The 288,358-nt window shown below is 47.7% G+C and overlaps 1 protein-coding gene across 2 annotated transcripts; it reads left to right on the top strand.

The window, feature by feature from the left end:
• Positions 1–119,369: 119,369 nt before the first annotated feature.
• Positions 119,370–249,084, top strand: YDJC (YdjC chitooligosaccharide deacetylase homolog). 2 transcript variants are annotated; one of them, XM_086942723.1, is made up of 6 exons: positions 119,370–119,475; positions 176,424–176,602; positions 197,894–198,053; positions 208,787–208,886; positions 226,991–227,168; positions 246,787–249,084. In XM_086942723.1, the coding sequence occupies exons 2-6, from the start codon at positions 176,439–176,441 to the stop codon at positions 247,148–247,150; spliced, it is 966 nt and encodes a 321-aa protein (XP_086798849.1). In that variant the 5' UTR covers positions 119,370–119,475; positions 176,424–176,438; the 3' UTR covers positions 247,151–249,084. The 2 variants fall into 2 exon arrangements, with proteins under 2 accessions (XP_086798849.1, XP_086798848.1); XM_086942722.1 differs by lacking the exon at positions 119,370–119,475 and adding an exon at positions 151,735–151,991.
• Positions 249,085–288,358: the final 39,274 nt, after the last annotated feature.

Genomic DNA, 288,358 nt, shown 5'->3' with positions numbered 1-288,358 from the left:
ACGTTGCTCCAGGCAGTGTTAACATGTAGAAATGGTAAATTAATTAAGAACTACTCCCCCACACTGTGCTCCATAATTTAGTAAACCCTGATGCATAGTTTGGTCTTACTCCTGTTGCATTATTACGTTGGCCTTAATAATAGTGCAGATGTTACCCCTCGGGTCCAAAACTGATAAGATAATATACTAGGCTAATGCACTTGCTGTGAACATCTTTTTATAACCTGTGGCTTCACAAGATCAAACCTTGTTACTCAGCCTACAGAGACACTTCAAGATTTTGTGCCTTTTTCAGAAAACTATTTTACTGTTTTTTTTTTAACTCTGTATACCTTATCCCTGGCTAAGCAAGAGTAAAATGCCTGTGATCTCCTTTTAAACATGGCTATATTGGATTATTCCTAATTGACCCATTTAAATTGCTTATAAGTCCCTACTATATCGTCTAGAAAATCCATCTAGGGCCTATACATTGAAAGTCAGTTACATTTCACTTGTCGACTGCAGCACCTATTGTGCAATCCAGAGTGGGCCTGAAAAAAATCGCTTCAGGCCTACCATTGCAGCCTGACTGCTGCAGTGTAACACCTGCAATGCAACCTGTTAAAATAACCTGTTTTGACAGGCAAATATCTCCCTTTAAATGTGAAAAAGTCTCCTCTATGTAAGACATGTAGCCCACAAGGTAGAGTGCATAGTATTTTGAAAGCGGGACACATAGAAAATGTATGTCACTAGGCTCCTACAGTGACAAGGCCCCAAAAGCTTTTTTCACTGTGGCAGGCTTGTCTGTCCTATACAGATAAACAGAGACCAGAATAAAACATTAACACTGCTATCATGGGTTTGGGATCAGCAAGGAAAATAATTAAACCACTATTTTTAATAGTTCTTAAAAATCCAATTTAACTGTAAAGTTTGATTTTAATAAGTATTACAGAAAGGTACATTTTGGAAAGCTACATTTATCATGTCTGAAGCTCCTGGGGGCTAATTTGCATCCGCTCTCCAACAGCTGCCCACACCATACTCCGTTTTTATTGAGGTGTGAAATTCCTTCAAGGAACCACACATTAGACCACTTTGATCGACAGGTCCACCTGAATGGGCAGTTATGACTCCTCTGAGCTCAGCTAGACATTCAGGGTGATTCTGTTGGCACATAGTGTTAAATTCTGGCTGAAAGGCCTATCTGAGGCACATGTAAACATGTTGCTCCCTTGAAAATCAGATCATATTTCTTGTATATCCGCTGTCTGATTGCTGAAGGACCCTTCTTTGTCTTACCAGGCTTCTGCCCCATTTTTTTTGTAGAGGATCCAAGGCCTGCTTCAAACTAGATTTTAGTGTTATAGGAGGGAAAACACTAGTCATTTCAATAGCACACTCCACTACACACCATCAGCTATCAGTGCCCAAGCTTAATGTGCTGTAGACTTTGACCATCATGGAATTACCCTGAAGCAATGTTGGGCATGCTTTAAGTAAGGAAAACGGGAACCATTGAAAAAAAAGTAGATAGGCCAGCACCTGGCAACTTTTGCCTCACCCATGAGTAGCCCCACCAAGTAGCTAGAGCCAATCATAAATGTGGCACCACAAGGTTCCCTCCTCAGAACACTGTCTAGGACGGTAGAAGATCAGAAGAGGATTGGACCTGCTGTCTGTGACTTTAGAGGAGCCTTGTATGCAGGGCCGGACTGAGAACAGAAACCGGCCCTGGCAAACTGCTCAGCTGGCCCTGGCAAACTGCTCAGCAGGTGAGCAGTTTGCGACGGACGGTTTCGGCCGTTTTTGTTACGGGGGCCGACATTGCCGACCCCCGGTAACAAAGACCGGCCCCCACCCTAGCGGCCTACCGGGGAAACCCCCGGTGCCCGCTATGGCCAGTCCGGCCCTGCTTGTATGAATAGAGCTGATCCCTATTGTGTCCAGCACAAAGAAGTGCACTTCAAGGGTCTGTTGGTTGATGTGACTTGGGGTCACAACAAGGTGCAAGAGGCCTTTTTATCAAAATCCCTAACTGGCCAGTGGCTACTGGACTTAGGCTGAACTTGGCAGTTGGCTTCTGCCTTACACCCTGAGACTCTCTAGGTGCCTTCCCCTGATATCCATGTGGCCTTAGAAGTTTACTCCTGTGGTTGTTTGGGCACCAGAACAGTGAGGCAGAGAATATAGGGTGAGGTGGCTAGAGAGAAGGGTGAAGCGGAGACACAGAAGGGTAACAGGGTGCAGGCTGAGGCAGAGGGGGGTAGTGAGGAAAAAAGAGGATGTGAGAGAGGTGAGTCAAATGCAGGAGTGTCAGCAAGTGTGAGAGAGGGTGAAGAAGAGAGAGGGTGAAGAAGAGAAAGAAGGAAAAAAGGGGCTAGAAAGAGAGAAGGACGATGAAAAGAGAGAGAAGGGTGGGATGGAGAGAGAAAGGGTGACAAGGAGAGACGGTTGAGGTGTAAATGGAAGGGGGAAGTGGAGTGAGAGTAAGCTGACGCAGAGTGAGAGGATGGCAAGGTCAGGAGAGTGCGATACTAGGGTAAGGCGAAAAGAGAGGTTGAGGTGAGAGAAATATGAAGGTGATAGGAAGGATAAAAACCTAGATCTGCTATTCATGACTGAAACCAGGATGGACAACTCGTCCGACCCAGATTTAGTGATTGCAGTTCCCAAAGGCTTTGCTACCCATAGATTGGATAGACAGCGTGAAAAAGGCGGCGGGATTGCAATCATCGCACGCGACGCATTCACGGTAAGAACCAACATGATCTCGCTACCCTCCTGTGAAGCCCTACAATTCTCCATTAAGTTGACCCCATCCTATAATTTTAAAGGGATCCTCCTCTATCGACCACCGGGGTCTAGGATTGGATTCATCTCTGACTTTAGGTCCATTCTGAAAGTGTCAGCCCTTGACAGTTCCCTCACTGTCCTAGGCGACTTTAATTTTCATTTTGATAAACCTGAAGATTCAGACACTGCCGCTTTCTTAGCTGATATGACCACCTTTGCTCTCCCACTGCTGGTTAAGTCATCCACTCATGATGGGGGCCATATACTGGATGGCATCTTCACTAATTTAGCGGACTTACATGTTACCCAAAACCTTCCCCTCACCTGGTCAGATCACCATGCCATTTTGGCGTCACTGGCTATTCTCAACTCCGGTACCTCTATGTCATGCCCTAATCCTCGTCAGCAGTACCTGGCGTGGAATGACATTGATAGCTCCAGCTTGGAAACACTCTTGACCAATTCCACTCCTCTCCTATCAGCTGAGCCTAACATTGCCACTACACAATTCTACGAGTGGGTGGGCTCTGCGACCACCGACCTGGCCCAGGTTAAACAACGATCTCGCAATAGATATGCCTCGTCGGCCCCCTGGTATTCGGAGGCATTACGAACACAGAAACAACAGTGCAGGAACAAAGAGAGGGACTGGCGAAAAGACTACTCCGAAGAGGCCAAAACCAAGTATAAAGAAATGGTGGCTAAATACAAAACTCTAATTAGTGAGGCTAAGAAAAGGTATTACTGTGAAAGAATTGAATCAGTAAAAAATTCTAATAAACCACTGTATGAAACCACCAAGCAGCTAGCAGGCTACTCACCCAATTTAACTCCACCCCCCTCCCAATCGCTCTGTGACACTCTAGCCAATTTCTTTTTCAGTAAAGATAATGACATCTACCTGGCCTTCGCCAACAATGCTAATACCTTTACTAAATCATCCGCCTCCCGTACCGGCCCCATTTTTTCTCAGTTTGTAGATGTTTCCAGTTCTCAGATTAAGGACATCGTATCTTCCATCAAATCGGGCTCTGCATTAGATCCATGTCCTCTTAAAGTTTTACTCCCTGTTATTGAAGTGGTCCTCCCTGCCATCACTGCAATTTGTACCTCCATGTTTAGAACAGGCATTTATCCAGACGTCCTAAAAAAGACCCTCATTAAACCGCTGCTTAAGAAACCAAATCTCGACATGGAAGAACTAAAGAGTTACCGTCCAATTGCTAGCCTCCCAGCTTTGGCGAAAATTGACGAAAAAGCACTGAACCTTCAACTCTCAGCCTTTATAGAGGAACATCACCTACTTGATGAATCCCAGTTTGGCTTTCACCAATACCATGGGACGGAGACGGCCTTGATTAAAGCCGCGGACGATATTAGATCCATCCGTGACGCTGGAGGAACAGCAGTCTTAATACTGCTTGACTTATCGGCGGCTTTCGACACGGTCGATCACACCATCTTGATCGACCGTGTCGAAAACATGGGTGTCCAACAAAATGCCAAGAAACTCCTGGCCTACTTTCTGGCGGATAGGACCCAGGTGGTTACTATGGGATCTTTTCACTCATCCACCTTGTCGCTGCCATGTGGAGTCCCTCAAGGCTCATCCCTCAGTCCGACACTATTTAACATTTATGTGTCGGACCTTGCCAATGTCATTCGAGCTCATGGGATGAGCCTTACCTCCTATGCAGACGACACTCAGTTGGTCCTCGCCATCAGGAATGATGGCCATAAAATAGCAAATGACTTCAATCTGGGCATGCTGGCCATAGGGAATTGGATGGCCTCCAATTGTCTGAAATTAAATTCCGACAAGTCGGAAGTAGTCATATTCGGACATCTGATCCCGGAATGGTCCTCCCTTTGGTGGCCGCTGTCACTGGGTCCTCCTCCTGAACCTGTCAGTAAGGTGAGGAATTTGGGAGTTATGTTCGACGACCGCCTTACTTTCCTCCCTCATGCCAATCAGATTACCTCCTCCGCCTTTCACAAACAGAGACTTATTAAAACATTTCTTCCCTTCCTTCCTGATACAGCTGGCAAAACCTTGGTTACCTCCCTGGTATTGTCTACCCTGGACTATTGCAACGCACTGTTTCTAAACGCCCAAGAAAGAGTACTAAACAAAATGCAAATTATCCAAAATGCAGCCGCTAGGATTCTGGGAAGAATCCCCAAACACCAATCTGCGTCAGAAACCATCAGAGACTTACACTGGCTTCCCATTAGAAACAGAATAAAATTCAAAACTCTCTGTATAGTTTATAAGGCCTTGCTCAACCTGGGACCAGCCTTTCTCACTCAAAATCTCACCCCTTACTGTCCCCCCAGATCATTACGCTCTTCTAGTCTACATGATCTTGTGGTACCTCGTACCAAATCTGTTTCATGGGGAGACAGAAGATTTCTTGTGTCAGCGCCCAAACTATGGAACACCCTGCCGCACTCGATTAAAACAAGCCCCTCACTCTGGTCTTTTCGTAAACAACTCAAGACTTTACTTTTTAATCAGTAAACTCAGTCTCTCCCTCTCTGGTTAAATACTGCAGATATCCTAGCGCCGAGATGCCCTTGGGCCTTCGTTCGCGCTCTATAAATGCTGTTAATAAATAAATAAATAAATAAGTGGAGAATGAGTAGGGAAACAATTGGATAAGTTGGAAAGAGACTAGCATGAGGTGAAGAGTGTGAGTTGGGAGGAGTTAGAGACTGAGGAGCTGGACAGCAAGGTGAAATCAGGAGAGAAAGAAGGATGAGGAGAGATCAAGCTCATAGGTTTAAACCTCTGGAAAAACAGAGTTAAAGCTATTAGATCGAACCTGGCAGTAGGTATGGTATGCAGCTCACATCCATACAACACCATCCAGCATGCACAGACCCAGCTCTCAGACACCTGGGAGACTCTGCCCCACCCATGCTTGCTTCTTTATGGACAGGGTGACCAACCGTCCGTAAATTGTACGGACCGTCCGTAACTAGGACCTCAAGTCTGTTGTACGTGAGGATCCTTTTTACAGACGCCTTTTGTCAATAGTTTTGGGCATTGCAGGGAACATCACCGTTTCCTCCATGAAGCCTCAGCTCCCTGGGGCCGCCTCACACTCCTCCTTGGAGCACAAGAGCAGCCCCATTCCGCCCATTGTCATTCTGTCTGCAGCTGATTGCCACATATAGAAAATGGGCCAGCTTGGAGTGTTACTGCATGCGATGGCCTTCTCCTGCCACAGTCTAGGGCAGTGCATTCTGTTAGAGGGAAGGAATGTGCAGGAATGTGCAAAAACCTAATACTGCTATGTGAGAATCCAGTTTATTCAAAGAAGCTGGTGAAACAAGTTGAAAATAAGGGGCTAGAGTTCTTTCAGTCTCAATATTGTAGGAAAGTGCATTTTCAATATTATATTCAACGAAGCCATGGTTGCTGGATTTTTATTTTATGCAACTAACAACCATTGACAAAGCCAATAGTTCTGGCTTGTTGTAGGTGTAACGTTACTTGTATTATATATCTGGATGCAATGACAGAAGAGGCAAAATACCAGTATGCCGGCACACTATGCTAAGCACAGTTTTTTTAGCTTAGGTGTTTTAAGCCATGCCCTTAAATGCATCAAACATCCCCTTTGGAGAGCCCCCCCCCCCCTTTTTTTCATCTTGCTTAAAGCCCTGGAAACAACACCATGTCCCAGTCACCTCAAGGCATGGCACTATGCATCACGCATGACTCATGACTTCCACTTTTTCAGACGGTCTATGTTCAAGGGCATAGTGAACCCTACCCCCACCCCACCCCTTGCTTTAGGAACAACAGCAAGGGTGAAATTCTTGATGGGCCTCTTTTTGCAACTCTGCAAAGGCCCAGCTCATAATTAATATAAAAAAGGTGGGCAAGTGAGTAAGAGAAGGGATGGGTGGATGGCTGGATAGATTAGTGAAAGGGTGAATGGATGAATGAAAGGGTGAATAGATCTATAATAAGTGAAAGGATAGATGGATGAGTGAAAGGGTGGATGGTCGGTGAGTGAATGGGTGGATGGATGAGAGAAAGGGTGGATGGAAGGATACATGATGGATAGGTTTGCAAATGGATAAATATGTTTGGATATAGATGGGATTATTTGTATACTATTTATTCGACCTCCTTTGGTGTGTCTGTAAAACGTACCTTTTGACCCAAAGTATTGTCTTGAATTTTGACCTCCTATCCTGAATTTTTGTCCTGAATGTTGGCCCTTTGTCTTGAATTTTTACACTCACCCTCCTGAATTTGCACCCATGGCAGCTGTTCAACCTATTCATGGCCCTCTCGGATCCCAAATCCTGAACCGCGCTCATTAGGGGGGGTTGTCTCGCCCTGGTTTTCAATCAGGTTCATCCGCCAATAAAGCAACATGGTTCCCTGAACTTCAAAGAGAGGACACTCTTTGCAAACATACATTTGTTTAAAAGGTTTATTTTCTATTCATTGTAACGGCACCACCAGTGCTTTAAATGGGCTGGTACTCGCCGGTACTGAGTACCGGCAATTCCGGAAAAAAATATGTCAGTACCGGCACTTCTCTGTAGCCAGGGAGAGTACTGGTACCCTGAACCACAGCAGGGCAGGCACAGGTTAGGTTTCTCCTCCAGTGCAGGGCAGATGCCGCTCTGCTTCCGATGAGCTTGTACTGAACCAAGACGTGAAGTAGCCTTTGCAATGTTGCAGCGCTCATTTGAATACCCCCAAACTGCAGCGGTTTGAAACGGCTTGTGTCATGCTGTGATTAAAAGGACAGGATATCTAGACAGACCCTGCACTGTCAATCAAATGCACAGCGACCATTCCGGCGAAAGTGCCACCATGGCTTTCATTATGTGTAAATGTAAAATGTAAATGTAAATTGATACTTGTATAGCGCACTACTCACCCGCAAGGGTCTCAAGGCGCTTGTACGAATACCGCTGTGGAACCCATCCTGGCTTTCCCTGTGAGGCGTCCACTCCTGGGCACCCCCAAGGTGGAGGCCCGGGGAATTGAACCCTGGTCCCGGGCCAGACCTCTGCATCAGGGTCTGCCGCTCTAATCATTGAGCCACGCTTCTCCATGTGTAATGACAATCTGTTTGATTAACATAAACGCATTTCTCGTGTGCTTTAATATGTGCTGCAACTAGTAAAAAACTGATTATGTATGATCATATCGTGCCCTTTTTTCCGCCTACTTGCCGCACCTCTATTTTATTAAGTACATGCACTTATTGTTTTCCCTTTTAAAGCACTGGGCATCACCATTTTAAACAGACACGCTCTGCCCTTCCCTGCCTTTCAACTGTGGCTTCTCCGCTTCCTTCCCCAACCCCCCCCCCCCCCCCCCCCCCGGGCCTGCACCAATATCCTGTCTGTCGTCGCACCTTCAATTCTATAACATAAGAAGGATTCGCCCCCCTCCCGTACCCTGCCCACTCTCGCCAATTCTCACCGGTGCTGGTCCATTGACAGGAATGACTGGGCCTCCCCCGTCGTCATGGACTTCTCGCAGCCCTCCTCTCGGGCCGCGACTTCCCTGAGATTTTCAAACGCGAACTGCCAGCTTCCGAGGGGGCCGCGCGGGGCGGAAGCCCCGCTCCCACCAGTCGCAGCGGGTCACAGGGCGGGCACGAGACGCGGGTCAGAGGGCTGGCACGAGACGCAGGTCAATCGACCCCAGTGAGCTGGTAGGAGGCGCGAGCCTGGCGCCTGCCACGAGGCACAGCTCAGGACCCGTGGACCTGGCGCGAGACTCGGGTCAGAAGCAGTGTAGCTTGGCGCGAGAGGACAGTCGGAGGCCTGAGGCCCACTGCGAGGCCCGGCACTGCTTCTGCTGCTCACTGCGCGGGGCTGTGACCGGGGCTGAGCTCAGACAAGGTCACAAAGGGTAGGGGCCTCGGGGGTCACACGTACATCTAAAAACAAGAGGTATATGGGGCATCAGAGGGGCAGGGGAGTCCTGTCAGCCTTCAGGACAGGTAAAAAGTCAGAGTCTGGGATATCAGGTACAGGGAAACGCATTCATAAAAAAAAACAAGCATTTGCAATGCAATAGGTCTCACATTAGGAAAGTTTGAGCTATTGGTCTTGTAAATGACACATTTTTTATTTATGTGTTGGTGAAAATAACGAAATTAATAGCTTTGTCATTTACAATGCCAATACTTAAAATTTTGAAAATGTAACACCTACAGCATTTGTAATGCAACATGTTTTGTATTTACGTGACTTAGATGTATTAATATTACAAATAACAATGGTTTTTATTTTTTTTAATCATTAATACTTAAAATAAAAATTATTGTAATGTATAATGGCAATAGCTTAAGCTTTTGTAATTAACTTTTGTGAAGATTATGTTCAGTGTATTTTACTGTGAGGAAAATCTAAGAACAAGTGTAATATTAACATCTTTTTGTGACATTTGTAATAAAGTTTGAAACATTGAGAGAACATATTTGAACCAGTTGTTGTTGAATGGTTGCCCAGATTGATGCTGTGGTGGTGCTTAGTGATGTTGGGGATGGCAACGAGTGATGCTGTGTCGTTCAGTGAAGCTGTGATAGCGCATAGTGATGTTGTGTGCCCTGAGTGATGCTATGGTGGTGTGATAGATAGATAGAGTGAGGGAGATAGATAGATAGAGGGAGGGCGATAGATAGATAGAGTGAGGGCGATAGATAGATAAATAGAGTGAGGGCGATAGATAGATAAATAGAGTGAGGGCGATAGATAGAGTGAGTGCGATCGATAGATAGAGTGATGGCGATAGATAGAGTGAGGGCGATAGATAGAGGGAGTGCGATAGATAGATAGAGTGAGTGTGATCGATAGATAGAGTGAGGGCGATAGATAGAGTGAGGGCGATAGATAGACAGATAGAGTGAGGGCAATAGATAGACAGAGTGAGGGCGATAGATAGAGTGAGGGCGATGCATTCGAACTTGGGTTCTGAAGACATTGTAGCGCCAAGAAACCTCCTTGGTGTATGTGCGCTTTATAAATTTATTTTAACATAACATAACAAGGAGAGCACACATTTGCTGCTATCTGATTAGCTGATTGCAACTAAGCTTCAACAGGCCGAGCCCGCGTTGCCGTCAGCCAATCAACACCTTTGCTTTCCCGCATTTTCAATCATGTTCTCAAACATTTCACCATCCTTTCCCCTAGAGCCTTATACTGACACTGCACTAGCTGCAGGAAACCCAGATTAGCACAGCGGCGGAGCTCACTCGCCAGGCCGATCAAATAGGCTTGAACACTGGCTCTCCCTAAAAGAAATTGGCTTGCCATTGCGAGTGGGTGAGTATATTTTTCAAGCCCTACAACTAGTCCCTATATTATAAAATGTATAATTAACAGACCAGGCCTATCTATAGCCATGCTCACATGGCTGGTCACCATAACCAAATTTGACCTGCTGTACTGAGTACAAGCTTTGCAAGGAGCCCCAAAGTGCAGTGCAAACTGTCTTTTTAGTGGAAACACTCAACTGCAATCCTGTACTCAGGAACCAACATGTAGGTGGAGCATATGCCCTTCTCTCAGTATTACTCTGACACTGTTCCATGTAGCTTAGTAAAGCTCTGGGCATCGTATACTGCTCTCAAAACCAAAACTGAACGCTACCGTTTAAAGTTAACAATGGAAGGGGTGGCTTCTGGGACTGCAATACATTTCTCATGACTGCCCTCCTCCCATCTGTGCTGCTGCCAGAAAAAAAAAACATTATAAGTTATTTATTTATTTAAGATACAGTAACAGCATTATAATGTCACGTTAGTGCCCCTGAAAGTTCAAGCTCATGCAACCATACTGCTGCTGGCTCAGGCAGCTGGGTAAATAAACAAAATAATCATAGCTGGGTGGAGGGCAAGCACTTTTTTCTGTGGCAGCACATAACTCATGCTCAATCAAAACAAACGCATAAAAATGGAGGTGAGGGATGAATACAGGTAGAGGGAGATGGGTCAAACAAAGGTAAATGGGGGTCCTGGCATAAGAGAATGGTAGAGAGTTGTGACTAAGCCGTAGCGCAGACAAAGTCAAGGTCGGCGGCTGGTGACCAAGATAGATCTAAAATAGGACAAAAGTACCCAGAGCAATGGAAGGGGTTGTACCTAGGCCTCAATTCATACCTAGTCACCAAAGGGTGGTTTGGAACTCCAAAGGGGCATGCATAAATGCACAAAAGGCTGGGCCCCAGTAGGGACACACAGGCATATGTAAATGGAGTGAAAGTGGACACAGTTCTTACCTTGCAAAAGGCATATCAGTGCATTTGTTGCTAGGAGCCTTCAGTGGGTGTAATAGAATGCCAGGGCTGCACACAACATGTTTAGTCTTCATTCCACCGTTTGCCCTTTTCTCTCAAAACATTACACCTCCTGTGTCTTTAACTCACTTCTGTCTTCTTTTTAGGTCTAGCCTTGGGTCAGGCTCATGTAACAAGAAAGCAAAATAGAATATTTATATTATACATAAAAACCGACATAAAGGGCCTTTGGGTCAGGTCTTCTGCCCACCACAGCAGTTGGTGAGCTCAAGTCAGTCATTGGCTGTCTTGTACTGTGAGTGACGTCTTTTTGAGTGATCACATGTACATCCACCTAAAAAGTACACTTCAGGGCCAGATGTAGTGGGCCAATATTTTACTTTGTCAATGTGTTTTTCTTTCCCAGCTACATATTGTTTTTCTTTTTAGTAATCCCTGTTTGTTTATACCTTGTCTTCAAGTTACATGAATTTAAAGCCTCTAGTCTCTTATTTGAGCCAATGACAATGACATTTAACTATGATGTCCAATAAAACGAAAGAGCTTCTATACCTGTTGTTAATACATTTGTGTGCTAGGAGGAACTGGTACTGTTCTATAAAATGATATCTAACAGGTACGTTTTAAACATAATGGAGCACGGAACGGGTTAACATCCATTACCAAATAAACAAATACATCAAGTACATCAGATCTCGCAGTACAGTCTGGATTAGAAAGATCGATATAGTTGCAATGGTAGCCCGTGTGTATACAGCAGCATTACATTTCCGTTTCAGTCCGTGCTTAATATACTGTATTGTTCGGATGTAGCTCTAAGTGGTCCAATTTGTGCTCTAAGGCAGAACTGATGAAGTGTAGTGAAAAGATACATGTAATGAGTCAATTAAACTAACCCGTCCCTCCTTCCCTTCCCCAACTTCGTCTGGCCCATCCCCACATCAACTTTGTGTCAGAGTGCTCCGCTATTTGCACCCACTCTTTCCGCAAGCAGTCCAATATACATATCATACAGTGTTAAATCAGTAGGACATATGAACCATTAATGTTGTAGGCTGGAAAGGGCCTGGAAAGTATAAACTTCTACTAATCGTGCGCTGCAGGGACTGGTTGTGGCGCGAGGGTCTTGAAAGCTTCTAGCAATGTATCCCAGTCCAGAGAGATTACTTTTTTTGTGCAGTCTGCTGGCTTCCTCCCGTCAGATTACAGCACTTTCCACGCTGTCCCATCTCACCACCTCCCTGTGCCAGCTATAGAGTGCTGGGGGTGTAAATGACTTCCACCGCATCGTAATGGAGCATTTGGCCATGAGTAATGCTAGATCTACAAAGCAAAGCTGCACCTTTTGTGCCTTGGGACATCGAGACAACCCCAACAGGCAGACGGCAGGCATGTTCAGAACAGGTATCCCACTCGCAGAAATGACCATTGTAACCACTTCCGACCAGTAAGATGCGAGCACAGGACACAGCCAGAACATGTGGAGTAGGGCAGCGTCTTCTAGCTTACATCTGGGGCAATGATGTTGTGTGGCTGGGACTATGCGCTGCAGCCGGTGCGGGGTGAGATATGCCCTGTGTTGGACCATATATTGACTAAACTTAAATTTGGCGTTATGTGGGATTTTTTGGGGGTATTCTAAGATCATACACCATTCCTTGTCTGTCAGTTCTGTACCAAGATCCGTGAACCATTTATTGCGCAAATCCGTCAATGAGATACTAGTATGTGCTGTAATGCCTTTGTATGGCCATTTAGTGAGGTGGCGGCCTTCTCCCATCAAGTAGGTCATGTGCACCAGTTCATGCCGCACGGGTGCCTCCTTGTGTTGGGCCCAGTGTTTCTTCACATATTGTAGGACTGCAGCGTGTGTGACATATAGTGCGTCTGAGACCCCATGGTGTCTGATGAAATGACAATGGTCCATGAGGGTGCCCTCATTGAACAAAGCGCCCACTGTGGTGACACCGCCCTCAGTCCATGCAAGGAGTCGTCGTTTAGTGAGTAAGCCAGTGGGGGTAGGGATGCCTAAGAGTGGCGTGTTATCAGAGTATGGAGGGCAGTTGCATGTGTAATAAATGGATTTCTTCCAGTATGCAAGAGTAGTGCGCAGGAGTGTCGGGGCACCGGTCGGTATCCTAGCTGTCGGCAGAAGTAGTGTCTGTAGCCCCCGTGGTTGACACCAGCGGGAGTATAATCTATTTCATGCAGATTGGGCATTCCCCAGGGCGGAAAAAAAGGCATATGACTTATTCTCATTTATGCTAAGACCTGAGAGTTGTGCAAAGGTATTGAAAATATCTGACATTGGTGTGAGATCCGTGGTCAGGTCGTTAGCATACAGTATTATATTATCTGCATATGCAGATATTACATGTGTAGCCTGCCCAAGCATATACCTGTCTGCGCGGCCGATAGCCGCAACTTAAGAGCCACAGGTTCCAGGGCTAGCACGAACAGCAGTGGAGACAAGGGGCAGCCCTGGCGGGTGCCTTTGCCAATTGGATATTCCTGGGAGATGTGGCTCCCAGTGCGAGCCTTCACGTGGGGGCTGAATACAGCAATTTAACTCACTTCAGATAGTTTGGGGGTATTCAAAATCTCCAGAGTATCTGAAACATATAGTCCCATCTAACCTTGTTGAATGCCTGCCTCAAATCTAGAGTGATACATTCCAGCATTACAGCTTTCAGAAGGGGTTGTTGTCATGACGTGGTATAACCTCCTAATATTGAGTGAAGTGCTACGCGCCGGTACAAACCCGCATTGTTCTGGGTGAATTTACTTATTCAGATAGTGGAATAAACGACTTGAGAGGACTTTACTCAATATTTTATATTCTGTCGTGAGCAGGGACAAAGGTCTGTAACCTGATAGGTCCGTAGCCGAACGGCCTGATTTCGGAAGGGATGCCACCAATGCCTGCCTGGTGGTGGGAGGCAGTGTTCCTATGTCTATCGCAGAGTTATACTTTTTCAGAACTGATAATTAGATGTTTTAATTTCCAAAATCTATTTGAAACTGATATTTGAGTGATAAATCATGTGGCGTTAGGATGTGCATTATTAATATTATTACCTTGGTGCCAGGGTCATTTGAGATATTGCTGTTATGTACTACATACGGAAAGGCATTCCAAAGCCATTTTTTAACATTACTGCTGGCATTCCTCCCTGATGTACTTTGATAATCACTGCGGATAATTTTACATAGGGTGGCCACTAACATAACCTTGTCTGATGTGGTCACTATTACAACGCTAATGATATAAGTAGCTCAGGGTGATCTTTATTGATCATAAATAGCTCTTATTACAGAAAAGGTTGGAGACCCCCGCTCTAGGGGCAATACTGCCTGGAGGCAGCTCAGCAGATCTTAACCCTTCGATGCGTGTGACAAGGTCAACTCGTCATGGGCGTTACCTGCGCTGTGCGTGTGACGAGTTGACCTTGTCACGTTACGCGGGATTTTTGAAATCTCAGCACTCAGCGGGAAAACCGCTAGCGTGCATGCGGTTAAGATGTCCACTGTGTTGGTAGCAGTCTGTGCTGGTTCCTTATATTTTGTATCACTTAGTTCTTCACAAGTGTAGGTTTCTCTGGTGGGGCCACACACCATAATGTGGTGTGCCATGCACAGAGCTCAAAAACTAGGCACTCTGCTTCAACCCTGCTATCTGCTGTTTAGTCAACGGCTACAGCTCTGGCACAAGGTAAGCAGAGACAGTTCCAGTATTAGGCGATGAAGTTGAGGTAAAGTTGTGGTGCTCGCAGCTCGATCGATCTCATAGCTTGATCCCTTCCACGAGCCAAGACACAAAACCGACCGCTCAAACAACCTAGTTGCTCACCAGTTGTGATCTTGAGTACCTATTACTGGATGCAATCAGTAGATGTGGTTCTCCTCCAGTGCTCTTAGTTTTTTTGCGGGAACCACAGACTGCGGTCCAATCTTCTTTACTGCTGCATGACTTCTTGGTGCTTTAGTTCTGAACTTGTAAGTCACAAGTTCCACTGTACTCTCTGTTCATTGGGTTACAAGTTACTCACAGTGCTGTGTCGCTTTGGGATGTCTGGGTCTCACCCTTGCTGGGCAGTACAGGTCCTTCCGGGATGCGGAAGTGCACATCTTTGGATCATCCTGCTTCGGCTCCTTCATGGCTTTCTTCTTCTAAATAGCATCATCCTTGTGCAAAGACTTCTCCAGTGCCACCCTGAGCAGTTTATCAGCTCTTTCATTCGCATCAGGGCTGGGTAACTCGTCCTGGCATTCTTAGATAAAGTTCCATTGTTTCTGGTCCAGAGTCTAGCAAGGGCAGTTGGTGGTGGGTACACCAACCCTTGTGCGCAGAGAGTGTCTCAATTGTCACTGGAGTGGAACCCCCAGATTCCAGGTTGGGAAATCCAAGCACAATGTCTGAACGGTCTGCCCTATTTTTATACTAAATTGGCTCACAGTTGTTGTGTAGTCCAGTAGTTCTTTTCTGTGAATGGTTCTGGTTAGTTCTGCTCTTTTGCTTATTCCACTCAGACTGGTATAGCCAGGTCTTTGTCACAAGATGTGAGCTGGAAGGTGAAATGGAGCTAGGAGTCTCCTTTAAGGAGATACCTAAAACAAGGGCACAAAAGCTATGAAGACTGTCCCACTCAACTACTTGTAAAACCCTGAGGGACAGCCTGCTTTTTCAAAGAACAGTCAGCCAGGAAATGGCAGGGGAACTTCCTTCTCCTCTCCTTAATTCTCATCAGTCTGGCTTACTCTAGAAGATCCTCTGAATGTCCAGGCTGGGAACCTTGAGAGTCCCAGCTGTTGAGTGAGCTCAACATCAAGTCCTGCATCTTAAGATCTACTTGAATGCAGCAAGTACATAATGGATCTCGTTGTGACTATGGGCACCTGTGCCATTCAACCTCCGGACTCACATCTTCTACGCATGCAACCGGTGCACACACATGACATCCATGTCCCACTGTGATTGGTGAAGGAATAGGCTGTTGGGGCCTGGCCAACTGATTTGAAAACGTCTATACATAATTGTGTGGAGCCCTACAAATACTCAATGTTCAGTCAGTAGATCAAAATAGTATTTTTGTGTATTTTTATGAAATATAGTTCTTTTAACAGTTCCAATATTTTCTACAAAAACCCAAACTAAATGCAATGTTTTATAGGTAACTAGCAGCCCGTCCCGACGTTGTCCGGCTATGAAATAGAATGTGTGTAATGTGACACGCTCATTCGCGTGTGCCCCCGCTTGAGGGCCATCGGCGACCGTTTAACAACTAGAATTGTGTGAGTCTTGAATGATTGTTTCCCGCGGTAAACACCCATTATTCCGCAACTTTCTTTCCGGATACCATCACTCCGCATACTTTCATTACGAAAGTACCATGACTCCGCAATGCCATTATAACGCATGGCATTATATTTTATATGCTTTTACCACGCATACATTTACAACGAAATTCGTTGTAAATGTATGAATGGTAAAAGCATGTTTTTTTTAATGTTTGGATGAGGTAAGTATGGGTATAGGAGTATATGTTTTGGGGAACTGATGTATATGTTTTGGGGTGTAAGGGTATTTTAAGGGTTCAGATATAGTTTTGGTTTACGGGGTACAGTTTTTTTTTAGGGTTTAGGGATACGTATGGGTTTTGGGGTACAGGGGTATTTTTAGGGGTCAGGGCTAGGTTTGGGTTTTGGGGTACAGGGGTATTTTTAGGGTTCAGGACTAGGTTTGGGTCTTGGGGTACAGGGGTATTTTTAGGGTTCAGGGCTATGTTTGGGGTTTGGGGTACAGGGGTATTTTTAGGGTTTAGGGGTTGGTTTGGGTTTTGGTGTACAGGGGTATTTTAGGGTTCAGGGATAGGTTTGGGTTTTGGGGTACAGGTTTTATTAGGGTTCAGGGGTAGGTTTGGTTTTTGGGGTACAGGGGTGTTTTTAGGCTTCAGGGTTAGGTTTGAGTATTGGTTACAGGGGTATTTTTAGGGTTCAGGGGTAGGTTTGGGTTTTGGGGTACAGGGGTATTTTTAGGGTTCAGGGCTAGGTTTGGATTTTGGGGTACAGCGGTATTTTTAGGGTTCAGGCTAGGTTTGGGTTTTGGGGTACAGGGGTATCTTTAGGGTCAGGGGTAGGTTTGGGCTTTGGGGTACAGGGATATTTTAAAGGTTCAGGGCTAGGTTTGGGTTTTGGGGTACAGGGGTATTTTAGGGTGCAGGGGTAGGTTTGGGTTTTGGGGTATAGGGGTGTTAGAACTGGCTATTTCTGGTAGGCTAAGGCTGACGCCAAAGCCAGGCAGAAACCACCATTCTAGTCAGGGCAAGGGAGTCACACGCCAAGATAACCCCTGCTCACCCCCTTGGTAGCTTGGCACGAGCAGTAAGGCTAAACTCGGAGGCAATGTGTAAAGCATTTGCGCCAGCACACAACAGCAACAACATACTAGGCACACCACAAAAGGAACTCCACACAAGGTTATTATAAAATAACTTTTGTATTGTAAAAACACATCAGATAGTATCACACAAACTACATGGTGCCAACTGGCAAGGGCAATATTCACAAGGGATTATGTACACAAGACAGGGCCACGTGGTCCACTGTCAGAATCAGAAATAGCACTTCTAGAATAAAGAATAATAAAGAATAAAAATCATAGTAGCACAAATTAGCAACTATGTCACACAACCAGTAACCACTGGTAACAGGAACCAGGACCTCACTAGGACCACCTGTACTAAAAAGAACAACCACCTAAGTATCACACAGCACCTAGGGGTATAAACAAGAACACATTACCTATGATGCATGAAACACATTCAGAGGAGTAGTAAAGGGAAACACATGATGCATAAACCTACACATTCAGAGGTGTTAAGAACAAGGCACATGATGCATCACAAATACATTCAGAGGTGCAGCGCTAGGAGACACATGACGGTGCAGCGCAGGGAAAGAAAGACACATGATGCGTAAAAACATTCAGAGGTGCCCCAACACAACTCAATAGCGCAAAAACACACAGTAGGCAATTACCATCCTAAACATATCAGGTAACCACATTGCGCAAAACTTACGTTCCAGCCCCCATCTAATAAAGGGACTAAAGAGCCCTATGTCCAGAATGTCAGGGTGCGCTGCCATGCAGCGCCAGTCACAAAACCTAAACGTTGCAGGTGCCCACTACTTGCTGGGCACCTGAGGACAATCCCAAGCGCCTAAACGGTCCAGCTGCCCACTAATTGCTGGGTAGCTGGGAATCAAAAACTTCAACAGGGTCCTCACTGACCCTTAGGCGCAAACTGCGCCCACTGCTGGAGCCACACAGGCTCTGTCACCAACCACTGCGGCCAAACGTTGGAGCCACACAGGCTCGGAACAAGTCCCTCGCAGGCAGGAGGGGGCGAGCACCGGCAATGTGCCCCGGTGCCCCCTCTAACTAGAAATGGCCCATGGAGCCCTCAGGCTCTGCAAACAATGGCCCCTCGAGCCTCGCTGGGCTCGTAAATGCAACTGCCCTCAAGAGCCTCACTGGGCTCTAAATAACGATGTGCCACGTAGAGCCTCCGTGGCTCTAAACATAACTCTGGGCCCTCGTGGAAGTCCCTCGCAGGGGGGGGGGCTCGAATTAGCAAGAATGCCCCCGGAGCCTTTCACTAGGCTCAAAGACAAGTAAGGCCCCTCTGAGCCTCGCAGGCTCTTAAACAGAGAATTGCCCCTCTCGTGGGAGTCACTCGTGGACTCGGAAACGGCCTCCACATGCTCTGCACACCGGAGGGGAGGGGCGGGCACCGGCAATGTGCCCCGAAGCCCCCCCCCTCCTTCGGCACACACTCACCGGCTCTCTGGGCAGCGGGGCTCTTCTGTGCTTGCGGTGGGGGCAGGCACCGGCAATGTGCCTCGCGCCCCCTCCGCTCTTCTCCTCATGCCGCTCCTCTCGCTGCTGGGCTCCCTCCGCTCACGGGAGCCCTGTAGACCGGCCACCATCATTCTTCCTCCTGCCCTCCTCACACAGCAGCTCCTCACCAATCGGAGCGCGGCTCCCAAGTCAAGCCCTTCATGACGAGGCAGCTTCTTCCCGGGGATCCGCCAATCAGAGCGCGGCTCCCCGGGACCAGTCTCCAACGTTGGCCCAATTACCTCGCGATTCAGAGGACGAGCCTCCCGCAGCCCGCCAATGGCAGCGCGGCGCCTTCGGTTCCTCGGCGATTTCAAGCCCCGGGCAGAGGCGGTGAATTGGAAGCAAATGCCAGGTGGGCACCGACTTCTTGAAAAAGATAAACAATAAATCGAGGTGGGCACTCGATCGGCTCCGCAATCCTGGGGATAAGTCAAAAGCGCTCCCCAGCGCTAAAAGCAACTCCCAGCGCTCCCCAGCGCTGAAGGTCCAGAAAAAGCGCCCTCAAGCGCTAAAAGTCAAACAAAGCGCTCCCAAGCGCTAGAAGGGGAAAATAAAGCGCTCCCAGCGCTATAGGCAACCAAAGGTCACCAGTCCAGCAACAGCAGGGATCCAGGGCAAAGCAAAGTCCCCAGAAGTCCTCCAGGCATCCAGGGGCTGGGCAGGGCCCAGGGATTCCCCTGGGCCCAAGCAGCAGCACGCCCCTGGCAGATTCAAGTTGGAAACAAGAACATTTTGGAAGGGGACACAGCCCCTTTTTATACTGTAAAATCCTTTGTCTAAAGGGTGCAGGCAGTGTGAGAAGCAGCTAGAACTGGTTATAGGGAATTCCTTTGACTGTGAGGGGCAGAGGCGACAGGCGCCCAGCGGGAGGTGGAGCCAGCATTGTGGCTGGCAGGCACAGCCTCATTCACTCCCAGGTGCCATCTCCTCCCACTTCCCTGGCAGCAGATGCAGCCTTTCATCCACGGGCTGACTCAGACAACCTCCTGGGGCTCCCCAGCCCCTGTCACCCTCAAACCAGACAGTCAATCCACAAGCAGGCCCAGGCATTCCTGGACCAGGCTCACCAGCCAATCACACGCCAGACACAAATTACACAAATATGCCAACTTCTAAAAGTGGCACTTCTACACTAGACACAGTCATGCCGCATATATCATTACGCAGCATTCAATCTCACGAGTTCGTACATATCAAACTCGACCCTGCACTCCCCACACATCAGGAACTACCATGGGCATACATATTCCCCATTCATTCCTATGGGAGGGCAGGTCACTCACCACACATACACAGAGAGCTCAAGCACTTTACAATGTACCACAGTGAAAAAGTGTGCAGAGGCCTAAAATCACCAACACCAGGTCACAGAAACAGTCTAGGAAAAAGCAAAAAGTCTCGGGGGGAACCTGCCAAAAGGGCCGGGTCCAACAAGGGGTATTTTAGGGTTCAGGGATAGGTTTGGGTTTTGGGGTACAGGGGTATTTTTAGGGTTCAGGGCTAGGTTTGGGTTTTGGGGTACAGGGGTATTTTAGGGTTCAGAGCTAGGTTTGGGTTTTGGGGTACAGGGGTATTTTTAGGGTTCAGGGCTAGGTTTGCCGAAGAGCGTTGGTGTGGGTCATAAAAAAATAAGAACAGCGGGAAACGAATATGTGATGATATTCCGCAAACCAACATCCTGCATACCAGCACCTGATTTGCCTGAAATATATATATATATATATGTATATATAAATATATAAAAAAAAATTAAATTTAATTAAAACATTTATTCTTTTAAATTGCATTATTTATATTATATTTATTTATTATTTCATTTTATTACCTTTTACACCCTAAAAACGAATCCCACCCTGGTCCCTTTAAATATCCCTGCACCCCATAATCACGCCCACAGCGTTTGTCATGGCCCAAGCATTTCACGCCCCCAGCGTGCCCCTTCATGCGGCGCAATTGCGTAATTGGCACTTGTATGTACGACTCACATGGCATGAAGGGCGGAACGTACCACACGCCCCCAGCGTTTGTCAGGCCCCCAGCACACGCCCCCAGCAGTTTGAGTCACACCCCCAGCACACGCCCACAGCAGACCGCAGACACGCCCACAAGGGACTATTTTGCTGGCACGGTTCTTTTACCTTTTAAATGTATATGGTGGCCGTCTGCCTAGCCTATGTCCTGCTGCAACTGCCCTTTCCAACGCTGTATTGGGTGTTGTGATTGGTGCTGTGGTTACTGAGATTACCCGCCTCAAAGGTTTGGGCTCTCTCTTTATAATATTAGTATGGATTATAATCCACACACATATCTTCAATATTATCCATATGATCAATCTTGAAAGATAAGATTTCTCAATGATGTTTAGTGATATATTTTAGTTTTAAATTTCTTGTACATTTAAAAACCACCATTACCAAGATGGCCACAGCCCACTAATATATTCACAGCCAACACAAACGATTTTTAATAAAACTACTTAAAGAATGTTTTGGTTTTTTATAAAACAAATTTTATTGATAGAGTGCACATAAGGCGCAGCCCTCCGCCTTCCGGAGAAAACTGCAAACAAGTAGACAACATCAAATGATTGCCGACCAAACGAGACGCAAGAAGCTCCGATGGTCTGCGGCGGGTTAGCAGCGGGTCTGAGTGCCGTAGACCTATAGAGCCACAGAGCCAGAGCCGGAGAACGAGCCAGAACGAGAAGCGGTTCTCTGTGCACCGAGCATCGAGCTCCGAGTCCCGAGCATCAAGGAGCCAGTGATCCCGGTGCGAACTTTCATTTGATTGACTCTGCCAGCCTTGAGCACCGCTCCGTGTACCTGGTTCCAGACAGAGCTTTGCGATGTCAGCACTCTTAATTACGTGTGTGACGTGACAAACAGAGGAGCATGAGGAGAACAGGCGAGCAGGTGAGAAGACGAGCGAGCCGCTCCCACCCGCGTCGCACCTGCCGTGCACCGCAGGGAGCAGGGAGTGAGAGGCAAGAAACAGCAGAGAGAGTGACCGCATGTTGCATTACCGGGAGCAGTGTGCTGCAGTAAACCGCAGCTAGCCGCCACCTCTGTCCACAGTGGGAGAGCGGCATGAGGATTACAGTGTACAAGGCGGAGTTCAACCACCGCTGCTCCCAACACTGTGATTTAACCACCAATGTCATTGTCTCATAAGGGGCAATTTCTCAGGATTTTTTCTAGGAACTTTGGCAAATCTTTGTAACTGCCAGTGTGCTAGCGCCTGAGCCAGTGCAAGACTGAAGCGCTAGAATCCCGCCAGAGCTAGAGCCAGAGCCACAGCACCAGCACCAGCTCCGCAGCACCAGCACCAGCACCACAGCACCAACACCAGTACCGCAGCACCGGCAGCAGAGGCAGTAGAGGCAGCTCCCTGTAGCTCCCGGCAGCTCCTGGCACCGACCTCAGTGTGGACAGAACAAGGGAATCTGTGCTGTCCCGCTGACCTACTGTTAGCTATTTCTGCGCTGAGGACGCAAAGCCTGGAAGTCTGGAAGCCTCGAAGCCCGTACCAGAGCTGTGAGCGGGACGTGCAGGGGTCTCAGCATCTACAGTTGAGGCAGCTTTCGAGTGCCCTTGGGTCTCTGGACTTTCGGGTGCCCTTGGGTCTCTGGACTTTGGTATTTCCCGGAGTGTGAACCGGAGCGTGAACCGGGGCATCAGGAGATCCTGGAGCCTGGAGGTTTGGAGGCTAACCGAGCAGACAGCGTGGAGGTAAGTGGCAGTGGCAAGCGCGGCAGCCATTAGAGGCAGTTGCAAAGTAAGAGCCGAGGGTGCGGACCAAGGGGCTGCCCGACTAGGTCTCCCAGCCCGCGGTCCCCCTGTGTGCTCCGCTTGTCGCCGCCCTCTCCCCTTGAAAAAGAGGCTGCCCAGTATAGCACGGCTCACGAGGAGAGCTAGTAACTCTCCCTAAACACATACAATAAGCTCAATAAGCTAAAGGTTCCCACAGGGGAGTTACCTCAATAACCAGGAATACAAGTAAGCGGACCCTCCCACTTCACACATCACTCAGCCCCACCTCACGGTGTCTAAAGGTGCTCAAAGGATGATGCCTAAAAAAATCAAGACGAGCATGAAGGAGGAGGAGGAGGAGGTGGGGGCGGAGGCGAACCCTGAAAATACAATACTAAGAAGGACCACTAGGCGCACTAAAGGTACTTATTTCCAAAAGTCTCAGGACTCAGTCCCGGGCAATTCCCTCCCACAGGGTCTCATCACCCAATTCTTCCAGGCCCCCAGTGGCCTGATAACCACGGACATGAGTACACAAGGACCCGAGGGCAGTGACACACCGAGGTTGCCAATATCGAAGCAAGATTATCCCTGTAGTTACTCTTGCGAGCCAGCAGACTCCGGAAAAGCCCAAAGCCTGGAAGACGCCCGGAGCCAGGAAGCCCCACCTCATTCTGCTGCCAGTGCGAAAAGCCCGTTAAGGATCCTAGCAGAAGTTCACAGGAGCATCACCGAGGGTGTACAGGAGGAGACAGGTAGCGCAAAGCAAAACACGGGCACCGCACCCTCACGCCCATCGAGCCCTGGGACGCACCTGTGCACACCAGTGACACCCCGGGTAACAACGGAGACGACCACTCCGGGTACGGCGCGCTAACGCCATCGTTCCTGCAAAAACTAGAACACTCAATAGAGCGGACATTAGAAGATACCCCCATATACTCAGCCAGAATTAATCCCAGGCATTCGCAGCAGAAGGAGGCATGGAGCCCCTTGGGCTTAACACAACATCTAGACTCAGTCGATGAGGTCACGGTCAAAGAATTAAACCTGTCCATAATAAGAGAAGTGCAAGACACCATGGATAGGGCCTTATTATGGCAGTCCACGAAGATGGAGGTTCAAGTTGATCTCTTGCAGTTAATTTCCCAGCACTTAGTGCGCCAAGACGACAAACTAGCAAAGTTAGAGGTGCTACTTGAAACCCATGCGGCCAATATCAACTCAGGTGCCGCCATTATAGAAAAATGGGCAAGCCTACCCGAAGTTCTAAAAGATATGCTCGCATTAGCCAAGGGCCTTGGAGAGAGGTCCACTCAAACACAAAGCCACCAGCTTTGACGAGAGTGCATGAAGTATTGAACGATCCCTGCACCACGATCACCAGCCCACCAAAAGGTTCGCTGGTAGTGCCATGCAGCAAGCTCACCATGCCAGAACAAGGTAGCGGGGATCCTGAGATTTTGGAGCCTGACACCGAAAGCGACGACTCATCCGTCAGCATTCCTCTCTCGGAACAGGCCAAATGCGCTTCGGCTGGTGCAAATGCTCCGCTGTCACGGAGAGCAAAAAAAAGACTAAAGAAACAACTAAAGAAACTTAAAACCAAAAGCAGGATCACACCACCAGCCATAATAACTTCTGGCGCCACTATAACCGAAAGTACTTTCAAAACACCCTTTCCTATCTTCACCTCAAACCGTGCACTGAAGTCTGTCAAGTCCAGCGACGCACCATTTGTCCCTAATGAGGCCCCCAGTCACTCAATCCCTCCTCCGGAGGGCCATTGTAATGTGGAGGATCTTCCATGGCCCCCACAAGTGGTTTCCGGAGGACTTTCCAGCACCAATGGTCCAACTGGTTGGGCCCCCCAACATAAGATAGAATCAACCCGCCCTCCATATTTGGGAGCGCAGTTGGGACTGCCCTCTCTGGTAGGTCCACCAACTAAGGCACCAGGTAGTCAGCAATCAGGAGCTATATACAACAACCTCCCACACCCGAACGCTATCAATGATGAGCAGCAAGGACTGTCAAGAGAGGCAAGCTCCCCAATCACGAATTCTGACAGACAGTGCCCAGGTGACCGTCACACAATCATTGCACATCCAATTCATCAGAGGGACGTGTCCCCCGGTGAAGGGGCACAATGGCGCTCCCCAGAAAATAACAAACCACCAAAAATTTATGAGCTGCTGTTCACCCCCAGATTCACAGCCATGGACTCTTTTGACATCCTGGTCTAATATTGTACGACTCTTCGGCCACATTGAACCCCTGGCACACATCACCTCGGGAGGATCGAATGGGTGAAGTTCAAGAGCCTGGAGACAGACACTCACGGTGATTCCACCATAGTCGGACTAGCAAACCAGCAAGCCCAAAAAGCTGTCCTCCAAGAAGCATCACAACTGGCTGAATGGGGTATAGAAGTTACCGCCCCCAGGGTTCCAAAATATCCGCACGTCCTCAGACCATACTATGGTCTACAACAAGCCTTCTCTGTTCTCAAAGGCACAAATTCCACTTGTTCTGACAGGGGACTGAAATCAGGGAGGCCAAGATCCCCGCTAAAAATAAAAATCTTGCTAAAAGAAAAGCAGCGCATCGTGCAGCGTCCTCAGCAAGGACTGGCCCTCACGGAGGACACATGGAGACGGGGCTCCTAACCCCTCACACACATACGAAAACACTAGTCGTGTATGCCCACCAAGAGGCCAGGATCGCAACCTTAGCATCATCTCATGGAACATTGCAGGGTTAAATAACATCCGCAGGGTTACAGCCACCCATGACTATCTCGCACAGGGGGACATACTATGTATCCAGGAGACCTGGGCGAGGACCACCTCACCAATTGCTGGCTTCCATGAATATTTCAAAGCAGCAACCAAAAGGACGATCTTTGGTCGCCCGTCAGGGGGTCTCTCAATCTTTGTAAGCCACGCCTGCAAATTAAAAGTAAAAGAACTATCTCTGGAGTCACCGGACCTACCAGCTATCTCAATAGATGGACTGAGAGCGGACCAAACAACCCGACCACTTTTATTAATCAACTGTTATCTCAACCCTGCAAAACTTCACTCTCCACACGGCTTGGAATCATTCACCACCGCCCTGGAAGATCTATTAATAAGCCGCTTGCATCATGATGTAATCATAGTCGGTGACTTTAACCTGAGAGGCCTGGACCTGCTACCCATGACACCACCTAGCAGGAAGTCAGCCCAACTGATTGAACTTTTAGCAAATTACAACTTGCAATCCACCCACGGGATACAAAAAATGCGCTACCCCGCATGGTCTGCCTATCCGACCTTCAGGAATGTCTCCACTATAGACTATATCTTCATCAATGCAGGACTGGCTAACAAACTTCGCAACTTCACTGTGGACGACAGAGTCGAAAGCGACACGAGAACAGGCGGACTCCTACGCCGTAATTGGTATGACCACAGGCGAAGAACACCACTTAGTCCTTAAAAGAATAAAATGGTCGATCAATCTTAGCCACAGACTTAATGCATTCGTAGCCAACAGGGTGACAGTACCATGGCCACAAGATAGTGAATGTATATTACACCTTTGAGAAACACTGACCAATGACCTATTGAAGTGCCTGGGCAACACTCACCAATCAAGAAGCGGACAAAAAAATGCCATCCCAGGCCACCAAAAAACCCACAGTCTTAAGCTTGCTAAGCATGCACTCAACAAGGCAGTGAGAGCAAAAAAGAAAGGTATCTACCTGCCAGGGGGGCCCCCCATTGCTGTTTTGCGAGCCAAGTACAAAAAGAACATCTGGGATCTGAAAAGAAAACGGACCGAACAGAATTGGCTGACAGTGTTTTCCATAATTAAAGGTAAAGATAACAGCAAGCTCTGGCGCTACATCAACAGCTTGTCAGCAGGAGGCGTACACAAGGTTAACAGTGTTGGAGGAAAAGTGTGGGAACAATATGCAAAGGTGCTGTATACCTGTGAGTCAAATCGGATGTCTCACTGTATCGCCGGGTGGTCCAAGGCGGCGGCAGCTACCATCAGCCCTGAAAGTGCCCTGAACCAAGACTCAAGTCCGTCCCGACCTGGTAAATTCTCGGAGGCGGAGATTGCAAAACACATCAAAGCCATCAGAACTGATGGTGCCCCTGGCCCTAACGGGATCCCTGCACAGGTTTTTAAGAAAGATCCTGCATTCTTCGCTTCCAAACTTACTCCTCTATTCAACCACGCATTCGCAACTGCAACCCTGCCATTCTCTTGGAAAGGCTCAATTCTCTTTCCTATCCACAAAAAAGGTGAACACTCGAATCCGGCTAATTATAGACTGATAGCCCTCCTTGACATTGAAGCCAAGATCTATGCCCGCCTGCTACTTAAGGACCTGAAAACTTGGGTGGATAAGAACGACATACTCCCGCCCTCACAGACTGGCTTCAGGGCTAACTGTTCTACGCTGGACAACATCATTGCGCTCTCGTACCTCGCTAAGAAGGCCAACATGCGGAATAAGCTGCCCCTGTTCTGTTGCTTTATAGACTATTCAACGGCCTTCGACCGTGTGAACAGATGCCGGCTCTGGGCAAACTAGAGTCTTGGGGGATCCCTAGAGATCTTCTAAAGGCCATAAAAGCCCTTTACGAGGGGACCTGGGTTCAGGTGAAACTAAGCGCCACATCTGTAACTACAAGAATTGCCACTGACTCTGGATTAAAGCAGGGGTGTGTTCTGGCCCCCCTGCTTTTCAACTTGTACACTGCAGACATGGGGCACGCCCTGAAAGATGCCAACCTAGCACCGCCCAGACTGGGGAAGCTGGTTCTGGGTACGCTCCAGTACGCAGATGACACAGTAATTATGGACCACACCAGGGTAGGCCTCCAAAGAGCCTTAAACAGTCTTGCGACGTACAACAAGGAGAACAAGCTACATATTAACATGAGCAAGACTATGATAATAATCTTTGGCAAACATCCACACAAAACTAAAGCGTCATGGTCACTGGGGGAACACCGAATCACCACGGCCCCATCCTACAACTATCTGGGCACATGGGTATCAGAGAGGGCCACTGCAGTCAAACATCTGAAGGCGCTTAAACCAAAAATCGACAAAATAATTACATCTCTAAGACGTCTAAGCCACAGCCTGGTCAGTCCCTCTGCACATCCGATGCTGACAGTACTCAGGGCTAAATTGATCCCCGCCATCACGTACGGCCATATAGCCTATCCAGGGGCTTTTGAGAAAGTGGTCCAAGCGGCACAGGTGAAAGCATACAAGATGGTGCTACGGGCCCCCAAACAGGCTAGGAACAACAGGGTGAGACTGGAAATAGGCCTGAAACGTCCTGAACTGGCACTATTGGGGGAATTGCTAAAATACTATATCAGAGTTCTGAAGTCGCCCGAAAACACCTTAAAGCACTCGCTAAAAACCATCTTTGGCGAAGCGGGCTCCCCATGGCAAGCCAAGGTGGAACTAGCCATTGAACTTCTGAAGATCGAGGGGCGGAGTCTGCATTTACGCGAAATCCCATATTCCGCCTGGGCAAAAGCCGTCAAGCGCCAAGTCCAGTCTATTTCCTTTGAGCTAGACCTTTCCTCGCTCCGGCCCAACCCGCTAACGTTGGCCTTGGACAAGTCCTACACTCCCGGTAAACCTCAACCATACTTACAAGACTCACTAACAATCGAAGCAAGACAGAAAATTCTGTTTATGCGCCTCTTGGCCCTCAGGATAACGGACTTCAATCCACGTTGGGCACGCTCGGACGGAGCCACTGCCTGCCGACTTTGCAATTATCGCAGAGAATCCTGGCTACACTTGCTATGTTGCTGCACTAAGCTGGCCAGCGACCGACAGCGTCTGCTACGTCCGGCACTATGCATCTTGGGCCACAGAACTTGCAGAGAGGCTTCGGACTGGTGTTTCTCTGAAACCACAACATGTTTACTAGCTAGGATAGGCAAGTTCATCCATCAAATTAAAATGGCACTCGAAAACCAACGAAAGGATACCATCCCGAAGAGCCCAGTGACCCGCTGCCCTGAAGTTGGCAATCAATAGATAACACAGGGAGCCGCCGAAAAGACAAGGGTCCCATCGGTCAGAGGTATCCAACCGGGGCCGACCCAGGGTCCGTTGAAGCCCACAGTGCAACTGAGGATGTCGAACTTATATACGCCTTCCAGACTCCAATAAGCGAGGTCTCACGTTGACTTTAAATCTTTAATTCTTTTAATAATGTACTGTACCAGTGAACATAGTCAGTATCGAGACCACATAGCTGCACCAATGGTCCTGACCGGTGTAGATCGAGCGGGGGGGGCATTTTACTGTATTTTACTGTATTTTACTGTATTTTATTGAACCAAACTGTATTTTTTATACTGTAATGATTTTAAGTAATCGCACAGTTCATTAATAAACTATTCGGGATTGGCAATCTATATATCATTTGAAACAGAACATTTTACCCACTCCACACCCTCCCCCCCCCCACTGCCAACTCCCCCCTCCTGGGTCCCTCCCTAACCCACTGCACAATATCGTCTCATTCTTAAGGGAAGTCTCACATATAGAACAGTGTACACAATTCCTGAAATTTGGCCCCCTCACACCATTCCCACGCAATCCTCTTGTTCTACTGGTGGTTCTAACCATAGACCCCGATATTCCACCCGTCTTTTCCAAATTTTGTATTGTTTCCTAGGGCAACCCCGGGCCTCAAATATAGGGCGCTACAGCCCCATGTAAAAATCAAGTCCCCTCTTCCACACCACATCTCTCTTGGCGACGGTGAGGCCCAACAACAACAGATGCCTTTTATATATGAAAGAATGCTTTTTGATTCTATGACTGTGCATTGAGCTTGTATTTGTACTGCTCCCTACGATCATGTGTAGACTGTATGTAAATCTGTGAGTCAGTAAGGTTAGTGGGTGGCAGCCAGTGCAGGGCCGTTTGCATCCACTTAACCCAAATTTAAAGAGCCGTAAATTAAAAAAGTTTTGATACACCAGTATTAGTCTTTCCCTGGCATGGACATATAAACAGGCCTGCTATGCCACAATTAAAGCTACTGCAGCCACCACAGTCAGTTGGAGAGGATGAACTTTTGGCTACAGCGATATCTTGATCAAAGGGGCGCAAAATTATTATGAGAATTCTTCACAGATGGTTTTCGGATACCTTACACTGGCCTGAGAGTGGGATGTTGGGCAGAAAACATACAATTATGTAAAGGGTTAATGGAAGTTGTGAGGAACAAACTGAGAATGTAACAGACCTATTTGAAACACCAATATCAGACCTATTGATATCCCCGTTGGGAACAGTCCTGAAAAAGATGACTGGAGAGTTTAGACTCTTACACTCTTTGTTGTGGCAGTGAAGAGGGATTACCCATTCAGAAAGTACAGTAAAGTATTCTAACATTGCCTCAGCAGTAACAATGGTTAAGATGTGCGGCGTGGAAACAGAAATGGGAAAAATGGACATTAAATAAGCGTTCTGGCTGCTCCCGGTACATCCAAACGACTTCCATCTGCGTGGCATTCAATCTGAGAGCTAGATCTTTGTGGACAAGGCCATGCCAATGGGATATTTAATAGAATGTGTGATTTTTGAAAGTCTGGCCCGGCATTGTGGTCACAGGATGAAATACTGAACTGGACAGTTGAAATAATATTAGATGCATCGGAGACGGGGAGGCTTTGGTCTACGCTGGTGGGTCTAGTGGCGTGTGGAAAAGTGGCCAGAGGCGTTAAGACAGAAAGGGGCACAGCACAGCTTTCCTTGAGTCCTTTCAGGTCGTAGTGGCTAACAGGCTTTGGGGGCAAGAACTGGAAGGCAAGAGTGTGACCTTCTGGGCAGACAATGGGTCAGTGGTGCCTGTGACCAACAAGATGACCTCCAGATACGTGTATGCCTTGAGGTTGCTGCTGGAACGGGCTGACATGGTAGAGAAGGAATGTGTTCAGGACGCGACTCGTGCCTTCGCTGGACAACGGAGGAGCTGACGCACTATCTTGTTCACTCTGCGCAAGGTTCTGTGGTTGAATCCCAGAAGTGAGTGCGCAAGGCACTCTAGAACCACTGGACATGTGAAAGATCAGGATGCGAGGGCCTTATACCTGCTAGAAAAGTTGCTAGCTGACTCAATAGGAAGAACGTGAGAGCAGTTTGGGCTGAGTTCTTGGAGTCAGGGCAGATGCTGGTCGCAGTGCTTAATTTGTAAAAAATTAAGTGCCGGGGCTGAAAATGCTGCCAAGCAGGCTACAGCCCACTTCTACCTCCGGTGTGCCTAACTTTCAACACCCGCACTGCCTCAGTCTCTATCCTGTAACCATGCTGTGCTGTCTGTCCCATAAGACATGCGTTTTACTTCTTTACCTACACCGACAGATGAGTGCAAAAACAAAATGTACACCAAATGAAAATGCTTTTTTTGACCCTATTATTCAGTGCAGTCTGACTGGGTTTGTTGCAGGTCCGGAGGCTGCTTGAGCACAGCAGGTCATGTCACTGCTAGTGCTGCCTGTAATTATTTTGATCCAGTTATGGCGACGGCATAGGCATCCACTGCTCAGCTTGCTGTGACCCTGCCTGCTACAGCACAAGCGCTGTCCCCAGCTGCAATGCTGCAATGCCAGTGAGATGTGAGTATGACTGTTGCACCTACTGGGCTCAAGCACACTCAGCAATTAGCATGCTCGGAGGCAGCGCACCGAACCTGCAGGTGACTCCATAGCGCGCAAAAGTTGCGATGGGCCACAGCCACATAAAGCACGTTGAGGATAGTAGTAATGCAGGGCTGCAGGCCCCCACTACAATTATCCAATGGGATGTTTAGGCCCCGGCAGTGGCAGGGTGCAGCAGACTCTAGGAATAGAATGCAAGCCATTCGTTAGTGATGACTTCTTAGATTCATGACAGGCGTGAAGACATCATCACTGAAGTGATGATACACAATCATGCCTGCCTGAACAGATTTATGCCTCCCTATGAAAACATACCAGCCCGTCACCATGCAAGGTATGTGGTTCTTTTTATTTTAAACGGGGCAATTAATATTGAGACCACCACCTGCAGGACCAGAAATCGTAGCCCCGTTCCTGTGAAAGAAGTGCCGGTGCTGAGCACCTGAAAGCACCTGCACAAATTAAGCACTGTAAGGGACATGACAAATGATCTGATGAGTCAAATTGAAAAAGGCTTAGTCCTGGTGCCCATCTTGGGAAAGGTATGGCTTTTTATGGCAAATGCTTCTGAGGGTATAAACTATTGTGAGGGTAAATTGGGGGGAGAGAATTCTGGAAGGATGGGCCATGGAGAAGGGCAGATGACCGACAACTTATATGAATGAACATACTGGGAAGGATGTTAGCCTAAGCGAGATCAGCATGTGCTTTCCCTTGGGGAATTGAGGCTGCTTAGGGCCATACTTGCCGTAATGTTTTTCGGGGCTTTTAGGGAGTCGGAGGTGACTGGAGATAAAAGCTACTGGGCATGTTGTGGGAGGACGTGAATATAGACGGGGACAGATTGGGCTTAAGCCTACGAAGGAGCAAGACAGACCAGAAGGAGCAAGGCTGAGAGGTATGTTTGGGGAGATAAGATCTGTCCAGTGAGGGCGTTGACAGCATTTGTCCGGTTATGGGAAGGGGAGGCTTATTTGTTCTGCATAGGTGCGGCCACTGAAGGACATAGGTTGGGCTTCAAAGAAGAAAGTCTGCAGCACCTGGGGAAAGGGGGGTTGGGTGGAGTTAATGAGACGTAGCTAATTAGCTTTTGCTATGCAGGCCAGCCAGAACACAGCTTTAGGATGAAAGTGATTTAGGGCCAGATGTATGAATATAGCATTTTGCGATTCCCTAATTGCGAATTCACAAGGATTCGCAATTAGGGAATCGCAAAATGCAATGTATGAATGTGTATAGTACACCTTTTGCGATTCCGAGGGGGTCGCAAATGACCTACCTCAAGAATAATAATGAGGTAGGTTGCAATTTGCGAAACCCTAGGAATCGCAAAAATCACAGGGGTGGCGGCCTGCTAAGATCAGCAGCTCACCATGTCCGTGATTGCTTTTAAATAAAGCAATCTTTTTTTTGTAAAGCAGCCCGTTTTCCTTAAAGGAAAACCAGATGCTTTACAAAACGAAAAATGAAAGGTTTACTTTTAATTTTTTAAGAGCAGGCAGTAGTCCATGGGACCACTACCTGCTCTTAAAAATGGTTTTACAAACATTCACAAAAGGGAAGGGGTCCCTTGGGGACTCTTTCCCATTTGCGAATGGGTTACCACCTACTTGAAGTAGGTGGTAAAATGCGAATGTTTTGCAACTGCGGTCACAAAACATTTATACATACCGATGCGATTCGGTATTAGGAAGGGACGCCTGAAACACACCCCTTCCTAATAGTGAATCGCAAACCCATTTTACGATGCGGTAACAGGTTACCGAATCGCAAAATTAGGTTTGCTACATCGCAAAGCTTTTTTTGCTTTCGCAAACGGGCAGATTCTGTGAATCTGCCCGTTTGCAAACGCAAAAAGGCTTGATACATCTGGCCCATAGATCTTTGGCCACTCCATTGTGAAGTGGGCGGGTGAAATTGCAGGCAGGCACTGCTGTGGGTGGCGGTCAGGGCTGCCGAGCGAGGAGATTGAGGTGATGTGGTCAGGTATGGGGGAATGAGATGGGTCAGCTGATGCCCTAATTGAGGAAGTTATGGGGAAAGTGGCAGAGCAAGAAATACTGGTAATTTACTTTGAAGAAAACTAATTGGCGCAATCAACTGGACTGGACTTTCTAGTAAGAATGAAACAGGATTTGATAGAAGTAGGGGTCAGATGGTTGAAAGCAAAAGTGTTCTGGACATGGGTGCTTCCTAGGACAGTGCGGCGAGGGGTGAGAAAGGCAGCTGCGAATAACAGGGCAAGAAAAAAGATCAACAAGGAAATATCGGGATTTTGTCAAACAAATGGATTGGAATAATAAGACATGATGACATTGTATTTGAATGTGCTCGAGTAAATTTTCCCTACTGGGAAACAGGCTCGACCTGGAGAAATGAATGGAGGTTCTAGGGGATTGGCGGGAAGCCACCATTTGGAGAGACTGAAAAACACCTCATGGTAGGGCTTTACTGGAGTGATGGCTCAAAGGACGAGAATGGGGAGGGTGTTGAAGGATGGAATGTGGTATGAAGTGAGAACAGAAGGTACAACAAAAAGTAAGACTGCTCCATGGGCGAGCAGAATAACATGAAAACTAGAGAAGATGGAAGGAAAGAAGAAGAACCTAGACGCGTAGGAGGATTTAAAGCAGAACATTTTGGGGGATACAGTTATATTGTTGAGCATGAGATGGGTGAGAATTGCTATGGGAGGGAAAACTGTTTAGCGGTCGGTGAAGGTTTAGTTAATAAGTGTTAGTGTGCTGTTTTGGGCATGTTAGAGGGTGCAGCACAGCCAAAGGTCATGCCTTATGGATGCCTAACTTGCACCAATTGAAAGTGGACTTTTCACAACTGCAGTCTTTTTGCAAGTGTGTTCTCCTCCTAAGAGGGGATTTTAGGCACAAAGGGTGGCCCCAGGTATAGAGACATGAGCTGAAATCTAAAATAGGGACACTTAAAGGAAGGGGAGAGGGTTGTCACACTAGACATGTATACAAACTGTATGGCATGGTATCTCCAGCCAAAAGGGCACACACACATCTATCACAGAGGTACAAAGAGACATCCCATTACATCCTATAGGATTTATATTTTGTCCTATTGGATATCCGTCACCGTTGTGACAGAGTAACCCGTTCGCCAAGATCTAAATGAGATCCTAAGTGGGGTAAGGGTGTGACTAGACTTGAGCTCAGACCAGGTCACAAGGGGCTTGGGACCCAGGAATGGGTACACGCAAATCTAACGTTGGCCGAGATTGTTCGCATCCTTGATGAAGCGGTGCTGCTTGTGTAATTTTACGCCATGCTGTTTGCGATTCCAGTGTGCACAGGTACCCTTGCCTCTGCCTAGCGAGCTGCTTGTTGTCGGGGAGCCAATCACAAAACCAGTGGAAGGTCACAGGATGCTGCAGCAAACACATCGGTAAGATTCTACAGAACAAGAAGAAAGGAAGGACTAAGAAACAGAGGTGACCAGGAGAGTGGAGAGTACTAACAGTGTGAGATGCAAAAACATGTGTTAACTGATTTGAGAATGAGAAAGCAACAACAACACTACTTTTTGCCAGGCGAGGATTCTTAATAGAGAAGGAATCCTAAAAAGATCCCTACCCCTTCTTACCGAAAAGACCCTAAATCCATGAAGTGTGTAACTGCAAGTCTAAAGTGAGGTTAGCTGTCTAGTCTGCCAGCCCTTTTAAGTTTCCACTGGCCCATTTTCCACCGTTTCCAGCCCCTGTGTCCTGAATCTGGACACTTTTGCCTTTAGAATGAGACAATTCAGATGTATTTAAATGTAATTTAAACATTTGTTCATGCAAATTCACGGTACCATACAGACAATGGTATTTAAGCAGCAGTTATTTCAAGAAGGTCCACAGAGGATATAAAATCTTTAATTTTTTACTTCACGTTTTAAGGTCTGACATTCTGATCCTTATAGTAAATCCTAGTAAGACACTTACATTGTAAATACATAATGTAAAATATTGTTTTGCCCGGCTGTATTTTGATAGAAAGAGCTGCTTGTACAAGTCCATAACTCGGGCACAGAAAGAATAAAAGAAAAACAGAAGTCTAGTTCCAAAATGTAACTAGAAGGAGCAGAATAAAATAAGCCCACATTTTATTACTTGAAGTGTTTGTAAATATGCTCGTGTTCTGCTGAGTGCAACGTTGTACGCGTGATAAAAGCTGCTTTGCTCAAAGTGTTAAAAGTGACAATGTCGATAAAATGGCCTTCCTATGCTTCCACCCCAAACAAAACCACTACGTCTTGATAAATAAAATTTTAGTTAGGATCCAGTATGTAAACTTTGCTTTTTTAGAACCTTTTGTAATTTGCATGAAAAGCAGGTGACAAAGGGCAACTGAGGGTGAGTTGACAGGTATAAGATTTGGCACTCCTAAATCTCCCATGGAAATCAATCCGGATTTAGAAAGCGCAGCAAATCACCTGTGAGCGTCTCAAGGTGCAGGAGTTATTGACTGCTTCGCAGAGAAAGCAGTGAAAAACAAAGCAAAGGAGGAGGGGGCACTCAGAAAACAAGCATTTGCAATGCAATAGGTCTCGCATTAGGAAAGTTTGAGCTACTGGTATTGTAAATGGCACATTTTTATTTATGTGTTGGTTTTGAAAATAGCAAAATTAATAGCCTTGTCATTTACAATGCCAATAGTTTTAACTTTCAAAAATGTGACACCTATAGCATTTGTAATGTAATATGTGTTGTATTTACGTGACTTAGATGTATTGATATTACAGATAATAATGACTTTTATTTTTTTAAATAATTAATACTTAAATAAAAGCTATGGTAATTTATAATGGCAATAGCTTAAACTTTTGTAAATAACTTTTGTGAAGATTATGTTCAGTGTATTTTATTGTGATGAAAATCCAAGAACAGAAGTGAAATATTAACATCTTTTTTGACATTTGTAATAAAGCTTGAAATATTGAGAGAACATATTTGAACCAGTTGCTGTTAAATGGTTGCACAGATTGATGCTGTGGTGGCGCTGAGTGATGTTGTGGTGGCGATGAGTGATGCTGTAGCGTTCAGTGATGCTGTGGTAGCGCATAGTGATGTTGTGGTGCCCCTGAGTGATACTGTGGTGATGCGATAGATAGAGTGAGGGCGATAGATAGAGGGAGGCGATAGATAGATAGAGGGAGGTCGATAGATAGATAGAATGAGGGTGATAGAAAGATTGATAGATAGAGTGAGGGTGAGGGATATCGATAGATAGAGTGAATGCGATAGATGGACAGATAGAGTGAGTGCGATAGATTGACAGATAGAGTGAGAGCAATAGATAGACAGATAGATAGAGTGAGTGAGGGCCATAGATAGAGTGAGGGAGATAGACAGATAGATAAATAGATAGAGTGCGAAAGATAGATAGAGGACGATGGATAGATAGAGGGCGATGGATAGATAGAGTGAGGGCGATAGATAGACAGAGTGAGGGCGATAGATAGAGTGAGGGTGATAGATTGATAGAGTGAGGGCGATAGATAGAGTGAGGGCGATAGATAGTTAGAGTGAGGGCGATAGATAGTTAGAGTGAGGGCGATATATAGATAGATGGATAGATAGATAGCTAGATAGATAGATAGATAGATAGATAGATAGATAGATAGATAGATAGATAGATAGATAGATAGATAGATAGAGTGAGGGCGATAGAAAGATAGATAGATAGATAGATAGATAGATAGATAGATAGATAGATAGATAGATAGATAGATAGATAGATAGATAGATAGATAGATAGATAGATAGATAGATAGAGTGAGGGCGATAGATAGAGTGAGGACGATAGATAGATAGAGTGAGGGTGATAGATAGAGTGAGGGCGATAGATAGAGTGAGGGCGATAGATAGTTAGAGTGAGGGCCATAGATAGATAGATAGATAGATAGATAGATAGATAGATAGATAAACTTTTGCTAGTTAATAAACATCACGTGTTTAATGTTCAAACTGTAAACGTTTTGCCTGTTTGCTAAATGTATGAAATCATCCGGACTGTAAAGGGGATGTGACCAGTGTTCCCCCTAACGTGCGCGGCTGCGCTCCCGCGCATCTTTAAGACATCGAGAGCGCAGTGTCCCGTGTGAAGCGCGCACACGTTCTTGCCGCCGCCCGCTTTTAAAATGCGAGCGGCAAAAAACTGCAATTTACTGGTTGCCTGAGACCTTTGGGAAAGTATTCCTGTTAATCAGAGCGCTCATCATGCGCTGCAATTAACAGGAATATTTTCACAATGGCCCATAATCGGCACCCAGCAGCGCTGTCTCTACAAAAGAAATGAAGCAAGTCTGAAAGCACAACGTGTAAAGCACACATCGTGCTTTCAGACTTGCTTAATTTCTTTCTAAATACAGCGCTGCTGGGTGCCGATAGTGGGCCATTGTGAAAATATTCCTGTTAATTGCAGCGCATGATGGGCGCTCTGATTAACAGGAATACTTTCCCAAAGGCCCACAATCGTCGTGCTTTCAGACTGATGGTGGCGAGATGTGAAAAGCGAGCACTGCAAAGTGAACTGTACTAAACAGTCTAAGCAGGGGGGTTCTTGGAATCTGCAGTAAAGTTCACTTTGCAGTTTTTCTAGGGCAGGCTGCTACTATTTCAAAGCTCAATTGTTTTTTTTAACAGAAATGCTTAGTATAGACGTTGAGTACAGGGCAAACCAAGAACGAACGTAACATTAGAATTGCTATTTATTTTCAGGAACACTTACGTATCTAAATATTTATGCTTGGCTTAGTCTTCATTTGTGAGGGGTAAAGCCAAGAATTGTGTTATCCCGTTCCATTTTATCCATGTTCAATAAGGTGTGTGCTTGGGGAAATCTTGGCCATGTTATCCATGTTCAATAAGGTGTGTGCTTGGGAAAATCTTGGTTTCCCGTTCTAGATGTTACACCCCTGAGAGCCGGTGGGAGAGAGTTCAGATTATCAGGACCAAGCAAATAGAATGAAAGGAAATGAGATGTGTACAGGAACGGTTAGCTTTTACTAAAAGGTGAAAGTTAGTTTAATGTATGACACTGTACTCGGATACGATCTAATATAGGGCAAGATAGTTCATAGATCGCGTATTGCTTTAGACGCTATAGTGAGGGTTTTAAATAATGTTTAGTTGATAAATTGCCAGTTTGCAACCGTTACCTAGTGCTGAGATTCCAGCTAAGTAGACAGAAAATAACACAGGTGGCAAAGTGTTCTGACATGAGCTCCTTTTAATTACCTTTATTACTATTTAGTTGTCGTGTTAAGTTAACGTCACTAAAACTTGAGTTGACATTTTCAGACTCCCTCTACTGACATGCACATTTGTAATCACAAAAAGAATAATGTTTTATTTTCCATGTTTGAAAGGCCTGCTGGAGTTCTTTTCCATTAGCAGAAATAGGGTTTACTTTGGGGTGTGCTGAAATGAAATGTCATTTCTTTTGTAGCTTTGGAAGAAGATTTGTCCTATCTGTACTTTTCTTGCAACAAATCAAGGACTTTTACTGGTCCTGTGGATAATTCTTACCCAGCGAAAGTCACGCAACTCTCTGGCACTATGCCAGGGTGTGTGGGACTTTCCTGGGAGAGAAAAATGTCATTATTTAGACAACTAGACAAGGCTTCTACATCTACCTGCTAGAAAGTACTTACTGTTCTATTATATTTACATTCAATAGTTTTGTACATTTTTTCAATAAGCATATTTCCACTATATTTAGGGGGCATCACACTTCTTTAACGCCTCAACCGCTGCGGTAATTCCGCCGCAGTGCGGGCGTTCTAAAGAGTGGGCGGGGCTCCGTCGTCCAACACCCGCGAGGTAGTGCTCTAGTGGGCCAATGGCCGACGGGAGCATGGAAGGGGTTAAGCCAGCCCCCTTCTGTTTTCTAAAACCCCGCCCCGTCTGAGTAGGTAAAGGGGAAGGCCCAAAAATTCACTGAGGCTCAACCTTTTATGTGCCACAGGCTCTATTATATAGATGCAGATTTGCAAAGCGTAGTAGGATATACACATTGCAGAGTGTGGACAAGAAGCCAATGATCACAAGAGGTGAAGCATTTTTGGTGAGGATATCTTTCCTTCCAACAACAATGGTAATAGTAGGCTGCTACCTAATATGTACAGGCAGAGTTTGCAGCTTGTTATTTCATGGGCTGAACTTACAAGAAGCAGGAACATACGCGGACAGACCTATGCAGCGAGACCAAATCTCATTAGATTGGACTTTTGAGTAGTGGTGCTGTAGCTTTGGGTTAATAGGGAGGACTTTGGGGCAGTAGGAAACGGTGTCTTGACTTAATCAGGCTTTACAGTGGTCACCACATGGAATTTGACCTGTGCACTTTGCACTGTAGTAATAAGCGTGTGAATGTAGGTCTATTAGCACAACTGTTTCAGCAACGCTTTATTTGTCAGAATTTACTCGGATATTGCATAATATTTAGACTACAATGCTTTAGAACCCCAAACTCACATCAACATTTGTGACTTTGATGTAACGCCCCAAGTAGCAAGGGTGTGCCTAGACGTGGGTCCAGTGCTCACTGTGCCACTGGACCCAAGCGGTACTCCGCCTGATGAGTCCATAACTAGGGCAAAACCAGAAGCAGTAAAAGATCAGTAGGGTGGCACACTATGCGATGCACATATTTTTAGCTTCATTGCTTTTAAGCCACACCCTTAATTGCATCGGTTACGCCCCTTTGAAAGATCCACAAGTATTTTCATCCCACTCAAAGCCCTGGTCTACACGCGCGGTCAGGTGCTTGGCGCACATAGCCTTGGCTGCAGCACACAGAGACCTTACTCTGCCGCACACAGAGGAAAATAATTAGAGGGAACATTGGTTGTGACTATTTGCTTATTAACTGTTTGGCTTATTTGATAAGCGCATACAGTTATGCCAAATGCTGTGTTTGCTTACGCAAAGAACGGACGGCTTATAGCACAGTAAAAAGAGAGGGAGGAGAGCAGTACTAGTGGTCAAATTGCCAAGTAAATTACCATTTTAAACTAGCACTGGCGTTGCCAATAGGTCTCGCAGTAGGAAAGTTGGAGCTATTGGTTTTTGTAAATGACATTTTATATTTATGTTTAGTGATTTACAATGCCAATAATTTTAACTTTAGCAAATGTGACACTTATAGCATTTGTAATGCCACATGTTTTGTATTTACGTGACTTAGATGTATATATCTTAGTAATATAAATGTTTTTTTTTGTTAATTAATTAATATTGAAATAAAAGTTATTTATAATGTATAATGGCAATATTGTAAACTTTCCTAAATACCTTTTGTGAATATTATGTTCAGTGTTTTTTTTGGTGAAGAATATCTAAGATTAGAAGTGAAATCTTAAAAAAATGTTGTGGCATTTGTAATAAAGTTTGAAACATTGAGCGAAGATTTTATAAATAGTTGTTGTTGAATTTTTGCATGGATTGATGCTGTGGTGGTGCGGATAGATGTTGTTGTTGCCTGTGTGTGCGCAGTGCCGGTGTGTGTATGCAGTGCCTGTGTGTGCGCAGTGCGCTGTGTGCACTGTGAGTGAGGGCTGTGTGCACTGTGAGTGAGGCCTGTGTTCAGTGTGAGTGAGGCCTGTGTGCAGTGCGTGCGAAGCTGTGTGCACTGAGTGAGGGCTGTTTGCACTGAGAGTGTGCAGTATGCACTGAGTGCGGACTGTATGCAGTGTGATTGAAGGCTGTGTACACTGAGTGAGGCCTGTGTGCAGTGTGAGTGAGGCCTGTGTGCAGTGCGAGTGAGAGCTGTGTGCACTAAGTGAGGGCTGTGTGCACTGTGATTTAGGGCTGTGTGCACTGAGTGTGTGCAGTATGCACTGATTGCGGACTGTGTGCAGTGTGTTTGAGGGCTGTGTGCACTGAGTGAGGCCTGTGTGCAGTGTGAGTGAGCTATTGGCATTCTAAATGACAATGCCTTTTATTTATGTGTTTAAAAAAACCTGCAATAATAGAAGGTATTGTCATTTACAATACCAATAGGTCAAAGTTTCTAAAATGCGAGACCTATTGCATTGCAAATGCTTGTTTAAATTTTATTTACCATCCCGTTTCCAAACCGCAAACGCACACCCCCCTCCCCACACACCTCCACCCCCATCATGCCAGCCACAACTGGTTGTTTCTAATTCTAAGTATTACTTGCAAGGTGGAGTTGGTGTAGAAATAGTTGCCACTTGATTGGTTCATAAACTTTATGATTGATGCCGATTATCACTGCTTGCAGTGGTGATGACGTATCGTAAACAGATTTCGCTGGAAAGTAAGAATCACATTGCATGCTGGGATATTGAGTATGGAACATCCATTGGGGATGAAAACGCTTAATTTAAATACACAATGCACTTTGTTTTACTGTGGGGCACGAGGAGGACGTTGGTGCACGATTTCGAGCCAGTCACATTGGGTGGCTTGGATTTATTTCTGACATTGCGCTTCAGGAAGGATGGGTACATGTCTACATTTTAATCACTTACACAGCTGTATTAATCTTTCCTTACATTGGCCTTTTGGGAGTGTCACTACTGTTTAACTGATTCGTCTTCATGCTGAAAAAAAAAAGCCTGAGAGAAGCGGCAGCCGGATTAGTTAGGTTCGAAAGGAAATAGGTTTCCTCGGATCTCAGCTGGGGTCTGCAGCCTCAGAGCAAGGTAGATGTGCTGCTTGGCAATGCATTGTTGTTGGTCAGCAGGAGGCGCAGGCAAGTAGCCGTCGGGGTGCCCACGAGCTCTATCCACAGGGCACTGCTGTGCGGGGGTTTTGGTGTATAGTACCGTGCCTACAATGGCTGGGCAGGGGTCTGTGGTTCTGCAACAGAAATCTTAGCGTATCAACTGTTTCCCTTCTCCCACAAGCACTCTCCCAGCTGGCCACTTGAATCCATAAACAGAATACCGCCATACAGTGGAAAACACACGCACACAAAATGCTCACAGCGTCTGCCGACAAAAAACGCATTGACACATAAACTGAAGTTTTCACCAAGTTCTACAAAAAAACAAAGCGCTTGGCACACGGCGTGATGATTGGTTCATAAACTTTATGATTGATGACGATTATCACTGCTTGGGGTGGTGATGACACATCGTAAACAGATTTCGCTGGAAAGTAAGAATCACATTGCATGCTGGGATATTGAGTATGGAACATCCATTGGGGATGAAAACGCTTAATTTAAATACACAATGCACTTTGTTTTACTGTGGGGCACGAGGAGGACGTTGGTGCACGTTTTCGAGCCAGTCACATTGGGTGGCTTGGATTTATTTCTGACATTGTGCTTCAGGAAGGATGGGTACATGTCTACATTTTAATCACTTACACAGCTGTATTAATCTTTCCTTACATTGGCCTTTTGGGAGTGTCACTACTGTTTAACTGATTCGTCTTCATGCTGAAAAAAAAAAGCCTGAGAGAAGCGGCAGCCGGATTAGTTAGGTTCGAAAGGAAATAGGTTTCCTCGGATCTCAGCTGGGGTCTGCAGCCTCAGAGCAAGGTAGATGTGCTGCTTGGCAATGCATTGTCGTTGGTCAGCAGGAGGCGCAGGCAGTAGCAGTCGGGGTGCCCACGAGCTCTATCCACAGGGCACTGCTGTGCGGGGGTTTTGGTGTATAGTACCGTGCCTACAATGGCTGGGCAGGGGCCTGTGGTTCTGCAACAGAAATCTTAGCGTATCAACTGTTTCACTTCTCCCACAAGCACTCTCCCAGCTGGCCACTTTAATCCATAAACAGAATACCGCCATACAGTGGAAAACACACGCACACAAAATGCTCACAGCGTCTGCCGACAAAAAACGCATTGACACATAAACTGAAGTTTTCACCAAGTTCTACAAAAAAACAAAGCGCTTGGCACACGGCGTGATGATTGGTTCATAGACTTTATGATTGATGACGATTATCACTGCTTGGGGTGGTGATGACACATCGTAAACAGATTGTGCTGGAAAGTAAGAATCCCATTGCTTGCTGGGATATTGAGTACGGAACATCCATTGGGGATGGAAACGCTTAATTTAAATTCACGATGCACTTTGTTTTACTGTGGGGCACGAGGAGGACGTTGGTGCGCGTTTTCGAGCCAGTCACATTGAGTGGCTTGGATTTTTTTCTGACATTGCGCTTCAGGAAGGATGGGTACATGTCTACATTTTAATCACTTACACAGCTGTATTAATCTTTCCTTACATTGATTGGCCTTTTGGGAGTGTCACTACTGTTTAACTGATTAGTCTTCATGCTGAAAAAAAAAAGCCTGAGAGAAGCGTCAGCCGGATTAGTTAGGTTCGAAAGGAAATAGGTTTCCTCGGATCTCAGCTGGGGTCTGCAGCCTCAGAGCAAGGTAGATGTGCTGCTTGGCAATGCATTGTCGTTGGTCAGCAGGAGGCGCAGGCAAGTAGCCGTCGAAGTGCCCACGAGCTCTATCCACAGGGCACTGCTGTGCGGGGGTTTTGGTGTATAGTACCGTGCCTACAATGGCTGGGCAGGGGTCTGTGGTTCTGCAACAGAAATCTTAGCGTATCAACTGTTTCCCTTCTCCCACAAGCACTCTCCCAGCTGGCCACTTGAATCCATAAACAGAATACCGCCATACAGTGGAAAACACATGCACACAAAATGCTCAAAGCGTCTGCCGACATAAAACGCATTGACACATAAACTGAAGTTTTCACCAAGTTCTACAAAAAAACAAAGCGCTTGGTACACGGCGTGATGATTGGTTCATAAATTTTATGATTGATGCCGATTATCACTGCTTGGGGTGGTGATGACGTATCGTAAACAGATTTCGCTGGAAAGTAAGAATCACATTGCATGCTGGGATATTCAGTGTGGAACATCCATTGGGGATGAAAACGCTTAATTTAAATACACGATGCACTTTGTTTTACTGTGGGGCACGAGGAGGACGTTGGTGCACGTTTTCGAGCCAGTCACATTGGGTGGCTTGGATTTTTTTCTGACATTGCGCTTCAGGAAGAATGGGTACATGTCTACATTTTAATCACTTACACAGCTGTATTAATCTTTCCTTACATTGGCCTTTTGGGAGTGTCACTACTGTTTAACTGATTCGTCTTCATGCTGAAAAAAAAAAGCCTGAGAGAAGCGGCAGCTGGATTAGTTAGGTTCGAAAGGAAATAGGTTTTCTCGGATCTCAGCTGGGGTCTGCAGCCTCAGAGCAAGGTAGATGTGCTGCTTGGCAATGCATTGTCGTTGGTCAGCGGGAGCCGCAGGCAAGTAGCCGTTGGGGTGCCCACGAGCTCTATCCACAGGGCACTGCTGTGCGGGGGTTTTGGTGTATAGTACCGTGCCTACAATGGCTGGGCAGGGGTCTGTGGTTCTGCAACAGAAATCTTAGCGTATCAACTGTTTCCCTTCTCCCACAAGCACTCTCCCAGCTGGCCACTTGAATCCATAAACAGAATACCGCCATACAGTGGAAAACACACACACACAAAATGCTCACAGCGTCTGCCGACAAAAAACGCATTGACACATAAAATGAAGTTTTGACCAAGTTCTACAAAAAAACAAAGCGCTTGGCACACGGCGTGAAACTTCAGCAGGCAGACTGCAAGGAAGTGATCGAGTCCGTGAAGGTTTGGAGGGCGGGACCGGGCAGGATGGGAAATGCTACGATTGTTAAGAGTAAAATCGCACTGTAATGCGCTGAAACTAAAAAAAAAAAAAACGCTATAGTCCGGAAGCAATATGGAAGCTTTGAAAGGCGGGACTGGGTGGTATGGAGACGGCCGCTATTGTTAAAAGTGAAAGCGTTTAAAATTTTATCTGCTTATATTCACTGCTTATGTACTGACAAGAGGAAATAATAGCAGCTTTATGTGATTTCGCTCATGAGTGAGGAGGGGGTGCGAGGGATGAGTGAGGATGGGGTAGCAGGGGAGAGAACACGGCCTGGGGGAAGCTGGCTGGGGAGGGGGAGGAGAAATCCAAGTAAGGCTGTGCGCGGGGAGAGAGAGGGGAGGTGCTGGAGCTGGGGAACAGATGGCTGTGAAAGTTTATGGCCCAAAAGCGCGTGCCTTTGGCCACGTGAACTCGAAGAAAACCGCACGAAAAAACCTGTGGTTTCACGAGTATTTTGAGCACTTGAATTCTCGCCATTTCCCATTCCTTCGGAATGGAAAAGGCGAGACCTAAAAAGGGATGATTGCGCTTATGTTCTAAATTTGTGCCTATGAGGCGCATATTTGGCAATAGAGAAACACAGCGCTGGAGCAAGCCTTGTAGTTCACAGCAACAATACAGCCTTGTTAACGTATACATAGTGTTTTATAGGCGTGTGAAGTTGTTACCTTGGGCTCCAAGAAGACGGACGCCAAGCTTTGCAGCTACTTTGAAGTTATTTGTTTCTGCTTGTCAGAGTCCGTTGCGCCTCGCGGTAAAAGACGGATACAGACTGGGTGAATAACTACATGTCCCAGAATGCTCAGCGGTTAGGAGGCGGGGTATAAATTAGACACCACTTGCTGCAGCCGGTGTCGGATATTTTGGTTCGTGAATCCCTGCGTTCCTGTCGACCTTGCGGATTGGAGTACTCCAGCGTTCCTGTTGACCCTGCGGTTTGGACCAAGTCTGTTGCGAGTATTTCCAGCTTTGTTTCTTCGTTATTGTCCTCCGTTGGAGAGCCTTTTCTACGGCTATTGCGGAGGACGGTTTTTCTTGTAACGCGTTCACTGTTCACGTGTCTCCGTTGGCGAGCCTCTTTGCACCGGCTCATGCGGAGGACACGTTTGCTCAACTCCGAGACAAAAGGGGTTTATTCTGATTCCGTTTCCTCCGTTGGCGAGCCTTTTTGCTACGGCTATTGCGGAGGAAACAGTTGTTTGTTTTTGCGTTATTTACCGAAGTAAATCCTCTGTTGGAAAGCCTTCTTGCACCGGCTATTGCGGAGGATTTGCATCATTAGGTCCCAGGTTGGGACGAAGAGTTTTTCCTGCACCTGAAAGCACATTCATTCAGGTAACCTTGTTCTCCTTTCATTTGGGTGACGTAACCCTTGTTTAGTTTATGGGAGATACTGTGTACTTAAGCTGCATTATTTAGAACCCTGGCTACGTTTCTTCAGGACTCTGATGGAAAGAGATCAGGGTATGTAGTATCCTTCTTTACCAGTATAGGTCTGCCATTACATGGGTCTTATGGGCTGTTTCAATAGTGAGTTTTGTGTTTACAGGGGAAGGCAGACACAGGCTGAATTTACGTGTTCTCAGTGGAAGAGAAGTATCTCCTGAGTTAGTGTTGTCTACATTCCAGTTACAGGTATAAACAGTATATCCTGCCTGTTAGCCATAGTACTAAGAAGACATTCAATAGAGTTGATACCAATCATTATTTCTTTTGTTTTCTGTCTTCACAGCTCTCCTTCCCTGCAGTCCCATTCCTTTCCTCCCTGTTTTTTTTGCCCTCACCTGATCCTTCTCTAGCCCACGGCTATAACAGCATTCGGGGCTTGGATAGATCTGGAGGTGGCCTACTTATACCTCAAGCTGATCCTGAGGACGGAGAGGATAACACTGCTATAGCGCGAAAGCTCCAATGTGAAGAAGACCTGTGAAGTACTTGGGTGCAGCTTTAACACCAAGCAAAGCAGCAAGGGTGCAATGATGCGTTTGTATTGTAAAAGAGAAGCACAGAATGAAAATAAGGGCTGTTAATTTTTAGGCTGGGGCTACAAGAAAACGGATGTTAGGACAGACACAAACTTAGTTTAAAAAAAAAACTTTTGTGTGCAGAGGAATCACATGAAGCTGTACGCGAAAACTATTTTACATTTATAAACATTGTGCGCTTAGCAGCAAAAAAATAGACTACCCCAAAAAAGTGTATTTGGAACACTATTATTGCAGGTAGAAACATTTGAGACATTAGCAATAGGACACTAAGAATGCGGGTTGAGAAACGGGGTAGCGAAAACCGAATCAGAAACACGCTAAAAGCAAAGCAGTTGCTACAGTGGAACAAAAAGCACCAATAATGCGGGCTGATAAATGAAAAAACACTAATAATGCGGGTTGAGAAATGAGGTAGCGAAAACCGAATCAAAAACACGCCAAAAACAAAGCAGTTGCTACTTTGGAACAAAAAGCACTAGTAATGTGGGCTGATAAATGCGATAGCGAAAATTGAATGTAAAACATGGCCAAAGCAAAGCAATTGCTTTAGCGGAGCAAAAACGAAAAAAAAATGCGGACTGAGAAATGCGATAGCAGAAACGGAATGTAAAAAAAATAAGGGTTTGATTTATTTATTTATTTATTATGGCGATTTTTAGAGCGTGCAAATACCCGAGGGTGTCTCGGCGCTGTTATTACAGAACTCTCTGTCGGAGAAGGGGGGTTTAGGCTTGGAACAACCATGTTTTCAGTTTTTTTCTGAAATTGAGCAGAGTTGGTGCACATTTGATGTGGAGAGGGAGTGTGTTCCACAAGCTAGCTGTGGCAACGGTGAAGCGTTTGTCTTCCCAGTTAGCCCTTCTTGTGCGGGGGACTGTTAGCAGATGGGCCGAGGATGAACGCAGTGTTCTTTGCTGTTCGAGCGGGCGGAAGGCTTGTTTTAGGAATAGGGGGCCATGATTGTGGATCGCTTTGTAAGCTATACACAAGGCTTTGAATTTGATGCGGCTCCTCACCGGCAGCCAATGTAGCTGTTGGATGTAGGGGGAGACAGATGCAAATTTGGGAATGGGTAGCAGGGTCCTGGCTGCTGCATTCTGTACAGTCTGTAGTTTGTTGAGGACCTTTTGTTGTGCATTTAGAAGCAAGGCATTACAATAGTCCGTTTTAGAAAAGACTAATGTGCTGACTAAAGTTTTGCCTGCAGAAGATGGTAAATAAGGAATGAGTTTTTTGATCTTTTTTAAGGTGTGGAAGGAGGATGAAACCACTGAATTGGCATGCTGCTGGAAGGACAATTTGTTGTCAAAGATAACCCCCAAATTTCGTACCTTGACTACTGGTTCTGGAGGTTGTCCCATTTGTTGGGGCCACCATTGTGGAGACCAGATTGGTTGTAGTCTCCCGAATGTCATCGCTTCTGTTTTATCAGAATTTAGCTTGAGGCAGTTTGATGACATCCAGGAGCTTATTGCCTTCATACCAGATTGGAAGTTTGCAGCTACTGTTTGGCCATCATCGTATACGGACAACACCAGTTGTGTGTCGTCTGCGTACGTGGTGAGAGAAATTCCGTGGGATTTGATGACCCTCGCTAAGTCAGACACATATATATTGAACAGTGTCGGGCTTAGCGAGGATCCCTGTGGTACACCGCAAGGCAAGGAGAAAGTCTGGGAGGTGTATTGTCCCAACTTCACCGTTTGTGGGCGGTTGGACAAGAATGAGGCGAGAAGCTCCTTAGCCTTGTCCCTTATTCCTATAGCCGCGACACGGTCGATCAGTGTGGTATGATCGACCGTGTCGAAGGCTGCGGACAGATCTAAAAGTATGAGGATTGCAGCTCCTCCATTATCCATAGTGGATCGTATCTCGTCCGCAGCTTTCAGGAGTGCTGTCTCCGTGCCGTGTCCCTGACGGAACCCGAACTGGGTGTCATCCAATAAGTTGTTGTTGTGGATGTATGTTGACAATTGCTGGTTCATGATCTTTTCAAAGATTTTGGCCGGAAAAGGGAGGCATGCAATAGGCCTGTAGCTTGCTGGAAGAGAAGGGTCTAGACTGGGTTTTTTGAGTAACGGTTTAATAATGGCTTCCTTCCATACCGAAGGGTAGGTGCCGGATGTGAACATTGCGTTGCAGATAGTGGTGAGTGACGGAGCAACGGCTTCTGAGACGAGGTTGAGAACGGCAGGAGGGCATGGGTCAAGCGGTGATCCGGATTTGGTTCGGGCGATCAGGGGTTGAACAGTTTCTTTCGTGGTATTTTCGAAGGCTGCAAATTGTGTAGTATTATTGACAATGGAGTGCTCGGTATAGGATAAGGAAGGGTCAGGCGAGAAAGTGGAAAAGATGGCTCTGACCTTATCTTCGAAAAATTTGGCCAGTGCATCTGAAAGGGCCTGGGATCCCTCTGAGGAAGGTGGCAGAGGATTGGACAGGTATGTTACCACCTGGAACAGTTTTCCTGATGAGTTTTTGGCCTGATTAATTTGGTTGGTGTAGTGGGTGGTTTTCTCGGATGTAATCAGTTTTTTGTAATTAGAGAGGGCGTTTTTATAGCTAATCTTGTCCGGGTTATTATTATGTCGGCGCCACTGCCTTTCTAAGTTTCTGCAATATTGACGCTGTAATCTGAGGGATTCAGAGAACCAGGGGGCAGATGGAAGCTTTCTGTTCCTGTGAGAGGTTTTTGTGCGAGCTAGTTTGTTACAGGCTTCGTTCAGATTCTCCAGGTAGGTAGCTGAAGCAGCTACAGGGTCCTGATTGTTTAGCGGAGGGCTGTCATGTATGATCTGAGTGAGCTGGTTGAGATTAATGTTCTTCCAGTCTCTGAACTTCGTTGATCCAGAATTTGTCTGGGAGGGTGGACAAGGATTAATGGGAACTGAAAAGCATACTGCAGAATGGTCTGTCCATATTAGAGGGATGACCTTAGTGATTGTGATGTCTCTGTTGTTGGTAAAGAGGTCGTCCAGGGTGTGCCCTGCTAAATGGGTGGGTGGTATAACAATTTGCAGGAGGCCTACTGTCTCTAAGTCACCGAGTATTGTTCCTGTATCAGGGTCTTCATGACATTCAAGATGAAAATTGAAGTCACCCAAAACGGTAAAGTGTTGGGATCCAATAGACATCTCGATGATTTTGTCTAAGCTTGAGAGAAATTTTGATCTGGATCCTGGGGGGCGGTAGATTAGCAAACCTCTAAAGGTAGTTTTACTAGAGATGCATATGGCGAAAAGGAGAGCCTCGCACTCAGAGAGAGTTGTTTCTGATGTTGTTAGTTTTAGGTGTTCTTTGTGTATAATTGCTATTCCTCCGCCTTTTCTTAATGGTCTATCTAGCTTAATTACACAATAGATGTTAGGCATGGCGTCTCTGAAGTCAGGTCCAGAGGATTCGTCTCCCCATGTCTTGGTAATAAATAATATATCCAGATCATGGGAGTCAATGAACTCGGCGATTTAAAATTTGTGCTTAGGTAAGGAACGTACGTTTATTAGGGCTGCAGACACTGTAGGTGGGGAGGTAGTAGTGTCTGTAGGCGGCGTCTTCGTGCATGTGGGACATTTAAGCGGTCCGATGCGAGAGTTGTAGTTAAGGAGGGGTAAGGGATGGGCTTTCTCGGCGTATGGTTTATAACTGAGGAGTTCTGCGGAGGAGTAGGATAGCAGAGGAGAGTTGGTGATGGGCCGGGGACCAGGCGGAGCAGGGGGGGTGGCCCTAGGCCCAGCCTCGGCGCGGACGAGCGCAGACGAGCTTGCCTTATGCGCGCCTTCGGCCCGCAATCGTCGCGCCCGCTGCGCTCGTCAGCTGCGCTTCCGGTTCCTGTGCATGTAAATAGTATTGGATTGGATAATAGTAGAGGGCGTGTTCAGCTCCGATAGGCGTGTCCTGTGGCCGAGGGCGGCGTTGCTGTGGCAACCCTCTCCGCAACAGCAATGGATCTGCTGGGCGGTCGGGTGCGATCAGCGAAGCGAGCGCTTCAGAATCAATTCAGGTGACAGTAAATTACAGTTTTAAAAACACAACGTGCTAGTGAGCTAAAATCTCCCGGCTTCCGCCTCAGGAGAGGAGTCACGGAGCACTACTATTGCAATTTGACAAATGCTGTGGCGAAATCTAAAGCAAAGCTGTTGGTACAGTGGAGGAGCTGTTGCTAAACCAAACCATTGGCTCGAACGAAATTCCTAAGTCAACCAAGCTTCTCTTTAAGTCCCCATAAAAAAGAGATCCACGTTGAAAAAAAAACATGAGACCTTAGCAATATGACATTTTTGGCTAACAAATAACGTAGTATTAAGAAATATAATATAGAATTAAACAGAAAACGGCGCTGGGGCTGTAGCTGAATCCGAAACATTGCTTTAAATGAAATAGGAAAGCAAAGCGAGCTTCTGTGTAAGTCCGCTGTTTAGGTTCTACATAAGTATTGAAATATTATCGGCGAGTACACAGCTGGCTATGGAAACCCAAAGGTTACTGCTGGCACCGCTGTTTTTTTATTGAAGCTCCTTTACGTTTACTGAATATGGCATGGAAAATGCCTAGGAAAATAGTGAGATACAGAGGGAGATGTAGGGTATAGAATTAGAATAAGAGTGTGTGACAGAAAGAAAGAGATATAAAAAGAAGAGAAAGCATGAAAGAGAGAGGGTTATGGGTAAACGCATGTATGGATGAGTGGGTAGATAGATGGGTGGGAGGGTTACTGGCTAGCTGGTTAATGGGATGGAATGGTTCAGTAAGTGGATGGGTAGTAGAATGAGAAGATAAAAACAGAGCCAAAGAAAGAAGAAGGAGAGTATGAGGATGGTTGTAACATTTGTTGAATAGTAACATTTTGTTTGTAATTCCGCTGTTAACCTGCCTAACCTAATCAATCAATCAATCACGACATTTGTATAGCGCGCTACTCACCCGGAGGGGTCTCAAGGCGCTGGGGGAGAGGGGTACTTTACTGCTCGAAAAGCCAGGTCTTGAGCTGCTTCCTGAAGGAGAGATGGTCCTGGGTTAGCCGGAGGTGGATGGGGAGGGAGTTCCATGTTTTGGCTGCCAGGTAGAAGGATCTTCTTCCGGTGGTGGCTCTGCGGATGCGTGGAACGGCAGCGAGGGCGAGGCTGGTTGATCGTAGCTGGCGGGTGGGAGTGTAGAAAGTCAGGTGGTCGTTGAGGTAATTGGGGCCCAGGTCGTGGAGGGCCTTGTGTGCGTGGGTGAGGAGTCTGAACGTGATCCTCTTGCTGACGGAGAGCCAGTGTAGGTCTCTCAGGTGGCCGGAGATGTGGCTGTGTCGGGGGATGTCCAGGATGATTCGTGCGGAGGCGTTCTGGATGCGTTGGAGTCTTTTCTGAAGTTTGGCTGTGGTTCCGGCGTAGAGGGTGTTTCCGTAGTCTGGTGACGAGTGCCTGGGTGACCGTCTTCCTGGTTTCGGTGGGGATCCACCGGAAGATCTTTCGGAGCATGCGCAGGGTGTTGAAGCACGATGATGAGACGGCGTTGACTTGTCTGGTCATCGAGAGGGAGTAGTCCAGGATGAAGCCCAGGTTACGTACGTGGTCCGTTGGCTTGGGAGTGGTGCCCAGGGCAGGGGGCCACCAGGAGTCGTCCCAGGCGGAGGGCGATGACCCCAGCATGAGGACTTCCGTCTCATCTGAGTTCAGTTTCAGGCGGCTGTTCTTCATCCACTCCGCGACGTCTTTCATCCCTTCGTGTAGGCTGGTTCTGGCGGTGGCGGGGTCGTTGGTGAGGGAGAGGATCAGCTGGGTGTCGTCAGCGTAGGAAATGATGTTGAGGTTGTGTTTGCGTGCGATTGCTGCGAGGGGGCTCATGTAGACGTTAAAGAGGGTTGGGCTGAGTGATGATCCTTGTGGTACGCCGCAGATGACTTTGGTGGCCTCGGATTTGAATGGGGGGAGGCGAACTCTCTGGGTTCTTCCGGTGAGGAACGAGATGATCCACTCCAGTGCCCTGTCTTGGATTCCGATGTTGCTGAGGCTCTGCACTAGGGTGCGGTGACAGAGAGAGTTGAACGCTGCGGAGAGGTCCAGGAGGATGAGGGCCGCTGTTTCCCCGTTGTCCAGCAGGGATCTGATGTCGTCAGTGGCTGCGATGAGGGCGGTCTCGGTGCTATGGTTGGCTCGGAAACCGGACTGCGAGTGGTCGAGGGATCCATTCGTCTCGAGGAAGGCGGCAAGCTGTCTGTTGACGGTCTTCTCGATGACTTTGGCGGGAAAAGGGAGGAGCGAGATGGGGCGGTGGGGTCCGCTGTTGGTTTCTTCAGGAGGGCGCTGAGCTTGGCGTGCTTCCAGCTCTCTAGGAAGGTGGCGGTGTTGAAGGAGGTGTTGATGATGTCCCGGAGTTGGGGTGCGATGATGGAATCGGCCTTGTTGAAGACGTGGTGGGGGCATGGGTCGGTTGGTGATCCGGAGTGGATGGTGTTCATCGTGCGGGTGGTGTCTTTGGTGCTGACCGGGGTCCAGGCGCAGAGAGTGGTGGTGGGGGGCGTTGGTTCGGAGGTTGGGTGCGTGGTCTGTGTGCCGAAGCTGTTGTGTATGTCGGCGATGTTGCTGTGGAAGAACGAGGCGAGTGAGTCGCAGAGGTCTTGCGAGGGAGTGATGTCGTTGTGCCGGCACTGGGGTTGGAGAGCTCTTCGACAATGCTGAAGAGTTCCTAAGAATTATTAGGCAAGTTTGCGCTGAGAACATATTTATTACAACAATATAACAAGAAGCCAATACTTTTTTAATTGAAATATACACCAGCATCACAAGCTCTTAGACACACATCACCCACAAAAGTAATTCTAGAGTGAGTAAAGGTATATACTTTCAAGAGACGAGCATTAATAGTACCTAAACACATTGGTGAAGTAAGTTATTCGCTATTGTGGCTCAAATTTATAAATGGGTAAACAAACACTACCAGAGTGCAAAAAACAACAAAGCATCAAAGAAATCATAGCATAAAAATGTCATCAAAATAGTGCACTGTGGCACTTAATTCTGGCATTCTACGGCAACATTTCCCCATTCCGTACTTCTCCAGACTCCCTTTACAAAGCTTGATGGTCAACACGGGTTACATTTAGCACAATAAAAGAACAGGAAGAGAGGCTACAGTCTCACTGTTGTTTAATGAAAACAGACCTGTGGAGAATTTGTTTAGTTCCTTTTAAACATTAACGGTTTTGAGACCAGCTGTGGGCCGCTAAACCAGAACAAGGATTAAGCGTGTCATGCAAGTGCGGTTCCTCCATTTATTATGATCAACAGAGACACAGAAGGCCATTTTCATTCAAAGCTGAGGAAAACCACACCTTCCCTACAAATGTGGCATAGCTCTTCTGGCATTTGCGTGCTGATAGCAGACAGGATTCAGAAAAGGGGGTGGTGATGAACAGAGTGTCTGAATTAAGCAGACCACTCTTACCCAGTCCAAAGATCAGGGCTTGATCCATCACCGTTATTTATCTCACTGCACCATCCCAGTTCAGAACCTGGCTATATGCAAATCAGTCTGTCCCTGGCCCATTGCATCATGGGAACAGGGCAGACTAAACTACCAAGCCAATTCTTCACCAGAAAGGAGACAAGCTACCGGGGACCGGTTTCTGGCATTTCAGCCGTCTTCGGCCCGGCTTGCTTGAATCCTGATGGTGCAGTGAGAAAGGGACTCATGTCTGAGTATACCCTGCCACACCTATAGTGGCCAAAAACGATTCAGAAAAGGGGGTGGTGATGAACAGAGTGTCTGAATTAAGCAGACCACTCTTACCCAGTCCAAAGATCAGGGCTTGATCCATCACCGTTATTTATCTCACTGCACCATCCCAGCTCAGAACCTGGCTATATGCAAATCAGTCTGTCCCTGGCCCAGTGCATCATGGGAACAGGGCAGACTAAACTACCAAGCCAATTCTTCACCAGAAAGGAGACAAGCTACCGGGGACCGGTTTCTGGCATTTCAGCCGTCTTCGGCCTGGCTTGCTTGAATCCTGATGGTGCAGTGAGAAAGGGACTCATGTCTGAGTATACCCTGCCACACCTATAGTGGCCAAAAACAATTCAGAAAAGGGGGTGGTGATGAACAGAGTGTCTGAATTAAGCAGACCACTCTTACCCAGTCCAAAGATCAGGGCTTGATCCATCACCATTATTTATCTCACTGCACCATCCCAGCTCAGAACCTGGCTATATGCAAATCAGTCTGTCCCTGGCCCAGTGCATCATGGGAACAGGGCAGACTAAACTACCAAGCCAATTCTTCACCAGAAAGGAGACAAGCTACCGGGGACCGGTTTCTGGCATTTCAGCCGTCTTCGGCCCGGCTTGCTTGAATCCTGATGGTGCAGTGAGAAAGGGACTCATGTCTGAGTATACCCTGCCACACCTATAGTGGCCAAAAACGATTCAGAAAAGGGGGTGGTGATGAACAGAGTGTCTGAATTAAGCAGACCACTCTTACCCAGTCCAAAGATCAGGGCTTGATCCATCACCGTTATTTATCTCACTGCACCATCCCAGCTCGGAACCTGGCTATATGCAAATCAGTCTGTCCCTGGCCCAGTGCATCATGGGAACAGGGCAGACTAAACTACCAAGCCAATTCTTCACTAGAAAGGAGACAAGCTACCGGGGACCGGTTTCTGGCATTTCAGCCGTCTTCGGCCCGGCTTGCTTGAGTCCTGATGGTGCAGTGAGAAAGGGACTCATGTCTGAGTATACCCTGCCACACCTATAGTGGCCAAAAACGATTCAGAAAAGGGGGTGGTGATGAACAGAGTGTCTGAATTGAGCAGACCACTCTTACCCAGTCCAAAGATCAGGGCTTGATCCATCACCGTTATTTATCTCACTGCACCATCCCAGCTCAGAACCTGGCTATATGCAAATCAGTCTGTCCCTGGCCCAGTGCATCATGGGAACAGGGCAGACTAAACTACCAAGCCAATTCTTCACCAGAAAGGAGACAAGCTACCGGGGACCGGTTTCTGGCATTTCAGCCGTCTTCGGCCCGGCTTGCTTGAATCCTGATGGTGCAGTGAGAAAGGGACTCATGTCTGAGTATACCCTGCCACACATATAGTGGCCAGAAACGATTCAGAAAAGGGGGTGGTGATGAACAGAGTGTCTGAATTAAGCAGACCACTCTTACCCAGTCCAAAGATCAGGGCTTGATCCATCACCGTTATTTATCTCACTGCACCATCCCATCTCAGAACCTGGCTATATGCAAATCAGTCTGTCCCTGGCCCAGTGCATCATGGGAACAGGGCAGACTAAACTACCAAGCCAATTCTTCACCAGAAAGGAGACAAGCTACCGGGGACCGGTTTCTGGCATTTCAGCCGTCTTCGGCCCGGCTTGCTTGAATCCTGATGGTGCAGTGAGAAAGGGACTCATGTCTGAGTATACCCTGCCACACCTATAGTGGCCAAAAACGATTCAGAAAAGGGGGTGGTGATGAACAGAGTGTCTGAATTGAGCAGACCACTCTTACCCAGTCCAAAGATCAGGGCTTGATCCATCACCGTTATTTATCTCACTGCACCATCCCAGCTCAGAACCTGGCTATATGCAAATCAGTCTGTCCCTGGCCCAGTGCATCATGGGAACAGGGCAGACTAAACTACCAAGCCAATTCTTCACCAGAAAGGAGACAAGCTACCGGGGACCGGTTTCTGGCATTTCAGCCGTCTTCGGCCCGGCTTGCTTGAATCCTGATGGTGCAGTGAGAAAGGGACTCATGTCTGAGTATACCCTGCCACACCTATAGTGGCCAAAAACGATTCAGAAAAGGGGGTGGTGATGAACAGAGTGTCTGAATTAAGCAGACCACTCTTACCCAGTCCAAAGATCAGGGCTTGATCCATCACTGTTATTTATCTCACTGCACCATCCCAGCTCAGAACCTGGCTATATGCAAATCAGTCTGTCCCTGGCCCAGTGCATCATGGGAACAGGGCAGACTAAATTACCAAGCCAATTCTTCACCAGAAAGGAGACAAGCTACCGGGGACCGGTTTCTGGCATTTCAGCCGTCTTCGGCCCTGCTTGCTTGAATCCTGATGGTGCAGTGAGAAAGGGACTCATGTCTGAGTATACCCTGCCACACCTACAGTGGCCAAAAACGATAGCAGACAGGAAGCCACAAATGGTTGCCTCGTGGGCACATTTTGCAAGGTGAATGCAACAGTAAGTGCTGCGCTCGCAGGTAGCTAAGGAAGCTATCGCTAAAGGAATCTATTACAGCGCTGTTGTGAACTCGAATGAGGCTACACAAAAGGGGTGCTGAGAACACACATTTTTTACTGTGCTGGGCGCCAAACTTAAGCCCATCAGTCGCTACTCTCTATCACCGTTAGCCACTGCGGGGCGAGGATCCTGTGGGGGGTAGGCTCTCAGGTGCCGATATGTGTAGCAAAGGCAGCGCTGCAGTCCACACTGCGAAAAGGGAGTAGTGGTGTGAAACTCTTGACTCAGACCGAAGCAGCCACCACGGGACCGCAGCTAAACTGCGAATAACAGGAGTTTTTGCAAGGATGAACAATGTCTGAGGATTGTAACCTGTGTTCAGGTCCTGTGAATCCCCTGCTACAGAATGGTGCAGATCCTGTGAACCCTCTGCTACGGAATGGTATTGCCCACTCACAGCTGGTTTGGCAGAGCAACTTCTTTTTACAAACAAACAACTTTACTGAGGAATGTATCGCAGTCGCAAATAAACAGAAGGGGACAGAGGGGTTAAAGCGAAAAGTAGTGCCACTGATAAGGGAGATGGCCTGAAAGACAATGCCTTTAAGCTGCCACAAGGAATTCAAAACAAGCTTTCAGAGAGAGGTTTGGGTGAAGGGAGAAGGATCAGCTAAAGTAAACAAACCTGCCGCTCTCCGTCATGTCTGCAGGGGCTCTAGGGATATCGGAGCTACCTACGTCAAGACACTAACATAGCGTCAATGCGGTCACGTACGTAGGGAAAGCGGGCAACGTCGAGCTGCTGACAATAGGCGCTCAGGCACCACTGTTAAAGTTAAAGAACTGCATTTTGCAGCTGTTGGAAAAAAATAAGGATTTTTAAGACTTAATTTAGGCGAGCCGCGTAGCACAAAACAAAGGCACACGGCCACCATGTTAAATCTGCAGCACGGTGTGATGTTTTGAAAAAATATATATATTATTTAAAGCTGAAGCGTGACGGCATGGAGCTTAAAAAAATAATAAAGAAAAGCATTTGTTTGTTAACCTCAATATGGCGAGCGACGCATAAACAAAGGCTTGTGCTGGTTGGGAAAAAAACAAGTAAATAAAGGCTCGCGAGAGCGAGGCTAGCAAGTTCCACATTGACTGGGAGATACTAAAAAACAAGCTCTTGGCATTGCTTGGTGGGGGCGGGGGAGCGGATTCCTTTGAAGTCTGATGCCGGAGCTCACAAGCTGACAAATGGTGTGCTATGTGCACTCGCTCGCACACATGCACTGTAGGCAATCCGCCTAGAAAAGCCTTTGGGTGCATTTTTGAAAGCCCCTACATAATATCTCGCCAACAAGCATTGCTAAAGCAATGCCTTAGACGAGACCTAAAAAAGGGGGAAAGGAAGGAGAAACAGTAAAAAAACAAGGTAAAAGCAGGAAAAGCACTCCGAAAAATGGGGGAAGAAAGGAAGGAGAAAGCAGTAAAAAACAAGGACAAGGCAAGAGAAGGAAAAGCACTCCGAAAAATGGGGGGAACAGTTCAAAACGAGGGAAAAGCAGGAAAGCCACTCAGAAAAACAGAGGGAAGAAGGGAGAAAGGGATGAAAGGACAGAGAAAGAAGTGCAAAACAAGGAACAAGCAGGAAAAGCACTCAGAAAGGAAAGGAAGGAGAAAGAAGTAAAACGAGGCAAAAAGAAGGGAAAGTGCTCAAAAATGGGGAACGGGGAGGTAGCAAGGCGGTGCAGCAGCACGAGAGAGCTAGGCCTGGGGCCTAAATATCGTGAGTCCTCATGTTGAGGCTCCATGGCAAGGTATCTTAATCATGGGGGTTTCTCCAACAATTATGCGAGTTTCCCCAACTCAACAAGACAGACTCAAACTAACCTCCTCAAATCAAACTAAACACAGAGGACTTAGACAAGGCCTCTCTCAACACCCTCTAACTTACCAGCTGCATAAAAGGCATTGGTCGCCTGTGTTTTCTGTGATCTCTGAGAGTCTACACAGGCTCCTGCAGCCTCCACTGATGCTCGCTCTGCCTCCTGGGTGCTTACCCTATGGGATTCTCCATTCCACTCTTGAAGCGTTGTCTCATCATCTTTGTTGAGGTTGGCAAGCACTCAGGCGATGGATATGGAGAAGAACGTGTGCCATGGGCACACTGACCAACCAGATGGAGGGATCCCCTAATGCTCTGTTCTCTGTTGTTCCATATGGTAGCAGCATTTTCGCACAGCACATGGCCTAAAGAAACAGTGGAAATACTGCATTAATGAACTCTGCCTAACTTAATTGCCATTGGCGAAACACTTCCCTTGCTTCAGTCCAGCCTGACCTATTAGCAAGAACTAAACACTCAGTTTGCTCTGATGTTCCATATGGAAGCTTCCATTCTTGATATCACGGTGCCTAAGCAAATAGTAGGAGTACTGCAATAATCAACTCTACTTGACCTAATTGCCACTGACTAAGGCCCAATACATATGATGGCGGAAAGGGTACTCCGTCACAGCGACGACGATGAAGTAGCCTTCCTGCCAACATAATTGTCCTACCACCCAAATTTAAATGCAGGTGAAATAGAGTGTGACAACAGCGGAGACTATTCTGTTACTGCCATGGCCATACTTTTCTAAAGGCCCGAAAGAGTTAGGGCCATTAGAGAACATGCTATCAGGTAGATTCATCAAGCATTTTTACGAGCGTAAACGGTGCGAATCGCAAAATTCGGCCGTTAGCGCCCGCAAAAATGGCATTTGAGATTCATCAATGGTTCATAAACTCGCAATTTGACAATTCGCAAATAATTGCGAATTATCAAATTGCGATCGCATTTAAGGAATCTCAATTTGAGATTCCTTAAATGCTATTCATGAACCTTTTAAAATTTGCGAATTCGCAATTTCTGGCCGCTATTTACCGCGAAGTCTGACTTCGTGGTAAATAGCAAAAACTTAGAAAAATGCACTTTAGTGCATTTTTCTAAGTGGTATGTTACACACACACATGTCCTTTGGACATGTGTGTGCGCAACATCAGGCTACATTTCCATTTCAGGGGTGCTACAGGGTGTTTTTTGGACACCCCTGGCACCCTTGAAATCGCATTCTTATTTGCGATTAGCAAATTGCTAATCGCAAATAAGGAGGCTGTAGGAATCGTAATTTATTTTGCAATTTCTATATGAATCCCGATTTGCGAGTCCTTAATAGCGATTCCTTAATAATCGCAATTAAGGACTCGCAAATCGGAACATTGATGAATCTGGCTGTTTATGTCCACCCCACCAATTTAGATGGGTGGACATATAGCTGTTTTTTATTGCCCGTCGCCGCCAGGAAACTCTGGCATTGAGGGGCAGTAAAAACTAAATGCCCCCCTCGCCATGGAAGATATCTCCAATGGCGAGGGGGGGCATTGTTTTTCTTATTTTCAAAAACAAAATCCTGCGTTAGGATTTTGTTTTTGAAAATAAAAATATTTTGTAGCTTTGCGGACGGCTCTCTCATGTTTGACTGGGCCTTATGGCTAAGTTAGATTGCACTGACAGAAACCGCAATGAAGGCATATTGTGTCACTTCTAGAAATGTCTGTCGGCCTGACAGCCATTTCTAAATTTGGCTGCCGGGACCTCTGGCATCCCAGGATTATGCCAGGACCATAGCATCAATATCCATACCCCAAAATTACCTAACAGTATTTTCTAATGCATCCAGGGCTCCACAAAAATAAAAGGGTCCCTTGGGATAGCCCAACCCTAGGTTGAGTCCACCCTGGTAGGACCACCTTACCAGGGTGGGACGAGGTGGCCTATGATGAAGCATGTCACATTACGTGAGTGAGCCCACCTGGTCCAATTCTTAGAATTTCAGTAGGAGAAATAGTAGCATCTAGCTTTAACATAATAACAAACAGAAGATTCGATATCCCCTTTGCTAATTCCCCTAGACGCTTTAGATATAAGGACACCACACCATGTTTGTGTGTTACTGCTATTCAGCAACTCAGTAACCACTCTAGTGGTGATTTGCCCTGGGGATCTCCCTCCTGTAGGTCCTCGAAATGAGAATGCGTTCTGCAGTTTACAAGCGCTCGCTGGACCTTCATTGACAATTTTCAGTCTCCGTCCATATTGGTTAGAGTTGGTCATTCATCACTCTTCTGCGAGGTGTAACCTTTCTTTTGCCATACCCTGCCCCTCTGTCCGCTTTCCCTTTTGTAGCCACACATGGAGACCTTTCTTCACCCTGCAACCTATCCCACCCCAGAAACCCTATATCCCATTTGGTAAACCTGAAGCTGCCGTCTCCTTCCAAAGCCTTCCACTTCCCTCAGCCTGGCATGCATTGCTCCAACTTCTGGGATACAACACACAGCTCCCCCACAGACACGTTCACCAGGTTCCACCTCACTTTCAGCAAACCTTGTGGACCACCACACTTTTTAGTCCTGCCATTGTTAGACTCAGCCAGTCTCCACAGCCTCCCATCCAACCATCCCCAACCTTTTAGGCCAACTTTGCTGCCAAACCTCTCTAATAGAAGATCTGAATAAAGGCCAAGCTATTCTGCTCAAAGTGTAATTTCTGTACAGCCTTCCCTGAAGGACCTTCTGACTTGCTTCCTTTCACGGTTAACTCGGACCCTGATTCTCTGGTGAAGGTGCAAAAAGGTAAACAGCTTAAATTCAGTACCCCTGATTTGAGTCTCCTCCAACACAAAATAGAGTGTCTATTAAGTTCAAAGATCTCTCACTTGGATCATACACAGTCTAACTTCAGCTCCATGTTTACTGTTCTGGTTAAATCTCTTTGCTCGTGCCTTCGAAGGAGCATACCTGGTGCACATGTTCGAGAAGGAACTGTGAACTTCGTCCAGGTAGGGTACATCTTGATCTCACACAGGAAGACATTTGTAACCGGCTGGTTGACGCTGGTTGAACCGCTTCTACCACTGCAGCCTCTGTCAATCTGGCCCCTAAGGATAACATCTGCCCGAGCACAATATGGACTATCTAGTCGCATTGAACAAAACTTTTTTTTTTAAACCTTTTAATATTTTTGTTTTTCAATAAACAGTACACAGTACAAACCGGGGGCGCTTCGTTTTACATAACACTGGGGGTATCTGATGGAATACCTACTTTCACATTCCCATCCCCCCTCCCATCAGACATAGATTGCAGGTCAGTGTTCCACAGATAGGGTTTCAATCAATCCAAAAATGTATAAAGCACTGTTTCTCACCTGAGGGTCTAGCTAGGCGCTATGCTGCGGAGTCAAAAAGCCAGGGGCCTCATTTATGAGAAGTGACGCATCGCTGCGTGAAAGCAGCGATGCGTCACTTCTCATAAATGACGCATTGCTGGAGTGTGTCACAAAAGTGACGCAACTCCAGCAATGTGTACTTTCACATGGGGCAAGCCCCATGTGAAAGGGCCTGCGTCAGTCTTACACCTGCTGTGAGGCACGTGTAAGACATTGACGCATTTGCGTCCTAGAAGTGATGCAGTGAAATCTCATAGATTTCACTGCGTTACTTCTATGACTCTTTCTTGCGTCAATACGCCCCCCTTGCATACATTATACCTGGTGCATGTATAATGTGGCGCAAGGGTTTACAAAGTAAAGATGGCGCAACAAGGCGCATTTTTTACGCCACTGGTGCGTCACAAAAAGTGACGCACCGGCGGCGTAAAAGTGACGCACAGCCTCATAAATGAGGCCCCAGGTTTTGAGACCCTTCATGATGTGGGTCAGCGGGGATATAGGTGCTTCCCATTGGACCTTCCAGATCATACAATCGGGCACACTTTATATACTCTGTGTGCTCCCATCTCAGATTGTGTGTGTCTATAGTATTTTATGAATTCTTCCATCCGGCGGAGCAAGGAGTTTATGCAATATACTATCCCATTCAATGCAATCCACTTCTGCTTTCCCGTCTGTTCGGACCTCTTGCATTCCCTTTCTTCTGCAAAAGCCTGTCCCCTCATATCTTCAAACCACTGGAGATATGTAGGGCTCATGAGAGATAACCTTCGATTGGCCAGCCTTCTCTTCACCAATACTTGATCCAGAAGTGCAAACCCATGAGGTATCTTGCCCTCATGAGGGTAGGGGAGTGTATGTAATAGGCAATCCCTGAGGGATTGTCTATTTTCTATCAGGCACCTCACTTAAATGTTACGTAACGTATTCCCAGTATGGTGTCATATAGATGCAACCCAGAGCATGTGTAGGAAATCAGCACGCTTCACCCCATATCTGAGATATGGGCGCTGTAAAGCATAGAAATGCGCTAACTTAGAGCGGCCATTACAGGGGATTCACTGCACAAGCTGTGTGCCATTTCCCATCCTCAAGTGGTGTTGCATGGTCGCCATCCCACCCTCATCTTGCAGGCAGTTCCAGCTTTGGTCTGTCTTGCCGTGTACAGGCGGGATACCAGTCTGTGAGGGGATCCCATATCCAGCAACACTTCTAGGGTATGAATTAACTCAGAGGTATGTGGAAAGCATGTCCGAATTCTTCATCAACTTAGCAAACTGCAAGAACTGGCCAGGTCCCACCCCAAAATTGTCCTAGGCCTCAGCAAAATTGATGCGACTATCTCACCATTACAGGTCTGCCAGCTCCAGTCCCTCCATGCTGACTCAGACATAGGTGTCCATGTAAGGTTTTAACCACCATCTCGGCAGGTTTCTAGAGAAAGGGGGTTTGTGCATGACCGTCTTGATGGCTATTTCTCATGCTTGTGCCACCTGCCTCACTGTTCTGGACAGTGTTTGCTCCGGTGGTGCCTGTCATCAAGCACTGTGTTAAGTCCTCTGTCCCTGGATTCCCCTGCTAACAACCTTTTATCCCCTTAAGGCCGTTGGTACACCATGTGGCAGCATGCTAGAATGCACTGCCAGATATTACAATTCCAGATTCTATGGCAGGACCGGAGGCTTCTGATTATGCTTTCTCATTTCTTTACTGCAAAACACAGCAGCCAATGAAGGTAAAACTACAGTATTGAAAAACTACAATACCCATGAGGCTTTGAACCACGCCTCCATCATAATGTCCAATCACAGCATGAACAAGCATACAAAGTAGAGAGACACTAATCTGGCCTCCTCTTTCTTTGCTGCTCCGCAGCCCAGATAAGTGCCTATCTACTTTCTATGCACTATCCTCTGTTTGCATACATGACTTATTGAATTTTATTATACCACGATTTATATACATTTGGTTATATCTGTACTTGTTTCTTTTGTCGATTTTCGGGCTTGTGCTTTGGTTGTAGGTGCGCTGCTCGCTTCTTCGGTTGGGTCCGGAGCAGGGCTTCCCCAGCCCGCTTCGTTTCCCGCCGTGTGCCCGTCTACCAGCGCGTGTTGCTGGTTTCTCCTCCGGCCGCCGGCACCGCCGCTTCTGCACTCGCGGTCTGCAAGCCGGAGGAGACTGGTCCCCACCGCTGGGAGTGAGCGCACGTCGGGGCCTTTACAGGCACCCAGCGTGCGTCTCTAGGGCTCGCGTGCGTCTCCAGACGTGCGCAGCCCTTCCAAAGTTCCGATCCATGAAGCCATTCCCCGGGCTGACGAGGGGACACCGCAGCACGGCCAGGAGCCAATTAAGGGGCATTTTTGATCGGGGGAACAGTGTTTCACTGCCGATTACCGGGCTAATGCGCTGATTTAACCCTCGAGGTGCCAGGACCTCATTTGACCTCAATTTTTGGAAGGCCTTGCTGCTGCTACAGCTTTGGGCCTTTTTTCCCTCCATTAGTCCTAGAGTGAGACTGTAGACTCTGTGAGTTACTTTTTCCCAAACTGGTACTGTTTCTTTTTATTGGCTCCTGCGCCAGGCACTCTCCCAACCAACACCCTTGTTATCTAGGGCTAATAATTAAGCTTCCCTCTGGGGATTTTGAATTGGAATTGATTCCTGTTGGAAGATGGCAGAGTTTGACTGCTATCAGGAGGAGGTTGACGCTGCTGGAGAGCAGGGTGACGTGGTATACTATAATGATGAGACCATGGAGGACCTTATAGATAAGAAACTTGATGCGAAGCTGGATAAGGTCTTATCCTCTGCCTTGTTACCCTTGACCCAGAAATTGGAATTGCTTGTCCCATCTGGTCCCAAAGAATTCCCTGCTTCTGGTTCTGGCCAACCCTCGGTTCCTAGCCCTAGTGACCCCCCTGGTTTTTGGCCCCACGTCCATTCCTATGCTAACCTTTACAAAGCTAAGGAAGGTGCCAAAGATGTTGCCCAGCCCCCCCGCCACATTCTTCTCCAATTCATGTTGTGGATAACACCACCGATACGGACACAGACACTGATTCATCCCAGGCGTCCAAAGTTCGCAAACGGGCTAAGAAGCATAAGCATGCTTCCTCCCCAGTTACCCCGTACCCTTTCAGGTTTGACCCTTCTGACATTGTCCATCACAGGTCCTCTGATTGGGTTCTGCCCCTGATGTGGCCAGCTATTTAGAAACCCACCTGCGCAAGGCCTTTGCCAAGGAGGTTAGGGCCCGCCTCAAGTCTGAATGCCCTCGCCCCGACCTTGCCCATAAGGTAGCCATTACTCCTGACATTGACACTTCCATGACTACCTTCCTCAAGAAATACAAGAAAGACCCCAAAAAAGGAATTGAACGTGCGCTCAGAGCGTGCCAGGACAAGGTCCTCGACATTTCAGGCCCTCTGGCAAGAATATTGGAATTAGCCTTACAGGCTTAAGAGACTGGTGACACCATTCATCCTGAAGTCCTGGCTGGTTGGGTGCAGCGACCTAAATGCATGCTTGGTAACGCTAACTGCGCTCTGGCCTCTGAGAGAAGGAAATCTGTCCTGCTGCGTATTGACCCACAGTTAGTGGAGCTAACATCTTCGGAGCCAGGGCCTTTGGCTGAAGGACAGTTGTTTGGGGATAAGTTTGTTAAAGACATGGCAAAATTTGTGAGCACTTTTGCCTCGCTCGATAAGTCTCAGGCCTCACTGAAGAGGGTCTTGCATCAGGTCTCTGGAAGGGCCGGGCATGGCAGAGGACGCTCGACCGGCCGCTACTCTGACACCAGTCCTCAGAGAGGATATGCCCCGTGGCGTGGCAGAGGGTACACCCAGGAGCCCGACCAGGCGGGTTTTTACCCGTCCAGATCCCGAGGTTACAGAGGCCGCTTCAACCGGGGTGTCAACCGCGGCTACAAGAATTTTGACAATCAGTCCTCTGGTAAGTCCTGTGAGTCCTGCCACTCCTTTAGGGCGCAGGTTGCGACACTTTGTGGTAAATTGGGAGAGTCTCACTTCAGATGTTTGGGTCCTCCAGACCGTGCAGGGTTACCAGATCGAGATGCTAGAATGTCCCCCCCAGGCGTTTCCTCCTCAGCCTCTCCATTTTTCCCATCTAGAACAGAGCTTTATAGACTCAGAACTGGAAGAGTTGTTGGCCAAACAGGCTATTGCTGTAGGACCCTTCATTCCAGAAGGTTTTTGCAGCAACGTCTTTTTGGTGCAGAAGAAGGGTGGCGGTCAGCGCCTTGTTCTGAATTTAAGAGATTACAACCCCTTTGCAGTGTACCGCCACTTCAAGATGTAGGGTATTCACCTCTTGCGGGATCTCCTGTTGGAGAAGGACCGGAAGGTCCGCCTAGACTTAAAAGATGCTTACCTCACGGTCCCTATTTGCCCCTCACATCAAAAATTCTTGCAGTTTCCTTGGAAAGGGCAATGGTTCCGGTATCTCTTGCTCCCCTTAGGCCTTTCCTCAGCACCTTGGGTGTTCACCAAACTTCTCAAGCCAGTGGTCTCCCGCCTCAGGGAGATGGGGGTGCGCCTCATTGTGTATCTAGACGACATGCTGATTCTGGCACAGGATTGAAACCTCCTCCTCTCTCATCTGGAGTGGACGACGTCCCTGTTACAGAATCTGGGATTTGTTATCAATGTCAAAAAATCTGTGAGGTTACCCAGCCAACAGATGGAATTTCTGGGTTTTCTGATAGACTCTGTGTCTGCTCAGCTCCTTCTTCCAGTGAGCAAGATCAGGCCCATAAAGAGGGAAATCAGAACGACCTTAGCCAAAGAGGTGATTTACTTGCGGGTTCTGGCAAGAATTGTGGATCTCCTGGCATTCTCGATCCAGGCTATCTTCCCAGGACCATTACATTACAGGGCCCTTCAGAGGTTAAAGATCTTTTATCTACAGAGGAAGTTTCATTATGACCATCTCATTCCTCTCTCTCCAGAAGCTCGGGAAGAGCTTCAATGGTGGCTGGAGCACATGACAGCCTGGAATGGGCGAGCAATCTTCGGCACCGCCCCGGACGTGGTTGTCGAGTCAGACGCCAGTCAGTGGGTTTGGGACGCTCACTGTGGAGAATTTTCCACAGGAGGTCGATGGTCAGCAGACGAACTAAGGTTGCACATAAATTGTCTGGAGTTGTTGGCAGGGTCCTTTGCCATCAAGTCTATCTCACCGCTGAAGAGCAATTGCTGCATCCTACTTCGAATGGACAATGTCTCAGCGGTGAGATACATCAACCGCCTGGGGGGGACGAGATCCCGCATGCTAGTACACATTGTGAAGGAGTTTTGGCACTTCTGCCTAGATCGCAAGATCCCTGTAGTGGCAGAATATCTCCCAGGGAAGTTCAATCAGGTGGCGGATTGGAACTCCCGATTCCTTCGAGACTACAGCAACTGGAGACTTCACCCCTCGCTGTTTGCTCAGATCACGATTATGCGAGGCCCATGTCAGATAGATCTGTTTGCGTCTCGCCTCAACGCCCAGCTTCCCCTGTTCTTCAGCTGGAGACCAGACCCGATGGCGATGGGAACGGATGCGTTCCTGCACAATTGGGGTTTGCAGAAGAATTATGCTTTTCCTCCGTTTGCATTGATCCTGAGGGTGGCAGCCTTTGTCCGGCACCAGAGGACTTCACTGGTGTTAGTGACTCCATTTTGGTCAACTCAGTCGTGGTTTCCCACTCTGTTGGAGGTGTCTGTAAACCTTCCTTTCTTTCTTCCGACATTCTCAATGCTTCTCCAGGACCCAGTGGGGTCCTGCCATACCTTGGTCCTGCAGAACCAGTTAACCTTGATGGTGTGGACGCTCTCAGGAGACATGAGAGCATTGCTGGAATTTCACAGGCGGCTGCCAGCTTTATGCACCAAGCGTGGGCTCCTTCCACCCGGAAACGATATTCTGCTTCCTGGAAGAGATGGGTGGGTTGGTGCCTTTCAAAACAAGTGGATCCCGTGGGATCAGCTATAACTGATGTGTTGAACTTTTTGTCTGAATGCGCAGAGTCAGGCCTTGCTTACAGGTCGGTTAATAATTTTAGGTCTGCTATTTCTGCTGGTCATGATCATGTTGACGGTAAACCAGTGGAGATGCATCCCCAGGTCTGCAAAATGTTAAAAGGGGTTCGTGTGGCTAATCCCCCCCAGACCAGGTATTCCACTTTATGGGATGTTATGAGGGTTCTTACCCTTTTGGAATCCTGGCCCAAGAAGGGTGATCTTTCCTTAAAGCAGCTTTCAGCTAAGCTTACAATGCTGCTCTGTCTCATATCATGTCGTAGAGTTTCTGATGTTAGGTCCTTAGATTTGGCCGGTAGGATGTTTTCTCCACAGGGTGTCTCTTTCATAATCACAAGACGGACTAAGACCATGTCCAGGTCGGTGGAGTATCCTGGTTTTCCACATAATCACAAATAATGTGTTTTGCATTGTCTAAAGTGTTATGAAGAACGTACTGTTCAACACAGGGTTGACCCTTTGGGTCAGTTGCTAATTTCCGTACAAAAGCCTTTCAAACCAGTCGCTGCTGCTACTCTATCTAGGTGGGTTAGGTGGATTATGTCTGAAGCGGGCATTGATGTTTCTGTTTATGGTGCTCACTCCGCTAGAGGTGCTATGGCTTCTAAAGCCTATTTATTGGGGTCCCGACTGGAGGACATCCTGAAGGCAGCTGATTGGTCGTCTGATTCAATGTTTAAAGTTTTTTATTACAAACCTATTCCTCATGTTTCTGATGCTGTGATTGATGAGCTTTGAACCAGCATAATCAGAAGCCTCCGGTCCTGCCATAGAATACAAACTTTTCTAGCTATCGCAACAAGAATTTTAGATTCTATTAAGGACACGGAGGCGAGGATTATCCCACCCGTTGGGACAGTTACGCAACTGTAAAGTTGTTTGGATGTTATGTTGTTTAACAACTTTCATGCCCACCCAATGAGAAATGCAGTTGTGGGCTCCTTTTCTCAACCTTGTCTTTCTGTTATAGGAAATGATTCCAACAAAAGTTGAGTACCTTCTCCGGATGGTGTTGCTGTGCCTTCAAGATAGAAGCAGACGCCTTCGCTTGCTTTGGATTGTTCTCAGTTGAGAACTTCTTACAGGAACTGTTATCTCTCCGTTGAGAGTTTAAAGACTTTGTTTGTTCTTATTGGACTGATTCACGCAAAGAAAGAGGAGGCAAGATTAGTGTCTCTCTACTTTGTATGCTTGTTCATGCTGTGATTGGACATTATGATGGAGGTGTGGTTCAAAGCCTCATGGGTATTGTAGTTTTTCAATACTGTAGTTTTACTTTCATTGGCTGCTGTGTTTTGCAGTAAAGAAATGAGAAAGCATAATCCTCGCCTCCGTGTCCTTAATAGAATCTGAAATTCTTGTTGCGATAGCTAGAAAATTTTGTATTCAGCAGGCTGAGCCCTCCTTCTTCCAAGTCTAGTTTCAGTACATGCAGCCCTACCCTGTTACATTTGCCATTCCAGATGAGGAAGGTCAATAGACTTTTAGGAGTTTTACATGTTTGTCATCCTATTGGACATTGTGTATTTTGTAGTATGAGTCGACATCTCATGCTCTAGGCGTTAGGGCAGGGATAGGGCATCTCCTTGGATGTCCAGCCTTTATGAGGGCACCAGTGTCTAGCGTTAATCTCAAACACTCTGACTGTGTCTGTTAATATTTGTGATTCTCCATTGCCCTGGTTGTCCCCCAAAGGGTCATCAGAGGCGATTCCCAAAGTGCCATCGTGCTGCATTTTGTTATGAGGGCTACTGGCCTTCACCTCTATGCCCCACTGCTATCTCTCCATTGAGCTACTGGCTCTGCTCTGCTTTCTCCGGTCTGTGTCCCTTGACGTGCAGGCCACCTCTGGGGTTCAGGTGTTCTTGATTCCTCTGGACAAGTAAAGAAGCAAGACTGTCCATCATTCACTACCTGCAGTTTGGCCGAATATTTGATATTCAAGGAGCACCATTTCTGTTTGACGGCTAGTAAGAATCACCTCTGGGTCTGGACTCTGCTTGTGTAGTCTAGGAACATTCGGATAGGTTGGCCCTCAAAATGAGGGTGCTCATTTTTGCAGGCCTTTTGAAGAGTCCTGTCTCTGACCCGGTAATTGAGTAGCTTTAGAATCAGGGCCCGTGGTGGAGCAACAGGTGGGTGGAGTGAGACCAGCACCTGGTGGGCTGAGTGTGTTCAACTACAAAGGTGGATGAAGACAGGCTGGGACCCATGACTTTCATGAGCCATTGTTCCAGGAAGGATTCTGTTTCTCCCCCTCCTGCCTCTCCGAGAATCCAACAAAGTAAAGATTAAATCTCCAAGACCTACCCTCCGAGTCTTCGAGGCAGTCATCAAGGTGCTTTGCCTTGTCGGTCAGTGCGCGAACCGCGGACTGCACGTCTTTCACCTCACTAGACATGTGTTTGACTTCCTCGTCAATCTCCAAGGATCTTTCATTGACTTTGCGCACATCTGTGTGCAACAAGTTCATCTCAATGGATATTGAATCTATTTTATTCTCCAACATTTTAATCAATCAATAAGGGTTTGTAGCGTACGGCTGATCACCTGTGAAGTTATTCAGGTACTAGGATATAGCTACTGATGATAGTATCAGTTAAAGAGCCTGATCTTGCTTCCCTTTCTGAATTCTGGGAGGGAGGGACTGAGGGAGAGGGTGGAGGCACAAGGAAAGGTTGTTCCAGGACTTGGCGGCGATGTAGGAGAAGGAGCAACATCCACTGTAGGTCTTGCTGATGCAGGGGGTGTGGGCCAGGGTAGCAGGATCACAGGTGCCAGGACGGTCAGTGAAGTACAGGCAGGGATAGATGTATGCTGGTCCTTGGTCGTAAAGGACTCTGTAGGTGTGTAACAATATCTTGAAGTGGCATCTCTTCTGGCTAGAGAGCCAGTGGAGCTTCTTGAGGTGGGGTGGTTTTAGTCCACTTAGCGAAGTTGAGGATGAGTCAGGCGGCAGAATTCTATATCATCTGGAGTTTCTTCAGGAGTTTGGTGGTGATTCCTATGTAGAATGCACTCCCATAGCTCAGGTGGTTAGTAACTAGGGCTTGCGTGACTGTTTTCCTGGCATTGACGGGGATCCATCTTAAGATTTTCCAGAGGATGCGGAGATTGAGGAAGCAGGTGGAAGAGACTGCATAGTCTGACTTGTCATGGTGAGTTTACTGTCAAGGATGATGCCAAGGTTGCGGACATGGTCAGTCGGTGTGGGTGAGGGTCCAAGTTCAGAGGGCCACCAGGAGTTGCTCCTCTGGAAGGTGTTCCCAAAGATCAGTTTTGTCCGTGTTGAGCTTTAGGCAGCTGTTCTTCATCCGATCAGTGACGCTCTTCACGCATATGCAAAAGTTGGTTCTAGTGGTGGAGGAGACTTCTGACAGTCAGAGGATGAGCTGGGTGTCATCTGCTTAGGATATGATGTTGAGGCCGTGAGCTCTGACGATGTTGGTCAGGGGCTTCATGTAGGTGTTGAACAGGGTGGGGCTGAGAGATGAGCTTTGAGGGATGCTCTTCGGTACTGAGGTGAATGGTGGAAGGCTTATTCTCTTGGTTCTTCCTGTGAGGAAGGAGGCGATCCATTGGAGGGCGTTTCCCTGGATCCCAATGTGATTGGTCAGGGTGTGGTGGGATATGGTGTTGAACGCTTTTGAGAAGTCAAGGAGGACCAAGGCTGCAGTTTCCCCTCTGTTGAGGATGGTTCTGGTGTAATCAGTGGCGGTAATCAGGGCGGTTTTGCTGCTGTGGTTGGCGCCCGAAGCTGGCTTGGGAGGTTTCTAGCTGATTGTTGTTCTCCAGGTGTTCTGTGAATTGTCGGTTGATGGCCTTCTTGAGAACTTTGGCGGGAAAGGGGAGCAGAGAGATAGGGCAGTAGACCTTGAGTTCGCTGGGGTTGGCGGAGGGTTTCTTGAAGAGAGGTGTGACCTCTGCATGTTTCCATTCTTTGGGGAAGGTGGCCATGGTGATGGATGCATCAAAGATGTAGGTGATATAGTTACTCATTTTCTCGCTTCTGAGGTTGTAGGAGTGGTGGGGACAGGGGGCCGAGGGTGCTCCAGCATGGATGGAGTTCATGATGAACTTGATGTTCAGTGTAGTGAGCTGTTCCCATGTTGTGAATGGGTGGTTGTAGTTGGCAAGGGTGGGAGCGAGGAGACTGTAGATTTCGGAGGGTTGGGGTTCAAAGATTTTGGAGATTGTGGCTATCTTGTTGTGGAAGAAGTCCGCCAGGGTGTCGCAGAGTTCTTGAGATGGGGTGAATGTGTTCTCGGTGGCTGGCGGACTGCAGAACTCTCCAACGATTTTGAACACTTCTTTGCTGTGATTGGAACTGGCTTTGATGCGTTTGGCCAGGGTGCATCTTTTCGTGTTATCCAGGCATTGGTAGTAATTGTTGACGGCTGTCATGAGGGTGGCTCAGTCTGTGGGGTACGCAACAATTACAAAGGTTCCCTTTTCATATGATCTTGAGTAAAGAGACTAAAGTCTCTAAGGGATCTTGGTGAAAGACAATGGGTAAACACTGGATTTTTTCTGAGGTTGTATATGGATTAACAAATTTACAATTTTGCAAGGATGATGTATTTCAAATATTTACATCGGACATCAAATTGAAACAATGAGAGTGAAAAGACAAAAAATTATGAGGTTTATCTCTGAAATTTATTTTCTATTCTTACATGTATTGTGGCTTTAAAAACATCATATTTATTCATAAAAACACATTTCATTATTAAAAACAATATTCCCTTAAACTGAGAAAAAATATGTTGACGCGGCGTTTCGGTGATATAGGTCGTCACCTTCTTCAGGACAAATTTTTCATTTAAAAAGAACACTCTAGTTAGACTGCTGGCTAGTCGCTTTAGTCAATGGGCGAATTCAAGCTCTTACAGTTTGTATATCATTTCTTATTTCTTATTTCTTATTTCCAATGCCGAACCTTTTACCCCTGAGAGAGAAAGCGCAAGTAAGGTCAATGAAACCCTTTTTTTGCAAATAAAAGGTTTATTTGTTAAACCAAATAATTCGAACAAAAACATGACCGATAAATCTCAAAGATGGTATAATAAAGAATGTAGAAAAGCACGGCTGGAACTAGGTCAAGCCATTAAAAATGGGCCCAGTGCTAGTGTTCGCACTGCCAGGAGCGCGTACAAAACTATTATCCAAAAATCTAAGCGCGCCTGGGATGTAAAAAGATGGGAGGAGCTTAAGGAGGCAAGCTCTCGCAAAAATTGTAAGCAATTCTGGGACCTTTTGAAATGGGGCTGTGAAGGAAGCCCCGAAAAACCCCAAAACTGGGTAGCCCAGGATAATTGGGTAACTCATTTTAGGCCCCAATACGCCAAAGGGCCTGAACTACCTGTAGAACAGAGAGAAGGGATTATATATACCGCCTGTATGGAAGATGCATTTACTATCATGGACATCCAACGCGCATTAGATTCTATCACTCCTGGAAGGGCGCCAGGCATTGATGGTGTCCCAGCTGACATCGTCCTAAACAATAGAGAACTTTGGGGGAAGTACATACTACTACTGGCAAACATGCTAGCCAGCGAATCCCCTATACCCGAATCCCGGAACGGGCGGAAATAATCCCCGTCTTCAAAAAGGGCGATAAATCCCTCCCAGGCAATTATCGCACGATCAGTCTAATTGATACCATCCAGAAGATCTACGATAGACTGGTATTAAATAAGGTCCAAGAGTGGGAGCGGGAGATGAACATCTTGTCCCACCTCCAAGCAGGATTTAGAGCCTGCATAAGCACAGTCGATCAAGTCTTACATTTCGCAATGCTCTATTGTAAGGTCGTTCAACTTGGGGTAGGTAGCTTGTATGCTGCCTTCATTGATTTGAGGGCAGCTTTTGAGCTTGTACCTCGGTCCAACCTTTGGTTTGTCTTGAACGACATGGGCATGCCCCCCACTCTTCTTTCCATGATTATTAAATTACATGAGCATAATTATGCCTAGATAAGATGGGCCTCCCCAGGACATGTTACCAACCGGTTCCCTGTAGAGAGAGGAGTGCGCCAAGGCTGCGTGTTAGCGCCTACCCTCTTCTCCCTCTACATTAACAACGTCGCAAAGACTCTGCTGGAGGCAAATGTTGATGCTCCAATTTTAGCAGGCGCTAAAATACCAATTTTTATGTTTGCCGACGACTGTCTTATTATTTCAAAGACCCCAAGTGGTCTGCAAAAAGCACTTGGGATCTTTGAAACATACTGCACTGACCATGGCCTAGAAATTAACGTTTCTAAATCTAAATTTATGTCTTTTAACCAACACAAGTCATTCAAAGGAAAAGTCCTGATGAATAACCTACCCGTGGAGCAAGTAAAATCGTTCTCATATCTAGGTGTTACCATCCAGCATGACCTACAATTGAACGAACAGGTTGACCTGGCCACCCTTACGCATAGGCAAATCGCAGGGGCATTGTCCTGCGAACATGCAAAATCCCTGACAAAACCGATGGCACCTGCAATTAAAGTCTATATTGCAAAGGCCGTGAGTGCAGCACTTTATGGGGTTGAGATGTGGGGACATGGGAACCTAAGTAAACTAACGGCCTCTGAAAATAGGTTCCTACGAAACCTTGTTATGCTCCCACACAGCACCCCCATGGGCCCGGTTTTACAGGACTTAGGCATAAAACCAATAGAGATTATTGCAAATCTCTGTCCTGTATTGCATTGGAGACGAATATGGGTAACGCCGGAGTTGGAAATATTTGCTATGGGACTTCTGGACATTATTAAAAGTGATGTCTCTCACCGGATAAAATGGCTCTCTGGAATTAGAGCGGTTCTCAGAGAGCTGGGTCTGGTGGAGACATGGGAAGACCCAACCAATGCTGCGTTTCCATCAAAAAGGTCATCAAGGGCTTGTATTGGGAGATGATATCCTCGAAACTTTTTAGGACCATTCCCCCACTTTCACTAACAGGAGTGTTTATGGAGTTCAAGGATGAAACTCGTTTCGAGACATTCTGGGACGACATAACGAAGCCACTGGACAGAAAACTTTACTTTCAATTGAGAATTGGTAGTATACCTATCAGATCTTTCACATCCAGATGGTCTAATGGTGGAAGTAGCTCTTGTCCATTTTGCCTAGATCTTAAAGAATCGGTTAGCCACTTACTTTTTGTGTGCCCGGCCTACTCTGCCCCGCGCAGAGTTTGGCTGCGACCCATGGCTAAATTATTAGGCACTCAGAGTGGAATCGTGGCTACTAGAATTATCTGTACAAACCCAAGCCCTGTAATATATATAGCTGTGGCGAAATGTTTAGGATGGGCCTGGATCATTAGAAGCAAAAAATGTAAAGGGGTAGGTCCTTGAAAATGCACTTTATACATGAATACTTGATGTATCTTAACCTGATTATTTTTACCACTATAATGAATTTCTTGTTTTAAACTTTGTATAAATTTTAATTCTATTTTTATATAACAAATTCACATATGTAATGCATTTATGACTATGTCGAATAAAGCTTGTTTGGCTTGACTTGAATGTTTATGTCTCCTCGCTGGCACCCCTTATTGAATCATTTGGGTTCACACTAACCTCATATGCTGATGATACCCAAATAGTGGTGAACCTTCTTCCAGGTGGTGCGCAGACTACTTCTTTGTGGTTGCAAAATTGCATGAGCGCCGTGGGGGGTTGGATGGGCCCAAAATTGTTTGAAACTCAACTCCAGCAAAACTGAGGTGGTTTTGGAGGTGGTTTTGTTTGGAAACAACTCAAATCTCTAGACACCAGACTGCTGGCCAGTAGACCTGGGCCAGCTTCCCACACCGGTTGGGAAAGTGAAAAATCTGGGTTTTTTGGATTGATGAGAAATTGAGTTGCATACATTCTAAAATCTTGCAAAAAAATATTGCCATTACTCCCCAAAGCGGTAAAAAAAACAGTTGTCACTGCTCTGATTATGCCGAGACTGGATTATTGCAACAGTCTTTATCTGAAGATACATGATGGATCCTTAAACAAACTGCAGGTTTTACAGAATGCAGCTGCTAGATTACTCACTCGCACACCTAGGTCTGAATCCATCTCTGCCCAAATCAAAGCCTTGCATTGGCTGCCGGTGAGGAAACTTACTCAATTCTCGGCCTTATGCATGGTTTTCAAAGCCCTTCATGGAATAGGGCCTGAATTCCTTAAGTGACTCACCCATTGGTACACCCCGACTAGAACATTACTATCTTCTTACGCCAAATTGGTGACAGTACCTAGGGTGAAGAACGCCAACTGGGGGTGGGGGGGGCAGAAGTTTCACAGTTAACGCAGCAAGGGCCTGGAATGTGCTTCCCCTTTCTTTAAGAAGCATGACCAACCTCCTTGCGTTTAGGAAGACACTAAAAACTTGGCTTTTCACAAATTGATCCACATTGATGCGCGTCTCTCTCTGTTTGGCTTGATTCCTCTATAGGCCTTCTCCCAGCGCCAGGACACCGTTGGGTAACAGTTGCGCTTTACAAATAGTAATAACATAACAGACATGGCTGTACTTGATTCTGTCGCTGAGAGTAAAGATGGGGTCAAGCACATGTCTTATGCTGTGTGTGGAGTTGGTGACGAGTTGGGTGAGGCCGATCTTGTTCATGCTTTCCAGGAGATTAGCAGTGTTGGTGTCCCTGAGGTCATCTAGGTGGAAATTGAGATTGCTGAAGAAGATGTAGTGTTTGGAGTCAATGGCGAGTGAGGCGATGAAGTCTGTGTGTTTAATTAATTCAATGGCAGAAAGGATTTGATCTCCTATGGGCTCCGGTGTAGTTGGTGGTGCCCCCCGGACTTTTGGTCTGTCTGTCGCGTATAGGTCTTATGCACCACGGTGAACTTGCCCATTTTAGTTTGTTGAGGAGTCTGGTGGCCCTGTCGATGCACATGGCTGTAGCTTGACTCCCATGCCCCAGTAGCAAGTGTCCTGACGCTGCACAAATTGAAGAGCTGAACTCCAGGAGTGCATACCTCAGCCTGTGGCCATCAGCAAGGGTGCAGCCAGGAGCCGCACCCAGGCAGAAAGACGTGAAGCCCACGGCACAGTAGCCCCCTTGTACACTTTGTGACTCTATGCCTGTCTTCCAACCTAGTCGTAGTTGTCTGTAGTACCACCAGCTTCTCAGGTTCAGTCGTGAAATTCATAGGAAAGTCTGACCCCTGTATTTCAGTGACCTTGCAGGCCCTACTCCTTCATCTCTCTTCTTCTTCCTGATCCTCTGCCCTAGCCACTATAGGGAAATAGCCCTGGTTCTGCAATATCGGAACACATGTTACTCATTGGAGAGCAGGTATCTTCCTTTTCACAAGCAGGAAGGACCATCACGTCAGACCTTTTGGTTTTGCAAATTGTTGTGAGGGGTTATGTCTTATCCTTGCAACAATAACCACCACCCACCCCTCACTGCCCAGATGCACTCCTGCAAGACCATCTGTGCATCTTTGACAGGAAGTTCAGTCCTTGTTGTAAAAGGGCATGGTGGGGTTGGTTCCAAAGTAAAAACGGGGTCAAGGATGTTACTCTTGCTACTTCTTGTTCCCGAAAAGGGACGCTGGGCTTCATCTGATCCTAGACCTCAGGTTACTGAACTCGTTCCTTAAAAAGGAAAGGTTCAAAATGGTGTCCTCAGCTCAGGTTCTACTTGCGCTAGGAGTGAAAGATCGGATGTTGTCTGTCAACCCGCAAGATGCTTACTTCTGTCACTGGATTCTGCAGTCACTCAGGAAGTTCCTTTGCTTTCCGGTCGATCTGAACATATCCAGTTGGTGGCCTGTTGTAACTTCTCCCATGGTTTCACCCACCTCCTCTTGTCCCCCCCTATGCTTTCCCCACCTTGGTTTAGCCCGTGCCATCTAATGAGGGCAGCGATAGAATGTTGAGGTTGACTGAGATTATACTCTTGACAAGCTGGGAGCACCTAGACTGATTATACTTAAAAAAACTACTTTTGAACCCATCGGTCTGGATATATCTTTTACTACATTTTTGGCGACGTTGGAAGGAAGCTGAGCCAGGGTCAGCAAGGAGTTTCCCCCTGGAGCAGCTTTGGAAGCTTGGTCGGAGAAAAGGAAAAAAAAGTAAAGACTTACCCATCCCGTGGTGTATCACCTCTGCAGTTTGACTCGAGAGCTGAGCAGGGTGAGCTGGGCAGAGACGGTGATGCATGTTGACTTATAAGTAGGCAGCTGCTGAAAGGGGGCCAAGCGGGTGATCTGCCGCTTGCCTCAGCTGGCTGGTGAACATCAACTTGGACAATTGAGGCGTCCCTGCCTGAGGCGGATCCGGAGGAAGGAAGACGGAAGGTGAGCCGGTGTTGAGCGAGTGGGAAAGTCTCCCGGTGTGCCGTCGTGAACTTCTGCTAGCGGTGACTGGCGAAGGATGATGAGCGGATTCGCATTCACATGAGGAGAGCCCTGTGGCAGGGATGAGGAAATGAGTGAGAATTCACGTCTGTTTCCCGTGGAGTTCTCCATGCGGTGACTGACGACGAGGGGTGAGCGGAAGCGTTTTTTCTTGAAGTTTGCCTGGTAGACGCTGTGAGGAAGCTGCCTCGGTGGCTCGACGTTCGTTGACGATTGTGTGGAGAGTGAAAATGGGAAACGATTGGCGGTTGCGAGCAAAAGACTGGAGTGCAAGAGGAACGAAGGCGACCTGGAAGCCTGACTGACTGTTCCTGACTAGCCGGCTACGCGCCTCACAGGAAGTTCCCGCCTTTGAACCTTGTTATCGTTTTCAATTGGTTCTGTGAGGGAAAATCAGTAAGGAAGAAAGAGGACTTATTTCTTCTCTTTGCAAGTGGTTTTAGGAGCAAAACTTACCAAATGAAAGGGGTTTTAAGGGGAAAGTAGAAAAACACTGTTACAGTAAGTAATTTTCACCTTCCTGTGTAAAACTATTTTCTTTCCCTCAAATTTGACCCTTCACATTTATTCAGAGGCAATTGTCAAATAAGGGTTTGCATTGGGGAAGCATTAAGTGACTGTTATAGGTTTCCTTTGGGAGAGACCCTAGCTTTATGGCCACGGCAAGGGCAGGAATGAGTCAGCCCCCACCTTTCTTAAATGATCTGGGTGAGCCTGACATCCCATGAAAAAGGTGGGAAGGAATTTTCAAGTCTTACCTCATAGCAATAGGGGGAGGTAATTACAACAATGTGAGAAAACAACATATATTACTGCATAACTTGGGGATTCATGGCAGGAAGGTTTTTGAGGACATAACTGGCAGGCACGTTGACGATGAACAGGAAGAGGTAGAAGGGACTAATGTGTATGAATATATGTTAAGGAAATTGGATGAACATTTTAAAGTTAAATTGAATGTAGTACTAGAGAGGCACACATTTTACAAAAGGGCGCAGAAGAAAGATGAAAAAGTCACTAACTATGTTGCTGTCCTGAGGGGTTTATCTGCCACCTGTGAATTTGGGGCATAGATGGATTCTATGATAAGAGACCAGATTGTTAGATGTACAAATGATCCTAGGATCCAGGAGGAACTTCTCACTAGAAATCCTGACCTTGAGGAAGCACTAAGTATTGCAAAAGGTTTGGAGCACACTGCGTTGTGCATGAAGGAGATGAAAATACATGAGGGGGTTTCCAGAGAGAGAAATGAGAGCAAAGTGGTACGTGAGGGGGAGACAGTTTGTAAAGTAGGGGAAAAAGCAAAGAGCAATCAACGCAGCAACATACAAGGGTTATTATGCCACAAATGTGGTAGTCCTAATCATCTGGCAAACAACTGGAAGTGTCCTGCCAGGGATGTGTTATGTAGGAAATGCAACAGGAGAGGGCATTTTTCAAACGTTTGTAAGAATATGAATCCAAAAGTACACATGGTAGAAAATGTAGAAATTGGTGAAGGGGGTGAGAAAACCTTTATATTTCAAGTGGGGGATGATGAAGAAAATGAAAGTAATGAGTATCCAAAATGTGAAATTACCCTTGATGGGGAGAAATTTGAAGTTTATGCTGATTCGTGCTCTCCTTATACTTTGATTGACAAAAGTGTGTTTGAAGAAAAGTTTGCAAAATATGGTGTGGAACTAGAGAAAGCTGACATTAGTCCAGTAGGTTACTACAAGGAACGTATACCATTAGAGGGAATGGCGAAAATGAGGATTACATTTAAGGACAGGCACACGGTGGGAAAAGTATATGTTACCACGAGGGGTTCTAGCCTTCTTGGGCGGAAGCACCAGAAAGAATTAGGGATTAAGCTGGATCCCAACAACAGAGAGCAAGTGCTTTTAGTGGAACCACCTAGTATTGCTGAAAACTTAACCATAGAATTTAAGGAGGTGTTTAATGAAAACCTGGGGGTGTTGAAAAACTATAAGCACAGAATCACTCACAAGGAAGGAGCTGTACCCGTGGTACATAAAACACGATCCATTCCTCTGCACATGAAGGAGCCATTGAAAAGTTTAGTTGGAAAAACTGGTCAGCCAAGGGGTGATCAAGGAGATTGAAAGTTCTGCATGGTTGGCTCCGGTCGTCATCACGACCAAGGATGGAGGAAAGAACATTAGGCTATGTGTAGACTTGAGAGACCTGAATGCAAACATTCAAGTAGACAGATATCCCCTCCCGAGAATTGGAGAGATGTTGAGCACCATTCAAGGGGCAACATTCTTCAGTGTTTTGGACCTGTCCTCGGCCTATTATCAGATAGAGCTACAGTCCCTGACGGCATTCACAACCCCGTTTGGAAATTTTTAATTTCTGCGGATGCCTTTTGGTTTGGCGTCTGCGTCTGCAGCCTTCCAACGGGTTATGCAGCACATTCTTAAAGACTGCGCAAAAACAATGTGCTTCCAGGATGATATCCTGTTATATGGATCAAATGAAAAGGAACATAATGAGAACATCAGAGGAGTGTTAAGAAAATTGAGGGACGTAGGCTTCACTACCAGAGTGAGCAAGTGTAAGTTGGGTGTGAGCTCTGTGGACTACTTGGGCCACACTATTTCGGAAGAAGGCATCAAACCAAAGTGCGATCTTGTCAATGCAGTCAGAGATGCTCCCACCCCAAGAAACAGAGAAGAGGTAGTGTCATTTCCGGAACTGGCGGACTACATGGCGAAATTCATCCAAGATTTCGCCACCAGATCTTATTCTTTGAGAGAGTTGGTAAAGAAAGATAGCATCTTCAACTGGGGAGAAGACCAAGAGTTGGCGTTTAAAGATATAAAAAATGCTATCATACAGGCACCCTTTATAGGAAAATTTGATCCTGAAAGAGACATAATAATTTCTACAGATGCCAGCAACCAAGGAATAGGCGCCACCTTAGCACAGCGAGTGGAGAAGTAGATAAAAGTTGTAGCTTTTGCGTCCAGGACCCTCACCGCTCCTGAAGCTAACTATTCCACTGTGGAAAAGGAGGGCCTAGCTGTATATTGGGCAATCAAACATTTCAAGTACTATTTGTGGGGAGTGCAAATCGAGGTGCATACAGACCACAAGCCTTTGCTGCCTTTGTTCACAAAAAAAGGAAGAAATGACCCCGCGCATTGCAAAGTGGGTGTTGGTCTGCAAGGTTTTAATTTCAGAGCGGTATACATTCCGGGGCAACAAAACAGGGTGGCGGATTTCCTCTCAAGGGCTCCAATCTGCTGTGATGATGAAGAGGAAAAAGTAGATGACACTATTTTGGAAGTAGGCGAGGCGGTAGTGGCGAAGGAAAAATGGGAAAACCATATGGAACAGGACGAAACCTTGAAGAGGGTAAAGAAGAATATCGTGTCAGGATGGCCAAACAGGTGCAAGGAACTGGACACCGAAATCCAACCGTACTGGAATATTAGGGAAGACTTATCGGTGGAGGGGAACTTCATCTTGAAGTCTGGAAAACTAATTCCCCCCGATGGGATTCAAGTTCAAGTTCAAGTTCGGGAATTTATATAGCGCACTGCTCACCCATAGGGTCTCAAGGCGCTTGGGGGTGGGGGGTTATTATTTATCGAATAGCCAGGTTTTAAGTTCTTTTCTGAAGGAGATGTGGTTCTGTGTAAGGCGAAGTTGAGTGGGGAGTGAGTTCCAGGTCCTGGCCGCCAAGTAGGAGAAGGATCTACCTCCCATGGTGGATCTTTGGATACGCTGAACTGAGGCAAGGACTTGATTGGAGGATCTTAGTTGGCGGGTGGGTGTGTAAAAGGACAGTTGAGGCAATCGGGTCCTAGTTTGTAAAGGGCTTTGTGTGCGTGGGTGAGGAGGCGGAACGTTATTCTCTTGTTGACGGGAAGCCAGTGGAGGTCTTTTAGGTGGCCTGTAATGTGATCTTGGCGAGGGATGTCCAAAATGAGTCTCGCTGATGCGTTTTGAATGCGTTGGAGTTTTTTCTTTAATTTGGTTGCGATTCCGGCGTATAGTGTGTTTCCATAGTCCAGTCGACTCGTGACCAGTGCGTGGGTGACAGTCTTTCTTGTCTCGGGGGGGATCCAACTGAAGATTTTTTTGAGCATACGGAGTACGTTGAAGCAGGAGGATGAGACTGCGTTGACTTGTCTGGTCATCGAGAGTGAGGAGTCCAGGATGAAGCCGAGGTTACGAGCGTGGTCTGTGGGTATGGGTGCTGTGCCCAGAGCCGAAGGCCACCATGAGTCATCCCAGGCAGAGGGAGATGATCCTAGGATGAGCACCTCCGTTTTGTCGGAGTTAAGTTTTAGGCGGCTGTTTTTCATCCATTCGGCTACTTCTTTCATGCCTTTGTGGAGATTGGTTTTGGCGGTGTTGGGGTCTTTGGTGAGGGAAAGGATCAACTGGGTGTCGTCAGCGTAGGAGATGATGTTAAGGTTGTGTTGACGCGCGATGGGTGCGAGTGGACTCACGTAGACGTTGAAGAGGGTGGGGCTGAGTGATGATCCTTGTGGAACCCCGCAGACGACTTCGGTGGCCTCTGATTTGAATGGGGGAAGTCGGACTCTCTGAGTTCTCCCCGCGAGGAATGAGATGATCCAGTCCAAGGCTTTTCCTTGTATGCCGATGTTGTTGAGGCGTTGTATAAGGGTGCTGTGACAGACTGTGTCGAAAGCGGCGGAGAGGTCGAGTAGGAGGGCCGCTGTTTCTCCGTTGTCCAGTAGTGTTCGGATGTCATCTGTCGCTGCAATGAGGGCGGTTTCAGTGCTGTGTTTGGCTCGAAATCCGGACTGAGAGGGGTCGAGGGAGTTGTTGGATTCAAGGAAGGTGGCGAGCTGGCTATTGACGGCTTTCTCAATGACTTTGGCAGGGAATGGGAGGAGGGATATGGGGCGGTAGTTCTTAAGTTCAGTGGGGTCTGCTGTGGGTTTCTTTAGGAGGGCACAGAGTTCGGCGTGTTTCCAGCTTTCTGGGAAAGTAGCAGAGTTGAAGGAGCAGTTGATGACATCACGGAGATGGGGTGCGATGATGGAGTCTGCTTTGTTGAAGATGTGGTGGGGACATGGGTCGGTTGGCGAATCAAGTGATCTCTCTGGCCCATGAAGGTCATTTGGGAAGAAGTCTATGCAAGTCAAGGTTACGAGCAGACTACTGGTTCCCAGAAATGGATCGAGAGATGGAGGAAAAGGTACGCGATTGTTACGCATGTAGCTTAAGCGACAAATCAAAAGTAACTAAACATTGTCCCTTAATCCCGGTTGAAGCACCTTGGCAAAAACTGGGTTTTGACATTATGGGCCCCATTCACGGTAGAGGCTCCCAAGACTGGTACCTGTTGGTATTGATTGACTATTACTCAACCTGGATAACTCACAAGATTGTATGTAATATCAATACTAAGTCTTTGATACACTTCCTAAAAGAGGTGTTTTCAAGAGAGGGTATTCCTACAACATTGATAACAGACAATGGCGTGCAACTGATCTCGGAGGAGATGAAAGAGTTTCTAAGAGACTGCGCGATTACCCATGTCTGTACACCATTGTATTGTCCAAAGGCGAATGGCAAAGTGGAAAGAGCGAACCGCCTGTTGAAGGAATGCATGAATCTGGCCAGCAAGTCAGGGAAAAACGTGGAAGACGCCATCATGGAAACGCTATGGGCATATCATACCACCCCCAACTCCACTTCAGGACACTCACCGTTTGAGCTGTTGAGAAGAAGGAAGACTGGATCTAAGCTTTCCCCGAATTGGATGGGCAAAAATGTTCATGTAGAAGTTGATCAGGAGGAAATGAGAAATAATAATAATAATAATAGGGAAGCTTGTAGAGCGCCTGGTTACGCTAAAAGCGTGTCCCCGCGCTAAGACTGAGAAGAAACCTCCAAGCAGAAGAAAAGAGGGCTCTGTTATCTTGCAAACAGGTAAGTCTTTAGGTTCTTCCGGAAGCTAGATTCAGAAGGGTCTAGACGGAGATAGGTAGGCAGGGCGTTCCAACTCTTCGCAATCAGATGTCGAAACGAGCGCCCTCCCATGCGGGCCCTTTTTACCCTAGGTACCTCAAGTAGGCCTCCGTTTGAGGAGCGCAGAGTTCGAGATGGTACATACTTGGTAACTAGGTTCTGTAAAGGTTTTGGCGCTTTGTTAGCCAGAATGCGGTGACAGGTACAGAGGGCTTTGAATTCCACTCTGCTTCTCACTGGCAACCAGTGGAGGGTCTGCAAGGCAGCTTTGGAGTCCGATCTTTTTGGGATTTTTAAGACAAGGCGGGCGGCAGCATTCTGTAGTACCTGGAGGCGGTTCATTGCCTTGCCAGTGGCTCCCAGGTACAGCAGGTTGCCATAGTCTAGGCGTGAGGTCACGAGAGCATGTACTAGCGTTTTACGAGCAGAGCTAGGAAGGAAGGCCAGGACCTTCCGAAGGGTTTTTAAAACGCCAAAACAGACGCCTGCCACTCGGTCTATTTGGGGTCCAAAGGACAGGTCGGCATCGAGCCAAACGCCAAGGTTTTTGACTTCCTGGCGAGGAATGGGGGCCTCTCCTAGGCATGAAAGAAAATTGAAGACAAACAAAGCAAATACAAAGATTGGTACGACAGGAAGTGGGGTGTAAAGGAGAACCTCAAGGAAGGACAGATGCTGTATATAAGAAAGCCTGACAAATTAGGGAAAAGAGGAGACAGGTTCTACACCCCAGGGAAAATAAAGGAGGTTAAGAGCAATGTGGTAGTCAGGGAGGATGGGAAAATGTGGAGCCAAGACCAGGTAGTCCCCGTTATTATTAGAGACAACCAAATAAGTGAGGGGAATTCAGAGTCGGTGACATAAGGCAGGAAAAGGGGCAGAGAAGAGAAAGTTTCAGACAAAAAACCACCCCGTTCTGGCACAGACAGTACAACATGAGGTAATGGTCAGTGGTGCCACCTTCTTGTGGGCTCATTAGATCTCCCATCTGTTAATCCTATGTAGGGAACCAGGAAGTGGTCTTCTGCTCAAGACCCTATGTTTTGGTGTTGTTGTACTCCTTGGATTATGTTTTCTACACCCTCTCCCGCTCTCACCCGCAACCCCTCAGCTGCTTCTCTCTCTCTCTCTCTCTCTCTCTCTCTCTCTCTCTCTCTCTCTCTCTCTCTCTCTCTCTCTCTCTCCCCCTCACTCTCTCTTGTTCATCGCTCCCCTCCTTACTATCCTCTGCGTTCTCCCTTGGGAGGATGATGTGTTGTAACTTCTCCCATGGTTTCACCCACCTCCTCTTGTTCCCCCCTATGCTTTCCCCACCTTGGTTTAGCCCGTGCCATCTACTGAAGGCAGCAATAGAATGTTGAGGTTGACTGAGATTATACTCTCGACAAGCTGGGAGCACCTAGACTGATTATACTTAAATAAACTACTTTTGAACCCATCGGTCTGGATATATCTTTTACTACATGGCTCTTCCATTTAGCCTCACTACCGCACCTCGAGTCTTCACGAAGTTTATGGAAGTGGTTGCAGCCCATGTCAGAAGGGCAAGAGTTCTAGTGGACCCTTACCATGACGACCGGCTCATCAAAGCCAGAACACCAGATATGGTGTCTTGCCACTTGTGGTTGACAACTCAGCTGTTGTACTACCTTGGTTTTTCCATCAAAAAAGGTCAAAATTCACTGGCTGCCCTCTCAGCACATCCTGTTTATTGAGACAGTACTGGACACTCTATTGAATCGAGCCTTCCATACTCCTCCTCAGAGGATTCTAAGATATTCAGGCTATAATGCCAGTGTTTCAGGATGGAGTGATCACTCTAGTCATGACGGTTTTGCACCTGCTTGGTCTGCTAGCCTCCTGCAATACACCAATGCACTTGTGTCGGGATCTCCAGGGACACTGCAGTGGATCTTCAATGTTGGAGCGTGGACAGCGACCTTTCTCAAGGAAAGCAGTGATTACCGATGCCTCCACTCCAGGGTGGGGAGCTCATGTGGAGGTGCTGGCGATATCAAGACTCTATCATCCAGAACAACAGATTTTAAACATCAATTGGTTGGAATTGCAGGCAATTGGTCTGGCTCTCAAGGCCTTCCTCCCTTCCCTTTGTGGTCAGTCAGTCCAGATCTTGACAGACAATACGACCGTGATATGGTACTTCAACAAACAGGGAGGAGAGAGGTTGTATCTTTTCTGTTTAGATGCTCTGCGACTCTAGTCTAAGGATGAAGACCATTACATTTGTGTTGTAGCAAATCACCTGGCTGGAATGTTCAGTGAGCAAGCGGACAGTCATAGCCGGCATTACCTCACTGACCACAAGTGACGCCTTCATCCAGAGGTAGTCCAGGAAATCTTTCAGTTATAGGGGACTCCTCAGTTAGATATATCTGCCACTCAAGGAAACGCTCAATGCCGGAACTTCAATGTAGTCCAGTATGCAGGGAACATTGGGGGGTGCATTCTGTTTGAAGTGGAATTTTTTACTAAACTATGCTTCCCCCTCATAGCCTTAATTCCTCGTGTATTGAGGAAAATTTGTCTTAACCAGGCACAAGTAATCCTAATCGCCCCGGACGACCCACAAAGGGTGCAATATGCAGAATGCATTCACCTCTCCCTATATCCTCTGCTCCATCTCTCTCTCAGGGTAGATCTCCTCTCGCAGTCTCAGGGACAAGTTCTTTACTCCAGCTCCCAGAGCTTCCCCTTGCATGCCTGAAAATTAAACGGGGCAACTCAAGTGTGTTTTCTTTTCCCTCGGAAGAGGCAAATGTCCTTTTTTGTGCTAGTGGACACTCCATCAAAACTATTTATTCCAGCAGATTGTCCAGATGTGTTAAACGGTCTACAGACAGTCTTCCCTTTAAGCTCATCTGTCTGACATTCTACATTTTGGCCTTTTACTGGCCCTGCAGGAGTCCACAGTGGTTACTGTTAAAGGTTATTTATCAGCCTTATCATCTTTTTTATGTCTAACTGGCCACCCTTCTCTATTTAAATCTCCAATTGTTATGAGAATCATAAAAGGTGCCATGAACAAGTTACCTTCTACTCAATTTATTAGTTAAAATGTCATCTCAACTTAGTTCCTACTTTCTTAATGTTTTCACTTTTGAACCTTTACCCCTTACAGTTACTAACATTCAAGACTATTTTCTTAATCGCTATTATGTCAGCTAGACGGGTGTGTGAACTTCAGGCGCTGAGTGTAAGGACCCCCTTTACTACCCTTTTCCTTGACAAACTGGTATTACTAACCAAGGCTGCCTTCCTGCCTTAAGTGGCCACTTGCCTCCACTTAGATCAGTCGATCACCCTTTCCACATTCTACCCACCTCCACATCCTATAAAAGAGTAGGAAGGGCTTCATCAAATTGATCCAAAGAGAGCGGTCAGCTTCTACGAGGACAGAACACGTGAATTCAGGCAGGATGATGAGCATTTTTGTGTATATGTTGAAAAAGTGAAATGCAAGGCAGCGCATATAAGGACATTATCAAGGTGGATAACCCGGTGCATCAAGATCTGCTATATCGTGGCGCACTAGGAGCCTCCAAAAGGTTTGAGGGCTCATTCTACCAGAGCCATATCTTATACTTCAATGTTAGTGAAAGGAGTACCTGTGTTGGATATCTGCAAAGCGGCAACTTGGTCCAACCTGCTAAATACTATTGTCCGGATTCTGAAGTGAGGAGAGAGGGCTGCTTTGCTCGTTCAGTTCTACCGGATTTGTTGGTATAGCAGCGATGCACCGACCTCTGAGAAGAAACTGCTTTTGTGAATCTATTCAAAACGTAAGGATTCTGTAGGTGGAAGTTTCTATCAGAAGAACATGTTAATTACCTTCAGTAACATTTTTTTGGGTTCATGCTATATCTACCTGCAGATTCCTCCCTGACCCACTTGACTCCTAGCTGTGTGGTTATTTCTACATATACTTCTTATACATTCTTCTGTTAATACAGCTAAAAACCGCACCTATCTAAATAGGATGTTGATTTCATCCGTTAGCCTCGAAGGTGCACTAAAACAATGGATGGTAACTGATGTCAGCACACCGACGGTGCACCGTATGGCTCCTGTGACATTTACAGGGTGCAGCAGGCAAGTTTGTGATGGAGCTTGCATCCCCACTAGCACAGGAGATCTATTGAAAAGTTTCCAGATTCAGACTGATGCCTGTGACATTCAAAAGATAAGGAATCTGCAGGTAGATATAGTATCCACCAGAAAAAGCGTTACTGAAGGTAAGTAACTTGTTCAGCAGACTTACTCAGTAAACACTCTGCGCATCACAACTATAAGTTCAGCTTTGCGATGCATGCTACATGATTGTAGATTAGCATTGAGGTACAAACTAATGCTATTAACAATGCAATCTTGATTTACTAGCGCTTACTAAAATCTGGTTCAACACTTCCCACAATGTCATGGGCCTTTGTCTCCCTCTAAATTCCTCTATCATGAGATGAGACTGCGAGGGAGGATGGGGGGAGGTGTTGAAGTAATTCACGGGAAAGCTCTTCAATGTAAAGTGATACTCAACAACTCATATCAATTTTTTGAGCATCTATCTCTAAACCTCTACCCAACTAAAATTCCTCTTTGAGGAAATGGTGTGCATTATATGATGTGGTTTGCAATCTCACTGTGTAATACTCTTACCAACCCCTTTAGGACCCTTAGATTTTGTTTATCAAACCTTCAGCTTGACCCTGGGTAGCTGTGGTTCTGAGCAGCAAGGCTTACACAAAGGAACAAGTGTAAAGCATTTAAACAGTACCAAAACAAGCGAAATAATTACAAGACACCAAACAAATCCTACAACAATTTACAATACACTGTATTTTTTAAACACCACAACAAAAATTATTTACTGAAGAGTTCCGGAGATATTGAATTTACAAGGTAAATCAAGTTATTTCACTCAATCACGAACAAGCACTGACAAAGTCAATGAATCTGTCTTTTAAAATCGTTTTCACTAAAAAGTTTGGGCTAGTTGTAATACGATCACTTCCAGTCACTTAGGAGGCCAAATCTAGGAGGGTGTCAGTCAGGGGGACCAGCAAGGTCCTTAGAAACAGTAACCTCAGCAGGAAGAGCAGTCCTTAGTCAGTTCCAGGCACTTTTATCCTTTGCAGGGCTTCACTATGGAAGTGTTCTTGATGCAAAGGATGTAGGATGCTGAAAATGCTTTAAGGATGCTGTGGATGCGGGGCGGTCGACAAGGGTTTTGCTGCAAATACTCCTCAGGTCCACAAAGAGGGTGAGGCAGTGTTGGTCACAGGGTCGACAACCCACAAAGGCCTCTTGGTGTGGGCAGAAACCAAGCTACCTGCCACCCAGTATCGCAGTCACCAGCCAGTCCTTTGTTGATAACGTCTCCTCTATGGGTGGGGTGGGGGGGGGGGGCAGCTACACTTCGATGACACTCACAGGCTCACTGAACTCAGGTGCAACTTTGTGTGTCAGGACCTGGGCTACCATCTTGCCTCAGCAGGCTTCTCAGCTGTTGTGTTCATGTGCTGTGAACAGGATGCCAGCTCACTGACCCCAGGAGTCTTTTGGTTTTAGCTGGGCTCTGGAGACAACTTCTCCTCAAGCAGGGAATAGCAGACAAAGGCCCTCTCTATTGCCAGCCACCAAATCGGCAAGTGCACTCCACGCCGGTGCCATTGGCTCATGGTAGGCTTTTGTCATTGGCGAGCTGGACCCAGTGTAAAGGTGCAGTTGCTTTAAATAAAGACAGGACACAGTGTGAGGAGTTACACGCTTTTATCTAAATTCCAATCTCCTAGAGAGCGCCGAGCCGATGCACTCTCTCCTCGGCTTTCGCGCCTCTGAATCGGGATGCGCGCGCAGCCGCCAAAATGGCCGCCGGCACGTCACGTCGTTACGCGACGTGCGTCCACTAGAGTGCTACACCACATATCTCCCCTTTTTTCCAAACAATGAAACTTTTAACTTACAGTCCGCCGCTCATGTCAAAGTCTTGAAACCTGGCCGGTCTCACCACGGTTCTTCCCCTCCGGGTCAGCCTTACCTGGGTAGGTGTGGTCTCTCTCTCCTGAGTCTCTACACCGCCTCCTTCATTTCTAAGCGCGGCCGCGCTCTCTCCTTGTCTCTTCATGTCCATTTCCTTCGCCGTTCCCTGGCTGCTGTTGTCACCTTGCTCCTCGTTACGTTCTCTTCTCCTCTCTTCCAATTCCTCCTCCTCTTGTTCCAGCTCTACGTTGGGTTCTTCCACACCTTCTAGCTCTAATCCATCTTGGCTCCATCATAATACTTTGTTGCATCTTGCCATGCGGTCTTGGGACCATACGTTTCCATCGCTCAACAAGGCCGCTCTGTCATACACCTCCTTGACCTGCATAGGTTTACTGTACTTGCTGTCCCCCTTCCTTTGCAGCATTGCTAACTTGACTCGCACCCACTCGCCTTCTTCCAGTCCAGTGTTCTTCACATTCCTGCGGTTGTTGTAGTGTTTGGCATATATTGCCTGTGCCTTTTCCAAGTTGGCTTGGACCACTGCCGGGGACCATTTGCTCGTTATGGTTTTCTCTTTCCATACTCGATTGTCCTTTGTGAAGGGTTCAAGACCCCTCAATATTTGAAATGGGCTATATCCTGTCCCTGTGGGAGTGATTCTATACGTCCACACCATGTGCCATATCTCCTTCTCCCAGTCCATGTTGTTTGATATCGCTGCTTGCACTGACCCCATCACCACTCTATTGAAACGCCCTACCAGTCCATTTCCAGCGGGGTGGTAGATAGAAGTATGTTTGGAGAGGATGCCATTTCTCTGCATAAAGCTGTTCCACTTGTCTAAAGTAAACTGGGGTCCGTTATCACTCAAAATGGATTTGGGAATGCCTTCCCTCACAAAAGTGTCGGTCAGAAACTATAAGATCGTCTCTGTGTCCGTCACCTCCTCCACTTTCATTTCGGGCTATTTCGAATATCTGTCAATGAGGACGCACACGTACTTTTGGATGCCTTGCCCGTCTAAAATCCGGCCCAAGATGTCTATGGACAGTTCCTCCCACGGATTCTGTGGGGTGTCGAATTTTCCCAGCGCTGGGCGTAGGAGTTTTAGTGTCTTGTCAGCTCCTTGGCACTGTAAGCAATCTCTGACATGCCGCTCAGCTCGTATGTCCATGCCTAGCCACCAGTAATTTTGCTTGGTTCTCAATTTCATCTTTCCTATTCCCAAATGACCTTCATGGAGCATTGCCAATAATTTGGGAATTATGCCTGCCGGGGGAATGACCTTGTCCCCCCTGTACACATCACCCCTTGGTCGTCCATTGACAGCTCTTCCCTGACCTCATAGTACAGTTTTAAGCTTTCGTTGGTTTGTCTCTTGTCCGGCCAGCCCTTTGTGATGTATGTTTTCACCTCCTGCATGGTCTGGTCTTCGTTGTAGGCTCCCTTCCATTCCTGATTGCAGATAACACTTTCCTGGTCCTCCATCAGTGCCACTATTTCTTCTCTCCCTGCTTGGTCTTCTTCTCCCGGTTCCATGGCCGCCGCCCTGCTTAAGTAGTCCGCCACTCTGTTCCGACTGCCTGGGATGTACTCAACATCGTATCTGAATTCCAGTAGTTTGAGGGTCATCTTCGAAATCCTGGGAGTGGCACTCGCATGTCCGCTGGACGTTAATACCTTCAGCAGAGGTTTGTGGTCCGTCTTCAACTGGAACCGTGTGCCCCATAGGAATTGTCTGAACCTTGTCATTGCCCATACCACTGCCAGCATCTCCTTTTCAATGAAACTCTATTTCTTTTCCGTGTCGCTCAGTGTGCGGGATGCAAAACTGAGGATTTCCATCACTCCTTGTCCTCGGTCCTGCATCAACACCGCACCCAATCCCTGGTCGCTGGCGTCTGTTGTAAGCACAGTCTTGCCCTGGGGGTCATATCCTTGCAGGGGTATGGCTCCTACTACATCTTTCTTGATGATCTCGAATTCTCCTTGAGCTTCTTGCGTCCAGCAAAACACTGAGCTGTCTCTTGTCAACTTTCTCACGTGATGCGTTTTCGTGGCAAAGTGCTGCACAAATTTACTGTAGTATTCTGCCATTCCTAAGAATGACCTGACCTCCTCCTTGTTGGTGGGTGGCGGCGCTTCACATTTCGATTTCGTGCCCTAGGTAGGTCACTGACTCTATGCCCAACCGGCACTTAGCCCATTCTGCTGTGAGTCCCTTATCTTCCAGGACCTTCAGTACCTTGTTTAACTTTGTGTCGTGGTCTAGCTTGTCTCGCCCCATCACCAGGATGTCGTCCTGAAAGTACTGAATGCCATCCATTGTTTTAAATAGTTGGTGCATAAGTTTCTGAAACACCGCGGCCGCTGATGCCAATCTGAACGGCATGCAACGGAACTGATAACACCCAAATGGGGTAATGAAGGATGTTAATTTCCTGCTTTCCGGGTGCAATGCGATTTGGTGATATGCTGAGGTCAAATCTATGGTGGAGTACCACTTAATTCCTCTTGTCTTGGCCAACATCTCTTCAATTTTTGGTAAGGGGAACTTCTCAGGACTCAGGACATCCCCGCGCCTCACGGCCGCCAGCTGTTGTGTGTGCTACCTCGCCCCACCCCCCGCCGTAGCCTCGTTGAGCCTGCCTCGCCGGCCCGCCCCCCGCCGTATTTGTGTGCACTGTAGATAAAAATGTGTGTCCTTTTTTTGTCTCCCTGCATCTTGTTATCTGTATTTTGTTTCCCATCTGCTGTTCTTAATTTTGTTACTGCCTGTGCTGTCTCTCTGCCCCCCCTGTGCCGGCCCGCCCCGCTCCCCGCTTCCCGCCGCCGTGCTAGCGGCCACACCCCCTTTTCCTTCTGTGCCCTCCCCGCTCCCGCCTCCCAGCTGCTCCTCCCTCCCTCCCACTTGGCCATAAATGGCGACCGCACGGCGCAGGTGAGTGTGACCTGTTCTCAGGACACCCCCGCGCCGCACGGCCGCCAGCTGTTGTGTGTGCTACCTCGCCTCGCTGCTGCCGCAGCCTCGTTGAGCATGCCTCGCCGGCCCCGCCCCCCACCGTATTTGCGTGCACTGTAGATAATAATTTGTGTCCTTTTTTTGTCTCCCTGCATCTTGTTATCTGTATTTTGTTTCCCATCTGCTGTTCTTAATTTTGTTACTGCCTGTGCTGTCTTTCTGCCCCCCTGTGCTGGCCCGCCCCGCTCCCCGCCACTGTGCTAACGGCCACGCCCCCTTTTCCTTCTGTGCCCTCCCCGCTCCCGCCTCCTAGCTGCTCCTCCCTTCCTCCCACTTCGCCATAAATGGCGACCGCGCGGACGCTCAGCGGGGCGCCGATTGTGCGCCGAAGGGTGCCAAAGGTAAGCCCGTCTGCGCCCGTCCGACCCGACTGACCTACGACGCCGCCGCCCTCAACGCACTCAATACCGGCAGGAACCCCGCCTGCTGCCGAGCCGCCCCGAAACGCTTCCACGGACCCTTCACCTGCACAACCTGCAAGTTCACCTACCTCCGAACATGCACCGCACCCGCAGAGCCAAACCCCAGCAGCAATCTCAAGTGCATCCTGCTCAACACCCGCTCCGTCCACAGACACGCCGTCGAACTCTGGAACCTGCTCGACACAACATCACCAGACGTCGCGTTCCTCACTGAAACATGGATGAACGCCTCTGTAGGAGAGTAGGGTCTGCAATCCTATGATCACCCAGATTTTTTGCTTTTGTTTCACTGGTTTACGACTTTCTCTGGCTGTGGGCCTGCCAATCAGACCCACAGCCTAGCTGTTCTCTCGCTAAATTGACATGTGGACCTTAGGTGCATTACCCAATTGGAACTGGGCCACCTTGTCAGACCCTGTAACTCAGGGCATCGGTGTACCCAGGGCCTACCAGGGGCTGAGGCATGTATTATGCCACCCCTGGATGGCCATCTAAATCTGACACAACTGGCTGCACGACAGCTGGGGCAAGGTGGCGTACTCGCCCTTTGCTTTAGATATAGTATACCTATATCTAACCCTAAAATGGACACCCGAATTCCTATCAGTCACTCCTATGGCAGGCCTTGACAATCCTGAAGGCAGAGTGCGTGGAATCATGTGAATTGGGCTCTGGCACGAGCCGAGCCCGGTTGCAGCTTACGGAACCAAGACCCAATGGCTGTTCCATGATAACGCGTACCATATATCGTTAACTCCGGTATCGCGCTATCAAGACATGTCGAGTAAGGTGTCATACGAATCGGGATCCTGACCCCTCACCAATGCTGGCGACGGGGTTAGCATTCCACCCTTCTAGAGGGACACGACATGTACGTAACTGTGAACCCCGGTTAAAGTTAACTGAAGCCTCAGCTCCACAAAATGGATGCTGCCACCACAGACACGAGTCTGACCTCCTGCTGCTGGGAGTCCTTCCAGCGAGGAGAGCTTGGACAAAGGGTTTCCTGTCCGGGGCGGTGTTCGCACCATCCCAGACAGGGTTTTGTGTATCCTGGGTAGGCAGGGCTTTACAGGAAGGTGACTGCGGAGTGGCACCCCGGTGCTCACTACGCATCTGCCGGCTAGAACCAGTTCCAGGGGCACCCCAGCCCCTGACCTGGGGAAAGTCCGGCATGGGAGAGGGGTGTAACCACCCCCCTTTCTGGTCCCACCCCTAGGGCAGGACCTAGTCACGTACCCACCCCTTTCTTTAGGATAAAGGCAGGAGCGGGGACCCTTCCAAATTAGATCATCTTTGAATCAAGAATACTTTCTACGAAAGGAACTCTCGACTCTTCTCAAGATTTCTCCCTTGTGGCTAAGGAGTAGTCACCCTGCATCCGCAGGCACCATCTAAGAACTCTGCGGTTTGCTGCAAGTCCTTCCTCAGGAATCCGACTGCCCAGCTCGACGAGAACCGGCTTCCCTGGCACCTCTGACCTCTACCCACATCGTCAGCTCAGCTGAGATCTGTGTGTGCGACGAGACCTCGAGGGACCGGCCATCATCAAGACCTGCACGATTTCTAAACCAGCACGACCACCGAGGGATCCTCTGGTGAGTGCTCTGGGGTCCGAGAAGCCCCGACCCTGAGCAGCTCCAGCACCGAAGTGCAGCCTCCCAGCATCTCCACGATCTGCGTGGGGCCCTTCTGCTCTTTGCTGTTCGTCACGTTGTCTGGTTACTAGCCGCTGGCTTGTGACCTTCTTGACGACACCCGACAACCAACGCTGCTGGTCTGGTTGCTCCAGACTGGCCTTTGCTCCCTTCTGAGAGAGGAGCACCCCGGACCCTCCTGGTCCACTCAAGACGCCATTTTAGGCCCACCACGTGGCCCTGAATTTGCCAAGGCTTGTTGCCCCAATCCTGGGCCCAGCGACGCCGACAGCATCAACCTTCGTGGGACAGCTCGCACCTCCATCCTGGTCGCCGACAACGCCTCCTGGTCCGTGAGACTGCAGAGCCTAGCGTCGCCCACTCACCTAGTCGAGGTGACGATCATCCCGTGCCCTCCTGGTACCCTCTGACTACTGGCCAGTAGTTACGAACTTGGTCCCCTCTGCTTTCAGGTGTCATCCATCTCTGATCCAGGCTTGGATCTCTACGAACTATCTCCACTGGTCGCCGGCCAGCAACTCCTTCCTTCCGGCTCCTGGCTCGTCAGCGAGGACTCCCGACGTCTGTAAAGACTTGTGCAGCCGCAGCCCTTGGGCTAGGTAACTTCGGCATTTCGGTGCCCGCCTAGCCTCCTTATTTAAGGGTCCCGAGTCCCTATCGCTTCCGACTTGCCTTATCGGGTCCGCCCGAGACCACTAAACTTTCCGTGCCCTCGGGCACTTGTATTGATTGTGCACTTGAAGTATTTTCCTAAGAGTTTCGTTGTGTGCTTAGTACCCTGTCCTCATAAAGAGTACAGGGCTGTTGTGATTCTAATAAATACACTGTTTATTTTCATAACACTTGTGTGGTGTCCTTTCACTTGGTGTTCAAGGGGTATGTGATGGTATAACAGCTGGCTTAATACGCCCTCTAGAGTTTAGCCCGAAGACTGCTCGTATCCACGCTACCAGGATAGCTGGTCTAAGGTTGACTTACAACCAATCACCATAAGGGTCGTTTGACCGATGCATAGTGATCACTAGAATAGTGAGCACTGCATATCGGGCCAACTTCTCACATTGGTGAGCAGCGGTTGGGATTTGAGCTTGCTGTTGTTTTACCACGCGTATCCTAAGAATATCTTGTGAAAGATCGCATAAGTACTCCAGGTACATATAACTTAGCTTAGAATACTCTGAGTTCTACTGAACCAGCTGTTGTAGCTCCTCAAGGCTTAGCACACCTTGGCTGCAACTCTTAGCAAGGGATCAGTAGGTAAACATATAGTGTAGGTAGGTGCATCACTTACACCACACTAGAAGCAGCATGTCAGACAAAGGAGGAAACACGGAGTCTCCCCTTGTGTCAGTCGACCTTCCACAGGTCACTTCCAGATATGCTGCACTTAGCTTCCAAGAGATGCGACAAATCTGTACGTCTCGGAAGCTAAAACAGGGTGCAAACCCTACCATTCCGTTTCTGATTGGTCTCTTGGAGACTTATGATGCTAGGAGGGCTGGTAACACAGACCCTTCTCATCCAGAAGGGAATATGCCCCCCCTCGAGGGAACCTCAGGTGACCCTGACCTTATCCATCTCTCCGCAGAAGGTGAAGAGGAGGACGAGGATCCAGAGACATCTGGGGACGAGGCAGACAAAGGTCAAGTAGTAGTTAGCCAGCTAACTAGGGACAACTTAAGCCGGCACGAGAATGGTACTAGGAGACCCCTGGGGCCCTTCTCAGGCCAGCTTAACATTGGGAATGGACGAGTTAGGTCTCTGTCGAGAGGCTCTAATAGATCCGTTCGAACCAATGGCTCTCGAGGCTCTTCTCGAAGAGGGATGACATCCCCTCAGAGGAGAGTGTACGAAGCTAAAGAGCGGGAAGTCAATCTGCGGATCGAAAGGGAAGAACTTGCCCTGGCCAAAGAAAGACTCGCCTTTGCTAGAGAGCAAGAATTGAGTGGGAAAAACCCCACTGGTGGCAGCATTCCCCCACGGGAAAACAGGAGTTTAGACACTAGACACCTGAGTAAGATAGTGCCCCCCTTTAAGCAAGGGGATGATATCCACAAATGGATTACTGCTTTGGAGAGGGCCTGCACTGTACAGTGCGTCCCCCAAAGTCAGTGGGCGGCTATCTTGTGGCTCTCCTTTGAAGGTAAAGGTAGAGATAAGCTCCTCACTACTAGAGCTGAGGACGCTAACGATTACCAGGTCCTGAAGAACACACTGATTGATGGGTTCGGCCTAACCACTGAGCAGTACAGGTTGCTGTTCAGGGATACCCAGAAAACTCAGTCTCAGGACTGGTCTGATTTTGTCGATTGTGCCACTAAGGCTTTGGAGGGCTGGTTGCTGGGCAGTAAGGTTACTGATTACACAGGATTGTATAATTTGATCATGCGAGAACAGATTTTAAACAATTGTCAGAACCAGTTGTTGCATCAGCACCTTGTCGACTCGGATCTGACCTCTCCCCAAGAATTGGGAAAGAAGGCAGACAGATGGGTCAGAACAAGGGTTAAGCAAAACCAGGGCCAGAACCAGGGTGGTCAGAAGAAAGCAGACCAGAAGGGTAAAGATTCGAAAGGGGAACCAAATGACCAGAAGTCTTCGACAGGTCCCCAACAACCCAAAGAAGGGGGGTCAGGCTTCCCAGAAAAAGAAGAATCAAGAAGGCCAATCGAAAAGGTGGTGCCAATACTGTAAAAGTAAAACTCACTGGTTTAGTGAGTGCACCAAGAAAGGAGGGCAGACTCCTGCTACTGCAGCGCCTAAGGCACCTGTGCCCCCTAGTACAGCCAGCAGTAGTAGTGCGCCTCCCAAGGGACTAGTTGGGTTAACCTTGGGTTCTGAGGGGGGTGACAACTTAGTTGGCACACTCACTCAGGCTGTCCTTGTCTGTACAGGGGATGTGGATATGTCCCCTGATGTCAGTCCCAATACTTTGGGCAAATACCGACAGACACCTTTAATAAATGGAAGAATGGCTCAGGCCTATAGGGACACTTGTGCCAGTGTCACCATGGTGACACCTAACTTTGTGGACCCTGGACAGATCATGCCAGGTACAGATTTCCTGGTGACCAATGCCAGCAACGTCACTACCAGTCATAGTATGGCGATTGTTGCTTTCTCCTGGGGAGGGGTAAATGGCCAGAAAAAGGTTGTTGTTAGTTCAGACCTCCCAGTGGATTGTTTGCTGGGCAATGATTTGGAGTCATCACAATGGTCAGAAGTGGAGCACCGGACTCACATGGAGATGTTAGGCTTGCCAGCACATGTGCTTGCTGTGACTAGGTCACAGGTCAGACGATGCCCCACTGAACAGGTGCTGGATCCTGGAACAACGGACCAGACACCTCCCAAGAAGAAGAACAGTTGGGTTAAGGCAGCGCCTTCCCCCTTGCCCCAGGTCGAGGATCAAGTCTCAGAGGAGGCTGACCTCCAGGAATTGCAGGAAACTGAACCTAAAGAACTCGAACTTGATCAAGTTGAGTTTCTGGGCTCAGGGGGACCCTCACGAGAAGACCTGGGGAAGGACCAGTTAGACTGCCCTTCCCTTGAACCCCTCAGACAGCAGGCTGCTGCTGAGGCTGCTGGGAACGCCACAGGTACCCACAAGGTATACTGGGAGGATGGACTCCTGTACACTGAGGCAAGAGACCCCAAGCCTGGCATGACCAGGAGGCTGGTTATCCCCTTGTCTCAGCGTGGTTTCCTTCTTACCTTGGCCCACGAGATTCCCTTAGCAGGACACTTAGGCCAGACGAAGACGTGGGACAGACTTGTCTCACACTTTCACTGGCCTCACATGAACGAGGAGACCAGGGAGTTTTGTCGCTCCTGTGTCACTTGCCAAGCCAGTGGTAAGTCAGGTGGCACCACAAAGGCCCCCCTTATACCAATGCCTGTGGTGGGGGTGCCCTTTGAACGAGTGGGGATTGACATTGTCGATCCAATGGAACCCCCAACAGCATCAGGGCACAAGTTTATACTGGTTGTAGTGGATCATGCCACTAGGTATCCTGAAGCTATTCCCCTTAGGACCACTACAGCACCTGTTGTGGCAAGAGCCCTAGTTGGAGTGTTCTCCAGAGTGGGCTTCCCTAAGGAGGTTGTCTCTGACAGAGGTGCAAACTTCATGTCGAGCTACTTGACTGCTATGTGGAAGGAATGTGGTGTCAACTACAAGTTCACTACACCCTATCATCCACAATGCAATGGGCTTGTTGAGCGGTTCAACAGGACCCTAAAAGGGATGATTCATGGACTACCTGAAAAGCTCCGGCATAGATGGGACGTCCTGATTCCCTGCCATTTATTCGCTTATAGAGAAGTCCCACAGAAGGGGGTTGGCTACAGCCCTTTTGAACTTTTGTACGGTCATCCTGTAAGAGGACCCCTGTGTTTGGTGAAGGAAGGATGGGAGAGACCTCTCAAAAAGCCTGCAACCAACATAGTGGACTATGTGCTTGGTCTCCGCTCTCGGATGGCTGAATACATGGAAAAGGCATCTGAAAACCTTAAGGCCAGCCAAGAACTCCAAAAAGCTTGGCATGACCAAAAGGCTGTCCTGACTGTTTACCAGCCTGGACAGAAGGTGTGGGTGTTGGAGCCAGTGGCCCCAGCAGCACTCAAAGACAAATGGTCTGGGCCCCACACGATTCTTGAGCAAAAGGGAGAGGTCACCTACCTGGTGGACCTGGGAACTCCCCGGAGCCCCCACAGGGTGCTCCATGTTAACCGGCTCAAAGCATATGTCGACAGGAAGGACATGAGCTTGCTCATGGCCATAGATGAGGGACAGGAGGAAGGGAGTGACCCTCTCCCAGACCTGCTCACTCAGAATCCTGACGATGGATCAGTAGACGGTGTTGTCTTTTGTGGCAGCCTCTCTGAACATCAACAGAAGGATTGTAAATAGGTTCTTCAATCCTTCCGGCATATGTTCTCTCTAACACCCAGTCAGACCAATTGGTGTACCCATGAGGTTGACACTGGTGACAGCTTGCCCGTCAAGAGTAAAATTTACAGGCAGCCCGATCACGTTAGAGACTGCATCAAGACTGAAGTGCAGAAAATGTTGGAGTTGGGAGTCATTGAACCCTCGGATAGCCCTTGGGCTAGTCCCGTAGTTCTAGTGCCGAAGCCTCACACCCCGGGTGGTAAGAAAGAGATGAGGTTCTGCGTAGACTACAGGGGTCTCAATGCAGTCACTAAGACTGATGCCCACCCAATACCAAGGGCAGATGAGCTTATAGATAGATTGGCTTCTGCCAACTACTTAAGTACGTTTGACCTGACCGCTGGGTATTGGCAAATCAGGTTAGCTGAGGACGCCAAGCCCAAGACAGCATTTTCTACCCCTGGTGGGCATTATCAATCTGTGGTAATGCCCTTTGGTTTGAAAAATGCACCTGCCACCTTCCAAAGGTTGGTGAATCACGTTCTCACTGGGCTGGATGACTTCTGTGCAGCGTATCTTGACGATATTGCTGTCTTTAGCTCCACCTGGGAGGATCACCTGGTCCACCTGAGGAAAGTGTTAGAGGCTCTGCAAGCAGCAGGTCTCACTATCAAGGCCACCAAGTGCCAGATAGGGCAGACACAGGTTGTATACTTGGGCCACCTTGTAGGTGGAGGCCAAGTTCAACCACTGGAGAGCAAAATACAGTCAATCAGGGACTGGGCTCCTCCAACCACCCAGACTCAGGTTCGAGCTTTCTTGGGCCTGACTGGTTACTACCGAAAGTTTGTCAGAAATTATGGATCGATTGTGACTCCACTTAATGAACTGACAAGTAAGAAAATGCCAAAAAAGGTTCAGTGGACAGCGAGCTGTCAAACAGCATTCGATGACCTAAAACAGGCCATGTGCACGGCACCTATCCTCAAGAGTCCAGACTACTCCAAACCATTCATTGTCCAAACAGATGCTTCTGAGTTGGGTGTGGGAGCTGTTCTATCTCAACTGAATTTCGATGGTAATGACCAGCCCATTGCTTTTATAAGCAGACGGCTGACCCCCAGAGAGAAAAATTGGTCAGCTATTGAGAGGGAGGCCTTTGCTGTGGTTTGGGCCCTGAAGAAACTGAGGCCATACTTGTTTGGCACTCATTTCAAGATTCAGACCGACCATAAGCCCCTCTTATGGCTAAATCAGATGAAGGGTGAAAACCCCAAACTGCTTAGGTGGTCCATTTCCCTACAGGGGATGGACTTCACAGTGGAGCATAGAACTGGCACTGATCATGGCAATGCAGATGGGCTCTCCAGGTATTTCCACTTAGAACAAGAAGACTCACCTGGTCAAGGTTAGTTTATTGTCCCAACGTTTGGGGGGGGGGTCATGTAGGAGAGTAGGGTCTGCAATCCTATGATCACCCAGAGTTTTTGCTTTTGTTTCACTGGTTTACGACTTTCTCTGGCTGTGGGCCTGCCAATCAGACCCACAGCCTAGCTGTTCTCTCGCTAAATTGACATGTGTACCTTAGGTGCATTACCCAATTAGAACTGGGCCACCTTGTCAGACCCTGTAACTCAGGGCATCGGTGTACCCAGGGCCTACCAGGGGCTGAGGCATGTATTATGCCACCCCTGGATGGCCATCTAAATCTGACACAACTGGCTGCACGACAGCTGGGGCAAGGTGGCGTACTCGCCCTTTGCTTTAGATATAGTATACCTATATCTAACCCTAAAATGGACACCCGAATTCCTATCAGTCACTCCTATGGCAGGCCTTGACAATCCTGAAGGCAGAGTGTGTGGAATCGTGTGAATTGGGCTCTGGCACGAGCCGAGCCCGGTTGCAGCTTACGGAACCAAGACCCAATGGCTGTTCCATGATAACGCGTACCATATATCGTTAACTCCGGTATCGCGCTATCAAGACATGTCGAGTAAGGTGTCATACGAATCGGGATCCTGACCCCTCACCAATGCTGGCGACGGGGTTAGCATTCCACCCTTCTAGAGGGACACGACATGTACGTATTTGTGAACCCCGGTTAAAGTTAACTGAAGCCTCAGCTCCACAAAATGGATGCTGCCACCACAGACACGAGTCTGACCTCCTGCTGCTGGGAGTCCTTCCAGCGAGGAGAGCTTGGACAAAGGGTTTCCTGTCCGGGGCGGTGTTCGCACCATCCCAGACAGGGTTTTGTGTATCCTGGGTAGGCAGGGCTTTACAGGAAGGTGACTGCGGAGTGGCACCCCGGTGCTCACTACGCATCTGCCGGCTAGAACCAGTTCCAGGGGCACCCCAGCCCCTGACCTGGGGAAAGTCCGGCATGGGAGAGGGGTGTAACCACCCCCCTTTCTGGTCCCACCCCTAGGGCAGGACCTAGTCACGTACCCACCCCTTTCTTTAGGATAAAGGCAGGAGCGGGGACCCTTCCAAATTAGATCATCTTTGAATCAAGAATACTTTCTACGAAAGGAACTCTCGACTCTTCTCAAGATTTCTCCCTTGTGGCTAAGGAGTAGTCACCCTGCATCCGCAGGCACCATCTAAGAACTCTGCGGTTTGCTGCAAGTCCTTCCTCAGGAATCCGACTGCCCAGCTCGACGAGAACCGGCTTCCCTGGCACCTCTGACCTCTACCCACATCGTCAGCTCAGCTGAGATCTGTGGGTGCGACGAGACCTCGAGGGACCGGCCATCATCAAGACCTGCACGATTTCTTAACCAGCACAACCACCGAGGGATCCTCTGGTGAGTGCTCTGGGGTCCGAGAAGCCCCGACCCTGAGCAGCTCCAGCACCGAAGTGCAGCCTCCCAGCATCTCCACGATCTGCGTGGGTCCCTTCTGCTCTTTGCTGTTCGTCACATTGTCTGGTTACTAGCCGCTGGCTTGTGACCTTCTTGACGACACCCGACAACCAACGCTGCTGGTCTGGTTGCTCCAGACTGGCCTTTGCTCCCTTCTGAGAGAGGAGCACCCCGGACCCTCCTGGTCCACTCAAGACACCATTTTAGGCCCACCACGTGGCCCTGAATTTGCCAAGGTTTGTTGCCCCAATCCTGGGCCCAGCGACGCCGACAGCATCAACCTTCGTGGGACAGCTCGCACCTCCATCCTGGTCGCCGACAACGCCTCCTGGTCCGTGAGACTGCAGAGCCTAGCGTCGCCCACTCACCTAGTCGAGGTGACGATCATCCGGTGCCCTCCTGGTACCCTCTGACTACTGGCTAGTAGTTACGAACTTGGTCCCCTCTGCTTTCAGGTGTCATCCATCTCTGATCCAGGCTTGGATCTCTACGAACTATCTCCACTGGTCGCCGGCCAGCAACTCCTTCCTTCCGGCTCCTGGCTCGTCAGCAAGGATTCCCGACGTCTGTAAAGACTTGTGCAGCCGCAGCCCTAGGGCTAGGTAACTTCGGCATTTCGGTGCCCGCATAGCCTCCTTATTTAAGGGTCCCGAGTCCCTATCGCTTCCGACTTGCCTTATCGGGTCCGCCAGAGACCACTAAACTTTCCGTGCCCTCGGGCACTTGTATTGATTGTGCACTTGAAGTATTTTCCTAAGAGTTTCGTTGTGTACTTAGTACCCTGTCCTCATAAAGAGTACAGGGCTGTTGTGATTCTAATAAATACACTGTTTATTTTCATAACACTTGTGTGGTGTCCTTTCACTTGGTGTTCAAGGGGTATGTGATGGTATAACAGCTGGCTTAACACGCCCTCTAGAGTGTAGCCCGAAGACTGCTCGTATCCACGCTACTAGGATAGCTGGTCTAAGGTTGACTTACAACCAATCACCATAAGGGTCGTTTGGACCGATGCATAGTGATCACTAGAATAGTGAGCACTGCATATCGGGCCAACTTCTCACAGCCTCCTCGGCCCCCGACATCGCCATCGCCATCCCGGATGGATACATGATCATCAGGAGGGACCGCGTCAACCAGACCGGAGGAGGCATCGCCATCGTCCACAAGAACACCATCCGCATCACGACCGACGCCGACGACACCTTCACCGCCGCTGAACACCTCCACTTCCAGATTCACACCGACCCAAAGACGACCCTCAGAGGCACCCTCATCTACAGACCCCCGGGACCACGCGCACAATTTGGCGAAGACATCACGGACTTCATCAGCCCACACGCCCTCCCCTCCGCCGACTACATCCTCCTAGGGGACCTCAACTTCCACCTGGAGAACAAGAAGGACCGCAACACCTCCGCCCTGCTGGACAACCTCGCCAACCTCGAACTCAAGCAACTGGTCAACACCCCCACCCACTATGCCGGCCATACGCTTGACCCCGTCTTCTCATCCAGCAAGCACATCACCTTCAGCCACTCCACCGAACTTCACTGGACCGACCACAGCTGCGTCCACTTCAGCTTCAGAAAAACCACTACCCACCACCCGCAACAGGTTCCTCACAGAAGCTGGAGCAAGATCACCGCCGACCAGCTCACCACCTCCCTCAGCCAGAACCACCTGCCAGCACACCGGACCCCAACGAAGCAGCCCGCAACTTCACGCAGTGGCTGACAGCCTGCGCCGACAACCTCGCACCACTGAAGAACCCTCCCAGCAAACCCAGAAGCAAGAAGGCCCCCTGGTTCACCGACGAACTCAAGGACTCCAAAAATACCTGCCGCACCCTAGAGAAAGCCTGGCTCCTCGACCGGACCACCGACAACATGACCGCCCTCAAACACGCGACCGAGAGCACCACCAGCTCATCCGCACCACCAAGAAGAAATCACTGAAGGATCGACTGGACAACAACGCCCACGACAGCAAGGAACTCTTCAGCATCGTCAAGGAGTTCTCCAACCCCAGCACCGGCAACAACAACATCACCCCCTCACAAGATCTCTGCGACTCCCTCGCCTCGTTCTTCCACCGCAAGATTGCCGACATCCACAACAGCTTCGGCACACCATCCTCGCACCCAACCGTCGAACCAACGCACCCCACCACGACCCTCCGCACCTGGACCGCAGTGACCACCGAAGACACAGCCTGCACGATGAACACCATCCACTGCGGATCTCCGACTGACCCCTGCCCCCACCACGTCTTCAACAAGGCCGACTCCACCATCGCACCCCAACTCCGAGACGTCATCAACACCTCCTTCGACACCGCCACCTTCCCGGAGAGGTGGAAGCATGCCGAGCTCAGCGCCCTACTGAAGAAACCAACAGCGGACCCCACCGACCTCAAAAACTTCCGCCCCATCTCGCTCCTCCCTTTTCCTGCCAAAGTCATCGAGAAGATCGCCAACAGACAGCTTGCCACCTTCCTCGAGACAAATGGATCCCTCGACCCCTCGCAGTCCGGTTTCAGAGCCAACCACAGCACCGAGACCGCCCTCATCTCAGCCACCGACGACATCCGAGCCCTTCTCGACGACGGGGAAACAGCGGCACTCATCCTCCTGGACCTCTCCGCCGCGTTCAACACTGTCTGCCACCTCACTCTAGTCCAACGCCTCAGCAACACCGGCATCCAAGAGAAGGCATTGAAGTGGATCATCTCGTTCCTCGATGGTAGAACACAGAGAGTCCGCCTCCCCCCGTTTCGTTCCGAGGCCACCGAAGTCATCTGCGGCGACCCGCAAGGATCATCACTCGGCCCCTCCCTCTTCGACGTCTACATGAGACCTCTCGCAGCCATCGCACGCCAACACAACCTCAACATCATCTCCTACGCCGACGACACCCAGCTGATCCTCTCCCTCACCAGAGACCCCTACATCGCCAGAACCAGCCTCCACGAAGGGATGAAAGACATCGCCGAGTGAATGAAGAACAGCCGCTTGAAACTGAACTCAGACAAGACGGAAGTCCTCATCCTTGGACCATCACCCTCTGCCTGGGACGACTCCTGGTGGCCCCCAGCCCTGGGCACCGCCCCCAAGCCGACAGACCACGCACGCAACCTGGGCTTCATCCTGGACTCCTCCCTCTCGATGACCAGACAAGTCAACGCCGTCTCCTCTTCATGCTTTCACACCCTCTGCATGCTCCGCAAGATCTTCCGATGGATCCCGATCGAAACCAGGAAGACGGTCACCCAGGCCCTCGTCACCAGCCGGCTGGACAACGGAAACACCCTCTACGCCGGAACCACAGCCAAGCAACAGAAAAGACTACAACGCATCCAGAACGCCTCCGCCCGACTCATCCTGGACATCCCTCGATGCAGCCACATCTCCGGCCACCTGAAGAACCTGCACTGGCTCCCCGTCAACAAGAGGATCACATTCAGGCTCCTCACCCACGCACACAAGTCTCTCCACAACCTGGGCCCCAAGTACCTCAACGACCGCCTGACCTTCCACACGCCCACCCGCCAGCTACGGTCCACCAGACTCGCCGCCGTACCATGCATCCGAAGAGCCACCGCTGGAGGCAGATCCTTCTCCTACCTGGCGGCCAAGACATGGAACTCCCTCCCCATCCACCTTCGGCTGACCCAGGACCACCTCGCATTCAGGAGACAATTCAAGACCTGGCTGTTCGAGCAGTAGCGGCCCCCTTCCCCCAAGCGCCTTGAGACCCTTCCGGGTGAGTAGCGTGCTATACAAGTGTTTTTGATTGATTGATTCTCCACCACAATGTTTTTATTCAGTTCGCGCAGGTCTACGCATAGCCTGACCTTCCCGCTGGGCTTCATGACCACCACCAATGGCGCCAGCCACTCAGCGCACGTGATCGGTTCGATGATCCCCTTTCTTTCCAGTTCTTGCAGTTCCTCCTGCACCGCCTCTCTCACCGCCAGGGGTACATTTCTCACCTTATGAGACACTGGTATGGCTTCGTCCTTCAGAACTATCTTATGTGAGAATTTCTCCAGTCTTCCCACCGTGCCTCCGAATACTTTGGGGTACTCTCTCTTCCATTTGTCCAGGTCTGGCCAAACCTCAGGTTCAGTGAGCAGTATCTGTTCTTTCCCTCCTGGATCCAGTTTGATGCCCAGGTCGCCCTGGTCCAGCCATCCCAGCACGGATGGTCCCTTCTCCGATATATACAGTTTGCAGTATGCGAAGCGTCCTCTGAACTCAAACTTCAAAGGTCTGAATCCGACCATGGGTATGCGGTCTCCATTATACGTGACTGGTCGGATGTCCAATTTCTCCAAGTCCGAGCCCAAGTGTGGTTTGAATGTTTCGTTCCATACCGCTCTCTGGACTATGGTGTAGGGCGAGCCAGTATCTGCCATTATACTTATCGGCACTCCTCCAATCGTCATTTCCAGCACCAGTTTGGTCGATCTTTTATTGTCTACACTTAACACTTGGTCATAGATGCAGAGTACGGCATCGACATCCTCCTCCACGTCTTCTTCTCGATCTTCTCGTTCGTGGTCGATATATTTCACCATGCCCCTGGAGGATTTCCTTCAGCACACTTTCTCGTAGTGGCCTACGATTCCGCAGTACATACATTTGGCACGAAATGCTGGGCACTTCCTGTCCTGCGCTTCGTGGGACCAGCTTCCGCATCTATAACACGTTTTCTTGTTGTTCCCAGTCTGTTTTCCTGGGGAACCTGGGTTGCCTTGCCACTTGTTGGGTCCCTTCGATGAGGATCCTTTATATTTATAGTCCCTGCGGGGCTCCTCATCATCTACTTTATTCACCATAGGACTGGGTACCGTCTCTCTCTTCGCCGCTTCCACGCACCTGCGCGCCAATTCTGCCCTCTTGACAATCACCATCACCTCTTTCAGCGTGGCGTCGCCGCTGGCCCACAGCTTGTCCTACATGGCCGTGCTCGTGGTGTGCATCACGATTTGATCTTTGATGAATTCCTCTTCGAATGTGTCGTATTTGCACGTGGTGGCCAGTTTCTTTAGTGCTGCCACGTACTCTTCCACTGACTCCCCTGGACGTTGCTTCCGTTGCTGGAAGTTGAATCTGTCTATCGATACACACACTGCCGGCTTATAGTGTTCATTTAAGTCATCTATGGCATGGGCATACACGTCGTCATCTGTGCTTCCTCGTTGTTTGGGCACTAGGTTCTTGTAGATTCTGAGCCCTTCTGGGCCTAGGTTATGTAGCAGAATGCGCTTCTTCCTCTTGCTGGTGAACTTTTCATCGTTTTCATCTTCAAGCACCTCTATGAAGTTGTCAATGTAGTCTCTCCAATCTTCCCATTTCATGAGTGGTTCCCCTGGTTTAGGCAGAAATTGCACTGGGGCTGTCGCATACACCGCTTGCGCGCACATCTTTTTGCGCATTTCTTTGGGTGGCGTGCCGCTGTGACTTCTGGGACTGCCTGGCGTGCTGTCTGCCTCCTGTTTCTTGGTCTGTATCTGGGGTCTTTCTGTGTCTGCCCCTTCGCTCTTTCCTGAGGTAGGCAGCGCTGATGCCCAAGTCGCGGGGTCGCAGAACTCTTGAGTGCCCTTGTCACCAGCTCCGTCTTATTTCTTTTCTTCCCCCAGTGCTCGTCTAATGCCGGTGGGATTGTGCTCTCTAGTGTTAGATATGGCGTGTGGTAGCTTACTTGCAGGTTGGTGCTTGACTGGTCTTCTCAATTGCCTGGTTCAGCTACCTTTCCTCCTTTGTCCTAAGTACTTGTCTCCATTGGTGCTCCTTTTTTTTCTGTGTGGGTGTTCTTTGTTCAGAATCCCGCTCTCGTCGCCATTGTAAAGGTGCAGTTGCTTTAAATAAAGACAGGACACAGTGTGAGGAGTTACACGCTTTTATCTAAATTCCAATCTCCTAGGGAGCGCCGAGCCGATGCACTCTCTCCTCGGCTTTCGCGCCTCTGAATCGGGATGCGCGTGCAGCCGCCAAAATGGCCGCCAGCACGTCACGTCGGTACGCGACGTGCGTCCACTAGAACGCTACACCACACCCAGGACCACAGTTCCCTCTAAGGTGCGTGCCTGCATGCCGCTCATCGCCATTCTTGATGCTGCGCAGAGATCGATTTTGTGCACACTTTTCATGTGGCAGTTGACTGATAACTGCTTCTTTGCTACATTATGCCATTTGTTTATGCGAGCTGGTAAACAGTTCCGCTTTAGTCCAGCTTTCCTTTTAATTCAACTGTAAAGGTTTCAAAGGTCAAAAAGGAAAAGCAGCATGGATAATAGATTGGTTAGTTTCTAAAAACACGCATAGTAAAATGTTTTCATTTCTAAATGCAGCAGTGGAATTTCATATTTTTCTGTGGAAATGTGATATTTCTTATTAAATAAGCTTCCCTGTAAAACGAACATGCATTCTCATGTCTTCCCTTCTAGAAAGAAGCCTTGTTCACTCACAGAGTAAGACCATGACCTCCGGTCTTGGTCAGCTCTCTCCCTGGCAGCTATGCAGCACCGACGCCACGCCGCAGTGTTGAGCCCCCCTTCCGTGAGGTTTCACACCTGCAGCCTCATTCCTGCCTGCCTGGCGGCCCTTCTTGCCCTCATTTTATTTTTCAATGCCTTTATTGTCATTTTGAAATGCCCCGCTAGGTGTCTCCTTTTTCCTTTAGCCTTATTTGATTTACAATTTAATGTATTATACCGCCGGTTTTCCCGCCGTTGCTGCCCTTTGGCCCGTCCCCCTTACACAGCTCCCGCTCCTGCCTCCCAGCCTCTTGTCCCGCCTCCCGCCCCTACTTAATGGTGGCTGCTGGCAAACCCGTCTGTGACCATTTGTGCCCCAACCGCGGCCAGCGCTAGGGACCCTAGATCTATGACCCCCCCCCCTCCGCTACAAAACCGCCCCTCTCCTTGTACTCAACCCCAGCAGGAACAAAAACTGCCAGAGATCGACGCCGAACACCACCCACAGGCAGTTCTCCTGCCTACACTGACGACAATCCTTCACCACTCGCAGAGCACCCACTACCGAACAGGAAGCAGGCAGTCTCCCTTCCCTCAGCCAATCACAATACTGCAAAGGCAGCGTTGTGATTGGTGCAGACAGCGCCCAGCCGGGAGCCTGTGGGGAGGCCATTTTCTCTATGTAGGCGGCATGCAGCCTACATAGAGAAAATTTAGAGTGCCAAAAGGTCAGGGCCCACCACAGTCGGCAAGCCACTCCTCCCCAACCCGCCCACCCACCCGCCCCCAACTAGGCATACCCTCCCACTGCCCCCAACCAGTCATACCATTCTGCTTTCTCACAGCATGAGAAGCAGAAACATAAAATGGTATTTAAAATACTATTTTATATTTAAAATACCATTTTATGTTTCTGCTTCTCGCACTGCGAGAAAACAGTGTGGCAAATTTCCTCTGCCCTAATGGAGGAGCTCAACATTTTAAGCCTGCCTTCAACTCATCTCTCCAGCGCTAACGTCACAGGCCTACTGTGTACAATGGAACCTAAAGAGTTCTAGCGTTATTTTATTTACAAGACACAACAATCGCCGCATTTCCATCAATCCAGGATGCCATTGTGGCAAAGGTGATTCTGAACTGGATTAACCTTCAATCTTGGGTTCTGAAGTAGCCTGTTTCCAGTCCTAAAGCGCTTTAACGCTTTGGTGGTAATAGGCACTATCTAATTATCCAATATAAATGAGGGCAAGTGATGGTATTCAGGCAGTGAGGGCATTGCAAAGCCCCGCCCCATTTCCCAAGCGCTAACCCCGCCTCCCTCGTAGCATATCTGGTAAAAATTATTACAAGATTGGTAGGCTGTAACTCCTCTGTCTTTGAAGTTACAGAGGCCAATTCAGTAGCTGAAATAGTAGTGTGGGCGCTCTAGTTGTTGAGCGTTCTGTGATGACGCGGCGTGCAGCCGCCAGGTTAGACAGAGCGCGGAGCCCGCGAAGAGTGCAGACCTCGCTCCCGGCGCCCTTTCCCCCGCAATTAAATAAAAGCTGTTTATCCCCATAACCTGCCTCCGCCTTTCCTTTGGGGTGCAACCCCAATCCTACAATTGGCGACGAGGATGGGATCAGGGCAGAGAGACGCCCAGGCGGTGCCCCTCCCCCCGCGACCCACCGAAGGCAACCACACGACAGGAGAGGGCCACAGTGTGAAGCAAAGCGGCGGAAAAGAGCGCGACCAGTGGAAGGCAAGACACCAGCCGGGCACGGAAACACCAGGCACCACACCTGAGCCACCAGTTCCCCCACCGGGACCCTGGCGGAGCAGACACAGCAAAGCACGGGGGAATCTGTGCCCCTACAGAGCCCCATGCGCCAACACAGACAGGGTGCACCAGGAAGCCCCAGAGGAGAGGGAGAAGTGCCAGACAGGAGAGCAGAGATGTGTGCCCAACCCTCCTCGCTGACAACTCTGATTCCCTTTCTACCCCGGCCAGGAGACCCCACAATGAAATGGGAGGATTGGAGAGAATATTTCATGAACTACCTAGAAGTGCTGGAAGATGAAAATGGAGAAGCATTTCCTAGCAAGAGAAGAAGGAGGATATTGCTCCATAACTTAGGCCCGGAAGGCATCAGAGTGTTCCAAAATCTAGTTCCCACACTAAGCCAGGCAGTAGATGATGACGTATTTCAGCATGCTAAAGAAGATTTGAATAACCACTATAGACCTGCGGTGTGCACGTCCATAGATAGGTACAACTTCCAACAGAGAAAGCAAGGAGCGGGGGAGTCTATAGATGAGTATGTAGCGGCATTAAAGAAACTGGCCATCACATGCAAGTTCGGCGTCTTACATGATGACTTCATTAAAGACCAAATTGTCATGCACACCACGAACTCAGCAATCCAATATAAGTTGTAGGTTAATAGAGATGCATCCTTGAAGGAGGTCATAGCCATGGTGAAGAAATCTGAACTATCAAAAAGATGCGCAGAGGCGGCAAAGAAGGAAACCCCCACAAGGCCCATGGTCAACAAGGTCACTGAAGCAGACCCACCGGACAAGGGTAGAGCAGAAATGGGGGACAAGAAGACTTCGGCTAGATGGACACCCAGACCATTGCCAGGGAAGAAACCCCCAAGTGACAACAAGAATGAGTGCTACCGGTGCGGCAGCCAGTCCCATGCAGCTCATGACAAACGTTGTCCAGCTTTCGGTGCCAAATGTATGTTCTGTAGAATAATTGGACATTACGAGAAGGTGTGTCTTCGCAAGCTGAGAAGCACGGCGGTCAGATACGTCGCACAGGAACCGGACGGAGAAGAAGACGAAGTGGAAGAGGAAGACAATGTGTTGTGCATTGAAGAACAAATATTAAGTATCGACTGCACCCGCTCCAGGAAACCGCAATGTGACATGGCCATTGGGGGTGTACGTAAATAGATGATGGCAGATTCGGGATCCCCGTATATGATAGTGCAACGCAAAGTTTGGGAAGAGAGTTTCAAACAACAGCTAGAACCTCACCTGGAACCTCTGGATATACTACCAGTCACATTTACAGGGGAGCCAATCCCCATGGTGGGGTATCGAGTCTTGAAATTTGAACTTAAGGATCGCAGCGCGTGGTGCAAGTTATACGTAGCTGAGAAAGGTCCTTCAGTCCTGGGTTGGGTCGACCAAGGCGATCTGGGCATACAGTTGGATCCAGGAGGAGCTACACAAGTGCTGATGACCAATCCAGGTCGACAACCAAACGTCACCAACTTAAAAGAGGACTTTCCCACAGTATTTGGAGGCAAAGTGGGAAAACTGACGAAATTCACCCACAAGATAACGATCAAAGCAAACGCCAAGCCAGTGTGCCACAAGGTGAGAAATATCCCCTTAGCAATCAGGGAGGTGGTACAAGAAGAATTACAGATACTAGAAGATAACGGGATCATCGAGCCGATGAATAGTGCAGAATGGCTTGCGCCTCTGGTGGTAGTGAGAAAACCGAATGGCAAAGTTCGCCTGTGTGTGGACCTGAGGGAGCTGAATAAGAACATCATAGTGGAAAAGTTCCCGCTACCCAGAATTGATGAAATGTTGGCAAAAACGAAGGGGGTGAAATGGTTCTCCACCATCGACCTCACCTCAGCGTATCACCGAATAGCCCTACACCACACATGCCGCAAGCTGACATCATTTAAAACTCCGTACGGGTTCTACCAGTTTTGAAGGAAGCCATTTGGCCTTGTGTCGGCTGCACAAGTTGTTTAAGAACACCGAAGGGGTACAGTATTTTCAAGATGACATTCTGATAATGAGCAAAGATAGGGCTGAACACGATGCAAAACTGCTCCAGGTGTTACATGTCTTGGAACGTAATGGCCTAGCTGCAGAATGGGAGAAGTGTCATTTTGGAATGATGTCTGTCACTTACTTGGGCCATGAGATCAGCGATCAAGGTGTCACGCCCAAACAAGCCAACGCCAGAGCCATATGGGATGCACCACCACCAAGGAGCAAGGAAGAAGTGTGCTCGTTCTTAGGGATGGCTGAGTTTTACAGCAAATTTGTGCCGCATTTCGCAACCAAGACGCACCACCTGCGCCAACTCATTTGAGATAAAACATTTTTTACATGGACGGAGGAAACACAAGATGAATTCCAGAGGATCAAGGAGGACATCTGTACAGCGGTACCGTTTCAAGGGTTTGACCAACAGGCAAGATCCATACTAACCACGGATGCGAGTGAGAAGGGACTAGGAGCTGTCTTAATACAAGAAACGAGAGAAGGGGACGTATCCACCCTCCGTTTCTCGTCCTGGTCCCTGTCACACACAGAGCAGAAGTTCAGCGTCATGGAAATAGAGATGCTGGCGACAATCTGGGCCATGGAGAAGTTTCGACAATTCATCTGGGGCACAAGGTTCAAGCTCAGGATGGATCACAAGCTGATGATTAAAGTACTCCCGGTCGAGTAGACACGTGAATGCAACCCCCCGCATAGGGAAAATGACTTTGAACCTGCTGGACTATCGGTATGATGTGAAGTACATCCCTGGGGCTCAAAACAAGGAAACTTATTACTTAAGAAGGGCATCAGCCATGGAGGAAGCACCGTCATTAACAGAGGAAGAGAACATCAGTGTGGCTTTCTTGGAAGGCCATGAGAAAGTGATAAGTGTGCAGGAAGGGAAGGAAGCCTATGAGAATTATGTAGACCTCAGGGTGGTGAAGAAATCCGTACTGCAGGGATGGCCGGAAAAGAGACACTTAAAGGCGGAGCACAGGAAGTTCTTCGAAGTACGTGAGGAACTATCTGTAGGAGACCAGGGGATCTTCTTGTTGAGAGGGGGCAAGGTAGTTCCTCCCGCATCCTTGGCTCCGCATCTGCTTGCCATCCTACATAAAGGACACTTAGGCATCGTGAAAACCAAACTACGAACCAAACAAATGTATTGGTGGCCAGCAATGGATGCCCAGATAGAAAGACATGTCAGGGAGTGTATGCAGTGCCAAAATGCGGACAAATCCCAAAGCTTGTTGCGACCCTCCTTGGGAAAGTTCGACAACCCCAAAAACCCCTGGGAAGAGCCATCGATAGACATTCTTGGTCCGGTGCTGGATGCCTAAGGAATTCCTGTAGATAACAAGGACCCCCTGATATGGATATGACTCCTGGGTCAGGGACAACAGTTTTTTTGAAATGGCAAAAACCCAGGCAGACTTCAAACACAAAAGCTGGCTAAATAATGAATAATAAAAACATGAATGTGTACTGAATAAAAAGTAATGCAATGGACTGAAATGATATCAAAAATAGTTGAAATTTAATAGATAATACACTCTTTACATAAAATACATAAAAAACATGTGGCTATTATTAAAGTATACATTTAAAGCACATCATGATATATATAAAAAAAGGAACTTTTGTTTTCCTTTTTGTGAAGATTAGGGCTGTGTGTCACAGCCCTAATCTTCACAAAAAGGAAAACAAAAGTTCCTTTTTTTATATATATCATGATGTGCTTTAAATGTATACTTTAATAATAGCCACATGTTTTTTATGTATTTTATGTAAAGAGTGTATTATCTATTAAATTTCAACTATTTTTGATATCATTTCAGTCCATTGCATTACTTTTTATTCAGTACACATTCATGTTTTTATTATTCATTATTTAGCCAGCTTTTGTGTTTGAAGTCTGCCTGGGTTTTTGCCATTTCAAAAAAAAATGCCTAAGGAATTCCAAAATATGTAGTTGTGCTAGTGGACAGGTATTCCAAATGGCCGGAGATAGACATACAAGAAGAAATGGACACGGAAAAAGTGCTGGAATTCCTCACGGCAACATTCCTTTTTTTTTTAAACCTTTATTATATCGTTCAGCAAAAATTACAGAAGTAGACCTACAACCACAGGGCCCGGTCACTACATTTAGGCGATACGTATCAAAAGTTCCAATAACACAGCTCTTCAGCCGGCAACCCTGAGGTCCGGCAGCGGTAAAGGATATCCGGTGCATTGAACACATTACAGATCGCATGATATTCATAAGGTTTCGTTTTACATTTAACCCCCCCCCAAAGACAAGATAAAGAAGAAGATACAGGATATCCGGAGCCACACATTCGAAGGTATAATAAAGGCGGGTAGGTGTAAGAAGGTAGTCGCGGACCAACTTAAAAGGAACAGTAAAGACGCAAGCGCTAGCAAGCTCAACGAGGGTGAAGAACAAAACAACCCTCCACCCTGCACCCCTGCAATGGCTACGGCCTAACCCACTAGCAGCGTGCCTGTCGCCCAGAAACATCCCTAAAATGAGAAGAGAAGCAGAGGAGGACAGATAAAAACACACTCCCGGACTCCCTTACCCCCCACCAGATGCGACCACCCCGAAACACGGTCAAAATAGAATGCAGCGAAATATACAATCAATCCGGGGAAGTATGATACAAACCACCCGACTCCCGTACATTACAGGTCACAATCCCAGCAGCAAATTAAAATATTATGACAAACCCTAAAAAACACAAGTTAACCCTGGCCGGTACGATTCTTCACTAGAGCCCTTATAACCCAGACCACAACAACAGTGAAAGAAGCAGAGCGTTCATAAAAGATCAAGTCAGTACGAGCGAATCGAAGAAAGGATAAAAGTTCACAATATCCACAGAGCAAGTGAGGAAAGGCGTGGAAGGATAATGAAACTCTCCGATATCCACTGGTGACCTTGTTGAGGCACTCAAGGTTGTCCCTGTCGATGTTTAGCGGGATATGGCTCAAGCAGGAAAAGCTAACAATGTTCACGGGCGCGCGATCTATCCTGTAGGGAACAGCAGCGCACACGGAATCCGGCTTCCGCACAGGGTCCTCAAAGTTGAGCATACAATGTTCCATGGGTATTACAACGGGCTGATATGATGCCTAAAAGTCGCCGTACGGTCTCCGGCAGATATTGTCCACTGTTGCAGACAGTGCCTGGTATTTGACGATGATCTGCGAGTGGAGTGCTCCAATGGCCACCATTATGGCATGCAGCGATGGTGTGCCTTCTGTCCCCTCCATCTCCTCTCGCGAAGCGACAGAGCAGGATATGAACCCCGGAGGTCGACTACTCCGGGGTAGCAGGCACAACCGGAGCAGACAACAACAAAGGGGCGTCCTCACCTCACGATTTCTACACCTTCGCCGCTAGTCAGTGCTCTGGTCCGTCACCCCCGGGAGTCTTACGGTGTCTCCGTGCGTCGGATACAGGACCGCAGCAACCGAAGAGTCACGCTGCAGCGTCTGCGGTGTAGACAGGATACTAAATCGCCGTTGGAAACAAGTAAAGTGTGTCTCCATTCGGGAGACCGGACAAAGCCCAAAGTCCACAGCCGATGTTGTTCAACTCCAGCCCGGATGGGTTGGAAATCGAGGCCCCGGCTTCCACGCTGAGTTAGGCCGAGAATGAAACACGGCGTATCTTCATCACCCGATGAGTTAAAAAGTTCGGGATTGCACCTTCAGAGTCAGTCACTCCTCGTGTACACGGGAGTCCGGTGTAGAAGCAGGATAAATTGCAGGATATACGAGCTGCTGGCGGAGGTCGGCGGAGCCGGGAGCTTATGCGGCCATCTTGCTTGCTAGCGTAGCTCCTCCCCCGGCAACATTCTTAAGGGAAGGAATTCCTTGTTCCATGCTAAGTGACAATGGGTCCCAATTTACGTCAGAAAAGTGGAACACCTATATGAATAGGAATGAGATCAAGATCAAGCACACATCCGTGTATCATCCCGCTGGAAATGGTTTGGCCGAACGGTTCAATAGAGTCATTATGGGCTCAGTGCAAGCGGCGATAGGGGCCGGAAAGAACTGGGAGAAAGAACTGAAAAGCACATTGTGGGCCTACAGGATCACCCCAACCAGCACAGGATACAGTCCCTTCAAAATCCTAAGGTGTCGGGATCCTTTCACCAAGGACAATGTGGTGTGGAAGGAACGTACGATCACGAGCAAGTGGTCTCCTGCAGTGGCCCACCACAATCTGGAAAGAGCACAAAGAGTTTACATGGAACATTTCAATAAAAGGTGCAATGCTAAAGAGACGACAATGGAAAGACGGAGATCAAGAGTTCTCCAAGAAAAAGCAGAAGAAGTCTCAGCTACCCCGGTGAGATGCACCCGCTCTGGTAGAACAGTGGTAAGACCGGCGAAATATAGAGACTATGAAATGGGTGAAGTTAAGGAGCGTGTATGCAGATAGACTCTGGGACTTCATGCATTTTCTCATGTTTGTTGGTTCATTAACCCCCTGGCTGCGGCCGGAATTCTGCGCCTGTGCGGCACATTCCAATCGCGGGCGTGGTCATGACGGCTCCCGGCTGTCATCAGCACACGCCCACCGTAACTCATGACGGCCGGGAGCAGTCATCAGCAGCGAACGGGTTAAAGGAGGGAGATATGTAGTGTGGGTGCTCTAGTCGTTAAAAGTTACGTGATGACGCGGCGCGCAGCCACCATTTTAGACAGAGCGCGGAGCCCGCAGACCTCGCTCCCAGCGCTCTTTCACCCCCCGCAATTAAATAAAAGCTGTTTACCCCCATAACCTGCCTCCGCCTTTCCTTTGGGGTGCAACCCCCAATCATACAGAAATCTTAGAGCAGGCAATCAAAAAACTGCACTAACTCAAGCACACACAATTATTCCAGGAGAATAAAATACTGATTCACATATAATTTACACTTTTATTTTTCTAAACAAGGTCTCGTAAATCACTTTAAAATGTTTAAACGACACTCTATGTGATTTGTGTAAGTCAGTGATGCTTGATGGTTGTCTTTCAAAGGTTACTCTAATGTGTCGTCATTGGAAACTACACAGTTTTGATATGGCCGCTTCGTGAGCGGGGCCTTCGGTGGGCGGATAGCAGTCCGTTCTCTATCTCTATAAGTACTATCGAAGATCCTCTTATGATAACTATGGGCGTGCGAGCCACGGGCCTCACGCTTGCAGTACCTCTTGATTCCTGCAGAAGGCGCTCTGCCGTTTAAGCTTTCCCACACCTAGAGTCACTAGAAGGGCGTGCAGTGCCGTCCATTTCCGCCAGATGGCGCCCGCCCTCGTTAGTCGTCTAGGTGGAGGCACTGCACTGGCAGCCCATGGCCCCTGCAGCCCGGAGACACACCGAGACCCGGTCCGCGGCACGATGATGGGTAAGAGCCGGGAAGACACCCCGCACCCTCCCCGCCACTAACTACGCAGACCATGGTGTAAGATCCTGCCCTCCACAGAGGCCCTCATTCTAGCTCCCAGAGGCTCCCACCCTTGCAGAGCGCCGAGTATTCCACAGATGGGCATGGAAACATCCCCTCAACCTTTGAAGTCACATTATTTATTTTATGCGTTTTATGTAGCGCGGACTTTACCCGAAGGTGTCAGAGCGCTTCACAATAGGAACTGTAGAGGTACATGAGGATACAATTATAAGTGAACAAATTACAAAAGCAAACGTTACGTTACATGAGGCACAAGTGACAATTGTGTGCAAACAAAATACAAGAGGTAGCAAACGGTACATTACAGGAGGAAAAAGTGACGTGTGCAAGTTAAAAAAGCGTACATGTACAGACACATAACTCCATGTACAGACCCGTAAGTCCCCCTGTTTAGGACACCATGGCTCTAGGGCTGGGATTTCTTTTAAAACACATCCTCGTGTGTGTTAAGGGAAGAGAAGCCAGTACTATAAACCCCAGAATGCATCAGTCCTTCAAAAGAAATCCTATGTCGTGTTGATGTGGAGGCTGAAGCCAAGTGGCAACCCTTCTGCTCCTCTAAACTGACTTCCATGGAGTCCTATTACGCCTTTTCTGCACACAGTCCCTCCTTCTGCTTATAGGACAGAGGTTGCATAACTGCCAAGTTTTCACGATGCATGTTTGATTGATTGCGTTTTTGTATGGCATATACTTGGCTCAGGCATTCGAGTGCTTTACAAGAGAGCAGGAAGGGATTCTGGTTAACAAACATCATAAAATCAGCCTGTTAGCACCCAGAAAACAATTACAAAAAAAACAGTTCATACCATCAGGGACGAAACAGGAAAAGTAGTTGCCTAACCATCCTAGTGAATCAGCAGTAAGGGACCTCAACAGCAGTGAAAACACATATTTTGTAACGAGAAAAACGGGTCTGTTTGTGGCATATTCATGACGTTTATCTGTTTGCAGCGTGCCTGTGTTTGACGTGCTCGACTCCTGTCTTTATTGCAAGCGATTCAACCGCAAGCCTGACGCAATGCCAAGGTCGCCAGGCTTGAATTTTTTTTGCCCTTCGTTTTCAGATCCCTGCAGTACTTTCCATAAAGAAAGTAGCAGAACTGCAGGTACCCCATTGCAATGGAATGTGTAGTATTTGATGGAACTACTTCTGCCTGACATTGAGGTCTCTGAAGTTGGTCCATCACAGATCCCACCATATTTTGTTTATGGGCTGTGTACTTAATGAGTGATTGTAGGAAAAAAACTTCTTGGTATTCTAGAGGGCGATACACCGAGACTAAAAACAAAATAAATGGAAGATGCACCAGATCAGTCACTGATAAGGAGCATTGGCAAAGCAAATAGCTCTCGCCTGTTGGCTTTGGCAATGATTTTTAGTCATGCTGTACAGCAGGGCAGTTGGTGTTCAGCTGGATTAAAATGCTAAGATGCGTCTGTCACGTCATTTTGTGAGCGTGCCCCAGCATGCATGTCCACACCTTCAAAATGAGTTTAGAATGTTTTTCTTTTTATTTAATAATCGGGGATGGATTAATAAATAAAAAAGTTGTTCAAAATGCGCTTTTTTGATATAGTGCTAATCGTTTTAGAAAAACAAAACACATTGGGAAGTAAGGGGTGGGGAGTGTGCAGGGGATGAAGCAGTGGGAAAGAAGGACACTCAAGAACAACAATACGGAGGCACATGGACAACCGTGAGAGTGTGCGGGCGTAGAAGTGTACAGACAACAGAGAGCTTAGGGAAACACAAGAGCAATGTATGGTGGGTTGGGTGGGTGAAGCACACGGAAAAGAGAAGGGGAAGCACACAAACAAGGGTAGTCCGGGATGGGAAATCGGACAACTGAGGGTGGGCAGGCGGGATGAGGCAGCAAACGAACAATGGTGATAATGGGGAATCGACAACAGAAGGGGGTGGGAAAGCAAGATCTGCAATAGAAGGTGAGAGGGTGGGGAGGAAGCTAGAACAGCTACTGAAGGAGGTAAGTCTAGGAGAGAAACGCATGGGTGGAAAGAGGAACATGAGGGAGTCAGCTGTAAAAAATGCACTCTCTTGGAGTGCTTAACAAAAAAGTAGTGCCTGAAAAGGGAGCAGTGCTAGGGCACAAGTTATTGGCCCATGCTCCAGGGAAGGGACAACACGCCAGAAGAGGATGGAAAGCCCAAGGAAGCTGACAAATATGAAGCAAAAAAGAGTGACAATAAAGCCAACCAGTGGTAAGCAATCAACAGGCTTCAGTCCACTTTAGGCTCAACAATAGGTCTTGCAACAGACAGTGCATGCTCTGTCTAAGGCATGACCTAAAAATTAGTCGTAATGGAGGAACACTGTTCACAAGAGTCGCAAAACTTCTTGCTTCATTAATATGCAGAAGGCATGATTCTTATGCAACTCATGGCAAATGCCTACTTATGTAATTAATGCATAGATCCCCTGGGCGACTGACTGCTCCCACTGATGCCCGTAGCTGGGGTTTGCTGACTAGAAGCTGTCCAAACTGGGAAGTTCCAGCTTTGCAAATCAATATCACTTGCTTTGACAGATCGGTAACCTTCCAAAGCATTGATACATAGCTCTGCAAATCGAAAGAAGAAGCAGGTATCAGTACTCTTCACTTTCTGATTAATAACCTCATTGATTCACAAAGTGTAGTATGTGAATTACAAAGACATTTCCACCTTACAAAGTACCTTTTCGTCCATTGCAACTTACTATTTTGCAGATGGAAAGTCTCTGATTTTGCGAATTGTAGGCTTTGCGAGTGTAATACAATTTCGTACTTCAAGCCGTCTTTTAGGTAGCACATGCGGATAAATGCTGTATCATTGGCGTAAATCACTCTACAAAACCATTGTAACAAAATGTAAGTAAAGAACACAGACTCATTTTAAGTTAACCCTTTTAATGCGGGCATCAGCCAATGGCTGATGCCCACTCGACCATCTCAGTGCGTGTGAGCCATTGGCCGACACTGAGGAGGGGCTGTTAAGGATCCATTGGTGCTTGTACCGCAGTGTTTCCGTTTCGGCTGTTTTCGCTCGGGTTGATAGGGAAGAGCTTCCCCACCAGCCCGGTTTTTGGGAGGATATATGATGAGCAGAGGCGGCAGACCCGAGAGCAGAGGACGGCCCGGGACCAGGGTTCGATTCCCGGCGCGGCAGGTTTCTGGACCAGGGTCAGCGGACTCGATAATTCTCTCGCCTCGGTGCCCACTCTGATCAGCGATCACACTCGGCAACTCTGGGCATTAGCTTGCCTCATCCTCACTAACGGCCCCACCAGACCGCCGGGGATGCCTGGTCTCACCCTGGAGATACCCATTAAGGGACCATCTCTCAGGGAAGCCAGGAAGGGTTTCGCAGCGGTCGAAGCGCCTTGGGACCCTCCGGGTAAGTAGTGCGCTATATAAATGCCTATACATTTACATTTATACATTTACATGCATGGTACACTAACGTAATTTCTCTGAAATTGAAATGAGTCGGTCGACTCATTTCAATTTCACTGGGTAAATTCTTGGGGGCATATTGTAGCCCCCAGCACAGATTTTTAATGGACCAGGTATCATTGGAAAGTGGAGAATCTCCCGTTTCCAATGGTATCTCCATAGTGAAACCCTGCTTGTGGGTTGCTGTTGGGGGGGGGCAATCCTAAAGTGGGATCCACCCACTAGAGACCAGGGGTGTCAATTGTGGGAGGGAGCCATCCCTGCCCTGGTCCCCATCACCCCCGGGGGTGGACAAAAAGACCGGGGGAGGCAGAAGCCCACTAGACACCAGGTGGTTTTTAAAAACATTTTTTAGGGCAGTTTTTTTTGGGTGGAGGGGAATAGCCCCCTCGTGGGGGGGGGGGGGTATGGACCTGTGATCTCTTCCCCCACTCCGCACACCAGTGGCACATTAGACTTGATGCCCCTGGGAGGTGGATAGGGGTGACCACATCCAATCTCCCCCATGGGGGGGAGGCGGAGAAAGGCCACTACACACCAGGGATATCTTTTATTGTAGAAAACAATATGGTGTGTGGGTGGCTACCCCATGGCAAGTAAGAGGAAATTCTGATTATTTTGTTTATCGTTTTGACTTGTGGGCTGGCAGAGGAGGAGTAAATCCAAATTTCCTCCTACTTGCCATGGTGAATGGTTGCTTCATTCAGACCAGTGCTCTTTTGGCAGAGAAACCAACTAAACCCAGTCATTTTGAAAACTAGACACCCAATGGATTGCAGGGTGTTTATGCATGGACCCCACAATATTTTCATACTCATAATGCCCTGCTAACCTCAAACTTTGCCTAAAATAATGCATATCCCTCACATTTCTGTGAAGGAAAGTTCCAGAATCTGTGGAGAATCACACATTTTCTACCACCTAGCGTTCCTCCCCACTTGTCCCAATTAAAAACAGCATCCCTACTTGTATGGCTAAACCTAACTCCCACAACTTAAAAGGCTCCAAAGTGCAACATGGAGAAATTGGCAATAAGTCAAGTCAAGTCAAAAGATTTGTATAGCGCGCTACATACCCAGAGGGTCTCAAGGCGCTTGAAGAAGGGTGGGGAGTTACTTGTCGAATATCCAAGTTTTGAGTTGCTTTCTAAATGCTAGGTGGTTCTGGGTAAGGCGAAGGTGAGTGGGAAGTGAGTTCCAAGTTTTAGCTGCTAGGTAGGAAAAGGATCTACCTCCCATGGTGGTTTTGTTGATGCGAGGTACAGTGGCAAGGGCTTGGTTGGAGGATCGTAGCTGGCGGGAGGGGGTGTAGAAGGATAGTCGTGTGTTGAGGCATTCGGGTCCGATTTCGTAGAGTGCTTTGTGAGCGTGGGTTAGGAGCCGGAAAGTGATTCTCTTATTGACGGGGAGCCAGTGGAGGTTTTTCAGGTGATCAGAGATGTGTTCTTTACGCAGGATGTCTAATATGAGCCTGGCTGAGGCGTTCTGGATGCGTTGTAGTTTTTTCTGGAGCTTTGCGGTGGTGCCGGCGTAGAGGGTGTTTCCGTAGTCCAGTCGGCTCGTGACCAGAGCGTGGGTGACTGTTTTTCTAGTTTCGGTAGGGATCCAGCGAAATGTTTTTTTGAGCATGCGAAGAATGTTGAAGCAAGATGAGGAGACGGCGTTGACTTGTCTGTTCATCGAGAGTGAGGAATCCAGGATGACGCCCAGGTTCCGTGCGTGGTCCGTCGGGATGTGTGCTTTTCCAAGAGCCTCTGGCCACCAAGAGTCGTCCCAGGCGGAGGGGGAGGTACCTAAGATGAGGACTTCTGTTTTGTCCGAGTTCAGTTTCAGACGGCTGTGCTTCATCCATTCGGCTACTTCTTTCATTCCTTCGTGTAGGTTGGTTTTGGCTGTGTTAGGGTCTCTGGTGAGTGATAGGATTAGTTGAGTGTCGTCGGCGTAGGAGATGATGTTGAGGTTATGTTGGCGTGCGATGGTCGCGAGGGGGCTCATGTAAACGTTGAAGAGGGTGGAACTGAGTGAGGACCCTTGAGGTACGCCGCTGATGACTTCAGTAGCCTCTGACTTGAATGGTGGAAGGCGGACTTTCTGTGTTCTTCGGTGAGGAACGAGGTGATCCATTCCAGTGCTTTTCCTTGGATTCCGATGTTTCTGAGGCGCTGTAAAAGGGTGCTATGACAGACTGTGTCGAAGGCTGCGGAGAGGTCGAGGAGGATGAGGGCGACTGTGTCTCCATTGTCCAGTAGTTTTCGAATATCGTCTGTTGCTGCAATGAGTGCGGTCTCAGTGCTATGTTTGGCTCGGAAGCCGGACTGTGAGGGGTCGAGGGATTTGTTGGTTTCGAGGAAGGCGGCGAGCTGGTTGTTGACAGCTTTCACGATGACTTTGGCCGGGAATGGAAGGAGTGAGATAGGGCGATAGTTTTTGAGTTCGGTGGGGTCAGCTGTGGGTTTCTTCAGGAGGGCGCTGAGTTCGGCGTGTTTCCAACTTTCCGGGAAGGTTGCGGAGTTGAGGGAGCAGTTGATGACGTCTCGGAGGTGCGGTGCAATAATGGAGTCTGCTTTGTTGAAGATGTAGTGAGGGCAAGGGTCTGTGGGGGATCCTGAGTGGATAGAGTTCATCAGACGGATGGTGTCCTCAGTAGAGATTGGCTTCCAGTCATTGAGGATGTTCAGGGGGGGAAGGGGTCCTGCAGGGGAATGGGTGGGTTGATCTCCGGGTTGGTTGTCGAAGCTGTTGTGGAAGAATGAGGCTAGGGAGTTGCAGAGGGCTTGAGAAGGGGTGATGTCGTTGGAGTTGGCTGATGGGTTGGTAAATTCCTTGACGATGTTGAATAATTCCTTGCTGTTGTGGGCGTTGTTATCTAGACGGTCCTTGAAGGCTGCTTTCTTAGCATTTCGGATTAGTTGGTGGTGTATGCGGGTGGCGTTTTTGAAGGCGTCCTTGGTGCTGGTGGTTGGGTCTTTTTTCCAGGCCTTCTCGAGGGAGCGACATAATTTCTTGGATTTCTTAAGGTCATCGTTGAACCAGGAGGCCTTCTTGCTGCCTAGTTTGATTTGTCGTTTTTTCAGTGGTGCTAGGAGGTCGGCGCTGTTGGATAGCCATTGGGTGAGGTTGGTGGCTGCTTGGTCGGGGTTAGAGGATTGGGCGGGGGCTTTTGAAGAAGCGATGAGGAGATCTGGTCGATGGTGATTTTGTTCCAGTTTCTTTGCAATGTGGGTCGGGGATGGTTGTTGGATGTAGGCTTGTTGTAGGTGAAGTGAACGCAGCTGTGGTCAGTCCAAAGGAGAGCTGTGGTGTGACTGAAGGAAAAAATTCCTACCACTTAGCGTCGCCCCGCTTGACCCGATGAAAATGCTACCCGCCTTGTGCAACTGGGCCTAGTCCCTGCGACAGGAACAGATTAAACCAGGGTCAATGGAAGTCCTCCTGCAGTCACCCACAAGCAGGGAACCCTGAACGACCCTTCGGTTTCTAGATTTTAGAAATGTCTGGGTTTAGTAGGTTTCCCTGGGTAGCCGCGATCTTGGGCTCAAATAGCGCAGCTACCTTAATTACCGAATCATAAAATTATATGAAAAGGGATGTTGATGTCACCACATTGTGTTTTGAGCCTTTCCTGTCATGGGCACTAGGCTTCCGCCACACAAGTGAAGTACCATTTCTTTTGGGAGAGTTGGGTATTACTCTAACCTTCATCCTCAAATATAATACAGTCCACCGATCGATCTGTGGTTGAGTGATACTCTAATCATTTGGAGGTGTTGTAATGGACCAAACTTCTTAGATGTCATCATTGAGTCTTCACCTGATTAGAAACAGTTCAGTGTATAATCTGCCCATTCAGAGAGCTATCTTCTAAATTCCTGAGTGTTCACCTCCCCCATGCTGGTGTGCCAGCTAAAACCTAGTTTTTACCCTTTGTCTGACTCACTGGGCGTTCCTTCATATTACATTTGTGGTACTCCATATTTAATTGCTTAAAGGAGTTGCTCAGCTATCTTTAGTAAGGCGTGCCTTACGCAGTGTTTAAACCCACAGTTGGGCTCACTCAAGTCTACATGTTTTTTATTTACCTGCCAATTGTCTATGCTCGTTCTTCAGCACTTGGTTCAGTGGACACTCACACCTTAACTAATAGTTTTGTGAAGTATTATTGTACTGATATCTTTATGGTCATCGGATAGTTTGCTCTATAGCTCATCTTATAGTTGCCAACCATAAGGGTTATTAAAAAAAAAAAAGAGGTGCTGTCAGCGTGCTCAAGATTGAACACTATGGGCCCGATTATAATGCAGTTAGGAAATCTTCCTGATCGAATCGGTTTGAAAATCGTTTCCGACTGACTCAGATCAGGAGAGTCCGACCAACCGAGTATGATGCATCCAGATGGTTCCAGATACGATTTGGTTGAACGCCAATTGACTACTATGGGAACCTATGTTCTATCCGCATTGTAATCTGGCCCTCGGTCGGCAAGACATGTTCCCGATATGATTCTGAAGGAGCAAATACCGGTAGGAAACCTTCCTAACCGCATTGTAATCGTCCCTAGGTTGGAATGCTTTCCTTCCTGCATTGTAATCGTGCCCTAAGACTGACTGTTTTTTTTTTTTAATTTTTGAAAACCTTTATTTGAGGAAATGGATGCATACAAATACTGGCCTACAACCCGGGGACCGGCCACGGAACAAAACTGGAAAGCACCATTATCAATTAAAGGCACGGAGTGGTTAGACGATATTACCCAACGCTGCAAGTCAATGATATTAACTAACTGGAACCACTCGACATAGGATCAAAGGAGGTTAATTTTTATATATTAAAGAATAAAGCATCAGTTGTATAGGTAGCAACCTGGTGTACGTGGCGGGGAACAAACCAACTGTTTCATTTCAGTACAGCCAAAAAGCAATAATCAGGAAGGTCCAAAGCATGCAAAACAGAGGTTCGCTTACAGTTTCTCATTGGTAGTATCCACGCCCAACCACATGTACCCAGAGACAAACTGAACAGCGTTTCCGCTGTAATAAAAACCATCAGGGAAACAGATAAGTTGCAATCATTATACATCCCAACCCAAGAAACAAAAGTACTAAAGAGAAAGGGAAGTAGGGGGACTCCACGTTACTGTACCCGCCCCACGGTGGTAACGGCGATCAATAATACAATTAGCGACCGTGCTTGGGGGCGGATCCATTAATTCAGGAGAAACAGAGCCATGGGTACCATGATACAAATAATACCTATCCCTCCCCTCTCAGTAACTCACCCCGCGGGGTTACGCACAGTCGTGGAGATCCAAGAAAAGGACACAAAAGAGCCATAGAAACAAAGAACTACCTAATAGACCCTAATCCACCCGTCCCACCCTGCAACCCTGCAGAAGGCTACGGCCTACCACCCCCAGCAGCGTGCCTGTCGCCCTAATTATGAACCCGAAATATAGAATAAGATAATATAGAGAAACGGAAAAGGAAAGAGGGAAAAAAGGAAAGCCAGGGGAGAGGAACCATTTAGCGAATGGCGTGGCCCCGCCCCCCGCCCACACACGCCATGAGCGTGGCCCAAAACGAAGCTGGCAAGTGTTCAGTAATACGTAAATATGTAGGAATCAACAAAGTATCACAATTTGGGGCAGTCCATAACTCCATTCACCGATAGTAGTCCTCCGAAGTAAGAGCCGGTTTCATCCTAGTCCTTTCTTAGCTAACGTCGCGATGTGTGTCGATCCAGTGGGCATAGGACATGGCGATGGGAAAAGGCTGTGGAGAAGTTGCTGGACGATCAATGGAAGCAGCCAATGGGACCCCCTCTCCCGTGGGCAATGCAGAAACTGTTCACGGCAGCCGTGTATACCAGTGTCAATGAACACCAGCGGTTCCACCCGCTCACGTATCAGATCATCGCTACCCCAACCATAAAGCGGGGAACAATCAACGACCACACCGGGCCCATCCGCTTCCTCTAGAGCCGACCCGGGAGCAATGGCGGCCATTACATCGCCCTGCACACAAGAGTCCCGGATCATGGTCGACATCCAGTTCTTCAACGCTTGCAGGACGTCGCCAATCGTGGGTTCGAGCTCACCAGTGCAGGCCCAAGCGGAGCACAAGGGCAAGAAATCGGCATCCCGGGACTTTACACAGGACATGGCAACAGCCGCCATTTTGCGACAATTGCGCTGTCTCTTCGGAATCATCTCCAGGGGTGAGCTCAACAGTAGAGCGGGGACCCGCCGGCGACACTGCTCCGCTAGGATCACTCTCCGCCACCGAGCGAAGGAGCCCGGTACGGCCGGACGGCAACAAAGGGGGGAGCCACCAAACACGGCATCCCCAACCCACAACTTGCCGCACACCACCTCTGGAGCACCGGACGGTAGTCCCAGGCACGTTCATTTGCCTCCGGGCTCTTCTCACATCGGCATCGTCCGGCCGGCCTCAAGCCCCCACCCGAGGCCGCCGCCGACACCGTCTCGTCGGCAACTCGCTAAGGGCGAGGCCCCGGTCTCAACCCCGGGGAGGCCGCACTTTCCGGGAGGACGCCGCTGCGGATCCACCGAGCACCGGACCCACCAGGATGGATGGTAAGTGACTGCAGAGCTCTGCATATAAGTTGTTGTCCGTTTTGGGCAGGATGAGCGACAGGATATTCGAATTTAGGCAGGTAGGACGGCGGAGCCGAGCTAACGTGCAGCCATCTCGTTGTCGAGCTTGGCTTCTCCCTAAGACTGTCTTATTCAACATCTGTGGCATTATTTGCATTTTATATCCACCCAAATACTTCTTTTTCCCTTAAGAATGTAGGTTAGTAAGTATTCTGCATGTCTTTGTAGGTGGGAACTGTAGGAAATAGCGACCCTCAGTCTACATTTTGCTCAAGTAACACTGATGACAGATTATTTTTGTTCTGGGATTATGTCTTGATACTTGTCAGATACTTTTTACATCTAATTTTTGACAGCGCAGCTGTCAAACTCATCTGTTTCTAACCATGTACATTATTTGGTCTAAGGGTGGACTTGTTTCAACCATTGTTGCGTTCTATTCTAGGACCTTGATCGATACTGTGACCTTATGCCCCTATACGGCTATAATCCCTTTGTACCCCTATATTGGCATAACCGATCAAATGCAATATTCAGAAACTCGTCTCTGGCCTCACACGAACAGAGCCACATTTCAGAATCGCTTCCTCTGCAACTTCCTTTGCAGCTCATTAGTGCAAATGACACAGCAGAAGCTACTATCTAAGATTCCTAGATTACACTCAGAGTTCTTCAACAAGATAAAAACTCAGCAACCTGGGAAAGCCCCGCTTGCTATGTTTTGATTAGTAATAGAACTCTAATGAGCACTGAGAGACGATCACTTCCTAGTGACATCTTTATTGATGTCTTATGTCCAAAAACTTACGTCAAACAAGGCACCTTTCAGGTATAAATATTACCAACGTTCCTTAAGCAAACGCTGCCTTGCTGATAATACCATCGCTAACTATCGCTACTGCTATAGCTGCTAACGAGCGAACGATGGTGTTGTGCACATAGGAGCAGAACAGCTGTCCCCCTGCAAGAGCCCAGCAGATGCAAGCTGCCCGCGGACGCTGCCCCTCCTCCTCCTCTTCCTCGACGCGCTGAGAAAGACGCTGTCTTTTCTCCTGCCGAGAAAATCCAGCTCCGGCGTTTCCAGCCTACTCTTGCGAGTGACTGGGATATCTAGTCCCTGGAAGGAGATACCAGACCTCCAACATTCTATTCCAGAGGTATGGTGTTGACTAAACCCTTAGAGAGAATTCTTGAAGCAAACCTTGGCAAAACCAACTTAACTAAAACTGCTACTTACTCCCTATCAAGTATTAGGCTTAGGTCAGGTACACTGGGGTAGGCGTAGTTAGAAGCACCAGTTGAGTCTGTTAGTCAAATGTATATATGAATGTATATATGTTTTATTCATTTTAAACCATTGTATGGCTAAGAAACCATATCAATGCTTTTACAGTATTATTTCGCAATACTCATTTTACTGTACGCACTTTTTATAATAACAAGTCTTGCAATTGTGGCAATTCATTTCTCTTGTATGAGAAGAAAGACTGTTCAATAAATAATACCTTTTATTGAAAACGCCCGTCTCTCTATTCTCTACATATTGTGAAAGTAATCTGCACAACAACTGACTGAGTAAAATAACTGTCTATTGTTTCACACGACTCTAGAGATTGACTCTTATCTGAGGAGCAAAGTTGTCATGTTGCACGGTTGTTGGAAAACTGAATCCCTTCTTGGCTGTGCCAGGGAAGCTGATCACTTCCTATTCAGTCAAGAAAGTTTCCAGTGACCTCTGAGCTAGTTGGTAACAAACCCAAATAAGTTTAGCATAGTCAGTGGAGGCCTGGAAGATCCGCACTTCTACGTCGATACTACTGTTTATGTTATTCCAATGCGCAGGGCCTATTGGGAAAATAGGAACTACACTACACCATCAACTGTATGTAGCAATCCTCTTTCAGCCATTGACTTGATACTTTCTCAATCACGTCTTGGTTCAACCCTGTGGGATATTAATGTCTCACCTACGACTGATGGCTGTTTGGGTGTATCTCTCAGCCTCCACTCATTTCTTCCACTGAATTGCACAAGGGGCTGCATTACCACCGTAGGCCCTCTCTGTATTCTTTATCCACATCCACTCCTCCTTTTGTGTCTTGCTCCATTCCCGCCCTATCTGTCACTCCTTTCCTTGTGTGCGTCTCACGCCCCCATCGGTCACCCACTCATATCTGCCTCTTACACTGTTCCTCTTCATTCTCCACCAACATGCCTCCTTCCAATGTCTGCCTGTTTCCTCCTTTCTGCCCCCTCATGCTTCTCTCTGGGTGCTCCTTCTTCCTCCCAGTATTCCAATTAGTGCTTTGGTAACGAAAGGTGGATTACACTGATGGCTCATTTGCATTCAATATATCCCTTTTTTAGGTTTCTCATGCACAGCGATTGCGCTGTGCTTTTAAAATCAATTGTATTTCATGTATATTAAAAGTGGGTTCTTAAGTCCCATTGTTGATTTACTGTGTTCCTTCGCTTTTGTGTGTAGGGTTTTTTTTAACCTGCCCTTGCTGCACGCATTAACAATACTTTTACTAAAGCTGTTCACACTTTTTAAGCCCAATTCACTGTCAAGATGAGATCTCTTCCCATGGAAAAGACAGACTGCTTCTAACATTTTGCTGGAATGCTTGCTTTTTATTACTTAGTTGTGTAAAGCAGATGCTCTAGCCTTAGAACTTTCGTTTCTTTTTCTATTCATGCCTCAGTACCTTTCTTAGCACTTTGTAGGCATTATCGAATAGATGTTTTCAACGTAATCTATTTTGTCATTATGATCAAATTCTAAATGTTGTAATAAACACTGTGCGTTAAAAATAATGTTAACATACAAGCGCTATGCTATATTTTACTACTAAACAGGTAGCCACATGTACAGTTACCATTCAGACAACAGGGTCATGGGTTGAATGGTGCAGCAGGTGCAGTAGCACCGGGCCAAAAAGTTGTCGGAACTCCTCTAAACACATAATATTGCCATATTTGACTACTTAACTGGCAGTCACAATTGCAGTTACCTTTAAGTTGATCTAAATGGTGCCGTGATTTCAGTGGTATCGGGCCAAAATGTTTTCAGAATTCCTCTAAACACCTAATATTGCTATATTTTACTACTAAACATATTTTATATATTTTACTAAACTAGTCTCGATTGACTTTGCCTTGCAATTGAAAGGGGCTTGATTTAAATGGTGCAATAACATTGGGGCCAAAAGTTGTCACAACTCCTTTAAACACCACATATTGCTATATTTTACTACTAAACATGCAGACACAAGTGCGTTTATCTTGCAGGCAACAGGGTCATTATTTGAACAGTGCAGCAGGTGCAGTGGCGCCAGGTCCAAGCATTGTCAGAACTCCTCTAAAAACCTAATATTGCTGTATTTTACAACTAAACAGGCAGCCATGAAAGCAGTTATTTAGCAAGCACTAGGGTAATGATTTCAGTTGTGCAGCAGGTGCAGTGGTACTGGGATCAAAAGCTCCAGCTACTTACTAAACGCCTAATATTGCTATATTTTACTCCTAAATAGGCAGTCACCATTGCAGTTATCTGGCAGTTAAAAGGGACTTGATTTGAATGGTGCAGCAGGTGCTGTAGCACTAGGCCCAAAAGCTCTATGCACCCCACTAAACACCTAATATTGGTATATTGTACTACTAAATAGGCAGTCACAAGTGCAGTAACCTTCCAGAAAACAGGGTCATGATTTCAATGGTGCAGTGGCACTGGGCCCAAAAGTTGTCAGAACTCCCCTAAACACCTAATATTGCTGTATTTTAATACTATAACAGCATATCAATTGCACTTATCTTGCAGTGAAACAGGGCTTTATTTAAATAGTTCAGCAGGTGCAGTGGCACTGGGCCAAAAGCTCCAGGGACCTTACTAAACTCAGAATGTTGCTAAATATTGCTACTAAGCACAAGGGGCCAGATGTAGGTAAGTTAATTTTACCGATTCATAAATACCGAATTTTACCGATTCGGTATTTATGAATCGGTAAAATAGAAGGGGGGAGATGTAGAAAGAATCGGTAATTGAATTACCGATTCTGTAAGAATCGGTATTTACCGAATCGGTAAATACCGATTCGGTAATGCCCATTGATTCCTATGGGCTTCAATGCCCATAGGAATCAATGGGCATTACCGAATCGGTGTTTACGGATTCGGTAAATACCGATTTTTGCAAGGGTGCAGGGGGTGTCACTTTGACACCCTCTAGCACCCCGATTTAAGGCATGTGTGACATGTGGCACACAGACATACCCTAAGGACATGTCCGTCTGTCACATGCCATAGGTGTGCATGCACACATGTGCATGCACACCTGGAATCTGTATTTTACCACCCAATTGGATTGGGTGGTAAAATACCGATTCGGTAAGGCCTGTGGGACTCAGAAGAGTCCCACCTACATTTCAAAATTACCGAATCGGTAAAAATACCGATTCGGTAAATTTACCGAATCGGTAAAAATACCGATTCGGTAAATTTACCGAATCGGTAAAAATACCGATTCGGTAAATTTACCGAATCGGTAAAAATACCGATTCGGTAAATTTACCGAATCGGTAAAAAAGGGCCCCTACATCTCAAATGACCATTTACCGGTTGGTAACGGCCGAAATCGGCCGTTACCGGTCGGTAAATGGACACCTACATCTGGCCCTAAGTCACAAGTGCAGTTACCTAGCAGGCACTAGGGTCATGATTTCAATGGTGCTGGAGGTGCAGTAGCACCCGGCCAAATGTTGTCATAACTCTTCTAAACACCAAATATTACTATATTTAACTTCTAAATGGGCAGTTACCTTGCAGGCACTAGGGTCATGATGTCAATGGTGCTGCAGGTGCAGTAGCACCGGGCCAACAGTTGTCATAACTCTTTCTAAACACTAAATATTGTTATATTTTATTAATAAACAGGCAGTCACAAATGCAGGTATCTTACAGGCATTAGGGGCATGATTTGAATGGTGTGTAGCAGATGCAGAAGCACCAGACCCAAAAATTGTCAGAACTGCTCTTAACCAATAATGCTGCTATTACATGAATTAATTCTATTATTTCCCGCTTTCATTTCATTTTTCAAAATGTTGCTATTACTTACCCGCACTATACCACTAGTAATAGCACATTGCCATCCGACCTTTATTTGAAATAGAAGCATAAACAGGAGTGTTTTCAAAGCAAGAGAGCCTTCCATACAGACTTTTGTTTGTCTGGCTTGAAGGTGCTTGTGCTTCATGCGTTAGCATAAATGTAGGCCCATGAGGTTTGCAAGCGCTTGTTTTCCTGTCTGTTGTCAGTCTGTGTATTTGGTGATTGTCTGGGTGTTCGTTTTTATTTTAACACGTTAGTTAGGCAAATGTTAAGTTTTAAAAAAACGTTTTTTCACAGCGGTCTATAAGTCTAGCCTGTGGTTGCCCCAGGTGTGTCTCTCAGTACATTGAGTGCTTCCTGTAGACCTGGGCTGTCCCTCATCCTGCTTGTGGTTTCCCTGTGTTAAGATTGTGGATTGGTGAAGGGGGTGCCCGTGAGGGATTGGAAAGCTGAAACATAATATTCCATAAATTAGATGGGGGTTTCTTCCTTTTGGTCTTTCAGGTCCCATTTCTTGCGAATGTGCCAGAATTTAAAGAGGCTGTTCTGGGAGTTGGGCAATGGCCAAAGGGCCTCGCTAATTGTGTATTGTCTATGCGCTCGAAGACCTTGATGGGAGAACTGGAGATAGATGCAGTGTTCCTGGGGGGGATATGTGTTCCTTTCTTCATGCTCTTTTCTTCCTCCTAGACCCCACAATTGAAGATTAGGGTGCTTATGCCTTCAGTTCTCATTAACCTGTCTGATGGTTTGAACTCTGCAAGCCATTTCTCGAATTAATTTTCAACAAAGCAAGCAGCTCCATCGCACCCCACCTACGCAACATCATCAATCTCTCCCTTGAGACCGCGACCTTCCCAGAGAGCTGGAAACACGCCGAGATCAACGCCCTACTCAAAAAACCCAAGGCAGACCCAAGAGACCTCAGGAACTTCCGACCCATCTCTCTGCTTCCCTTCCCGGCCAAGGTCATCGAGAAAATCGTTAAGACAGCTACCCCGATACCTCGAAGAGAACAGAATCCTGGACCCATCCCAGTCAGGGTTCCGCAGCAACCACAACACCGAGACCGCCCTCATCGCCGCCACCGACGACATCAGGACCCTGCTGGACAACGGCGAGACCGCAACACTCATCCTCCTAGACCTCTTTGCCGCCTTCGACACAGTCTGCCACCCTATGCGCACGCCTCCATGCCGCAGGGATCCGAGACAAGGTTCTGGATTGGACCACCTCCTTCCTCCCTGGCAGAACCCAGAGCGTCCGCCTACCCCTCATTCCATTCCAAAGCCTCCGAGATAATCTGCGGCGTACCCCAGGGATCCTCCCTCAGCCCGAAGCTGTTCAACATTTACATGGCCCTGCTAGCACACGTCGCCCAACAGCACGACCTCAACATAATCTCCTACACTGACAACACTCAACTGATCCTCTCCCTCACCACGGACCCCATCACCGCCATAGCCAACTTCCATGAAGGAATGAAGGCCGTCGCCGACTGGATGAAGATCTGATGTCTGAAGCTAAACTCAGACAAGACGGAGGTCCTCATCCTCTGCTCCAACCCGTCAGCATGGGACGACTCCTGGTGGCCAACGGCACTGGGGGCAGCCCGACCCCCACCGACCACGCACGCAACCTGGGAATCATCCTCGACTCAACGCTCTCAATGACCAAGCAAGTCAATGCCGTCTCCTCCTCCTGCTTTAACACCCTCCGCATGCTCAGATGGATCCAGACGGATACAAGAAAGACAGTCACCCAGGCCCTCGTCAGCAGCAGACTCGACTACGGAAACGCCCTCTACGCGGGAGCCCCGACCAAGCTCCTCAATCGACTACAACGCATCTAAAACGCCTCAGCAGGAATGATTCTTGATGTACCACGACACGGCCACATCACCCTCCACCTGAGAAACCTGCACTGGCTCCCCGTCAACAAGAGGATATCCTTCAAGCTCCTCATCCACGCACACAAGGCACTCCACAAGACCGGCCCAGCCTACCTCAACAGACTGCTCTCCTTCTACATCCCCAACCGTCAGCTACGCTCCGCCTACCTCTCACTCGCCACCGTCCCACGCATCCTAAGAACAATCACCGGTGGGAGATACTTCTCCCACCTCGCCGCCAAGACATGGAACACCCTCCCACTGAGCCTATGACAGAACCAAGACCTGCTGACCTTCAGGAGGATACTAAAGACCTAGCTGTTCGATCAGTAGCGGCCCCCAGCACCTTGAGACCCTCGCAGGTATGTAGTGCGCTTAACAAATGACAGATTGATTGAATGTGTAGAAAGCACAATGGTTTTTTGAGGTGTTCTAGTTGCTGGTATACAATTTTGGGCTAGATGTAAGCCTTTTTGCAGTCAAAAAAGAAGCCCAATTTGCAGAATTGGGCTGTTGGCAAACGCAAAAGACTTTTTCTTCTGTATAAAACCTAACTTGTGAGTCTGTAACACATTACCGAATCGTAATTTGGGTTTGTGAGCTAATAACTATTCTGTATTTGGAAGGGGTGTGTTTAGGGTGTCCTTCCAAATACCTAATCGTAGCGGTGTGTACTAATGTTTTGTTACCGAAATGTGGTTGCAAAACATTTGTACTTTACCACCAACTGAAAGTTGGTGTTAACCCATTTGCAAATAGGAAAGGGGTCACCTTCCCCTTTGAGAATGTTAAAAAATATATACTTTTGAAGAGCAGGCAGTGGTCCCACGGACCACAACTTACTCTTAAAAATAAGTAAGGAACATTTCATTTTTATTTTTAAATGCATCCAGTTTTCGTTAAAGGAAGGCAGGTTGCATTCTTTTTTTTTTTTCATTACTTTATTAAAAAGCAATCACAGACATGATGGTCTGCAGACCCCAGCAGGCCTTTTTTTGCCCCTCCCCGCCTGCCTCACTGCCATTGCCCAAATTTAGACATGCTGACAGGCTTCTGTGCCTGCAGTGCTGGTGCTGTGGTGTCAGCACAGCCATAATGGACTTCAGCGCCTGCTGTGAAGTTTAATGCCTGTTTAATGCACTGCTCCCCCTCAGGACAAGGTACCTGCAGCTTTCAGTTGGGCTTTAGTGTCCTCAAGACTCTGTTTTGCTATAATTCGTGCAGCACCCTCTGGAGCTTCTGTGTTTATGGTGCTACCTCGAACAAAGATGCACTCTTAGAGGTTTTTTTTTATCTGTGCCCCCAGCGTCCGCTCCTCCAGTAAGGCAGAGGAGTGTCTCCCCACTACCCCCTTGCCCCTCTGGTGTGAGTGCTGCAGGTAGGCACAGAATATTAAAATGTTCATTACCGTTTTACTATTCTGTGTGCAGCTGGTCAATCTTTAATGCGCACTTCATAGCCTTCAATCTCAGTGCTGTAAAACAGCTGAGGGATAGCAGGCACAGGACCCATGCCTCCTTCTTGCCCAGCCTCTGGAAAAGGGGAGAGGAGAAAGGCAACGTATTGGTGGGTTTTATGGCATGCTGCGCCTCACCGATTTTTCAAAGTTGCTAGCAGCCACTGTGTGCCCCTCTCCATGGCTGTGGGGTTTTTGGGCTGAAGTGCATTTCATGTTGCTGAGTTTCTGATGCTCACTCAGGTTGCTATCTCGCTTGCTTGGCCACTGATGCCTGTGGTGCTGTCTTGGGTTTCTGCCTCCCTCTTTAACAGCAACACTCACTTTGGCAGTGGCACCTCCTCGATGCCTTACATCCGCTCATGAGTGGTTGTATTGTCTTGTCTCTGGGCCCAACCACTGGCTCAGAATGTTGCACATGTCCGAGCTATGCTCACCATACCGCTCACTTGGCATGGTTCCAGGGCTGCCAGTATAAACCCTCTCCCTGGGCTGTGCTCTCTCAGCTCTGGGTGAGTGTTGTCTTTAGCTAAATTGCTGTTTCCTCTTGGGCTACTTTATCGTGCATAGGTCTCATTCTGGGACTGTGGCCGAACTGGCTTGGACTGACTGCTCACTCAGCCTGTTGCTCTCTATGGCACTTTGACTTGGGCCTGCTGCTCTTAGTCTGAGCTGCTCTCTGTCTAGGCCGGCCTGCTCTCTGTCTGGGCCGGGCTGCTCTCTCTGTCTAGTCCGGGCTGCTCCTTTCGCTATCGAGGCTCGGCTGCTCCTTTCGCTGTCGAGGCCCGGCTGCTCCTTTCGCTATCGAGGCTCGGCTGCTCCTTTTGCTGTCGAGGCTCGGCTGCTCCTTTTGCTGTCGAGGCCCGGCTGCTCCTTTTGCTGTCGAGGCCCGGCTGCTCCTTTTGCTGTCGAGGCCCGGCTGCTCCTTTTGCTGTCGAGGCCCGGCTGCTGCTTTTGCTGTCGCGGCCCGGCTGCTGCTTTTTCTGTCGCGGCCCGGCTGCTGCTTTTTCTGTCGCGGCCCGGCTGCTGCTTTTTCTGTCGCGGCCCGGCTGCTGCTCTTTCTGTCTCTAATTTTTGTTGTGGTTGCTCTGACTGGGCCTGTGATGCGTTCTCCACCCACACACAACCTGTTGACGCTCCCAGGCTAGGGTACTACCAACGCTTGACTGTGTTGATCTCTTTTCACTGCGCTGCTCACGCAAGCCAAGGTTTCTGTGGCACTCAATCAGACTCTGCTCTGGCAGTTTTCCCCTCACCTGTTTTTAGGTCTCGTAGGCGTTGAAGCGCAGTCTCTCCAGAGACCTATTGTCAGGGATTCTTCTTTCCAGGAGAGGGGACAGGAGCTGGCCGCGCGCTCGGAATTGAGCGGGCCACGCGCAAGCGACGTGCTCGCTGTGCCCAGCTCCTGTCTCCTCTCCTGGAAAGCTGTACCACACAGCCACACCTCCCCCCTTACGCATGCGCACACACAGAGACACACACACACGAGCACACCTACACACATGCACACACACATACAGAGACCCCCACCCCCCTCCCCCGCCTCACACATACACACACACACACACACATACACACACACACACACACACGCGCACTCCCCCTCCCCCCTACAACTAAGCCCCACTTACCGCCATTGTAGAGTTCTGCAGCCTCCGCTGGGCTCTCCCTCGAGCATGGGAGCCCCGCGTCACCAGCACTGCTTGTTTGGCCATGCACTCTGTGGGCGTGTGCGCGGGCTTCCTGCCAAGGTCTGAGATTGCCTAGTTGTAGTTTAGACAGGTGTCTGGTGAGTAGCCACAATGCCTGGCCAGTCGATGTCCTGCAGTTCATTTTAGGTGGGAGAAAAATCTGCGATGTCTTCTGAAGTGATCGTGCTTCACTGTAGGGCTTGTCCAGGTAGTGACTTTAGCGCAGTAATATTCAACAGTACTTAACACTGAGGTTTGACTCGGTGTCATCGTCGAACAGTCGGCTGCTGCCACCCTGTTTGCAGGAGAGGGCTGTGTCGGCACCCTGCAACTTCCAACCCACTTAAGCTCCTGTGTCGCAGGATACAGTCTTCTCAACGTGGGTCTCACTCGGTCTCTCCACCACCCTCCAGAGCTGTGTAATCCTCCTTTCTCGATGGATCAAGCACAGTGCAGGCACGTCACTGCACAGGAGCTGGACAAGCCAAGAGCGACCTCCCTGCGGACCACTGCCTCAGATCCCCTGTGATTTCTTGCTCCGAGTAACTTCGGGTCTCTGCAATAGCTCGCTCCTGTAATGCCCACCAGCTACCTCTCATTATAGTCCTTTTCAGCACAAATTGCATAATATTTTGCTGATACTTTATCGCCAACCGGCATAGCGGCCATCTTGCAGTGGGCAGTCTAGCACCCCAGAGAGAGAAAGAGAAAGAGAGACCTGTACCCACAAGTAGGCCCCCCCTCATACCTCTCACTCCGGTGCAAAGGGCATAGTGCTAAGGAGTCCATGGACTGTCTTCCTGATTGTTTGTATTGCAATATAGAGAGTTGTCTGGCCACTGTCCAGCATTTGTGGAAGACCTGGGATTGTTGGACATAAATAAATCAGTTGTTTCACATCTTGGTATAGAATTAAATTGTTTGCCAAAGTAAAAGTTGTTAAGAACATTACAGATTAGTGGCATTTATCATCTCATTGGGCTAGATCTCTTTTATATTTCTAAATCTCTGAGCCGGACCCTCTTGCAGAACCATCAGTCCCTAAATGCCCAGATGAGTTGACTTTGCGTTTTTGTTGATTTTCTTGTGGCTGCGATTAGGGCGCAAACCTTTCCTTCATATTCTCATTAGCAAATGCTTTATTTGCCTCTCTTTCGAGTTTCAAGGGAGGCTCAGAAATACAGGCACTTTCAGGAGGCGTCAGCCCCGTGCGTGAGGTGCATCATCAGAGCTGTGTGAATAATAACTGCGTCAGCCCAGTGCATGAGGTGCATCATCAGAGCTGTGTGATTAATAACTGCGTCAGCCCCGTACGTGAGGTGCATCATCAGAGCTGTGTAAATAATAACAGCTGTGAGCCCGTGCGTGAGGTGCATCATCAGAGCTGTGTAAATAATAACAGCTGTGAGCCCGTGCGTGAGGTGCATCATCAGAGCTGTGTAAATAATAACTGCGCCAGCCCCGTGCGTGAGGTGCATCATCAGAACTGTGTAAATAATAACTGCGTCAGCCCCGTGCGTGGGGTGCATCATCAGAGCTGTGTGAATAATAACAGCTGTGATCCCGTGCGTGAGGTGCATCATCAGAGCTGTGTGAATAATAACTGCGTCAGCCCAGTGCGTGAGGTGCATCAGAGCTGTGTGAATAGTAACTGCGTCAGCCCCGTACGTGAGGTGCATCATCAGAGCTGTGTGAATAATAACTTCTGTGAGCCCGTGCGTGAGGTGCATCATCAGAGATGTGTGAATAATAACTGCGCCAGCCCCGTACGTGAGGTGCATCATCCGAGCTGTGTGAATAATAACTGCGTCAGCCCCGTACGTGAGGTGCATCATCAGAGCTGTGTGAATAATAACTGCGTCAGCCACGTACGTGAGGTGCATCATCAGAGCTGTGTGAATAATAACTGCGTCGGCCCCGTGCGTGAGTTGCATCATCAGAGCTGTGTGAATAATAACAGCTGTGAGCCTGTGCCTGAGCTGCATCATCAGAGCTTTCCATATCTCACTGATATGCAATTAAACACATTTTGTCGAGTTACACTCACTCCTGTAATCTCACCCCATCCACATTGCTCACGTCACCCAAATTTCTGCACTCTCTACCACACTGCTTTCAAGAACAGAATACTCTTGCACACACTGTCACTGCTCACCAATTCAAAGTTTGCTAAAAATTTTATGCAACGCATTGTCATACACAATGCCAATAACTCAAACTTTAATGCTGCGAGACCTATTGCATTGTAAATGCTTGTTCACTGCATTGCTCGCTTAGAATTCCAGTCTGTACTCCCAGGCTCCCTGGGTACTGTGTTCTCCTCGCTCTTATGCTTGCTTGGATTCCGCAGGCACTCTTCCCTCTGGCATCCCAACCATGCTCGGGTGAAGTGAGCTTCCTGGGTGGAGCTCTCTTGGACCGCTGTACCCACACGGGCACAGTTCTGTAGGGTACGGGTGCAAGGCACACACAGGATTGCTTTGCTTTTTGGGTCGAGTTCCAGACCTCTTGTATATACTTTAGTATCTACTTATATGTGTATGTACTTTGTGGGCTCAGGAGATCAGCCCTAGGACGTGTCTGCTTCAAGGTCAGCAAAATACCAGAATTGCTTTCTGCTGAGGGACTTTATTCTTTTAATTTTTCTGGCAACTGCTTCTATTTAACTTTCTTGATAGAAAACCAGAATCACTTTAGTATTCTCTAGATTCCAGTCCATAGAAATTGTCTTACACAAGCACCTGTAGACAATAATATTTTTCACAAATCTTGTATTTTCAGTGATATGACCACCGAAGGCCCTGATTCTATATTAAAAACAGAGCTTTGGATTATACCATTTCCCGCTGTAAGGCAATATTTCACTCCATGTGTTCCCATACTTACAATGTCACGCAGTTTGGTGCTTACTTTCCCTCCATGTTAAAGAACAGTAGATGCTTCAGCTCCCAGGCAAATGTGCTGCATGGCTAAATACATATAACGTCCTGAAGGCGAGACCGATTGCATTGCAAATGCTTGTTTCATATAGAGCTTGATTGGGTTTTTCAAGCAATGCAAATCTTCATATAAAGGGAGAACAGTATCTCCGGTATATAATGGTTTCATAGCAGATAGTCGTAGCAGCAACACCAAGAGGAAATAAAAGGGGGAAAAAAACAAAAGAAATGTAACCAATGTCTGTGCGCTATACAGAGGCAGAAGAGCAAACAAAGACCAATAAACCCGGGGTACCCTGCTCCCTAGGCCTTTGTTACCCCTAGCTATAAAAAACATTCTCGTGATAGAAAAGCCGGCGCATATACAGGCATTTAACAGGAAGCCATGAGATGCTGTTACTCATTAACTGCCTGTGTCCGCTTCATTGGCAACCTTTCCCGTGGAAGCCTGTCTGGTAATTATTCTCTTAATCCTACATTTCACGGTGGGTACTTGTCAGGTACATCCTCCATAGCAAGCAGAAAGTTGCCCCATGCTTGTGTGACGGGCCCCTGCATGTCTGCGTGTGTGCTTTGATCCTTGTCGCAACCTCGGAGTATGCCCACTTCTGAACATGTGCCAACTACCTCTGTGTGCAGGGAGCCTGTAGTGCCACCCAAGGAATGGCAGAAGGCCTTTTAGCTAGCGCCAAGGCCCAGTCCTAAAAGCTAGGTAATTATGCACCACCTCCCAAGTGGTGGCACTACTGGGCCTTGTAGCTAGCGCTAAGGCCCAGCCCAAAAAGCTAGGGAATTACGTACCTCCTCCCAAGTGGTGCTGCTATTAGGCCTTGTAGCTAGCACTAAGGTCCAGCCCAAGAAGTTAGTGGATTATGTACCACCTCCCAAGTGGTGGCACTACTGGGCCTTGTAGCTAGCGCTAATGCCCAGCCCAAAAAGCTAGGGAATTATGTACCTCCTCCCAAGAGATGGCACTAAGCCTTTTAGCTGGCGCTAAGGCCCAGCCCAAGAAGCTAGTGAATTGCGTACCTCCTCCCAAGTGGTGCTGCTATTAGGCCTTGTAGCTAGCACTAAGGTCCAGCCCAAGAAGTTAGTGGATTATGTACCACCTCCCAAGTGGTTGCACTAGGCATGGCATTTTAGCTAGCGCGAAGGCCCGGGCCAGAATGCTAGTGAATTATGTACCACCTCCCAAGAGATGGCACTAGGCCTTTTAGCTGGCACTAAGGCCCAGCCCAAGAAGCGAATGATAAATTCATTATAAGTGCGCAATCATTGTCCCAATAGTCACATAAGCTGGTTCAATCCTAGTTGTGCACCAGTACGCCCATTGTTGTGTTCTGATTTGGTTTGTGGCCACCATGTTCACTCGAGCTGCGCTGTTCACTTCAGTTCTGGCATCTTTGGTGCTCGCTCGGGCTTCAGTGCGGTTAGACATCATGAAACTCACTTGCGCTGCGAGACGTTCCTCTGGACTCCTATGCTTTGGCCCTAGCTTGGGCTCTAGTGCTGTGGTGAGTCACAAGACTTAGGCTGCACCCCGCTCCTTGAGCTGTGGGGCACTCTCACTGCTGTGTTCTCCAGGCTCTTGTTAAAACTGTGCTTGCTTGAACTGGGCTGACAGTTGTATGCACTATGTCATCCACAGTTTGGGGTGGGGTGGGGTAGGGGGGACGTCCATCTCTTTCTTGCTTCCTTGGATTACTTCCCCACACAGACTGCATAGCTCTGTTGGCTCAGGCTCCCAGGCACTCACTCAGACAGCCATGCTGGTTTGCGCTTCATGGTCATGTTGCTCGTTGGCACTGTATTGTTGCGTTGAGGTTAGACTGCTTTGTTTGTGCCTATGCTTCAGCTGGCTGGACTGGTTAGTAAATGCCATCACCATGGTCCTTGTTTGTGATGAGGTCCTCTGTAGGGTTTCCTCGCTTGGTGCTTGCTTGGGTCCAGACAATATGATGCTTGCTCAGGCCGACATAATCTCTTGAGCTCTGATGCTCACTTGAATTGCAATGCTTTGAGGTCTTGAGAAGTTGCTTGGGTTCCTGGTCTCTTTTAGATTTCAGGATTGTTTTGCTCGCTTGGCTGCTGAACTTTTGTGCTGTGGTGCATGGTCTTTTATTGAGCTACTGTGGGCTGTTGTGGTCGCCCACGCAGCAACGCTATGTTGTGCTCCAGTGCTGTAGTGCATACTCGGACCATGGTGTGTGGTGTGTTGTGTTTTTTTTTTTTTTTTTTTTTTTTGTTTTTTTAAATATATTTATGCCTCCTTCGGCTGCATTGCCATCCCATCCTGGAATTCAGGGTTGTGTTATTTGCTTGGGCAGCAGTTCTCTATTGTGTGCTGGCACAAGGGTGCTTGCTGGGCTGCAGCACACTCTCGGTCTCTGTTGGTGTTGTGTTCGCTTCTCCTGCAGGACTGACTTGACTCCAGTGCCATTGTACTTGGTTGCTTTGCCATGCCATATGCAAATCAGCCTTGACCCTGTGCCTCATGGGAACAGTCCAGCCCGAACTGCCAAGCCATGTCTTCCTAGACCGGAATCAAGCATCACAGGGTCAAGACAGATTTGCATATGGCCATGTCTGAACTGGGGTGGCTTGGTGAGCAAAATAACGATGGATTAAACCCAGATCTGTGACTGGGGGGGAATGTTTTGCCATTGTGCAACATTCCGTCCATCATCTTGTGTGTTTTGCTGTTCACCCTATGTGGGAAGGGTATGCCCAGATGTGGGTCCCGTTTTCTCTCTAGGACACTGGAGTCAAGCTATCCTGTCTGAAGACGGCTGATAGCCAGAAACTAGTCCTAGGATGCTTGATTCCGGTCCAGGGAAGACATGGCTTGGCAGTTCGGGCTGGACTGTTCCCATGAGGCACAGGGTCAAGGCTGATTTGCATATGGCCATGTCTTTACTGGGGTGGCTTGGTGAGCAAAATAACGATGGATTAAACCCGGATCTGTGACTGGGGGTGAATGTTTTGCCATTGTGCAACATTCCGTCCATCATCTTGTGTGTTTTGCTGTTTGCTTGAGCTTTAGCACTCTCAGGCAAGGTGCTCGCTTAGGATCTAGTAATCTCTTGGGCTATGACCAGTTGTGTCAGTGTAGACATCTGAACTCTCTTGGGCTCCAGAACCACTGTGCTCACTTGGACTGGAATTCCTCTTGGTCTTGGGCGTTATGGTGTTTGCTTGGGCTACAGTGCACTTTTTGGCATGTTGTTTGCTTGAACTTTAGCACTCCCAGGCTCTGGTGCTCGCTTCCATTGTAGCAATTTGTTGGGTTCTGACGCAGTGGTGCTTGCGTGGACATCTATGCTCTCTTGGGTTCAAGAACCCCTGTGCTCGCTTGGACGGCAGCTCCTCTCGGTCTCTGGCATTATGCTGTTTGCTTGAGCTTCAGGCTCTAGTGCTCGCTTACGCTGTAGCAATCTCTTGGACTCTAACGCAGTTGTGCCTGTGTGGACATCTGAACTCTTTTGTGCTCCAGAACCACTGTGCTTGCTTAGACTGGAATTCCTCTTGGTCTCCGGCGTTATGGTGTTTGCTTGGGCTACAGTGCACTTTTTGCCATGGTGTTTGCTTGAACTTTAGCACTCCCAGGCTCTGGTGCTCGCTTACAGTGTATCAGTCACTTGGGCTCTGATGCAGTAGTACCTGCGTGGACTTCTGTGCTCTCCTGGACTCCAAAACCACTATGCTCGCTCAGACTGCATTTCCTCTAGGTCTCTGGCGCTGTGGTGTTCACTTGAGCTTCAGCCCTCTTGGGCTCTGGTGCTCGCTAGGGATGTAGCAATCTCTTGGGCTCTGACACAGTGGTGCTAGCTTGGACATCTAGGCCCTCTTGGGCTCCAGAATCACTGTGCTCGCTTAGACTGCAATTCCTCTCGGTTTCTGGTGTTAAGGTGTTTGCTTGTTATGCAGCACTCTTTGGCTCAGATGATCGCTTAGGGTGTAAAGATCTCCACTATACTCGCTCGGACGGCAACTCCTCTCGGTCTCTGGTGTTATGGTGTTTGCTTGGGGTACAGCACTCTTAGCCTCTGGTGCTTGCTTACTGTGTAGCAGTCTCCTGGACTCTGACGCAGTGGTGCTTGCTTAGACACCTGCGCTGTCTTGCACACCAGAACCACAGTGCTCGCTTCAAGTGCAATTCCTCTTAGTCAGACGCGCTCTACTTACTTGGTAGGCTTCCAAGCTGATACTCAGTGCGACTTAGGCACTGCTGTTTTTAAAACTGTGTAACCTGTATTTTAAATTGCACATTGGCAACCTTATTGCAGTGCTAGTTGCGCATTTAACGGCGACTTACTCCACTCCTGGCATTCTTCCTAACCTCCCTGGTCCACCGCAAGCCTGGCTCGATTTGTAGTGGAGAGAGTTCTCTTACTATCCCTAACTCTTTCACACTTCCGGCTGGAGTGCGAGTGCGTGAGAGAGCGGTCTAGTGGCAAGCCGCTTCTCTCCCCATTAAACCGGATGTGTTGGCCATCGCGCAGCGGACGCGCCAAAGGCAAGCCCGTCTGCGCCCGTCCGCGGCAGACCGGGCTAGGGGCCAGCCATCATGTCCAACCCCTGACACACGGCCGACCAGCTGAAATCTCTGCAGGGCAACTACGGGATAGACTCTGCTCTTCTCTATTCCCTGGAGCAGCAGGGACTTCTGCCCCTTGTTCCCAGACCAACTATATCTAATCCCTCACAGTTTAATAGCGCAACATTCACCCACACTCACCCACATGTTAAAACCGCAATGGAGCCTACTCCATGCATGTACAAGGAACATGATCTGACAATCTATTATCTCGACACTCGATCACTTGGTAAACATCAGTTACAGATATTCTCTCTGATTGATAGACACTGGCCGGACATTCTGTTTCTGACTGAAACATGGCTGTCCCCGATTCCTCCCAGGATATCTTAGCTGCTATCCCCGAACCCTATTACATACTTCACGTCGATAGGGTTGCAGGGAAAATGGCTGGGGGAGCAGCTGCAAAAGTTCACAAAAAGCATCAATTTTCCATGCTTAAAATCACTCAAATCTCGCATACGGAAATCTTGATAATTAAATTGGAATCCCAACATTCCTACCTGGCTTGTGTGGTGGTTTATCGTCCACCTTTACACATGCCGTCATTCCTGCAGGATTTTGGTGACCTAATCGCCCACATGGTGATCAATCACTCAAGAGTGCTGATCGTTGGCGACTTTAATTACTGGCTGGGCGACACAAGCGAAAGTACCTCCTCCCGAGAATTCCGAGAATTTACAGAAACCCTGATGAGTTTAAACTGTTCCCAGCATGCACACACTGCCACGAATAATAAAGGCCACATTTTAGATCAAGTGTGGACATTAAACCCAGATATCACACAATTTATAATTCGCCCTTGCACCTGGTCTGATCACAGTTTAATAACCTGTTCAATTTCGAACATCGCTGTGGCCCCAACCGCCAGACCAAGCAGCATGATAGCTAGGAACTGGGGTCAAGCCAGTATCGAGACTTTTAAAACTATCTTAACTAACACAGCTCCATCGTTCCAATCCACCCCCTCCCCACTCAGTCGGAAAATCTTACCACCTGGCTTGAATCGGCCTGCGACAAAGTCGACCCTCTGAAAAACATTAAATCACGCAGGACACATGACGCTCCTAAATGGTTTTCACCCGCCTTAAAAAAACTAAAATTAAGCCTCAGACAAGCTGAGCAAAAATGGAGAAGGCACTACGAACATGAGCTGAAATCAATTTACTTGTCTCTTTTTAAGGAATATAAAACCGCTGTTATTTCATGCAAAACCGAGTTCATCACGCAGAAAATCCTAAATTCTGCCAACAAAACTAGAGACATGTTTTCAATCGTAGAAGAGCTGACAGGCCCTGAGAGGGTCTCGGCACAACCTGTGCACTCTCAGGAACTATGCGATTCACTAAATCACCACTTTTTTGAAAAAATGGTCCTGATAAAGATAAAAGCCAGGATCTAACCTGCCCATTCCACCCGCTTCACCTTGCCACCACTCAATCATTTTCCCCTCATCACCCCAGAATCTTTCTCCAACCTGCTGATCAGAGTCAAATCAGGCTCCCCTCTTGACAGTGGTCCCCCCCACATAGTACGGGAAGCTTTCAGTGCCTGCCCTGATCCCTCTATATCTCTCTTGAACACCTCTATTTGCAGCGGCACTGTCCCAGACTCTCTTAAAAATGCGGAGATTCTCGCCATCTTAAAGAAACCTGGCGCTAATCCCCTAGTGATGAGCAACTATCCCCCTATATCCCTTCTGCCCTACTCGAGTAAGATCCTGGAGGCGCACGTGGCAGGCTGCCTGAGCTCCTTTGTCGAGGAGTCATGCTACCTGGATTCCCACCAGGCTGGCTTCAGGCCTGCTCACTCGACCGAGACTGTCATTTTCACAGTCATGGACGAGCTACGCACTGGAGCTGACCTCGATTCTCCTCAGGCCCTGATTCTTCTCGACCTGTCCCCTGCATTCGACACGGTCGATCATAATATTCTGATCGACCGTGTCCGTAGCGCGGGCATCGGGCCAGGCTCTGAGCTGGATACATTCCTTCCTGACGGACAGATATCAATCTGTCCGATTAGGCAACTTCTGCTCAAAAAAAGGTCGCCTTTCCTGTGGAGTTCCTCAAAGCTCCTCTCTATCTCCCCTCCTGTTTAACCTGTATATGCAGCCTCTGGTTATCACACTGAAGGAAATGGATGTCCTGGTGTTCAATTATGCAGATGATCTGCAATTAATTTTCAACATCCAACCCACTAGTCTATCTGAATCCAACTTGCAGGCTATTATGATCTACATCAGCAACTGGATGAACATCAATCAATTAAAATTTAACCCAGACAAAACAGAGCTGATCCTGACAGGCAGCTCTTTAAATCCTTGGAACACCAACTTCTGGCCACCATCCCTGGCCCCCCCCCCCCGCCTGACCCAGTATCTTCAGCAAAAAGCCTGGGGATCAAGATAAGCAAGGACCTCTCAATGAAACCCCAGATCAGCTCTGTGGTTTCGGTCTGTTTCCTCATGCTACGGAAAATAAAGAAAATAAAAAGATTTTTATCAACCGAGGCACTAACATTGGTTGTTCTCGCGCTTATCATCTCGCGACTGGACTATGCCAATTCACTTTATGTTGGTATTCCGGCATATCCAGGCCCGGACTGGCCGTTGAGGGCACCGGGCAATCCCCCGGTGGGCCGCATGGTTGGGGGGCGGTTTTGGGCCCCTGAGGCCGTTTTTGTTACAGGGCCGTTATGCTGCAAAAACGGCCCTGTAACAAAAACGGCCGAAAACCGGCCCTGTCACAGAGCGCGGTCGCACTTCTCCCCCTCCCCTCCCCTCTCCTCACGGAGGGGGGTGAGGGGGGCCGGCCGAGCACTTTGCCAGGGCCGGTTCTGGTTCCCAGTCCGGCCCTGGGCATATCAATCACAACGTCTTCAATTAATACAGAACCACGCGGCCAGACTTATCTTCCAACTTCCGGCCCGAAAACACGTTATGCCACTACTTAAACAACTGCATTGGCTTCCAGTAGAACAACGCAGTGTCTTCAAGTTAGGCTGCATCGTACACAAAGCACTGCTCGATGAAGGTCCTAAGTTCATCTCTAAAAGGATCAGGAAATACACCCCTTCCTGCACTCTCCGTTCATCTGGTCAACATCTTCTGACCGTCCCGAGATATAAGCGCCTTAAATATGGCGGGATCCGGTTCTCCACATTGGCGCCCCAAACATGGAACTCCTTCCCTCTTTCAATACGTTCCGCTCACTCCCATCTTCAGCTCAGAAAACAGTTAAAAACGTGGTTGTTCCGACAAGCTTATCCCATCTGAAAGTCTTCACGTCATTTAGAGCTCCATTCTCAGAAGCTCCAAGAAACCTATCCGGTAAACGTTGCGCTAAATAAATACTTTAACATAACATAGTCTCTGGCGTTATGGTGTTCGCTCGGGCTGCAGCACTCTTAGGCTCTGGTGCTCGCTTACGGTGTAGCACTCTCTTGGGCTCTGGCATTGTGGTGCTTGCGTGGACATCTGTGCTGTCTTGGGCACCAGAACCTCTGTGCTCGCTTGAGCTGCAGTACTCTGAGGCTCTGGTGCTCGCTTACGGTGTAGCACTCTCTTGGGCTCTGGCATTGTGGTGCTTGCGTGGACATCTGTGCTGTCTTGGGCACCAGAACCTCTGTGCTCGCTTGAGCTGCAGTACTCTGAGGCTCTGGTGCTCGCTTACGGTGTAGCACTCTCTTGGGCTCTGGCATTGTGGTGCTTGCGTGGACATCTGTGCTGTCTTGGGCACCAGAACCTCTGTGCTCGCTTGAGCTGCAGTACTCTGAGGCTCTGGTGCTCGCTTACGGTGTAGCACTCTCTTGGGCTCTGGCATTGTGCAGTGCTAGCTTGGACATCTGTGCTGTCTTGGGCACCAGAACCTCTGTGCTCGCTTGAGCTGCAGTACTCTGAGGCTCTGGTGCTCGCTTACAGTGTAGCACTCTCTTGGGCTCTGGCATTGTGGTGCTAGCTTGGACATCTGTGCTGTCTTGGGCACCAGAACCTCTGTGCTCGCTTGAGCTGCAGTACTCTGAGGCTCTGGTGCTCGCTTACGGTGTAGCACTCTCTTGGGCTCTGGCATTGTGGTGCTAGCTTGGACATCTGTGCTGTCTTGGGCACTAGAACCTCTGTGCTCGCTTGAGCTGCAGTACTCTGAGGCTCTGGTGCTCGCTTACGGTGTAGCACTCTCTTGGGCTCTGGCATTGTGCTGCTAGCTTGGTCAGATCACCAGGACCTCTGTGCTCGCTTGGCCGCAGCTCCTCACGGGCTCTGGCAGGATGGTGCTTTCTTGGAGAGCAGCGCTTACCTGGGTCAGTCTCGTGCTTCTCGGCGCTCTCCTGTGGCTGCGCGCTTGCCCCACGGTGCCCGCTAGGGGCGTGCTCTTGGGCTCGTGTTAGATGTGTCACTGTCAGCCCCGAGCAGCTGTTCGTAACCAGGGAGGGCAGGGGTGTGCCTGCCTCCACCTGCTGTCACCAGGCTCGGTGGAAAGTGCTTGTGCAAGAGCGCCGAGGCTGCGGGGGGCAGTGCAGGAGGTGGCAGTGCGTCAGGCCGGGTGTGTCTGCTGGCAGCAGCAGGAGGACTCCCCGCCTTCCAGATGTGAGGAGGAGCACTCTCCTAGAAGACCCTTCCGTGAAGTGCGGCGCTTCCTGCCAGGCTCTGGCCAGCTCACGAGAGACTCCCTCCCGGCTGCGGCGGCTGCTCCCTTTCTGAAAGCGTGCGTACTTTTATCTTGTGTACTTTATCTTCTGTCTTTCATTTAAAAATGTCCATATCTTTGAAATCGCGGCCCTTCGTGTGGTTATAAACCTGGAAGGAAATGACAGCGCTGCCAGCATTTACGCCCGGGCGTGTGCGCGGCGAGTCCTTGCACATGTAGCGCTGACTCTCCAGTATTGGCGCTTTGCTGTTTAGAATTGTGTAGTAAATAGTATCTGTGTGTGCCGCTTAAAGTGCAATGTGTAGATATCTGCGTTCCTTTGGGGGAAGTGAGTTGGGCAGCTCTATGGGTGCGGGGGGGGGGGGGGCACAGCCTTTCCTCTTCTGGCCTCTTTAACTCGGCACACCTGCATTTCTACTTCCAACGGCATCACTGCTACTCGGGGTCGGACGAGTTGGGTGGGCGATGGGGTGGGATCGGAGTTGCAGCTGCGGGCCGCTCTTTTGGGCAGCTGCTCAGATGCAGCCATCGGCCCAGTGGGGGTCTGAGCGGCCTTTCTGGGTGTAGATGGCCCCATTACCGCCCTTTTACCAGCGGGCGGAGGTGCCATTCATTCCCAGTCTCTGGCTGGGCTGAGCCATTAATGTATGCAGATTGAGAAGGGCGGCCTCACTTCTATTCAGGTGTGGTTCACCATGGGGAACTAATCCGTTTCTCAAAAGGTCCTGGCAACATTTGGATTTTGTTTTTATCTCAGTGAAGTTAATAAAACAGGCCTCTTTTTGAGAACCCTCACCCCCTTCCATTTATTAATAATACTTTAAACACTGAAGCAAGGTTTTGCAAAAATGGCGTAATCAAATCCGAAAAAAATGCCTCTTTCTTTTCTTTTTTTTCTTAGGGAGCCCAAGCCCATTACTTTATTCCCAGTCCAACCCTGGCTCAGTCGGAACCCTAGTACTGTGTGGCATCGAACGGAACCCTAGGACTGGTTTAGCACACACAGCACAATATTGCGGGTCACGTGGCCGGGCACCGATTGCCCAAACACTTAGATCGCGCGTGTGGACCCCAGGGGCTGCGCGTGTGGACCCCAGGGGCTGCGCGTGTGGACCCCAGGGGCTGCGTGTGAGAGGCCCAGGGGCTGCCCACATGTGAGATACCCCGGCCGTTTCCGTGCAGTGCCCGCCAGTCCCTGGTGCCTCTCTAGGCAGGTTGTTTCACACACTCTTTACCACCTGAGACGGGGACCCCAGCAGATTCTACACCTCTAGACCCTTTGTAGTGGAGGGTGCATGCCCTAGCCTAGGCCGATACTCCTGCCCCTCTGCTCTGCCACCGTTCAATCCATTTGTTGGGAATGTTGCATAGCGCCGACTACATCGAGTGGACTCCGGAGTGCTTTATATCGCAGAAGCAGTATGTGGCGTACGGTCGAAAGGTCATCACATATACCACTTACCGCTGAGAACAGAGAAGCAACGATTCTATATACACATCTCTGCATGTTTACATTGGATATTTTTTTAAGACGCGAAGAGAAACGCTTATGTAGAATGTTCTCGGGGTGAATTCCTCCAGCGGGCTCGTTCAAGGAGTGAAATGGAGGTATTGGCGTATTAGAGTTGAAATAGTTCTCATTGCGGAGAGCCATAGTCGCGTCCGCTCAGTGCCGCGATATTGTGTACTTTTACTCTTTACTTGGAGGGTTTCAATATTTCTACACTTGTAGCCTCCCTTGGGACACTGGGTCAGTGACCGGCAGCCTGCGTGGGCAGCGCCAGGTGATGGGTCAAGGGAGGGCAGCAGGGCGCTTTGCCAGAATTGTCCATTGCTGGTGGCCGGTTTTGCGTTTCGAGATTTCATAATAACGTAAATACGCAGCATTTTAAATGCAACTCTTGTAGAGTACATAAGGTAATAGTGGTGGGCGTGTGGGCCCCCCTTTTGAGTCCAGCTTGGTCTGTGGGCCCTCTATTTGACTCCAACTGATCTGTAAGCTTCCTTGCTCACAGCTGGCCTGTAGCCCCCTTTCCGCCCAGCTGGTATCTGCCCCCCCCCCCGTTTGAGCATAGCTGTTCTGTGCCCCCTCCCCCCCTTTTGAGCCCAGCTGGTCTGTGAGTCTCTTGCTTCCAGCTGGTCTGTGGTCCCCACACCCCTCTTGATACCAGCTGGTCTGGGTTCCTTACTATGCGTCACATGAGGGGGGCTGTGGACCACCCTCCCCCCCGGAGGGGGTTTCTGTGCCAACTTTGCATCGACGATGAACTGGTGGCCACCTATGTGTCCAGTGGAGGCCTCTCTACTTTCGTAGGGGCTGTGGGCCACCCTAGCGTCCAGCTTTGCCATGGATGACACATTTTTGGAAAGCGCGTCATTCTGCGATGGGCACATGACGGCCACGCGCTCTGAAAAGCAGTGTGTGCCCCCCCTTCAGAGAGCCGCCCAGAACACCGCACCCGGACCCCCGCGCCCCGGGGGCCCTCGCCTGGCAGAGGCCCAGCAGGAGCAAGGGGGCAGCCGCCGTCTGAGTGACGGGGAGGCCCGGCCGTGTCCGGAGGGGGCAGCCGAGGCGGGCAGTGTTTACACGAACAGCAAGGATCTGAGACCGAGAAAGGCCCGCGCAGGAGCACCACAGGGTATCTATCCACCCGCAGGAGAACCTCAGGGCGACCACCTCCCTGGTGCACCTCGGGGCATCCGTCCAACCCCTGGAGCACCTCAGGCGCTGCTGGAAGCCAAGGACATCTCTGCACCTCCCTGGTGCACCTCAGGCGCTGCTGGCAGCCAAGGGCATCTGTCCAATCCCCCCCCACGCCCCGGAGCACCTCAGGCGCTGCTGGCTGCCAAGGGCATCTGTCCACTGGAGCACCCAAGGCGCTGCTGGAAGCCAAGGGCATCTGTCCAATACCCCCCCCCCCCCCGCCCCGGAGCACCCCAGGCGCTGCTGGCAGCCAAGGTAATCAGTCCACTGGAGCACCCAAGGTGCTGCTGGCAGTCAAGGGCATCTGTCCGCCTCCCTGGAGCACCTCAGGCGCTGCTAGCTGCCAAGGGCATCTTTCCACCGCCTGGAGCTCCTCAGGTGCTGCTGGCTGCCATGGGCATCTGTCCACCTTCCCCGAGCACCTCATGCACTGCTGGCTGCCTTCCTTTTTTAGGTTGAAGCCTAAAGACTTCTTATGAACATTTTGAAAGTTTCCCTGGGAATGCATTCCGCCCACTGATTACCATTGGCTTTGTGTTTTGTAACTCACAGTTGCTTGCTTTCTATTTTCTGGTTTTGTTTTAGGCTGTCCAGCGTGAGTTAGTCCCTCCCGTGGAGCATAGCCCGTTTACTATATTTTTCCATTAGTGCTCGCTTTATGTAAACAGACCTTTGCATTTTTTTTACCTCGTCACATTTGCTGTGCATTCAAAGACAGTGGGCAAATGTCAGGCTCTGTCTTTTGAGGAAGTTTGGTGTTTACTTTTCTTTCTCTGTCTTCAAGATGAGAGGATTTATGTGACAATCGGTGTCCACTCCAGTTCTGAAAGGAAAGCCTTTTTCCTAGCACACAACAAAACGTAATTGTCTTTAAATGTACTGCGCAGATACTTCAGAGTATATCAGAATTAGGAAAGCACAAATGAAGCACAGTTTCTTGTTATATTTCTAAAGTGTGGTGGAAACCAATATTTTAATAAGACAATAGCAAATTAGTACAGTAGATGTTGACATTTCCACTCTTGGTTTGTGAGCTGTATAGTTTTATCAGTAAAACTGTAGGTCTGTGCAAATATAATGGGCATTTAAATGGAAAATGTGTTTTCTGTAATGGTAGTGTGCTACTACACCATGCATACTCTACTCTACACCACAACACGGTACTCCACTCTGTGCCCCTCCGCTCCCCTCAATTCTATGCCACTCTGACACGCCCCCTTCACTGTACGCCACACTTCTTCCTGTACGCCAAGCCCCTTCATTGTGCGCCATGCCCCTTCAGTCCCCTCTGTGACGCTTTACTCCATGATATGCCACTCTACTCTGACGCTTTACTCCACTCCACGCTATGCAACTCTACTCTGCTGCTTTACTCTACGCCTCTCTACTCTGCTGCTTTACTTTACGCCACTCTACTCTGACGCTTTACTCTATGCCACTCTACTGTGACGCTTTACTCTATGCTATGCCTCTCTAATCTGACCCTTTATTCTTCACTACGCCACTCTACTCTGACCCTTAACTCCACTCTACTCCACTCGGACCATTTATTCCATGCTGTTATGTTATGTTATAAAATTTTATATAGCGCGCAGCTGCCCCAGCGAAGGGGCGTCCCGACGCTGAACTCCAGAACAGAAAAAGCCATGAGCGAAGTAGTGAAATAGGCATCTCCAAAGACATTTTACGGGAATAAATGAGTTTCTATAGCTTTCCTAAAAACGGACAAACTTTGAATTTCTCTAATGTATAAATCTTTTTATATATAAATCTTTTTATTAAACGGACTCAAAACGCAAATATACAGTTCCACAAAAGTCAATATTGGGGGGTGCATATATTGCCACGGTATTCATTCCAGGGGATCCATCTCTTTGACCATTTTCGGGGGCAGCCTCGGGCCATATATACTGTCTTCTCCCTTAGCATACACCAATCTAGGTCTTTTTTCAGTGATCGTAGGTGCATGTGAAGCTCCCCAGAGCCGAGCTATATTCCTCTTGGGGACCATGCAGCCGAGTGTGACCCATTGTGTGGCGTGAGTGTTGAGATCAGTGGGTTCCCAGATATTAAGGAGGCATCTGGGGGCCTTTGGTTGAATTTCGACTTCCAACGTCTCCCTTATTATTTTGTGTATCTTGCGCCAATATTCCTGGATTAGCTCACAATGCCATATTATGTGCATGAACATGCCCGTTTGGGTGCATCCCCTCCTACAAGACCCATCCGCCGGCCTCCCCATGTGTGTCAGTTGGGGACCTGTTATGTAAATTCTATGTAGGATCTTCAGCTGCACCAGGTGGAGACGCGCCGGGATAGCTACTGTTTTGGAGGAGGAGACCGCCGTTTGCCAGCTTTCATCGTCGATCTCGTCCCCAGTTCATTTTTCTCTTAGTGACAACAGGGGGTCTTCCATATTATTAATACGTTTTCGGTAGGTTAGGGAGATAGCCTTGTCAGGGTTATGGCCAACCAGTAGCCTGTCTTTAAGCGGGTAGCAATCTGGTAGGGAGGAGCCACGAGGTAACACTGTTTGCAATGTATGTCTGATATCGAAAACGTTCAGAATCTGCCAGTGTATATTGAAGTTGGAGGGCATCGAAGGGCTTCACGCCCTCTGTGTCCCAGAAGTCTCTAATGTGGGAGATGCCAATGAGATCCCATTTGTCAAAACCTTTGGAGTTTCCCAGGTCCCCCAGTTTCTGTGAATCCCACAATGGTGTGGCTAGGGTTAGTCTATTGCTCCAGCCGAGCGATTTGGTTGCTGAGTGGCAGATTTTAACTGTGTGGCTGGTATGGCAGTAAGTGGGTATCTGTTTGGTTTGGAATACAGTGGTGGGGTGTAAGCTTCGTATGGAAGAAGCCATCTGTCCATATTGAACCCCGGGTCGTCGGGGCGACCATAAGTGCAGTGATTTATTGCTATAAGGTGTGCTGCTCAGTAGTATTTTTTAATGTTGGGCAATACGATTCCGCCGTCGTACCAACTGAGTGAGTTTTGGCAGGGCGATACATGGTCTCCCGCCCCAAAGGAGGTCTCGTTGAAGCCCTTCTATTTCTTTAAAGTATGAATTTGGGACAGGGTTGGCCGAGTTCTACAGAACATAAAGGAAGCGGCATAGGGACATAATTTAAAAAAAGGCAGCTTTGCCCAATAATGAGAGCGGGAGTGACTTCTAGTTTGTAATGTCACGTTTAAGTCTCTGCAGCGGGGCAACAAGATTACGGGCATGTCCGAGGGAGGGATCAAGGGAAACGAATATGCCTAGGTATTTGAAACCCTCCGAGACTATCGTTATGGGGCAATTTCGAGGTAGCGGAGGAGGGTCACCACAGAGGACGTACAGGAGGGATTTCTGCCAGTTGATACAAAACCCGGAGTATCTGCCAAAAATGGCCAGGATATCAAATACAGCTCTGAGGGATCTTTTGGGGAATGTGAGGTATAGGAGGATGTCGTCCGTGTATAAAGAAATACGATCTTCCCAATCCGCCGACCATCACATTCGGCGGATCAGTACATCTCTCTGGATCCATGCTGCAAGGGTTTCTAGGGCCAAAGCGAATAGTAAAGGAGAGAGGGGGCATCCCTGATGGGTCCCTCGGCTTGGAGTGAAGCTCTCTGAGTTTTTGTTGTTTACGACTACTTGAGCCATAGGTGCGCCATACAATCGGCGCACCCACTGGCTGAAACTCAGCCCAAATCCCAATTTTGTGAGCCCGGCGAAAAGATAGGGCTGTTCAAGCATATCAAATGCCATAGTGGCATTCAGGGAGACTGATTGCATTTTCCTGTATGGTTGGTACCCTGCCCAAGACCCCATTTACTCTATGTACATTTAAAGCGGTGTTCCTCTTTGGCATGAATCCCGATTGATCAGGGTGTACTAAGTCCACAATTACCTTAATCATCCTGTTGGCGAGTACTTTGGCTAGGATTTTAGGTTCTGCATTAAGCAATGAAATAGGAGGCGCAGTCTGATTTGGATTTCCCTTTCTTGTGGATTGTGACAATAGTTGCGATTCAAGAACGCGGATGTTATTGCGCCTCGAGCACCCTTCATAATCGTCCAGCTTATCCTCTGTGAACTTACGGAACGCTTGTAGTTCCCTGATGTCGGTCTGTAATTGTGAGGTATCTTCCACAAGTTTGGTGGTGGTGAGTTCTAGTTGCTTGACTTTATCCCTGTACTTCGTAAGGTCTGCTCTAATCAGCGTCACTTCAGAGGATAGTGTGTAGGGCCCTATGATGGTTGCCCTCGAGGAGATCTCTGTGTGATAGTCTGATTCTTAAATATCTTGGGGCGTCCCCATTCCACACCAACCTGGCTTCTTCCAGATTTATCTCCTAATGGGGCGCGTCCGGGTGAAGGGGGTAAATAGTGAACTTGGCCCAATTCACTTTTAAACACGCTGCCTTCCCAAAATTGCCGAGCGTGGCCCAGAGAGATGTGAGGTCCGCTGTTATGTTTCTAATGTATGTTAGTAGGTCGTCTGCATACCGGGCCACACTATGTATTCGTGTCTCAAGTGGTATACCACAATTTTCACTCCCTCTTAAGCCTTATCGCCAACCACTCGTTTGTGAGGGTGAACAGCAGCGGGGAAAGATGACACCTCTGCTGTATCCCATGGGTCACCTGGATAGGAGGTGAGATGTACCAGCCTATACGGACGCGGGTGTGAGGCCGGTGTATAGTAATTTGATATACACTGTGAGTTGAAGCCCCTTCCCCACCCGCCTCAGAATCCGAAATAAGTACTGCCATGTCAAGGTGTCGAAGGCCTTTTCTAGGTCCAGTACAAGGTACGCAGCGTTCAGGAACTGTCCTCGCACCCCGTCCTGGACATTAAACAGCCGGCGTAAATTCTGGGAGGTGTTCCTCCCCGGCACGAACCCACACTGGTCTGGGTGTACTAGGTGGGAAACCACCTCCCTGACTCTATCTGCTATGATCTTCTCTAATATTTTGCAGTATGCTGTCAGCAGGGTGATAGGTCGATACAATGACCTGAGCCGGGGGTCCCGATCTGGTTTAGGGAAAGTCACAAGTATTGATTCCTGCATGGTCTTGGGGAGTATTCCCGTCTCTAATGCTGCCCTATAGACTGCGGGGGTAGTTGCTGGGAGAATGTTTTATAATTTTCTATAGGAAAGCTGTTGCGGCCAGGTGCCTTGTTTTTGGCTAAACAATGAATCTCACATTTGATCTCTGTGGTTACAAGTTGTTTACCTAGGGAGGTTTGGTCCTCTTCAGTCATCTGCGTCATGGTAATGGATTGTAGAAATTGTGAATGTGTTCCTCTGTCTGAAGCGGCTCCCTATATAGATCCCTATAGTACTTGTGAAAGGTAAGCATAATGTCCACCGTGTAAGTAACCTCACCGGTCACCTATCTGGTGCTGGTGATGGGTTGTGTATCGAGGTCCCGTCGGATAAGCCATGAAAGCAGGGTTCCGGCTTGCTTCCCCTCCCTGTGAGTTCTGGCGGCATTGGCGTGGGAATTGTATCTGCGTAGGTCTGTGCAGGCTTCTGCATACTTGGTCTTTGCTTCTGCCACTAGTAAAGTGAGGGCCGCCCGCTTATCTGCCTCCTTAGATAGCTGCGATTAGCGTTGTTTTTACCTCCCGCTCTAGTGTTTGCCGACCCCCGTGATTTGCCTGATGCAGGCTCCGCTCATGACCACCTTAAAAGCGTCCCATTCAAGTGCCCTAGAGCTGGGTGTGTGTGGGGTGTCCGAGAAGTAGTTCTGTATGTTCGCCCTCTGTTCGTGTTGGAACACCGGATCCTCCATACGATCTCGTGGGAGCTGCCAGTTGGGGATCGGTGGTAGGGCTGGGCACCATTTGACACTCATAATGTGTGTGTTGTGATCCGATATCACTCTGCCTAAATAATCAGAGTGCTGAATCATGGGAAGAATTGTGCTCGTGCATATGAACCTGTCTAGCAGTACACGTAAGTCGTAAGCCTGCACTTTCCAATTTTGAAAGGGTCCAGAACGAATTGTGAATAGTCTTGAAGAGACAAAATTTCATTGCAGTCTACTTCACACCACAGTCCAAGTTCTTCAACATCACCTTGCAGCCTTCCTCCATATAGTTTGTTTGGAGTGTCTCCTGTCATTTGCCCTGCAATCGAATTGTTTTGGTTTCGGAGTACATAGCTGATCAGCATATTGCAAAGGCCAGTCATTACCCAATTAAAACATCTCAGCAGAGGAGGTAGGAGACGACAGGACGGTATCGTCTATGGCGGCGGGCTCAATTTGCTGAAAAGTCTGTGGAGGAGTTGTAGGAATCCCCACTGCTGATTCGATGGGAGGTGCAATTCCTTACTCTGTTCCTCAAATAATTTGAGGGTATCCTGAGTGAGAAACTAGGACCGGGACATGATGCCCACCTGCTGCCACAGTGTCCAGTTAAGCATATCTCCTCCTTTACAGATGCTGGCGTTCTACCAAAGGGGTACCTTGTCATGGTTACAAGCGTCAATTTTGTATGCGCACACAGGAGTGGACCATTGTTTGAATGATAGAATTGAGGGGGCCTCCTAATGGGTGCTTCATGCTTACAGAACAAATGCAGTCCAGGAGGGCTATAGGAGAGGTTTCTTTCGATTAGGATCCAGGAGGAGGGCGGGTGGTCCAGTGTGTGTTGCTGCTTGTAGGGGAGTTTTGCTAGGTGTCTTGCATGACTAATGTGTTCTACCACATTTCCTGGGGCTGGCCAATTTGGATGTTGATGGTTTTGCGGTGTCCCATGTGAAGCTTTTAATATCCCTGTTTATGTCGCAGAAGAGCGACATGGGTTCAGTAGAGGAAGCATGCCTAGAACATAGGTAAATCTTGGCAGCATCAACATTTTGACAGCTTACATCCTGCACCATTGCACCAGATTGAGTTGTGACCTCTTGACATAGTCCTCTTCGACTCGCACTTTGAGCAATTCAGGGTTATCTTATCCAATCCACTGTTGATATACACCACTAGGTATTTGAGGTGGTATCGCAGCAAATGCAGTAATGAGTTTCAAAAGGGCTAGGAGAGATTTGAGGGGTTGATAAGCATCAACAGGATATCACTGGAGAAGCACGGATGAGGGGCCTCCTGGTGTGGGTATCCCCATAAGGTAATACGATTTGGCGTATAGCTGCAGCTAAGGGCTCAAGGGTGAGAGTGTAAAAAGTGGTAGGGGGAGAGAGGGCATTTCTCGTCTCTATGGAAAGTGTTCTGATAGCAAACCTCTACAACTCACCTGGGCTGTGGGGGACTCATATAGCCACCGGACTTTGGAAATCTAATCCGGACTGGGTCCAAATCTGGAGAGTTGCCAAGAGGTGTCCCCATTCAATGCGGCCGAATTCCATTTTGATATCATGCTTTAAGGTCGGATGTGATTTCGGGATGCCGGTGCTGGGACAAAGTCCACTTGTGTAAGGTGGATTACTGTGGGGATAACCTGCTTTAGGCGGGGTGCTAGTATCTTGATATCTCCGTTGAGGAGGGAGATGAGCTAGTAAGTGCCGCCGGACATCCGAACCGTACCTGATTTGTGGAGCACCATTATCAGAGCCCTATTGGAGATCGAGCTCAGACTGTCTATCTGGTCTGCCTCCCTGTAAGCAGCATACAGGGAGTAAACCATTTTGGATTTAGTCCATTTGTAGCAGCTGCTTTCTTCTGGAGCCCTTTTGTACGGTGAGTTTGAAGTAGCTTGTTCTATCTCACCTTTGATAATTTCGCCAGCGAGCAGCAATTGGCTCTTCTTGTTAAGTTGCGGTAGATAGAGGCCGTCGAAGGACCTGTTGATTAGGGCTTCTGTGGAAACCTTCGGTGTGTAGAGGTTTTTCTAGTACTCAACGAATGCATCCACTATCCCCGGAGGATGTCTAATAACTTAGCCAACCCAGATTCTGAAGGCCATTGCTTCTCGTTGCTTGAGCTGAGCCACGACCAATTCAGCCTTCTCGCCTTGCCTGAATGACAAAACGGGAGCCAGTACAGTGCACATACTGTCTTGGAGGTGAGAAAGAGTATTGATATCCATTTTTGCCGTTTCTAGTTGTCACCTGCCAACTGTAGTTTTGTTTACCTTTCTAATTTTATAACTGTTTGTTTGGTGGTTGCCTTGTGGAAAAGCTTGTTCTCAAAATTGTAAGCCCGAGTTGGTTCTTATGAAAAGCTAAAGGGCTGATTGGTGCACTCGGTAGCGTTATGTCTCGTGCCATTGGTCTGGTCTATTTATTATGAAACGTTATGACAAAGGGAGTTGGTCTAGCTTATTAATTGTGAAAAGCATTTGTTGAAGCCAATATTCCCTTAGTAGTTGTTGTCACATTGTGTTACAGTCTAGAGCCAGGCCAAGTAGGCAGTGCTTTTGGAGTTGACCAACTCAGAAAATTCGTAGGTGTTTTCACTGTGATGATTCTAGTTAGGCTTTGCTGAAAGGCGTTAATTGTTTTGAAAGTTGTATTTCTCCACATATTTGTAATTGTATAATTTATGCACAAAGGTTGCCAGTTTATGTGCACTTGAACAGTCAGGTGTTGGGGAAGGTGTAAATGCTTCATGAGTACATCTGGAAAAGTAATGACAGATTTCATAGGTTTGATCTGTTTATTATGAAAAATGATAACGCAGACCTACTTACTCTGAAAAGCATGTGTTAAAGACAGTAAGTAGGCTTTTAAGAGTGGATTGTTCTTACACTCTGCTAAAGCACATAGGCAGATATTTTATTGCATGATATGTCGCAGATTACCCCAGTAGGAAAGGGTTTTGGTGTTGGTGATTCACCCGAACGAGCCTTGGGGATAGAAGATCTGCACTGTGAATGTTTTGCCATTGTGCAACATTTCGTCCATCAGCTTGTGTGTTTTGCTGTTCACCCTATGTGGGAAGGGTATGCCCAGACGTGGGTCCCGTGCTCACTAAGCCACTGGAATCAAGCTATCCTGGCCGAAGACGGCTGAGAGCCAGAAACCGGTCCTAGGATGCTTGATTAAGGTCCAGGGAAGACATGGCTTGGCAGTTCGGTCTGGACTGTTCCCATGAGACACAGGGTCAAGACTGATTTGCATATGGCCATGTCTGAACTGGGGTGGCTTGGTGAGCAAAATAACAATGGATTAAACCCAGATCTGTGACTGGGGGTGAATGTTTTGCCATTGTGCAACATTCCGTCCATCATCTTGTGTGTTTTGCTGTGAGATTCCTTGTCAGACTCTGTTAGGATACATAGTATTTTGCTTTGCGCACCATCATTTTGTACACATTTGCAATTTTATGACTGTATGCCTAATGGGTTCCTTGTGGTAAGGCTTACACTAAGTACAATAAGTCTGAGTTGTTTATGGCGACAAGCCAGGTATAACAGCAATAGGCTTGACTGGCTTGCAGGGAAATGTCCGGATGCCACAGGTGTGACCTATTTATTTTGAAAAGTAATAACAACGGCAGTAGGCCTTCATTGTGAACTAGCAGCCCGTCCCGACGTTGTCCGGGAGCAATCAGGCTTCTGGGCCCCCACCCGCCCCGACGTTGTCTCAGGCTTCAGGGCCCCCGCCCGCCCCGACGTTGTCCGTGGGTCCCCTGGAGTGCACCTGCCACTTTCAGGGCCCCCAATGAGCCGCACACAGGCTGCTTCACCTACCTCAGTTGCGCTCCTCCCCGCGCTCCTGAGTTCACTGCTCCTCCCCGCGCTCCTGAGTTCACTGCTCCTCCCCGCCTGTCCGCGCTCCTCCTTCACCTACCGCAGCCGCCGCTCCTCTCCGCGCTCCTGAGTTCACCGCTCCTCCGCGCGCTTCTGATGATGTCAGCACGCACGTCGCGGCTGGCGATACTTCCAAGGGACTACTTTTTTTATTGTATATTTTTTAAAGAACGTATATTTTCGTTTGTTATATAGCCTATGTCAATCTGCAGACCCTGACAATTACAACGATGTATCGGGTGTTTGGATTTGCGCTGTGGTTCCCGAGTTTACCCGCCTCAAAGGTTCCCAGTACTCTCTTTATAATAGTAATATAGATAACAGGTCTTTAAAAGTGAATTGTTATCACATTAACTTACAGCGGTAGAAAGGTATTTGTTTAGATGTAATCTCACAGGTAACCTTAAAAAGCAAGGTTTTTGGTGTATGTCACCTACTCTAACAAAGCCTGGGAGTCTAATTTCACTGTGATGATTCTTGTTAGGCCCTATTTAGCTGGGTTGTATATTGTTTATAAATATTTGTATTCCTCATGATAGGTGCCAGTTGACGTGCACTTCAGTAGGCTTGTGTTGACTATAGTCCCAAGCCATTGGTAAAGGCCAGAGGATGTCTCGGTTCACTGGGAAAAGTTATGTCCGATTCATTAGGTGTGATCTGTTTATAATAAAAAGTTATGACAAATAGTCCTTTCTTGAATATTGTGACAATCATGTATTAGAGGCAATAAACTTTTAAGGGTGGCTTGTCATTACGCTTTGCTAAAGCCTGTAGACAGGTAATTTGTTACGTTGCATCTAGTGGACTACCTTAGTAGGCAGGAGTTTTGGGGTTGGTGATCCACCAAAGCAAACCATGTGTCTTGACAATTTGAACTATGGTAATCCTTAATGCGCTGTATTATTAGGGATTTTATATTGTTTTGTCAACTACATTTTGTCAATATTGAAAATGTTATTGCAGTATACCTGAGGGTTGCCTTGTGGGAAGGAAGGCTTATAACCAACGCAGTAGGTTGGAGATTGCTATGGTGACAAAATAATGAGAACGGGTATAGGCTTTATTGTTCATAATGAAAAGTTACTACAAAGGCAGTAGGCCTGACGTATTGGTTGTGACAAGCATATGCTAGTCATTCGGCATCCATGACTAGATTGATATTACTCTGTATTAAGGCTGACAGACAGGAACTTTGTTACATGGAATCTCACAGGTTACCACAGTAGCCAAGGATTTCTGTGCTGGTTGCGCCTCTGACAAACCATGAGTATTGAAGATTTCACTGTCCCATTGCTTGCTAGGCCCTCTTAGGAGAGAAGAGAACATTACTTTGCCAGTTGTAATTTTGTGTACTATGTAATTTTATGACTCTATGCCTCAGGGTTTCCTTATGGGAAAGATTAAGCTCGGTACTGGAGACCTCAGCTGGTTATGGTGGCAAACCAATTATAACGCCTAGAGGCCTGTTGGGTTCGCTAGGAAAAAATATTTTTTATGCCACATGCTTTGGCCTGGTCATTTAAACATTTATTATAACTGCAGAATTACAGACATGTTTGACTGTGAAAACCATATGTTAAAGCCAATAGACGTTTAAGGGTGGATTGTTATTTCTCTGTATTAAAGCCTACAGATAGGTATTTTGGTACATGAAAAGTCACAGATTACCTTTGTATGGAAGGATTTTGGTGGAGTTTACCCACACTGACAAACCCCAGTGGGAGGAGTTTTTCTGTGTAATAAATCTTCCTAGAAACTCTTCTTAGTGCTCTGGCAGGATCTTGACATAAAATAATTAAATAATACAAACATTGAGAGGAGTTGGCCTAACGGCTTTGGCGGTAGACCTAGATTCTGGGGAACTGGGTTTGTGTCTCGGCAATGACGCTGAACATCCTGTGATTCTTGGCAAATAACGTAATCTCCCCGTGTCTACCAAAATTTAATGTGTCCTCATGTAATGCAACTGGTGCTATGTAAAGCGCTCTTGATACACCATTCGGGTCAAGTTTGTGCTATTATCCATTTAGATACATAGAGGGGCTTTGGGTCACCTCTGTTCTGCCACTAGTCTTTCTGAGTGGCATTTACACTCTGCTTCCTTCCATGACAGCATACCGCATGGGGCAATGGTTCCGTCCACATCGGTCATTGGCTCTCCTGCTCTGTGAATCATGGCATTTTCTGATCACAAATGCATCCACCTGAAAAGTAGTGTGCTTCAGTGTTGCAGCTGGTTGTCCAGTCCTTTATTTTCTGTTTTCTCAGTTTACAGTTCCCCTTTCATTTCTTTGCTGCTTCCCTTTTTAGGTCTCGCAGACGTAAAAAGCAGGCGTAAGCCTGCTGTCTGCGAGACATCTTTTGTTGGCGTGTCAGAAGGAATGTGAAGACAGGAATCGGCCACGCGCTTGCTGTTTCAGATTCGTCAGTGTGAACGCGCTTTTGGATCTAGCTGCTGGGAGCTTGCTACGTGGTCTGGCTTTCGTTTAAAAGCTTTAGCGCCGCATACATCGGGACTCACCGGGTCGGCTGGTGCTCGGCGGCGGGCCGGTCTCTCCTTCTCCAGCGGGGGCTCCATGTTCTGCACGGCCCCCCCCCCCCGCCATGGCTGGCACGGCATCTCCGGTCACAACAGGCTGAGGCAAAGCTTCCGCGAGGCAGTGGGAGTGGACACACCTCTTTCCGGCCCCGCCCACAACCAGGCGGCGGGCCGGACATCTGCTTCCGGTGTTTTCCTCCGGGCTGCGGCGGTGATTGTTCTCTCGTCTCCTCCTGTAATGCACCGTTCGCTCCTCGCCAGGCCGTCTCTCGCGTTTCTCCTCCCCCTCCCAGTTTTTTAACCACAGCAATGCCAAGAGCTTGTTTTATCTAGCTTTTAGGCAGACTACAAGACCCTGATTTGTGTCCGAGTGGGGAGTGGGGTATACAGGAGGTGAGTTCCCGCCATGTTTCTTCTAATCCTGACTGCGTTTATTTTCTCTCAAGTAGTGCAAGCTAGACCCAAGGGCATCAAAGCGCTTTAAAAGAGTTTGTTCCTGGCTTGAAAACTAATTGAAGCCTGTGCGTTTATTTCAGGCACATATACAGAGCGCTAACTTCAGAAAACTCAATTGATTGCTTTGCTCCTTCTTGTCATTTGAAATTGCAATGAAATGTGCACGCTGCGCCGACCAAGCCGTTTGTTGTTAAAAGGACATAAACAACCAGTAAAGCCCCGCTTTGCACAACGTTGAATCATGGACCATTACTCCATCACCCAGTCAGAGTGTGATTCCATTCCACTTGTTGCTGCTGCTAAACGCATTACAAAAGTGCATTTGACACCAACTCGCAGAATTGTTTTTAAACTACGTACACATCAGGGGTAACAAGCCCTATAAAATTGCACAGGGGCAGTAATAGCCATATAAATGCAATTACAATACAATACAATACATAAGGATGTTTCCGAACCCGTGCTGCTCCTACCATTTAAACATATTATAACAGCAAACGTTCTAACGGGCAATGACTTTCACAATCGCCTGTCATCATCGTTAAGCGCTATCGCCTTTGGGCCTGTACATAAAGTGGCTGGGCAATTATCTTTTGATCATGCCCTCTGGGACTTCTATTAATGACATAAAAAGCCCCCTTAATAGCTTTCTTCCGAGAATGTGGGTGGGTTCAAAACACCTAACAGGTTCGGAAAGCACACACAGAAACACTATAAGTGTCCAATATTAGCAAGCAATGTAAACACACTATGAGTTCGCATGTTGCTGAATCGTTCTTTGTGTGTTTTTATAGCACCTTTATGCTTGCATTTTATGTTATCCTTATATATGTATAGCTCCTATAGAGGTCATCCAGGGCGCTATTCACATATTCTCGATGTTCTAACTTAGCATACATACTTCTATGTAAACACTTATTTTATGGGCACTTTTATCAACCCGTGGAACTTCACTTTCCTATTTGATTGCCCGCAAAGTTTGTAAGGCTGAGGCAATAATTGCGCAGTGCTCCTTTACCCACATGGATTCAGTAAAGTACCTACACACAGTTGAATATTCGGTCACGGTTCTCAAAATAGTGGACGTATCCGCCGTGTGTAAATACAGATTACATACCCTACCACTACTATGCATTCATATTTTATTAATGTTTTTAATGGGAATAGAGTGCCCTATTCATGATCCGCCTGACTCCATCTGTACATTGATGCAAAGCTGTGACCCAGAGTGTGTGTGCCACCTATGCCAAGCTCGGTGCTCTTATGTCTTAAACTTCCCCAAAATCCACGTGACTACTCGAAATCGGATCCAAACACGCAAAGAAGAGCAACCATTATGTTCCTGATTATTTTAGTAGGTTTTCGACGTCCGATATTGGAAGACCAAAACACATTAATATAGACAGGCACCGGGTGGGCGCGTGAATGTGACGCCCGTAAAAGCCCACGCAGGCATGTAACTTCCTCTGCCCTGGTCCTTTCCCTGACTCTTCCTAACTCCGAGAAGCAGCCCCGGTTTCCATAAAGCAGTTAACAGTACACATGTTAACGTGCCATTAAAAAGGTTGTGCCTGGCTCCTCGCAGTACAGCGCCTTGCAGGTCAGAGTGGCGGTGAGCTATGTGCTTCCGCTGCTGGGACACCCGGCCTGATCTCATGATTTACGGTTCTGGACTTTCTGGACAGACACGAGCAGCCTGCAGGAACTGACTAAAGTCAAAGCGGCCAGACAGTAAGCAAGATTAGTGTGAGTTAAACTAGTGTGCTAAGCTGTAATAAGGAATCCTTGAGGAACAATTTGTCTATCTCTAGAGATCTTGTTTTACGACCCCTTTCAGCCCTTTACACGGCATAATTTGCCCTTTTTTGCCTCACAATTTTGTCATTTCTGCTGTGTAATTTGCGCTTCTTCTATTAGTAATTCCAGACCAATGTATCCTTCCCCCAAACCCCCGCTGGTGCACAGCAGACCCAGGGGCCTTGTAAGCCCACATTTACAAGTACCGACAAGTTGCTTTCTCTGTCACTCCGTCATGCTGCTGTCAGTCATCCTTTTAACGTTTGTGCTGTCATTGTTTTGTAACCTTGTGGTGTTGCCGGGCTGATGCTAACAGGTTGCCTCATTCTAATCCTTATCAGTACCACGTACTCCCACCCCACGGCTTACTGCACAACCTGTACTTTAATTTTGTTATTTGACAGCTATAGTTGTTTTATTTGTGCCTTCCCTCTTTTGACTGCTCTAAAGCGAGCAGAGCTGCTGGTGGTTTCCTTTGCTCCCACATATAGAAAGCTGTGGCCTTGAAATGCTTCTGCTCTGGTGTGCCAGCCAGCAATGCAATAGGTGTTGCGTTTGCGAGAGTTTAAGCTATTGGCATAGTAAATAGCAATGCCTTTTATTTATGTTTTAAAAATCAACACATAAATAAATGCATTGTCATTTACAATGCCAATAGCTCAAACTTATCTAATGCGAGACCTATTGCATTGCAAATGCTTGTTATATTAATACTAGCAGCCCGTCCCGACGTTGTCCGGGTATGAAATGGAATGTGTGTAATGTGACACGCTCATTCACGTGAGCCCCCGCTTGAGGGCCATCGGCGACCGTTTAACAATTAGAATTGTGGGAGTCTTGAATGATTGTTTCCCGCGGTTAACACCCATTATTCCGCAACTTTCTTTCCGCATACCAAGACTCCGCATACTGTCAATAAGAAAGTACCATGACTCCGCAATGCCATTATAACGCATGGCATTACATTTTTATATGCTTTTACCACGCATACATTTACAACGAAATTCGTTGTAAATGTATGAATGGTAAAAGCATGTTTTTTTTTAATGTTTGGATAAGATAAGTATGGGTATAGGGTTATATGTTTTGGGGTACTGAGGTATATGTTTTGGGGTGTTTGGGTATTTTAAGGGTTCAGGGCTAGGTTTGGGGGTTCAGGGTTTTTTTCAGTTTAGGGATAGGTTTGGGTTTTGGGGTACAGGGGTATTTTTAGGGTTCAGGGCTAAGTTTGGGTTTTGGGGTACAGGGGTATTTTAGGGTTCAGGGCTAGGGTTTGGGGGTACAGGGGTATTTTTGGGGTTCAGGGCTAGGTGTGGGGGTTCAGGGGTATTTTTAGGGTTCAGGGCTAGGTTTGGGGGGGGGGTCAGGGCTATTTTTAGGGTTCAGGGCTATTTTTGGGGGTACAGGGGTATTTTTAGGGTTCAGGGCTAGGTTTGGGTTTTGGGGTACAGGGGTATTTTTTGGGTTCAGGGCTATGTTTATGTTACAGGGGTATTTTTAGGGTTCAGGGGTTGGTTTGAGTTTTGGTGTACAGGGGTGTTTTTAGGGTTCAGGGCTAGGTTTGGGTATTGGGGTACAGGGGTATTTTTAGGGTTCAGGGCTAGGTTTGGGTTTTGGGGTACAGGGGTATTTTTATGTTTCAGGGCTAGGTTTGGGTTTTGAGGTACAGGGGTATTTTTAGGGTTAAGGGGTAGGTTTGGGTTTTGAGGTACAGGGGTATTTTTAGGGTGCAGGGATAGGTTTGGGTTTTGGGGTACAGGGGTATTTTAGGGTTCAGGGCTAGGTTTGGGGTACAGGGGTGTTTTTAGGGTTAAGGGGTAGGTTTGGGGTACAGGGGTATTTCAGGGTTCAGGGCTAGGTTTGGGTTTTGGGGTACAGGGGTATTTTTAGGGTTCAGGGCTAGGTTTGCCGACGAGCGTCTGTGTGGGTAATAAAAAAATAAGAACAGCGGGAAACGAATATGTGATGATATTCCACAAACCATGTCTTTGTGTGCATGTTGTAACAGTTGCATCATGACGTGCACATCCGTCACAATCCATGCATGCACATTGGCAGCCATACAGGAATGGTGTTTCTTTAGTAGAAAATCTATTCTAAGATTGCTGGCCGTACTGTTGCATATGACTGACAAAAAGCATTGGTAAAGCCAAGAGCTTAGGCTTTTAAAGCTGGATCCTTTTGGCTTAGCTAAAGCTTGTTTTTATTAAACTCAACAATATGAAAAGCTTTGTTGACCTGCCAAGATTTGATCATGTGACCATGAAGTCAAATTCTGGTCCCTGCAATAGATAGTTGCATTAGTCCAGTGAGCCACCTATCCCTCGAACAAAACAGTGGGGTAGCAGACCCGCTATTAGTTGGACAAAGAGGCAAATCTGAGCAGTGAATGTAAAAACTCAGGCCAGAGGGTAAATATTTAGAGCAAACAATCAAGACAGAAGGTCAGTTTTGCTGACACATCTATGGAGGTGCAAGTGGTCCCTCACTACGAGTTCAATCAACAATGAACCTAGAAGCTAAATAAATTCTGCCAAAGGAAACCATATGAAAAAATAGAGGTATTTATTAAATGCTATCGCAAACAGAGACATAATACAAGTGGAAAACAAACCAGGAAACAAAAAAGTTTTACATAACTCAGACATTTTCATAGTGTTGTCACTAAGAAAATGTCTGAGTTATGTAAAACTATTTTCGTTTCCTTGATTGTTTCCCACTTTTATTAGATCTCTGGGATATGATTTAATATATACCGATATTTTTTCATGTGATTTCCTGTGATATTGAAATAATTAACCTTCTGTGATCATTGTTGATTGAATTCGTAGTGAGGGCTCACGTGTTTCTTCACAAATACTCGTCACCATGGTCCCTTATATACCTTTGGGCACATCTAATCTTCCAATGCAGCAAGGTCAAAAAATGTTGGGATAAAGTGTTCAACTTCACCAACCAGACACTAGGCTGTACCCTCAAAAGAGAGTTCTGCACTCTAACAACAGCACATCTTAACACCAATATCAACACACCACAAGACAGAAACTTCCTCGACTTCCTCCTAACGAGCGCCACAAAGATTGCACTAGCCAAATGGAAAGACACCTCCAAGGCCACCTTCAAAGGGTAGCTAAATTGGGTAACGTTCTTAAGAGGAGCCGACAACACAGCACTAAGATACACACCCTGGAGGAAACCCAACAGAGAGATGTGGTCACCACTATACAACGCCCTAGATCCGTTCAAGGCACCATAGACAACACAAGCACCGATAACCAGGCACGGTGATGCACGCTGATCTTCAACCAGCCGCCAACATCTATATGTTATATGTTCATGTTATATGTTTAGGAACAAGCACAGGGCCAACAGCGCAGGTCCGTCACAACGTTGTCACGAAAAATAATAGCCCAGTGGGACATGTAACCAACCACCCAACAAATACAAACAAAACGCTCATGACATTTTTTATGTTCTATAAAAGAATAAGCGATATGACCTATTTGCCACAAATGTTACATGTCTTTATTTGTATGTACCATGTCAATGGAAACACACAAAAAAACACATCTGGGGTGGTCATGCGATGCTAAAATAGACATTGAACACAAGTGCACGTCAGAGTAGGTTTACATTGTTTGGGCTGTATAATATATAGCAGTATTGATCAAACCTTCCCGTGTAGGTGTACTCATTTAAGGGGTAAAACAGAGTTCGACAGCCAGCATCCGGGACAGTTCAGAACTCTATCCTGTACCATAAATGATAGTGCCTCGAGGCAGACCTCTGTTGCTGAACGCTGACGTGAGATCCTAGGTAGAAACACTTCTAGGTTGGTCTTTGTTTTCAAAGTGTCTCTTTAATCAGAGCTCGCTGACCTCGGAAGTTATTTGTTCCCCAGAGCAAACGAGTAGAAGTAATCGGAGCCGGATTATTTCAAATCAACCAGGATCTGATTAACAAAATCGATATCGTGCGTCAGTCGGGTGAATTTAATTTGGAAAGTATCCTCTTGTTTGCTGCATTGCTGCCAGGCAAAGGACAGCATTGTTCCACATTGGTAACTTCAACAGGCAAATATGGAAAACAGTTTTTTGCTTTTTCTGTGTACAGAGTGGGTTGTTACCTGCAACAGCTGGCAAAGCCGGAGCTATTAATAGACTGGACACTAGAGTTCTAGAGTTCCAAGTGACTGGCTGGGTTAATGGCTCCAGCAGCTGTGCAGAGCTGCGGAGAGGGTTAGGGAAGGCAGAGAAGTCAGAGCTACATTCAAGACCGTGCTAGCTGTTGCCTCCCAGCGCCACTACAATTGGTCACAAGATTTCAACATAAGCTCGTGCATAGCCAGGGACTCTCAAATTATGTAGCTATGGATGTCCAAATGATGCAACAAACTTGACTAAATTATGTGGCTAGAAAGGCAAATTATGTGGTATAATACGACCGATTCCGTCGCAATATTCATTGTGTCACTTTAACAGACATTAATAGGTCTCCCTTCATGAGTACCAGTTTACCACCTGGATACAGCAGTCGGTACTTTGCAGATGGTTTGCCACTTTTCTTTACCTGCTTCCACTTGGGTACATGAGGCACTGTAACCTTTTCATCCGCTTGGGCTAGAAACCTTTTGTTAAAATCAACTTGTAAATCAGATGGTGGATTATGTTGCAAGTGTGGTAGATCCAGGAATGTGTGGCATATGTCCCAGCTGGAGATTTCACAAAATTCCAGTGGTCCTCGGTATTAGGAAGCAGAAACCAAAGTGAAATCTTTCATCTTCCAATACTGGCACCTGTGCTGTAGACCAGCTTACCCAATCCAACTAGCCAAAACCATGTCGTAGAATAGAATAAACGCCACACAGATCAGAGGCTCACCAACACAACCTAGAGGTTAAAAGACTGACATAAGACCATCAAAACACAACGCAGCAACAAGCAGGGAGAGATGGGGTTTGCTTTTTTATCTGTGGCCAGGCTTATATTAACCCCTTCGCTGCGGGGGTTAATCACCCGCTGTGCTGGGGGGAGGGGGGCGCGCACAGCTCCCCCATGCTCATGACGAGCTCAGCTCGTCATGAGGCACGGCGCTCCTGTGCTCATGACGAGTTCAGCTCGTCACGGCCACACCCGTTCCCGTGGAACGCTCAGCACAGCAGGGGAATTATCCCCGCATGCGAGCGTTCCACAGCTCATGGCGAGCTGAGCTCGTCATGAGCACCGGAGCGCCATGGCTCATGACCAGCTGAGCTCGTCATGAGCCTCGAAGAGGTTAAAAACCGATGTTTCTAGACAGTGCCAATGAAAATGTTTACATATCAATAAAAAAAGTAATTTTACCTAATAATACTATTAACCTAGTAATCTGCAATCTGAAAACGATTTTCCTTTTATTGGATGGACCTTGCAGTGTTAGTAATGGAATAGACCTTTGAAGCAGATCCATGCCCATGGAGACCGCAGGATTCGAACCCTTGACCCACAGACTGAGAGCGCAAGTCTCGCCCTGTCACCAGTAGGCCACAATCAGCTTCCTCTTTTTCTGATGAAAACATTAAATACAAAAGCCCATGAGAAGAGTTGTAGTTTTGTTCTGGAGGGTCCAGCATATATTAAAACAGAAATTTCCAAACAGAACCCCAATTAAACTATTTTTGTATCAATAAAAAATAGTTTTTAACTAATCCTACTATTGTCATGTTAACAGACACCATTTTAGACATATTTGTGTAATTTCAAAAAGACTATTAGGCTCTAAACCATTGATCTTCAAATTAGGGGCTGGTGGGGGGGGGGGGGGTGGGGGGAGGAGGGTATTTACTAATTTCTAGGGCAGCAACCATGGGTGCAGTTCTGTGCTAGGGAGAGAGCAGGGCAGTACCATATTAATATTGCACTGCTGCCCTCTTCTCCAGTGCTGTCGCTCTTTCTGGCTGCCCAGCGCCTCACACACACCTGTGTATAATAGTGCCAAAGGTGTGATCTTCATACCTAGCATGGGTTGCGTACTGCAAGTGCAGGATTCCAGAACAATAAAATACTATGCTTAGACCTACTTCAAATCCTTTTCCACTTTATAAATGTACAGTACAGCTATGGGAATCGTTAAGAGTAATAAAACCATTTCTCCTTGTTTGCACCTGCCTCAAGGAGGCATTCTTTTTTTTGGTGTAAAGCCCAGTTAGTCGATAGGGCTTGGTGTAAAAAAAAACATGGATCGTAGTGTGGGAACACGCATGTAGCTCCCATACAAAGTCACTTGGCTAGTTGTGTTTTCTTTAATGTTTCTTTCCAGTGGAGAAGTGTGGTTTACTGATTAGAGCGGCAGACCCTGATGCAGAGGTCTGGCCCGGGACCAGGGTTCAATTCCCGACGCGGCAGGGTCCTGAACCCAAAAATGTCCACGGACTCGATAATTCTCGCCTCGGTGCCTATTCTAATCATGGGGTCCCAAGCTGCAACTCTGGGCAATAGCTGCTTAATCTCCACTACGGCGGCCCACCCGCTGCGGGATGCCTGGCTTTCACCTTGGGGATGCCCAGTAGGGGTTATCTCACAGGGAAAAGCCAGGACGGGTTCCCAAGGCTAGCGCCTTGATGCCTTCGGGTGATACGTGCGCTATATAAGTCGCAATACATTACATTACATTCCAGCTTTCTAGTTTTCCTCTAGAAAGTAAATAAAATATCAACAGTTTACACCAGTATGTGCCACTTTTTGTGACTTTGCACAGGTGCAAAATGATGAGAAATCTGCTCTCGAGAGTCTTAGGCCATAACCATTTGGCCGTAGCCACCGCTCTACATTTGGAGATGAAAAAAGTCAATACGCGAGAGGAGGAGGAGTAGTAGTTTTGTTTTTGTGACCCGCCGTATATTAAATAAACATATTTCCAGAGTGGCAATTAAAATATTTGCTTAGCAGTAAAAAATTAGATAACTAATCCTACTATTATCCCATTAACTAATACAATTTTAGACATATTTGTGCAATTTGAAAACTATTATTTATTGAACGAACCATTATACATTCTTTGGAATGGCCCAGACCTTTAAGCCAACACAAGATTTAAACCCTTAACCACTAGACTGGGAGTTTTCACAATAAATAATTGTGCTAATAAAAATCAGATCTACCTTGTTCCTCTTCTCCTGTCCCCTTTAACTTTTCCTCAATTTATCCCCAGTGTGTACTTTTTTTTGTGTTTCATGTTCTTGTCTTGGCCTAGTTATAGGCTCAGCCATGCACTGACATCTGTATCTTCTTTCTGTCTACAGCTCCTGCTCCCCACGATGCATCAATCCAAAGTGAAATTGATAGTGACAGGTGACGACTTCGGTTATTGTCCAAGGAGGAACCTGGGCATCGTGGAGTGTTACCTTGCCGGGGCGGTATCTAATGTCTCTCTCCTGGTGAATGGCTATGCTGCCTCAGATGCAGCTCTCCTTGCCCGAAGGTGAGTTATCACTCGCTGACTCTCTTAAGATTGAGTTGTTTGTCACTCAGTGTCCCTTTTAGATGAGAAATCATTAGTTTCTCCAGGGCTTAGTTTGTTTAAATTTTTTTTTTTAAAGTGGAGGTGCTCAATATTGTACTTAGGAGGCCACTGCCTGGATAGGAGATTGCAGCGCCGAAGGTCGTTTCTTATAGAGGCTTGGGAGAGTGGGGTGAGGGACTCCTAGAAAATAGTTTCTTATAAAGGTGCTTGGGAGAGTGGGAGGGGTCTCCTCCAAGAAAATAGTTTCTTATAAAGGGGAGTGGGAGGGCTCTCTAACTCGTAAATTGTTCCCATAACAGTTTCCATATTTCAAAAGCTGTGAAATTATTTCACACAATTTCCCATAGAATTGTAATATCTATTGGCACGTATGTGACCAACGTTTTGTGCTCTCTGCAGAGCGACCATGGATTGGGCACACTTTTAGTAAGAACACCTTTATGACACAGTTACTGGCATTGTCAGAAACCCACACTGCCTTCAGCCTCCACTCTGGAACTCTGTCCTGATGTCATGTACACACACCAGCTTCCTAAACGTACCCCGACATCGCATCTAGAGGCAGCTGAACTTACAGTAGGCACTTTACAAGACTCATATGTGACATGAAAAAAACTGCTGAAACGCATAGGACATGTGATAGGCCTGTAGTGGCCCGTTTCAAGTCTGTTTTTAACCCTTCGCCGCGGGGGTAATTCCCCCACAGCCGGGGGTGGGGGAGGGTGGGGACGCGGCGCCACTGTGGCCGTGACGAGCCCAGCTCATCATGAGGCACAGTGGAGCTGTGCTCACAACGAGCTGGGTTTACATTGTGTTGCAGGGGCACGTGGATACCCTACTTGCCCCAGAACAATGAAGAAGCAAGGGAGGAAGAACACCCTGCAGTATAGATCAGCAAGTAGGTAAGGCTGTACCTGAAGGGGGATCTGAGGGTGTAGTCTAATTCTCCTTCTGGTGACAAGTGGACCGGAGCTTGTCTTCTCTTCTAAAGAAGGGCAATGAGTGTGGTGTGTGCATGCATTAAGGGTGAACAGCAAGAGAATACAAGCTCATAATGTGGAGCACAGGTGGCATATCTCATCTTCAACAGAGCAGTGAAGAACAGATCATCTCAAGGTCGCAGAGCAAGCATGGAAGATATTGCTTTAAAGATGAGCAACAAGGGAAGACATGGTCATCATAAGGGTAAGCAGTCAGCAGGAATAGCCCAGCTTATCCTCCAGAAGCAAGCTGGAAAAGCTCACTTTGAGGTGGCGCAACCTGTCCTGTTTGTTCCTCGACACCTCTTTGGTACCTTGTATATTTCCATTATGCCCTAGCGAGACTTATGTTATTGTGACCAACAGTCCCCCTTGAGACCAGTGCTAGTACTTTATTTTAAAGTATGCCCCAGTATGCTTCCTGAGGCTTTAACTAATACCTTATTCTAGAAATAAACCCAAGAATGCTCCTGAGAATCTGACTGTCCTTTAGGCACCATGACATTTCAAAATGAGTTGAAATCTTGCAGGATCTTGGCAACCACGTGATTTGGTGTCCATTTTGGGGTGCAGCTACCTTTTTAAAACACATAAAGGCCCGCTGGTAGTTCAAGGCTTTGATCTCCCTTCGATGTTCGAAGGGAGATGAAGTCCTGCATCGAGCGCTGTCCCTATCTGTGCAGTCCGGCAAGTCATCTCCCTTCTCTTGACTTGTTTGGCAGCTTCGCATAGCATTCACCATGGAGTTCAGAATCTCAAAAGATTCAGAACAAGATTTTTCACTCACAACCGGGAAATCCGGTTAGTGCACTAACTGAATAGTTACTGTGAGCAGGTAAAAGAAAGTTTCCACTGTAAACCTTATTTTCCTGAGGGGAATTTCCCGTTGTTCATTAAGACAAAGCCTTTCTTGAGAATTCTCAAGATCCCGGTCTTGTAAAATTAAAAACTGCAAAGTGTTCAGAGGAAGATTTCACTGTGTAGTAATTGTGAGTTGCTCATCTGTGGCTAACCAGGAAAGACCAGAACTGGAAAACTTGTGTGTTTCTCAAGGAGTACCATCTCACAAAATTTCGTTATGACTCAAATCCATAAGAGAAGTTGAAATTGGGAATCCTTATCTGTGAATCATTGTTAGTGAATTCTAGAGAAAGTCTTGTGTCAGGAACAAAGTAAATTGAGGTAAGTATCCTCTTATCTTCCACTCTTACCCCTAATAAACTAACTTCAACACACTGTGTGTATGGGTGTTGGGAATAGTTGAGTAGAAGATTAACGGTACTCTTGCTGTGTGGCAAATTTAAAAACTTTAGTGGACCTACACAGAAAGCTAAGCCAATGAATAAAAGAAAACTGCATGAGAAACTTGGATCTGGGTGCTTATGACCAGTTCCATGTCCACGATTTAAATTTAGGTGTTCCTAGTATGGTAGATTTAAACAGAACTTTTAGCAGAAGTTTGTCCGATACTACATTTATTACGCCAAGAAAATACAGTGTTGAGAACAGAATTGCAGCGATATCAACCTTCAATCACCCTCTGTCGCGGCACAGCTACGTCTTCTGGTTGTCGGACAATTAATGTGACAGTCATGACTTCTACTCTTGTTACTCTTCTCAAACCTGAGTGTTTTAGTGATGAAAGGGCAAAGTTCTGTCTTAATGAACCAGTGCCAGCTCCAATTAATTTGTAGACCAGCAGCCTTCCAGGTTGGTTCCGCTATGCCTGCATTTATTTTGTTCTATTTGTGTGGGAACATGGCGACACGGTCCATTCTGCTAGTCGAAAACAATGACCTCTTTTTTATGATTTTAATGATTTCAGGGAGTCATTGAGGAAGCGCTTGGCCAAACATTCATGTATGCAGACCCTAGATCATGAGCTACTGAGTTTGAACCAGGAAAATAAAGACTTCTAATCCTAAACTTCTCATTTTAATTGTTTCAAAATGGCAACTATTTGGCCTGATGAAACAAATCCTCCCTATTTTATTGAGGGCTACAGGACAGCCTTAAGATGCATTGGTGCATTTTGCAGATCACCTGGCACCCGTTCTGAATTTTTAGATTTAGGGGGCAAATTAAATCTTATTATAGGTGATTTAAGTGATTGGGATCTATCAAGATAATTAGGAGAATGAATCTCGTAATCATGATGGCCCTGAACCTATGCAGATGGGGGTGCTAGACGTCTACTGTCTAATGATTGAAAGACTAAAAGACATTGCTAACATTTATGTGTGCAACGCAGCAAATATGGGCATTTAACTAGTGATTACGCTGTAGAGCCAAAGACTGTGGCTCCAACCCGGGAATCTGGGATGAAGGCTTAAGAAAACGAGCATGTCATTTGAAGGAAATCATCAATTTATCGAGTTATGGACAATACTTTGGTCTCACATAACTTGGTAAATACCATGGCACAAATCCCCAGCCATCTTACCATCACTGTAATGGTTGTTCGTTAATGCCAACCACAGAAGTATCTGCAAATCATGTTAGATTCTGGAACTACTTGACATTTCTTTGACATTCCTTTTGCCAGGTCTCTGTCACTTCCTGTGATTCAAAAGGAAAATGGTCGAAAATGTCCTCTAAGGATTAATCACATGGCTCACAGAACCTATCATCATGATTTGCGGCAATGGTCCTACTGAGATCATTACTTTGATCTGATTAATATACCGAGATTGGAAGTCACTTTAGGGGTTCCTGGCAGCAACAACTCAACCGCAAGATCGTTTGGGTCTTCCCGAAGGTGCCCTTGTATTCCCAACACTGTCTGCATTAGTGTTATATGGAGTCTCCGGACTTGATGTCTCTGTTGTTGCTAAGTGGGGTGAAGTGACTGTCTCAATCTGCCTGAATGTTATCTAGAATATTAAGATTTCTTTAATGAAGTTAGAGGCACAGAATTATCCCCACACAGAATCTCTGACTTCCAGTTTGCCCTGCAATGAGATTTATACTAAGTATGAATCAATCAATCAATCAATGCATTTATAGAGCGCGCAACTCACCCGGGAGGGTCTCAAGGCGCTGGGGGGCGGGGGGATAAGTTACTGCTCGAACAGCCAGGTCTTGAGCTGCTTCTTGAAGGAGAGATGGTCCTGGGTTCGCCGAAGTTGGGTGGGGAGGGAGTTCCAGGTCTTGGCCGCCAGGTAGGAGAAGGATCTTCCTCCGGCGGTGGCTCTGCGGATGCGCGGTACGGTGGCGAGGGCGTGGCTGGTTGATCGAAGCTGGCAGGCGTGTAGAAGGTCATGCGGTCGTTGAGTTACTTGGGGCCCAGGTCGTGGAGAGCCTTGTGTGCGTGGGTCAGGAGTCTGAACATGATTCTCTTGCTGAAGGGGAGCCAGTGCAGGTCTCTCAGGTGTCTGGTGATGTGGCTGTGTCGGGGATGTTCAGGATGAGTCGTGCGGAGGCGTTCTGGATGCGCTGGAGTCTTTTTTGAAGTTTGGCTGTGGTTCCGGCGTAGAGGGTGTTCCCGTAGTCCAGTCGGCTGGTGACGAGTCCCTGGGTGACGGTCTTCCTGGTTTCGGTCGGGATGCATCTGAAGATCTTGCGGAGCATGCGCAGGGTGTTGAAGCACGAGGATGAGAGGCCTTTGACTTGTCTGGTCATCGATAGGGAGGAGTCCAGAATGAAGCCCAGGTTGCGTGCGTGGTCCGTTGGTTTGGGAGCGGTGCCCAGGGCTGGGGGCCACCAGGTGTCGTCCCAGGCGGAGGGTGATGATCCCAGGATGAGGACTTCCGTCTTGTCTGAGTTCGGTTTAAGGAGGCTGCTCCTCATCCAGTCGGCGATGTTTTTCATCCCTTCGTGTAGGTTGGCGTTGGCGGTGGTGGGGTCGTTGGTGAGGGAGAGGATCAGCTGGGTGTCGGCGTAGGAGATGATGTTGAGGTTGTGTTGGCGTGCGATGGCTGCGATGGGGCTCATGTAGACGTTGAAGAGGGTTGGACTGAGTGAGGATCCTTGAGGAACGCCGCAGATGACTTTGGTGGCCTCGGATCTGAACGGGGGAGGCGGACCCTCTGGGTTCTTCCGGCGAGGAACGAGATGATCCATTCCAGTGCTTTCTCTCGGATTCCGATGTTGCTGAGGCGCTTCACTAGGGTGCGGTGGCAGACAGTGTCGAACGCCGCAGAGAGGTCCAGGAGGATGAGGGCCGCTGTTTCCCCGGTGTCGATCTGGGTTCTGATGTCGTCGGTGGCTGCGATTAGGGCGGTCTCGGTGCTGTGGTTGGCCCGAAACCCGGACTGTGAGGGGTCGAGGGAACCATTCGTCTCGAGGAAGGCGGCCAGCTGTGACGGTCTTCTCGATGACTTTGGTCGGAAAGGGAAGGAGCGAGATGGGGCGGTAGTTCTTGAGGTCGGTGGGGTCCGCCGTTGGTTTCTTCAGGAGGGCGGTGAGCTTGGCGTGCTTCCAGCTCTCCGGGAAGGTGGCGGTGTGGAAGGAGGAATAGATGATGTCCCGGAGCTGGGGTGCGATGATGGCGTCGGCTTTGTTGAAGACGTGGTGTGGGCAGGGGTCGGTTGGTGATCCGGAGTGGATGGAGCTCATCGTGCGGGTGGTGTCTTCGGTGTTGATCGGGGTCCAGTTGCAGAGGGTGGAGGTGGCGGGCGTTGGTTTGGCGGTAGGGTGCGTGGTCTGTGCGTCGAAGCTGTTGTGTATGTCTGCGATCTTGCTGTGGAAGAATGAGGCGAGTGAGTCGCAGAGGTCTTGCGAGGGAGTGATGTCGTTGTTTCCGGTGCTGGGGTTGGAGAACTCTTTGACGATGCAGAAGAGTTCCTTGATGTCGTGGGCGTTGTTGTCCAGTCGTTCTTTGAGTGCCGCCTTCTTGGTGGCGCGGATCAGCTGGTGATGTTTGCGGGTGGCGTGTTTGAGGGCGGTCCAGTTGACTGCGGTCTGGTGGAGCCGCCAGGCTTTCTCGTGGGTGCAGCAGTTCTTCTTGGATTTCTTGAGTTCATCGGTGAACCAGGGTGTTTTCTTGCTACCGGTTCTGCTGGGAGGGTTCTTTAGCGGTGCGAGATCGTCGGCGCAGGCGGTCAGCCACTTGGCGAGGTTGCTGGCTGCTTCATTTGGGTATGCTGTGTAGGTGGGTGTGTTCTGGCTGAGGGAGGCGGAGAGCTGCTCGGCGGTGATCTTGCTCCAGCTTCGGCGGGGAACCTGTTGCGGGTGGTGGTGGGTCGCCGTTTTCCTGAAGCTGAAGTGGATGCAGCTGTGGTCGGTTCAGTGGAGTCCGGTGGCGTGGCTGAAGGAGATGTGCTTGCTGGATGAGAAGACTGGGTCAAGCGTGTGGCCGGCGTAGTGGGTGGGAGTGTTCATCAGTTGCTTGAGTCCGAGGTTGGCGAGGTTGTCCAGCAGGGTGGTGGTGTTTCTGTAGTAGTTGTTTTCCAGGTGGAAGTTAAGGTCCCCTAGGAGGATGTAGTCGGCGGAGGGCAGGGCATGTGGGCTGATGAAGTCCGCAATGTCTTCGCTGAATTGTGTGCGTGGTCCTGGTGGTCTGTAGTTGAGGGTGCCTCGGAGGGTGGTCTTGGGGTCGGTGTGTATCTGGAAGTGAAGGTGTTCGGCGGCGGTTAAGGCTTCGTCGGAATTAGTCGAGATGCGGATGGTGTCCTTGTGTATGATGGCGATGCCTCCTCCCATCTGGTTGACGCGATCCCTCCGGGTGATCTTGTATCCGCCCGGTATGGCTATTGCGATGTCTGGCACTGAGGACGCGTTCATCCAGGTCTCGGTGAGGAAGGCGACGTCCGGTGCTGTCGCGTCGAGCAGGTCCCAGAGTTCTACGGCGTGCCTGTGGACGGAGCGGGTGTTCAGCAGGATGCACTTCAGGTGGTTGTTGCTGGTACTCGACTTGGCGGGGGTGGTGTCGGTCCGTAGGCAGGTGAATTTGCAGGCTTGGCAGGCGAAGGGGAATGAATAGGAAAATAATTAACTTCTGGACAGTTTACTAGACACTCTTCGTCTCATCTTTGTTTTTCATCCAGAAAAAGGATGGGCAACTTAGGACCCGTGTTGATTATCATATTTTTCACGAGGTAAGTAATGAAAATCATTACCCTTGATACCTGTCTTGTTGGACGAAAGTTCGTCATTCAGTCATTTTTTTTTAAACACATTTTATTGTTATTTTGCACAACATTCATACATCTTACTGTCAATCCCTCAAAACCCAACCAGCCCCTCCATGAAGCAAAGGATCGCCATAGGAACCAGGTGTCCGCCATAGTCCGAGTGTTCAGCAACTAAGTCCAAACAGTTTGCTCTCAGGTGGCTTATACTCCTATATGATATCACAACTAACAGCCCCAACCATCAATTACATTAATTACTTATGTAACCCCTCCCCCCTTCCTTCCCCAATCTACTACTCCACTTCCCCCCTCCCTATCCCCCTGTTGCCAGTGTGTTCTATATGTCTACGGATACGTTTCGCATGGAGTGTGTGGTCTATACCCAGGATTCCCGCTTCGGGCATTTCAGTGCCCTTCCTGCGTTCAATCAGTTTGTCCTTGATCTTCCTGTGACTGATGGTCCTCCAGGGAGTGGACTAGTACTCTCCATGCTCTTGCTGTGTCTAATGCTTTCTCGCTGTTCATGCGTCGCGCTAGCCTAAGCCTGATTGCATCCTCTGTGCTAGCCCACTTGAGCAACTCAGCCCTCCATCTCTTACTGCTGGGACCTTCACTGGACTTCCAGTGCATTGTTATTTCTCTTTTCGATAGCACAGGCCCATGTCTACAAATTTACTCATCACTTTTGTTTTGGGGGGGTGTGGAAACCAGTGTAGTATGCACGTAGCTATGTCAAATTCTAAATTGCGCTCTGTAATCAAATTCAGGAGATCTCCCACATTGATCCAGAAGTTCCCCAACCTCGGGCATTCCTACAACATGTGTTCCAATTCCACCCCTACTCTAGCACACCTGGGGCACACCGCATTCTCAATATTAAAGTATCTCATTATCTTTCCCAGTGTCAAATATGCCCTATGTATTATTAAAAAGTGTACTAGCTGAAAACGTGCGTTCCTGGTGCTCTTACATGCCCTGCACAATATTTGTCCCCACACGGTTTCTGGCATGGGTTTACCAATCCCTGCTTCCCATTTTAGTTTTAGTGTGTCTAGCTGGACTAATTTCTCGTTCAGCAGTCTCGCATATAGGCACGTAACAGCCTTAAAGGTGCCCGCCGCCATTACCACGTACTGACACGCCATCGTTGTTGCAGGCTCTGCCAGGCCCCCTCTCCAATGCTTTTGCAGCGCACGGACCAGGGCAGCATGTATCAAGAATCCAACCCTAGGTAGGTCATATCGCTCCTGCAACACCTGATATGGGAGCATCACGCCATCTTCGTATAGATCTCCAAGCACCTGGATCCCTGCCTGCTCCCAGTCTTGCAAGGACGACCAGTCTCCTCCATGGGGCAATGCCGTAACCATTCCCAATGGGATTTGAGGGGTATAAGGGTGTGAGACACCTGCTCGCAGCGGACTCAGATTCCAGCACAGCCGTAGCGTTTTTTCCTCTAGGGAGAGACCCCGAGGTCTAACCGTTGCTGTAGGATAATGAAGGATAAAATATGCCTCTGTATGCCCCTGCCCCGGAGGTCCTCTGGTCCCCTAAACTCCTTTGCTACCGCTTGTGTAAGGAGCTGAAGCTGTGCCGCTAGGTAATAGAGTTCCAGGCCTGGGACCGCCAGCCCGCCCTCTGCCTTTGGCCTCATCATTGTCTTCAGCGCTACTCTACGTCTTCCCGATCCCCAGAGGAACCCCACCACCATGGACTGCAATAACTTGAATAATGAGCATGGTACCCACACCAGTAATATTCTGAACAAGTACAACAGCCTAGGGAGAGCCACCATTTTCAACAGGGCTATCCGCCCCATCACAGACAACGGCAGAGTACTCCAGAACGCCATGCTTCCTTTCAGTCCTCGTATACACCTCCCTATCTTTCCATCCAGAATAGCATCTGCTTCGTGATAGACCCGTACCCCAAGATAATCTAGGCAAGATGGTTCCCATCGCATGGCCCGCGGCATCTCTGGCGCCGTTCTCTCTGGTATTACTGGAAACGAGCAAGTCTTGGACGAATTCACATTTAACCCAGAAACGCAACCAAAATCCACCAGTAATCTCGTCGCTCCTGCTAGCGCTCTCCCCGCATCTGCCAGGAACATCAACAAGTCATCCGCATATAGTGAAATGTGCTGCAGCTCCCCCCTGGAACGTCAGGCCCTCATACCACTGTCCCAGCCGGGCGTGCGCTGGTAGAGGTTCTATCGCTAAGGCAAATAGCAGCGGGGACAGCGGACAACCCTGCCGAGTCCCGCGTGCCACTGCGTACCTGGGTGATATCATCGTCCCCACTTTCACTCTGGCCACTGCCGATGTATACAACACTGTTGTCCAACTCACAAAGGCTTCTCCCAATCCAATACACCTCATTGTTTTGTAAAGAAACGGCCATTCCAAGCTATCAAAAGCCTTTTCTGTATCTACTGATAGTATAGTTGCCATTGGTGAAGAAACGCGGGCTTCCCCCCATAACTCTTACCAACCTCCGTATATTCGTGGTGGTGTTTCTAGTTGGAATAAACCCAGCTTGGTCTTCATGTATCAAGCTTGTCATATGCTGCAACAAGCGTGAAGCCAGGATTCTACTGAGAATCTTGTAATCCGTGGACAACATCGATAACGGCCGATATGCAGCCGTATCCATGCCTTCCCGTCCCGGCTTCAGCAGTGAGATAATAAGTGCCTCTCTCATTGACAACGGCAATTGACCTAGTACTCGGGCTTCTCCGTAGACCTCCAGTAATTTTGGCACTATTATTATTATTATTATGTTTCTTATATAGCGCCAGAATCGACCCCCGAAGGGGTATCTCCGCGCTTGCCTTGGGAACCCGTCCTGGCTTTTCCCTGTGAGATAGCCCCTACAGGGCATCCCCAAGGTGAAAGCCAGGCATCCAGCCGCGGGGGGGGGCGTTGTGGAGATTAAGCAAGCTTAATGCTCCGAGTTGCAGTGTGTGAACCCATGATTAGGTCAGGCACCGAAGCGAGAATTATCGAGTCCATGGACATTTGAGCTCAAGACCCTGCCGCGTCGGGAATTGAACCCTGGTCCCGGGTCTGACCTCTGCTTCAGGGTCTGCCTGCTCTAACCAGTGAGCCACACTTCTCCACTAGTAAATCTATATATTGCAAATAAAACTCTATTGGTAAACCATCAACCCCTGGCGTCTTATTACGTTCCATGTTCATGACTGCACTCCGAATCTCCTCAACTGTATATCTCAACCCAGGTACATCGCCTGTTCCTCCTCCGATTGCGGGGCTAGCAGATTCCCTAAAAAGGAATCAATATCCTCCTCTCCTGCCTCTAACTTGCTCTCATACAATGTCTCATAGTACTCCTGGAACTTGGCCATTATCTCTTCCTGCGTGTACACTGCACCCCCATCCCCTGTCGCCAGTGCCAATATCTGTGACCCCGCGGCATCGGGTTAGCTAGCCATGCTAGTAGTGTGCCCGCCTTGTCCCCCTCTACATGAGTTTTTTCAACGTAACTCTTATAATCAAAACAGCGCAGCCTTTCCACTTCCGTTGCCACTGCCTCTTTAGCTTCTGCCACTTCCGCCTGCACTTCTGGTCCCTCAGGTCTCGCTTGTTCTGCTAATCTCCGTTTTAGTTCTGCTCTGTATACATCCTGCAACAATACTTTCCTCACTCCAGCACATTTGCCAATACAGAGTCCCCTTATCACCTTAAAGGCGTCCCATTCCCCTGCTCTGGTGGAAGCTGTGCCCACATTTTCAGCAAAGTAGTGCATAATCCCTTCCCCCACTTCCCTCCGGAATACTGGATCTTCCAGTGTTTCTGGGTGCAATCTCCAAGTCGGTATGTCAGATATCTCCCTCGTCCAGTGCATGGTAACCATCAGTGGGTTGTGGTCAGAAAGTGTCCTAGTAAGTTACTCTGAATTGGTTACAGTAGCCGCTACCGACTGTGAGCATAATATCGCGTCCAGTCGAACATGTAGTTCGTGTATTGACGAAAAGTATGAATAATCTCTATCCTGCGGGTGGTGCGCCCTCCACACATCCACCAAATTCCACCTGGCCTGCCAGTCCAGCCTATACTTTGATAATTTGTAGACCGGGGAGTCCAGCAAAGGTGGGTGTGATCTATCCTGTGAGGGATCCACTATTGAATTAAAGTCTCCTCCCAGCACTATCGGGCCTGCCAAATAATGTGCTAACACTCCGAACATCCTATCTAGGAAACGTGCTTGGTCCATATTTGGCGCATAAATGCTGCAAAACTCTACCTCTCTACCATACAAACGCCCTTCAACTGCCACGAATCTACCCTCAGAGTCAATCATTTGCCTTATCACCTGAAAGGGAACTCCCGCCCTGATCCAGATCAGTGCCCCCCTCGCAAATGCCGAATATGATGTGCTGAATACCTGCCCTCTCCACCTACGCTGCAATGCCAGTCCCTCCGCCTTAGTAAGGTGTGTTTCCTGAAGCAACGCTACATGTATACCTCTCCTAACTAAGTATGCATGTATCTTATGCCTTCTTGACATCGTGTGGAGTCCCCGTACATTCCATGTGATACAACGCAAATCAGGTGCTGCCCCCATTGTCATACCACAGTCGGTCCTCCTCCGTTCGTAAAAAGCAAAACACACCAGTTATCAACACTCCCCACCCTTTCCCCGACCCCCACCTACACCCTACCCCCAAGAACAGGACCTAGAACAACATTGCTAGCCCCCATCCAAACCATTTAAACTCTTAACCCACACCTGTCTATCAGTAGTCACTGTAGGCATGCCTTAAGGACTATGGGGGGTACTCTGAGCCAATGGGTGACCCCTTGCGAACTAAGCTACCCCGCCCCCACCCTTTAAATAATCACATCTAGCACCCAGAACCACTGCACCGTGTTATGGGATTTCAGGTATAGCTCACAAAGATGCCGACCCACCTCCGCCCAACTACTTAGAAACATCCTCTGACCCTCCGTCTAGCAACCACTCTCATATAACACAATAACTACAAGCAAGTCTCCATCTTTGGCCCTCAGTTTCTCCCACCCTGCACTGCAAATTGGACCTTTACTCATCCAAAAGTCCATCCGCCTTCGCCGGAGTGACCTGTGGTAGCTTAATACTCTCTGCTTACGAAGCCTCTGCATCCGACTGGGCCTTGTCCTTTTCAGAGTCTGTGCTTTCTGGTGATTGCAGAAACGGTTCTCCCGATAATGCCATTACGGCATCAAGTGCTTCCTGTCTTTCCAGCTCAGTTTGTGCCTGCGAAGGTTTTCGCCTATCTTGTCGCTTGCATCGGAGGTGTTGCGATTGTCGCTGAGGGAGGCCCCCGCAAGACTCACTGTAGTGCCGCTCCGTGCAATCTGTTCCAGCTTTGTAATTCTCCAGCCACGCCCAAGCGTCCTCCAGAGTGTCATGAAACTGCATGTTACCATCCAGCATTATCTTTAACTTTGCCGGAAATAACAATGCATACTGAATACCTTCCGATCTCAGTTCTCTTTTAATTGTCACGAAGGAGGCACGAAGGCGCTGGACCTCCCACGTATAATCCGCGAATATTGTCACTTTACTGTTGTCAACTTGATATGGCCCATCTGTCCTAGCTTTCTATAGCAAGAGGTCCCTGTCCCTAAAATGCAGCAACTTAGCCACAACGGGGCGAGGGGGACGCCCAGGCAGCGGCGGCTTAGCCGGCACTCTGTGTGCCCGTTCCAGTGTGTAGAAGGGTGAAACCCTCTCCGCCGCCACCACCGTGCGCAGCCTTTCTTCCAGATATCTCACCATGTCCGTCCCTTCCACTTTTTCCGGCAGACCCACTTCTCTGATGTTGCTCCTCCTATTCCGACTTTCGGCGTCCTCTGCCCTTTATTCCAAAGCCTGTATGCGCTCCAGCGCGTCCGCTATTTTACTACCTAACTCCTTATGGGCCGGTGCCACCTCCAGCAATGTATCCTCTGCTTGTTTCACCCTGTCAACCAGCTTAGAGTGGTCAGCTCGCAGGAGTCGTAGCCCCGTCGCCCCCTGCGCAATGTCCTGTTGCAGGGCCATGCGTGTGTCTGCGATCGCTGCAAGTATCTTATCAAATTGTTGCTGCATCCCAGGATCCTGAGAAGCGCCCGCCTCTTCCGAGTCAGTTTGAGACCTTGACTCTCCATCCGGTGGTTGGTTTCCCACTCCTGGCTTCCCCCTTGGTTTCCCCATATTCTAGGCCACTTAAGCGTGATCTGGTGTGAATGTGTTCGCCTCAGTGTCCCGATCCCTAGGTATAATATCAGTGACCCAAATCCTCACAAGCCAGGGCGGAGATCCTGTTCCTCGGGAAAGAACCCTCCTCGCCATCACAGATGGCTCAGCCATAAAGCCAGCAGTTCCTGCACCGCAGGGCATCTATTCTTTCCTTCCTTGTTGACCTCAATACTCCTCTCAACTTACTCCGCAATGCCTGCCCTGTAATGCAGTACTCCCTCTGTCCCGTGACACCACTGCCGATGGCATCACTGTGTCTGTTCTCTTTTCAAATCAACAGCCGAAAGCTTCAGCTGGGCCGGTCCGCCCAACACGGCTCCTGTGCTCCTCCCGTGCCCTCGCTATTCCCGGGCTGGGCTTCCCTTATGCCCTCCACTTCCACCTCAAGAGAGCAGCCGGGGCAAGTCGCGAACTCCTCCCCTCCAGGGGGTAGGACCCCTCCAACATGCCGCTCTGTCTGGGCCGCTGTTCCGCACTAGTGGGAATTCCTCCAGCCGCCAGCTCCTTCCCCCTCGCTCCTACCACAGCTTGCAGCTCACAGCTGTTTTTGTGACAAGTGTAGATAAAGCACATATTGAGCCGGAGTACAAAGTATAGAAAGAGTCACGTTAATGTGATATAGCGAGGGATAACTTCAGCGTGTAATGGATCTGACAACAACGTCCTTAAAAAAAGGAAAAATATTTTGGAAAGTGCTTAGTTTTAAAGTGGGTCATTGACGGCGAGAACTTGACTCATAGTGGGAATGGAAGACCGTGGTAAATCACATTAAGATGCCACTACCGAGTGGAATTAGCCCCACCTATAGCGCTTGGACGCCCCAGGGCAGCAACCGCGCTTTATAAGTTTAAGTTTACGTTTCATTTCATTTCATTTCATTTCCTTAAGAGAGGCGGAGTCGTTACGGTCTTATCTTAAGTTTTAGCAGCAAGTATGGAAGCGCATACCGTATTTTAATTATTGTATGAGGAAAATAATGGCATTGTCTATAAACAGTTGTCAGTTGGGATCATGACGTTATATAATAGGTTGTGAAATTCCTGTATAGAGGATGCGGAAATATCTTCATATTTAAATATTTACATTGGTGCCTGATTTAGTGCAAGTGGGGTCATCGGTTTGGAGTCTCCTTGTATGAGATGATTTTTGAGCATTCTTAAAGGAAGTGAGCTGAGACAAAGGTATTCCCTCAGGGAGAGGGTTCCTGTGCACCTGGAAGTTTGGGAGGCAAATGGCTAGTGCTAAATTAAAAAAATAAAAATAAATGGCAGGGAGCTTGTCAGGAGGCCACTGCAGATTGTACCACCCGTTGACACTGCCAGTAAAAGTACAACACTACTACTTACCATCACACTCCTACAGGTGTGACAATCCAGAATATTCCAGGACCCCAAGTCTTAAGAATGGCTTTGGAGGCAAATATTAGTCATTTTAATGTGTATTGAATTAATAAATAAGTTGTTCTGACCCCTAAATTAGATACAGTGCCACCATGTGATAGACTATCATAAATGCTAGTGTTGACAATTAAGTGCTGGTGGCAAGCACCAGAAACCACTGGATCAAATTAAGCACTGGGAGTGGCTGAGCTGGCTGTGAGTTTGGACATATATTTATTTAGGTTTGAAGAGAGGTAGTAAGGAATGGAGCCCTTTATGGCTTTGAACACCAGATCAATAGCTTATAGTGAGCACTGTTCTTAACTGACTGCCATTGGATTTGGTAATGTTAGAGGTAGAAGTAGGTTGAAAGTTTATAATGTGTCCTTGAGGCTAATCTGAGTACACTGTTTAGTGGGCTGAAATAATACAAGAGGGACCCACAAGTAACTGAGTGCAGCGTTAAAATTTCCTAAGGACATATTAGGATATCGGAGACCTGGTTGGATGGAACGAGATGCGTGGACAGGTTTTTTGAATGTTTAATAACTGAAACTGGGCCTCTGCAGTTGCGTTTGTAATCAATATTTCAGTGTTCACAGATGGGTGAAGGTATACCTCCAAATTTCCTCCTCTTCTCACCAGCTTTCTAATTGTGGCAGACTACAACGTTAAAGTTTCGCTGTCAATTAACATGGTTTGTAAACAGAGAGTTAAGGATTGTCCACCTGATCCCCTTGGCAATTCAGTGGGCGTAGGTATGTTACTGAAAAGGAAATAGTCCCCTCTTTAGCACCCCCAGTTCACCGTGGGTACTGGGAGCTGAACAATTCGGCTCCATAGGAGGTCTTCGGTTGAAGTTAGATAACAGTAATTAAATAGTGAATAAATCGACAATTTCAAGTTGGTAAATGTATTAATTAAAGAACTACCAAAGCTCTAAAGAGCAGCACTCTATAGAATATAGACCGCAAAGAGGACAGGCCCATATATTATCATCAGGCTTATTCAGAAAATCTATTTTTCATCACGTTGAAAACAAAAATACACAGTTACAACTCATAAAACACTATACACTGGTGAAAACTAGGCTTCCACCCACAAATTGCCCACCATCATATGAAATTAAAGCAATCTTATATTGTGCAACTAAGCCCAGTGGGCATCAAGGCGTCTAGCAAAGAAAATCATAAGGACCTGGAACTAGATTACGGGTATGCCTTGGCAAAGAGCCATGTCTTTAATGCCTTCCTAAACGTCAGGACGGAGTGTTGGGTTTTGATTTCAGGGGGAAGGGTGTTCCACAGTTTAGGGGCCAGAGACGAAAAAGCCCTTCCTCCCCATTTAGTTCCTCGAAAACGGGGAACTGACAGCAAGTTCTTACTAGATGAGCTTAGGTTTCTGCAAGGAGCGTGAGGAACCAGCAGAGCCTTCACCCCTCCTGCACAGTCGCCGGACAAGGCCCCGTAAGTCAGGCAAAGGGTATTAAAGGAGATCCTGGCCTGAATCGGGAGCCAGTGCAGGCTCTTCCTAGCAGCTGTAGCGGAAGAGAGCCTAGGAACATCAAGCACAAATTTAGCCGCCGCATTCTGGACAGTCTGCAGGCGTTGCACGAGGCCCTTATTTATGCCGGCATAGAGAGCGTTGCAATAGTCGAGCTGCGAGGCAACCAGTGCAACCACAATCTGTTTGCGAGCTTGCAGGGATAGGTAGTGTTTAATTTTCCTAAGGATCTTAATACCCCAGCAGGTAGCAACCGTCCTATTTACCTGCTGTGTCATGGAAAGAGAGGGGTCAATCATCACTCCCAGGTTGCGAGTCTGTAAGTGTAGGGCAGACTCCGAGAGATAGTGGCCACCATTCAGTTGACCAGATGTCCTTATTTCCGCCGAAAACAAGGACCTCGGTTTTCTCTCCGTTCAGCTTCAGTGAATTGAGAATCACCTACTGGGAAACTGCCTCCATGCAGTTCCTGAAGCTGCGAACTGAGGTACTGACCGAGTTGGAGAGGGACACCATAATCTGGGTGTCATCAGCGTATGATACCACCTCCATCCCATAAGATCTTACTAACCTGGCAAGTGGGGCCACATAGATATTGAAGAGGGTCGGACTTAAAGCCGACCCCTGTGGAACCTCACATTGCACAGGAGTGAACAGAGATAGGTACTCTCCCAATTAGACCTTCTGTTCCCTCTGATCAAGGAAGGAGGCCAGGAGACTCAATGCCGAGCCTTCTACCCCTATCTCCCTAAGACGAGATGTTAAAATAGAGGGAGATAGAGTATCAAAGGCGGCTGTCAGGTCGAGCAGAACCAGAAGAGTGTTATGGCCCTGGTCGACCTCAGTGCGGATGTTGTTTAGCACTACCGTGAGAGCTGACTCCGTGCTGTGACACCTCCGAAAGCCATGTTGGGACTGATCCAAAAGGCCCGAAGTGTCTAAGAAAGCCGCCAGATGCTGATTTAGATGAGTCTCCAGCATCTTTGCTGGTGCCGGAAGCAAAGAAATGGGGCGGAAATTCTTGAGTGTTTCAGGGTCATATAAATCGTAGGTTTACTTTGTCCAACAATAAAAGTTTCTGTCTTAGACGTTTTTGCTCCAAAAGGCCTATCATGCAATGTAAATGCATCTGTAACTAAAACCTCACATCTATGCTTTATATACTTTAGGGCCGAAATTCTGTTTTTCCCTGCAATCCAAGTATAGCTTGCTATACAATGTATTTTTAGGTGTTCATATTACACACACTCTTGGCCCCAATGAACTACCAAGGGTGGAGCTGAAAGATCACATTTGGATTTCTCCCAATGCCTGTTTTGATTAAACTTCAGATTGTTTGGCCCATGAAGAGCTATGTGTGGCCTAGTACGCCCTAACTGTATCAGTTGCCTAAATGAGATATCCAAGGAAGGGAATCTGTGCCATGTATTTTTAACACATCTTGTAAAGTTTGTTGATACATTTTATTGGTGTCCGGCCTGTAGAGACAAGCTTTTTGTGATACAATCTCAAAAAAGTTGGAGCCAAAGGGAGAAACTCATTACAGCAGAGCTAAACTATTGTATGGTGTATATCCACAGTACAGCTTTTAATTCTTACAGTTTTCTATATATTGTTGAGTAAGATCTTTTATGTGGTTCGTATGCTTATGAGGCCTTGATGTTTTAGGCAAATCTATATCATAGCTGTGGCCTGTTAGCAGCCAAATTCTGGTCTCCAGCTGTGCCGCGTCTAGGCGCTGCCGGATTAACTGTGTGCGGTGAGACCAGCCACTGTTCCCAGTCTAACCCAAGCAGCAAAAGTAAATACAACAGGCAGCTGGGCCAGAGTTTCAACATCATGACACTTACTTTGTCTCCATGAAGGTTAGTGCTATCAGACAGCTGGAGACTTAAAGAAATGAGGGGGATGCCACTAGTGTCCGCCACATCCCATCATTCTGTAGTGCAGCCTCCTCACAAACACACTGTTTTCATTTGTTTGGCTTTATTAACGGGCAGAGAAAAGGATAGGGTGGAGGAAGAACAAAAACATTCACTCGCTGTCATGCAGTGAGTGATTATAGTTCATCTCGGGGTGTCGCAATGTGTGAGTAATAGTATGCCTTACTGGCAGCAGTGGTGAACAGCTCACCTTGCGATGGCACTGAATGGTACCCAGGTTGATTTCTCACCCCATCCTAGGACTGAATACTCCTTCCTAACATAAGGTTGCCTCGTGTCTCAAGTGCACAAATATATGGCTGCTATCCAAATACTTCTGCCTTCTCCGCAGTCTTTGACACAGTTCAACACCGGACTCTCCTCATGTTTTCAACGACGCTGTGGTTAAGAAGACCGATTGAATCTCCTTCATCCCCTTCAACTTCACACAGATCATCTCAACTCCATCTGTCACCGCCTGCCCTTGTTCTGTCAACTGTGGTGAGCTGCAGGGCTCAGAGTGCTCAGATCAGGTTCAACATTTACCTAATCTTTTTGTCCTTCCTCATCAAATCCTTTGGTCTAACTTGCTACAGCTACGGCACATTCATAAAGTTGCATGAGAACTGCTGTTTACCCAGATCTTGCCTCGCCACCATCTTCAACTGGACGACCACAAATCACGTACAAATTAACTTGAAAGACAAATTCTTACCTGTGGATCACTGGCTCAGGCAATGCATCCAGTGCTCGACGCCTTTGAAAGTAGAACAATTTGTTGGAGTGACCAGGCACTCTGGCATCACCCGTGGACTATAGAGCAATACGATTGTTAAGACTTCTTTCCATTGACTGAAGAACTTCAGGACATTTCTGTGCTTTCATGACTGTTGTGCTCTTGAATCTGTACTACGCATCAAGCTTGGCATTGCCGCTCTAGAATGCTAGCTTCTCTGGCGACCATGGATTACAAGCACAGTAGTAAAGTGCATCCTACTTTACAACCACAGGTCTAGGTAACCTCCACCCCAAGCTCTCTACCTTCGCTTCCAGATGAAAGGAGGATTTCCTTCTAGGACCTCTGCGTTTTCCATGGTGCCCTATAGGGAACATTTATTCAGAGGAATGTGGACATAGCCACACAGGTGAAGTCTCCATTTAAAGATGCACCTCCGGCTCAAATCCAGACGTGCAATATCTCAGGTTAATTTGGGCGGGGAAGATCGAGGCCTAACTTCTCAGTCCAGACCACAAAACTGGCCCATACTCCCTGCTCACACAAAGTGTTGACAAATATTTAGCAACAGCCACTGCTCACAGCGTCAGGACTGGAGAACGTTTGATCATCAGTCGCTTCAGTCTTCACATACATATCATGACGCCCTCCCCCGTTCAGTCTCTCACCATGTCGAGCCTCTCACCATTGAACGGACTATATCCCCTCGCAGCATTAGTACATCTCTAGGTTTCCGCACATGTATGTTGCTGCAAGCGCACCTTCCTCATCCACACTGCGTGCTCCTTCACACTGCCGAAGGGTCGCTGACTGTGCTTCAGGCACATGCTATTGGAAGCAAGATGCAATATAAATGAATCGCAATGATAAATAAGTCACCTTTAAGGAATTTAAGACTGTGGTAAACAGCTGACCATAAGAAGGCGCCGAGTGGTTCATTTGTGCCGCTGTGAGCTGTCTCGGTCATCTACTTCTGTACCTTATGGCGAGCGGTCCCATCCTTCCCACCTGCTACTACACCTTGCAGGGAGCTGCCCCCCCCCCCCTCAACTATTGCTGTACCTTTATGCTGGGGTGCCCCCCCCCCCACTACACACCTGCTCCACTCCCTCCCACCTGCTTCTACACATTATGGTGAGCTGTCTCCTCGCCACCCGCCTGCTACCACTCGTTATAGTGAGGTGTCCCCTTACTCCTTTTGGTGAGCTGCCGCCTTCCCTTCCACCTGCTACTAAACCTTAAAGTGAGCTGCCTCCTCACTACTCCACCTATTATGGGAGCTCCTACCTTTCTTATGTACAACCCCCCCCCCCCCCATGCTCTCTCACCTTGCTGTGGTTAGAAAGCACGTTTAAATCCATAACAATATGTACCATGTTTTTATTCCGTCTGATGTGCTGCCACATCTGGTAGTACTGGCACAGAAAAGTCTCCAACTTGCCAGCGTGCTAAGCTGCTGTTCCTTGGCATGGTGCCCCCAGCACATTAGCGCCTGAGGAGCGCTTGCTGCCAGCTGGGAGGAATGTGTTGGGCATTCCTCTGCTCCCTGATGTGTGTTTCCTCTGTCGTGTGCCACAGGCTCAGCTGGGGCGTTAACCCCGGCTGCTTCCATCCTTCAACACAGGCATCATTGCTGACAGGCAAATGTGCTCTGTGACTTATGCCTGCAACTGTATTTACCCCTCCGCGTGCGCCCTGCAGCATTGCCAGGGCTAAACTAATAAACCAGGCTGTTTCCTTTGGACGGACAGACGTGGCTGCTGGGCCTTAACCGGGGCACTCCCTCTCCATACGAAGGGGCTTTGTGTTTGCAGTCCAGCATGCAGTCCATTCTTTAGACTTGGCAAGTGGGTTGTTCGATTTTATTTATTTATTTTGGAGTTTGATATAGCGCAAACTTGACCTGAAGGTATCAGAGCGCTTTGCAGAGGTCAACATTTATATGGAATACACAAGAAAAATAGTAGGCATACAGGGTAGTAATATACAAGAAATGGTGAAGTAGATGGATGATATAGTTCGGAGTTGGCGATAGTATGTTATTTCAGGGGTAAGAGTAGTAACTGATGTAATTGTTTCCAGAGGTAATGATGATCAGGCTCTTTGGTGGTTAGGGGGAAATGCATCAAGGCAAGTAGAAGTAGTCAGGTGGGTTCAGGTGTTTGTTGAGAAGTCATTTGAGGTTTTTTCTGAAGTGTATTTTACATTATTAAGATTTGGCCCCTCCAAGCAGCATTGTTTAGCCGTGCAGGAGTCTCCCCCCATACTTGTGATTTGAAAATTTCACCTTTACCTATGTGCCAGAGCCCTTCGCATCATTGAAGAGAAGTAGAATCATGTACAGTAGCAGATAAAAATATTTTTCAGTCTCAAAATCTGTCTGACCATTTTCTTTTGTTTTTATTGCAGACATAATATCCCAATTGGGCTCCATGCCAACCTGTCGGAAGGATCCCCAGTGTGTGAGGCTCTTCGGAAGCGCTCCTCCCTGTTAAACGAAGACGGGTTCTTCCATGGCAAAATGGGCATCAGGAAAGCTTTGGCGGAGGGGCTTCTTGAGATGTCGGAGGTAAGACATATAGTTAGGTTTTGGAACTTGCACAGATAGGACTTTCATAATCTACAACCGTGTCTGGCAGAAAGTCCCTGGAGCTTCAAGGCCTAATTTATTTTGTTAGAGTGACAGTCTCCTGGCAAACTCTACAACCAGTAGTCAGGAAGGCCAAGTGATCATTAGATGTCAGGTCACAAACAGGTCTACTATTCTGCTCTTTCCAAAAGATATATAGTGCACAGCATTTGTGGTAGGTAGGGTGGGATATCTTTTTATTTATTGTGTAAAGGATAGTAAAATAGATTGGCAGGTAAATGTGCCTGCTGCATAGATCTGTCTGCAACCTGCAGGTTTGAATCCTGGCATGTTGCCTCAGCCTTTCATTTTCATTGGGTTAAAGAAAGTTCGCCATTAAAAAAACCGCTAGTAAAAAAAATACAACAAATATGTGCAGTGCTGACAGAACAGGGCTGCACATAATAATGTTGTTCAAGAAGGCAAGATCAAACACCTGTATCCTCAGGAAAGTAGTATTTTGTGCTTTAGGAAAATAATTAAAAAACCCTTTTTATGTTCCATTCAGAAAGATTCTTGTTCCAGGGGCTAAATTCTTAAATTGAGAGATAGGGTCCCTGCACTGTCTGTGAGATGTGACATTCCTTGGACCTCTGGTCATGGGATTTCCGATTCAGATCTTGCGCTACTTGGGGGACCGTTCTCTGGAATGTGACTGATGGATCTTTATCCTTTTGGAGACCAGGTCTTCAGACCAGGGCAGACTTCATCAGGCCTCACCAGTTATTTGTACTCTGATATTAAGTTCTAGTTTTGCTGAAGTTGAAACATTTTCCTTTGCACCTGATGTCTCCGGTCTCCGTGCGGTACTTTGCAGAAGCACTTATACATTTATTAAGTCTTGGTAAGAGCACCCTAATTTGATCTTTTACCTGATTATCTGCAGCATCCTTTCTCCACCTTGTACTCCATCTATAAGACCCTGTTATAGATGTGCTCTGCACAGATGGGTCTAGATTTATCGATCGTCCTTCTTGAAGTGGAGGGCACCCTTCATACGGATTAAATCATGCTGGCTCCACCACTGGCTCATAGATGCCTCTATGATCATCAGTATCTCCCACAATTATCAAACTCTTTCTCGAGCTATGGAAACTTTAGATCCCAAGGGACATCCACCAGGATGCAGATGACGGCTGACTATAGCTCCCGCTCGCCCCTCTGGAGGCTATCAAAAGGGCGGAAATCGCCCTCAACATCCTGTGGAGTTTGGATGTCTGCCTTCTCTTTGAAATTAAACTCCAGCAAGACCGAGTTTCTTGTGTACATTTGGAGTAGGCAATCCCAGCTAGACTGATGCTTAGCACTGTAGAGTGCCAAAATTATTTTTTTCAAGAAGATAATCTTAATATGCAATTTTATGTCACGGAAGCGGAAACAGCGCTTTTCTGACTCCATCTACTTAGGAAGATATTACAGCAGGTGAGTTCAGCCCAGTAGCTCCTCACGTCTAGAGGGGGGGGCACTATTATTGCTTGGCTAACCAATGTCCAGATAGCTTCACTGATTGTGCACCATCACTTAGTGCGAAGACTAGTCCTTGTTGTTACGAAGCTCAAACGCGTGGCCTTCAGCCATTTTACGCTGGCTAACCCTGCACTCTAGAGCCTTGTTTACAATATTGTGCATCACGCATAGAGCTGTATTCCTAAGATAACCGCTCTAATGTCGTATGATAAGAAACAAAGTATAGTTTCTGCAAGTGTCTGTGGACAACGGAATCAAAAGCTTTGCATCGGACTTCTGTTGCTGCCCTCCTAGATGATGGAACGCAGTCGTAGAAAACATGAGCATTTCCTGATCTCTTTATTTTTAGGAAAGCTCTTAAACCACCTGCTAACATGTTTGTTGACTGACACAGCAGTTCCACTCTCATGTACTGTTCTTCTGCTGTATCACACATTTAATGTGATGCCTTCATAGTCCAACATTCCATGTAAGCTAGCAGGATGGCTCGCTGCTGAGCATGCTGTGAGCTTCAGGCCATCTGCTGAATCCTAGCAAGGCCCACTCACCATTACATTTTTCTGAAGTTGGCAAAGTCTGTATCATAAATTGTGTAATAGTACTTATTACATGCTTGGAGGCTGCAGAAGTGCTGTATAGCAAACTCCTTATGTAATAGGCTATTTTTACATGTACAGTGCTTTATTACTGAATGTTAGCTGGGACATTATAAATACTGTTTATTTGTCTCTGCACATAGCTGTAGAGACTCTTCGCTGCCACCTCGCTGGTCTCTTTTAGAGCTTTCTCAAATTTCTCTTTGTTCTTTTCCTACGTTTTAAATGGTGCCATAGTCAGTTCAGTTCAGAAATACTTTATTCACCTGGCAGGTGATAAGACAAAAAAACAGCATTACACAACAAATTGATACAGCAACATTAAAAGAGAATTTCCACAACGCGTAAGTCGGATAGGTAAAATTCATTAGAACAGCAAAGTATCTCAATCAATAATTATCAATGTTCAAGTCCTTGGACTTTAACCCAACTAACGAATAGAAAGCAGTTTCATAATTTTCTTGTTTGCTTTGTCAAGTGTGAGGCATTATCTATGGAAGATAAGCAAAACATTAATGTATTTTAATGTCCAAGTTACTTATTTTCTTGAACTTTGTTATCAAATCACTTTGTAACATGTTCTGCTGCATTCGGTCTTCATTGATAATCCTAAATGTGGGAAGAAATGTAAGGCCTTCAGTAGGTACCTTTACCTTGCAATTGGATTCCTTATAGGTGACTTATGTATATAGCATTATTGTAAAGAAAAGGCAGCTGTTTTAAATAAGTATTCTTCATCGTAATGCATTGTATATAGGAACACGTGCGTAATATATAATAAACCAAGAGTCCGAGGTTTCACGCTGCCCTGTGGATGCACACACAAACACAAGTCCAGGGGCTGAGGCTTCTATGGCATCTCTTGAAGTAGTCCTTGCTTTCACAGTCCCTTGTATGATTATATTCAGAATAGATTTTGCATGAACAGGTCGTGGGTTCAGCAATGATGACATTTAATCCATAGGATGTGGCTCTGCAGCAGTTTCCATCCAATTAGAGAGGCAAGTGGCGACAGTCTAGTTTGGCTGCACGCTTCCTCACTAGAAGTGTTAATGCTTGGACACTGGTTTTCATGGCAGTATCCATCACTAGCAGCTGTTCGTAAAGGATGGGCGAGGAGTGTAATGCTTCCTACTATTTTGCAGCTGTACAAAGTTTAGCACGATACTTGTAAATAAATTGCTTTTTTGTCAGCAATAAACACTTGAATCCCATTCCCCAAGTTGCAAATGCCAAACACTATTTAGTGTAGTTATAAACATTCGATATTTGTAGAGTAGAAAAATGTACATTTTAAGTGCAGCTGAATACTACCTGCTACAATTTAACAACTATTCTCAAGAATATCACCAAATGATTTGAAACCAACTACATAGAATTAAAGTTAACTTTGCTACTATATGCTGCTATAATTGAAAGGAAAACAGCAGTAGTGAATAGAAATATTGCCAGATATTCAGCAGTTATGAAAGCTGAAATTTGACACTACTCCTCTGGGGCACCCGCAGCTTCCATATTCCATGATGCAATTGGATCAGTTCTATTTTTTTTCTAGTTCATCTGATAAGGATCCCTGAACCTTTTCCACTGTTTAAACTTGGACAGTTGTTTGTACTCTGTGTCTTTCATGTGCAAGACTGTTTTGAAATCCTTTCATGACAAGAGTCAACCTTATTTCATTCACTATTTTGCCACATGTAAGGCAGAAACATGCACAGCTCTTTTTATCAAGGGCCCAGTGTGTGAAAGACTAATAGATGTATATGATCGTCCAAGCCTTTGTGTTGTCTGCTGTGATTTAGGCTTCAGCAGAATGTAAATTTAAGAGCATTGAAGGAAAGAGTAAATTCACTTGACATGAAGGCAGAAAGATTTTGATGAGGCAGTGTTATTGTGAAGTGCAGGTGAAGCTGAGGAGAGCAGCCAGGAACAAGCTCGTAACCTGCCCCTGTCCCCCCCCCCAAAAAATAATTCTGGGGTAGAGGAAATAAGATTCAGCTAGACAAAAAGCCCTTGACTGCCCATTTCAGGTAGACAGCTTTGATGTCGACAGAAGTTACAGCTGCAGTGTGTTCATCATGTGAAAACAACATACAGAACGGTCATCCTCAAATGAGAGATACCATTCATTATTGAACTTCAATGACGAGATATTGAACATCACAGCATTCGACTTCGAGGCGTTGGACGTTGACCAGTATCTCTAAAAAGACTTTGAGGAGGAAGAGGAGTCTACAGTAACTTCCAGTTCTCCATCAGTGTGTCTACTAAGGAAGTCACCAGTAGTGATTTAATAGTAACATCAAATGACCCTCTACAAACACTAGTGCAACGTTTGGAGATTCCAGAGCAACATCCAATTGGACATAACTTACGGTTGTGCCAAAGCACAGGTTAGCATCCCACCGAGAAGGCTTAGCCCTCCAACAAGCACTGCCTTCAGTAACCTTTCAGATTTCTAATCCTGCTGTACCAGAGACACCTCCAAAGGCTAGGTTCATGGAGAATTCTCATTCTGCCAGATCCACTAGATAAAAATGTTCCTATGAAGTATGTAGGCATGAATGCTACTGTAGATATCCATTGCACTTCATACGTACCTACTTCACTACGGACTTTGGCATTGAGGGTGTTTTTAGTGGCTATCACAACAATTCATGAGATAATCAAAAGCGGGTATAACAAGTTCAACGTCATCCCTCTGGAGACCCCACAGACATTTATATTGGCAATTAGGGAACTTTACAGACAATGTCTCCGGCAATACCGCTACTCCCTTTGGTTCCAGGATTCTTGGAGATGGCTGCAGAGGCGTTTCTCATGCCAGCCGTGACTAAGAAATATGTGCTAACGTAGCTGAAAAAAATGTCTCCTGAATAAGATCCAGCTATCTTGAAAGGAGACCTTCAACCTTACTCAATTTATCAGTACTGATGAAGCATTGTGCTTCAGCTGCGCTGTCATCAATGCCACCAAGTGGCTAAAGCGATCATCTTCACACTGTTGTAATAAAACAAATGTGTTTCATGCAGCTATATAGCAGTATGCCTCGAGCGCTACACCTCTTCTAGGGCATTACAACAGGGCCTTGTAGTAATCACTACAACCTTTACAGAGTATACCCCCAAGGAGATTTGACAAGAGTTTCACAAAGTCTTTGAAAGAAGAGTGTAGGAAAGTGGACTATTATCGGGAGTTGACAAGTATCCACCTTAAAGGATAAGACCACTATCTGCTGGATGTTACGCAAATGAAAATAAACCTATAAACCTATGCTCAATCCCTGGCAAGGTGACATGTAGGAGTCGGGCTTAAATCAAAGACTGTGTGAAGTATTTAAGCAATACATACAAAGTAGAAAGTCACACAAAACAAAATTCCTCAACCAGTTTTATAGTAAAGAGATAAACATTGAGTAAAATAAGACCCAACTGACAAAAATCCAATAAGGAGACCCAGCTTCATGGATTTGTAAAGATTTTATTGAATGTAGCTCAAAAAAGCACACAGCGCCAATGCTAGCCTATGGCAGTAGCGGCAGGCATTGCTCGCGGATGGGGGGGGTGGGTGCAAGCGGTCGCAGTGGGTGATTTGCGGGGGTGTCACGGGGCGGTGGCGATCGCGGGGAAAAAGAAAAATTAAATTAAACGTACCTTTCCACCGGGTCCCATGTCTTCTTGGCTCTTGCTCTCCTGCCTCTGATGGGAACAGGAAGCAGGCAGCCAGGCTTCCTCCCCCAAGTCAATCACAACACTGCAAAATCTGTTGATTGGTCGGGTCGCCACGCAGCCAGGGTCTAATGGGGTTGGCATGTTCTCCATGCAGGCTGCAATGCAACCTGCATGGAGAACGGCTGAGTACACATGACTGGTTTGGCGGCCCGAGACGGCTGACCAAACAATCTTTACGCACTCGGGTGTGGGCAAACCACTCCTCCCTTGCGCTACTCCCAGAGCAGCCCCGTCCACCCGCTCACAATGTGCAACGCAAACATAAAATTGTAATAACTTAAAGTTATTACCATTGTATGTTTTGGCTTTTTTGCACTGTGAGAAAGCAGTGGGCTGAAGCTCCTCCGCCCAAGTGGAAGAGCCGCCCCTGGCCTATGGAAGCAGGCGAGCCCTGGTTGGATACAAGTAGATTGGTCTTGCTGAAAATCAGAAAGTTGTTGAAAAGGTTTCAACACAGTAAGGTACTTGGCACTTTTTAGGAAGAAAAATTCTTCCCAAGTTGTCCAACTCTGAAATTGTAGCGGCAGCTATTGAACCAAAGGCTGGCTATATGATACGGGTTAGTCCTCCGGAGGTTTTACTTATGAAAGGGCTGGGCCTTTTTAACTTAAGTTCATGGGCCCACCCCAATTGGTCTTCCATCCAGAGTAAGAAAATACCTTCCCCCTTCCAGACCATGGTCTCTGCTCTGGGAGGAGCTAACACCCCTCATTTAGGCAAAGTAGAAGCTGGGCAGTGGCTGGAGAGCTAATTCAAATTAACCTCAACTTCAGGCCAGACAAAGGTAATGTTTGAAAAGTTACACTTCCAATATACTTAATAGAAATCCAACTTCTCCATTAAATTAGTTTTTTATTTAATATGAAAATATGCATTTAAATTGGTATGTAAATGTTACAGGTAAAAAGTTATAAATTAAAGACTTATTTATTATTTAAAATCAAGTTTTCCTACCTGTTAAAAAAATGTGATTTTGACAGGTCAGGGAAGCTGGGTTCAAGATGCTGCTGCTGTTGTAGGCCCGGAAGCCATGTTTCCGCTCCCACTGTAGTGAATGGCAAATACATGCAGAAATGACATTTAGCTTCCCATGCTTTGGTTGTTTCGTTGCACCATATACTATGGCCTTATAGGAAAGTTCCTCCGCAGCAGCTTGTAGCTTTGACATTCAGGCTTACTTTTCCTTAGAACTTTATGCAGTGTTTCTTTCCAATAGTACTCTTATTTCAAAAGGACGACTCCTTTGTTTCGCCCAAAAGTTGTTTTGGAATTCCATGTAAACCAAGCTTTACTAGCTGTATTCTTTTTAAAAAAAAACTCTAGTCAAAAAGGTATTTATATACAGTGTATCTAAGGAAAGGTCTCTGATTTTATCTAGATAAGACAAAACATGTCAGACTAATCTGTTCCCACTAGAAATGGTGCATTCAATTCTAAATTGCCCATCTCCAGGTGGATTTTATTTTGTTAAGTTATCATCTATGAAAGAAGACCTTACCAGGCAACCCACATGCTCCCTAAACAAGCGGAAGAGTAGCCACTGCTGCTTCACTAAGGACCTTTCCAATATCTAATATTTGCAATGTGTTCACCTGGTGACCAGTTCATACTTCCACCAAGCACAACTGCTTAGACTTGTACAGATACCCAAGTGGGTCTGGCTGCATTAAGGAATGTGTGTAGACACAGCAAAAAATGAAGTATGGGAATATGACCTGTGAAGGGCTGCAGCGTTTACCTGCATTTACAAATGTCCAGTATTGCATGTAAATGTTATTTATATAGAATAAAGTATTCTGCGATCCTGCCCATAGGTACAATATGAAACTGGACATTTACTTGCAGCCACATGTCCTCTTTCTGATTTATGTACATCAATGGCACCAAACACCAGCAGAGACCAATTCAGAGTGCACAGACCGGTTACTTTACAAGCCAAACATATGTATATTCACTGAAAAAAACAAAGGTTAAAATAATGTTCTAGTTAGGTGAATATGTCACTGACACCATTAATTTTTTGAACTAAAAAAAGAACCCACAGAAGTTCATCAGTTATAGTTAGTAGAGCCAGCTGTAGCTTGCGACTCCGCCATGTATTGCTTATGACCTCACATATTACATCACTCATGACCTCACAAATAACATCATTGATGATATCACTGACTGAATGCTGCCAGGCCTTGCATCAAACCCCCTCACAGTCAGCCAATCCCACACAGTGCACTGCCTCTGGCTGTGCACAGGAGGGGGTTGTCAACAGGGCCTAGCTAGGGGAGTAAGGGTGTCCCTACCCTGCAGCCTTATATAATGTTTGTAAAAAATTTAGTTCAGGACCTGCCATGGCTGGCAGCAACATTTTGCCCATGTTGCTGGCAGCCAATCGGAGCTCTTGCTTCCGCAGAACTGTTACTCCCATGGAAGCGAGATGGCCGAAAGGAAAAAAGGTGTGTGTGTGTGTGTGTGTTAGTTAGTTATAGATCTAGATATATATAGATCTACATAGCTATCATTGGTACAGCGCACCAGGGTCCAGAGCACGATTTAATTCTGATGATTGTAATCTATTACTACTCCAACAGCAGTCTTAGTGGCCATTTTTCGGTCATGCATGCGCTGCATCGGAGGGGATCTCTTGGAATCGATCAGATTTTTTTACCAAAAACCCGCACTTTTGCATTGCTTTCTATTGCAACGCGTGCATGTTTAGCGTTTCCCTTGCGAGAGAGAGCTTTTGCGACATCTGTTTGGAATTGTCTTACAAACAGATGGTGCCCCTGCTCGCTCCCTCAAGGGAAATGCTGTGCGTGTGTCTGGCAAGCCGTGTCAGTTGCCTTGTAATTCGAATATAGTCCCGAACTCTGCCAAAGTAGTACAACGCCATTGTCCGCTTGGTCAAAATGCTGTGTGACAGCACCGCTACTCTTCGAATGCTCACACAAAACACAAGCAAGGGTACAAATGTTTCACCTGGGAGTGCAGGCGGTGTACCCATTTGCCCAACAACACGCCGTCAGAGGCTGGAGGTGATCGGGTGTGCTGACTCATTTTTCCACGCCACTCTCCGCTTGCTGACGCTGCCTTGTGGCAAATCCATATACACACTTCTCTCTGCTTGAAGAGAAAGCAACTAACAGTTGTTTTGTTATATCCCTACCCTTCATACACTCAACGTAATACCCCTAAGTACCACAATTAAGACTTTTCATTATAACTTTTCAACATAATACACATCACATAATACTCTACAACATAGCCAAAACTTCAGGATAAACACATATGGTCCCAAAAGCGAGACCTATTGGCTATGCCAATGCTTGTTCTGTTTTGCACCAGGGCCCGTGGCATGCTTGCTACGTAACTGCTGACAATCCATTTTGTACCGCATGTTACTGTGGACGGTGCTTCTGGTAGACTTGCTGTAATTCGGTCAATACAACATAGACCTAGTACTGCATTGATTTTTTTTTTTTAAATTTATGCCGTTTTATTTAATGCGTACCAGACCCATCAGGGCACCAGAGTGTTTTACATAAACAGTAAGGGCCAGATGTAGGTAATCCTAATTTACCGAATCTAAAATACCGAATTTTACCGATTCAGTATTTTAGAATCGGTAAATGCTATGTAGGAAAAAATTCAGTAAGTATTACCGAATCGGTACGATACGGTATTTACCGAATCTGTATTTACTGAATCTGTATTTACCGATTCGGTAATTCCCATTCATTCCTATGGGCCTGGAGGCCCGTAGGAATGAATGGGATTTACTGAATTGGTAAATACCGATTTGGTAATGGGAGAACACATTCAAGGGTGCAGGGTGTCACATTGACACCCTGTTGCTCCCCTGAATTGTGCATGTGTGCACATGTGGCACACATACATGCCCTAAGGGCATGTATGTCAGCCACATGGCACTTTTGGAAATGCACAAAAATGATTTTCCAAAGGTTTTCGATATTTACCACCAACTTTTAGTTGGTGTAAATACCGAATCCTTAACTATGCAATTCACTCATTTGAGTGCTCCCTACATTGCTGATTCGGTAATTTACCGATTCGGTATTTGAAGGAATCGGTAATTTACCGATTCCTTAAAATACCGATTCGGTAAATTACCGAATCTGTAAATTGGCCACCTACATCTCAAAAGCCTAATAGCGGTCGGTAACGGCCGAAATTCGGTAATTTAGGCCATTACCGATCTGTATTAGGCTTCCTACATCTGGCCCTAAATGTTAATACAAAGATGAGGTTAGGGGTTCAAATATATTTATAGTGCAAGGTAATAGCCATTAACAAAGGTGAGACTGGGTAGAATCGACCGTCAGGTATCTAAAGTCCCTGCTAGCGGAGGGGGCGCATGTGGGAATAATTAAAATGATCTTAAATTACTTGGCAGGTCTGTGGTCCACAGCACATACGTTCAGGGGTCTCATCCTCCGAGATCAGAGCATCCATCGGTGGCTGATTAGTGTTGGACAAGTGTCGAGTTGATGCTGCGAGAGTTGGAGGGGGGCGTGCCAGGCATTGGGGGGCTCCTTGAGAAGGACCGAGTGAGTGCATGTTTGCAGAGGGAGCGCTTTGAAGTGCAGGGTCCACAGGGATGACCAGTTTATGTGCTGGATGCTTCGTTGCTCCTCCATCACAGGCCAGCCTGGGTGGAGTTCTGGCATCTATGGGGAGCCGGTGAAGAGACCGGGTCTTTTGGATCCGGACCCCAGCTGAGCTGCAGCACTGAGGGTGGCACTTACCGGGGCTCAGTGACTTGGATCAAGAAGTTGCTCCTTCCCATTGTTAACTTTGAAGAGTTTTCCTAAGGCATCTGCCTGTTGATGCCTTACTCTCTGTGACTTCTTTCTCCATCTTGTTGCAGGTAAAAGAAGAACTCTGCGCCCAGGTTGACCTGTTTCGTCAGCTGACCGGTCATCTGCCTGACCACATGGATGGCCACCAGCACATACATGTCCTCCCAGGTGAGAACCCATCATCATGCAGCTGGAATCAGTTTCGGTAGATAGCGTTCATTCACAATGAAACCCCCTGGTATGCACCACACACCTGATTCTCCGTGTTGGGGCGATGCCTTAACTCACTGTAGGGACAGGAACAGTTCGAGTATCGATCAGTCATTGTGCAGCTGGAAGAACTGGAATCTGATGCACCATCCTTTGGCCACCGAGGCTTGGGAGCTTTAAATCAGTGGGACACTTGTGTGGCGCTTTGGGAGTCCTGGTGCTCTTTAAATACACGTACTGATCCGTTCCACAGTCTTTAGCCTGAGCATGTTCCTGGAAGTGAGGTCTCCAGAGAATAGTCTGTAGGCTTGGCGGGGCTTCCTAATTGGCCCCGAGCTCCTCCTCCTCCTTGCACCTGCCTTCGCGGCGCTGAAGCTGCCTGGGGCTCTCCCGGGGCCTCGGCTCCCCGCCGACGTGTCTCCCTTGCTTCAGAATCTGTTAGCGTGTCACGGGGACGGCCCCGGAGGAGAGCAGAAGTGCAAGTAATCTCTCTGGTTCCGTCATTCATTTCTGTGCAACTGTGTATATAAACGCTGTGTGAACTTGGTCCAATGTACAACACAATGGATTTTAATAGTCTTTCCTCTAGGCCCAATCCAAATAAAACAGTAGCATCGTTAATGCATACAAAAAGTGTTTCTTTACTCTCTTCTGCTAATTGGACACATTTCTATCTTTTCCAATCATTAACTGTACAAAAATGGTACACTATTCACACAGTCTTTCGAAGTTTACTAGTAGCACAGAGGCCATTTCCCCACCATTGCAATCCCTTCTCACCCTAATTGGCATTGACATTAACAGTGTATGGTTGTATCGGCAAACGTTTGCAGGGAAGCGGTCATCCCTTGTACATTGCAGAGAAGCGGTCATCCCTTGTACATTGCAAGGAAGCGGTCATCCCTTGTACATTGCAGAGAAGCGGTCATCCCTTGTACGTTTGCAAGGAAGCGTTCATCCCTTGTATATTGCAAGGAAGCGGTCATCCCTTGTACATTGCAAGGAAGCGGTCATCCCTTGTACATTGCAAGGAAGCGGTCATCCCTTGTACATTGCAAGGAAGCGGTCATCCCTTGTACACTGCAAGGAAGCGGTCATCCCTTGTACACTGCAAGGAAGCGGTCATCCCTTGTACATTGCAAGGAAGCGGTCATCCCTTGTACTTTGCAAGGAAGCGGTCATCCCTTGTACGTTGCAAGGAAGAGGTCATGTAATGTAATGTAATGTAAAAATTACTTATAAAGTGCGGCATTCACCGGACGGTTTCTTGGCGCTGATCACTTGTTTGGTAGAGGCAGAGGGCGGGAGAGGGAAGGCTTATGTGTAGATGCTACGGAAGAGATGAGTTTTTAGGAGAGCCCTAAAGTGAAGGTAGGAAGGAGAGAGTCTCAGTTCCAGCGGGAGGGAGTTCCAGAATGAAGGTGCCAGAAAGGAGAATCTGAGGCCTCCGTGTTTTTTGCGTCTAAAACGGGGAGTCTGGAGGAGCGCAAGATGAGAAGAGCGGAGGAGCCTAGAGGGAGCATAAGGATGCAGGAGAGAGGAAATAAAGGAGGGACCAATGCCGGCCAAAGATTTATGAGTCAGGCAGCCCAGTTTGAACTAACAGCGCTCTGAGACTGGAAGCCAGTGTAGGGCTTTGAGGAAGGGACGGACGTGTTGGTGTTTTGGTTGGTGATAAATCAGGCGAGCTGCCTGATTCTGTATCAGTTGTAGTCTATTCATTTGATATTGTGGGATGCCAGCGTACAGGGCGTTGGCGTAGTCAATCCGAGAGATGACTAATGCCAACAGTGCTAGGGTGAGGGCCTCAGTAGTCAGAAAGTGGGCGATTTTCCGGATCTTCCTGAGCTGGAAAAAACAGGAAGACACAGTGGCACTGACCTGGTGCTTCATTGAGAGGTCCTGAGAGATGTAAACCCCCAGGCTTTTCACTTTGTCAGCAGGAAGGGGGGGGGGACCAAGGTAAAGGGGCCAAAAAGTGGAGTTCCAGGGATTGGATGGGCCTCCGACAAGAACGAGCTCCGTCTTGTCGGGATTAAGTTTAAGATGATGAACGCCCATCCAATTACTGATGTGGCAAAGGGTGGACTGGAAATCTTGGGCCGCTTCATCCGAGGAGTCGAGATTGAAAACGAGCTGAATGTCGTCTGCATAGTTGAATGCAGTGACATTCCTGCCGCGGAGGGAGCGGATCAGGGGGGAAAGGTACAGGTTAAAAAGAAGGGGTGACAGGGACGAACCCTGTGGGACACCACAGGTGACCCTCGTCCTGCCTGCCGTATACTGGGAAAGACGGACTGATTGGTGGCGGTCCGCCAGGAAGGAGCGAACCCAGTTAAGGGCCGTTCCAGTGATACCCGCCTCTTTGACACGGTCGACTAAGATGGTGTGGTCGACAGTGTCAAAGGCCGCCGACAGATCTAGGAGCACCAGGGCTTGACTGATGTTGGAGTCAGCGCCTCTACGGAGTTCCTCCATGACAGAGAGGATAACCGCCTCTGTCGAATAGGCAGGTCTAAACCCAGCTTGCTGGGAGTCTAGAAAGTTGGAGTCCTCAATGAAGGAGCTGAGGACGCTGGTCACGTGTATCTCAAGTACCTTACTAAGGTAAGGAAGAAGGATTATGGGTCGAAAGTTACCCAATACCGAAGGGTCGGCATTGTTTTTTTTTAACATGGGGACCACTTCGGCATTCTTGAACTGACTGGGGACCATGCCGAGCAGGAGGGAATTGTTCAAGAGAGTTAATGGAGGGGTAGGGCAGGCCAAAAAAGCGGCCCGGAGAATCGCCGGGGGGCAGCAGTCAGTGGGGGAACCAGATGAAACTTTGTTTAGAAGGGAGAGGAAGTCTTCTTCGGGTATAGAGGGGAGCTGGGTCAAGGAGAGGGGGTTAAGAAAGGGGGCAACCTCCGGGAGGGACAGCGCCGGGGGATCGCTGTCATCCCTTGTACGTTGCAAGGAAGCGGTCATCCCTTGTACGTTGCAAGGAAGCGGTCATCCCTTGTACATTGCAAGGAAGCGGTCATCCTTTGTACATTGCAAGGAAGCGGTCATCCCTTGTACATTGCAAGGAAACGGTCATCCCTTGTACATTCCAGGGAAACGGTCATCCCTTGTACATTGCAAGGAAGCGGTCATCCCTTGTACTTTGCAAGGAAGCGGTCATCCCTTGTACATTGCAAGGAAGCAGTCATCCTTTGTACATTGCAAGGAAGCGGTCATCCCTTGTACATTCCAGGGAAACGGTCATCCCTTGTACATTGCAAAGAAGCGGTCATCCCTTGTACATTGCAAGGAAGCGGTCATCCCTTGTACATTACAAGGAAGTGGTCATCCCTTGTACATTGCAAGGAAGCGGTCATCCCTTGTACATTGCAAGGAAGCGGTCATCCCTTATACATTGCAAGGAAGCGGTCATCCCTTGTACATTGCAAGGAAGAGGTCATCCCTTGTACATTGCAAAGAAATGGTCATCCCTTGTACATTGCAAAGAAGCGGTCATCCCTTGTACATTGCAAGGAAGCGGTCATCCCTTGTACATTGCAAGGAAGCGGTCATCCCTTGTACATTGCAAGGAAGCGGTCATCCCTTGTACATTGCAAGGAAGCGGTCATCCCTTGTACATTGCAAGGAAGAGGTCATCCTTTGTACATTGCAAGGAAGCGGTCATCCCTTGTACATTCCAGGGAAACGGTCATCCCTTGTACATTGCAAAGAAGCGGTCATCCCTTGTACATTGCAAGGAAGCGGTCATCCCTTGTACATTGCAAGGAAGCGGACATCCCTTGTACATTGCAAGGAAGCGGTCATCCCTTGTACATTGCAAGGAAGAGGTCATCCCTTGTACATTGCAGGGAAGCGGTCATCCCTTGTACATTGCAGGGAAGCGGTCATCCCTTGTACATTGCAGGGAAGCGGTCATCCCTTGTACATTGCAGGGAAGCGGTCATCCCTTGAACATTGCAGGGAAGCGGTCATCCCTTGTACATTGCAGGGAAGCGGTCATCCCTTGTACCTTGCAAGGAAGCGGTCATCCCTTGTACGTTGCAAGGAAGCGGTCATCCCTTGTACATTGCAAGGAAGCGGTCATCCCTTGTACATTGCAAGGAAGCGGTCATCCCTTGTACATTCCAGGGAAACGGTCATCCCTTGTACATTGCAAAGAAGCGGTCATCCCTTGTACATTGCAAGGAAGCGGTCATCCCTTGTACATTGCAAGGAAGCGGTCATCCCTTGTACATTGCAAGGAAGCGGTCATCCCTTGTACATTGCAAGGAAGCGGTCATCCCTTGTACATTGCAAGGAAGCGGTCATCCCTTGTACATTGCAAAGAAATGGTCATCCCTTGTACATTGCAAAGAAGCGGTCATCCCTTGTACATTGCAAGGAAGCGGTCACCCCTTGTACATTGCAAGGAAGCGGTCATCCCTTGTACATTGCAAGGAAGCGGTCATCCCTTGTACATTGCAAGGAAGCGGTCATCCCTTGTACATTGCAAGGAAGCGGTCATCCCTTGTACATTGCAAGGAAGAGGTCATCCCATGTACGTTGCAAGGAAGAGGTCATCCCATGTACGTTGCAAGGAAGCGGTCATCCCTTGTACATTGCAAGGAAGCGGACATCCCTTGTACATTGCAAGGAAGCGGTCATCCCTTGTACATTGCAGGGAAGCGGTCATCCCTTGTACATTGCAGGGAAGCGGTCATCCCTTGTACATTGCAGGGAAGCGGTCATCCCTTGTACATTGCAGGGAAGCGGTCATCCCTTGTACATTGCAGGGAAGCGGTCATCCCTTGTACATTGCAGGGAAGCGGTCATCCCTTGTACATTGCAAGGAAGCGGTCATCCCTTGTACATTGCAGGGAAGCGGTCATCCCTTGTACATTGCAAGGATGCGGTCATCCCTTGTACATTGCAAGGATGCGGTCATCCCTTGTACATTGCAAGGATGCGGTCATCCCTTGTACATTGCAAGGATGCGGTCATCCCTTGTACATTGCAAGGAAGCGGTCATCCCTTGTACATTGCAAGGAAGCGGTCATCCCATGTACATTGCAAGTAAGCGGACATCCCTTGTACATTGCAAGGAAGCGGTCATCCCTTGTACATTGCAAGGAAGCGGTCATCCCTTGTACATTGCAGGGAAGCGGTCATCCCTTGTACATTGCAGGGAAGCGGTCATCCCTTGTACATTGCAGGGAAGCGGCTGCCCTTGTACATTGCAGGGAAGCGGCTGCCCTTGTACATTGCAGGGAAGCGGTCATCCCTTGTAAATGTAAATGTAAATGTATAGGCATTTATATAGCGCACTACTTACCCGGAGGGTCCCAAGGCGCTTCGACCGCTGCGAAACCCTTCCTGGCTTCCCTGAGAGATGGTCCCTTAATGGGTATCTCCAGGGTGAGACCAGGCATCCCCGGCGGTCTGGTGGGGCCGTTAGTGAAGATGAGGCAAGCTAATGCCCAGAGTTGCCGAGTGTGATCGCTGATCAGAGTGGGCACCGAGGCGAGAGAATTATCGAGTCCGCTGACCTTGGTCCAGAAACCTGCCGAACATTGCAAGGAAGCAATTATCCCTTGTACGTTGCAGGGAAGCAATAATCCCTTGTACATTGCAGGGAAGCGGTCATCCCTTGTACATTCTCTTCACAGAGCGCATCATTCCATCTTCCAGGACCATCCACCAGATTGGTGTCATTTTCAGGGATGGAAAATCTTTGTATCCTTGTTGATAGCAGTTGCAAAGAGTGTCTGCCCCCGACTCCCTGTGTTTCTGTAATGCCAGCTTTTATTAGCCTCTTTGAAGAATGGTGTGCCAGTTTCTGAAAATAAAGGGCAAGATTAACTAATATTTTTCCGTGAATACTTGTGACTTACTCCTCACTCAGTTGTGACTTACGCCTTCATTTCCAGAAGTAATTCATACTTCAAGAAACTAGATGAATCTAGCCCACAAAGTCCAATGTACTGAGTTCTTTACGATGTCTTGGTGCTGATACTGTAATGAAGGTCCCCACGCCGATTTTTTTCTCAAACATTTCCTCTTAAAGGTGCCAAGTTCTGATCCTGCAGTAAATTGGGGACTGCCTTTGTTTGGTCACGAGTCTGCATTTTGACTCGCTTTACAGTGTATGACGTTTTAGCAAGCCCTTCCCTACTGCACCTTGTGTCCATTTCAAAACTGACGTAAACAGCAATCCCAATAGCACAATTTGTTTCTTTTGATAACCTTTTGTTACAATTTAAACAAACAATTTAAAACTTGCTTAAGATAGTTATGCAGGTACCTAGGGCCTTTCCCATGAAGGATCCGATGTCCTATACAGAGGGCTTTAAACGTCACCCGTTCCCTGATAGGGAGCCAGTGAAGTGTTCTCAGAGCTTTTTGTGATGATGCCATTCTGGGTAGTTGAAGGATCAGGCGGGCCGCCGCGTTTTGTATACGTTGCAGTCTAGAGACGCATTTTTCCCTGGTTCCTAGATATAGTACGTTTCCGTAGCCCAGCCTGGATGTTATCAGTGCATGGACTAGAGTCTGGCGCACCGGCGTGGGCATAAGGTCCAGTGTTGCCTGTCCGAGAAAGGATCACATGTAAGGCTCTGTGTGTCACCCACAGATCCCTTCAGGGCAAAGGGCCCCCAATACTAGGGACAATACTCTATCCCTATAAAACTACTAGGCCCCTGTGATCATCCCAAGGCAATTTGGCCACTGTTGATAGAGTCAAAAGGGCCCGCACTGGAGGGCGACGGTTCTCAGTTACGGCAGCCACCCTTTGGAACTCCCTGCCAGCCCTGATGAGAATTGAACCGAACCATATGAAGTTTCGCAAACTTCTGAAGACATATCTTTTCCCAAAATAATAACTAAAAAAAAAATGTATGCCTCTCACCCCCTTTGTCCTCCTCAGTTTTCCACTGCACCTTCAGCGCTGGGACGCTCCCGGGCAGCCATGCGCTTTACAAATACTTTTTCATTTCATTCATTCATTTTCCTAAGGACCCGTAGTGTACCAAAACAAGTGCCTGCCACTTGTTTGGTCTGGTAGTCGAAGGATAAAGTTTGTGTTCCCACCATCACCAGAACTGTAGCAAACTTAAATTCGTCCTCTAATCCCACTCCCAGAACAGCCCAGCAGCGGCTGGCCGCCCACACACAGGCATGCTGCATTGTAGTGCACCATGGTACCTGTAGCTTCCAGCGAAAGAGAGCAGCGGTGCGGGGTAGGCCAAAGGGTGAGCACAAAAGTGCATGCGTGTCCTTGCGGGCCCTCGGCTACTTTGAGCCCATCTAGCTGAGCAGCCAAGTAATATTTGTCACAGAAAAAAGTGGCACATGTGACAAGTATAAACTGACTGCCCTGCCGGCAAGTTGCACCCACAGGATTACCAGCGAAACAGGACCGACCAAATACAGTACAGTGCCAGCAGAGTGAATTTATGTTATGTTACGAGTTTGTTGAAGCGCGACAGCTGCCCCAGCAACGGGGCGTCCCGGCGCTGAGAAACCATAGCATAACCTACTGAGAGGGGAGGGGGGTCAGGGTTTAAGGCAGTGGGAACAAGTGAGTTTTTATTGCCTTGCGGAAAGCGGGTAGATTGTCAAGGCAGCGGATGTTCGGGGGAAGGGAATTTCAGAGTTTTGCTCCTATGGCTCTGAAGGAGCGACCCCCGACACGTCAGAGTTTTGTGCGGGGAACCACTACAAGATGTTGACCGAGGGAGCGCAAATTGCGCTGGGGGGTGTAGGGTGTTAGGAGCGGGCGGAGGAGTTCAGGGCCATCGGTTTTGAGGATTTTAAAGGCAGTGGTAAGTGCCTTAAATTGATTCGTGCTTTCACTGGGAGCCAGTGGAGTCTGCGTATGGTGGCTCTAGTGGAGCATCTCCTTGGAAGGCCAACTATAGCTCTGGCCGCAGAATTCTGAATACGTTGAAGCCTAGTTGTCTCTGCTTTGTTAGCGCCTAACAGTAGGACGCTAGCATAGTCCAGCCGGGAGAGGATGATGGATTGGACTATGAGCTGCCGTGTTTTGGGATCGAAGAACCCAAGGATGGGATTGAGGCTTCTTAGTAGGCCAACACACGTAGCTGCTACTCTTTTGGTGTGAGTTTGGTAGCTCAGCGAGGAGTCCAGCCAGACTCCCAGGTTTTTTACCAAGGATTTAGGGGGAGGAATGGGGCCTAGCAAGGATGGCCACCATTGGTCGTTCCAACAACTGGTATTCTTGCCAAGGAGCAGCACCTCGGTTTTCCCTGCATTGAGTTGTAAGCAGTTACCCGTCATCCAATGGGTGACTGCAGCCAGTCCATCCCTGAATCGCTTGGCAGAGGTTGAGGGGGCCTCAGTGAGGGTAATTACCAGCTGTGTGTCGTCGGCGTACGACACCAGCGTGAGGTCCCATTCTCTGCCCACTGCCGCGAGAGGCTGTACATACAGGTTAAAAAGGGATGGACTGAGAGCCGAACCCTGCGGGACTCCTTGGCCGATAGAGTGAGATTTGGAGGTGAACGGGGGTGCTGAGACACGGAAGGATCTGCCTGTCAAGAACCAATCGAGGGCCAGGTCGCTGATCCCTATATCTTCCAGGCGACCCAGCAGAATGTTATGGGAGACTGTGTCAAAGGCTGCGCTGAGATCTAGTAATATCAGCGCAGCGTTTTTGACCGGCATCTAGCTCGGTGGTGGATAGAAGGGCGGACTCCGTACTATGCCCTGGCCGGAACCCGTGTTAGGAGGGGTCCAAGATGTTATTTTGGGCCATATGGTTTGAGAGTACTGTGTTGGCATGGGCTTCTGCTAGTTTGGACACCCAGGGAAGCAGTGAGATGGGCCTGTAGTTCTCCGGTTTTGTGGGGTCCAGGGTCGGCTTTTTGATAATGGGGGGTAACCCATGCCTGTTTTCAGCAGGTAGGAACAGTTGCCGAGGAGAAGGAGAGGTTGAGGAGTTTGGCCAAGGATGGAAGAAAGAAGTCCAGGGCCTCTAGAAATTGAGCCGGTCTCATGGGATCTGAAGGGGCGCCTGATTTCACCTTTCTACAGAGTTTAGCTAGATCACCCGTGGGAGATTGCAGGTAGGCATGTAAGTCTGGTGCCTTTAAGAGAAGAGTTGGAGGAATTAGTGTGGTCAGGGGGATTCTGTGGGAAGGTGTTATAAATTTTCCTCACCTTTTCAATAAAAAAGGTGGCGAGTTCCTCACACTGCTGCGTGGAAGAAATGCACCAGACAGGATTGCCGCAATTTTGCAGTTTTTGGACCAGTTTAAAAATGGTTTTCGTAGGGTTGGGGCTGTTGTCGATTTCCTTAGCGTAGAAGGATGCGCGGGCCGCGCGTATAGCTTTATGGTATGTTTTTAGTTTGGACAGGTAGTGAGCTTTGTCCATGTCCGTATAGTCCTTTCTCCAGTTACGTTCTGCTACCTTGCATTCCTTTCTAAGAAGTTTCAGATTATCATCATACCATGGGTTAGAGGGGGTGCTACGTCCTCTAGTCCATTTGGCCGGTATGAGGGCGTCAAGTCCTTTAGTGATCCAGTCCTGAAAAGAGGCATAGGACATATTAATGTCATTAGTGGTTGCGAAAGTAGGTTCACCTAAGATAGCAAAGAGATCCTGATTTTGTAGTTTATGCCAGGGCCGCTTAAGACAGGAAGACAGAAACATCGGAAACGAGTGGTTAAACAACCAGTTGGGCGTAAGGAGGTGTTTGAAGCAGTGGGTTATGGGATTTGTAGGTCGGGATTTGAATAAGCTTAGTTCAACATGATTGGCCGGCCTAAGGGGTGGGGTCACGGTAAATAAATGATAAATATAAGGGAGACGGTAGAAGGGAAGGGACAACTGCACGGAAGGAGAGGAGAACATAGAGAACCGGTGACATTGAACTAGACAATGACGGTATGGGAGAAGGCTGATGCTGTTTGGATTACGGGCATTGGTTAATTTGGAGTAACATTGGACACGTGTTGATGGGAAACATGTACTGGTGGTTCTACACGAGAATGTGGGGGTGAAGCGGGGATGGCTACGCTACGCTGGTTGGGAGAGGCTTGTTTGGGCACATGATCTCAGTGTGCAGCTTTGTGCCTAGAGGGAAAAGCGATGATTATGGGGTAGTTGATAAACATGGCATGAATTGGTTTGTGTATTTTTGTTGTGAATGTACACAGGTCTGAATATTCAATCTAATGGTATTGACCCCTGAAGAAGGACTAAGAATAGTCCGAAATACATTGGGTATTAAAGATCAAGTGACTGACGATTATTTATGTATGCTTCATGCCTCAGGAAAGGCCTGGATTGGTATATCTGTCGCAGTAGAACGTTGAAATACATAAGGACATCACATGCGACAACATAAAAGAAACGAGACCCATGAAAGATTGAACGTGGATAAAAGTGTGGAATATTTGTCCTGGATAACGGCCTCAGCTGTGCGTCTGGAATGGAGTGTTGCTTCACTCCAGTCTTTGTTGTCCTGGTGCAACGCCAGTGCACCATCCCACATACCTGTCTCCTCTCTACAGGATATGTCTGTGCAGCGCCAGCTCACCATCCCACATAACTGCCTCCTCTGTACAGGATATGTCTGTGCAGCGCCAGCGCACCATCCCACATAACTCTGTCTCCACTGTACAGGATATGTCTGTGCAGCGCCAGCGCACCATCCCACATAACTGTCTTCACTGTACAGGATATGTCTGTGCAGCACCAGCGTACCATCCCACATAACTGTCTCCACTGTACAGGATATGTCTGTGCAGCGCCAGTTCACCATCCCACAGAACTGTCTCCACTGTACAGGATATGTCTGTGCAGCGCCAGTGCACCATCCCACAGAACTCCTGTCTCCTCTGTACAGGATATGTCTGTGCAGCGCCAGCGCACCATCCCACATAACTGTCTCCTCTGTACAGGATATGTCTGTGCAGCGCCAGCGCACCATCCCACAGAACTGTCTCCACTGTACAGGATATGTCTGTGCAGCGCCAGTGCACCATCCCACAGAACTCCTGTCTCCTCTGTACAGGATATGTCTGTGCAGCGCCAGCGCACCATCCCACATAACTGTCTCCTCTGTACAGGATATGTCTGTGCAGCGCCAGCGTACCATCCCACAGAACTCCTGTCTCCTCTGTACAGGATATGTCTGTGCAGCGCCAGCGCACCATCCCACATAACTGTCTCCTCTGTACAGGATATGTCTGTGCAGCGCCAGCGTACCATCCCACAGAACTCTGTCTCCAATGTTCAGGATATGTCTGTGCTGCATCAGTGCACCATCCCAAAGAACTCTGTCTCCAATGTTCAGGATATGTCTGTGCTGCATCAGTGCACCATCCCACAGAACTCTGTCTCCAATGTTCAGGATATGTCTGTGCTGCATCAGTGCACCATCCCACAGAACTCTGTCTCCTCTGTACAGGATATGTCTGTGCAGCGCCAGCGCACCATCCCACATAACTCTGGCTCCTCTGTACAGGATATGTCTGTGCTGCATCAGTGCACCATCCCACATAACTCTGGCTCCTCTGTACAGGATATGTCTGTGCTGCATCAGTGCACCATCCCACATAACTCAGTCTACTCTGTACAGGATATGCCGGTACAGAGCAGGTAAGATTTAAGGCGTTGGATAGAAGTAGAAAGGTGCTGTGTTCACACCGAGTGTGCTTCTACCTTCACACACCCATTCAACTCTCCGTGCCTTTGCTGTGACAGTCAACATGAGCTACTACTGTACAAAGAAAGTATCCCCGGCTCTGCTGACGCCTTCTGTTACTATCCCCTTATATCTTCATCTATAATTTAAGTCTCACTGCCAAGCACAGGCAGCACTGTGCGTTGTACAGGAAGGTACAGGGCATTTGAGACACCCTGCTGTCCAGTCCTTCCACTCCTCTGAGAGCACCAATGCCCTCTTTTCACACACGGTATTCCTAAACTACTCCCCACAAACCTTCATTTTCAACACAAAAGGCACCCATTGTAAAAAAAAATAATAATAATAAAAAGCATTAAGAGGGCGGAGTGAGCTGTGTGCTAGTATGAGTATACCCTTGAGCAGGCAGAGTGAGCTGTGTGCCGTTAAGTGCAGGATGGGAGTAATGCCAGTGTGTGCATGGGGGGAGGTGCGCATGGTGAACAGTGTGCAGGTGTCACTGCAAGCTAAGCAAGATCTCCTGGTCAGTGCAGGGTAAACTGTGTGACGAGTGCATGTATAAGTGCTGGGTGAGCAGTGTGCCTATGGGTGAGTGTGAGAGATGTGTCTGTATAAGAGCTGGGTGAAAACATTTCCTGTTAGCATGCACAGGGGGACGGGATGAAAGCTGCCAACACCTAGATGAGGAACAGCTGCCTCACGCTCAACTCAGAGAAGACTGAAGTCCACCCCCTCCTCCTGGGACGACTCCTGGTGGCCTGCAGCACTTGGAAACCCCCCACAGACCACTCACAAACCCTCTGCATTATCCTGTACTCCTTGCTCACCATGAACTGCCAGATCAAAGCCGTCTCATCATCCTGCTTCCACACTCTACGCCTGCTTCAAAAGATCTTCAGGTGGATCCCTGAGTCCAGAAAGACATTCACCCACACACTCGACAGACTTTACTACGGCAATGCACTCTATGCCAACGTCACCCAGAAACTCCTCAAGAACCTGCAGAACATCCAGAACACTTCTGCCAGACTCCTCCTCTATATCCCTCACCGCAGCCATATCACCAGCCATCTGAGAAACCGCCATTGGCTCTCAGTCAATAAATGAATCACCTTCAAGCTCCTCACTCATGCCTACAAAGCTCTACACCACGCGGAACCTGCGTACCTTAACCTCCGGCGTGTATTCCACGCTCTCACTAGAGACCTCTGCTCTGCCTAGGCCACCGTCCCACGTATCCACAAAACCACGGCTGGAGGAAGATCCTTCTCCTACCTTGCAGCAAAGAGCTGGAACACCCTACCTCTCCACCTCAGGCAATCACCGTCACTGCCTCCGTTCAGGAAGAATCTCAAGACCTGGCTTTTCGACTGAGAGACAGCGCCTCTGGCCGACCAGCCGTCACCCCCTTTCGTCCCAATGCATGAGACCCTTACGGGTCAAGTGGTTGCGCTTTACAAGTAACCTGATTGATTGATTGATGCAGGGTGAGAGGTGTGCTAAGAGCTTCAGATGCAGCACATTAAAGACCGATCTATGGGCGTTTATTAATGCTTGTTCTCCATTACAGCTATTCTAGTTTATAATGTTTAGTACAATTCTGCCATCTAGTGTCTCCATCTAGATTAGTACTAAAAGCACCACCATCTGTCTTCGGTCATCAATATGCTTGTGAAGCTGCTGATATTGAACAAACGCTGTTCGGCTGCTTTAATGCGAACGTATTCCTGTTTAGTCTTTTTTAATGGGAAATGTGCTGAATTTTCACAAAACAATTCTGAATGCGTCTCACTGGATTCTAGAGTAACTTTTCTTAGATGGGAAAAATACCTCGCACAAACATGCAATGCCTGCAAGAGAGGGGTTGGAGGAAAAATTATTTTTTGAAATGTCAGTTTTCAAATCAAACCATTCTACCCGCAGGAAAAAAAAAGCGAAATTTTACTTCCTGCAATGTAAGGGAAAATGTCACACATTTACTTAAAATTCACGGATCTCCCAAGATTCAGCATAAGATTGTTGCACAGGTCTATCCAAAGGCGGTCGGAAGACTGGAAATATTTGTAGTGATTTAAGTCACAACAGACCAAGTGGCGGAACACTGAATTTGAGCCCCTTTCACACACATGAATTAATTAAATGCTGCATGCCATTATCTAGCAGTCTGCATGGTCCAGCACATAAAAAGATATTTCTTAGTGAATATTCACATAGAAAGAGAAACGGCACAGGCGGATCACTCCGCGGTGTACAATTTACACATATTTTCTGAAAACCCCAGCTTTACGTGCTTTGTTGTATTTCAGGTGTGTTATTATATTTCAGGCAGTTTGAGTACGTCCTGAGTTCTCATAGTGACCCCAGACCTTGGACACCATGAATGGTTGATTTGATACAATTAGATAGTGTCACCTGAACCACCAGGAGGGCATCAATGGGATTTAACCTATTGCATATACGTATCACTTTCATCCGCCTGCTTTATTTATGAAACCCAAACTACTAAACCCCCTCCTCACTACCTCTTTGGTTCAGCCTGGATAAAGTGCACGGTTCACTGAAGGATTCATTTGGGTCTATCACCCAAGAAGCTCCAGGACTTCAGATTTTGTTTCTCCTCTTCAGGTCTTTTTTTCACCTTTTGCTAGGTTGCCGTGGGAGCCATGGAAACAACCTGCCCAGGCCGGCTCGATGTCCTTCGCCAGATCATTTATTATATGTCTTGGAAGAAGCATCAACTCTTCCCCGTTGTCCTGGGGCTCAAAGGGCTTCATTCTCCCCCCCCCTCGAATGTGTGGTTTCCTTCAGTAGGGCTGGGCCAACCCAGGATGCATGCATTCGCTCATTTGGAGACCGAAAGCGCTGTGGATTGCTTCATTGCCCAGTTTCAGGCTGTGGTGGACCAGGCTTCTAAGTTTATCTTTTTCAGTTGTTACAACCACTCGTTGCAGCTCCTGCCCGGCTCTCTGGTCCTCCTCTGGATCTGGAATTCAGGTTTATATGGAACTCCCACTAGATTTCCTAACTCAGTATCTACCAGTTGTGAACACCGTTCGCCAGGACTGAAGCGCGCACATTCTGTGTAACTCACTCGTACTGTGAAGAGCAATTAATTTTTGTTGACTTATTTGTCCTAACCAGCCCGAAGTATGGTTGTCCAGGGTACTCCCAACAGGCTATGACCGCTGGAAGAGTTAAATGGTGAAAGTTAGTGTTACAAAATCATCCCAGATGCGGTGCTGCAGGGCGGTCGGGATCACCCTGAAGTGTACGTCCGCTCAGTTTATTATGAAACTACTTCCCACAACGACCAAGTACAGTGCTGGATGCGAGCACTCCTGAACACCGACCTGGAAACCCCAACACTTCTGAATTAATAAAAGATGCAAAAAAGTCACCCTGTCCAAAGACAACCCGTCTGGATCAACCAGTTCCTAATCTGAAGCTTCTGGCAGCAATTCTAGAGGTAAAAATGCCACCAAGCAAGTACAACTGGACGTAAAGTTCAACAATGTGGTGGAGAAGGCAGGAGTGGGATGTTGACCTGCAGGAAGATCTGATCAAAGCTGTAACAAGTAAAGGACAACACCACACACTGTGAGCTCAGTGTCCTCTCGGGATAAGGGAAGAAGCCCACCCTGTTTAATGTACACATTTGCGCAACACCTTCTCCCAGCTTTCTTGATCTGGCTGCCCTTTTTGTACCAGTCTGGGAATCCCCTTCATCGAGTAGGTATGGTGGTTTGCTTTGTGTGGGTGTAGAGGTTTGTTGGAAGCCTAGCTTACTAATGGTTCGTGTTGGATAATGTAACAGTAAAAAAGAGTTTCATCCTGCTAGAAATATTTGTAGTGCATTTTGCATCATCCATGGGTGGGCTGAAGTTTCCTCTGTTTTGTTGAATTGCATGGTCAGTTGTCCAGTGCCTTTCCTTTCCAGAATATTTTCTCGATGCGCATCGCGTGCCGGATAATTAATTATCATGAAGTGTTTTGCACGTGAGGCTCTGGTATGTTTAAACTGTCTGACTCGTTCTGTGGGGTCCGTGTGGTGAGGGAATACCGCTGTTGAGTATTTTGTCATTAAAGTGTGCGGATTGAAGATGATTGTGTAATTTTGTTTGAGGGCAAAGTATTTTCATTACTTCATACGGATACGCTGTTGAGGTGGCATTACTTGGCCAACTACTAGGCTGGCACTGTGCTATGCGGATGATGTGACTATGGGTTGGGTCTCAAATGTATTGTAGATTTCGAGGGAATTATGAAGCTAGCTGTTGGGGTGACACCGGTTAGCCAACTAGCTTGCGTGGAGTGTGTTGTGCGTGTGACAGTAGCATGCTTTGCGTCTAGCATGTACTTCTGTAGGGTCACGTAGGTTCTGCGTATACGCATGGACTCGAGGGAATGTGGACTGCAAGATCACTGCATTCCAGCTTACAATACAATATCTGCACTTTTAACATTTCCTGACTTACACATAACTCCTTAACTCGTTCGCTGCGGCGGCTATTCCGCCGCAGCTCTAACAGGGCGGGGTGGCCGCGCGGCAGCCGCATGCTGGTGACAGAACCGCTCCGTCACCAGCCGCGGTTGGGCTGTGCTCGTGACGGAGCGGTTCCGTCATGGCCCGCCTCGCTCAATAGAACGCGCCGCGCAGGAACCGCTCCGTCATCAGCACAGCCCAACTGCAGCTGATGACGGAGCTGTTCCGTCATCAGCATCGAACGGGTTAATGTGTAAAGGTTCTCAGCTGCCTAAAGCAGATCAGACGCTACTGCCCAGTCAGAGACTTAAGATCTATGGATAAAGCTCTACTTATTGTACCTCGAATTCGAGTGTAGAGATTTTCCTACTTGGCCTCTTCATACTGGATCAACTTAACCCTTCACGTCTACATCTGCACGGGCTACACTAAAATCAGAAAAATGCTTCAACGGTTTTGTTTTAACTTACCGCTATTACTTATGCCCAAGTCTGCTTCAGCGCCGAGAAAGCCCTACCGGGGTGATTCGTGCACTATATTAAATTAACATACCAATGGAGCATTATTTATTGAACTATAATTATGCCACCATGTTTATGCCAGACAATATTTGTGTTATTGATATTCTGACATACAACCAATTAAAGTACCCCATAGCAGTGAAAGCCACCTCCCAGTTGAATACATAGTACATGTTCTTACAAGGAGACTTGGCTAAGGGAGGAGTTAGACTCCTCTTCCTAGCTGACCTCTCAGCAGCACATTGTCTGTGAGTTGCTCACCACTTCTGAAGTAACTTTATGTTTTTGAAAGAACCATGGTGCCCAAGCAGCATCATTTTTTAGTTAATCGGCCAGAGGCGGTAGCAGTTTGTTTCATATTTTAGATTTTATATGGAGGGCTTGCATGTGCAGTGCTCTCCACGGTTGTCCCCCTTATTTTTTAGTACTCACCCGACACCTGTCTTTGTATGTATGATATTTCAGTAATGCAAAACTCTGGAGCGCTGCACATGGTCAAAAGAAGCATAACATCAATGAGTAATAGGAGAGGCAGTAGGGTTGTGGATGGTTAATGCATTGTGATGTAATGTTCTTTAAAGAGGCGAGGCTTCAACGCTTTCCTGCATTGGAGCGGCTCTGGTCAGCTCTGATGGATGAGGGGATGTTGTTCCAGATCCTGGCTGCGTAGATGAAAATGGCCTGAGGCCATTCCATATTTCTATAATTCTATCGGCTGTTTACAAGGCACTGAATCATGGATTGAACACAACAGCTCGAATCGTAATCCTCATGAAAAAAACTTAGAGTGGAATTTCAGTCTCTCTTGACAAATCTCTTTGTCTGCCTGTCTGGTCCTCTGGATACCCCACGGCACAGTTCTATCATTTCTAACAGTCCCCATTTTAGACCTTTCTACAGGCGTCTCCACCATACCAAGATTGAAGATTGGAGCTATATCGATTTACTCCCAAATGTTTAGACTGAGGCATTTTTGCCAATTCATCTTGGTAAAATCTACAAGAGTTTCTTTCCTAAAGAATGAAATACATGGATATTCTTAACTCTACTAGGGCAAAGGTCCTAATGCTGCCCCATCCAAAACCACATAATGATAGCACCTAGACGTCTTGGAAATGGAGGATGGTGCTTGTGCTCTGTCCAAGAAATCGCTAACATAACACATTACTATAATAAGCTGTAGTGGCCTGTAGTCCAGAGACTGCATTAATGGCCTTTGGGCACTTCACAATTACTTTGTATTTATCAAAATGTCTCATTTGTTTGCATATTTTCCGTGTCCAATCAGTTTACAACTATTTTCACTCTATTGTGCTTGTGAGTAAGCAGTTTTTGAGATGGTTCTTTTTTTCTGCACTGTTCAAATTGTTGACCTAACCTCTTCCTTTCTGACTTGCAGAAATTCGCCAGGTGTTTGCCAGCGTGCTGGAGCAGTATGGCATCCGCTACACCCGCGTCCCCATTGAGCAAGGTCTGCGTGGCTGTGGTTGGATACCAGAGGCCCTTATGGACTTCTATCTGGGTGTAGAGAAGGATTCTCTGAACACAGTGGAGGTCTTCAGGAGTCATGGAATAAGGTAGGGCTGATTGCAAATATACAACAAATTCATGCATTTTATTGTAATGGTCCATGGGCGTCTCCGAGTGATGTAAGACCTGCCTTTCACCACTTCTGATCATTCCACTCCTTAAGAAGTTGTGTGGATATTGTTGAGGAACTGAAAATGAATCTGGACCAAGGAGGTAACTGGGCAGTGATCCTAATGGATCGAAGTGCCTCTTTTGAATGACTCTCCAATGATAATCTATGGTACAGAATAGCAGCTGCAGAAATTTCCAGGAGTTGCACTTCGTTGGCTATCCTCATTTCTGGATGATAGAACATTTCAGGTTTATGACGAGCCATTTTATTCTGTTACCTTCCCCCTTAAGTGTGGAGTGCCTCGGGGTTCCTTGCTTAGTCCTAAACTTTTAAAATCTTTGCGTCAGTCCTTTAGAGCAGTTCATTCAATCGTATGTTCTCTCAATTGTATCATTTGCAGATGATACCCAGATCATCATCTCTTTCACTCAGGGTAATCATTGTCATATTGATCATTGGGAGCATTGTCCGAGGAGGTTGCGGACTGAATGGCACGTTTTTGTCGGAACATTAATGGTGACAGAACTGAGGTGTTGGCGATCGACAATAATATCAACTGTTGGGCATCCGTTTATAGTCTGAATCCCCAGCCAAAGTCCGTAATCAAGGATCTGGGCTTCCGGCTGGATGAGAACCGTACCATTGAGACCCAAGTTCGTAAATTGTCGTCCTCTTGTTATGGTATCATGAGAACCCTTAGCAAGATATAAGTCCTCTTTCCACCGCCCTCTCTGCGAATAGTGGTGCCTTCATTGATTCTTTCTCTTCTCGATGACGGAAACTCCCTTTATCTTGGCTGTCCGCTGTATGTGTTGGAAAGACTTCAGGTGATCCAGCACACAGCAGCTACGCTGCTACTTGTGGAGAAGTGTGGCTCAATGATTAGAGCGGCCGGCCCTGATGCAGAGGTCTAGCCCGGGACCAGGGTTCAATTCCCCGCCTCGGCTAGTCTCGTGCTCAAAATTCCACGGACCTGATAATTCTAGCCTCGGTGCCTATTCCAATCATGGAGTTCCACTCTGCAACTCTGGGCAATAGCTTGCTTAATCTCCACAACGGCCCCCACATCGATAGGGATGCCTGGCCTCCACCTTGGGGGTGCCCAGGAGTGGACGCCGCACAGGGAAAGCCAGGATGGGTTCCACAGCTGTATTCGTACAAGCGCCTTAAGACCCTTGCGGGTGAGTAGTGCGCTATACAAGTATCAATTCTTTACTTAAGATACCAAGGCATCAATTTGTATCTGGCTCTCTTGCCGCTGTGCACAGGCTTTCATTGAAACAAAGAATTCAATTTCAGTCGCTATGTATTGCTCTTGGAACTTTTCATTAAAAAGGCCCTCAAATACTTTATTCCACGATTCGTCCATACGCACCCTGGAGAGCACGAAGATCATCCTCCCTGAAGTTAGCTGAAATACCAAGAGTGCGCAAAGTAGGAAGTGGAGGTAGATTCCTCTCTTTCCTAGTGGCACAGCTGTGGAGCGACATTCCCACTAGGTCGAGGAAGACAGAGGATGAAAGTTGTTCTAGAAAATTATTTAAAACTTGGCTGTGTACTTAGGACTCGATAAGTTGACAGGTTTTCAGCGTTGGACGGCCGTTGTAGGGTAGCCATGTACAATATAAGCACAACTGAATTAAAGTGATGCCCATGTATTTCTAAGCAATATTGAGCTGCAGCACCATCTCCTTTAACTATTATGTCTCTTTGGTGCTTTGGGAGGGTTCCTCGCCATAAGTGAGGTCTTAACGATCAGTGAGAAAGAGAACTTCACTTTGAGACCGAGCCATTGTGTTGAACCGTGGCCCATGACATTGAGAGGCAGCCCTGGACTTGGAGAATAAGCCATTGATGTCGAGATGAATTCCTGATGATGAATCCTTGCTGTTGACCATCAACACATGTCACAGGAAGTTACAAGGCCTTGCTAAACTGTTGCATGGCAGCAACAGGTAGAAACCGTGATGTAGTGACTTCCTCAATTATTATTCACGGTTATCTAGACTCTTTGCATAGGGCTTTGCTAATGATGACCATTTACATGACCGCTTTGTTGATGCTGTCTGTTGCTTAACTGGAGATGCAGTATGTGCCCCTGCAACTCATCTGAGGCGAAGTTAACTGAATTCTTTGGAAACTTCAGGAGGGTATATGGGCAAGGAACAAAAACAAGACATTTAGCCTGCAGGGTAAAATGACCTTTTTTATAAAATCCGTACATTAAGTGTCTCCTTATTAGGTCGAGCCTGGGCAGTGCATGCGCTGCTCTGCGAGGCATGCTGTATTTGGGTAGAGATTTGAAGCTCCGCCCACTCTCCACCCGCCCACTCTCCACCCGAATTGGATTGTGTCATTGTCCACTGTAAACTGTGGCTGTTCATTGGTCAAAAGTCTTAGTAGTCCCTCCTTAGTACCGCCCTGTCTCATTTTTTACCCTCTCATGGTAACACCTCCTGTTTAGTGTGTTACTCGGTAGGCTTTAATTACAGCCTCCGAGCACTATTTCCTCACTTAGTCCTCTCTCCTAACACTTTTTTACTATATTTATAGCATTGGCGCTCACATTTGCAATGCAATGGGCGCTCGCATTTGCAATGCAATAGGTCTCGCATTTGCGAAAGTGTAAGCTAATGCCTTTTATTTATCCGTGTTAAAAACAACACGTAAATAAAAATGTAAATGTGAGGGACTTGTAAAGCGCACTGTTGCCCGGGAGCGTCCTGTTGCTGAGGACCGCTGGGGAACCCGTCCTGGCTTTCCCTGTGAGATGGTCCCTTCTGGGTATCTCCAAGGTGAAACCAGGCATCCCCGGTGTAGGAGAGTAGGGTCTGCAATCCTATGATCACCCAGATTTTTTGCTTTTGTTTCACTGGTTTACGACTTCCTCTGGCTGTGGGCCTGCCAATCAGACCCACAGCCTGGCGGTTCTCTTTATAAATTACGAGATGTACCCTAGGTGCATTTACCAATTGGTACTGGGCCACCTTATCAGACCCTGTAACCCAGGGCGTAGGTGTACCCAGGGCCGTCAGGGGCTGCAGCATGTATTATGCCACCCCTGGCTGGCCTCCTAAATTTGACACAACTGGCTGCATGACAGCTGGGGCAAAGTCGTGTAATCACCCTTTGCTGTAGATATAGTAGCCCTATATCTAACCCTCCAATGGACACCCGAGTTCCTATCAGTCACTCCTATGGCAGGCCTTGACAATCCTGAAGGCAGAGTGCATGGGCTCGCGTGAACTAAGCTCTGGCCCGAGCCAAGCCCGGTTGCAGCTTGCGGAATCGAGACCCAATGGCTGTTCCATGATAACGCGTACCACATCGGTAACTCCGGTGTCGCGTTATCAAGACATGTCGAGTAAGGTGTCATACGAATCGGGATGCTGCCCTCTCACCACCTCTGGCGACGAGGTTAGCATTCCGCCCTTCTAGAGGGACACGACATGTACGTAACTGTGAACCCCGGTTAAAGTTAACGAAGGCCTCAGCTCCACAAAATGGATGCTGCCACCACAGACACAAGTCTGACCTCCTGCTGCTGGGAGTCCTTCCAGCGAGGAGCACTTGGACAAAGGGTTTCCTGTCAAGGGCGGTGTTCGCACCGTCCCAGACAGGGTTTGTGTATTCTGGGTAGGTAGGGCTTTTGCGAGAAGGTGACTGCGGAGTGGCACCCCGGTGCTCACTACGCATCTGCCGGTTAGAACCAGTTCCAGGGGCGACAGCCCTGGCCTGGGGAAAGTCCGGCAGGGGAGAGGGGTGTAACTACCCCCCTTCCTGGTCCCACCCTTAGGGCAGGACCTAGTCATGTACCCACCCCTTTCTTTAGGATAAAGGCCGGAGCGGGGACCCTTCCAAATTAGATCATCTTTGAATCAAGAATACTTTCTACGAAAGGACTTCAAGACTCTTCTTAAGATTTCTCCCTTGTGGCTAAGGAGTAGTCACCCTGCATCAGCGGGCACCATCTAAGAACTCTGCGGTTTGCTGTAAGTCCTTCCTCAAGGAATCCGACGGCCCAGCTCGACGAGAACCGGCTTCCCTGGCACCTCTGACCTCTACCCACGTCATCAGCTCAGCTGTGATCTGTGGGTGCGACGAGACCTCGAGGGACCGGCCATCATCAGAACCTGCACGCTCTTAAAACCAGCACGACCATCGAGGTAACTCTCTGGTGAGTGCTCTGGGGTCCGAGAAGCCCCGACCCTGAGCCGCTCCAGCACCGAAGTGCAGTCTCCCAGCATCTCCACGATCTGCGTGGGGCCCTTCTGCTCACTGCTCAGCACGTTGTCTGGTCACTTGCCGCTGGCTTGTGCCCTTCCGTGACGACGACCAAGAATCAACACTGCCGGTCTGGTTGCTCCAGACTGGCCCTTGCTTCCATCTTTCCGAGAAGCACCCCGGACCCTCCTGGTCCACCCAAGACGCCGACAGCGACATCCGTCGTGGGACAGCTCGCACCTCCACCGTGGTCGCCGACAACGCCTCCTGGTCCGTGAGACTGCAGAGCCGAGCGTCGCCCACTCACCTGGTCGAGGTGACGGCCAACCGGTGCCTTCCTGGTACCCTCTGACTACTGGCTAGTAGTACGAACTTGGTCCCCTCTGCTTTCAGGTTTCATCAATCTCTACGAACTATACACCACTGGTCGCCGGCCAGCAACTCCTTTTCTTCCGGCTCCTGGCTCGTCAGCGAAGACCCCGACGCCTGTAAGACTTGCAGCCGCAGCCCTCGTGGCTAGGTAACTCGGCATTTCGGTGCCTGCATAGCCTCCTTACTCTAGGGTCCCGAGTCCCTCGCTTCCGACTTGCCTTAACCTTTCCGTGTCCTCGGACACTTGTCTTTAAACGTGCACTTGAAGTATTTGCTAAAGAGATTTGGTTGTGCTTAGTACCCTGTCCTCATAAAGAGTACAGGGCTGTTGTGATTCTTAATAAATATACTGTTTATTTTCATAACACTTGTGTGGTGTCCTTTCACTGGGTGTTCAAGGGGTACATGTGTGGTAAACAGCTGGCTTAACGCGCCCTCTCGAGTCTTTAGCCTTAGACTGCTCGTATCCACGCTACTAGGATAGCTGGTCTATAGGTTGACTTACAACCAAACACCATAAGGGTCGTTGGAACGATACATAGCGGTCGCTAGAATAGCGAACGTTGCATATCGGGCCAACTTCTCACATTGGTGAGCAGCGGTTGGGATTTGAGCTTGCTGTTGTTTTACCACACGTATCCTAAGAATATCTTGTTGAAAGATCGCACAAGTACTGTTAGTACATATAACTAAAAGCTTAGAATACTCTGAGTTCTACTGAACCAGCTGTTGTAGCTCCTCAAGGCTTAGCACACCTTGGCTACAACTCTTAGCAAGGGAAAAGTAGGAAAACACATAGTGTAGGTAGGTGCATCACTTACACCACACTAGAAACAGTATGTCGGGCCAAGGAGGAAACTCTGAGTCTCCCCTTGTGTCAGTTGACCCTCCACAGGTCATCCCTTCAGGATATACTGTGCTGAGCTTCAAGGAGTTAAGACGATTGTGTCACTCCCGGAAGATTCAGCAGGGGTCTAACCCCACAACGTCCTTTCTGATTGGTCTCTTGGAGACTTATGATGCCAGGAGAGCTGAGAAACTTCGTAGCTCTTCTAATCCAGAAGGAGACATGCCTCCCCTCGAGGGAACCCGAGACGATCCTGACCTCATTCATCTCGCAACCGAGAACGAGGATGTGGAGGAGGATGAGGATGAGGATCTCTCTGGGGACGAGGCAGATAAGGGACAGGTAGAAGTCGTCAGACTAAGCAGGTCCAACTTAAGCAAACATGATAGCGGTACTGGGGGACCCCTGGGGCCACTATCAGGTCAGCTTAACATGGGGAATGGACGAGCCAGATCTCTATCAAGAGGCTCTGGCAGATCCCTTCATACCAACGGCTCTCACAACTCTTCTCAAAGAGGGATGACGTCCCCCCAGAGGAGAGTGTACGAAGCGAAGGAAAGGGCAGCTAATCTGCGGATCGAAAGGGAAGAACTTGCCCTGGCCAAGGAAAAGCTTGCTTTCGCTAGAGAGCAACAGTTAAGTGGGGCAGTCCCCACTGGTGGCAGCAATGTACCTAGTAATAGGGAAAAGAGTTTCGATACGAAACACCTTGGGAAGATAGTGCCCCCCTTTAAACAAGGGGACGACATCCACAAATGGATTACTGCTTTGGAGAGGGCCTGCACTGTGCAAGGCGTTCCCCAGAGTCAGTGGGCAGCTATCTTGTGGCTCTCCTTTGAAGGTAAAGGAAGAGACAAGCTCCTCACCACAAGGGTAGAGGACGCCAACAATTACCAAGTCTTGAAGAATACACTCGTTGAAGGGTTCGGCCTAACCACTGAGCAGTACAGGGTGCTGTTCAGGGATACCCAGAAAACGCAGTCTCAAGATTGGTCTGATTTTGTCGATTGTGCCACTAAGGCTTTTGAGGGCTGGTTGCTGGGCAGTAAGGTTACTGATTACAAAGGATTGTATAATTTGATGATGAGAGAACAAATTTTAAACAATTGTCAGAACCAGTTGTTGCATCAGCATCTTGTCGACTCGGATCTGACCTCTCCTCAAGAATTGGGGCAGAAGGCAGACAAATGGGTTCGTACGAGAGTCAAACAGAACCAGGGCCAGAATCAAGGTGGTCAGAAGAAAGCAGACCAGAAGGGTAAAGATTCTAAGGGGGAACAAAATGACCAGAAGTCTTCGACAGGTCCCCAACAACCCAAAGAGGGTGGGGGTCAGGCTCCCCAAAAGAAGAAAGAAGGCCAATCCAAACGATGGTGCCAGTACTGTAAAAGTAAGTCTCACTGGTTTAGTGAGTGCACCAAGAAAGGAGGAGGGCAGACTCCTGCCACTGCAGCCCCTAAGGCACCTGTGCCCCCTAGTACAGTCAGCAGTGGTAGTGCGCCTCCCAAGGGTTTAGTAGGGTTAACCCTGGGTTCTGAGGGGCGTGACAACTTAGTTGGCACACTCACTCAGGCTGTCCTTGTCAGTACAGGGGACGTAGACGTGTCCCCTGACGTAAGCCCCAATACTTTGGGCAAATACAGACAGACGCCTTTCATAAATGGAAAGATGGCTCAGGCCTATAGGGACACTTGTGCCAGCGTCACCATGGTGACGCCTAACTTTGTGGACCCTGGACAGATCATGCCAGGTACAGAATTCCTGGTGACCAATGCAAGCAATGTCACTACCAATCACAGTATGGCAATTGTAGCTTTCTCCTGGGGAGGGGTAACTGGCCAAAAGAAGGTTGTAGTTAGTCCAGACCTCCCAGTGGATTGTTTGTTGGGCAATGATTTGGAGTCGTCACAATGGTCAGAAGTGGAGCACCGGACTCACATGGAAATGTTAGGTTTGCCAGCACATGTGTTCGCTGTGACTAGGTCACAGGTCAGGAAATGCCCCACTGAACAGGTGCTGGATCCTGGAACAACGGACCAGACACCTCCCAAGAAAAAGAGCAGTAGGGTTAAGGCTGCGCCTTCCCCCTTGCCCCAGGTCGAGGATCAAGTCTCAGAGGAGGCTGACCTACAGGAATTGAGGGAAACTGAGCCGAGAGAGTTCGAACTTGATCAAGTTGAATTCTTGGGCTCAGGGGGACCCTCAAGGGAAGATCTGGGGAAGGACCAATTAGACTGCCCTTCTCTTGAACCCCTCAGACAGCAGGCTGCTGCTGAGGCTGCTGGGAACGCCACAGGTACCCACAAGGTATACTGGGAAGATGGACTCCTGTACACTGAGGCAAGAGACCCCAAGCCTGGCATGACCAGGAGGCTGGTCGTCCCCTTGTCTCAGCGTGGTTTCCTACTTACCTTGGCCCACGAGATTCCCTTGGCAGGTCACTTAGGCCAGACGAAAACGTGGGACAGGCTTGTCTCGCACTTTCACTGGCCTCACATGAACGAAGATACCAAGGAGTTTTGCCGCTCCTGTGTCACTTGCCAAGCCAGTGGTAAGTCAGGTGGCACGACAAAGGCCCCCCTTATACCAATGCCTGTGGTGGGGGTGCCCTTTGAACGGGTGGGGATCGACATCGTCGGTCCCATGGAACCACCGACAGCATCAGGGCACAAGTTTATACTGGTGGTAGTGGATCATGCCACCAGGTATCCTGAAGCTATTCCCCTTAGGACCACTACAGCCCCTGTTGTGGCAAGAGCCCTAGTTGGAGTATTCTCCAGAGTGGGCTTCCCTAAGGAGGTCGTCTCCGACAGAGGTGCAAACTTTATGTCGAGCTACTTAACTGCTATGTGGAAGGAATGTGGTGTCAACTACAAGTTCACTACACCCTATCATCCACAATGCAATGGGCTTGTTGAGAGATTCAACAGGACCCTAAAAGGGATGATTCATGGACTACCGGAAAAGCTTCGGCGTAGATGGGACGTCCTGATCCCCTGCCTCTTGTTCGCCTACAGAGAAGTCCCACAGAAGGGGGTTGGCTACAGCCCTTTTGAACTTTTGTACGGGCATCCTGTAAGAGGACCCCTGTGTTTGGTGAAGGAAGGATGGGAGAGACCTCTCAAAAAGCCTGCAGCCAACATAGTGGACTATGTGCTCGGCCTCCGCTCGCGGATGGCTGAATACATGGAGAAGGCATCCGAAAACCTTAAGGCCAGCCAAGAACTCCAAAAAGCTTGGCATGACCAAAAGGCTGTCTGGACTGTTTACCAGCCCGGACAGAAGGTGTGGGTGTTGGAGCCAGTGGCCCCAGCAGCACTCAAGGACAGATGGTCCGGGCCCCACACCATCCTGGAGAAAAAGGGAGAGGTCACCTACCTGGTCGACCTGGGAACTCCCCGGAGCCCCCACAGGGTGCTTCATGTCAACAGGCTAAAAGCATATGTCGACAGGAAGGACATGAGTTTGCTCATGGCCATAGATGAGGGACAGGAGGAGGAGAGTGACCCTCTCCCCGACCTGCTCTCTCAGAATCCTGACGATGGCTCGGTAGATGGTGTTGTCTTTTGCGGCAGCCTCTCCGACCATCAGCAGAGCGACTGTAAACAGGTTCTTCAGTCGTTCCGACATCTGTTTTCTCTGACACCCAGTCAGACCGATTGGTGCACCCATGAAGTCGACACTGGTGACAGCCTGCCCGTAAAGAGTAAAATCTACAGGCAGCCTGATCACGTCAGAGACTGCATCAAAAGTGAAGTGCAGAAAATGTTGGAGCTGGGAGTCATTGAACCCTCGGATAGCCCTTGGGCTAGTCCCGTAGTTCTAGTGCCGAAACCTCACACCCAGGGTGGTAAGAGAGAGATGAGGTTCTGCGTAGACTACAGGGGTCTCAATGCAGTCACTAAGACTGACGCCCACCCAATACCAAGGGCAGACGAGCTTATTGATAGGCTGGCTTCGGCCAACTACTTAAGCACGTTTGACCTGACAGCTGGGTATTGGCAAATCAGGTTAGCTGAGGACGCCAAGCCTAAGACAGCATTTTCAACCCCTGGTGGGCATTATCAGTTCGTGGTGATGCCCTTTGGTCTGAAAAATGCACCTGCCACCTTCCAACGGTTGGTGAATCATGTCCTTACTGGGCTGGATGACTTCTGTGCGGCGTATCTTGACGATATTGCTGTCTTTAGCTCCACCTGGGAGGATCACCTGGTCCACCTGCGGAAGACGTTAGAGGCACTGCAAGCAGCAGGTCTCACTATCAAGGCCACCAAGTGCCAGATAGGGCAGACACAGGTTGTATACCTGGGCCACCTTGTAGGTGGAGGTCAGGTTCAGCCACTGGAGAGCAAGATACAGTCAATCAGGGACTGGGCTCCTCCAACCACCCAGACTCAGGTTCGAGCTTTCTTGGGCCTGACTGGATACTACAGGAAGTTTGTCAGGAACTATGGGTCCATCGTGACACCATTAAATGAACTGACAAGTAAGAAAATGCCAAAAAAGGTTCAGTGGACAGCGAGCTGTCAAAAAGCATTCGATGACCTAAAGCAGGCCATGTGCACGGCGCCTATCCTCAAGAGTCCGGACTACTCCAAACCATTCATTGTCCAAACAGATGCTTCTGAGTTGGGTGTGGGAGCTGTTCTTTCTCAACTGAATTTTGATGGTCAAGACCAGCCCATTGCTTTTATAAGCAGACGGCTGACCCCTAGAGAGAAGAATTGGTCAGCTATTGAGAGGGAGGCCTTTGCTGTGGTTTGGGCCCTGAAGAAGCTGAGGCCATACTTGTTTGGCACTCACTTCAAGATTCAGACCGACCATAAGCCCCTCTTGTGGCTAAATCAGATGAAGGGTGAAAACCCCAAACTGCTTAGGTGGTCCATTTCCCTACAGGGGATGGACTTCACAGTGGAACATAGACCTGGTACTGATCATGGCAATGCCGATGGGCTCTCCAGATATTTCCACTTAGAACAAGAAGACTTACCTGGTCAAGGTTAGTTAGTTGTTCCGACGTTTGGGGGGGGGTCATGTAGGAGAGTAGGGTCTGCAATCCTATGATCACCCAGATTTTTTGCTTTTGTTTCACTGGTTTACGACTTCCTCTGGCTGTGGGCCTGCCAATCAGACCCACAGCCTGGCGGTTCTCTTTATAAATTACGAGATGTACCCTAGGTGCATTTACCAATTGGTACTGGGCCACCTTATCAGACCCTGTAACCCAGGGCGTAGGTGTACCCAGGGCCGTCAGGGGCTGCAGCATGTATTATGCCACCCCTGGCTGGCCTCCTAAATTTGACACAACTGGCTGCATGACAGCTGGGGCAAAGTCGTGTAATCACCCTTTGCTGTAGATATAGTAGCCCTATATCTAACCCTCCAATGGACACCCGAGTTCCTATCAGTCACTCCTATGGCAGGCCTTGACAATCCTGAAGGCAGAGTGCATGGGCTCGCGTGAACTAAGCTCTGGCCCGAGCCAAGCCCGGTTGCAGCTTGCGGAATCGAGACCCAATGGCTGTTCCATGATAACGCGTACCACATCGGTAACTCCGGTGTCGCGTTATCAAGACATGTCGAGTAAGGTGTCATACGAATCGGGATGCTGCCCTCTCACCACCTCTGGCGACGAGGTTAGCATTCCGCCCTTCTAGAGGGACACGACATGTACGTAACTGTGAACCCCGGTTAAAGTTAACGAAGGCCTCAGCTCCACAAAATGGATGCTGCCACCACAGACACAAGTCTGACCTCCTGCTGCTGGGAGTCCTTCCAGCGAGGAGCACTTGGACAAAGGGTTTCCTGTCAAGGGCGGTGTTCGCACCGTCCCAGACAGGGTTTGTGTATTCTGGGTAGGTAGGGCTTTTGCGAGAAGGTGACTGCGGAGTGGCACCCCGGTGCTCACTACGCATCTGCCGGTTAGAACCAGTTCCAGGGGCGACAGCCCTGGCCTGGGGAAAGTCCGGCAGGGGAGAGGGGTGTAACTACCCCCCTTCCTGGTCCCACCCTTAGGGCAGGACCTAGTCATGTACCCACCCCTTTCTTTAGGATAAAGGCCGGAGCGGGGACCCTTCCAAATTAGATCATCTTTGAATCAAGAATACTTTCTACGAAAGGACTTCAAGACTCTTCTTAAGATTTCTCCCTTGTGGCTAAGGAGTAGTCACCCTGCATCAGCGGGCACCATCTAAGAACTCTGCGGTTTGCTGTAAGTCCTTCCTCAAGGAATCCGACGGCCCAGCTCGACGAGAACCGGCTTCCCTGGCACCTCTGACCTCTACCCACGTCATCAGCTCAGCTGTGATCTGTGGGTGCGACGAGACCTCGAGGGACCGGCCATCATCAGAACCTGCACGCTCTTAAAACCAGCACGACCATCGAGGTAACTCTCTGGTGAGTGCTCTGGGGTCCGAGAAGCCCCGACCCTGAGCCGCTCCAGCACCGAAGTGCAGTCTCCCAGCATCTCCACGATCTGCGTGGGGCCCTTCTGCTCGCTGCTCAGCACGTTGTCTGGTCACTTGCCGCTGGCTTGTGCCCTTCCGTGACGACGACCAAGAATCAACACTGCCGGTCTGGTTGCTCCAGACTGGCCCTTGCTTCCATCTTTCCGAGTAGCACCCCGGACCCTCCTGGTCCACCCAAGACGCCGACAGCGACATCCGTCGTGGGACAGCTCGCACCTCCACCGTGGTCGCCGACAACGCCTCCTGGTCCGTGAGACTGCAGAGCCGAGCGTCGCCCACTCACCTGGTCGAGGTGACGGCCAACCGGTGCCTTCCTGGTACCCTCTGACTACTGGCTAGTAGTACGAACTTGGTCCCCTCTGCTTTCAGGTTTCATCAATCTCTACGAACTATACACCACTGGTCGCCGGCCAGCAACTCCTTTTCTTCCGGCTCCTGGCTCGTCAGCGAAGACCCCGACGCCTGTAAGACTTGCAGCCGCAGCCCTCGTGGCTAGGTAACTCGGCATTTCGGTGCCTGCATAGCCTCCTTACTCTAGGGTCCCGAGTCCCTCGCTTCCGACTTGCCTTAACCTTTCCGTGTCCTCGGACACTTGTCTTTAAACGTGCACTTGAAGTATTTGCTAAAGAGATTTGGTTGTGCTTAGTACCCTGTCCTCATAAAGAGTACAGGGCTGTTGTGATTCTTAATAAATATACTGTTTATTTTCATAACACTTGTGTGGTGTCCTTTCACTGGGTGTTCAAGGGGTACATGTGTGGTAAACAGCTGGCTTAACGCGCCCTCTCGAGTCTTTAGCCTTAGACTGCTCGTATCCACGCTACTAGGATAGCTGGTCTATAGGTTGACTTACAACCAAACACCATAAGGGTCGTTGGAACGATACATAGCGGTCGCTAGAATAGCGAACGTTGCATATCGGGCCAACTTCTCACACCCGGCATCTGTGGGGGGGCGTTGTAGTGATGAGGCAAGCTTAATGGCCAGAGTTGCTGAGTGTGATCCCTGGTTAGAGTAGGCACAGAGGCGAGAATTATCGAGTCCGTTTGACCCTGGTCCACGACCCTGCCGCGTCGGGAATTGAACCCTGGTCCCGGGCCGTTCTCTGCTCCCGGGTCTGCCGCCTCTAACCAGTGAGCCACACCACTCCAGGCACTGTCATTTACAACACCAATAGCTCAAACTCCTGTAAAAGTGATACCTATTGCATTGCAAATGCTTGTTACCCGTTTCTTATTAACCATGTAGATTATATGTCCCTAATATGTAAGACTGACAAACATATCATGGTTGAACCATTAAGGGCACAGCGTGTTGCTATAAAAAAAATGTCCACACCATTTCTCGGGTGTAAAATATTCACTTGTTCACTAACTTTTATACAACCAAATTAGCATGTCATAATCTCTGCTGGACACCACAACCCCAAAGCTTGATTTACATCTCTCCATTACTTACTTGATTGTGCAACCTTTGTAGTGGAAGCACCTGTCGTTTCTGATGGTTAAGTGAAGGACGTAATGTCGTAATTCATTTACACGGACACATACATATTGATTACGCTACATTTATTGCTGCTTTGGGTTTGATGTTTTATCACTTTCCTCTCAAGACTCATTCACCCAGCTGCCACAGTTAAGTTAATAAGCATTTCCTTTTGTGACATGGTTGTATGTGTGTATACCCAAACTCTCAAGGGGTTTTTGGGTTGCCTTTAGGTATTAAAATGAGATGAACTCAAGCTTACCAACCATCAATTTTTTTGTATATTTCATAAATATAGCAGCTCCCTTTGCTGACTTGCAGGCAGTTCTCTCATTACAAATGGCAATTGTCATGGTTATGTCTGCAAAGGGCTCCGTACACCTGGGTGTTTAGAAAGTATAATGTGGCCCGATTTCAACCAATTAGCTTCCGTCTCATTATTACAGTGTGTACCACCAGTCATGTGTTACCTATTTTTATATCCTGTGGTTCTAGCTGTCTCTCAATTTCAGCTTTGTTGGGAATGCCTTACTTACAATTTGTCCTCCCTCAGCCGCAAAGAGCACCCTCTCCTACCTTAACGCAATTCCTGCTTATGCTTCCTTTTATCAGGAGATAGAGAATGGTATGTTGTGATGCTCAACTTTTTTGGATGTGGCTACCAATTTTGTAGTTTCCCCTCCCCAAGATTATAGGACCTGTGGAACAGAACGGTCTATTCAAGCCTGATAAGAGGATTACAATACTGTGGTGCAGAGTCGCTACCTTCACTTATTACAGAATATGCTTGCAGTGCCTTGTGATTTACAGGGTTCTAGTAGCTACATGCCCAGGGAAGGTTGATGAGGAAGGAAGATTGGGCCTCCTTCCCTGGTCCTGCGGCTTCAGTGCTGATGTTACCTAGATCTGCGGCTGCTGCATCTGAAGCCTGAAAAACCCAAACCTACCACTGTGACATCCTAATTGCACCATATCTCCAAAAACAGAGGGGCTTCCTTTGCGTCATATCCCTTGATGTACTCTGGACAGCGTAAATAGAAGAAAATGAGGAAGAACAGTACAGTTCTTTTTCACTATTCATGATTTCTGTACCAGACCATCTCATACTCTGTTCCCCTGAATGTGGACGGTGGATCTCAAAATCATCCTTGGGTGATTCTTTTTACAGGTTAGAGTTTAAGCCTCCTCCATTCTTAACTATTCCTGCTTACAAATGATTTTATCTGGCTAAGTAAGATTTAGTTGGTTTCACACCTCCTTCAATTAATCCTATTTGGATCTTCTTGACAAACGTGCCTGACTGCGTAGTGAATGACATACCTTAAACAGTGGTGGTTGTCTTCTTTCTTTGCAGAATGGAATTTCCCAACTTCTCCAGCAACATTTGAAGAGAACACTATGTCTTGTTTCTGATCCACAGATAAATGTGTCAAATACGGATTTGGTACTGCTTTCAACCCGCTCAGGCCTTTTTAGGTCAAGCCTAGCGCAGCGCGCATGCGCTGCTCTAGGAGATTACCTTTAGAAATTGGTCAGCTCTTTTCCACACACTTGTGCATGTGGCGGCATCTACCTTGCGGGAGAGTGCAGCGGCACGCGCAGGGGCCATCTTTTTTTTTTTTTTCTTTTTCTAATGAGCTTTCACCTTTGCTCTTTTTCGATCAGCGGCGGAGTCTCCTCCCCCAGCGGCCTTGACACCTCCCTCACTCAGCCTTCTTCCTCCCTTGCTCAATCTGACACGTCCTCTCACTGCAGCCTCTTCCCTGCCCTCCCCTTAAATCCCTTGATGCCAGGCCAGCAGTTCAGATTCCCTCCCTCAGCCACTTTTTTCCCGTGTGCATAATTGATGACTCGCCCCTTCTTAGACAGCCCGCGCCATCTCCTCCCCCTGCGATAAGCTCCCCCCTCTAGCAGAATTGCGCCCTCTCAGCCCCCTTCCACCGCCAGAGCATAAATGCCATTCTGCCCTGCACACCACCCACCATGAATGAGCTGAACCGCATTGGTTCCCTGCTGTCGGAGCTCAGTCACATGCAGGCCCTGCAAACGATGACCTTGCCGCTCACGGGCCCCTTCTCCATCGGACAGGCTTTCCGGGGCATGAGTGTGCCAGCGTTGTGGTACAAGAACCCCCTGGGCATGAAGCTGAGCTACCTGCTGCTGCAGTCCCTCAAGGAGTGCCTGTACAACCAGCTGTGCTGCTGGTATTTCAAAGAACTGCTCGACTAGGCCAAGAGCACACCCCCGCTCCCCTCCCTGCTGGGAACACTGGGGATTCAGGAGGCACCATACTGGCTCAGCCAACACCCCCGGGTCCATGAGGCACCCTATTGGTTCAGCTAACACCATAGAGGCTTCCCGAGAATCCCATTAGTTCAGCAACACTATATTTGCTCATTGAGCACCACCATTGGTTCAGCAATTACCTTATTGGCTTAGGAAGTACCCAAAACAACTCATCGAGCACCTCATTGGTCAAGCAAATTACCTCACTGGCGGAGGAATTACATAACAAACTCATCGAGCACCTCATTGGTCCAGCCATTCATTACCTCCCATCCGGCGCCGTCTCCTCCCCCTGCGGCCTCGACACCTCCCGCACTCCGCCTTCTTCCTCCCGTGCTCACTCCAGCACACCCTCTCACCGCAGCCTCTTCACTGCCCTGAGAGCCCTTGATGCCAGGCCAGCAGTTCACAGATTCGATCCCTCAGCCATTTTTTTCCCGTGTGCATAATTGATGACTCGCCGGCCTCCGCATTCAGCCACCAGCAGATGTGGCAGCCGGGGCAGCAAACACTCGAGCAGGCCAGGGGGAGGTTATACTCTCACCAGACCTCCCACAAAACACTACTCATCATAGCAAAGCAGTCATTGACCTCGGGCGTGGCGTGAGTCAATCCTAAGTGAATACAGACTGATTGACGAGCAGCTGCCACGTGACCAACCTGCATTCCATCTGTTGCATGGCTATTCCATCAGGGCCTTTGACCCTCCGTTTGGGTTCTGCGAAGTTGCACAAGTGTGTGTGTGTTTTGTAGTCTCAGTACAAAATATTTTAGATTACATAGGTTTTTCACTTTGCCACATCCTCACAAAAAAGGTGACCTTTGTGACAACTGATGTTGCAAGCAACCTTATTCAACACAAAAAACGATTTCTCTTGTTAGAATTACTTTTCTACTGAAAACCGTTGTTATTGTCCCCATCTTAAAAAAACCTGGCGCAGACCCTTCGATCCCCGCCAACTACCGCCCTATCTCCCTCCTACCATTTCTGGCTAAGGTGCTCGAACGCCATGTCACCAGGTCCCTGAGCACCTTTGTGGAGGAGTATGGGATTTTGGCTCCCCGCCAGGCCGGCTTCCGCCCCGAAACACTCTACGGAGTCCGTAGTTCTCTCGGTCCTTGACAACCTCAGGGAGGGAGGCCTTGGTTCTCCTCGATCTCTCAGCCGCCTTTGACACGGTTGACCATACCATCTTACTCTCCCGTGTCAAGGCGGCGGGGATCGGGGGTACAGCTCTGGTATGGCTATCCTCCTTCCTGAGGGACCGCACCCAGGCTGTTCTCCTGGGTGACTTTTCTGCGGACTTCCGGAAAGTTCAGTGCGGGGTTCCCCAAGGTTCCTCCCTTTCACCCCTCTTGTTTAACCTTTATATTGCCCCCCTTATTTTTTCACTACAGCAAATGGATGTCAGCGTATACAATTATGCGGATGACCTTCAACTTGTTTTCAATCTGTCTTCTTCCCCTGCTTCCATCTCAAACTTCCAGTCTATTATGATTTTTATCCAGGACTGGATGAACTACAACCACCTGAAACTTAACCCGGATAAGACCGAGCTGGTGTTGACAGGTGGTTGCTCCAGTCCCTGGTCTTCACTTTTCTGGCCCCCTTCCCTAGGTTCTCCCCCGGTCCCCTCTACCTCAGTTAAAACTTTAGGTATCAAACTCAATTCTCAGCTCACTCTTCACTCCCAGGTTAGTTCTGTGGTGTCCTCCTCCTTCTTGTCACTACGCACTATCCGCAAGGTATCCCGCTTTTTTACCTTCGATGCCTTGAAACTGATCATTTTGGCGATGGTCATTTCCCGCCTGGATTATGGCAACGCCCTATATGCGGGTATTCCTGCATATAGTCTACGGCGTTTGCAGCTGATCCAGAACCAGGCGGCACAGCTGGTGTTCAATCTTCCGAAATCCCACCATGTAACTCCCCTTCTCAAATCCCTACACTGGCTTCCTGTCCGTGAACGCGTCCAGTTTAAGCTTGCTTCTATCACCTTTCAAGCACGACTGGGCGCGGCTCCGGCCTTTATAACATCTGAGATTGTTCCCTATGTCCCAACCAGGGAACTGCGCTCCTCCACGCAATCCCTGTTGTCAGCCCCACGTTTTCGGAGAAAGAAATGGGGAGGATCAAAGTTTGCAACCCTTGCCCCACTCCTGTGGAATTCCCTTCCTTTTGAGCTCAGATCTCTAACTCTGTACCCTCAATTTCGGAAGAAACTTAAAGCCCACTTATTTGCCAAATGTTTTAACTAGACCACTTGTTGTTCTCTCCTTCCTTTCTGTTTTCCTTACTCCTACTCTGGAGATCTGTCTGTTGCAGCGCCATGAAACCGCCGGTGAAAGTGTGCTATACAAATATTTTAAACTCAAACTCATCAGATTTTGAAAACCAAAAACCGGAACACTCCACAAACCTAGAAATAGGACGAAAATGTTGCATCCCCCAGGGCCTCATAATGCTTTTGACATCATTCACCAGGCCCAATTCTAGAGGGGCCAGTAGGCCTAGGCATCCCTAGGCAGCCCCCGCCCCCCACTGCCAAATCAGAATTCTAAAACCAACATGTGTTCTTTTTTCCCTAATGTTTCACAGGAGCCTGCCGCATTCCCACCGCTTAGCTTAATTGTTTAGCTTCCATGATTGACACGTATTGGGCTCCTTTAGAGTCCAGGCACAGATGGGGTGAAGGCAGGAGGAATTGAGACCTCTGCTGTCATACACTAAAGAACAGCATGCCTTTCCCGTGATTCTCCCACTGTAACAAAAGAGACCGCTGCCGCCCATCACAAAGTACTCAGGAGTCAAACAGCCATATAAAAACAAGCATTGGCATAGCCAATAGGTCTCGCCTTTGGGATCTTATAAGTGTTTAGCCATGCAACAGTTCATGTTGTGGCACCTTGGATATTGTGCTGCATAACTAAATACTTATAAGGTCTCAAAAGCGAGACCTATTTGCTATGCCAACGCTTGTTTAAATGTTCTAGCAGAACACCTCAAACCTATCCAGACAGTGCAGTCTGATGCTAAATTGGTACCGAAAACCTCTCTCTGAGTGAACGTACACCCTCAAAGACTGGTGTTGACATAGGATATTCGTACAGTATCTTATTAGCTCTCCAAATAACCTTTCTGATTTCTCACTCCACGCATTGGATTTGCTGCCACCTGCTAAGCGTGATGTCTGGTTCTTTTTGAGACTTGATCTCTCACTTAAACAAGTCTGTACAAATTTTGTCCATGGAGCAAACAGTTGTGGAGTTATCTGTGGGACCTGGCCACAACCTCCTTCAGAGTCTTAAAGACCTTGAATTCCAAGGATTCTACTGTGAAGGGTGGCCCTATCCAATAAAAGGGAAATCTCCCAGGTCAGGTAACTGTAGTGATAACAGCTGTGGGCAAAGGCCCAGCTCCTCCTCCCTCAGATCTGGGCAAGGAAATGAAGGCTTGATAAAACCAAAGGACAAAAGCATATTTTCTTCAAATCAGTCACACACACCATGGTCCTGTCATTTTTACAGTATCGTCATAACATCGAAGAATTCACAAACATTCTGCCTCAGAAGTCTGCTGAGAACCCTTCAGAGGCCAAAGAAACTGTAAGATGCTGCATTCCTTGAGACTGGCTTCCTCCGCTCCATACAGGGGGTGCACCTTTGGGGAAGTATATTTAGGTGAAGAGGGGGTGTTCTACTGCTGTGAATTTGCAGGTAACTGGGTAGCATTTTTGGAAGTATTTTAATCTTGATGCATGATCTAACCTTTGCCTGAATCTTTTCCCCTTTGTCTGCATGTTGTACCTGTATATTGACTTTGTGGCAGTGGCTTGTTTGCTGTTCCTCATGTTTCTTGTCTTCTATTACAGGTGGCCTGATGTCTACATTGGTCTGACTACGATGGGCAGAAATATGTCAGTCGGCCACATACAGCGCGCCATTGATTCTTCCATTGCTGCTCTTTCGACCTCTGGAAAGACCGGTATCGGGCACACAGAGGTTCCTAGGAACCCCTTCCCCTGTCACAACCAGCAAGACCAAACCATAACCATTGAACTTATGGTACATCCCGGCTACCCCAGTGTGCCCCCCGATGGAGGCTGCGGGGATGGACCCGACGACTTCTCCCAGTCCTGGGAACGCCAGCACGAGCTACAGACCCTGATGGACCCACAACTACAAAGCTACTACGAGAAGAATAGTGTGCAGTTGGGCGCCTTTATGGATCTATAGTGTGTGTGAGCAAGTTGATGCACCAGGATCTGACCGCGAGGCTGCTTAACTGTTTTGGTCATATGGACCCATTCTTGGAACAGAGAGCAGCTAGTAATGCACTCACCAAAGCTTGTTTTTTTATTTATGGTGCCAGCGCTGCTCCTTTGAGGAAAACAGACTTTTTAAGGAAATTCTCAGCCATCAAAATTGAATGGAAAATGGAACCTCTTCTAAGAGCTGTTGGGAGGAAAGGAGGGTGGGGGGGTCGAATAGCAATAATTGACCAATGGCTGATGTTTTATGTTGAAAAGTGTTTTTAAAAATCAGGTTTCATGTGGATGAAGGACAATTGGCACTTACTGAAACTACTACATATGACCTTATGCAGCCGGGCTGCAACGCACCCAATCCTGTGCATGACCGGGGAGGGGAGAATGAATCCAAATCCAGGTCTTAGTGGAGTGGCCCATGGATGAAGCAAGCGGACGGGTTCTTTCTGCTGAGCATGGGGATGTGCAGTACGACATTACCTCTGCTGTCTGTCCGCATCGGAGTGAAGCCGCAAGAAGAATCCGCAAATCCAGAATGAATGCAGGGTCTATCTGAGTTTTACATCGGTCATTGACTCAGGTCTACAAAGCAGTGTTCTTACAGACATTGTCGGGGTCAAGAGTTCAGTGGAAGGGGAGTAATGCTGCACTTCTGTAGCCCTGACAGACTTCCAAAATTAGAAGTGCAGACAGACTGACCTTAAAATGCAGCCACACAAACACCCCAACAATATTCACCTATATAAAAATCGAATTGCATTGTTACTTCCTGAGAACATGTAATAATTCCAGTTGCCTTCTATGAAGTAGTAAACAGAAAAGCTGAGTAGTTCAGTAAAAATCTATTGCAAACTGCACCCAATTACGTCTTGGGTTTTCCAAACACAATAGAAAAAACAATTTCTATAAGACAACGAAGACCCCCCTTAATGACTCTGAAACCACATTACAAAGACGTCCTCAAAGTGTAATTGTTGTCTGCTGTTAATTGTACACTGAGACCGTCATATGCTCGTCCTTCCTAATGGCACCTTTGTGTCTCAAACCTTAGTTTTCCATCACAGACGGTGCTTTACATTAAACCTGATTTGTTTTTTACTCGGGGACATTAAGAAGCGTTGAGCCGGTGTGACTCCCTCTGAGTGAACGTTCACCCTCAAAGACTGGTGTGACTGCCTCTGTGACTACCGTTGTACATCCTTTGCTTGTTTTTTAATCCCCATTGTGCATTTGGACAAATTATTGTACAAAATTTAACAAGTGTGGACTGCAGGTACTACACAAAGAAATCAACAACACAAGATCGTCACTTCTCGTATACCTATGTACGGGTACTGGCAAGGGTTTTTTTTAGCTTGCTAATTGTATTTGAATGCATTTGGACGTCTATAGTAATGTTTCAGGTTGAAAAATGTGTGTACCCACCTTCTACAGCGTCATTCCACTTCACCCTTCACATCTCAGTAGGTTTCCAATGGGCTCCTTCAAGCCCTCTTTTTTTGGGGCGTTTAATAAAGCGCAAATTCGACCCAAAGGTATCAAAGCTCTACGTGGACACCAGTTGCGTTACAGACAAACACAATCATTTTGCTAGTCACGGGGAGATTAAGTGATTTGCCCAGAATCACAGGATGTTGACCATCCCTGCCGAGATTGGAACCCGGATCCCCAGCTTCGAGGTTGACCGCTCTAGCCGTTTGGCCACATCCTCTCCCCTTAGACCTGGACTACAGAGTAGGAATCCTTCCCATTTGCACAGACTGAGCTTCCTGCTTTTATGTGATCACTCGACTTCCGAAAACTCCACAATGTATTTTATATTTCATTTCTTCTTTAAAAGTATTCTAAGGCAAATCTTCTAATAAAATACCTGCTGGGCTGGAACACCAGCACTTATCCCTACGTTTAGAGGTTGTCTTTACTCCTGAAAGCCTTGGACCTTGTTAATGTTTTGTTCTAGAGTCATTATGTCATTGTGGTGGCTTTACAGTGCTTTCGATACTTGACTTTGCCAAACGGTTTTGTGCTCCATTGCTGAGCAGAGTGTGATTCAGTTTGTGGTGATGTGCTGTCCCCTGAGTGAGTGGGAATGTGTGTGTTAGCTGAAAGTGTCAACCTAAGAAGTTGTGGGTGGAACTTCTTGCTGCTTTGGCAATGGTGAACGAATGCTATTCCAAATTCCTAAAGTTGCATCATCTGTCATCCGCATGTCCACTGCCTGTCATCACACGTATGTGGGCAGAAGGCCGCTCACAGCAGCAAGTCCTGTTTATGCTCCTATAGTCAGTTGTATGTTCTGAGTTCTGTACAGGGTGCTGCGTGGTGTCCGGTGGACAGACTGGAGATGTACAACCACAGGTCTTCACTGCTCTCTGATGCATGTGCAGTGTTCTGTAGGAAGTTGTGCAAGCCACGTCCGATGTGTTTTTTGTGACCAAAGTGATCGTGAACTTCAAGGTGTGTTTCCTTTTGGTGGCAATGCGAACAGTACAAGGCTTCTGCTGCTGAAACGAGTTTATCATCGACTTACAGCATGATTTGAAAGAAGAGACCCGTCGCCAGCCCCAAGAGGAAAGGGCAGATCACGACGAGGCCCCTTCATCACCCACTGCTGCAGCTGTCCTGGTGCCAGACTTCTGGAAGGTAGCAAGAGTACGGGGTGGAAACTGAGGAAAGTCCCCAAACTGTGGATTTATCAGGCATTAAAAAGAGCAGCATCTAAAAACCTATATTTTGGTAGGATAATACCCCAGCAGAAAAGATCTTGTGAGAAAATCTCTTGCATAAATAGTTTTTTTTACCTGAAAGACGTTGAGTGCTTCACAGTTTTTCAAGTTGGTCAACTTCACTTGAAGCCTTGCATTTTTATAACAAGGTCTGGCGTTGCCAATAGGTCTCGCAGTAGGAAAGTTGGAGCTATTACAATTGCAAATAACAAAGCCTTTTATTTTTGTTTTCATTTTAAAAACATAAAGGGCTTTGTCATTTACAAAACCAATAGCTCCAACTTTCCTACTGCGAGACCTATTGGCAACGCCAGTGCTTGTTTCATTAGTCAGGTTGAGAAATTCATGGTATTAATCATGACTGAAGTTGTTATTTATCACCTGCCGGGTGCAAAATAATAATTTTGGCACTAGTGGGGCAGCGGGCCAGAGGTACCAAATTAAGTAAAACATCACAATAGCAGCAAGGATCATTATTCTGATTAATGAATTGTTATAAAGGGAAAGTGCTATCATTATCCTGTCTTACCTATACAAAGGGCAACCTATGCTATCCATTGCTGGCTACCATTGCCCGGTTTCGATGGTCAATTTTTAATGGATCGTGTGTGTTCATGACACTTTTTCATTCTGATTAGATGCCTATTTGTTTCGCGAGTGAAAACACTGACAGGACAACCATACATGTATTTTTAAAACCCTTATATTATCCGAAAAATACCTATCCATATAAAGAGTTATTTTTAATTTGTCGATTTGTTTAATATAAATTATCTGTTCTTTTAATTCTGCGTTTTAGCCAAATATTAGCTTGTCTTTCTTAATATGATGTAATAATTGTTAAAAGAATACGTATGGATTGATTGCTGATTGTTTAATTCCATATATACTGACTTACTCCTTAACTGCCACGTTGGGGGTCTCAGTTTTTATTGCGTACATTTATTTTCACACTTCATTACCTGGCTTACCAAAAGCAGCTTGACTAGCGTTGCCACAGACTGGTGGCGTGATTTTTGTAGGAATAAACAAAGATACATCGTTTCGCGGATCTTTGCAAGCCTGATGCAAGCAATTGTGATCCATTTCTGTGAGACGGGGACGGGGAGCAGGAGCGGTTGGGGTCGAACAAGAGGCAGCACCAGTGCCCTTTCCACCCCTCTCACAAATGCATTCATTTCTCGGGATCAAATCGCTCTTTGGTGGTATGAAATCTCCCCGCGCACCAATCCCGCCAGGTCGGGAATGGCGACCCTGCTCGGAGCAGAGCTGGAGCCAGATATTTGCCGCAGAACGCTTCCGCCCGGCTGCCCGTCAGAAGCCATCTTGCTGCGAATGCCTCACGCGGCCGGGAGTGCAGCTTGTGGAACTGATGAGGTGAGCAGCACTGCACAGCCGCGCGCTGCTGCTAATCATGGGACTAAAGAAACACATACATCTGCCACATAGGTTGGCATTTCAAGTAAAAAAACCTTCATATTGTGTAAGATGTTGGACAAATAATGACCATATGCATGTTTGTATCTCTGCAGATGGCTCGGCCTCCTCGACTGGGGAAAAGCTGAGCTAGCCTTTTCTCCCCCTCCCCCTCTCCCTCTCTCTCTCTCTCTACAGACACAGTTTAATATCGGTGACACAGCTTATGTCCTCTGCAAAAACAATAATGGAGAATAAGGTGACATAAATTATTTGCAAATCCTTTGACATATGCAGGGTATTGTCCTTGCAATAATCACCCGCAGTCTGTCAGTTTAAGATATGAACCGTGCCACAGCCGCTTTGTGTCATTGTGCTCAGCTTTCACATGCTGTATTTTCACAGATTTGTCCTTTTGAGAACTGCTACAGCACAAATCAAATTGCATTATGTTTAGTTATATGCGGTGCACATGACCAAGGGAAAAAAAGAAAACAAAGGAAACTGCAAGCAGACGAACCTAAACAAGCACAGACAGAGGAATGCGGATTAAATAAGAAAGTACGGCCGGCCACCGGCCAGCCATGAATAATTAGGGGAGGAGAAGCCGCACAGCACACGCTGGGAGAAGCCCTTTGATGTGCTGTGCGACCGTGAAAAAATACAATTAGGAGGGAGGCTGATGCGCATGCTTGTTTGGTCACGTGATTCACGTGAACTCAAAGAAAACCGCACGAACGAAACCCTTGGTTTCACGAGTATTTTGAGCACTTGAATTCTTGCTCCGCTCAATGCGCTTGCGCGCATTGATAGGTCGCGAGACCTAAAAAGCGTTCTCACGCGATCTAAATTTTACAGCCCGTTTACTACAAAGCTGTTTTGTTACTCACTTCTAAATATATGGTAATTGTGGAGTTAGGACAAGGGAAGAAAAGCAATGTTCTTCAACGTGCATATGTGCCGTCTGGGGACAGTGATCTGAGGTGCCTATACAGTGCTCTTCCAGCTGAGATATTGAGTAGACACCGTGACATCAGCTAATTTAGAATCCTGCGTAGGACCCTAACTGGCTAGTTCAACTCTTGTGTCCAAGGGGAAGTAACAGGCAGTTGTCAGTCTGCTTTTCATCTGGCAAATTTTAAAAACCTTTTTGCTTTCGCACTGTGTTGTAATCAACACTTGTAACACTATTTTTATTTACAGGTTGATCTTTGTACGGTAAATAAAAATAATAAAAAAAAAACACCCACGTTATTATGTTAGAGCACACATGCATGCTGAACGGATGCAATCACCTACAAAATGACACAACAGATGCATTAAAACAAGATCTATGCTGCACAGCAAGGCTAAAAAGATTAGCAAAACCAGCAGGTCTAAAAGGCTTTGTGAATGACACTTGAACAGACCAATGGATGAAGAAGGCTTGCAGAAAGGTCCTGAACGGATGTGTATATAGATTTGCACAAATATATATATGTGTGTGTGTATTATAGGTCACTACTGTGTAATTACAGTTAGGTCTGGATTTCCATAGGAAGAGTGTTTTTTGTTTTGCTTTTAAACAGTTTGACAAATCTTCCCAAACGTTCCAAACAAAAAGTTCACTGCCCTCAGCCCCTTCCTGGAAAGTTTCTGGGTGATATGTCAAGCAAAGGTAGAGGAGAAAGGAGTAACTCAAAACATGTTTTCCCATTTCGCTTCCAATAGGGGTTTTGAGAAGCAAAAAGATGGCTGAACTCGGGTGGGTTCCAGGGTGGGATCGGGGAGTTGGGTAGGTAGGTAGCGGAATAAGATGAAGGTGGGGTAACTGTTTTCTGATATCCTTGATTACATTATCTCCTTGCTTGGACACTTGGTTCACTGCTGTGATTGTATCGAAATGTCTGGTGGTGTAGTCCTGATTGTGGGCTGCCACTCTATTTCATATGCTCATCTTCATCAATAAAATGGTTGTGAAAAAAAAAAGATGGCTGAACAGAAACTACACCAAATTTGGCAGAAAGCTGGATCTTTACTGAGAAGGTGTGATTTGGTGATCTCGAATATGCTCTGACGTTTTTTGTTTTTTTCAATTACGCTTCAAAATATAGTTATAGCTGGACAATTCGTTACACGCACCTCAAAATGTTTTTAAAAAGAAAAAACATTCGATTGGCCGAGAGGTCTTTTCTCCCATCGGACCTTCCCTGCAGGACGAAGAATCTGATTGGCCTAGTTGCAACATGAAGAGAAATGTTGCTCCTGCCATTTCAGGACTCGGTCCCTGTGTCATGTATTTACAAGAAAAAAGGACATAGAAAAAGGCAGGGTAGTGGTAGCCAGACCTGACACTATGGCCATTGTGGGTCCCTGAGGAACTCTCCTGCCTCCCACCTCCGTGCCAAAATAAAGATAAAATTCCTTCTTCAGGTCCCGCAGAGCTCCAGGGGGGCTCAGCTTGGCCTCCCGTTAGATCTTCCTTGAGGTTCTGCAAAGACCAAGCACAGTTCTCTCATGTGGACCTGTGAGACCATGCAAGCTTTAAAAAGTGCAGTTCGCACTGTCCTGCAGTACCTTGGGGTGCTGCTGGTGAAGCTCTACTGCAGGGTGGTAGGTGTCCTTAGAGGTAGGGTGAAGGGGAGTGAGGGGGTGGCCTAACTGAGGGCAGTTGGCCGGTAACAGGGCGTTGGAAGCCTGTGGGGGGGGGGGGGTATGAGGAGGTTGGCCGCCTGCGGGGTGCTTGGCGCACGCAGAGTCTGCATCTAAACCTCTACTGCGCATGGTCTAAAGCTATGTTCAGTGAGAGAGCGGGGTGAATGGTCTGAACCCTGCAGGAGTTCACTGAAAAACCAAAAGGTTAAAATGATGTTCCATTTGTATAAGGTACTAAGAAATTAGATTACATTAAAAAAACGATATTCATTAAAAAAACAAAGGTTAAAGTGACGTTACAGTTAAGCCTTGTGATATAAAAGCTAATGTTTAAAAAACAAATACAAACTGAAATTCACCAGTTAGCTTACAGAGCTAACAGTAAGTAGCGCCACTGCCATGCACTGCTTATGACATGTTAAATGGCATCATTGTTGACATTTCAAATGATATTATTGACTTCACTTGATAACACCATAATCGTATACAGCATAAAGTTACTGAGGGTACATATTTGTGTTCATAGCATGGAACTAGCCTAAGCACTGGAGGCAAGCATGATTGTGCATGTTGAAAATTACGTTGTTCATAGTTTGCAAATTACAAATGCTTGGCATGCAAGTATTACTCCCTATTAAACAAGAGAAAGCGTGAGAGCATCTAACGTGGGTTGCAGAGGAATGTTTGAAAGTAGGCTGAGGCATAAAGCCAAAGCAGGTTCTGCTAAATCTGTGAGAAAGGCCAAACTTTCTGTTCAGAATAGATTATCCACCAGTGGATATCTGTGCACATGGCCATATTAAATAGGTGTAATGCAGTGCTATTGACATGTTCTGTGTAGCAAGGACGTTTATAAATTGTTAATGTTTATTTCCAGAAATTCGTTGAAGATTTTGTGGCACGGAGTGTTAATGTAGAATGTAGGGGTGTCCTACTTAGAGGTGGTTTATCTCTCACTGGTGTAAGCATGGCTCCAAGATTCTAAAACAATGTGCCCATCTCAGGAACATGTGCAGTGTATCCTCCTGAACTACAAAGTGTAGTCAATAGGGCCTGAAAGAAAGTGTCTGTTCAAGGCATATGAGCTGTAGACCATATGCTTAAACATAGATCGCCATCTAGTGTTGGGTCTGGATGTTTGCACTTTTTCTTTGTTCAAAGGTCTTTCCAGTCACTAGGTAGGTGACTCCTCCTTTCGGTGAAAGTGCGCATGGGCATCGACTCTATCCTTAGATTTTTTTTTTCTGCCATCGGGTTTGGATGTGTATTGCTGCGCTTAGGTTTGGCACCGTTTCTCGGACTCCTTCAACGCGCAATCCATACCCTCGACGGTATTGTTATCGACCGCGATTCCCCATTCATCGCGCATCGTCTCAACTGTAAAACCTTTGATCGGAAATCTCGTGGAAGCCCGTCGGGCTTACCTGCGCCGACCGTTCTAGCAGTCGATGGAACGTACTCCATTCAAGCTATGTCCTGGTGTTGTCCTAAATTTCCACCACCGACTTGCACGAAGTGTGCAACCTCTGTTTGTCCCCGGAACATGATGAGAAAGACTGTGACGCTTGCCGATCATTCCAATCAAAAAAGACTAATAGTGATCGTCAGGCTCCACATCACAGGATGTAACGGCAAAGTGGCTCTGCACCGGACATTTTTGGTGAGGAGTTCGACTCCGAACATCATGCCCAAGGAGCCGAAAAAGAGGAAGAACATTTCTCTGTGTCTGACTCTGACATCGAAGAAGAGAAGCAATTTTCTCTGGGTCAGCGTACCGTGAGTAAATACAACCCCTTGCCCCCCAACAACCTAATAGAAAGGCTCCAGTCCCTCCTCTGCCTTCGGGCCAAGGTCAGCACTGACAAAAGGTTTCTGACGCCCCGCCTTCAGGCTCGGCTCTAAAACAGGAAGAAAAGCCTTCCGGTTCGGACTCTAACCGACCCCAGCTCGGTGCCACCCCAACACCTTCGGCACCGAAGCACAAGTGCAAGCTGACACCACCGGCGCCGAAAGGCTCAGAACCGAAACCTTCAGCGCTCAAACAGGCAACCAAGGATAAAGAGACTCCGTCAAGAGCCTCGGTCCGATCACTCCATTTCGGATTCGAAACAGAAAAAGTTGGTGATTCACCCTGATACAGGGCATATTCAGGCCACTATACCCAAAAAGAGGAAATTAGACCTACCAGAGGACTACCACATTCCTCTAAAGAAGAAAAGTGTGGGTACTAACCCCTCTCCTTACATTACACCTACTTCTATTAATCCTAATTTACTTATTTCACCTGATAATTCACCACCAACTTCACCTAACCCACACGATGATGGGGATGACAATCAAGATTCCCCACAGGACACTGATGCTTGGCTGGAATATCACACTGATCCAAATCAAGATAATGATCTAGATTTGTACCCCTCCAGACCCTCTCCACCAGATGTTAACATTGGGTATGTTGCGCTCCTTAATAAGGCTGCTCAATATCACAGGGTTGAGTTACATTAGAGCAGGATTTCCTCTTTGAGACCCTTAGCTCCTCTCAGAGTCACTCATACATTGTTTATGCTCAAAGGCATGTTAAAACACACTGAGGACATTTTCAAAGACCCTGTCAGGGCAAGAATTATTACTCCTAGGCTGGAAAAAAAATATAAGCCCACACACACCGACCCTACATACATCAAAGGCCAATTACCTTTAGACTCTCTTGTAGTATCTAATGCTTGCAAACAAGCCAATTCCCAAACATCAGGTGAAACTCCTCCTCCAGAGAAGGAGTCCAAGCTCATTGACTCCTCAGGCAAAAGAGTAGCTTCACAAACAGCTAACCATTGGCGTATTGCCAATGCTCAAGCTTTACTGGCTTGTTATGACAGGGATCACTACGACAAGTTAGAGAAACTCATGCAGTTCTTACCAGACGAACTTAAGACTAAGGCTAACAACCTTATTTAAGAGGGCAAGCCCATTACAAATACATCTATCAGGTGTGCCCTAGATGCGGCAGACACAGCAGCCCGTTTAATTAACACCAGTGTACTATTACGAAGACATGCTTGGTTGAGAATTTCAGGTTTCAAACCTGAGGTGCAAACCTCCGTCCTCAGCCAACCCTTTGATAAGGAACATCTCTTTGGACCAGCAGTGGCCACCTCGCGGGAAAAAATGAAAAAAGATACGGAGGTAGCAAAGTCCATGGAGGCTTTGCAGTCACCGACCAATAGAGGTTCCTTTTGCCCCTCCTTTTATAGGGGTGGCTCTAAAAACATATCCACCGAGACTACCTCCTCTTACAAAGGTAATAATCAATCCCCCTCACCAAGAGGTTATTTCAGAGGAGGTTTTAGAGGAAACAATGGTAAGGGAAGAGCCAGAGGCAACTCCACACGCTCCTCCCCCACTGGCGACAAACAGTGACTTCCATCCCATACCCCCGATCATTCCACTCCTGTCGGGGGACGTCTCTCCCAATTTCTCCCTGTCTGGAACTCCATCACTTCAGACAAATGGGTATGCAAATTATCCAATATGGTTACTGCCTGGAAATTACAGCCAATCCCCCAAATATCCTTGCAAGACCAAATGCAATGTCACCGGAACATCTCTCACTCTTAAAGCAAGAGGTTCTGTCTCTCTCCTAGAAAAACAAGCCATAGAACCAGCCCCACTACAATACCAAGGGACTGGGATATATACTCCCGGTACTTTTTAATTCCCAAGAAGGATGGCTCTTTAAGACCTATATTGTACCTCAGACAACTATATCTCTACATCCAATCAGACTACTTTTACATGGTCACACTTCAACAGGATCTCCTGCTCCTTCAGCATTACGACTTTCAGTACACTCTGGATCTAAAGGATGCCTATTTCCATATTCCCCTTCACCCTGCTCACCGCAAATTTCTGAGGTTTGTGGTAGAGGGCCAGCATTATCAATTCAAAGTCCTCCCATTCGGATTAACTACAGCACCCAGGGTTTTCCCACAGTGTCTGCCAGTAGTCGCTGCTCAGCGAAGAAGACAGCACATTCACTTCTTCCCCTACCTAGACCACTGGCTAATAAAAGCCAAATCACAGCAGAGCTGCCTACGTCACTCTCGAAAAACAGTCCAACTGCTTCACGACCTCAGATTCACTGTAAACCTCACGAAGTCTCATCTCCAACCATCCAACACACAAGTGAATCTAGGAGCCACCATAAACACTCAGAAAGCTCTAGCGTATCCCAATCCAGTCAGGATCTGCAACATTCAGACTCTAATATTGCAGATTCAGCCTCAACACTCATTACCTGCTCGAGTGTTTATGCAATTGATAGGTATGATAGCATCTTGAAATGTAATCTTTCCTTACGCAAGACTCCAAATGCGTCCCCTACTGGAATGCTTAGCACGTCAGTGGAACCAGGCTCAAGCTCAGTTATCAGATCTAGTGTTCGTAGATGGCCGCACTTACCGTTCTCTGCAGTGGTGGAACATACACAACCTTTGCAAGGGGCGGCCATTCGTCGACCCAGTTCCACAGATAGTGCTACCAGCAGATGCATCGCTAACTGGTTGGAGAGCTCCTCTCCAGACACAAATCATTCAGGGCATGTGGACTCTGCAACAGAAACAACTACACATAAAACATCTAGAACTGATGGCAATTTTTCTAGCGTTGAAAGCCTTTCAAATTCATCAAGTAAACAAAGCTGTCCTGATTTGCACAGACATGTCAGCAATGTACTACATACAGAAACAGGAAGGGATAGACTCTCTCCAGCTCTCACAGCCATCTGGAGATAGGCCATACCTCAAAAGGTATATCTCCTTGCAGAACACCTCCCAGGTGTAGACAGCCAGATTGCAGATCTGCGTAGTTGTCAACAGCAGCAAATACACAAATGGGAACTCCACCCTCAAGTTCTGCTCCCATTGTTCCAAATGTGGGGCTTTCCAGTGATAGATCTGTTTGCCGCTCACCTAAACGCAAAATGCCCAAACTTTGCATCCAGGTATCCGCACCCATTGTCCAAAGGCAATGCGCTATGGATGAATTGGTCAGGGATATTTGTGTATGCTTTTCCGCCTCTCCCACTCATTCCGTTAGTGGTTCAGAAGCTCAGACAGCAGTCCCTGACACTGATCCTAGTTGCTCCCACATTAAACCGTCAACCATGGTTCACAACCCTGTTGGAACTATCAGGAGTTCCTCACCAAAAACACCTTACTCCCAGTCTCTGAACCATGGAGAGATAAGGCATCCAGATCCCAGTTATCTCAACCTTGCGATATGGCACCTGAAATCCTGGAGTTTAGTTATCCTAATCTTCTGCCAGACTGCATGAATGTTATGTTAAATTTTTGTTGAAGCGCACAGCTGTCCTAGTTAAGGGGTGTCCCGGCGCTGACCGTTCATATGTACAGGAGACATATTAGGCTGAGAAGATGAAAGCCCTAGTTCAGAGGAAAAAGAAAAGTCCTAATGGCTTTCCGAAATAATAGTAATTCGTCAATGCAACAAATAGATACAGGCAAAGAATTCCACAATTTGGCCGCAAGTAGTCGAAAAGAACGGCCACCAACATGACAAAGTCTGAACTTGGGTATAGTCACCAGGTGTTGGCCCAAGGAACGCAGGTTACGTTGGGGAATATAAGGGGTTAAAAGAGGACAGAGTAGCTCAGGGCTAGTACCCTTGAGAATCTTAAATGCCAAACAGAGCGTCTTAAACTGAATTCTTGCTTGAATCGGTAGCCAGTGTAAAGCCCTAATGGTGGCTTTAGCAGAACACCTACGTGGGAGTCCCACAAGAGCACGGGCTGCCGAATTCTGAACTCGTTGGAGTCGTAAGATCTCAGCTTTATTAGCGCCAAGAAGTAAAGCACTGGCATAATCCAAGCATGATAAAATTGTAGCCTGGACAATGAGCTGCCGGACAGGCGCATTACAAAACCTCAGAATAGGGCGGAGGCCTCTCAGCAGGCCCACATACGTCGCTGCCACCTTCTTCGTGTGGCACTGGAAATTCAGATCCGCTTCCAGCCAAACTCCCAAGTTCTTAACCACTGATTCGGCTGTAGGCATAGTGCCTAAGGAAGCCGGCCACCAGTATTCGTTCCAGAGGGAGATGTTCTTCCCTACCAGCATCACTTCCATTTTTGCGGCATTCAATTGTAGACAGTTGTCAGCCATCCACTGAGCAACTGCAGTCATCCCGTCTCTAAACTTTGTGGCAACAGCAGAAGGGCCTTCGGCCAAGGTGACAACCAGCTGAGTATCGTCAGCATATGATACCAGCGTTAGGCCCCACTCTCTTGCCACAGCCGCAAGTGGTTGTACATAAAGATTGAACAATGTCGGGCTCAACGCAGATCCCTGCGGAACCCCTTGGCAGATGGAATGGGCTTGAGATAGAAAAGGCGGTGCTGACACCCGGAAGGATCTGTCTGACAAGAAAGCACAGAACCATTCCAGGGCCTGGCCCCTGATCCCAATAGCCTCCAAACGGTACAGCAGGATGTCATGAGACACCGTATCAAAGGCAGCGCTAAGATCTAATAGTATAAGCGCTCCACTCTGACCGGCGTCAAGAATAGTTCTTAAGTACTCTGTGGAGGCTAACAAGGCAGATTCGGTACTATGACCTGGTCTGAAGCCGTTTTGTGACAGGTCCAGAATGTTGTTAAGGGTCATGTGTCGAGATAACACCTCGTTCACATAGGCTTCTGCCAATTTGGAAACCCATGGAAGCAGGGAGATCGGCCTAAAGCTCTCAGGCAGAGAGGGATCAAGAGTGGGCTTTTTGATGATAGGAGAAACCCGAGCTTGTTTCCAGGCCAGGGGTACTATGGCCGTAGTAAAAGATAGGTTAAGTATCTGACCTAATGGTTTCTGGACGAGCTCCATAGATTCCAAAAACTGAGCCGGCCTCATAGGGTCAGCTGGAGATCCTGATTTGACCCTCTTACAAAGTTTCACAAGTTTGTCACATGGGATCTCAGGTATCATGGTCAGAGTAGAAATTCCCTCCCTGACCGTGACAGGACGAGGAGCGGAGGAGAGCTGAGAAAAAGTAGCATAGATTTTCTGCACTTTATTCGTGAAGAAAGAAGCAAGCCCCTCACATTGCTGTGCCGAGTTTACATGGGAGACTGAGGTTTTAGTGTTCTTCAGTTCTTGGACAATCTTGAAGATGTATTTCGTGGGATTAGAACTATCCCTAATTTTTTCGGTGTAAAAATTAGCGCGTGTAGAGCAGATCATTTTGTGGTAGTGTTTTAATTTGGCCAGGTACACAGATTAAGATTTATCAAGGAGGCTAGGCGCCCTACCACAAGAGCATGCTATGCAGCAGAGTTGAAGCGGTTTATTATGTACTGTAACAACAATAAATAAATAAATAGATGCTTCAATTCAAAACATTTGTCTCTTTTTAGAGTGCCTGCTATTAAAGCACTGTTGGAAGGACTTAAAAGAGTCATTCCACCCAGACTTTCACTAGCTCCATTGTGGAATCTCAACATAGTCCTTGCAAGACTTATGGTTCCATCTTTTGAGTCATTACACAAATGTGAACTACAATTTCTCCCTTGGAAGGTAGCCTTCCTCATAGCCATCACATCTCTAAGAAGAGTATGGTTCAGGCACTAACCATAGAAGAACCATTCTTACTGATTCATCTGTAAGAACCATTATTACAGATTCACCCCAAAAAAATGGTTTAAAGAACTAATCCCACATTTTTACCTAAATTCATTTCAGATTTTCATATCAACCAATCTGTTGAGTTGCCTGTGTTCTTCCCTCAATCTGATTCAGTGGCAGAGTGTGCTCTTCACACCTTAGATGTCAAAAGAGTATTATTATACTACATAGAAAGGACAAAACCTTGCAGGAAAACCAAGCACCTTTTTGTTGCTTTTTTCTCCACCAGACAAAGCCAATATCAAAATAAAGTATTGCAAGGTGGATAGTTAAGTGCATTCAAATATGCTACATTAAAGCTAAACGCACATTAATAGTTCCCCCTAGAGCGTATTCTACACGCAAACTGGGGGCTTCTATGGCATTCTTAGGAAATATACTCATAGATGACATATGCAAAGCTGCAACCTGGTCTACACCACACACATTCACAAAACACTATTGTGTCGATGTGTTAACAAGACAGCAAGCTAGTGTGGGCCAGGAAGTTTTACGTACACTATTTCAGATGACTGCAACAGCTACAGGTTAGCCACCGCTTTGGGAGATTACTGCTATGTAGTCTATGCTTAAGCATATGATCTACAACTCATATACCTTGAACGGAAACTGCTATTACCCAGTATGCATATGTTCTTGGCATATAGAGCTGTAGAGTCATATGCACCACCTGCCTCCCCTGGTACCTTTACCTGTTGCAGTAATATCTTAATTAGATACCTTATACGCGGACATCTCTCTTTACTATTATTACTAACGCCATCATCACCATTTACGAAAAAACAATCTAGGATGGAGTCGATATCCATGCGCACTATCACCAAAGAGACTAGTCACTTACCACGTGACTGGGAAGACTTCTTTGAAGAAAAACTGAGTGCAAACATCCTGACCCAACACTAGATGGCGATCTATGCTTAAGCATATGACTCTCAGCTCTATATGCCAAGAACAGATGCATACTGGGTAAGTAGCATCTTTCTTACAGTGGCAAATGTATATCTGTCAAGTTCTTGACTTAAAATTATGGGTCAGTATTAAAGATGGTATTTCCATTAAGATGAATGGAAAATTGTCTGAAGCTGTAGTGTTGAATTATTTCAAGGCTACACACCTCATAGTACAGTGTCAAAATGAGAACATTATGTCATCAATTGTTATTTAACATGTCAGGAGTGACGTAATATCTGATGTCAGATATAGTGTATGGCGGCAGCACAAGTTATATTTAGCTCAGTAAACTTGTAACCATGGCTTTGGAATTATGCAATGCTGCGGCGTTTTCCACACAAGTATGGATTTGCCGCATAATCCATCATCCGGTGTATAATCTGCAGGATTTAATCCATGTATTTCTAGTTAAAATGGATGAAAAGTTACTAAAATGGAGGCATCCAGGGTTCTCTAAAAAGGTTGACGGGCCATGTTTGTTGCTTATTGCTGTATTTGAGTGTTACCATCTAAACAAATAACAAAATTATGAAGTAATACTATCACAAAAATTGCAGCATCAGGTCACATAATTTGCCTTCCTTTGACGCATAATTTAGTCAATCCTTTGTCCTAGTGGCCCTGACTATAACTGGTGAATCTGGCGTGTTTTTATTAAATTTTAGTTTTTTCATATATGACAAGGCCTACTATAACCTCACTTTACCTTTTGATTTTATATATGTATGGCAGCCTCTAAGCCACACCTATACTTCGGTTTAAATCCGTGTGTATGCTTCTTCAGGCCATGTTTTAAACCAGGCCTCAATAGGGACCTGGAGTACATGGTGGTTTTCACTTGGAAAGCAGTTTGAAGGCCCAGCAGATTTACTGGAGTCACAGCAGAATGCTCAGCTCAAAACATGGAAGTTTATACATTTCGTAGGTGCCTAAAATCCACCCCAGAACGTAGTGTGGGGAAGTAGCGACGACCCCAAAAACCACCAGTGGGACCACAACTTTCTTTTTTAAAGCTCTGCCCCATTTGAACCTGGGGTGTCTGTAGGCCTGGCCCTGCCTTAAGCGATGCACCCCATTTTTCTACCTGACTGTGACAACATCATAAAGAGAGTACAACATGCTGTACCATACAAAAGTGCATATGTTATTTATTTTATTTTGGGCATTTGCTAGAACGAAGACCAGGCTTCCTGGAGCAGCAAATGAATTCTGAGATACGTTTCGTTTGCAGCAGGAGGGCCTTGAATAGAAGGTACGGTTAATAGAAGATATGTGAGATCTCAAATTGAAGTAAGCTTACCAAAACCTAGATATGAAGGGAAGAGGGTGGTAACCTGTTATGTTTAACAGACCTAAGCAGCAGTTCTATTTTTTACATCTTTGTACAGACTCCCAAAAAGAGGCACAGGGAGCATACACCTACGCCCTGCCACACAAACCCATCAACAGTCTCCCACAGAACATTCGTTCGGTCTCCGGAATGCACCCACCAGAACTCGGTGCAACGCTCCTCATCTGGATCTAACCCTCTGCACCCAACCCGTTACACATATATCCCCAGCAGCATACATCCCTCAGTTGCCACCTCTAAAGTCAACACTGATACTTCATGTATGGTGGTTCCACTTCGAGCTCAAGCAGTTTCACAGACTTTACACCCTTGCTTGACGTGTGACTTGCCTCGTGTATAGCACGTTGTGCATTAAAATAGAAATGGGATGCGCACAGCGTTATGAACCCTAATGTAGGCCTAGGTAGTTGCAGGACCTTTTACCTACATATATCCTACCTTGCTTCATTTACCGGTTCTGGTGCTGACCTTTTATCTAGTTGGGTGCCGAATAAATGTTGTGTGGTTATCTCCGAAAACCAGCCTCATTCATTATGCATGAGTATTCTTAGTTTCGCAGCAGGATTATTATCTTCTGCATAATAACTCTGTACCAAAGTCACCACTATTGTGATATTTGGCCGACATGCCCACAGTACCATAACACATCTAGGTAGAACCCCTGAGGCTACGGTTTCGCTATATAAGCACCACATCTTCGCTGGCTAAACCAGGGGGGAAACTTCCATGCTGACATGATACGCTGAAGTCCCTGCATGTGGACACTCCAGCATGCCGTGGTCTGACATCCCTTTCGAGATGTCCATCATGAGACCAAGACGGGGTGCTTCACTCTCCCACATAAGGTAATGGGGGTTGGCTCTATCCTAAGGGAATTCTTGGCTACACACCCACATACATGCTAGGTACATCTATTTAGGTAGAATCCTACATTTTCTTTACTCTGTTAGTGCTCATAATCGTATATATCTGTTTCCGTCGAATGGTTGTTGCAGCACACATATTTTATACTAGAATGATGCTAGTTCAATAAATACTGATTGGAAATGTCCCCACTGTTTATTTAGTGCATCTCTCTGAGACAAAGTGAGCATGTGTGACTGAGATAAAAGTACTGTACTGTTTCCACAATCCCTGAGGGGTCAGTGTTGTCATGTTCAATAAGTTATAACTAACAACGAGGAGCTTAGAGGGAATATTGATCATAGGTCGCCCTCCACTCAATATATGTACTCACAAAAAAGACCTAGACCACAAAGGCATCTGTAAGTTAACCAATTAATGCTGTACCATATATTGCAAAACTTTTGCAAATCACTCCTCTATTTTAATTAATGAGGTAGAAGGTACATCCATGTTATGCCATATTTAAAAGAATTTGCCCAATCCCTTGAAAAAATGACAGTTGTGAGACAACAAATAACACACACCTATGTGCCAAACTCAGACAGGTAGAAAAAAGTGTGTGTGAGCGAGATGGCGCTTCACGGGCGCACCACCAACGGGAACCTGGCAGGTACTCACCAGGATTGCAATGATCTCATCATTGGCACCATCAAGCTCAAAAGTAAGAAATGTGTCCAAAAACAAACAAAGCTGTGTTTGTGAGAATGTGCAGTGTATAGAAACCACAAACAACACAGATCGTGTCAAAAAACAAACATATAAAACCACAAACAACACGGAACTTGGCTTTATTTGGTCTCTTTCGTGTTGGTTGTGGGCTCTAAAAAAGTGAAAATGGCTACTACCTATCTAACCACACTCCACTTGCCGACATGTTTCATTGCCATTCACATTTAGGCAATTTCTTCAGGGTGTCACAAATTTTTGGCCACTGCATTGGACATCCGTAATCTTCACAACGGAAATAAACATATAAAAACACACAATTGTCATCCTTCCTTCTAAAAAAAGCCCTTAGAGAAAAGCTTTAAGGGTGGGTGATCCCAAAACGCACATAGTAACACAGTATTTACCCTCAATCGACCACCTTGGCGCATACCAGTCGAGAGGACCGAACCCTAGTGGGTTTCTGAATGACTCCAGATGTGAGTCACTTTTCCTTCGGTACTTTTCACTGTAGAAAATAAAACATATTCAATTTATATGTATCTGGTCTGTTTAAAGTGTTATTGACCATCACTTTTATTTGTTTCAGAGAATTCCTAAAAAGCTTTTCATGTATCACTGTTTATAGGCTACCCTTCCAAAACCATGAGCCTATGGAAGTGAGTGCATTCAAAGATAGTTATCAGCTTAGTAATATACCTAGAACTTCCAAATCCCTTTTCAGCATTTCAGGGGCTTGTCACGCCGTTATGGGCCGAATTAAATGTCCGAAAATGGAGCTTGGTAAACAAAGAACCCCACGATCGTGTCTGTTTCTAAATGCGGTATTCTGGGCACCAATTTATAGAACATGCGCAAACCGGACTGTGGTAGTTGTAAAACTGTACATGCGGTCGCGGAGTCCCATGGCTGCATCTTTAATTCAAAAGAGCCCAACCCCCGGTCTTGAATCCCTTACTCCTTACCGATAGGGAACTGGACAGCTGGCGTTTACTCAGCCCGTGTGGTGTCTCGTCCGACTGTTCTCTTCTATTTAAACTTGACTAATGGACTTCACGTTCACCTCGTGTAGTATCGTGAGAAAAAGTGGGCGCCATCTTGGCTCGGGGTAGGACCCAGTGAATCCTATGGATAGCGAGAGCAGCCGCGGAGTCAGCCTGACCTGTGATTCACCTTGGATGAATGGACAAGCAGGTTGGTGCCAGTCTCTCCTGGGTTCTCAAAGCAGTTTTGTGCCAAAAATTTTCTAAGTCCTCTGTTATGGATTTTGGCTACCTGGACACTTGTAGCACCACAATCAAGGGTCCAAGGCTAGCGGGATACCACTAGGGGGTTCAGGACTCACTCAGGCTGGATCCAGGTATGGGTGCAAGATTGTGGGAGCTTTAATGTCACTGTTGCTCTGTAAAGGTCAGCAAACTTGCCCTTGGAGTTAATATGGTAGTCCTGGGTTCAGGTGAAGATGCAGGGCTTAAACAGCAGGGCTGGCCTCTTGAGTGTTTAAGGAAGGATTCAGGAAGCATAGCGTCCAGGTACAGCACAGCAGTCTTATAGACTGCACAGCAGCAGGCTGTCATCTGAGAGTCCTTCCGCAGGTCTGCGAAGTGAAGATGGGTTTGAAGGTCCTATTTTTATTCCTAGTGCTTCCTTTGGAGTTGGGAGACGTTTCTAGATGTTTCTTCTTTGAAGGGCTTAAAATTTCCTGACTCCCCTGGCTCCAAGCTGGCTGCAGTGGCAATGTAGAGGTGATACGCCCTTTGTGTGGAGGCAGAGCATATCCTATTCAGCTGCAGGTGGGGCTGTGCTCCGCACTACCCCCATCCTGTCAGCAAAAAGCCTATTCAAGCACACCTAATCCCTCTATTGTTTGACTGTCAGTTACACCCAGTCATGTGACCTATGCAGGCTGCAGGCACCAAATGGCCAAGGGCAGGAAAATACCCTCTTACTAAAAGTGGCATTTTCGAAATTATAATGTAAAATCTGACTTTACCATTAAAGAGTATTTTATTACAATTTCATAGATACCAAACATGAAATGCTTACCTGCTGCATATCAAAAGTTAGCACCTAATAAATGTAATAAGGCAACACAATGTTAACCTATCAGACATGTAGGCCTCACAGTAGTAAAAAACAAACTTAGGAGTATTTCACTACCTGGGCATGTCAAAAGTAAAAGTACATGTCCAACCTTTTGATGACAATGCACCCTGCCCTATGGGCTACTTAGGGCCTAACTTAGGGGTGACGTGTATGCAATAAAAGGGGAGTTTAAGGCTTTGCAAGGGGGTAATTAGCAGTTTAAAGCTGCATTCAGGCTGCAATGTCAGGACGTCGACATGTTTTAAGGGGCTTCTTGAGTGGGTGGCATTCAAAGTGCTGCAGGCCCATTGGTAGCATTTGATGCACAGGCCCTGGGTATATGGTATACCATTCTACAAGGAACCTATGAGTAAATTAACTGTGCCAATCAAGTATAAACCAATTTAACTATATTTAGAGGAATGAGCACAAACACTTTAGCACTGGTTAGCAGTGGAAATGCGCACAGAGTCCTAGTGCCAGTAAAAACGAATTTCAGCAATAAGTGGAGGGTAAAAGATATGGGGCTGAACCTGCAGAGTGCCCGGTCCAACATCAATGATTCACGGTCAGGTGAGGTCATAGAGAAGGCACTTCAGTTAACCCTACTGGTGGAAGCTTAAAACACCAAGCTCCCCAGTGCAGGATGCTGTGTGAGAAATGCAGGGTCTCCTGGAGCTGGTTTGCGATGACAAGCAGCTTGCCTTTTGACCGAGTGCCAAAACATGGTTTTTCCTACGTGCCAAAAACCATGTCAGTAAGGGCCTTATTAATGGGGTGCTAGAGGTTAGATAGAGAACTGGTCAGGCTGAAGAACCTCTCTGAGGACATTAGTTTAAACTTTCTTCGTGATGAGCTGCAGGACAAGGACCTCTCCAGATCGTCTAATCATAGGTGCACAAGAAGCACTCGCTTCTGTGGCATTGATGTGGTAGAGACAAGTCCAGTAAGGGATTCATACCAATTGTCTTCATCATATTGAGGGACAAATTTGTCCCCATCATCATAGTGCTGGTTGTCAGTGGAGGCCCCTGCAGATTTTCTAGGGCATTAAGGCAGGCCAAATGAAACTGTCAGCGTACCGAATACATGCAGCATGGCCTGAACTTGTGACATTCTCCATGGATGCACATTTTCTGGGTGCATCTGGAATGAACTTTGAATTGGCTCCTCAGGAGTTTGGGAGTGAGACCAGATGGCATCTTGGCGACCATGCACCTTCTCTGGAGACTAAGTGGCATATTCTCAAGAACGTGTGATAACCATCGTAAAAGTTACTTAATGCAACTTCCAACATCGCAGTCAATCGAGGGAAAATAACGCTATGTTAACCAAGAATTCTCAACACGGCGGTACCATGCGATAGTCTCCAGATAACGCATCAAATGACCGCGTTAAAATCAACGCCACGCCGCAAAAATGCAAAAAGCAGCGAAAACCTGCGACAGGCCTGCAAATCCCACGTGTCTGGCGGGAAAATGGACTACAAAAGCTACAAATACAACACACTAGAAACAATCCAAAGTGCGTAGCAACATGGATGCACCCTGACCGAGCGCAGAGGCCGATACGAACCCCACAACCCCCACAGACCACTAGCAAGGAACAACGGGGTCAGGGAAGGCAAGGAAGAAGAGGGAGAGAAAGACTGGGTGCAGTCCGCAGGAAAACCAGATCAGCGTCACAGAGGTGACAGAACACTACCATCAACTGGCCCACAATTAGTCTACCGGGAATGCAGTCGGAGTGTCGAGGAGGCCAAGAGGTGCTGGAATGATGTGAAAATCCAAAATAGGCACAAAACCGCTGCCAACAGGAAGGCAGCAACGGCGACATGAGGCGGGAGTCCTGCGCCACAGGAGGAGTTGGAGGAAACGGAGGCCACAGTATTCAGTGTGGAGCCGGTGCAAGAAGTCGGGAGCCCAGACACAGCTCTGGAGGAACTGACACAACATCAACAGGGTGAGTAATCACCAGGGACTGGGGGGGGGCGAAGGGAGATGGGCAATATGGCAGACATGCACAATGAGGTGTAGCACACTCACAATGACCCAAGATCATGACCATGTTCCCCGTAGCACACTCCAGCACACACACATAGCAAGAACAGCACACCCACATAGAAGACAATGTGGTACAATGCGCAAACATGACTGCATAACCGAGGACACAACTGGGTCGCACACGTGCAGAAACAGGCCTACTACATCTGACAGAGCAGGAAACTGTGAAATGGAAATGTACGCATATAACCTCACATCTGTCATGTAGTCCAAATGTACACTGTCCTGCATCCAAATCCTGCACCTCCCAAACAGTCACAATGTACATTGTCTGACAGTCTGCATGTAAACAAGTTCAATGTACCAGCATACATGTCAACACAATGTCAACATGCATCTCCCTTTCACATTGCAGAGGGACACACAGCACCTCCAGCAGAGCACAGAAGACCATACGTCAGTGATGCCGGAGAGGACCACCACACCTTCGACACCGACACTCTACAACACCCCATGGACATCCCAAGCAACCCACCACCAGGACCAGGGCAGCCAAGCTACGCAGAGGAAAACACAGATCCTGCAACAGACCACATAGCAGGAAGCACCCGAAAGCACGCTAGCTCACAACACGTCACCGAGCCACACATGGCACCCCTATGCCAGGTGTCAGAACGCCAAAAGGAGGTGGTCGAACAGGTGCGGGTGGGGACCGAACCCATGGAAGGCAAACAAGATCACAGACGTGGGTGTCCATTATCCTTCAGGGACCACCTACACCCCACAGAGGAGACCTACACTGCAATTGACACATGCAGATGCACATATCCAGTACATAACCACGCCCATGGGCACGCAAACATTAGTCACACACCCATGTTGGCTCTGCGTACAACAGCTCAGTCCACCCCTTACGAATTGAGTGGTTATCGACAAAGCTACATCTCCAAGCTCCAACCCGCTGCCTGCGGTGACAGAGTTGCATCCGCTGTACAAAGCACATAGTAATGTGGTAGGGCCCGGGGCACTCATGCATAAAACAAGACCACAGGGACACATGCAGATATCATGTCAAACTGGCTACGGGCATGTGCGCCCAGCCCCTTTATTGCTAGGGCCACATGTACAGTGAGTCCTGTGCTGGATGGGTGTGGGGTGAATGTAAACCAGCCCGCACAAGGGGGCAGATTTGCAAGCCCCTTGCGCCTCTTTTGCGCCGCCATTGCGTCACTTTTGTGACACAAAAGATGCGCAATGGTGCGGGCTATTTACAACGTGACGCATCTGGGAGATGCGTCACGTTGTAAAGCCCTGCACCTTAAGCAGGCGTACCGGCGCAGGGGGGGCATACCTGCGCAGGAACGCCTCCTAAAAGTGGCTGAGTGAAATCTACAAGATTTCACTCAGTCACTTTTAGGCCAATGCTACGTCAAAACCCTGCGCCTGCTTGAAGCAGGCGTAAGGCTTGACGCAGCATTAGTAGAATGGGCCCCCCAGAGCATTGCTGGAGCTGCGTCGCGCATGCAACGCTACTCCAGCAATGCGACAACTTTACGGCACAGATGCTTGACGCATCTGTGCCGTTTTTGCCCCATGGTGTGCCGCATTGTAAATGCAATATTTCGGAAGGTGCGCATCATGGGTGGCGGAGGCATGGCGCACTATTACTGGCGCATCCCTGCTAATTTGCAGGGATGCGCCAGTAATTGTAAATATGCCCCAGAGTGTTTGGTGCTGGCAACAACCTGAACAGTGGATATCAGTGAAACGGAAACATAGAAACCTGCATTACAGAGTCAACTGCTGAGCAACATGGAGGGATCCGGGGCAAGTACAGAGGTCACCCAACATTCAAACAGAAGGGTCCGTGACTTGTGAGTTGCAGTGCACTGAGGTAGGGGTCCTAGAGCTGAGCACACTCATGTGAAGAAAATGGCTGGTATTGTGTCCCTTTGGGATATTCCTGATGCAGACGCTGTGGGGAGTGTTAGACCTGCATCAACATTCCAGGTCTCCCACACTGCCTGAGGTTACATTGCTAGGCAACATCTCCACAGCACAAAACTCAATCAGTGACATGTCCATGGGTTGCGGTGCACTGAGTTAGTGGCACCTGGAGTGCTGAGCAGGGTAACAGGCAGATGATGGCATCCACGACAGGTGTGATTAACTCAGTTAGTCTGTCAGTACCACTATTTCGACTATGGTAGATGGATGGAGGTTGGAGGTAGTTCTGGCGATGGTGGCGTGTGCCTCCTGCGGTGATGCAGCGTCCGGGCCGGTCTGGACTCGATGTGATATGTGAGCATGGTGGGGCGCATTTGTGGCCGGAGGCAGCGGACAGCGCAGGGCCACAAACACATGTCATTGATGACCCCAAGACCATTGCCTCGGATGACATCCAATAGCTCAGAAGAAGGGGTTTCGGACCTGACCAGCACAGAGTTAGTGACCCCGGATGCACAGTGGCCGGCACAGGCACCCCGCCATGGGATGGTGACTTGCGGACCACTGAGGGAGGGCCACGCCGACTGAGCGGGTCCTCGTCGAGGTACAAGGGGAATGTGACGGAGGGTAGCGGGGACAGTGGAAGGAGTCCTCCAGGGCATGATGCAGAGGTTTGATCTTATCCAGAAACAGCAAATGGGGCAGTGGAAAGCAACAGCCTCATTGCCACCAACAATTCAGTACCAGCTACATGAGGATGAAGACTGCCCCCCAGTCCATAGACTCCGACGCCACCAAAGTTCAACCATAGAGTGTCCATGAATGTCGGGGAACAGACTTGGTAGCACCGGGGCTGAGACTATGCAGTCTGCGATGATGCTGGAACACTGACATGAACTCCGCCATTGCTAAATCAAGACTCTGTGACATACTGGACCACAGTGTAGGCCGGTGGCAGCGGTCAGCAGTGGCGCACAGCCACGTGTCATAGGCTTGCGATGCACAGAGTTAGTGACACCAGGGCATTTGTCGGTAGTGTCCGATCACCTCCATAGCGATGATCCTTTTCTCCTCCCAAATGCAATGAGTCATCCTCTTACGCCTCTTGCATGCATTGATATGCACTCTGCCTTTGAATCAAATCAAATCAAATTTTAGCTTTATTCGGTTTTCGTTTTAAATCACAAAACCATAAAAGCACAGTTTCAAAATATAAATCACAGTTATTACAGAACAACCAGTTAAAATCCATTTTAAAAGATCAGAATAATTTTATCGTTTTCACACTACACATGTTAACCATAAAAGCATAATTTCACAGTATAAATCACAATTATTTCAGAACAGCCAGTTAAAATCTATTTTAAAAGATCAGAAACATCATTTATAAGAATTGTTTTTAGACGGAACAAAATTCAAAGCGCTTCATTTACGCCGCCGTTGCGTCACTTTTGTGATGCAGCGAAAGCGCAAATCCTGCTCCATGGTGCTGGGTTACTTACAATGTGACGCATCTGGGAGATGCGTCACGTTGTAATGCCCTGCGCCACTTGTAGGCGTTCCTGTGCAGGGGTGGGGCGTTCCGGCGCAGGAACGCCTCCTAAAAGTGGCTGAGTGAAATCTACAAGATTTCACTCAGTCACTTTTAGGCCCATGCTGTGTCAAAACTCTGCGCCTGCCTGAAGCAGGCGTAAGGATTGACGCAGCATTAACTAAATAGGGCCCCCAGAGCATTGCTGGAGCTGCGTCGCGCTTGCGACGCAACTCCAGCAATGCGTCACTTTTATGGCACAGATGCGTCACGCATTTGTGCCGTTTTTGCCCCATGGTGCGCCGCATTGTAAATGCGGCGCATCCAAGATGGCGGAGCTGTGGCGCACAATAACTGGCGCATCCCTGCTGATTTGCAGGGATGCGTCAGTTATTGTAAATATGCCCCGAAGTTGTTTCCTACATTTAATTATACCAAAAAAAAAAGCAATGTTTCTTATAAAACATTCATTATCTAAAAACTGCAGTGCCAAATAGGCAGGGCGACATTGCCTCAAGCCCCAAATTCTCAAAATGGGTAGAATCCACCTCTTTCTTTGTTCCAAGTAATATTAGAAAATCAAACCACATGGATTGTTGATTGCGGTGAAGATCCAGCACAAGGGCAGTTTATTAAAGTTTTGGACCAATCATTTACCGTAGGGAAAGATACTGATCGATGGAATACATGTAAAGCGTGTAAGTCTGTTGTACCCAGTTAAATTATAAGTTAAGTATGGTTGCATTGCAGTAGTAGAGCGATCAACTGATTTGTTGGTACTGTCGGTTTGGAAACCTCACTGGCTTTTCTAATTGCCTCCATATGGGTCATACATAGCCTTTTAAAAGTTTTTCTAAGAATTGAACATATCAGTGAGGTATTAAGAAAAAGTTCAGGTTAACCCAGATCCATCATAAATTCTTTAATATATTTCAGCCACCTAATATCTAGGGCTTCTTCTAACTTAAGGGTGTCACGCATTCTGGTTAAATGTTGTTTTTGGCGAGGTCCAGATTTGGTGCCACAGCAGAACTGGGTGCACCTTTATTATATCTGAGATATATTGTAACCCCAGCTCGGTGTAGCAAATATAAATTGACGTTGAACATGGGACGGCCAGTAAATACCTCAAGAAGGCATTTTTCACTCTCTGTATTTCGGATACATTACAGTACCCCAAATCCCGCCCTATATATTGCTGTACTGAGACACTTAGCTTGGTAGATTTTAATCTGCTCAGTTTGGGGCCTCTTACCCACCTTCTGTGAAAAGATTTCTAGGGCTGTTGTAGATCTCATAAAGAGTAGTTTCCTAGCTTTAATGGCCTGTTGCCACGTTCCTTTATTAACTATGAGAATACCTAAAGAGTGGAACATCTTAGTATTTTCAACTTTTTTGTACTGCCACCCCTCCCACAATTCATTATAAAAGTTTCGGTGACGTTAATTTTTAGATCTAAGCTTTTCATGTACTCATTATATCTATTAAGGGCCCTTTGGAGCTCGTGGTGTTTGGGCCATAATTACAGCATCATCCGCGTAGAGTAGGGCGGGTATGGGAAGTTTTTGTATATGGGGTAGGTCCTGGCACCCTTCGAGCATGACTTCTTCCAAGCCATTGGTATATAAAGTAAACAAGAAAGGTGCCAGGCCACAGCCCTGTCTGACCCCCCTCTCCACATGGAATTATGCTGCATATTCTCCATTCGGTCCATACCATACCCTAGCTCTTGCATTCAAATAGAGTTCTACTATAAATTGAATTAAGGGAGGGTCGACCCCCATTACTCCTAGAATATTCCATAATTTGTCATGGCATACACAGTTGAATGCAGTGGAGAGGTCTACAAAAGCCAGGTACAACTTTTCCTTTTTCACTTTAGTATATTTCCCCATTAAAATGTTTTAATTGAGGCCCTGTTCTATAGTTCCAGGGCCCTCCCTAAAACTAACTTGTAGGCCTGATATTACATTATTGTCTTCGGTCCATTGCGGCCTGCCCCTTTTCCCACCAAATTCAGCAGGGGAATAGGACGATAACATGTTGGATTCTGTCTATCACCTTTTTTTTGTTTCAAATCTGTTTTATTTTTCAGACAAAACACCGCATACAGGATTATTTGATACACAGCGTTAAGCCTACAACCCTACACGGGGCGGCCGCGTAGCTAGGCAGTACATTAATGAAAGTGACTCAGACCAAGTTCCCATAAGTCCAACTTTAAAACAGGCTGCGAGCACTTGTTTTATGAATGGGCCCCATAGTTCTATGTTTTGTTTAAAAATATCAACGGGTACTCCATCTGGGCCCGGAGACTTTCTGCCCTTACTAGCTTTCAAAGCAGATTGTACCTCTTCTAAGGTGACATCAAGATTGATTGGAAGATCTTGTATTAAAGGACTCAAGGTTACAAGACTCACAGTTGTGCCTCTTTCCTCCTTTGTCTTACTGAACATTTTGGATCATCGATGTCCAGTTCCAATTCTGTGACCTACTCGAGAGCAGCGAAGGCCGCGGGCAGTAGTCCGCGTGGGCCCACATGCACGAGTGGTTGTGATGCTAAGCACACACTTGGTGGCACCACATCAAAGGGAGTATAGTGATTTAAAATCAGTCATAAACATTGTCCTCTGACATGGTGTAATCAAGACTCAGTTCCAAATGTGTGATCTACTAGTCTGCTGTGTCAGCCGGTAGAGTACGTAAACGAGAAAGGAGTCCTGCGCGTCTTGCTTGCGGAGGCTGTGTCGGTCGTAGCAGGTTGCCAGGGTCACGGTCATCGGGCTTGGAGCATGCAACGGCACGTGGTGGGCCCTCTTCGACACACGCCGATGACGGCAGGGTGGGCATTGAGGCTTGGGTGCGCAGGGGCGGGCAGGACTGGTTCCCGGACCAGCGTCAAGGGGTGCAGCAGGCGCACAGGATCGCAGGCAACCCCGCTCATGGTGACGGCCTCGTGGCGGGATGGGAAGCGCCGCCCTGGCAGAGACGTTGGGCATTCCGGAAGAGGACCACGCCCAGAGTTACCTAGCTTTTATTCACACCCCTACGCTGGCCTGGCGTACGCCGGCCCAGCCCACTCCGCTGACGCTTACGGGGGAGAGCTTAACAAGCTACAGTCCCGCAATCTTACCCACTGGCTGGGGTGACATGGTTGAATCCACTGTCCACTACACTCCAGACACCAACATTGTGTGTCGACATGGATATGTGTGTGTGGTCTGCATACCACGGTCTGGCCATCACATCCACGCCACACTTGGCATTGTGTACATTCTCATTCATCGGTCACTTGCCTCCATCGCACATGCTAGGTCCCCACCTCTTCCGACACTCTGCTATTGTGTGGCTGAGGTGCCATGCCATTGATGGATAATGTACATGGTTGGCCCACGTTCCCGCAAGGAGTTGTGCTGTCGTGTCTGGTGGGTTTGCATGTTATATGTGAGCTTGTGACGTGTGCATTTCCTGTGTTGTGAGTTGCATGATTGTGGACTTGTGGTGTGTGGTATGTGGTATTGCCTAACGAGCAGTGCATTACCGTGGGTACCATCCTGGTGGCGCTGGTTGATGATGGCCTGTCGGTGGTGTATGTATCATGCACATTGCCTGGGTGGTTGGCGGTGACGTTGGCGGAGATTCCCCGGGGGTCCACTAGTGCCTGCACATTGGTGGGATATGTGCCCTTTCTGTAGTGCTTATTGTGTGCAGTGTTGCCAGGGGGGGGCACAAGTGGAGCAAGTGTACAGTCAATTTCCCCCTGACAAGTGCTGGAATCCAGCTGTTCAGAAAAGGGGGTGGTGATGGACAGAGTATCTGAATTAAACAGAACACTCATACCAACTCAACAGATCAGGGCTTGATCCATCACCGTTTTTTAGCTCACTGCACCATCCCAGCTCAGAACCTGGCTACATGCAAATTAGTCTGTCCCTGGCCCAGTGCATCATGGGAACAGGGCAGACCAAACTACCAAGCCAATTCTTATACTGGGAAGGAAACAAGCTTCCGGGGACCGTTTCTGGCATTACAGCCGTCTTCGGCCCGGCTTGCTTGAATCCTGATGGTGCAATGAGCAAGGGACTCACATCTGAGTATACCCTTCCACGCTTATGGTGGACAAAACGATTCAGAAAAGGGGGTGGTGATGGACAGAGTATCTGAATTAAACAGAACACTCATACCCAGTCAACAGATCAGGGCTTGATCCATCACCGTTTTTTAGCTCACTGCACCATCCCAGCTCAGAACCTGGCTACATGCAAATTAGTCTGTCCCTGGCCCAGTGCATCATGGGAACAGGGCAGACCAAACTACCAAGCCAATTCTTATACTGGGAAGGAAACAAGCTTCCGGGGAGCGGTTTCTGGCATTACAACCGTCTTCGGCCCGGCTTGCTTGAATCCTGATGGTGCAATGAGCAAGGGACTCACATCTGAGTATACCCTTCCACGCTTATGGTGGACAAAACGATTCAGAAAAGGGGGTAGTGATGGACAGAGTATCTGAATTAAACAGAACACTTATACCCAGTCAACAGATCAGGGCTTGATCCATCACCGTTTTTTAGCTCACTGCACCATCCCAGCTCAGAACCTGGCTACATGCAAATTAGTCTGTCCCTGGCCCAGTGCATCATGGGAACAGGGCAGACCAAACTACCAAGCCAATTCTTATACTGGGAAGGAAACAAGCTTCCGGGGACCGGTTTCTGGCATCACAGCCGTCTTCGGCCCGGCTTGCTTGAATCCTGATGGTGCAATGAGCAAGGGACTCACATCTGAGTATACCCTTCCACGCTTATAATGGACAAAACGATTCAGAAAAGGGGGTGGTGGAATCCAGCTGTGGCGTAGACGCCTTGCTTGGTCTCTGGCTGTTCCTGCACAGTGTGTGGGATGTATAGATAGTGGGGTACCAAGCTGATGGTGTCATCCATGACCGTTGTGAGGGACTTGGATTGGCCTGGCTGTGTGACTCGCCGCCTCGGGGGTTGTTGGTTGGTGGGTACCAGAGGCCAACAGGTGCATCATGCCAGCATCTTTGTCTGAGGTGGGATGTTGGTTATCCGCTGTGTTGGTACAGTCAGCCGGTGGCCAATGGTGGTCAGGATGCGGATGTGGTTTGTCCCTTTGAGCCTGTAATGGGCAATGACATTCTCTGGTGTTGGGTCTGTGAGGTTGGTGCATTTTCTGGGGTCGCTGTCTTGGTCTACGCTGCTTCGGTGTTGGTCCGGAGGGGGGGGGAGGGCAGTGGTGGTCTGGTGGGGAGTAGGGGGTCCTGGGGTGGTGGCGGTGGCCCTCTTGGGTGTCCGTCCAGCATGTTCAGTGGCTCCATGGCATCTGTTGTTCTCCACGTGTGGCTCTGGGCTGGGCACCCTTTTGTGGTGCAGGCTGTGGTCCGACTTTGCACCAGGTCAGAGCAGGTGTTAGTTTCCTGCTGCTAACACGCCTTATCATATGTTCCGTGGTATTTTCGCCGACCTGCCTGGTCGTTGAGAATGTTGCGGAGTGGTGTTATTGCGGTTTTTGGTAAAGGGAACGCCTACTCTGCATCTCATTAGTGATAGTTGCCAGGGTCGTCTGTGGCAATGTTTTTTGCGGCTGGTATTGCAGGTAAACTGGTGCTATGGGCTGATAGCACCAGCTTGTCGATGGTGTGATAACTTTATTGCGTCTTTGGGTGCGATAAAGTGCCGTTAACTCGGCAATGGCTCCTTGAGAATATGCCCCTGAGAGTTCAGGTAGGGGCAGATTCTAGCTTGAATTTCGTATTTTTCTTCTTGGACATACCCTACGATAGTGCAGAACATCTGCCGCGGGAACAGGAACTTCCTTTTGATTTTGACGGGTTATGACATGGAGTGTTTAGCGAGGTAGTGTGTTGTAATTTGCCGTTCTTTCCTTCCTTTTTCTTTTGGTACGTTCCGCCACCTCTCCTTTCCCCTCCCTGTTGGTACGTTCTGCCAGAGCTTGGCTTGGAATCTTGGCATCCCTCAGGCAGTCTCGGAGAGTGGGTGACAGAATAAAGTCTACTCTTACCTTCTCTTGCTTCAGAGTGCCATCTTTTCAACACTGCCGATGAGGATCACCTCCTGATCACAACTTCAGTTTCATCTTGGTGCAGTCAAAGGTTTTCCAATTTTTGAATGCAAAATGCGAGTCTGCATTCCTCTCAAAGAGGAATCCTCGACAAATAAACTGGACTGTCCTCTACAGGCGGAAGCACAAGAAGGGGCAATCTGTAAGTAAGCTTGTAACCTATTATGTTGGAAAAAGAGAAATGCAATTTCCAGTTATGTGCTCCTGTGATTCTGGAGATTGACTTGGCTTCAATCAGGACTCACCCTGCCAGGAAAAATATTTGTGGCTTGTAAAATATCTCTGACCATGTGTCTGATCTGATGGCAAAAAATGCAAGATATTGCTCCCACCTCCTGAGCCCTGAACAACTTATTAATTTTGAATAATTCAGTCAGTCTGCAACAACTTCATATGCGCCTCCCCCTTGACCATGGAAAGCAGTGACTTGAGTTAAAGTGAGAATTAGCAGACTGCTTTGTCATGTTATAAACAGTCTAGTGTTCCTGACAAACCGCAGGTAAAAGTTAAGTACTAAAGCCTGCGGGAGGGGGGGGGGAAGGAGAGCCAGGGGGACACACAAACGTGAGGCAGCCTGCAGGCAATAGGTTATAAGTGGGCAGGTGCATTTCAAAGGCGGGCGAAAAGAATAAAACACCTCTGCTGCCTGCTGGCCTGTGGCTCCCTCTCCCTTTACTAGCTCAGTGGCTGCACAGAGGAGGACCTGGCTTGGCAGTAACCAATCAGCTGTTAGCACCCTCTAGAACACTCGCAAGGTAAGTCCTTCAGATTTTCATGCACACAGTGTGATAAGGGAGTCTGAGCTCTGCTCAGTTTTCTCATATTTCAACGCTGTAATTGTTAATTAGTAATGTCTGAGAGCAAATGCCTTTTGTCCCTGAAAGACTTGTTAAGAACTTCATGTGGATGACACACCTAGATTGCCTCTACTGCATTCATCCCAAGCAATGAGGTAAGGCAGTGCAAGATATGCTGCACTTTCTCCTCAAACTTTGCGAGACCAGGAAGACAGGCTACTCATGGCTTCAAAGGCCAAAAAAGTCACCTAAGCAGCAATTCTAATGCCAGAAAAAATATCAAGACTTCTCATGTTCCTCAGTTCCAAGAAAGAGGCCCTGTACCTTTACACACAAACACACAGCACGGAAACCGCGTTACTTGTGATGGTGGAACATCTCCGTGCAAGGTTGGATGCTGGTCAAACGGCGGCGCTTATATTGTTAGACCTTAGCGCCGCCTTTGACACGGTAGACCACAGCATCCTCCTGCATCGGCTTGAGGAGACCGGCATTGGCGGTCAGGTGTTGCAATGGTTCCACTCCTTTCTAGATAACCGCTCCTTCTGTGTTGCCATCCCTCCTTTCAAGTCCAATTTCCAACCGCTGGCCATGGGGGTTCCGCAAGGGTCCTCGCTGAGTCCCACGTTGTTCAATCTTTACGTGAGACCGCTGGCTGATGTCGCTAGGCAGTGGGGCCTAACTTTGGTCTCATATGCCGACGACACACAGCTGGCGGTTACTCTCAGCGGGGATGCGGAGACTGAGGCCCCCAGGTTTCAGTCTGGACTGAAGGCGGTGGCTAGCTGGTTGACAGGCAACTGCCTTCAGCTAAATGCCACAAAAACGGAGGTGATGGTTGTCGGTAAGGGAGTGGAGCTGTGGGGTGACCAATGGTGGCCCTCTGAGCTGGGACCCACTCCGACCCCGGTATCTGAGATGAAAAACCTGGGGGTCTGGCTGGATGCGGGCCTCTCCTTTGTAGGGCATACTAAAAAAACTGCGGCCTGTTGTTTCGGTCTCCTAAGGGGCTTGAGACCTGTTCTCAAGTTCGTTGACGCCCCGACCAGGCAGCTGGTGATCCAGGCAACTATCATCTCCCGCCTGGATTATGCCAGCTCTCTTCTGGCTGGGGCTAACCAGGCCGAGCTAACCCGTCTGCAGCGGGTTCAGAATGCTGCGGCGAGGGCGATTGTCGGCCTGCCCAGATTCAGCTCGGTGGCAACTGTCCTTCGTACCCTACATTGGCTCCCTGTCAGGAAGCGCATCCTTTTTAAGGTCTTGTGTCTCGCTTTTAAGATTCTGAGAGGTATTGGCCCGGAAATCCTATCCAGCTGTCTTTCCTTTTATGTTCCCACCCGCACCCTCCGTTCCCAGGGTTTGGCCCTTGCGGTGGTCCCCAGATTTAGGCTTAGTCGCATGGGTGGCCGCTCGTTTAGTGTAAAGGCCGCGTCAGCATGGAACTCCCTTCCTGTTGAAATTCGTCTGATGGAGGACCTCTTGACTTTCCGGAGGGCTTTAAAAACTTTCCTGTTTTAGCTGCTTTCATGTTTTTAGTTTCCTGTTGTGTTATGTTCTACCTTGTCTCTGCGCCGGGACGCCCCTTGGCTGGGGTATCTGTGCGCATAATAAATCAATATAACATAACATAACATAACATAACACAGCCTTTACAGGCTGCGTGTTTTGGTGCAAAACAAATTGAAGGGTAGACATGGCACACCCCCATGTGCCCGACCCACAACCCACTGCCCTGGCATAGGTCAGTCACCCCTCTTGCTGGGTGCACTATACCAGTGGTGAGGGTACAGGTGCATGAGCCCTGTCTAAGCCAATTGTAATGCCATTAAGAGTATATGGTTCTGGGAGTTTGCCATTATGAACTGCACAGCACCATAATGGCTACACTGAAGTTTGGTATGAAACTTCTTTGCACATTAAACCCACACTGATGTCGGTGTGGGATTTAATGAAAAATTGCACAGAGGGCATCTTAAAGATGCCCCTTGGAAAAACAACCTACCACTAGTGTCCAGGCTGAGTGGACTGCTCACAGGCAGGCCACTCTTCATCCTAGGGTTAAGATGAAGCCAAGTGGGCCCCAGGACATCTGTTGTGGAAAACGAATGCAGGTTGGAGTCAGAAGACTGGATAAAGGGAACCAATGACTGGAGAATAAAATGAAGTTGCTGGACATCCAGACATTACTTTGGACCCCTCAGGTCATAGGAGCTGCAGTCCAGGGATATCCTTTTGTCAAGTTCTTCTCACTTGTCGTAGGGAGGGTGGGGGGACCTTTCTGAGTGAGGCTGCAGGAGTTTGGTGGAGTTCGTCTAATGCTGGATCACAGTTCAGGGTGGTGGGGGGGGGCTTCACTGGGGTGTTGGGCCACTCTATCTTGGGCCGTGGGCATTGGTTGCTGAATGGTGAGGACTTGCGGATCTGGCGTCTTGGACAATCCCTTTGTCACAGAAAATGAGAGTTCTTTGTGAAGACCGGGCAGGTCTCTGGGGTATGCTGCAGGGCACGCTTGATTCAGTTCTGAGGGGCTCAGAACAGGAGACTGGCCAAATAGCTAGGTTTTCCCACTGCTTCTCGTGACCAAAATGGGGGTCCAAACTGGTGGGAGTCAGTTTCTGATATCAGCAAACGGTTGGGGGGCATCTTAATCTATCCTGTGGCGTAAAACTCAAGAAGTGCCTATACCCTCCTGAAACCACTTGTCCTTAAGAAAAAGAGAAGTTGTCTCCGAGCTTTCTCTGGGGCTGCCCCTAAGATTTGGAATGCTCTCCCACCGGCAGTTCGCAGAATCTCCTCACTGACTGCGTTCAAAGTGGAAGCCAAAAGATTCCTAATTAACAAATTCATACCCTAATAGGGTTAGTCGCACAGGTCCTTTGACATTGCTTCCTGCTGTCCTTGTTCTTACTTTTGATACAGCTCCCCCTTGTACACGGTGTCTCACCCTCGCTACCTGCCTACACTCTTATGTATTTTGCACTGTATTTTCTTTCTCTCCCTACTCATGATATTGTTAGATATTGTTTTGTCCTTCCACACATATTGTAAAGCGCTCTGTTATCCCCCGGGATCTTGTTCGCGCTATAAAAAACTTTATAAATAAATAAATAAAATTCCAGGTTCTGATGTGTTCCGACCCCCAAACACCAACGACATACCTTGTAGGAGATTCGTCACAGAGAGCTGTTTGCCACAGTCCCTACAAGGTTTAAACTGTTGTTTTGGGAGGGCATCTTTCCCCTGCACACTGGCAAATTATTTTGTGAAAAAGCAAGGAAAAACTCTTCATACATGATAGGAGTAGAGCTCTGGCTCGGCTTCTTAAGGCGCAGGAGGAAAAGAACTGACATCAGTGCACCTTGTTGGCACTTATAGGCAACTCTCCTCATCACTTCCAGAGCTGAATGACGTAAATGTGGAGTTACATGATACCACCTACTGGAATGCAGAAGTACTGCTTGTGAGTTTTCTGAACACCTGGGGAATATTCACTAGGTGAGGAATTTGCAGTTCGAAGTATTCATCAGAAACTAGATGACAAGAGTATGATAAGCATGTATATCTAGGTCACTACATGCTACAAACAGATTCTTACAGCTGCTAGACTGCACTGAAACACAAGAATAAAATCATATTTTTTTAATTGACTAAACTATATGATGTTCGCAATCTTGGATCGATAAATAAACATACACATATCATTCCCTAGGCGCACATGTCATCACTATGCTCTTTTTTTTGGTGATTCTAAACAGGAACGGCAACAAAACTTTTGCTTTTTACAGAATCCAGTGCTCAGAAGCAAAAAGAATTGCCAATAAGAATAGGTCACAAAGGAAACCTATTGGATTTGCCTATGCTTGTTGAAATAGTTATTAGATAAGTAAATGCTTTTAGTGAACATCCATCCTATGTGTATTTATCATTTATAGAAATCCTGAAAATCGGAATGGTTCTGGCTCTCCTGGACTTACATTAAACACTCTGGGCCCGATTATGAGTTTGTCGATCTTCCCGTTGGACCGTTGAAGCAGCGGTCCCAGGAAGACCGACAAGCCTGCAGTCTCCCATCCACTGGCTTATAAGTGTAACCCAGGGCAAGCGGGTGGTGGTATGTTTGGCCCTTAGGAGAGCCTTACAAGGATACAGCTGCTGTGACAGCACCTACAGGTTGTCCATGCAGGTTATGGCATGTACCATGTCTTGCATGCCACAGAGTGCACTTCTGGGGGGCAGGCACATCATGTACCCCCATCCACGCACCCCCACGGGGGGATTTGACCAGGGGCCCCTTTTACATGCCTTTCTGATCGCAAGGCAGGTCGTAATATGCACGGCGGTGCCGGGATTGGTATGGCCACCGCAGACCCCTGCATTCCCACCGAGCCCCGTTGGGATCCAGGATCCTGGCAGCAGTCTTCTGTCGGGCTGCTGGCGTTCTGACCACCGGAATCGTAAGCCGGCAGTGAGACCGCTGAAGTCATAATTGGGACCTATGACTTCAAAGACGGCATCAGCACAATAAATGCTAGATTGTTTTTAAAATGTTGTTTTAAGAGCATTCAAGCATATGCAACAACCAAAAGAGTGCTTTATGGTATGCATGACAGCCATGCAGTCCATCTCATAGATACTTGATGCAGAAGCTTTGCGCTTAGTTGATGCTTCCACAACAAAGTCTGATGTGTAGTCAGGAGAGCACCATGCAGATGAGGACAACATCCACATAATCATAATGTAAAAAGTTCTGCAATTCATTTCCCACAAGTATTTGCACATCTGGATTGACGGGACGTATTTTATGTTATCTAGCATTTCTTGAGCCCCATTTGGCACTGGAGTGACACTGCAGTACTCAAACTTGCCAAATGGATTACAGGACTGTCATGTCTGGTTGAAGGGTGTGTGGTTGTATTTAGTCCTATAAGGGAAGATTTGAAAATGATGTGTTTGGTTTCAACACACAGTCTTTTCTTGCTATAACAAACTTTGTGCCGTCTGTGTGCATGCCAGGGTACAGTGCATTTAATTTAGCACAGGTCTACATACCTGATTACTGAATCATACCAGGGTGGGAGGTAAGTGTCTGGATAGTTTTTGGGTCTTCAAGCAAGTTTTGCCAATTTTAGTCGTACGACGAAGACCCAATGCTTGTTTGGTGTGGTTTATTGTGCAGTAGCTTGCTGAATTATAACAGTCAATGTTATCTCGTAGATAGTCATGGTTCAGGTCAGGGTGTGAAGCCAAGTTTTTATATCCCTATGGAAAGCTTGGTGGCACTATGGTGCTCTTACCATGGAAAAGACTATCAGTGTGTAGTTTGACATGCATTGAACTGTCCAATTTACAATTTCGAAATACTAACCAGCCATGGATTGGGAAACGTGTTACTTTGGAATTCTGCAAGTGACATTAAGAGCTTGATGTGGAGTTTTTATTATCTTTTAAAAACAAAACTGCATAGAAACCAACACTGCATCCTTTCGCTTCCCTGGATCACTTTAAGACTCAAATCTATTTACGATTTCCTGGGATATTAAAATTTGTGAAAGTGGGGTTTATACAAAAAGGTGCTTTAAAGATAATTAACTTAAGCAACAGAGTAGCCAGAAAAATAAAATATCATGTCCTTAAGGCTGCGAATGATCTAGCAGTCAATCGAGCCACATATTCTTCTGTTTACACCTTATCTTTTTCCTTCCTTCATTGTGTCAATCGTCCTTTCTTTCTCTCCATCCTCTTTTCGGTATTTTAAATTGTAAGGAGAATTGCTAGAACAATAGACGTAAAATTCTTTCTTTCCTTTAGTCAATCTTTTGTTCCTTCATTATTTCCAGATGCTCATCTTTGTCTTTTTCCCCTCACTTTCTTTCCTTTATCCTCTCCTTCTACCATTTCCTCCTTTTCTCACATCCACCAATGTCTCTGCCCTTTTCCCATCTCTCCATCTTTGCTTCAGTCTATCCTTCTCCACATCCATGATACATGTTTCTCCGCTTTCCTCCCTCCCTTCTGTGCTCTATGATTCCTTTGCTGCTCCGCCACACTATTCCATTGCAGTGGAATTAATGAGCCTGTTTGTATGCCAATGCGTGCTATAAAAGAACCACCATAAACAACAATTTAAAGGGTCTATGTTCACAATCCTTGCCAGTCTTCCCACCCCCTGCTAAGGGGGGTGGGGGAGGGTTTCATGATGCCCTGATTTCAAGGTACTTTCGGTTTGGGAGATTCAGAAGTATTTGTTTTTCTGAAGGCAAGGTAGTTGGCGGTCATAGGGAGTGTGTTGCCAAGTCTGGGCTTTGAATTACAATCAGGCTACCTCCTCTTAAAGTGCAGCGTATTTTGAGCAGCTGTAGCAGAAATGTACAGGACATGTATAAATGTATTTATGGGTGAGGCAGAAACTCTGGTATTGATGGGGGTTAATAGAGTAACCACAGGATTAAGAAGGAAGAGTTCCAGGGTTTGTTCTGCAAGATTTACAGATGGGAGCAGTTTGAACTATGGTGGGTGTATGTAGCCTGCAGTTATCCTCATCCATACACAACGCCCCAAACAGATCCCTACCGAATATGTAATCTGTCATGATCACAGGCTATTATCTAGTTTTCTTGTCTCAAACCAATGACTCACCACAGACTGAACATCTAGAATAAAAATCCATATTTTCTTAACTCCAGATCCAACAGTCTCATCAGAAAAATAAATATTCTAAATCTAAAAAGGAAGGTTCCACATATGATCGTATACGAAGTTTCTAGCTCTTATATGGTCATTTATTTGGCGCATACTCGTTTAGCTGTTCAAAAGACAAGCACGAATATCAAAGCCATTTTGTTAGCAATACTTTTAGCTCCTTAACTTGATAGCATCCATGTTTTCAAGATTTTAGATTTTTTTAAATCTCATTTAAACTGCAACTTTAAAACAGAGGGAGGGCCAGCAATGCACCAAGATGGCCACAAAAGCTGAGAGATCTCGTTGTACGAGCCACAAGCCCAAATCCACTGGCTGACTAAGGGTGCCAAGGTCTCTTCGGGGTTCCACCTCATATATCTCTTCGTGATGTCATGCGGAGGCGTGGTCACTCAAATGGATTCTAGAGAGAGAATCGGATGAGGCAGGTGCCCCTTCACTACGGCTCTGCTGGTATGTGGTCCATCTTGATAAATAAAACACCTTTACTTACTTCACTTGTTCCTTCTCGACATCTTTTTGTCGTGGTACTTCTGACAGGAACGGAAATACATGTCCCCAGAGCTGTTGTGTTTCTCTCTATTAGAACTGAACGAAAAAGTGTTTGGTACATGCCTTAAGAAATACCCCCCCCCCGCGCCCCATCTACCACCAGCCAGGAACAACTCGGGTCATTTATGGAATATTACTCTCATTTTATTACAAACTGTGCAGAAAAGACAGACACAATCCATGCGGAAATTGTACAAAAATGTTTTTGTTGCATGAAATAAAGTGTATCCGGGCATTCACTTGTATTAAGGAAGAACCTTCTAACACTATTCCTTTAAAAAAGAAATACTTTACTTCAGTGATTCCAGTATCATTATGGCAGATGCCAGTCAACATGGGCTGGGGCTCTTTTGTTACAATCCAGTGAACGTGAAGAAGAAAAAAAGGAATTGCTTTTGCTTCTAGCCTCAAAGGTGCGTTGGCAACATACTCTGGGCCTCATTTACAAGGCCCCTGCACCACCGGAGCATAATTTTTTGCAAAGCTCTGGTGGCGCTGTGTACTTCTCCATATTTACAAGGCCTTGTTCATATGGTTCCCTTTTTCTGCTTTAAAGGGGAGTGCAATGAGTGTAGCTGTGGGCGTTTCAAGCACCAATCATGGCTTTTGGGGTCTCACCTACGCAGCGCACATGTGATGCATAGGCAAAAGACTTTTAGCAATTGCTACGGGTTTTTTTTGTTTAACTTTGTTTTATTAATTTTCAAGTGCACATTAGGTAAGAAACATCACAATAAACACATGCCCCGTTCGAATCCCCGGCCATCAAATCCGCCCCCCCCCCCCCCCTCCCCCCAACACGAGACAAAGGGTGTATAGGCTCGGGAGACATGTGAAAGTACTGTGTCCATGAGAGCATGTTTAGGGCTAGTATCGACAGTCGACGTACCCAACCACCCTATGAATTGATAACACCCCCCCACCGACCCCCAACTTCCTGAGCCCATACCACAAGGGTCAGTGTGTCCACCGCTGAGCCCTCAAGCGCCAGTGCGCTGCTATCCGTTCTTCAAGGCAGGTCGATGAAGTGAACATGAGCCAATCAGCTCTGGAGAATGCCCCGTCCCTGTCTTTGATCGGATTGAGTCGCGAGGACGGTTCTCAGGCCTTTTTAAATGCA

This window comes from Lissotriton vulgaris, chromosome 11 (assembly GCF_964263255.1).
Source record: "Lissotriton vulgaris chromosome 11, aLisVul1.2, whole genome shotgun sequence".
Classification (NCBI taxonomy): Eukaryota; Metazoa; Chordata; class Amphibia; order Caudata; family Salamandridae; genus Lissotriton; species Lissotriton vulgaris.
Note: the sequence above shows the minus strand (reverse complement) of the source record. Positions and strands in the feature narration are given on the sequence as shown.

Coding starts and splice junctions, on each gene's coding strand:
- YDJC (XM_086942723.1), top strand. CDS start 176,439: ATGCATCAATCCAAAGTGAAATTGATAGTGACAGGTGACGACTTCGGT. Junction 198,054..208,786: donor GGCTTCTTGAGATGTCGGAG/GTAAGACATATA, acceptor ATCTTGTTGCAG/GTAAAAGAAGAACTCTGCGC. Junction 227,169..246,786: donor TTCAGGAGTCATGGAATAAG/GTAGGGCTGATT, acceptor CTTCTATTACAG/GTGGCCTGATGTCTACATTG.